A 288,358-nucleotide genomic window follows, 5' to 3' on the forward strand; every position below is an offset into this window, starting at 1 on the left:
GGGTGTGAAAAAAGCGGGTTTTTTACATCGGGAAAGAGCGAACAAACAGATGAGTGGGGACTGTCAGATGACAAAGCAGATATGAAAAACATGGATTATCCTGCTCCGTTTAGATGAGCCCTGAGTTCAGGGGAAACTTTCTGTCAGTTTACAGCAGAAACCAGATTCAAGTAACACTGACTGGCTTGTGACATCACAAATGCACCCCCGCTTTCCAGAGCAGTTTATCTGGGGTAGGGTTAATTCATTGGGTTGTTTGTAAAATTGTACCAAATGAACTCTTAAATAGATAAATGCAGAGGCAGTGCTTTAAAAGAGGGTGGACAGCCTGCAATGGGCACAAGGTAAAATTAAATACCGAAACAGCATCTGATACAGATATTAGTTCTGTTGTTTGCAACATGAAGACAGGGGAGAGAATAGGATGAAAGATAATGTACTGATGCTTTTTAAAAGGTATGTCTGTATATACCGTAAGTTGATTTAGTGAGATACAGTTTAAAAGTGATGTATCATTACTGCATATCAGCCATTTGCAATTTAATGTTTTTAAAATATTACACAGATGTTCTGACTCAAAATCAAAATAACACAGGGTTGTATTCAACATAGTGCTAAGTTACTGGTTCTGTCAGTGCAAGGATTTCTTCCTGCACAATGGAATGTTCTCCTCCTCTACTCCCTACGAACCCCCTAAATCTGTTCTGAATGTTCCCTCAACCCTCCAGAGCAAATTTGGGGATAGCATAGGGGGTGAATGGGGAAGTCCCATTATGCTAGCAGTAATTCTTGCATGCATGCAACCATTTAATAAAATAACACCCTTAGATTTGTATTAATTGTAAAAATTGGTATTGAGACTGCATGGGAACAAGAACATGTGCCTATCAAATTCCCAACATCTTTCAATGTATATTATGCTGCAAGGTTAATGCATGCTATCAGTTCTATCTATATTTTTACCTCTTGCGGAATTAGTTTCTTAATATCAAATTTCAAAAAGTCCAAGACCTGACTAAACAGGGTAGCGAGAATTACTAGTTAGTCAAGGGGGAAATAAACTCCAAAATTAATTATATGCTGAAAGACTAGACTAAATTCCACAGATACTGGTTAATAGGCTTAGCCATGGATATTCCTTGGCTATTTGCTGAAGTCATTGATATTAATTTCATTGGAGAAGACTGGGTGACAGATTATCTATTTGCTTTAGAGGGAGGACTTTATTTATTATTAAATTTATATCCCGCTCTTCCTCCCAGAAGGAGCCTAGACACACACCCTCAAATGCAATGGTTCTATCAACATCTTAATCATTCTTGCAGTGTTCAGCAAGGAGCTTTTTCATATTAACAGAAAACCAATGATGACAGAAAGTAATGAGAAGAAATGGACATGTACATAACCACTCCAGTCATGCACATGTGCAACTTTTTGACTACAGATCCCTTACACATGCAAAGTGCAGCAATTCTGAACCAGCCCTGGGATAGATTGGCATTTTCAGAGCTTGGAAAAGTTACTTTTTTAAACTACAACTCCCATGAGCCCCAGCCAGCATGGCCACTGGATTGGGCTGATGGGAGTTGTAGTTCAAAAAAGTAACTTTTCCAAGCTCTGTTAGTGAATGCTGCCTTACAACCATCCTAGTTTATACCTTCCTTAAACAAATCTCTCGTTTTATACAATTATATAACCAATTTCATAATCAAGCCAATCACCAATTTCCTGGTAAGAGAAAGAAGTGTAAGAAAACAAACATTTCAGTAAAAAAATAGTTGAGGCACAGTGGTATTTTGAAGCATTACCAATCCTAATATAAAGAACGTCTAGAAAGCTGCATAGTTGATCACAATATGGAATCTAGTCTCATAGTGTACCTATTACTGAATCATTATAATTACAGTTCGCACATGTGTGTGTGTTAGCCCTCTGAAAATGCCTTGCAAGTCACTGTAGTTTCAATAATAGTGTGTCTGAATGGTGCTTATAGTGTCAACAAATTGGAATTCTTTATGCCTCATAATATTTGTCTATTGCCATCGCCCAGAAGTAGTCACTGCCTTCCTTTTTTAATTTATTTCTCTCTAAGCCAGGCATGGGGATTTGTGGTCCTCCAGATGTTTTTGGACTACAATTCCTATCAGCCCCACCCAACACTGTAATCCAAAACCATCTGTAGGGGCCACAGCCCTTTCCCCCACAATAGACTCTGCAGGCGTGTGTGTGCACACACATACACACACATACACTGTACCTTTTCTTCCAGATTCAGAAAAATATTACTGAACCCATCAACCTCACACACCAGAGCATTCTCTATGGCCTTTCTCCAGCAACTCACTTACATGAGATGGAAAACCGCCTTCTTATACTGCACGTGTGTGTGTGAAAACAGATTTGGCAGGTTTTTTTAGTTTGCACGAGCCAGCTATGCTAGACCTTGCTGCCAGAGAAAAGTAGCGAGAAAGCCCCACTGTCTTTATCCGGGATCTAATGACCCTGGTGACCATTGCCCTTGGTTCCAATATTTGAGTTAACCTTATCTATAAGTATCAATCTTAGACAGCTATAACACAGACAAGAGAAAAGCACATACACAGTCAGAGGTGTTTTGAAATTCATGACCATTTTAAATGGAAAAGCAGTTTCTCTGTTCCACTGGGTGACTGGTTTCTTCTTTATCTGGGCTCTGGATAACAAAGATTGCTGTCTAAGATATTAATCTCAGTTTCCGGTCAAACAATGCACAGCATTGTTATTTATTTTTTAGGCAAAAGACAGGCTGAGAGTTACTTTCTAAGCTGGTTTGGTGGTCTGGAAAAGGCAATCAGAAACTCTGCTGAGGCTCTTAACATGTACTGTACATGACAACAATGTACTTATAACCACAGTTAGTAACTTTTAACAATAAATTTAGTTTCAAAAGTATACCGAGAAACCAAAATTGCAGTAAAGCTTTAAGAACAGGAACGTGGATGGAATCACTTTGCAGTCTGATGAACTCCTCCTCACTCATTCAGGGAATATAGAAAAAGAATAGTTTCTTCCTTTCTTTTCAAGCAATCCACATCATTCCAAGGAGGTACTGAGCAGCATTTTTAGGGTTAAGAGCATACATAACTGTGGAAAGTATCTGTGAAAGCAATCATCTTCTGTCCCTTACACTCTTGCTTTCTAAGGATTAAACTAGGCAGGTTTTGCCTGCAAGGGCTGGTGTGTCCTTTAGGCCTTCTTCAGTTAGCAGGAAATTGCATTTTTCTTTCACTCAACAGTGGTTCTTTAGTGACACATCCTGGCTGTCATCTCTTTCTGTAAAACAATGGAGGGAAAGTCAAAAGTCACTCATCTGATATGCTACAAATCTGTGCACATTTCTCTCTTTTTTAATAGATTTTTATTACATTATAAAAACATAACAAAACAAATATGATTAGGGAATGTACATAAAAGAATATTTTACAGAGCCTCTCTCCTAGTATTAACAGCTGAAAAAGGTCTACAGAGGAGCATAATTTTTACACATCACAATTATGAGGTCCAAATTTCATGCATTTCTCCTTTGACATCAAGATCCAAACCATGTTCACTCCGTCCATCTCTATGGCACCGGGGAAGGGCTGGAGCCAATTGGCAGAGAATCTGCTGTGCACACAGAAGGTCCTAGGCTCAATCCTCAACATCTTCAGATACGTATTCCTGCATGAAAACCTGGAGAACAGTTGCCAAACTGTAGGAGAGTAGTGGAGAGCCTCAGGCCTGGGGGTCAAACTAGCGTCCCCACTAGTTATACTTGAGAAGATGTGGGTATTGAGAGAAGGGCCTCTCCTGAGGATCTCAGGGCCCGGGCAGGCTCATACAGGGAGATACGGTCTGATAAATAGCCTGGACCTAAGCTGTATAGGGCTTTATAGGTCATCACCAGCACTTTGAATTGTGTCCAGAAACAGACTGGCAACCAGTGGAGCTTTTTTAACAGGGGGGTAGTATGGGCCCTGTAACCAGCCCCAGTTAGCATTCTGGCTGCAGCACGTTGTACCAACTGAAGTTTCCAAACAGTCTTCAGAGGCAGCCCCACGTAGAGCACATTACAGTAATCTAAACGGGATGTAACTAATGCATGTGTCACCGTGGCCAGATCAGACGGCTCAAGGAACGGGCACAGTTGGCACACTAATCTTAACTGTGCAAAAGCACTCCTGGCCACTGCAGAAACCTGGGACTCCAAATTTAATGCTGAGTCCAGGAGCACACCCAAACTGCGAACCTGTGTCTTCAGGGAGAGTGTAACCCCATCCAGCACAGGCTGTATCCCTATTCCCTGATTCGCCTTACGACTGACCAGGAGCACCTCTGTCTTGTCTGGATTAAGCTTCAATTTGTTCACCCTCATCCAGTCCACCACTGATGCCAGACACTGGTTTAAAACTGAGACAGCTTCCTTGGAATTAGGTGGAAAGGAGAAACAGAGTTGAGTGTCATCAGCATACTGATGGCACCGAACCCCAAACCCCCGGACAACCTCTCCCAGCAGTTTCATGTAGATGTTAAATAGCATAGGGGACAAAACTGAGCCCTGAGGGACCCCACAGGCCAACGGCCAAGGGGTCAAACAGGAATCCCCCAGCACCACTTTCTGGGTTTGTCCCTCCAGGAAGGAATGGAGCCACTGCAAAACAGTGCCCCCAAGTCCCATCCCAGCAAGGCGGCCCAGAAGAATACCATGATCGATGGTATCAAAAGCCGCTGAGAGGTCCAGCAGAACCAACAGGGACACACTTCCCCTGTCCAGTTCTCTGCGTTGGTCGTCCACCAAGGCGACCAAAGCCGTCTCCGTCCCATAACCAGGCCTAAAACCAGACTGAAATGAATCCAGATAATCTGTTTCATCCAAGAATCCCTGGAGCTGGGAGGCCACCACACGCTCTATTACCTTACCCAAAAATGGAATATGAGTAAAATCTCTCATTATACAGGATACCCCTTATGCAATTAAAACAAATTACTAGCAACAACAAAGAATTGTGCAATTAGGACAAAATCTTTAAACCCTGTTGTTTGCACTACTCATTTTGAATTCAAATTAAAAGTCAGCTTCTAATCTAAATGCAACCCTAGCTCTTAGATGGATTTTAGGGACTGGAACAGGTTCAGAGGAAGGCAACAAGAATGATCAGTTGACTGGAAAAAAGCCCTATGAGCAGAGACTGAAGGAACTGGGCTTGTTTAGCCTTGGGGAGAGAAGAAATGGAAAAGGACTGCCTTCAAGTCGACCCCGACTTATGGCGACCCTATGAATAGGGTTTTCATGGTAAGTGGTATTCAGAGGGGGTTTACCATTGCCTTCCTCTGAGGCTGAGAGGCAGTGACTGGCCCAAGGTCACCCAGTGAGCTTCATGGCTGTGTGGGGATTTGAACCCTGGTCTCCTAGGTCATAGTCCAACACCTTACCACTACACCACACTGGCTCTCTGAGGAGAGAAGGCTGAGGGGAAATTTGAGAGCACTCTTTAAGTACTTGAAAGGTTGTCACACAGAGGAGGGCCAGGACACTGAATGATGGGCTTAAGTTACAGGAAGCCAGATTTCGGCTGAACATCAGAAAAAACTTCCTAACTGTTAGAGCAGTACGACAATGGAACCAATTACCTAGGGAGGTGGTGGGCTCTCCAACACTGGAGGCCTTCAAGAGGCAGCTGGATAGCCACCTGTCGGGTATGCTTTAATTTGGATTCCTGCACTGAGGAGGGGGTTGGACTATAGGACCCTTCCAACTCTACTACTCTATGATTCTATGACTTGGTTGTGACCAGGCTGGAAGGACAGACATTTTTGAACTAGTTTCTCAGATTTATGCTAGATTAGGCCTACATACTATACTGAACGCAGGCATAGGAATATAGGAAATTGCCTTATACTGAGGCTACTAGTCCATCTAGCTCAATATTGTCATCGCTGCTGGGCAGCAACTCTCCAGGGGTCTAGGCAGGGGACATTCCCATTCATACCTGGCGATGCCGGGGATCATACCTAGGATCTTCTGCAAGAGAAGCAGATGCTCTATCACTGAGGCATGGCCCTTCCCAGGCCATCAGCAGCTCAAGAAGCCTTCTGTATTTGCTAATTGCACAGGACTGCAAAAGCAGAAGGGTTGCCAAGCACCCCTGCCACTACAATGCACGGCTGGCAAGTTTGCTGCTAGGATAACAGGGAATGCATTTATTTTACACTGCAACTGTTACAGTGAAAAAGCCCACATAAGAAGTCACACATAAAGCTCTTGCTGTTACAGACAACAGCAGCATTTACATATGACTCTTAATTCTTTCCATATGGCTAGAAGGAGCTAAATTCAGCTGAAGGGAATGCTAATAATGAGGCATCAAGCTTCCCATAAAATCATTTGTAAGTATTATCAGTACAAATGGATAATACTTACAAATGATTTTAATGGGATGTTTGGTGCCTTGATATTAGTTTTCTTTCCAGATAAATTTAGCCAAGAGGTTCATGACTCTTCCTTATATGCACTTTATGGATGATTCCTGTGTGAACTTTCTTGGTTAGCCTCAGCCACCTAGCAGAGGTGTAGGATGGGAGCTGTAGTCCATAGCATCAGGGAGGCAACATGCCGTCTATCCCTGGTCTTCAACAAAGGCTTGCAGTCCACTGACCAAATTCCACCTAATGCCTCCTGTAAAGAACGCTGGACTATGTGAACCTTGGGTATGATCCAGGAAGATGCTTCTTAAGTCCTTGAACAAGAGGGCATGCACAGAATCACTCAGCACAGAGAAGTATGAATCTCATTGGAGTTGAACCCCCTCTCCCCCTTCCCTAGCACCCTTCCTATATTGGTTGCCTGGCTGTCTCCTCCTTCAACTCTATTTTTGGTCTTTTGGTTTTTGTTCTATCTGTGGATTTTTTAAAATAGGTTTTAAGTCCTTAGGTACAATTCTTTTAAATATTTAAGAAGCACATTTTTCCCCGAGGTGGTTGAGAAACAAATAATGGTTGTTGTTATATTATAGACAGTGCAACAACAAGAATAGTTATTGATCAAGTGTGGGATTTCTGACAGAATGGCATGATGTAATAATTGACAGACTTTCCTAATAATACTTTTGACTTTTCCCAAACAGATAAATGGTTCAAATATCAGGTCCTGTTCCACCTGCATTTTGATTTCTAACCACTGAGTAGCGCCAAACCTATTGATGTTCCCATTAGGCTGGGAGAGGAAACTTCATGTGTTTTTAGCAGCAATGTATTCCAAAGAGAAATGAACTGAAAATGAAATGGACTGCCTTCAAGTCGATTCCGACTTATGGCGACCCTATGAATAGGGTTTTCATGGTAAGCAGTATTCAGAGGTGGTTTACCATTGCCTTCCTCTCAGGCTAAGAGGCAGTGACTGGCCCAAGGTCACCCAGTGAGTTTCATGGCTCTGTGAGGATTCGAACCCTGGTTTCCCAGGTCATAGTCCAACACCTTAACCACTACACCACACTGGCTCTCCTGAGAAATGAATTACAGGTGATTATTTCCCCACATAGCTGCAGATGGTTCGTAATTCCCTATTTGATTCAAAAGTGCAGATGTATCCTGAATGAGGATCTTGGAATTTAATACCTCTGCACCCCAAAATAGCTTTTGGACCACCCCGAACCTTACCTCCAGATCACTAGAGGAGCTTATGTGAGCTTCTCTATTCTGATACCCAGTTCAAATGGCCATTTCTGTGCAACTTGCTCTCATATGGGTCCCTGCCCCCTCATCCCTTATACTGCAAATACTCATAAGGAACTAACATTTGAAATGTCTTGCCCACCAAAACAGCCTTTGGACCACTCTCTGCAGATTTGAGCATAGGATTGTGCTGTAGCCCTGGGTGGGTGGTGAACATGGGATTCTGCACCTTATCATTTTGACCACTAAGAAAATGCAAAGTGGCAGGGAATAAATGGCAAGGCAGTTGTAGAAGAGCAGCAGTGAGGTATATCTGCCACTTTTGTTCTGCAACCGCTCCCCAGGCTTCTTTTTCCCAAGCTGGGGATCTGAGAAATGTTTTCTCTTCAAGTGGGGAAAAGCAGATGGAGGAAGGACTTCCAGGGGGGAAAGCAGTAGAGCATAGGATGCTCATTGAGGGCTCATCCAGACGACTGCAAAATGTGTGACATGCCCGCTATGTGTGTCCATTATTTTTCGGTCGTCCAAATGACGTCTCGCGCTGTTACGCATTTTCACGGGTTAAATCCGCTCCTTGCAATACCGGCAAAAATGCGATTTGCTGTTTAAAATCGGGAATCATCCGCTGTGTCTTCAGGAGTTAGGATGCAATACCACGGACTTTACAGCTGATGGGCGGTTCTTGGGCGTTTCCCCTTGCCCCTTCTCCTCATTCCAGCCAATCACGTATCTGCACTTTTGCGCATGTGCAAGAATAAGCCTGGGAAAATTGAACCAATCATCGCAATGGTGGGGTGTTGGGGGGAGTCTGCAACTACTGCGCAGATGCATTTTATTTTTTGCCAGCCTGCAAACTGGGTGGCTGCTCTGGGTGAGATCTGCAATGCACAGCAAGCGAGAAAGGGGAGATAGTCAGTTTCAGCCTGCCTCCGGAATGCTTTTACTCGCTGGGGTTTTTGCTTCAAATCAGAAAAGCATACATTTGTTTAAGTGTAATATCGCAAATACAAACAAGAAAAGGGCTGCTGGTTGGTTTCACTGCTCCGGAAAGCTTTGTCAATTTCATTCTCCTGGGAAGGAAAGGGAGAAGGGGGGGGGGGGTGACACGATTCTTGCTTTTTTGGAGAAATAAGTGCAATTGCCAGTGTGTGTATCTCCTTAAATATCAATAAAGGCAGAAAAGCATACATTCATTTAAGTATAATATCGCAAATACAAACAAGGCAGGCGTGAAACCGACCAGCAGCCTTTCCTTCGAGGCGAGAACTCCTTTACAGCCATATTGTGCTTCGTTGCAAAGGGGGAGAGGAGCATACGTCATTTTTTTGCTGACCAATTGGTTGATAGGGAGAGGTTTTAGAGGCGGAACTTGGAAAAAGCGAAAAGAATGTAGGGGTCTTACCGCTGCGTGTGCGGGTGCAAAAAAGCAGGTTTTTTTAATTGGGAAAGAACGAACTAAAAGGCAAAGTGAGGACTATCAGATGACAAACCGAATATGGAAACCGTGGATTATCCTGCTCCGTTTAGATAAGCCCTGAGTCAGACCATTGGTCCCTCTAGCCCAGTATTGTCTGTGCTGACTGGAAGTGGCTCTCCAGCCTACCTGGAGATGCCGAGGATTGAACCTGGGACTTTCTGCATGCAAAGCACATGTTCTACTGCTAAAAACATCTGAATCCAGCAGGAGGGTAGAAAGGGAGAGTGCAACATGATGATTCAACAGTCTAAGCAAATGCATACGCCTACGCAGAAACCCAAGTGAAAAGATTGTGTGGGCTTGTGAATGTTTGCCATTTCAAAACAGAAGCAGATTTTTCTTTTTCTTCTTTTTTAAATCATTCAGTACCCATAAAGGCCAAACAACAAAGGCATCAGTGTCTTGGCCACAAACACAAAGCTGTTTGCTAAGCAGAAAACAAACATACACACTCACATAATTTCAAACTCTAGCATTGGCAAAACTGCAATCCTATATTTAGGCGTCCAATTAATTATGAAGGCAATGGGGACTGGAGACAAATTTTAGAATGGCAAAGTAATTTCAGATTTTCAGTGTGCAGGAAAATAAGCAGCTGTCTTAGTAAACTGCCATAAAGAAATGCAAAATGTTCCAGTTTTAATTGTATACTTCTTGCAACTTGAACTGACATTTGTCTTTAGATCTAGAAGAACAACTACTAAGATTTCCATACAACTCTCCCTATTGACAAGTGGAAATGTTTCTTGTTTGTCTCAATGGAGGATGGAGATGAATGTGTAAGTGTGTATAGTACAAAGGTTTAAACCTGTACAATGGTAACATTCACATTCCTTGCTCTGCTGACTTTTTGCCTCTGGCTCCGCCCACCACTGGCATGTGGCCCCTTGAAGGTTGCCCTTGGACTGAAAAAATTCCCCACTAGGAATGTGAGTTGAGCGTGGCATAGCCACTCTCTAGGGCTACATGCAATTATCTATACAGTAATACCTCAGTTAAGGAATCCTCCAGGAAAGAAGCTTCTTTTAAGGAAGGTTTCTTTTAAGGTAAAACTGACTAGCTTTGCTATGGATAAACTTTCAAGCCTGTACCTTTGCTTTAAGGTGAAACTGACCAGCCTCTGTCTTTACTTTGCTATCAATAATGGGATAAGCCTTTGCTTTGCTAAGGTAAAACCAATAAGCCTGTGTGACCACTTTGCATTAAAGAAATGTCTTGCTTTCTCCCAGGGCTGGAGAGGGAAGGATCCAAAACAATTCAGAGGATGAAAAGGAGGGGAGGGGGAAGGAGGAGGAATGGGTGGGTGCTAGATAGGCACCCTTTAAAGCCCATGGTGAAGCTGCCCCCTCACCACCTATGAGCAAGTGTAGGAACTTATCCCTATTCTTTCTTTTATCCCTACCTCTGGTACTGAAATTTCTGTTAAAGAAATAATGTCCAGGAATGCATCTACTTTGTTAACTGAGGTATTACTGTACTTATATAAGTACAAAGCATATGTATATATTACTTTCCTCAAAATAGGCTGATACGTTTCCAAAGATAGGCTGATACCCCTACATTACAAAGTAGACATTTCTCACATTCATATCACAGTGATATGAGTTGAGGTTTAAGCTGGGGACTTTCCAACATGCAGCTCATGCCCCATAACCACAACACTGCCTGAAACCCTTGCAGAACTGGTCAGCAAGGCTCTCAAGCAAGATTATGCTCTTCCTCCATTACATCCATGTCCCTGTCAGCATTATTCACATCTCAGTTTTCCCTGTGAGGCTAGGCCATAATCTTATGGTTTTCATTCCTGCAATAAAATGATTGTGTGAAATAACTTGGATGTATGTGGTGGAGTGGTTAAGGTGTTGGACTTCGACCTGGGAGACCAGGGTTCAAATCCCCACATAGCCATGAAGCTCACTGGGTGACCTTGGGCCAGTCACTGCCTCTCAGCCTCATGAAAACCCTATTCATAGGGTTGCCATAAGTTGGAATCGACTCGAAGGCAGTACATTTACATTTTTAAAGATTATGTAGCTGTGCCTCTAAATCAATCAAGTTTCACATTCCTATAATTAGCCCTGGAAGGCAGAATGTACCAATCATCATACAAATGATAAATAAATAAAATCAACCTCAGAAACAAGGGGTCGGGGAATACAATCACAGCCCCACTCCCATGGAATGGGAGACCAGAATCACAAATTTAGTTGCGCCTAAGAGTTCCCCTGAAGAAGGATTATGAAACATGTTGGGCTCAATAAACATTTCTGCTCACCTGGAGGTTTCTTTCCCGCCCCACCCCCCACTTTCTCTCTACCCCAACTTTGGAACTGCCCAATAAACACTAAAACTGAACTACCTGAATGGGGGGAGGGGGAGAGGGAGAGGGGGATGGAGGGAGAGGGAGAGAGAGAGAGAGAGAGAGAGAAGCCTTTTCAGGCATTTACTCCAAAGGTGGTGAAGGGAGAGTAGTCCCATTAACCTCACATACCTGCAGTTCTCATTCCCATACACTCTGCAAATGGGAACCTGATGTGCATAGGCTCTCCACTTAATTGGGAGCTCTGATAGCATAGGGCTGCCAACCTTAAGGACAATTTGAGAGTGTAGGGAAGTTCCCATTTACAGATGTTCCCCCACCTAATGTGGCCAGGAGGGGAACCTGGGGGGGGGATAAGCAGTTGTTAATTGTGTGGACTCCTGACAAGCACTTCAGTTAACCAAAAACCTGATTCATGTGTCCTGATTTCCTCTCAGTTATGCATTTAGTACTGTAAAGGCTCAAAGTTATGGAAGCTTCTCACATAGCCCATTTTAACCACGTAGTGCTGGTTCTCAAAATAGGTTCTCTCTCAGCCACCCTTACACTTTAGTGCTGAAAGTAGGAACTGATGTTACACCAACTCTGGGTGTGCTTCAAAAAATGAAATCCCCATGGAGAGTTCTGCCTTTCCTCTGTAACATTTAGAACCGGAGTGGGGGAGCAGTGGCCCTCCAGAACTACAGCTGCCACCATCCCTGATCACTGGCCATGCTGGATGGGGCTGATGGGAGCTGGAGTCCAACAACAACTAGGCCACAGATTCCTGACCCGATTGTGGTGTGAGCTTCTGTGTTCCGTATCACATTAGGTGGTGCAGAGATCATGATGCATGTCATGTCACATGTTGGAATTCCCTAAAAATTTTGGGAAAGTTGTAATAGTGAGGGGGAGAACTCACTTTGGGGATGCTGTTTTCTATGGCATTTCCCCATAGCAGGCATAATAACAGTTCCCATTCTAAGAATCTAGTGTATATCAACTTGCAGTGGGGAACAATTAGTACAGGGATAGTCAACATGGTGTCCTCCAGATATTGATGGACTCCAACTTCCACCAGCCCTAGCCAGCATAGCCATAGATCAGGCAAGTTTGTTGATGATACTAAATTGCTCAGGGTTGTTAAAACAAAAATATTGCAAAAAGCTCCAAAAGGATCTCTCCAAACTGAATGAATGAGCTGTAAAATGGCAATGAAATGCAATGTAAATAAGTGTAAAGACAGGCATATTGGAGCAAAGAATCTTAATTTCACATATACTCTCATGGGCCTGAACTGGCAGTGACTGATCAGGAATGAGACCTTGGGGTTGTAGTGGATAGCCTGATAAAGATGTCAACCCAGTGTGCGGCAGCTGCGAAAAAGGCAAATTCTCTGCTAGGGATCATTAAGGAAAGGTACTGAAAATGAAACTGCCATTATCATAATGCTGTTATACAAATCTATGGTGTGGCCACATTTGGAATATTGTGTACAGTTCTAGTCACCTCATCTGAAAAAGGATATTGCAGAATTGGAAATGGTTCCGAAAAGGGCAATAAAAATGATCAAGGGGATGAAGTGACTCCCCTATAAGGAAAGGTTGCAGCATCTGGGACTTCTTAGTTTAGAGAAAAGATGAGTAAGAGGTGATATGACAGAAGTGTATAAAATTATTTATGGCATGGAGAAAGATAGGGAAATTATTTTCTTCCTCTCTCATAACACTAGAACCCATGGACATCCAATGAAGCTGAATGTTGGAAGATTCAGGGCAGACAAAAGAAAGTACCTCTTAATACAGCATACAAAACTATGGAATTTGCACACACAAGAGGCAGTGATGGCCACCAACTTGGATGGTTTTAAAAGATTAGACAAATTCATGGAGGAAAAGGCTATCAGTAGCTACTAGCCATGATGGCTAGGCTCAGCCTCCATAGGTGGATGTAGTATGCTTCCCAATACCAGTTGCTGGAAACCACAGGAGGGGAGAATGCTGTTGTCCTTAGGGCCACTGGCATGATCCAGCAGACTCTTATGTTCTTATGTGTAGTAGTGCAAGAACATTTGGAGGGTTACCCCTGAAAATGTACAATGAACCAAAGTAGAAATTCATACAGATGATAGTGCTGTTGTTTCTTTTATTCTCTCACCTCTGTCTTTTTCTTGGAAGAGATGGAACAGCCTCTTCACATTTATTGCAATTTAGAAACAAAAGGGAAAATCCAGGACTCAACGGATATGAAAGGAAGTCATATGAGTTTGTGATGTTAATTATTGAGCAAGATTTAGCATTACATAAAAAGATAAACCTTTCCTGGTTAACTCTCGCAGGTATGGAGGGACACACTTTAACAGCATAGTTTTGAAAGCCTAGCTTGTAATACACAAATGCTAATATTTTGCAGCTTCACAACAATGGGCAGCACTCTTGCCTCAGAGGTTGAGGTCTGGAGCCCCTTCTCTCCCCCCCCCCAATGAAAACTTAAGTTATTTGTTCAGGTCACCTGAACCTTTAGATCCAAATGGAATGTTTCAAAGTACATGCTGGATACACAAATTGTGTTTGCATTCTCAGGCTCTTTGCAACCACACATAGATTTCCACACAGCTAGGAGATCCAGCAAGGAAATTGGGTAGATGTTTGTTTACATTATGTTCTTAATCAAGTATAGAAAGTTAACTGCCTAGTAATCAAATACTTTGGTGGCAACAACAACAACCCGCTGCTTTCCAAATACTTCTTGATCTTTATTATGACTGATTTTTCTTCCTTGCCCAAATGCAGCTCCATCACAGTAATTAAACTAAACTTAAACTTAGCAAAGCAATCTAATATAAACTATAGATCATGTAATTTAAGTTGGATTCAGTTAAAAGGCAATGCACTGCAGTGAGCTCACGGGGCAGGGGATGGATTACTCAGGCTGTACTTCAACAATATGATGTGCAAGATTTCTTATGTGGATATACTGGACGGGCAGGGAGACAGATAGGACCACTTTAGGTTGAATGTTAAGATCATTCTTGATATTCCCAACACGATCAGTTCACCTCTGGAATGACTACTAGTTCCAGGGCAACTGCAATTTGGCACCAGGCATAAATCAGGGCATCACCTCACTTCCTAAGAACTTCAACAAAATGCATTCAAAGAAGCTTATAGAAAATGGCAATGTCACATTTGTGTTGCCACTTGCCACGAACTGGTAGGGCTGTATTGGCCCAGAAGATCAGCAGGACAGCATAATCTAGAAAGCAGCCCTGCCAACAAAAATGGATCTTTGATAGAACAGCTTGATTGTCCATTCTGCCCTGGAACTGCAGTTCTGAAGGAAGGCACATTCTGACCTCTTCCATCAGTGAGAAACCCAAGGTCCACTTGGAGGAAGCACTCCTTGCTGCTCAGGAAGAACACTGTGGCAACGTGGAGGCCAACCTGACCGTAGCCCTTGGCCAGAGAAAGATCATTAACTCTGATGTTTGCTTGCCTGTTCTCTCCCCATTCCTTTTTCCTTTTGTATTGCATTGATTAAATTGTGAGCCTTTAGATAAGGACTGTCTTTATCTTTTAGCATTTGTACTATGCTTTGTAAGCGGTAAAGGAATAGTAGTAGGAGTAATAGTAATTCTAATAATAAATACATAGAGAAAGAGTAACAGAAGATGACATCTAAGTATTTTAATATGGCATGGTAATGCCCCTAACTCAGTGTGTACAAGCTATACTGAACAACACAGAATGCTGCCTTATTCTGAGACAGCTAACTGATATATCTAACCCACTATCTGCTCTGTCTGGCAATGTTCTCTACTGGCTCATACACAAACCTATCCTACTCCTGCTACCGAAAGTTATTTAAGTGGAGCTGCTGAGGACTGAATCTAAGACCTTCCGGGTGCCAAGCTCTGAGTTATGGGCCCTCTGGAGAAAGGAAAGTCGTCAAAGGAAATCCAGTCTCATGATTTCACTGTTGGTCCCTAGATTTCTCCTCTCAATTTTTTTTTTTAGCAACGTCTGACAGTGCAAGAGATTCTGTGTCCACCAAGTAATCTGAATTAATTTCTACTTTGAGTCTTCCACTATGAAGTACATGGCAACTGGTTTAATAAGATTTAAAACCAGGAGTGACTAACTGTGGCCCTTCAGATTTTGCCAGCTACAACTCCCTTTGTCCCTGGTCATTAGCAATGGGAGTTCGAAGTCCAACAACATTGGAGCAAAAAATCTTAATTCCGCATATACGCTCATGGGATCTGAACTGGCGGTGACCGACCAGGAGAGAGACCTCGGGGTTGTAGTGGACAGCATGATGAAAATGTCGACCCAGTGTGCGGCAGCTGTGAAAAAGGCAAATTCCATGCTAGGGATAATTAGGAAAGGTATTGAAAATAAAACAGCCGATATCATCATGCCGTTGTATAAATCTATGGTGCGGCCGCATTTGGAATACTGTGTACAGTTCTGGTTGCCTCATCTCAAAAAGGATATTATAGAGTTGGAAAAGGTTCAGAAGAGGGCAACCAGAATGATCAAGGGGATGGAGAGACTCCCTTATGAGGAAAGGTTGCAGCATTTGGGGCTTTTTAGTTTAGAGAAAAGGGGGGTCAGAGGAGACATGATAGAAGTGTATAAAATTATGCATGGCATTGAGAAAGTGGATAGAGAAAAGGTCTTCTCCCTCTCTCATAATACTAGAACTCGTGGACATTCAAAGAAGCTGAATGTTGGAAGATTCAGGACAGACAAAAGGAAGTACTTCTTTACTCAGCGCATAGTTAAACTATGGAATTTGCTCCCACAAGACGCAGTAATGGCCACCAGCTTGGATGGCTTTAAAAGAAGATTAGACAAATTCATGGAGGACAGGGCTATCAATGGCTACTAGCCATGATGGCTGTGCTCTGCCACCCTAGTCAGAGGCAGCATGCTTCTGAAAACCAGTTGCTGGAAGCCTCAGGAGGGGAGAGAGTTCTTGTACTCGGGTCCTGCTTGCGGGCTTCCCCCAGGCACCTGGTTGGCCACTGTGAGAACAGGATGCTGGACTAGATGGGCCACTGGCCTGATCCAGCAGGCTCTTCTTATGTTCTTAACATCTGAAGGGCAACAGGTTAGCCATCCCTGATTTAAATTTTGGCTGATTTTCTAATCAGCAGAAAAAAATCTGAGATAATTCCCTATAAAAATGAACTTCTATCAGAAGTCATCCCTCAATTTTTCATAATGAGATAACCTGGCGTATTCCAGATAACCTGCATCTATCTGCATCTGTGAATTGTTTTTAGATTTTTTAAAAGATGTTTTAAAGATTCATTCTTAAAGATTTTTTAAAGTTGTTTTTAAAGACATTTTGCTTTTAAGATGTTTTAAATATGTTTTTGGTGTTTTTCTTTGCTGCCCAGGGCTCCTTCTGGGAGAAAGGGCGGGATATAAATTTAATAAATAAATAAATAAGCCACACTGAGCTTTCCAGAAAAGAAAAGACGCAGGTATTATAAACAAATATAGTTGTCTTTCTTCAGATGGCCCGTTATAAATGTTATTCTTCTCATCAGCCACTTTTAGCTTCTTGATAATGCTGCTCAGGGGGAAAAACAAGAGGAAGAGTTCCTTTTTCTAGATCTCGTTTTCCACAACCCACATTTTTTAGTTTACAGTGGAGATGAGCTGTGTGGTGGGGTGGGACTCATCTAAAAGCAAAGAAGGAAAACAAAACATCCAGGCTTTCACTTACCAAAGGCTCTAGTTCCTTGCGGTCTATGAGAGCAAGCTCTGTCACAAAATAATAAAAGTGCTTGTAACAGGTGTTGACATGGGCCTCAGCTCCCATGATGATGATGCGGTCAAAGTGGTGAATATAGACGTGAACAAACACTCTAAATAGCCTGCACAGGATCTTCTTACAGATCTGGAGGAAGTTCTTTGGGAATGGTACACCTGTGAAAAGAGAAGGAAGGAAGGTTTAAAATTCCCATCCCGTCACTCTGACTGTTGTTGTTATGGTACTTTCTGGGGGTGGGAGGAATCAGGAGTGGGTAACTTCACCTTGACCATGTGGCTGGACCCCATATTATTTACTGGTATCATTTATGCCCACATGCACAGCCAACTTAAGAATTTCCTTTCTCATTATGGATTACCCAATACCAGAATGCTTCTGCGTGCATAAGCCTTTCCTTCATTATTTATTTATTTATTATTGCATTTAAAGGTCCGAGCAAATAGTTCTCTCCCTCCCCTTTTTATTTTCACAACAACCCTGTGCGGTAAGTTAGGCTGAGAGACTGTAACTCTCAATATACTTAATGGCTGAATGGGAACATTGGTCTTCCTGGTCCTAGTCTGACACTCTAACCACTACACCATACTGGCTTTCTCAAAACATGGGTGTATTCCTACAGTTGATTTTGTCCCCAAGCAGTAGTGGCATCTGTTTATGCAATATTTTGCTCCCAGGAACGGGAGCACAGTGCATGCTTTGAAGGGTGCAGGTAGGCACATTTATGGGGTAAGCTCAGAAGGGAGAGCCAACCTTTGTCATTGTCAATTACTGCCCGCATATATGAAAAGGACCTTTAGTGTGGCAGCACCAACCCTGTGGAATTCCCTCCCTTTGAATATTAAATAAATAAATAAATAAATAATAAAAGGCTATCACAAGGATAGCCAACGTGCACCAGAAGCTTTAAACCCACAAGCTATCATTTATTGTTAATTTATTTATATTCTAACTCTCCATTAGCACAACCAAATCGTCCACCAAATCACAACTGCACATCATTGCAATCATACCATATATTTAAAACATCCTGTATGACTCATAAAAAACTGCATTTTTCAGAACCACATAAATTAGCATTCAAGGGTACAAAATACTGTGAGGTCTATAAAAGCAATAAAATAGAAATTGTAAAACAGCAATAAATGGCAGCCACATCATGCTAAAATACATGGGTATGCAGCTCCACTTCGTCATCTGGAACTAGCTTCCTAGGTATATTATGTCAACTAAACAGCACTGCCATGATGGAGAAACAAAGGGTAGCTGACAGCACTTAAATTGATATCCACAAATGTCACAGCAGGATACCCAGCTTGCAATTATGAGGAAGAAGGTCGCGGTGAGAAGAAGATCTGAAATATTTTTTTCTCCCATGTCATCCCACCTCATTTCAAACTGTACACCATTCTAGGAATGGCAAATCTGAAAAGTAGGTTATAAATAATTAGTACTGCAAATTTTACATACACACTAAAGAATTGGGGCCATATAAAACAATGGCTGGAAAACTGAACTCTAAATGGATCTAGACAGCCAATGGCCCTGAGTGAATAATAATAGTGGTTTTCCAAGACAAACCATACACAATTTAACAGAACATATTAGGAACATTAGTGAGCCAGTCGTTAGTAAAGTGGATTATATTTCAGTCCCTGGAGTGTTGCTTGATGGCAAGTATGATTATGCCAGTACAGCACTTTGAAAATTAGAAGGAAGAAAGGGGTAATGAAAGAATGAAAATGCAGTAAAATATAGTCATCGGAGGATGTCATTTGAAGAGGTAATGATCAAAACAAACTCTTATGGCAAGAACTGTTATGTTTGTGGATTCAGAGCAATCCTCCATACTTTCTGTTCTGTGATCTAGCGAGGCAAGAATCTCCTTATCCATTACTAATTAGCAGACACAGTTGTAATAAACTAGCAAGGGATGAGTGAGCCTCCTTTTCAGCTTTGCTACCAAGTGTAGCAACTTGCATTTGTGTGAGGCGGACAGTGAAAAGTCATTACTGAAGTGTAGGGAGAGATAGCTGATTATCTGTGTTAGGAGTCTGGATCTGGAAGCCCTGGGCCAGCATTGTTCAGTGGATAGAGAGGTTCTCATGACACAGGTTAAAATCTTCATTCAGCCATGTAGCTCAGTGGGTGACCCTGTATCAGTCACTCTCAGCCCAATCAATATGTGTATATGTGGGTGTGGGTGTGTGTAGTTGATTATAAGTCAATAAAAAGAAGGGCTCAGTGGTAGAGTATTTGAGCAATGTTCTCTACCTAGCAGGGTTAGAAAGACAAAAACTGGCTTTCGCATATCCTCCATATTAAAAACTCTTGAAACCTTGAAGAGTCACTAAGTCAGAGAAAAACAGTGTTGGACTAGAATGAACCCATACTCTGGCTTGGTATAAGGCAGCTTCACATAAACAAATATGTCGTTTTACTGACTTTCATCTGGTTCCTCAGTTGCCAACATTGGATCAGATCCAGACTTAGCCCTGTCTAAAGAAGACCCATTAAGAGCCAGTGTGGTGTAGTGGTTAGAGTGTTGGACTGGGAGACAAATCTCCAGTCAGTCATGAAGCTCACTGGGTGATATTGGGCTAGTTACTGTCTCTTAGCCTAACCTACTTCACAAGGTTGTTGTGAGAATAAAATGGGCAGGGGCAGAACCATGTTTGTAAGCCACCTTGAGCTGAATGGGATATAAATGATGTAGTAGTAGTAGTAGTAGTATCATCATCATCAACAGGTGTTAAGATAGTCATGACTAACATGTCCCACTGATTTCAACAGGCCTATTCTAAGTATGACTAAGTCTTGATCTAAGCCACAGAGGCAAAAGCGTGATATGGGGGGTCTTGTATCAACATGCTTTCAGGAGTGGGAAGTTGGGGCCTTGGCAAGCTATAGCCTTCTCCCTTCTCAAAGTTGGGAAAACTAGTTTCTTCCTTGTGTACATGTTTGGACATCCTGGGCTCTAAATTAACAATCTGGGTCCATCACTGAAAGGGCATCTTGCTTGTAGCAAATATCTGTGCTCCATAACTTGGCCATTGTTCAGGTCTGAAAATGCCTTTGTGAGTTTTCCCATACTTAAGGCAACTCTTCTGGACTTTTAACAATGGACCAAGGCCTAAGTGTTAACATGCAGCAGAAAGCAATACTGTACTCTGAATACTCTGGCTTTTTTTTTTTGCCAAAATCTATGAGTCGTTATTGAGAACCTTGATCTTTGGAATGTACAGTTTGATTCATTACAGGATAAATATGCACTGTGTAAATGAGGTGGGAAGGTTTAAACAAACATCAATGTGACACGACCTTAGTCCTCACAGACTAGCAAACAGAAACCAATAGCCACAGATTTCAATGTCTGCTTAAACATAAAGTCTCATATTTTACTCATAATTACACTGTCCTATTTGAAGCAAGTAGCCTACCATTAAACTCAGTAGATTTACTCTCTGTTTGCATAGCAGAATATGGCCTGATATTTTGTATCATGGTGCAATTTTAATTATTAGAATTAAACCAACCAGGAAGCACAATCAATTCTCATGAACCTGTATTGATTTGACATCTGTTTATGTCTGGGAAAATTACCTTTTCTAATTTTTTTAGTTTTCTGGCCTCTCTCTTCCCTTCTATCTCTAAAGATCCACACTGGCACACAGTCTGTAAGTATTTAATACTGTTTCCTCATGCATAACAGGAAAAAAAAGGGGGGGACTTAAAATTGTCTGCCTTTAAAAAAAATACAATAACTTCCAAAAAAGGAAGTCACTGTTTTAACAAAAGTACAGGACACTCTAGGCAGAAGAAAAATGACAAAGGCATTAAATTAGATCACTGAGCTGCTGATATTAGTAGTAGTAGTAGTAGTAGTAGTAGTAGTAGTAATAGTAGTAGTAGAAGTAGAAGTAGAAGAAGAAGAAGAAGAAGAAGAAGAAGAAGAGACAGTCGGTGGAATTTCTGAGCTAGCAGCTACTTGCTGAAATAGAAGAAAAGAATTTACTCCTGGATGAATTAACTGGCTCTGGTTCAAGCAGTGCTACTGACTCAGCCAGGACTGAGCTTGTGAACAAAGTAGAATGACAGAAAAATTCAGTTAACCTGCAGTTTACAGTCCTAGGGCTCCAGATGATGTCTCACCACCACCATCGCCGCCAAGTTATTACACAACATAATTTGCAAGCATTCCAGCCACACACTTCAGACTCCTAAGATTCCATCCTTTCAGAGATAATAGCAGGCCTGGAAGGAACCTGAAGCAGATCTAATTTAACTTTTATCCCTAAGGCTGGAGGTCTTATGCAAGCTAACTCCCAACCACACTACACAATAACCCCTCTACAGAGTCACCCACATCACTCTAATTTATGTGACTGCATGGTTTCAGAATTTTTTTGAGATGGACAACAATCCAAATGGTAGCCACAAAGTAAGTTTCAATTATGTCTAAGGGCTGATTTACACATTATGGATGTGGCCTTAGATCAATCCATGTGGCAAACCGTGTGCAGTAAATCAAGGTCTTTTTTAAAGGGTTTGAGTGTGTGAAAATCACAAGCACGGTGAGTAACTGCATGCAAACAGCTCACCCTATGGTAAGAGCTGTCACATGATGCAATTGAAAATGGTTTCCATATGCCAGCCATGATGTGTTAAATGCAATGTTGAGCATGGTAAGAAAACAACCAGATTAGAAGTGGTCGTGTTTTCTGGCAAATCCAAAAAAATTAAATAGTGCTACCCTTGTGCATATTATAATACTCAGCTCTCCCGAGAAGGTTTGACTGTAAAACCACTCTGGGAACCACTCTATGAGAGGAAGAGGGTTCTGCTCTCAGCATCCTTAACAAACTACAGTTCCTAAAATTCTTTGAAAGAAGCCATGACTATTCAAAGTGGTATGATACTGCTTTAAATGTATAGTGCAGATGGGGACACAGATGATTTCTACATCTGGCCGATGTAGGCAAGTTTGTTCCTTAAAGGGTAGCTTTATATGTGTTAGCAGTGAGAAAGTTGTCAGCAACCTTCTTTACCTCAGACAGTGTTGACTGACAATGGGATTTTAAATTTTAAACAATTTGGGGAATTTACATTTTTACAACTATATGTTTAACTTAATTTTGCTTTGTTTATCTTGTTTGATTTTCGGAGTTACATGGCAATAGCCAATGGCTACAAACAATAAAAATCTGATTGATTGAAATAGTGAAAAGGTGGACAGGAATAGGAAAAAAAGTTCAAGAACGACAAAAGAAAATTATTTCTCAATCTTTATGGTAAAGAAGTCCAATGGACTATGGCAATGCTGACTACAAACTTGATTTTCAATTAATTCTAAATAAGTTGTATATAGAACACATATTTTACTAACATTCAGTATTTTGGAAGATAAATAACTCTGTTTTATCTTTCAGTTGCATGTACAGAAAGAAAAGCTGGCTTTAAAATACAATAACAAAAGACACATGTTGATTTTGTAAACATGAAATCACATCAGGATTTGTCCAAATGCAGTTATCAGTGTGCATTTGATGACTTGTACCTTGGGACTGATGGAAAGCCTATCTCGGTAGTAATTTTCTTGGAGGAAAGGGAAGGGGAAACGAGATTATCTTGTGCCTTAGCTGTGACAACGTATTGTGTAAATATCTTTTTAAACATACTCTTTTATTGGTTTCATATTTTCACAGATGTGTAAATGGCTTTTGAATGCCAGTTGGGGAGGTTGCAAAGTTATGGGTATTTGGGATGCCATTTTCTCTACTCCTATCAGTGCCTAGAGAATTCATTCTTGTGAAAGATAGCTCAGAAGTAGAGTACCCGATCTACATGCAGACGGTCCTAGGTTGAATCCCTGGCATTTCCAGGGCTGGGAGATCCCCTGCCAGTCTGTGTCAACAAATAAGTACTGAGCTGGACTGGCCAATGGTTAATCAAGTAAAAGGCAGTTTCCTATGCTGTGCAAGTCAACTGAAGAGGATGAAACTCTGTACTACAGAGGAAGCTCCTAAGTAGTTAAAAGAAAGAATGAATTGGTAGCCAGGACTGTGAATCCATGATCTGATATCTACAGAATATTCATAGAATTTGGTGTCACAAGGAGAATATGGATTCCACAGATTCTTATATTTTTTAAAATCAAGTTGTAGACTCCCTTCATAGCTGTGGGAGTAACTCAAAATGCAACAGCATCATCTGCAAAAAGCTATGCTGTTCAGGAAGAGAATGGTACCAGTGATGACAATATATGACAAGTATATATTCCTAACCACTCAACACTGGTAGCATTCCATTATACCACTGTTCAGTTGCTTATATGAATCCTCTGAAATTGGGAACTCACTAGATTTGCTCTCTCCAAATAAGTAATATTAGTAAAATACACCTCCCCGGATATTCATGATGGGCCCCATCACTAGATATTACAACACAAGAACCCATGATTTCACTTGGCCCATTACATCATTAGATCCTATAGTTCTAGGCTTTATTAATCAGGACACACAAAACACTAAGCCCTTATGATATGAGAAAAAGCTGACATTATGATGGTATCAAAAATTAAGATCTACTTCTAAAGGCTCGATGAAGTCTTTTTTTAAGAATTATTACCCTGGCACATCCAGCACTTTTTCTTTATCAAGAAGAGTGTTTTGTTTGATGTGTACATTCACATTTTCTTAACTAAATTACAGAGCAGCTTCATTTCCAGTGGAGGAATGATATACAATCAATTGTGATAAACACCAGTTTTCCACAGGACAGCAAAAAGCATCTCTAATAGCCTTAGACTAGAGAACCCCTGTCAACTTTGGTAGCAGGCTTTCATTTTGCTGTCCACATTTCTTCTCTTGAAAAAGCAGATTTTCGCAGGGCAATTTATACATTAATCCTGTTAACGCAGATATATGTTATCCCTTGGGGTCAATCTTGACATCTGGAACAGAGTTAGAGAGCACCAGACTGGCAAGTGGCTAGTTTCATTTGTTTGTCAATGGTGTGTGTCTACAGAGGCAGGGTATGGGAGGAAAGAGAAAGCCAGATCAAGAAGGCTATATACATTAAAATAAACAATTAGAAGGAGGAAGAAAACTGATTTACCTAAAGAAATCAGTTGCTCAGACATCATCCAAAGGATGGGAAAGTTAGGTACATATTTATAATCTGATAGCAAGAATATGGCTGCGTACACATTAACTTATTTGTAGTACAAAAATGTATTTTTTCTCATTCTGGAATTGTTCATGTTTGTCCTCAACCTGCTGCTTCAATCTAGATTGATTCTAGATCCTGCCATCCACAAGGGTGGGTGTGGTTACATGATACACATTTGAAAATCCTCCCCTTGACTAGGTTATCCACACCTTTTCCTCCCTGCACATGCCCCAAGTGAATGAAGAAAATAGCGACTGTGATCTTGGTGTACGCCTATCCAAAACATCATTGGGCACATGTGGACACACACACACGCTGCCAGGACCACCTACATCTGCTTTCATATGGATATACTGCGGGTAATGCAAATCATTACAATGAACTTTTATTTTCGGAATGAAACCAGTTTCTCAAGAAATGCTTTACAGGGGCAATAAATATACAATAGATCTAAACTGTGTGTGGACTACGTAGAAAAAACAAGAACCCAGTCTCCATTGATTCTAGCATAAAATGTTGTATGCACGCAGCCCAAGCTAGGTCATTCAGATAGCAGGGGATTCAGCACAAATGTGCTCTGCAGAACCCCTAATCAGTCTGTCTGTGATGAGCTGCAAATGATCCTATTAATTTTTTAAAAAACTTTTTTTTAACCACTCAGCCTGTGTTTTCTTCCTCTGATCTTCTTCTATAAAAAAAGACAGAATTTGTTATAACAGGGCAGGACCTGGCAGATCAGAGTAGGATTGCCAATCAGTCCAATTTCAAACTCGACTGATAGGCAAGCCACTAAATAACTCTTTTCCCTGCATAGTCTTTAATGGTTGAAGGAACTTTAAGGAACCACCTGCAAAGGTGTACTGGTGTCACTCACAAGAGACACTCTTGTTGAAGAATAGTATGTGAAAAAGACTACTGTTATAAACTAAACAAGTAATTACTCTGTTTAACACAAAAGGTGCAAAACCTTTATATGCATTGGCTTGCCAAGAGATGAAAGGGTAATAAAACCCAAATACACTGCTTTACAAAGTTTTCATTATAAATTATCCTAAAATGTTAACACCAATTATTTCCAGTGTGCGCATTGCATTAGTGTACCCAGTGACCTGCTGAAATGTCAAATCTTTTCTTGTCATCCAACCACAGGTTTTTTAAGAAGGGAACAAATAGAACATGCATGTTTGTATCACCATCTCTTTGGTGAAAGATGAATGCTGTAAAAATTTCTTTCACATTTCTTGTGAAAAAAACAGCAGAAAACATGAAAGCATTTCTAGTTTAGATAACCCATGGGGCTCTCTCTCATGTAAGAAACAAAAAAAGAAAAGCTAAAGGTGAGGTGTGAACGATTTAAAAACTGATAAAGATATCTAATAGAAATAGGTTGAGCAGAGTAACCACAGCCAAGTTCTTAAAAGCACCAATATTTCCCTCATAGGGGAAGGGTCGTAGTTCAGTGGTACAGCATCTGCTTCACATACAGAAGTTCCCAGGGTGAAGCCCCAGCATCTTCAGGTAGGGCTGGGAGAGTCCCATCTGAAGTCTAGAGAGCCACTGACAGTCAGCACAGCAAAAGTGAGCTAGATGATCCAACTCAGTATAAGGCAGCTTCCCCTATTTCTACTTCACACTATGACCTTCAGGTTACCCAGGTGTTTTGTTTGAGCAGTTTTGATCTCTCAGGCGTTCCCCCACCCCAACTCTAGAACTTACTGTAAGTGAAGCAATTGCCCTACCCTACATTGGTTCTTAGTGCCATTTCTGAGCTTCCATGGTTGCTGTTTCTGTGGCAAGAGTTTCTAATCTCTTGTGCCCCATGTATATATAAGTAATATGCTGATTGTAAGGAACATCAGGCCTACAAGAATTGCAAAGGCATGCTTTGCAAAGGCACAACCATAAATGTCCCATGCAAACCATGGAAAATAAGGTTGTGCCAATAATTTACTAGACCATGAATCTTCTTGACATGCTGGTAGCATGGTGAAAATGATGGGAGTTTAACCTTTTACATATTCATACATAGCTGATCTCTTCAGTTTATTTTTCTTATCTTGAGATTTCCTTATCTTGATACTGGCTCTCATCCTGGGGGTAATAAATAGAGAGTTCCATCTCACTCACCAAGCACCATGTTCATGCAGTTACTGGCCTGGAGTGTCTGCACCTTGTGCTGGGCCAGAGGGACAGGTTGGGAATCCTTTTGGTGTACCGCCCAACTTGCTGCCCAATGGCTTCCCTAACTGAGCTGACGGAAGTGGTCTCAGAGATATTGCTGAGATCCCCCAGACTACTAGTACTGGGGGATGTCAACATTCATGCTGAGACTACTTTGTCTGGGGCGGCTCAGGACTTCATGGCTTCCATGACAACCATGGGGCTGTCTCAATATGTTAGTGGTCCAACACCTGTGTCGGGGCACACTCTAGACCTCATTTTTGCTACTGGACATGGGGATAGTGATCTGGATGTGGGGAGTCTTACATCACTCCCTTTGTCATGGACAGATCACTGCTTGCTGAAGTTTAGACTTTCAGTAGCCTCTTCCCTCTGCAAGGGTGGGGGACCTATTATATTGGTCCGCCCCCGGAGACTAATGGATCCTGAAGGTTTTCAAAGGGCTCTGGGGGATTTTCCGGCTGATAGGACTGGCGCTCCTGCTGAAGCCCTGGTCGCTCTGTGGAATACGGAGATAACCCGGGCTGTTGACACGATCGGTCCTGCACGCCCTCTCCTGTGTAGAGCTCATACAGCTCCATGGTACACTTCGGAGCTGAGAGTGATGAAGCAAGATAGGAGGTGGCTTGAGCGGAAATGGAGGCGAAATCCCGACGCATGTAATTATGCGCTGGTTAGTGTTTCTACCAAGCTGTATGTAGGAGCGGTGAGGGCAGCGAAAAAACAACATTTTGCTGCCACTATTAAATCATCTCTCTGCCGCCCAGTGGAGCTTTTTCGAGTTGTCCGGGGGCTTCTTCATTCAGACCCTCTGGACACGGTGGAATCATCGGTGGCCCGCTGTAATCAGTTTGCTGATCACTTCCAGAATAAGATCTCATGCATCCGCCGGGACTTAGACTCTCAAGTTATAGCAGTTGATCCTAGTGAGGTGTCCGGAGCACAGTCTTGTCATGTTTTGTTGGATGAGTTCCAGTTGGTTCAGCTCGAGGACGTGGACAAGGTGCTTGGACAGGTACGTGCAACCACCTCGGTACTGGATCCTTGCCCCTCTTGGCTAATAAAAACTAGCAGGGATGGAACAGCTAGCTGGGCCAAGGAAGTGATAAATGCCTCTTTACGAGAGGGAGTGGTCCCTGGCTGTCTGAAAGAGGCAGCGGTGAGACCACTTCTGAAAAAGCCTTCCTTGGACCCAGACAATTTTAACAGCTATAGGCCAGTGGCGAATGTTCCATTCCTGGGCAAGGTCTTGGAACGAGTGGTTGCTGGCCAGCTCCAGGCGCTATTGGATGAAACCGATTATCTAGATCCATTTCAATCGGGTTTTAGGCCTGGTTTTGGCACCGAGACAGCCTTGGTCGCCTTGTATGATGACCTATGTCGGGAGAGACACAGAGGGAGTGTAACTCTGTTGATCCTCCTTGATCTCTCAGCGACTTTTGATACCATCGACCATGGTATCCTTCTGGAGAGGCTCGTGGAGTTGGGAGTTGGAGATACTGCTTGGCAGTGGTTCCGCTCCTAATGGGCGGGTCGTCTCCAGAAGGTAGTGCTTGGGGAACATTGCTCGACACCGTGGGTTCTCCAATATGGAGTCCCGCAGGGGTCAGTTTTGTCTCCCATGCTTTTTAATATCTACATGAAGCCGTTGGGGGAGGTCATCAGGAGTTTTGGAGTGCGTTGTCATCAGTATGCTGATGACACGCAGCTCTACTTCTCCTTTTCATCTTCTTCAGGTGAGGCTGTCGCTGTGCTGAACCGCTGCCTGACCGCGACAATGGACTGGATGAGAGTTAACAAACTGAGGCTCAATCCAGACAAGACTGAGATGCTGTTGGTGGATGGTTTCTCTGATCGGATGGTGGATATATACCCTGTCCTGGATGGGGTTACACTCCCCCTAAAGGAGCGGGTTCGTAGTCTGGGAGTCTTTTTAGACTCTTCCCTCTCACTTGAGGCTCAAGTAGCCTCGGTGCCAAGGAATGCGTTCTACCAACTTCGGTTGGTAGCCCAGCTACGTCCCTATTTGAGTAAAGAGAACCTTACATCAGTGGTACATGCTCTGGTAACCTCGCGTTTGGATTACTGCAACGCGCTCTATGTAGGGCTACCTCTGAAGACAGTTCGGAAGCTACAGCTAGTGCAAAATGCGGCAGCCAGACTGCTAACAAGGACCAAGCGGTCCGAGCATATAACACCTGTTCTGGCTCGCTTGCACTGGCTGCCAATATGCTTCCGGGCTAGATTCAAAGTGTTGGTATTAACCTATAAAGCCTTACACGGTGCGGGACCACGATACCTGTTGGAACGCCTCTCCCGATATGATCCGGCCCGTACACTATGTTCTACTACGAAGGCCCTCCTCCGGGTTCCAACTCATAGAGAGGCCCGGAGGGTGGTGACAAGATCTAGGGCCTTCTCAGTGGTGGCCCCCGAACTATGGAACAATCTCCCCGAGGAGGTACGCTTGGCGCCGACGCTGCTTTCTTTCTGGCGCCAAGTTAAAACCTTTCTCTTCTCTGAAGCATTTTAATTTAAGTTAATTTAGTTTAAAATCTTGTAATTGATTTTAGACTGTCTTTATGTTTTATTGTATCATATTGTGTCATTTTATTGTATTTCTTATGTTCACCGCCCAGAGAGTTATTGCTAGTCGGGCGGTATAGAAGTTAAATAAATAAATAAACAAACAAACAAACAAACAAATAAATAAATAAATAAAATCATAACTAGTAGCCACTGATTGCCTTATCCTCAATGAATTTTTCTAATCACCTTTTAATGCAATCCATTTTGGTGAGCATTACTACTCCCTGTGGAATGAATTCCATAGCTTAAGTATACACTGTGTGAACAAGCACTTTCTTTTATCTGTCCTGAATCTTCCAACATTCACCTTCATTCGATGACTGGTAATTCTATCTTTAATAATGCTTTCCACCAGTTTTCCCAGAACAGATGGAAGCTAACCACACTGTAATTTCCCAGATCTGCCTGAATTCCTTTTAAAAAACTGGCGTTACGCTGGCCACTTTCCAGTTCTCCAGTATGGACACAGATTTTAGGGACCAGTTACATATTTTTTGATAGGAGAACAGCAATTTCACATTGCTGGCCAGGCATGGCGATGGGGGTGAGCCTCTTGCACCACCTGCCCCACTTCAACCTGCGCTGGGAGGCCATTGCCAATGACTTCCTACCTGAGGACGCCGAATACCAGCAGAGGCTGAATACATCAAAGACTCCCTCAAAGAACAAGGCACTAGTCCCTTCAAAACCAGCGTCCTCCCATCATTTACCGCTGCAGTTCAGGAGCAGCAGAACGCAGTGAAAGAGATCGTTATCACCAACATGGCTGCTGCATGCAAACAGGACCAGAGAAGCATGAAGAGGAAAATGAAAGGTCTCTTGTCTCTAAGTTATAAAATGGAGGACGGCGTTTTTTGGGAGTCATGAAGATCAGGTCCTGAAAAAGCTGAAGAGCCAATTTGTATTTTTTCATATTGAGACTGTCCTACCTCTGGAGCAGAGCATATCTAGTATAAAAAACCTGGTTGAATGCGGTTCTCTCATCGTGCCACATTTAAATGTTTTTTTTCTTTTAATAATGTTATTTGTTATTTAATTTTAAGAACTGCATTATTTTATTGATGTATGTATTGCTATATTCATGTTTTTGTAAGCTGCCTTGAGGGCCTTTTGGCCATAAGGCAGGGCATAAATTTAATAATTAATTAATTAATTAATTAATAATTTTAGTTCCTTAAGAACTCTTGTGTGGATGCTCTCTGGATCCAGTGATTTGTTTGTTTAATTTATTAGTAAGGTGAAGAACTTTGTCTCATCCCCGCAATTTGCCTCAGTTCCTCAGACTCCATTCCTGAGGAAGTTATAAGGGTTCTGCCCTTCATCATCTGCAATGAAGATGGATGCAATTAATTCATTCAGCTTCTCTGCATTCACCTTTTCCTCCTTTAGCATGCCTTACAAAAAAAAAGTAAAGGATAATTATGCATACAAAAGTAATTTTAAATTATTTATAACTAGTCTGTAGCACATGAAAAGTCACAGGCTAAAATCACAGGCTAAAATCATCTACGCTACTTTAAAATAGTCACTTTGCTATATTAAGTCTGTCCGTGGGCATTCAAGAATTACTTACATCAGGATTCACTTATGCACATATGCACTGAAACCAAGACCAGAGTTTGGCAGCCAAGACTGTGTATTTTGCATTAAAAAGAAGGATCAAGCACATTTACATTGCCACAGAATTTGAAGATTTGGAACAATTAAAGGTCAGAAGAACTGTGCTCTTCCCTTGTGTAGCCACATGAAACATGAGGCACAGGCACATAGAGCCAGTGCCGGTGCCAGGCTATTTTGCGCCCTAGGCAAGGCTAACTACTTGCACCCCCCCCCAAAAATGGCCAACTTCAATTTTCAAAAACAGATGTCTTGTAGAAAAAAATGAAAAGCACAAAACTTGAAACTGCTAAATTTATTTCAAATTGCAAGAATAAGTAATACAACAATCTTTGATTATCTTTCTCAAATACAACAGAAAATGTTTTAGCACACAAATCATTTTGAATAATCTTGTGAACTGTGAAGTTAATATTTAAGTCTCTTAAAAGTTTCAATTTCAGGCACATCAATATCTCACTTTGCGTGCCTTTTCCTTTGCAAGTTTTGTCACCAATTCCTTCAGGTCAAGTGCTGATGCTTGGGCATGTTCAATTGATATAGTTGCCAAACCAACTAGTCTCTCTTGCAACATTGTTGAGCGTATGTAAGTTTTTATAAGTTTGAGCTTTGAGAAACTGCGTTCACCACTTGCCACTAACACTGGAAGTGTGAGAAGGATCCTTAGAGCAACAGAAACATTAGGCACATTATCCAGGAGTTTTTGTTGTATGAAGTACTCCTTGTGGTGGCATAGACTTTGGAAGTCTTTGAGCTATTGCTATAAGTTCACAGCACAGATCTTCAGCATCAATACCTTTGTTTCCATTGTGCATCAATGATTTTTCCAAATTCTTGCAGGCCTTAAGTACATCTTCAGTAGATTTTTTGTTGATACTGTGTATATCATACAGGAAGCCAAATAGGAAATTATATTGTTGTAGCTGTTGGAATCTCTCTTCAACAGATTGTATGGCCATGACTAAGACAGCATAGTAGAAACCTACTTTGAATTTCTGCTTTGGATCTTGCGGTGCCTCTTCTTGGGCCTCATACTCAAACTGCCGTTTCTTTCTCCTTTTTCTAACCTGTTCTGTCTCAAAGTTTGGTAGTATTTCTAGCTCCTTTGCAATCTCAGTAGCAACTATCAAAACTTGTTGAAAACCCTCATCACACCTGCACTCACAAGGTAATTCTTGATCACTTGCAATTGGCTTGTAGCTGAATTTAAATCAGCTTCTTTATTTTGTAGTAGCTTGCTTGCAAGATTGACTTCAAAAAAGATGTTGTACTATGTAGCAAGGGATACCACAAACTTGAACTTACAAATTGCATCAGCAAGGGCCTTAGCGTCAATTCGGGAAGTATTTCCAGATAAACCTTTTAGGCTTGTGTCATCAAAGATCTCTATTAAAGCATCAAATATACTACCAAGATGATATCTCAGTGGTTTCAAAGCATCGATCCGACTCTCCCATCTTGTTTCGTTCAATGGCTTAACAGTTATGCCTAAGTCTGATACATGGCTAGTTAGAATTTGCCAACGCTGAGTCGATGCTGAGAAATAATTATAGATCTGTTGAACCAAACTTGAAGAAACTAGTTGCTTCCAAACAACACTTGGTGGCATCATTGACTACCAAGTTTAAAGAGTGTGCATTGCAGGACACAAAAAAGGCACGCGGGTTTATGTCCAGGACTCTCTTTTGTACGCCATTTTCTTTGCCTTTCATGTTACTCCCATTATCATAACCTTGACCATGCAGATTCTCAATTGGTAATCCCATTTGCTCAAGACGTCCAAGAAGAGTTTCTGTCATAAAGGCACCTGTAGTCTCCTTTAGTGTAACAAATCCCAATAAATTTTCTCTTACGATAACCTCAGGCTCAGACATCTCATGATCTGATGGTTTGATTACATCAACATAACGTATAATCATTGTCATTTGTTCAATATGACTGACATCAGGTGTGCAATCCAGAATAATCGAGTAGTATTTGGCTGAGTTTGCATGTGCTACAATTTCCTGCTTTACAGCACCTGCTAGAAGTTGTATAAGCTCATTTTGGATATCTTTTCCTAGGTAGTGAACCATTGTTTATTGATCTTTAACTCTGCACAAATGTTCATTCATGACAGGATCAAAAAGGGCTAGATATTCTACAAACTTCAAAAAATTTCCATTGCTAGCACTGTACAACTTTTCAGTTGTACTACGGAATGCCAAGTTTTGCGTGCCAAGAACTTTGACCAAAGCAATCAAGCATTCCAAGATTTGTCACCAATATTGTTCTTCTTGCCTAATTTTCTGCTGGTTAATATCATCAATTGTTTTTCCTTTATATAAGCGTAATTCAAGTTCTCTCCAGGTCTGATAGTTTTCTAAATAGTCAGTATTCCTCTCATGTGAAGACAGAATTGCTCCAATGTTCTTCCAGTCTTTTGAACCTGTTTCTTGTAGGGTTGATCCACTGCTGTTTTTGCTGAACAACTTACAGCAAAAACAAAAAAACACATCTTTTGAGGTTGAATATATCAACCATTGACGGCACACTTCTTCACCATTTGCTAGTCTCCTGTTGTAGTGTATAGGAGAAAACCTTGTTTTTTGAGTCTTTGGAAAAATAATGTGATACAACCTGCTGTGGTCCATGTTGTATTATAAGCTGTCGCAAATTATCACTGCAATAGTTAGTCCAGTTAGCAGGGTCACTGTAATTCAAATCAGGCACAATACCATCTTCTTTTGCAGACTTTGCAGTACTCTCACTTTTCTTGACATCCTCTTTTTCCTCTGTGTGTTTTCCAGAAATATCTCCAGTTTGTGAAACTTCTGTCGTAGTGTTTATATCATTTGTAGTAGGAGCACCACATTCAGCTCCCTCAGTGCTAGTTTCAACAAGAGTATAGTCATATTCTTGTTCTTCAATTGCTTTCTGTGTACAAAGGTATTTCAGGAAGAACCCCTCTTGCTTTGCTTGTTCCTTAGCTTTTTCTGCCTTTCGTTTGTGGTACTGAGCTCCAGATGGTCTTTTTTTATCTGCCATAGCTCACTAGAAAAATGAATACATTTTCTAAATAAGATTAAGATGTGACTGTAAGATTAAAAATTAAGTCCATTTTCACTTTGTGTGTGTATATACATTACATAACCTCCAATTAACTCTACGGTCTATCTATTTCATATATACATAAAAAACAATTCTAATGTATAAATTACTTCAAAAATGATAAAATTCTTCAAAATATAAAATAAAAGTAAAATATCAGAAATTTATAAGATATAACAAAAATTATGCAAAAATTACACAAACAATCTAGCCTACTTACTTTAGGCAAGAAGGGTTTAAGTGCCTTCAGGCTAGGCCAGTCACTAGAAGGCCTCTGTAGGAAGAAAGGAGCCTAGTGTTTTAAAGTCTGTTGTTATGATTTTTAAAATGTTTTTAGTGCTTTTGTTTGCCGCCCTGGGCTCCTACTGATAGGAAGGGTGGTGTGCTGCCTCCGCAGGGTTTAGAATTGTATAGAGAGAGACTCCTTCTGTTGTGCTAAACAAGGCATTTATTAGGTTAGTGTGTGGAACCCTAGAGGTCTGTCTCTATGGTCCCTTAGCCTTACAGTAACTTCCTGTCAGGTGACATCACCCCTCTCTTTAATTGGTTAGTTAGTTTTCCCTCCAAAACCTGCCTCAGTTTGTTTCAGTCATGAGTGAAGCTAGCAGCAGGCCTAGTAGCCCCAGAGGACAACACTCCTTTTTTACCTCTCTCTCTCTCTCAGAAGATATTTCTCTGCCAGAGTTCACCATCCCCAGAGACTATACGCTTTCTTTGAAGTTTCTGTATACCTTTGTTTTCTGGTTTAATAAAATAGTTCTGATTAAAAGAGAGAGATTGAGTTGACTGTCTGGCAAAGTGGGTTTCAGAACCACGGGCTCAGAACAGATTAGGGTTGCTAGGTCTCCGGTTTTCTGCCGGAGTCTCCAGCAAAAGTGGGCTGTCTCCGGCCTCCAGCCATATTTGGTGTGAAGAGGCTGATCTCCGGCTTTTGGACGTCCCCCTCAGGCACGCATGCGTGATTGACACGCATGGCTGCTGGGTGGGAGGAGCGGCCGCGATGCAAACCGCAGCCAGAAACGCCCATCGCAGTTTGGAATCTCGTTTGGAAGCAGAAGGCTGCTGGGTGGCAGGAGCTGGAGCAGGTTGGACTGCGGCTGATTGCACAGAGAGAGAGAGAGGCCTGAGAGAGAGAGAGAGGCCTGAGAGAGAGAGAGAGGCCTGAGAGAGGCCTGAGAGAGAGAGAGAGGCCTGAGAGAGAGAGAGAGAGAGAGAGGCCTGAGAGAGAGAGAGAGAGAGGCCTGAGAGAGGGGGGGGGCTGAGAGAGAGAGAGAGAGAGAGAGAGGCCTGAGAGAAGAGAGGCCTGAGAGAGAGGCCAGAGAGAGAGAGAGGCCTGAGAGAGAGGCCAGAGAGAGAGAGAGAGAGAGGCCTGAGAGGCCAGAGAGAGAGAGAGGCCTGAGAGGCCAGAGAGAGAGAGAGGCCTGAGAGGCCAGAGAGAGAGAGAGGCCTGAGAGAGAGAGAGAGAGGCCTGAGAGAGAGAGAGAGAGAGAGGCCTGAGAGATGGGGCTCAGCAGTCTCTGGCCATCACCACACCTTGGGGGAGGAAATTCCACCACACACACACACACACTTTCACACCCTGGGCCCCCCCTCTTCCTTTTCTGATTGTGGAAAGCTGGTGGTTCCATGTCTGCCACTGGTCCTTGGATTGTTGAAAACCAAATGTTTAAATAAGCAAAATGTATAGCAGGATGAGGTTGCCATGTGATTTTTCCAGCTGGGTTTGTGTGTGTATGGAACTTCAGCAGGTGAACAGGCCCGTCCCCTCATCTCTGTGACAATGAAAGTTCTACGTCTTGAATTTCTGGCTGCCACCCAAAGAAAGCTGGCAGCCCCGGGAACAGGTGGGTGCAGAGTGGGTCTTAAAATAAAGAAAGAATCTTGCAGATGGAAGGCAGGGAAAACCAGGCCAGGTTCCCCAGGAACAATGTCTGTTTCCTAATCCCTGTCCCTGATAAATCACAGTTTCCATTTTAAGCATCACTTGTGTTGGAATTGTGGAAATGCAACTCGATTTGGGTGTTTCCATGTCTGGAGGGAGACAGAGAGGAGACCTCCAGGTTGCTAGGCTGTGTCTTTCCTTTGGTCATATGCTCATCTTCCTTCCTGAAAACTGATACCTCTTAGGAATGCTGACCACACCTTCCAACTCTCTCCTTCCTGCTTCTTCGCTGGCTCTTGAAGAGAAGAGATGTCTTTGCTTTGTCTCTCTCACCTGCAGCATGAGGGCAAAGGCCATGTCAGGTCCATGAACCTCCAATGCAGGTAGTTTACTAGAACTAGAATCCCTTTCCTATCTATTGTGTATTTTCTTCAATGAAGCAAGCTGTTCCTTATTTTACTAAGTATGAATCCTCAGTTATTGCTGCAGCGTAAAAGTCTGCTACTTCACAGGGAAAGTCTCTCTCTCTCACTCACTCTCTCTCTCTCTCTCTCTCTCTCTCTCTCTCTCTCTCTCTCACACACACACACACACACACACACACACACATATCAGCGCTGGGTCTGCTCTTGATCGCAAACCTAACTCTGCTAACAAGTTTCTAGTCTTTTTTCAGCATTGAGTTGCCTCCACTCAAGACTCTGGAAGTTAAACCTCTCAGTGTGCGTGCAAAGCCCCCCGCAGCAGAGTAGGAAGCCTCTTTTTGTCTGTCAAGAGCCATTGACCACCAGCAGCCAAATCAACCTGAGGCCCCAGCTGGCTTTGTCTGTGGGTCAGTGGCCTGAGGAGATGCCTTGGGTCAGCTGCCAGCTGGCCCAATGTGCACTTTCAAAATTCTCCTCAAGCAGAGACTGCCCAGTGCTGAACACCCTCCCGCCTGAGAAGAGCCTGTGGAGCAGGTGATATTGGGGGACCTGCAGGCCAGAGCCCGTCCCCCCCTTTTAAATCAAGAGAAGATGGCCGTAACTCAGTGGTAGAGAACATGGACAGTCGCTGCCAGTCGCTGTAGACAGTGCTGATGCTGAACCAGATGGACCAATGGCCTAACTCAGTATAAAGCAGCTCCCTGTTTAAATCACCCTTCATTCAGAACCATAAGGACTAGAATCTTACTTTATTTTTAGGGAAACTGTTGCACATGCAGAAGGGCCCAGGTTCAGTCCTCAGCGGCATCTCCAGGTAGGGCTGAGAGACACCCCTGCCTGAAGCCCTGAGAGCCGCTGCCAGTGCAGACAGCACTGGGCTAGAGAGCACCCATGGGTCTGCATCCAACATTCCTGGGTAAATGAAGCGGATCCTCGCATCTGGTCCAATCCTGCCTCAGGCCAGGGCTCGGAGTCTTAGTTTGCCTTGGCCACCCTGCTTCATCCGCCCGTGCTGGGAGCTGCACAGCAGGAGTTGGGCCCATCTGTTCTCCTGGTACCTTTCAGTAGTTTTCAGGTTCCCTTAAGGACATAAGAACATCTAGTTCCTCACCCCAACCGTAATAGGAAGCCTGCAAGCAGGACCCTTCTGGGAGGAAGGGCGGGATATCAGTTTAATAGATAAATAAAATAAATAAGCGCAACTGGCCTTCAGAGGCATATTGCCTCCAAATGTTAATGCAGCTTCAAATAGCATTTGCCTTTTTTGCAGCCACATCACACTGTTGGCTCATATTCAGTTTGTGATCAACAACAATCCCAAGATCCTTCTTGCATGTAGTATTGCTGAGCCAAGTATCCCCCATCTTAATAACTGCATTTGGTTTCTTTTTCCTAGGTGTAGAACTTTACACTTATCCCTGTTAAATTTCATTCTGCTGTTTTTAGCCCAATGCTCCAGCCTATTAAGATCCCTTTGAATTTTGTTTCTGTCTTCCAGGGAATTAGGTATTCCTCCAAATTTTGCATCATCTACAAGTTTGATAAGCATTCCCTGCCCCTCCTCATCCAAGTCATTAATAAAAATGTTGAAGAGCACTGGGTCCAAGACAAAGCCCTATAGTAGCCCGCTAGTTACCCCCCCAGGTTGAGAAGAAACCATTGATTAGCACTCTGAATATGATTGTGTAGTCAACTGTGGATCCACCCAATAGCTGTTCCATCCAGTCCACATTCAGCTAGCTTGCTAATCAGAATATCATGTGGCATTTTGTCAAAAGCTTTGCTAAAGTTGAAATATATTGTGTCCACAGCATTCCCACAGTCTATCAGGGAGGTTTGTTGTTGTTGTTATGTGCCTTCAAGTCGATTATAACTTATAGTGACCCTATGAATCAGTGACCTCCAAGAGCATCTGTCATGAACCACCCTGTTCACATCTTGTAAGTTCAGGTGTGTGGCTTCCTGTATGGAATCAATCCATCTCTTGTTTGGCCTCTTTTTCTATTCCCTTCTGTTTTTCGCAGCATTATTGTCTTTTCTAGTGAATCATGTCTTCTCATGATGTGTCCAAAGTATGATAACCTCAGTTTCATCATTTTAGCTTCTAGTGATAGTTCTGGTTTAATTTGTTCTGACACCCAATTATTTGTCTGTTTTGCCTAGAATGCCCTCCCTTGTCCTTAACATGGCTGCAACCATATCTACTCAGAAGTAAGTCCTATTGAGTTCTATGGGGCTTAGTTCCTTAATAAGCATGCTTACAGTTGCTGCCTTCAGGGGCATCTATCTGTGCTCCCATCTAACGTCTCTGCAACACTAAGCTCCTTTCTTCCAATAATGGGCTGGCCTGAGGGCACGTAAACCCTTCTTCTCAGAAGGAAGTAAGCTAGATTAAATGTTCTCTAAAGGCGTTGAACTGTGACCTGGAAGACCAGGGTTTGAATCCCCACACAGCCATGAAGCTCCCTGGGTGACCTTGGGCCAGTCACTGCCTCTCAGACTCAGAGGAAGGCAATAGTAAACCACCTCTGTCTGAGTACTGCTTACCATGAAGACCCTATCTGGGATCAACTTGAAGGCAGTCCATTTCCATTTTGCATCACCCTAAGCTTGTGAGAAAGAATGACCTTGTCACTTCAGATGGACCTAGGAACACCCTATTTCAGGTAAGATTTCTATTTTAATCTCCAGAGAATTTTTTTTGAATGGTATGCTCCAAGCAACTGTGGTTGATACAATGTATCATGTTTAATGATGTCACTAGGCCCGCCCTGTGATGTCACTAGGGCCCGCCCCCTGACATCACTAGGGCCCGCCCCCTGACGTCACTAGGGCCCGCCCCCATTTTCTCAGGTTTTTGGATGGTTCCGACCTGGCAACCCTAGAACAGATGGGATATAATTCCTAATGGAGTTCAATGGAGTTTACTCCAGGTACATGGAGAGCAAGTATTGGATTAAATACTTTCACATTGCAAAGGTTTTCAAAGCACTGCCCTCTTCAATAGCCCCCAGGGTCTGACTCTAAGTTGCACACAAGAGGAAAAAAACTGTAAGTCATATTCTTACTCAAACTGAGAATCTCAAACTTTTCTGACGTTGCAATGAAGTCTAGGCACTGCCTGGCTCAGCAAAACACAACCCTGGCTTCACTATTGGCTACAATCCTGAAAGGGTGGGGTTAGAGCCACAGCTTGGAAAAGTTACTTTTTTTGAACTACAACTCCCATCAGTGGCCATGCTGGCTAGGGCTGATGGGAGTTGTAGTTAATTATAATCCATTGCACTGTTGTGGTATTTAACTTAAAATAAAAAATATAAATTGTCAGTTGCATTTTTACAAGGGTTAAAAAAACTAATCTGTATAAAACTGTGCCCCTCAAAGGTCAGTTCTGCGCCCCTCAAAGGTCAGTTCTGCACCCCTCTGAGGTCTGCACCCTAGGCAGCTGCCTAGTTGGCCTAGTGATAGCACCGGCCCTGCATAGTGCAATACAAATATTGTTGCCCTTTCTCCTCAAAATACAGAAGAAGGAAGACAGGACCCCAAGAATCAGATGTACACCATATGTACCAGAAGTCACACATGATATAATGTAAGCAGTAGGGTTCAACACAGTCTCCTGATCCTAGCAAACCATGAACTGTCTGTCTTCTAAGAGGTAAGGAAAGGGGAAGTAAGCTGTTAAGAAAAGGAAACCCTATTTCCAATTACTGGAAATTTTCCAGATCCCTATTGTTTCTGAAGCTTCAGTAACTGTTCATAAAATATACTGTCATGTTTTAGCTGTTTAATTGAATTATTAAATATTTTGATGTATGTATACATGTATGCATTTTCAAATTTGCTCTTCTCTGCTACAAGCAGACCAAGAATTCAAAATGACCTTTTGGACTGCTTTTACGTTTCCAGAGGTTTTCCTCTATTTATTATACTGTCCAATAAAGTCTTAGAAATGCTGTCTGAACTGATAGACCAAGTAGACTTTTTTGAATCATCACTCACTTTGAAAGCACCATCAAAGAGCCATCAACTCTTGTGGTCGAATGTATTCTTGCAGTAAAATTACCCACAGCCTGAGTGGATTCAATTAATCACATTGGGCTGTAACCAGCATTAACTCATATAGACCCATTTAAATTAATGGACATGACAAACTTAGGTCCATTAATTTTGATGGGTTTACTCTAAGTAAAACTGAGCTGCATACAACCCCATCAGTGTCTGATGTAACACAGAACTGCACAAGGCTGAAGGAGACTGAAAGGAGAAATAGCACAGTACAGATCACTCACATTATTCAAGGTAATTTATCAAAAGAAAACAGCAAATCCTGTCGGGGGAGGGGCTATGGAAACTGTTCAATTGCCTTTCTAGATTACAATCTCTTGTGCCTCCAACATACATTTTTCATTGGTCCAATTAAAGTTAACCATTCAAAATAGCAGGGTGAAATTCTATGATACACACTGTGCAGCCATTCCACATTCTCTCTTTATACTGATCCTTTCTAGACTTTCTAAAGCTGTGGTTTTCAAACTACATTCCTCAGCAAACCAAGGTTCTTCAGAATCTGCTATCATCATCATCATCATCATCCTGCTTAATTACCCAAGGTTCAAAGTGGTGTACATGCAAATAATAAAAAGCATACGAGGGATAAATTCAATTACAATTAATAACAAAAACAGAAATCTAACCTAAAATGCCTGCTGAAAAAGAAAGCTCTTTGTCAGATGCCTGAAGTTCAACAGGGAGGGAGTTTATCTAATTTCAGCTAGGAGGGAGTTTTCAGGAGTTTCTCAATGGAGAATACTCAATGGAGAATGGCAGACAAGCTGCCCATAATACAGGTTGTCTGCCATTATTGATCTTCCCCTGCAACACATACAGATAGTGCAAGAGAGTATATTTCAAACAGCATTCTCAGATTGTGCAAGGCAAGTTAGGCTCATATTTGCACCCCACAATCACCTGCAACATAGAGTCAGATCCCATGGCCAATGTGCAGGGCTTCCACGATAGGCAAACTCCTTGACATTGGAAGTTTGAAAACAAATGTTCAATAAGGTTGTGTGGACATGATGAGAACTTCATCACTCCCCAAATTATGCTCTGAAATAAGACTAACATTTTTGTTGGTCCACAAGATCCAGATCTCTTGGCCTCAACCCATGAGAGCACCATAAGGCAAGAATGTGAGATATCAAGCTAGATTACTTCAATGTCACTTAAAGCTACCTCTTTCCTTTAAAATTCCCTTAATAAAGGCTGGTCATCACAATTCAAGCATCTTTACACTTGTTAAAAACACTGCTAAAACCTAGCCCCCGATACTGACAAGTGTTTGAACTGACTCATGTTTTCCAAATAATCCTTACAATTCCCCCCTAAGGCCAGCCAATATTATTATCGTAATATTACAGATTAGTGTGAGTGGGTGGGTTGAGAATGAGAAACAGTAGACTTGCCTAAAAGGTGACTTAATTGAGCTTACTGTATACACAATAATGAAATTAGGTTTTTCCTGGTTCATAGCTAACTGAGGTTCTAAGCTGCTGTACTACAGTTGCTGTGTGCTCCAATTTGAATTTTTTTAAAAAATCAAACGCACACCTTTTTTTTTTTTTTTTTTTTTTTACAAAAAGAGAGATTTGCACAAAAGTCATGAAACTTTCAGCTCAAATGGATACTTGTTGCAAGCTGATTTCCACCAAGCAGCTGATGATACATACTGGGACTGTTCTAGCAAAACTGGTTCAACATCATAGATCAACCTCTGCCATCTGGAAGACAATACTAGCTTTAGCCCTTCATCTGCTCCCTTATTTCTCCAGTGCACAGAGTCCCAGAATGTGAAACTGCAGCACGTATATAATAGCACACATTTATTGTGCAAGACCAATATGGTCAGGGTTTGTACAATATTTGCTGCACTCATTTGCTGCACACAATTCACACATCTTTCCTTGAATTAGATGCTCTCAACAAACCTTATTCTGCAAGGCAAGGACAGACAGGCAACAAATCTCATGTCCATACATTTATAAGTACAAAAAGATCAGTGGAACCAAAACAAACCTCTTTTTGCTTTATATTAAAGAGACATCACCACCTGGGAAAAGGAAAACATGCACTGGAAAAAAGATATCCTACCCTGTCATTTCCAAATGTAATTGCTAAAGTCTTTTACTGCTGGATAATTACAAACCAAAGGCTTTTAAATTCTTTGCTTTCCAAAATGTTTGCATTTTATTTGCCAAAGAGCTATTACTACTTCCTGACAATAAAGAGACCAACCTGGTGCCCATTTTCTTTGGACGACTTGGTATTTTATGGAAAACAGAAATGGATCCCTCAGTCTAACAAGCTAACAAACTCAAGTTGTGAGTGATCCTGAGCACATTCACTATGCACTAATAGGCAAAAAAACCCTTGCGGTTTAAGAACATACCTATAGCCAATGTGTATTTCTATCAAACTTTAAAAAGTAGGGAAATTGGGCAACTATAGGGAATACACCAGGAGAGCAGGAGACATGACCTGCTCTCTGAGATATTGTGCCCTACAAATTAGTCAAAATACAAACACCATTTGGGTTGGTCTTTCACAGTCGAATCCACTTCTTGTGTAGCTTAGAAGAATTTGGTAACATGTGCCTCTGACCATATGGTGAGTGGTGGCAAACACCTGCCATCTCCAAAGATGGAGAATTATATTTTTGTATGTTTTTTGGTATTCTTCTTGCTTTGCTTCTTTCCTGTGTTACTACAGAGCATCTAGCCTAGAAAATTATATTTCTCTCATTATTCATTCTAGAAATCTGTGTCAAATTTATTTTTATTAATTTCAAAGCCTTTTTATTGGTCAATGTCATATGATGGTGAAGACAGCCATTTGTGTTTCAAATTGGACTTTATGTTCTATTTTCGGTGCATTAACATTTGAATCTGAAACTGCAATCCGATGTAAAATCAGACTGATTATAATGTGCTGCCACTTGAGCAAGGACTCTAGCTGTTGGAAAAAACAAACTTGACCTGCCTAAGATGCATGTTTTCAGCTTGCTATGCATAAACGACTCCACTTAAGGAAAGGTGAGCATGGTCAATTAAAAACATACAGCACACCTAGCAATTTGCTAGAATATATTTCACCTCCCACTGTTTTATCTTGTGCAAACGGAGACAATCCTCATGTCCATTGGAGACTATTCTGCAGAATAATCAGTGCCATTATTCCACAACTGTTTTTGGATTTTTCTACTGTAAATTTTGCAAAGCGTTGCTGTACTTCACATATTCACAGAAACAGAAGCAAAAGAAAATTATAGGAAACTTCACTAAAATGGCAAAGGAAATCAAACATATTGAAAGTGACTATCTGAACTCTATCACCTGTCTTAATATTGTTGCTTCCTCCCTGCTAAAACAACACCAGCACAGCACATGACTTGTTTCTGTTATTCGGGTTGATCGCATATACTCAGAGGAACATGTTTCCAAATTCTTCCAAGCTACACAGGAAGTGGATTAGTCTGTGAAAGACCAAACCAAATTGTGTTTGCATTTTGACAAATTTGTAGGACAGTACAATATCTCAGAGAGGAGGTCAGGTTTCCTGCTCTCCTGGTGCATTCACTATAGCTGCCCAATTTCCCTGCTTTTTAAAGTTTGATAGAAATATCTGTTGGCTATAGATACGTTCATAAACGGCAAGGTTTTTTTTGCCTATTAATGAATTTCTCTGCTTTTTAATCCAGAAGGGGAGAAATGGGATCCTGTGCAAGTTTGCTGAGAATGGATTGATCCTTTGCATGCTTACTGAGTTCAATGGGATTTACTCCCCTGTAATCATGCTTATGATAGGTAAAACTGACCACCAGGGGGGATAGGAAGGGTGGAGAAAGGGCAGAGGGGAAGAGGAGGTTGGGAGCAGAAGGGAAGGGGAGGAGGAGAGCAGGCTTGATCATTTGCATGCTTATTGAGTTCAGTGGGATTTACTCCTGTGCAATCATGCTTAGGATAGGTGAAACTGACTTTGGGGGAGGAGAAGAGGGAGGAGTGGGCAAGGGAGGAGGAAGAAGGGAGGGGGAAGGGAGAGCAGAGGGGAAGGAGGGGAAGAGAAGGAGAGAGGAGAGGGGAAAGCAGGTCTGATCATTTGCATGCTTATGGAGTTCAATGGGATTTAATCCCATGCAATCATGCTTACAATAGGTAAAACTGACCATGGAGGAGGAGGAGGGGGGAAGAGGGGACAGGAGAGGGAAGGAGGGGGAGTGGATATGAGGGAGAATGAGGGGAGGGCAGGTTTGATCATTTGCATGTTCAATGGGATTTACTCCTGTACAATCATGCTAAGGAAAGGTGAAACTGACCTGGGGGAGGGGTAGAGAGAGGGGAGGAGGGGGAATGGGGAGAAAAGGGGAAGAAGGGTAGGGGTAGGGAAGAAGGGGCAGGGGAGAGGGAGGGGGAGAGCAGGAGATTGGGTGGGAAAGCACTGGGCAGAGGGAAAGCCCCTTTTCTTCCCAAAAGGAACTCATTGTGAATAGTATCACTGTTTTTCAGGGTTTCCCCATCTTTTTATTCTACAGCAGGCACATGTTGTCTCCCACCAAAATTTAAACCAAAGCTGACCCTGGCCACATCCACACCAGGCCTTTATTTCACTTTGGACAGACATGGGTTCCCCCAAAGAATCCTGGGAAGTGTAGTTTTTGAAGGGTGCTGAGAGTTGCTAAAACAGGCCCTATTCCTCTCACAGAGCTACAATCTCCAGAAGAGCGACTGACTGTTAAACCGCTCTGGTCACTGGAGCTCTGTCAGGGGAAGGAGTCTCCTAGCAACTCTCAGCACCCTTCACAAACTACATTTCCTAGGATTCTCTGGGGGAAGCCATGACTGTCTAAAGTGGAATAAATGCCTGATGCGGGTGTGGCCACCTGATTAGCCAACTCACAGTTGTGAGTTCGGCTTTTAGAACACTGACAGTTGGTTCTTGCTGAGCATGCCCAACAATATAAGACTTCAATGTTAAATTTCTTAAACTAATTAAAAATCAAGCAGGCATTTTTGAAAAACCTTTAAACTGCAGAACATGACTTCAGAGTATGGAGCAAGGTCAGTAATAGGATTACAGGTACTCTGTGAACATGGCTGATTTTTAATTAATTTCAACTAATTATGAGACCACTGAAAGAAAAAAGTCTAACAGAGGTCTGGATATTTTTTTCTTCTTGTTTTACACTTTAAACTCTCAAGTCATCATAAAAACGGGTTGTTAAGTAAGTGTTTCTGAATTCAGGACTATAAGTTTTGTAAGATTTTGTTTTGAAATGAGCTTATGGGAAGCAGCAGAATGGCATGGAGGGATATTTTCAATTTAACATTGAGGAACGCAAAAAATCTATGCTGACTGTAGTATACTCTAGTGGCTGTATAATACAATCCTACACATGTGTACTCAGAAGGACGTCCCATTGAATTCAGTGCTGCTTACTTCTCAGATAAGTAGGTATAGTAAGTTTTTCTATTACAGCAAAACCTATTTTTAAAATACAATAAATAGGGAACATCTAGACACTGCAGCAAACAGAGTAACTAATGAAAATAGTGTAATGAAGCTACTTAACACCTTGATATGAATAATTAGATACTTATGGGATTAGTACTATCAATACATTTTGAACAGTTAGAACTCCTATTTTCTAGCTGGAAAGAATGCAAACTGAATACAAAAATACCGACAATCCTACTGTACTTTTATTCTTAAGAAGTAGCCTAGACACCTTTTCAAACCTTTACAATGGCTTCTCTTGGATCGCATTTAGTCTTTTATTAATCTGCACCAAACATATACAGACTCCCAAAGCCACAGAGATATGGATGTTATCATCATCAACTCTCTTCACTCACGCTCAGGAGAGTGCTCAAAAAGTTCCTCCTCCCCAGAGAGGAGAGAAGGATGTGCCTAGTTTGCACTGCTTTCACTTCCTTCCTAGTGGGAAGTTTTGGATTTGCATTAAAGCCCTGCCAATTTCTGAACCGCGAAACATTTGTGGCACTTTGCCAAACACACTGACCTGTCGACTTCACAGATGTTTTCAGGCCAGGCTGATGAGCCATTCCTCCAACAAGCAGCTCATTTCATAAGTACTGTCTTCCAAGCCAGGCTCTGCAGATTCACTTATTTATGGACAAGATTGTTCTATTAAGAACATAAGAGGCACCTGCTGGATCAGGTCAAACGTCCATCTAGTTCAGTGTCCTGTTCTCACAGTGGTTAATTAGATGTCTGTGGGAAGCCCGCAAGAAGGACCTGAGTGAAATAGCACTCTCCCTACTTGTGATTCCTCCAACTGGTATTCACAGAAATGCCGCCTTGGGCAGTGGAGAAAGAACACCACCATCATGGCTAGTAGCCATTTATATCCTCCATGAACTTGTCTAATTCTTCTTGAAAGCCATTCAAATTGGTGGCCATCACTACATCTTGTGGAGTGCTAATTCCATAGTTTAACTATGCACTGTACAGAGAAGTGCTTTCTTTCATCTGTCCTGAATCTTTCAACATTCAGCTTCACCTGATGGCCTCAGGTTCTAGTATTATACATACAGATAAGAAACATTCTAACAGGACTCTTGTAGAAGCTTTATTTTTAAAAAATGAGGAAAAGACTAAGTTCAAACCTCTCACTAGGGATGGAAGGATCTGTCAATTTCAGTTCTCTAAGTTTCCCATTTCTCCAATCTTAAATTAAGATCTCCACATTTCTGCAGCATTTTTTTTAAAAAAAATCCTCATGAAAATTCTGTGTTTTAGTGTGAATTTCACCAATAAACGCATTTTGTATTCAGTTTTGACTAATATACACGTTTGCAACCATTTTCTCCTATTATGAATGGTATGTTACTTTCACTCATATATTCACTTTTATGCACATACTCCCCTAATGTAAGCATTTTGCAAACATTAGTTAGAGAACTGTGAATTTCAAAAGATGGCTGTTTTGGTTCTCATATTGTTCTGAAAGTGCTAAATTGACAGATTTGGCTTTAAGTGAATCAAATTCCTCCTTAATCTCTAACCATCATTAACACAGAAGTCACAATCACCAAATTTGGATTGTGCTTGAAAAGGATTACATTGTCTTTCTTATCCATCTTTTCATCCACCAAATAGTTCCCTATTTCCAATGAGCTGTAGATCCCTCAAGAGGCTGTCACAATAAATGTTCTATCTTTCCTCATTTTAGCTGTCATGTCTCCTGGGGGTTGTATCAAGAGGGTTTCTAACTTCAACATACCACCATTGTCTTCAGCCTGGCCATATACATATTTTAAAACTCGTTTGGCAATCAGCGTAGCTCAAAAAAGGCTAGATACCAAAGTTATCTGAATATTTGCAATAATTTATCACTATTATTAGTTGTACTATTGCATTATAGAAGAATGGTATTTCTATGCCTATAGTTGGACAACTTTGCAGCAGAAACTTGTAATTTGACTTTGTGTGTGTCAGAGAGATTAAGTCAAACTTAAACTTTGGTTTTCTGTACTTAACCAGTCTTTTTTTTTTTAACAAAAAAAGGGAAGGAAAGAAATGAAAAGAAAAAGGAAGAGGCCACCATGTTTAAAACCAGGCCTGAGGTCAAAATGTGAACTGTGATCCACATTTGTGCCTCTTGTTAGAATAACTCTGCTGCTATTAGGCAGTCAACTGATCTCAAGCATAGTAGCCAGATGGGTCATTTTATGGGCATTTTAGTGCCCTTAAGACTATTTTACAGCCGAATGTTTGTCCCTGGGAGTAGAGGAGGGGAAGTAGCCCACTGCAGACTAGGTGCTAAACAAGTAAAAACATATGTTACCGCCAAACTGGCCTGTTGATTGCATTCAGCAGCTGGAGATTGAGGCTGACAGTCTTTGTATGCCACCTTATGTCCTTCAGTCCCTTGGAATTGGTACACAATGTTTAAAGAAAGCAGCACCCATCTGGCTTAACAAAACATCCTGGGAATCCATGGAGGATCTAAAACAGAGGCAGGGAACCTCAGGCCATGGGGGTATAGAAGGCTGACTCACCCTAATAGACAAATTACATATTTTAATCTTGGATCCAACCACTTCTCATGCAAGAAAGGGTCCAGTTCTCATCAATTTAGACCAATTTCTTCTTCCAGCTGCATACCTCTGTGCCACTTCCAGTTCAGGGAGCCCCCCAACTCTTGGAGAAATCTTTTCAAGAGTTCAAGGGGCTGCAACGGGACTGAGGAGGTAGAAAAGCCCCATTCTGCAAGTGGAACTCTGCTTGCACTTCATTATAGGTGAACTTTCATTTCCTGATACGTAGTCACATAATGAAACAATATTTTTTTTACGTCTATCGTGAACCATCTGAAATTTTATCTTGGCCCAGAAGGTATCTTTTTATTAGAATATTGAGAGAACACAGATTTTGGCAAATAATTTGCTGCTGAATACTAACTTGCCTATATTCAATTTTGCTCTAATTCACTTTTATCATTGATTAGCTTAAAAATAGAAATACCCAGAATACTTGCTGCCTGCACACCATCTTCATAGTTGTGGGGCCACTTTAGACATGCCACTCTAATAACAGACTCAGAAGACCAAATGGAAAGGGTCTTCTGAAATGGAGGGGCTGCCAACCTATGGCCCTCAAGATATTGTTGAACTACACTTCCCATCATCCCTGACCATGCTAGCTGGCACTGATGGGAGTCAAACTCCAACAACATTGGTTGGGTCAGACATCAACAAGCCAGCACTGCAGATATGATTTCAACTTGTGGTGCAATAATAAAGGAGAGGAAAATGCACATACTTGGCCTATGCCAGCAGTTTTCAAACTGTGCCCCCAGGAACGTTGGAGTTCTTCAAAAGCTTATCAGGGGTTCCTTGATTAGAAGAACAGTTATGGAGATGAAATTTTTATGACTGATAACTTGCCCAGCAATCCTGTATGGAATAATAGGAGACTGCTGAATCCATGCTAGGGTTCAATTTCAGTTTGCATTCGGCAAAGGTAAGCCCCAAGAGGTCAGGCTGGCATCCTGTATGAGCCGAGGCAGGTACAACTTGAATATTACCCAGAATCCTCTGGAACATGCAGGGGGTTCTTAGCAGACAAATCACTATGGAAAGAGCTCCTCAATGGAAGGAAATCTGCAAAAGACTGAATTATGTCAATATATTCTGAGCTGTCACACTATTTCTTCATCTGCTGCAACCAAATTGCCTCAGCCATTTGGAGAATAAGAATGATAGTACTTCCCCAAGAACTGGTATAAGAACAAACATTGAAAGCCAGTTTTAGTTATGGATGTAATAAAGGCTATAGCCACCGTGCATCTTGTCCTTAAATATTAGAAGGTAAATCCAACTGTGTGAAGTTGTAACATTTCCAAAAATTAATACATACCATTTAAAAAAAAGAAAAGTAAATCCAACTGAAATCAGTGCAGGTATAGTACTGTGTGCTCACATAGTCCCTCCTTTCTCACATTGAATTCCCCCTTCCTTTACATTTCATAGCTAGCTGTGTTACCTCATTACCTCTACATTGACATTAATACTACCAATGGTTAGCTGCTGTTGTGACAACACAAAAAAATGGCAAGTTTCAAAGTACAGTTTGCAAACCCATTGTGGACTCTGATGCAAACCTAACAGTGGTTTGCAGTGGTGAACATCATGAAAGCATAATGATCATGGTTAGGTCCAAAAGGTGTGTGGGGGGGGGAGGGAGTGCAACAGGAAAAAAAGGAAGGAAGGAAGCTGTATTTAGGGGCAGTGAGGGCAGCAAAAAACCAATATTTTGCTGCCACTATCAAATCATCAATCTGCCGCCCAGTGGAGCTCTTCAGAATTGTCCGGGGGCTATTACACTCTGGCCCCAGGGACATGGTAGAACCATCTGAAGCCTGCTGTAATGAATTTGCTAGGCACTTCCAGGATAAAATCTTTAGCATCCGCCAGGACTTAGACTCCAGTGTTATAGCAGGTGAATCAAGCGAGGTATCCAGATCACAGACTTGTCCCGATTTTTTGGATGAGTTTCAGTTGGTGCAGCTTGTGGATGTTGACAAGGTGCTTGGACAGGTTCGTGCAACCACTTCTGTGCTGGATCCTTGCCCTTCTTGGCTAATAAAAGCTAGCAGGGATGGAACAGCCGGCTGGGCCAGGGAGGTGATTAATGCCTCTCTGCGAGAGGGGGTGGTCCCTGGCTGCCTGAAAGAAGCGGTAGTGAGACCCACTCCTGAAGAAACCCTCCCTGGACACAGAAAATTTTAATAACTATAGGCCGGTAGCAAATGTTCCATTCCTGGGCAAGGTCCTTGAACAAGTGGTTGCGGGCCAGCTCCAGACACTCTTAGATGAGACCGATTATCTGGATCCATTTCAGTCAGGTTTCAGGCCTGGTTTTGGCACAGAAACAGCCTTGTCGGGAGAGAGATAGGGGGAGTGACTCTGTTGATTCTCCTTGATCTCTCAGCGGCTTTCGATACCATCGACCATGGTATCCTTCTGGGGAGACTGGCTGAGTTGGGAGTGGGAGGTACTGCATTGCAGTGGTTCCGCTCCTACTTGGCAGGTCACCTCCAGAAAGTGGTGCTTGGGGAACATTGCTCGGCACCCTGGACTCTCCAGTATGGGGTTCCGCAGGGGTCAGTTCTGTCCCCCATGCTGTTCAACATCTACATGAAACCACTGGGTGCGGTCATCCGGAGCTTTGGAGTGCGTTGCCATCAGTATGCTGATGACACGCAGCTCTACTTCTCCTTTTCATCTTCTTCAGGTGAGGCTGTCAATGTGCTGAACCGGTGCCTGGCTGCGACAATGGACTGGATGAGGGCTAATAAACTGAGGCTCAATCCAGACAAGACTGAGATGCTGCTAGTGGGTGATTCTTTTGACCAAATGGTGGATGTCCTACCTGTCCTGGATGGGGTTGCACTCCCCCTGAAGGAGCAGGTTCGTAGCTTGGGGGTTCTAGAATCATCTCTGTCACTTGAGACTCAGGTAGCCTCGGTGGCACGGAGTGCCTTCTACCAACTTCGGTTGGTGGCCCAACTACATCCCTATCTGGACAGGGATAACCTGGCTTCAGTGGTCCATGCTCTGGTAACCTCTAAATTAGATTACTGCAATGCACTCTACGTGGGGCTGCCTTTGAAGACGGTTCGGAAACTGCAGCTTGTGCAAAATGCAGCGGCCAGATTGGTAACAGGGACCAGACGGTCCAAACATATAAAACCGATTCTGGCCCGCTTGCACTGGCTGCCTTTATGTTTCCGAGCTCGATTCAAGGTGCTGGTATTGACCTATAAAGCCTTACACGGCTTAGGACCACAATACCTGATGGAACGCCTCTCCTGACACGAACCCACTCGTACACTACGTTCAAGATCAAAGGCCCTCCTCCGGGTGCCTACTCTGAGGGAAGCTCGGAGAATGGCAACAAGGGAGAGGGCCTTCTCAGCGGTGGCCCCCAAATTATGGAATGATCTTGTTGATGAGGTGCGCCTGGCGCCAACACTGTTATCTTTTCGGCGCCAGGTCAAGACTTTCCTCTTCTCCCAGGCATTTTAGCATGTGTTCTATATTGTTTTAAATTTTTAAATTGAGTTTTAAATTGTTTTTAAAAGATGTATTTTAAATTGTATTTGTTTTTAGTTGTTGTAAACCGCCCAGAGAGCTTCGGCTATGGGGCAGTATACAAGTTTAATTAATTAATTAATTAATTAATGGATGGATGGATGGATGGATGGATGGAAGAAGGAAAGAAAGAAAGAAAGAAAGGAAGGAAGGAAGGAAGGAAGGAAGGAGTGTGCAAAGCCTGCAGCCAGCTCTTGATCTCCTAAGGTGGGGAATCTGTAGCCCTACAGATGTTGTTGGACTCCAGTTCCCATAAGCCCCCACTCACATGGCCAATGGTCAAGGAAGAAGGGACCTGAAGCTCAACACCATCAAGGAGGTCACAGACTCCTGACTCTCGGTGAAGAAGATCAGGAACATTACATCTGTACCCTGCCTTAGCTTAGGATCCTAGCTTTAGATACAGAAGCAGAACTCCTTCAAAAGGGCACCAGTAACCTGAATAGAATATAAAGCCCACCTACAGCAAGCTCCTTTTACACTGAAACTTACTGCTGTTCCAAGGTCATGCTTTGGTCCAAGGGTCTGCTTACATCCTTTCAGACTTATTTCACTACAGTCATTTCCTACCACTGACACCAACTGTATAAGGTGAATTGGAATAATGAAAAGATCACTGATAGCTGTGATGATTTGTGATGCACTTCACTAAGCCCAGGTGAAATATGTGATTACTATACACTGATCTCCAGGGGTTTGACCACACTGCACTTGATGTAATTATTTTCCCCTCCCCTTTCTTTGCTGATTCTTGTTGGTTTTCTGGAGATACCAGCATTGAAAGCATTCTCTACTACTGAGCTACGGTCCTTTCCCTGTTGTGGAAGAAGGTTAAGTGAAACCCACAGACAGAAGATAAGCAATAAGAAGATCATTAGATATGAGAACTGTGTAAGAAAGCATTATCCAGGCCTTCTCAGCCCACCCAGAGAACAGTTAATAGTTGAGACAGAGAGCACAGACCTGCATCCAAAGGGTACAGCAAGTTCAGCCATCAGACTACTTTGAAAGTAAAGCAAAGCATGTCACTGTCAATCATAAATTCCTTTGCCTTGGGGAGGAAGCGCAGTACAGTTAGCAGTCTCTTTGGATGAGATAACAGGCCCAAGTGAGTCTGTGATCAATTTACTGCTCCAAGTAGAGATGAATGACTGAACAAGCAAGTGGATAGGAAGTCAGCTCTCTGCCTTTGAAAAGGTGAACACCGCCAATAGCAATTGCAGCGGGAATTTAAAGTTCTCTTAAACAACTTACCGAATGCAATGCAGGAAGCATTCTGATAGCAATTATGTGGGAGGAATTGAATCATTGCCAAAATTCCAAATAAATATTTACATAAAATTAATATGGACCAGAACATAATGCATCTGTGGGTGAATGTTATTCTGATCATGACCACTCCATACTGAGTTCTCAGTTCTGATCCTTGACATCAAGTTAGAACTATGTGCCTGGGAAAGAGGCTATTAGTCAGAATCTTGTTAGAGTTGGAAGATAATGCAGCTCCAATGCATGCAAGGGAATCCTGTTGAAATAGGTTACACTACTTCACAACAAAAGGCTATTAAGAATATATAGAGCAGCCTCATACTGAGTCAGACCATTGGTCTATTGTCTACCTGACCAGCAGTGGCTCGCCAGTGTTTTGGATCTTTCCCAGCCGTACCTGCAAAGTTGAGGATTGAACCCAGTACCTTCTGCATGTGTTCTCCTCTGAGCTACAGCCTTTCCTTGGTTGATTCAAACTAAACCAAACCCCCTAGAACATACAGAAAATTTTCCTTGCTTTCGAGGGACTTTCAGAGGGAAAGCTCATGCTAGCATGTTGACTTTTTTCAGGATGGGAAGAATGAGCAGATGTATATTGCTTTCTTGAAAAATGCATTGTAATGAAAACAGAATGCAAAGTCTTTAGAGGCTGCACTAAAAAGGATTAGTTTGCTTTATGATCCTTCTTATGTTGCTTTGTCTTCTTTGACGGCAGGCCTTTGGAGTGGGCTAGATTTTAACATCACTGCTTTTAGATTTTAATGTTATTGTACTGATGTCATTTTATGCTATTTTGCTTATTTTGTACGTCGCCCACAGTGACTGGTTAGCCAGCCAGATGGGCGACTAAGAAATCCAATAAATAAATAAATAAATTAGGAGTGAGTAGAAAATTTGGTTTCTTGAGCATGCTGTAAAAATTCTGCCCTGCAGCATCAGCTGAAGGAATGCAAATATGACATTATGTGCCTAAAGAGGTAATTAATTAACTTGCTCAGTAGCTATGCTTGGATTTCAACTAGCTAAATTCAGCTAGTTGAACTGAAGTTCCATGCTTTTTATTTCTGCCTGAAAGACAAGGTTTTGGAAGTTTGGTCCATCTGGCTCCATACTGCCTACTCTCTGGCTGGCAGAATCTCTAGCAGAGGTCTCCAGGGTCTGAAGTGGATGTCTCTTCCCAGCCCTGCCAGCTGAGGTCCTTTAACTGAAGATGAATTAATACGGGCCCTTATGCAAGCAAAACATGAGCTCTACCACTGAGCTAAAGGAAGAAGAATCAAGAATTTACAAAGTGAGACATGAAAAGAACTACAGGACAGCTCAAACACACAAATTAGCTGTGTTTCATCATAAGGAAAATCAAACTTATAACCCAACTAAACCTGAAGGAACATTTGTTCTTCATCTATATCAACTGCCAATGTAATTTGTACTCTTCCCTTTGCTGTCTTCTCCCCCCACCCCATAAATATTTATTCCAATCTCTAATGTTCTCATCAATTAATCAACACTCTTTGAATGCAGTCCTAAACACACTTACAACAGAGTAAGCCACACTGAAGTCCATGGGATTTACTTTTGAGTAAACATGCACAGGATTATGTTGCTAATGATACTAAAACTGTCTAGTTAACAAAAATAAACTGAAGAAAATTTAAGTAACAAATTAGAAACTTGTTCTAAACTCCAACTTTTTATAAGTACTTGTTCAAATTCACATTTTCACACCAGCCAATTTTCATTCAGAAACTGAAATAATATTTCTTCTTTTTCAAATAGGAATGGCAAGAGGCTGAGCCTATGTGTATTAACAACTGAGTTCTCATAATCACAGGGTAAACTGGAATCCAGTCTGGCAGATGACAGAAAATATAACAAGTAAATCCTTCATTTCTGCTGAAGATTTCATTCTACACAGAGATTCCCCCCTCCCAGTATTTAGAAATACACCATCATTTGTTTTAATGTAAGTCTTTCCATCTCACATACAAAGTAGCATAACAGCTGCTGCTTCAAAGTGAGCAGCCACATTAGTATCTAAGCAATTTTATAACAAAATTACTAGCAAATTTGGGGTCTGTCCAAATAACTGATTGCTGTTTGTCAGACCTTTAACATTGCAGCCCCTCCTTCACCTGTTGGATGTAAAGAAAACAATTAATGCTTCAGAATCTGTTCCCCCTTTAACAGACTTTAAACAAGTGATAACTCGCAAAAAGAACAAAGCATTCACAGGTACCTACTTGTGGCACATTTTTCACTTTATACCTCTGGCATGGTCTAAAACAAACATCAGGCAGGATTATTAAACTGTAATTAGACTGCATCGCTTCAGACTACTGGTGGAAGCCATATGTCTGAACATTCTGTCATGGAGAAAAAGACCCTAATAGAGAGCTTACCAAACTGTGGTCCATGGACTACCAGTGGTCCCCAAGTTTCATCCAGGTGGTTTGGGCATGTCCACATTAAACATTCATATTTATTTCTAACTGAATTCTTATTGCTTCTTTCGTTTCTTCCATTTTATTTTATTGTATTAAAATTTGAAGTCCATAGAATGCAAAAAGCCATTAAAATGTAATTAAAAATCACACAGAATCTAGCACAATGCATTATTATACAGCCACAAGAGTGGCTGTATACTATAGTCAGCAGGGATTTTTCACATTCCACAATGTTAAATGGAAAATATCCCCCATGCCATTCTGAGGCTTCCCATAAGCTCATTTCAAAAGAAAACCTTACAAAACTTATAGTTCTGAACTCAGAAACGCTTGCTTAACAACCCTGTCAATTTTCATGGTGATACACAAAACAGTCACAGAGAATAGAGACTACAAAGTCTAAAAAGAGAGAAAAAAACTCAGAGCCCTTTTGGACTTTTTTCTGCGAGTTCTCATAATCTGTTGAAATTCATTAAAAATCAGCCATGTTCACAGAGTACCTGTAATCCTAATACTGACCTTGCCCCATACTCTGACCTTCATCTATTGCAGTTTAAAAGTTAAAAAAAAAATGCCTGGTTGATTTTTAATTAATTTAAGAAATTTTGGCTGGAAGCCTATTATAACGCGGGGCATGCTCAGTAAGGACCAACTGTCAGTGTTCTAAAAGCCTCACAGCTGCTGGGCTTGGCCACACCCACACCAGACTTGATTTCACTTGAGACAGTCATGGCTTCCCTCAAAGAATCCTGGGAAGTGTAGTTTGTGAAGGGTGCTGAGAGGAGACTCCTATTCCCCTGAGAGAATGGTTTAACAGTCAGCCACTCTGATTGAAGGTCTGTCAGAGGAACAGGGCGTCCCCTAGCAACTCTCAGCACCCTGAGATACAGAAGACGTCTTGGTTGGCAGGCCCAGCCTGGTCAGTTTTACCTATCCTAACCATGATTGCATAGGAGTATATCCGATTCAACTCAATAATCATACATGATCAGACCTGCCTTTTCCCTCCTTCCCCTTTCCTCTCCCTTTCTCCTCCCCTCTTCCTTCTTCCGCCTTCCCTGCCCACTCCAGCCCTCCGTCCCTCCCCCCCGGTCAGTTTTACCTATCCTAAGCATGATTGCACAGGAGTAAATCCCACTGAACTCAATAAACATGCAAACGACCACATCTGTCCTTCTCCCCTCCCCCTCCTGCCTGCTCCCATCCCAGTACTCCTCTCTGCCTTTCCACCCCTCCCTCCTCCCCTCCCCATCCCCTGTGGTCAGTTTCACCTATCCTATGCATGATTGCCTGGTGTGTGTGTGTAAATCCCACTTAACTCAATAAGCATGCAAATGATCAATCCATTCTCAGCAAACTTGCACAGGATCCCATTTCTTACCTCCCGGATTAAAAAGCAGGGAAATTCACTAATAGGCAAAAAACCTTGCGGTTTAAGAATGCACTTATAGCCCACAGATATTTCTACCAAACTTTAAAAAACAGGGAAATTGGGCAGCTATAGTGAATGCACCAGGGGAGCAGGAGACCTGAACTCCTCTCTGGGATATTGTACTGCCCTACAAATTGGTCAAAATGCAAACACAATTTGGGTTGGTCTTTCACAGTCCAATCCACTTGCTGTGTAGCTTGCAAGAATTGGGTAACATGTGCCTCTGAGTGCATTCACTATAGCTGCCCAATTTCCTATGTTGCTATCAGGTTTTCTTGACATTTATTTGGGCTCGGGTCATTCTTAGTAATGACCTGAGAATCTCACATGTTCCCTAAGGCTAGAATTCACTTAAATGAAAGGAAGACCTACTAAACTAGGTGGCGCTTACTTCTAAGTAAGCATGCATAGGACAGCACTATAAATGACTATACAGCCCTCATGGGAAGATAAAAGACAAACAGGAAGCTGAAATTAGTGTTATCATGATTTATTATCAAAATTTATATTCCCCTTGTCTGTAAAATATTCAAAGCAGTTTCTATACACTGGACAGACTGAGAAACCAAGGAGGCAATTCATATCTCATGAATATATTTCAAGTACAAAACATAATTTCTATGAGTGGTTTAACAATTTGCCAGGGAATTCTGGAAACTTTAGATCTGTGAACAACTCTCCTAACAACTTTCAGCACCCTTAATGAACTACAGTGCCCAGGATTCTTGGGGGGAAGCCATGACTGTTTAAAGTGGTTTGATACTGCTTCAAATGCATAGTAAAGATGAGTCTGAAAATCTGGGGGTGATAAAAATAGTGATTGTGTTCACTCCACAAGTTGGCAGGATAAACCAGCTTGTCCATCACTCAATGCATTGTTTCTTTCACAAAACTGAAAAGCCACTCAACTTTTTTAGATCAAGCATGGGGAATTTCCAGCCCACAGGCCAAACTAGGTCACCCAGATGTCTCAGTTTGGCCCACCAGGCCTTTGCCCCAGCCACATCCTCCAATCCCATTGTATGATGTCAGGGGTGGGACAGGCAAAGCCCCAACTGCAAAACAACAACCAGGTGCATCAGAGTGCACTCCTGATTGCTCCCCTACTAGTCAAGCTTGCACCTGGCATCTTTTAAAAATCTGCTGACAAATGAAAGCCCTGCTGGGACTAGTTCTATTTGGGAGCTCCAAAGGAGAGCTGATTCCTGCCAAAAGTGGGGCTTTCATTCAGCACTGAATGCAGGCCCTACTTTTGGCAGGAATCTTTCAAGCTAGGGCCCTAAAGAAAAACGTGATGTTATATGGCATCAGGTGAGTGACAGGTGAGTGGCCCCACCCATCTGTCAAAAGTGGCCTCCAGAGGATGGGCCAGTTCTGAATACAACTTGCTGGCTGGACACAGTTCCCCACCTCTGTTTTACATATTATGCATGTGACCATTTCCCCTACTTGATTCAGTAATTGATAGATGATGCCTTGTTGCCGCTAGGAGGGGTTGCACAATCCCCATTCTGACTTTTTATAGACTGTGAAATGCATTCATGTCAAAGAGCCAGGATTCTTCAGACATTCTATTAGGGCTGATTTGCACAACCATTTGGTAGCTTAGCGAAACAGGATGAATTTGTAACATGACTTCACCATTTGTGGACATGTCAGTGCAGAAGTACACTCACTTCCCATCTATCTCACCATAGCCAATCTTCAATGCAATCCCAGAATGTACCATACTAGAATTATGGTGCAGGTGTGGAAAGAATACAAGTAGGAAAGGGGAAATTAGCATGTAGCCTTCATGCTGCAGGAAAACCACATACATGCACTGGTACTGGAGAATATACTGTACCTTCACACGTCGAAATCGGCACATACAAAAACTGAGTTGAGCTCAGCATGCCATTGATCAAAGCATCTTTCAATAAAAATCAGAGGCCACTTCTTACTCCCCCCCCAAAAAGGGGGTGGGAGCTTTTAAAAACATAGTATCTAAACAGATACTAACAAATAACACTAAACTTATGACAGATAGCACAAGCTGATCCCTTTGCTAGATGCCGAAATAAGAGAAATACACAGTGAACCTTACAGGTGGTACAGCTGTCTATAGCAGTGGTTCCCAACCTTTATGAGCACAGGACCCCCTTTATAAGCTGAAAAAAAAATGTGACCCCCCTCCCCCCAGGGAGGCAGGCTGGCTGCCAGGAAGGAAGGAGGACAGCAGCCTTTCTGTGCAGCCTTGCTTCTTTTTGCTTCACAAAAAGCCCTCTCCTCTCATTCTAAGCAAGGGCGTTGCCAGTAGCGGCAGTGCAAGGAGACAGGAATCAGTGATAGTAATCCCCTCTTCTTCCTGGTAGCTCCACCCTCAGCCTCCTTTGGCATCTGCCATGTATTTTATAGGTAGATGCCTGCCCTTAGTGCACCTGAAAGATGCTCTGGAGCTTCAGAAAAGGCCTCCCCTCTTGTTTGCAGCAAGGGAGTGAAGACTTTTTTAAAAATAATAATAAATAATTCATTTATTTACTGTTCACGGCCCCCTCTGGATTACTTCGTGCCCCCCCTGGGGCTCCTGGCCCCCAGGTTGGGAATCACTGCTGTATAGCAACTAAGTTCCACTCTCTCCAAATCTAGGGCCACTTCTTACTTCACCAGAGCTGCTTCTTTGTGGGAACAATCCCATGTTGTTCTGCAAAGAAAGCCACATACCTCATTCGCAAAATGGATGCTGACCCTCTAGGAGGAGCAATACTTGGAAAGAAGCATATAAAATCACACCATCTATAAAGCTGCTCTCTGCAGACGTTACCAGAATAGTATGACCACAAGGAAGCTGTTTCTATGCTGTTTGGCTAACGTATGAATTGAGCTTCACTAACACAGGCAGAATCCCAGGTTCTGTGCATGTCATGAGCAGTCACTGAACTGAACCTTAACTGTGAGTAGGGAAGAAGTCATGCAATGTGTCAGCAGTGAGGTATATCTGATTAATTTGATTCCTTAAGATATGCAAAGCATTTCTTTTAAGGTAATTGCTTTTTACCCCTTTAATTTTCTGGATCACTCGCAACAGTCATCAAAGAGTTACCTTAGCAATTTGTTCACTCATGAATCTAAGGATTTCACTTTACCAGACAATGCCTCAAATCTCACACACCCTTTCCCAAACACACACACACACACACACACACACACGAGACAACAAGGACGGGGAATTTGCTGGACTCTCAAACTTCCATCAGCCACAGCCTACATGGCTAATCGTCAGGGATGATGTGCGATCGAGACCAGCAATGTCTGGAGGGCCAGAGGTTTCCCATCTTTGCATTAAAAGGAATATATTCTTATCAACAAAGATGCACTTTCTAAAGTTCCCACGGATGTTTGGAAGTTTGAAGAAGCTGACTCTTTAACTTATGAAAGTGTCTTCAGTATCAAAGCATTCTTTTTTGTTTCCTGGTGCAACAGCTTACATTAAATACTTGTGGGGGGTTTTTTGTCTATCTTTATGTAAAACAACTGGACAGCATACCATATGAGATAAATCCATGTGTTATTTTTAAAAGCACTGGCCATTCTTATGCAAGTAAGCCTTAAAACTGACTTAGGAATGTAAGGGGTTGCCTTGCAGCATCTTGTTTCTTCAACAGCAGCAAGCAGAATGCTCCTCAAAGCTCATAAGCTTCATAGGTGACCATGCATAATAGTGATAGCTATCCTAGGTGTGTCTCCCAACATCTGGTACAAGTGTGACCTGAAACATTAGGCCTAGTTTGTAAATAGCATCTCTATCTCCTGGTCACCCATGATAACGAAGAATCATGTCCAGGCAAGGAAACTTTTTTTAAAAAAAGAAAGTCTCTCTTTTTTTCTTTCAGATTGTGAATGACTAATACTGGTATGTAAGGATTGAATTTGGTCTTCAGTCAATAAAGAACTGGATGAGAACCAAAATCATGACAAGGCAGAGGTACCACTGGTGGGTGACCCACTCACATCCCCAGAAGGTACTTGCTAAAGGCTCACATTTGCCTTTTGGAGATGCTGATAGATCCACCTTTGTCACTGGAGGCCCAAATGGCAGACATTAAACAGAGCACTTTCCACCACCTGAGGCTGGCTGGTTCACCAACTGCAGCTCCTCAGGGACAACCTGGTAACCACCAGACTACACAATACATTATACAAGGGCCACCCTGGAAAACTAACTGTGCAGTTAGTCTAAAATATAGCTGCTAGCCTCCTGGTCAGTAGCAACATATCTTGCCAACTCTTACACAACTTCATTTGCTACCAGCCCATTTCTCAACCCAATTCAAAAGACCAGTGCTTATGTTTAAAGCCATATATAGTTTGGGAACAGGGCTGGGAGCCTGTGGCCCTCCGGGTTTTGCTAGGACTCCAACTCCCATGCCAAGGTCAATGGCCAGGGATGATGGGAGTTGGAGTCCAGCAACATCTGCAGGACCACAGGTCCCCCACCACTTTCCACACAAACCTGCTTGTATTCAAAGGTCATCTTTGCAGATCCTTCTTCCGAGGTGCCTACTCATAACTTTTCTGCTCTAGGTGAAGACCTTTTTGTTCTCCTGAGCCCTTTGAAACTCTGACAGACCTGCTTTTTCTGCAGTCATGATGTGTGCATGTTGTTGTTTTTTTTAAAAAAATCATTCTGCTGCTTTTATAATTTATTTGTGGTTTCATAGCTGTCCTGAGACTTTTCAAATTGAAGGGCAGCATGGAAATACCTTACGTAAAGGCATGCAGGTTAATTATCTTTAATGACAAAAATTATGATGAAATAGCAGGCTTGCTGATTCCAAATCTTGGAAAGTTCATAGACACGAGTGCCAAAAGCAGGGTAAAATTTATCCAGTTGAGGGTTCCTTTGTATATTCAGCACTGTGATGATGAAAAGGTGCACTTGGTGAAACCTGACCTTCTATGCATCTCTAAAGGGGAAAGACCTAGATCTCTGATGGCTCTGGATCTAGTAACCATATAAAATGCGGCATTTTTGCAGCCAGCATTTTCTACACACTGGAAGAAAATTGCAGGGGGGTTTTCCCTTTCTTTTCAGGCTGTCGATGTGGCATATGTGACTAACAGATATATGCTGGTAGGCAAGCTAGCAAACATTCTTTGAGGGCTTCTTACTTTCGTGATCTTAGTTTGCAAGTCTGAATTAAGTTCATTTGCCATATAACAGTTTCCCGAAATCCAGACAGACCAAACTGCACATTATGCAACTGCATGCTAATTATGCAAATCAAGTATATTCATTTGGGCATTTTCTAGCAATTTTTTGGTGTTTGCTCTTGGTGCACACTGCACAAGTTGCAGGAAGAACCATGGAATTATGGTTATGTTAGTCCCTCAGCTGTTATGGAGGCAAGTTAATCAGCACAGAGTAGAACCTCCTCAGTCAAGTAGTTGCCTGCAGTTTTTCACCAACATAACTTCTCATGCAGCACAGCATCTGTGGGACAAGCTTTCTGGCTGAGGCACAGGATGCTATATTCCACAGTATACCTGAGTAGACAAGGAAAGGAAGTACTTTTCTTCACAGGGAAAGGCACTTCACACATACCCAGAGGCATTTAGTACCAAGTGCTAGAATTTTTTAAAGCATTTTTTTTAAAGACTTTGCTAGTCACTCAATAAATCGTGGTCACCAGAAACCAGCTCCTTTCCTTGAGGGAAAGATATGATGACCTGCTCCCTTCCTTAGCTCCAAATTCGAACTTCATCAGACCAGCACCACTGTGGCCACAATCTCCACTCCTCCAGTTTCATACTGTAAAGCAAGTGTGGGGAACCCTCTGGCCCTCTGTATGTTACTGAACTACAACTCCCGTCAGTCCTAGCCATTGGGTATGCTTGCTGAAGTTGATGGGAGCTGTAGTTCAGCAACATCTGGAGAGCCAAAGGTTCCCCACACCTGCTGTAAAGGATGCCTAGGGGTTGTTTTGGTGCTGGGGTGCCCCAGTGCTAAAATGACTAGCCCCAAATCTTCCTGTCTGCTTGGAACTGGAGGGTGACGGCAATTTAACTCTGTGACCTTAACCATGATGTTCAGGATGTCAATGAGATCAGCCTTGTATTTCACAGTTAATATTAATAATAGACTTTTGAACTGCAAAGAAGGAAAAAGGACAACAAATCCAACCTCTATGCTTGCTTCATGGCAAGACTCTCTGCAAAGCAGCACACCCACACTTTCACACCCCAGACAAAAATCACACAATCCAGTAAGATACTTGCAGAGAAAATAACTTCAAATGGCTCTAGAAATGACTGCATAATAATTTTGAGGACTTGTCTTATTAATTATGAGTAGACATTGCCAATCTAAGAGAGAGGGGGATTGTCTCACAAAAAAGTTCTCCTCATGATTCTGAACAATTAACAACAAAAACAGTTCTGCTTCTTGATTGGTCAGTTATACACCAATCATTACAATGGCTTCCCCTTGCTGGCTAGTGAACTTGAAGGCTTTCTTACTGACAACTGGGCAGAATATCGCCTGCACATTTCCCCTAATATCTCCAGAACTAGAAAGATTTGCTCGCTTTTAAATGAGAGCTAAGAATTGAATGCCCTAAATGTAGGGAAAACCTGGCTAGTTGGGCAGGATGGCAACTAAACATTCCCTAATTCTAGTTTAGCACAGAGGAGGACCATCCTTCTCCTTTGTGGCTTGCATGGCTGTCATGTCAGAAAATTCAATACTTGGAGAAGGACAGCTACAGGGGAAAGGGGAGAGATGTTAGTCTCACATGCCACATTATGCTTCTCCAACTGTTTCCCATTAATATGGGCAATAGCATTATACTGAGTAGCAATTATAGTGATAATTAAGACTGTCATTTCCTGTCCAAAGTCACTATTCATAACAATGAACCCATCAATATTGAAACCATCATGCATTTTCTTTTTCATCCACAGTTTCCACTCCCCCATCAAAGCACAGGCTACATTCATAATGCTTTACCTGCACACATTCTCCACAGCTGTGACACAGAAGGACAATGCCTCCTGGGATGCTAGTGCAAAAGCCAATGTGTGTAACTTGCAAACTGCTTATACTAGGGGTCTGCATTAGCTCTGCATATGAGTTGAATAATGAGGCAAATTGGAATGATTCAGGAGTCTTTTACCTTCCTGAGATGAAACGGTACCCCCACACACAGAAGTCAGATCAGGGACCCCACAAAGCCTCATGTCTCTCTGTTGTTCCTGTCCCTTACAGCTGTATGTTTTCCTATATCCTTATGTTTCTTTAGGCCCTTGGACTTTGTGAGGCTGTTCAAAATGTTGCCTGCAGATGATGGAAATCATCAGTGCAAGGCTAGAGTACCCACTAACATAAAAGGATAACACTGTGAAGTGAATTTGCCCGATAGTGGTAAGTGGAACAAAGCAACGAAAGGAAAGTTAAAGGGGCTGCTGAAATTATCTCTTACGCTGCAGTTCCATCACTTGCGTTTTTAACCTCTGGCATCTGCCAGCCTGTGCTATCCTGTTCCTCTTCCAGCAGGCACTCAATTGTCAGCTGAGACAAGTGCCCATTAAATTTACATAGGTCCACGTTAAAGTGATCCCAAGACACAAGAAAATAGCAGGCAAACTGGTTCAGCAACCATGAGCAGGTTCTTTGCAACCCACCCTCTCCCATTCCACGTATAGAACTTCTGCGCTTCTCCAAATGCCTCCTCTTTTCTTAACAGAGTTCATTGTCAGGCCCAATACTATTCCCAAGCCAGGAGTTCAGCAGCAGGCCTTTAGTGATTCCTTTTCGTTTTCACACAGCATGTTCAGGATTGTTGTTGTTGTTTGCGTCAAACCATATTACAATTTCAGAGTCTTTTCTCATTACAGCTTCAGAGGGGCTCTCTTCATGCTAGGTCAATTATCCCTCACCCATTCATCCCCACAAGAGGGGGTGAGGGGAGAGAAGATTCAGCAACTCTTAGGGAAATGTCAACCTTAAATATGAGGGAGCATATTTGCTTTTTCATTTTTTTTCAGTGCCTTGTTGCCACTTCACACAGTTGTTCAGGCCACATTCCCGGGACAGAATACCTGGGAAAAATGCTATGCCATGATACAACATTGTTCCCCAAAATATTCCTTGGAGGGGTCATGGGTTGGTCACCCCTACAATGGAGACAGCCATCTCCCCCCCTCAAGAATTTATAGCCCATTTTTCCTCCATACACATGGTTCTACCCCTCCCTCACAATAACCCATTGAGGTAGGCTAATCTGAAAGATAGTGACTGGCTCAAGGTAATCCAATGAGCTTTATGGATGAGTGGGGATTTGAGCCCTGGTCTCTCAAGTCCAAGTCCAACACTAACCACTATACCACACTTGGAAAATAGTTAAAATGCTGGTGTTTTTCACCCCAGCCCCTCAAGTTACACAAACTGCTGGGCCACTAGACTTTCCTCTTAACACCATTATGGTGACTTTTAGATAAAATAATAAGAATTGCTAGTATAAAATTTTATTAGCTAATAATAGTGTTACTCCAGTATAAAGTGCTTTTTGACAATATGCACCAGTGATGCTCACACAATTTGTTCCATAGTCCATAGATATAATTTGTTCTGTAATAGCCGAAGTGAAAATCCCATGAGAAGGTTAAACAGGAGATATTCACATTACCCAGGTGGAAGAGTGCCTAGGAACTATATGTAAGCCACCACACACTCTTTGAAGAAAGAATGGGTATGTACAATGAATGAATGAATGAATGAATGAAAGAAACCACCTGTAGAATGTTCCCATGCAATTTCCCTTTGAATGTCACAAATCAGAACTGCTAACCAACTGCAGAAGCAGGGGTCCCTAGATTTTGGCTGGGCTCAACAGCCCATCGAAATTTGAGCTCATCACTGATCTTGACCCACTGCCAAGGAGGAGGAGTGTCAATGCCTTTCCTCTACTGTTGCACTGAGCTTTGGAAGCACTCAAAAGCTGCCCAGAGGGAGGTCAGAGATGAATCCCCATCTGTCTATGTTTCACTCGTCAGCCTTCCCAGCAAGCACATTTGTGAGCCCTTGTGCAGGAGCCACTGAGCAAGCATCGTTTAGCCCTAGAGAGAAATGCCCAAAGTCTGTTCTAAGTTCATACACAAAAACTGAAAAAATAAATAATCCCAAATGTAATGAAATAGATCCTTCAGGGGTTTTCTGTTGTGGTAACTTTAAAGGTTTGTTTATTCAAAACCACTAACAGCTGTATCATACTGGTCAAGGGTTAAGATCGTTTAGTGGACAGGGAGGAACCAATTACTTTTTCATGTGTGGATGCTGTACGTATGCACCAGAACAACATTTGGCATGCAGCAGAATGAAGTATTACCAAAAGTTGAAGCGTAGTGTGTGTTAAACTGGAAAACAAACAGAAGGCTTTGTCAAAGAAAAGTTTGGTCCACTAAATTTGGAAAGCTCATGTTAGGCCGCTGGAGAAATTAATTATAAATAGACATAATGATTAAATAGCGAACAACATCTGGCCTTTTGAGCTTTAGTAACTAGTACAAATGAGAGAGAGAGAGAGGGAGAGAGGTTGAGGGAGAGGGGGGAGAGGGGGAGAGAGAGAGAGAGAAACAAATGTAGTTAATAACTAACACATAGGAATGGGTTACCTTGCAGTACAGACATGGGCAAACACAATAAATCACCATGAATATAATATCAACTTTTCTAATATATAAGCAAAGCTGTAATGATTGTGCTTCTTATAAATGCAGAAGGAACAAGCCTTTTTGTTGGAACATATGTGGAATTGCATAACTTTGTATTTTAAATCTTATTCTGTGGCCTGTTGGGTTCCCCGTCCTAAACTTAATATGTTTCCTTGAGCATATAAACTTGGGGATCATTCAGACATTCTTCTCTCCCTCCCCCCGCCACCCCCAATGCATGTAGTCAAATATTTACACAAAGAAGCTTTAGGATTATCTCTTGTCACAGGTATCTAAACTTAAACAAAATGGCTGTACTATTCCAACTGATTTCAATGGAAAGTAACCCCAGTCAATTCTCCTTCCCGTAATCTCATCAGCACACATGATCCTAACTTTCCATTTCCTGTCACAGTGCGCGTATGAACTATTCCTGCAGGGGTCAAATTTTATTGCCTCTGTCTATAAATGCCACACCATGACAGGAAAAATACATTAAAAATAATATATTGTTGATGTATTTTTGTAAGTGTAATTTCAATAGGATTTGAGAGTTAGATTTTAGGACACAGCATTCTGTAATACTTCAAACTACCCAACTAGAGGCTGAAGAATGTTGTTAAATTCAAAACATAAGGAATCACATATTTTTATCATCAGCGGTAGTATGTGTTTATTCTGCTTTTATAATGACATGCTTGTGTTAAGAAGTCTAGAAAAGCACAATAATTGCAGTGCAATCCAATAATGTATTTTGTCTTGCCCCTTTATAGACTGAGTTATTTATTTCCCCCTATTTTCAGACCCAATGTTTTTTCTTGCTTGTGAAGCCAGTAACATTCTGCATTCTTTCAGTAGTTCTGAGCAGATAAACTATGTTATATTATGGAGGCAATGTGGCAATGTCAGAGTTAATGATGTACGAGTAATTTTATCTAAGGCAAAACTTTTTTAAAAAAACACCTCTGCCTGTTCCAGACTCCCACATGCACAGTGGGCAGCAAATCCACACGTTCAAAGGACTAGGATGGAGATTGGCAAAGTTCAATGAAAACAACGGGGCTGCATTTCAGAGGGGCAATCATGTGTATCAATTAGAGCTCCTGCAGACTATCAATTGATTACATTTAATAATTTTATTCTTGCATATACCAATAGTGGATGTTCAAATGCAAATGGCAATATGAGCACTGTTGCAGAAGAGTCTGCAATCTGATATAACTCAGTAAGCAATCAAATTATAATCATCAGGCAGACAAAATTAATAAATTGTGTAGGGGCAAAATTTTTAACATCTTGTCCCACAGGTGCTTTTTATTGTCTTTGGGTTCCTTTACAAACTGCAACTTGGATTTTTTGATTGCGCAGCCAAAGAAAACAACATGCAGAGGCGGGGAAAACATTCTCAGTTTAGCCTAACCTAAAGGTCTCCTGCCAGCCATATTACAAAAGGGTGTTAAAACTGTGTAAAAGGGAAACTAATCCCTACTGAGATATCTTGAATTTATACCCTAGAATTCCATGAATATTCGAAGCCTCAAGACCACCCACCTTGTTTTGAATGACACCAATTCTTTATTCAGTGCACCATAGGCTAACATAAAAATATGAAGTCCTCAGATTAAAATGAAACAACAAAGCATAGGATGGGAAATGTGGTATAAGTAAGGGACCTCCACAAGCTGACCCTCAAGTAAGGAATAGTAGTTGAGCCTGACTGTTTTTAAAGCTTTTCCTTCTACTGACAGATGAAGTATAAAGCTTGGGTGGGATTGCATTTCAAATATGGTATATTGCAAGTTTAAAAATAAAATAACATTGCTATGGAACATACTCAGATGTATAAGAAACATATTAGACTGGAAACAACATTATCCAAGATGGACAGATAAATAAAGTAAGGCAGCTCAATTATCCCTATTAAAAAAGGAGTCTGCCATTTGGAAGCTGCTGTTAGTTCCAGGAGTAGTTCATCAGCCAGCCCATTTCAGGAAGAGCCATATGCCAACTTCTAAACAAGAGGAGCAGAATATGAGGGTGCATGAAAACACTGTTGTGACATACTGTTTCATTATAGCATCTGTATGGTGTTTGCCAAACAATTATTTATTTTCTCTCCAATTATTTATTTTCTAAGCCTTTCTAAGAAACCTAAGTGGTCTGAAATTGTAACTTTATTTCTATTTATTTCATTAGTGACAGGCTTGGGGGCCACATACAGCTGTTTCGGTCTGGCCCTTGACACTCTCCCCAGCCTCCTCAGGCCACATCTCTTTTCTCCAGCCCACACATCTCACCAGCCTTTTTACCTGATTGAAATATGCCCTTGAACTCTGATCATGCCTGTTGCTTGTCTGAATGGAAGACAGAGAGGGCTGCATGAGTGTAGAAACTAGCCAAGTACATAAAGGTAAAGTTTAGATTGATTTTCCACCCACTTTTGCCCCTGCCCCATCCACCATTGGCATGTGGCCCTTATAAGGCTGCTCAGAAGGAAATGCAGCTCTCAGGCAGAAAACCCTGATTTAGTCGGTTTATTCGTCTCCTTCCTTTCCTCCAAGACAGTTATGGCAACAAACAGAGGTTTCCTCTCACCCTACATTTTATTGTCGCAACGATGATGATGATGGACTGCCTTCAAGTCAATTGTGACTTATGGCGACCCTATGAATAGGGTTTTCATGGTAAGCAATATTCAGAGGGGGTTTACCACTGCCTTCCTCTGAGGCTGAGAGGCAGTGACTGGCCCAAGGTCACCCAGTGAGCTTCACGGCTGTGTGGGGATTTGAACCCTGGTCCTGGTCTCCCAGGTTGTAGTGCAACACTTTAACCACATTTTATTGTTGCAACAACCCTGTGAAATTGATTAGGTTGCATTTTATTGCTCTCTTCCTACATACACTGACATTTTGACCTTCTATATACATTCACAACCAGTGATTCAAATGCCCAGAATCTTCTGCTTCCATAATATCCTCCAGATGGTTTGGATTACACAACTCACACCATGCTAGCCAGAGCTGGTAGGAGCTGTAGACCAAAACATCTAATGGGCAGCACCAGGTTGGGTTGTGAGATAGTGATGAGACCAAGGTCACTCAGTGAGCTTCATGGCTGACTGAGTATTTGAACGTGGATTCCGTCGGTTCCACACTCCAGACACAATAACCACTATACCACATTGGCTCTAAACTTTACCATTACAGATACATGTACCACCACCCCTCCCTATGGAAATGTTATTTAGAACTAACTAATATGAGCTCAGAGGGGTGCCATATTAGTCTGGAGCAGCAAAACAGTCCTGCAGTATCTTCAAAATAACAAACTTATTGCAGTGTAAATGTTTATGAATTAGAGCCAAAGTGGTTTTGGCCATTGTCCCAGCTTGCTCAACAAAGGAGTATACAAACACAAGAGTGTGTCCTGCCTGAACTCGAGGAACTCAGACTCGGACACGGCTGTAGTTTTTTATTTTATTGAAGTAAGAAAAAGTTTCAGTTCAGTGCGCTTCATGAATCTATCTATGGCTTACTTAGAACTCAGCATCCTTCTTTAACTAGCTAGGCACAACTTGGCGGCATAAAGACGTTGACTCAGCAACTAACTCTCCGCCCTCACCCAGCTTAAGTAAAACTGGGCAGCCCTCAGCTTATGTGTACCCCGAGTCACGGTTGGAGGCGGGCATGTAAGCGCAAACTCCTCCTGAGCTGAGCTTGTTGAATCTCCCGCCGCACCCGCTTCCTGGACCTGGGCGAAGGTGGGGTTTCAGCATCAGTCCTGTCTTCTCCCTCTGCAGGTGGAGAGCTGTGCGCCAGCGGTGGCAAAGTGAGGGGCTGGTCTGGGGGTCCCTCTTGGGAGGTGTCTGGGACAGCTGCACATGGCCTATCAAAGTCTGGAACGGGAGCTGCTTTGATGTCCCTCCCCTCACTGGGTCCTTCCCCGGCCAGGATGTCCCTGTCCAAGTCTTCCTCCCCCACTCCTGTGTGTCTGTCCACTCCCAGCTAGCATGGCTCACAGGAGAGTGGGCCTGTGCTTTCATTCCTATGCCCAAAGGGCAAAATGTGCACCCTCTCTCTCTTTCCAGGGGTGCAGCGTGTACCCAGGTCCTGCTTCCTTGGAATGAGGTCATTAGAAGCTTGTGACATTTTTGTAATATGTTGTTTTATTTATTTTATTTATATTTATTCACTTGTAAAAGTATATATATACTGCATCTAATAAAATATCAGGGCAGTGTACAACTATATGTAAACAGTAAAATGTTAAAAACCATTAAAACTAATACAAAATAATATTTAAAATGTCTGGCTAATCAAAAAGATTTTAAACAGTGGCATAGGCCTATTGGGACAAAAAAAGTCTTAAAGACATCTGAAAATCAAAAGCAACATATATATATACACATAGGTGAGAGCACAGGCAAAGACACAGTTTAACTCCAACAGATGTCCCAATGTTCACTGTTTCCTGTTCAGATTGCTAGGATACAGCCAGCTGCCAAATGCTGCTAGCTTCCAGAGTCTAAAAGCTCCTCCTACCCATGACTCTAAACCTGCCAATCCATTGTTCTCTTTCACACACACCACTTCCAGGTAAAGCACACCTTGAGCAATTGTCCTGTTTTGTTTTCACAAAAGTTATGTTGTAGTTATACGTTGTCACAGTCAACTGGTTGTTATTCTGTGCTTTCCATTTTCCATTTAGCCATTGCTATTTATCACAATGTATCTGCTTTTTGTGTGGGTGGTGGGTTATAAAAGTGTACTCTTAATATACAAAGGGCATATACTGGCATCTACCTAAAAGTATTTTTGTTTTGTTGTCATTTGTGGATATTTTGTCAATATGATAATAAGTGAAATGGATCCTTGAATTTTGCCAAATGTTTATTTTTAATTAAATTATTACAGAATGACAGTGGGGTTTGGGGGCGGTATATCATATGTACTTGCCAGTGATCTAAGATCAGCTTCCTCTGATCTCCTCTGTGTGCCTGGAATGAAAGATGCCAGACTGGCAGGCACGCAGGAGAGAGCCTTTTCAGCCATGGTCCCCAAGCTTTGGAATAACCTACCCCAAGAAGCTGGCTCTGCTCCCTCCCTGATGGTTTTCCTGAGACTTCTGAAAACCATCTTGTTCTAGAGAGTCTTTGGGAAGAACTGAAGGAAGAGCCTGAAACTGTTTTTTATATCACTCCCCTGTTTCTCAATTGTATTTTATGTATTTTTATCTATTTTATTGTTTTTTGTGTTTTTACTCTGTATGATTTTATTGTGAGCCGCCCTTGTTGGGCAGGTCATAGATCAAATATTTCCATGGCAAACCCTCTCCTTCCTCAAAAAGCACACCCTGACAATGACACAGGAGGATCTTTTCCTGCCAACACTTTTCTCTTCCTGATCTTCCCTGCCTTGAGCTCAGTGCCTCAAAAATTAAACTTCACTGGCCTTCAGCTCTTCACTCTTGCAACAGCAGGCTGTGTTGTGAAAGGAATAAGCTAGCCACATGCAGTATTCCTACCAGATAAATAAGTTTCATTTACCCAAGGGGAGGGGGGAAATCACAGCTTGAAAATACAGGGAGAAAAATCCTGACTTCTGAGCACCACAATGCTCAAAACCACAAGGCAGCCTTCCCTCACGTTGAACAAGCTCTGCTGAGAGCATTCCCAATGCCTAGATCGGATATGTATCAGAAGCCCAGCTATGCCAGCAGAACAGGAGATGTGTTGCCACTACAGTAGATAGGCTCGCACAACTGTTTGGATATGCGATGGCAGAACTCTGCCAACAGGTCAGCAAGAAGCATAGCTCAGGTGCATGAAGCAGAGCAAACCATTGATTCACAACACTCCACTGCAACCTGTACAGGGGGAAGTGCCCAGTGCCTCCCGCCCAACAACAGCCTGACGCGGCACCTCTTGCGTGGGGCCTCCCACTCAACAACAGCCGATGCCGCCATCACGTCCTTCTCCTCCTCCTGCTCCAGGCAAGGCTCAATTCAAGCCTGAGCTGCCGCAGCCGCCCCCCAACATGAACCATCACCACCACCACCAGCAGAAGCCCGGGGAGCAGCAGCTGAGCAAGCCTGAGGACATAAAGAGGAAGACAACATTGAAACAGCAAACAGCTTCACTGAAACAAATGTCTGTCGCCCTTCTGCCTCTCGGGAGCTGCCACCCCCGCTAACATCACCTCCTCTTTCTTGGCGGTGCCAATGATAATGTTATTTGTTATTTAATTTTATTTGTTATTATAATGTTATTTGTTATTTAATTTAATTCTTGTAAATTGTATTGCTTTTCTTGTATTTTTCTTGTATTTTTATACCTGTGTTTATTTTTCTTTGTAAGCTGCCTTGAGGGCCTTTGGCCAAAAGGCAGGGTATAAATAATAATAATAATAATAATAATAATAGATCAGACTCTCCACTTCTAATAACAACTGAGTGGTTCCCGTGGAGGCCCAGGTAGTCTCAGCGGCTAGAAATGCCCTTTTATCAGCTGTGCCTGGGAAGATAACTACGACAATTCCTCAACTGGGAAAGCCGGACCACAGTAGTTAAGACACTGATTACTTCAAGACTGGATTATTGCAATACACTTTACGTGGGGCTTCCCTTGCACTTGACCCAGAAACTGCAGCTAGTGCAGAATGCTGCAGCCAGATCGCTGACAGGAGCAAGACTCTGTCAGCATGTAACACCTCTGCTTAGGGAACCTGCATTGGTTACCAATTTGTTACCTGGCCAAGTTCAAGGTGTTACTATTGGTATATAAAGCCCTTAATAGCTTGGGACCAGTGTATTTGCAGGCCTGACTTACCCCGTATGTGCCCACTTGAGGACTTCAACTTGTTCCGCACTTGTAAGAAACAGTTCTTTTAGTGTGGCAGCACCTACACTTTGGAACTCCTTGCCTATTGACATCAGGCAGGCACCTTCACTATATTATTTTCAGCACCTGCTTCAATTTTTTTGTTTAGGCAAGCCTATCCAGACACATAGATATTGATATGTTTTAATCCTTTTAATCGGTTGCTGTTTTGTTTCAAAAATGCTTTTAATTACTTGTTTTTAATTGTTTTATCAATAATTTTTTAAAAAATTGTAAGCCGCTTAGAGGTGTTTTTTTTTTTTACAAAATCAAGCAATACATACATTTTGTTAAATAAAGAAATATTCCCTTTACTACAGTTAAATGAAATTGCAGGGCTACACTGGGACACCTCTTTTTTTCCCCCAGGCAATTTTCCCTCTAGGGAGTCCTGTGCAGGCATGAGCCTTTCCATTTTCTCTTCCCTTCCTACTAGCAGAGCTGGCTTTAGAAAACGTTGGTGACTGTAGGCAGGGGGAGGAACCTTCAGCAATATAGTCTGCATCTGCACTAAATCCCCTTTGCCACTAATATCCTACTACAAATGTGTCTTTTAAAATGGAGACACTCTTATTCCTGCCACTACTGGGGCCCTTCTGTAGCCATATTGCTGCCTTCAAAGATGAGATAGATTCCAGAGAAAAGGAAGCTGGCAGAGAATCAAGTATTGATTCCTTTGTTCTTGGCTTTTGTTCTGGAACAGACAGAGCAGGGTAAGGTACACTCTTTTAAAGCAACTTATTCTGGAAGGGACAGCAGGGAATCAATTTTCCATAAAGATACAATAGGGACTTAACAACAAAATGAAGTATGCCATTGCTTCTTAAAATTACAAATAATATTCTAGATCATATTCCTTCAGCACGGAACTGGTTTCTTTGGAATCTGTTGCAAATAATACACCTACTTATGTTGAATAGCTTAGTTATTATAAATAACTGGGGAAATTCCTTACAAAATAGTTGGGCTGCATATAGAGTAGCTGCAGTAGTTGCTGTTCTCCCTCATATGCCCACATTCAGAACGCACAGTGCTTTCTTTATCCCCGAATGGCAGCCTTCATCTCATTCCTTAGTGTGAGATGCCTTGGCAAATGGCAAGAAGAACTGAATTGGCATAACAGCTACTACCGTCAGAAGCACTGATAGTTCCCTAAGTCTGCAACCTGAAGTACACTTACTGGGGAGTGAGCCTCATTGAGCTCCGTGGGATTTATTTCTGTGTAAATTAAAGATTTCCCAAGGATGAAAAGGTTTGGTTACCTTTGCCTATCTGTCTCATCTTTCTAATGGCATTCTCCCACTCACATCAGCAAAATGGTTCAGAAAAAGAGGAGAGACTCACAGACATTTCTTGGTTCAATAAAAGATCTTAGTAGGAAATGTTGGTTTTAGAAATGGTCCAGCCCACAGATCAAGTGTTAAAACCAAGCTAGTATCAATGACAGAAGAAGAAGAAAAACATAAGAAAAAGATGTTCTTAGAAAGCAAGGGATTTCCGACTTCCGGGAAGGGTTGCTTTGCCTGTGCTGCCTCTGAGTCGAGCTCTCGTCTCAGAAGAAGCTTTTTCAGCTTTAAAATCAGTCAGAACGCTCTTTTTGACTGATAAAGATTTTCTCCCGGGCAGGGAGAAACGTAGAGATTAACCACAAAGCCTGTTTTTGTGGGGAGGACTGGATTTCATTTATTTATGAGAGAAGGTTCAAACTGCAATGCCGGACGGACTTTCATCAAGCTCTAGCTGATTATAGCGACACGTTTATCTTTTCTTCAAAGGAAAACGGACTTTAACAGGCAGACAAGCATCCTTCTTTCTATTTTCTTTTTTCATTTGGTTTAAATTGGTGCAGCAAAAAAGAGATTTGTCAATGAATCAGCTGTGAAGAACTTCTAGGTGAGTTATGGCTTTTCTCTTTCACTCACGAAATTAAGGTGGAAAGAAATCAAAAAAGCTTATCTTTGTTTTTATCGCAAAAAGCTGTCCTGGAGGTGCATTCTAAAGATACCAACGGAAGAGGGATTTCTATTTCGAGGAGGGGGGAAAAAATTTTTTTTGGTCTATTTCATTTTGACGAATCTGCTTGTTCACGATGCCACTAATTGTTTTGATGTTGGGAACTAAGTTTGTTTTGTATTCCTGAACACATAGAGATAAGGCAGGCTGTACTGTCTACACTGATATCAGCAAGCCTCGAATATTAACCCAATTGTGGCTGAAATAATTTTTGTTTCTGTGGTTTTAAGAATGACAACCAGGAAAGTGATTGGGACCATGGAAGAAATTATGTTTCAGAAAATAATGGGTGAGATTGAGATAACGAAACAAACCCTGAGACAGGGTAGACAGGAGATGAAAATTGAATTTAACAAAATGACGCAGGAGCTTAAAGAAATAGGGGATTCTGTGAGAGAGGAGTTTGATGGGATTAGAGATGAGAAAAGAAAAATTAAAGGGAAGCTACAAGCCCTGGAGATTGGAACAAATGTGAAATTGGAAAAAGATTTGGAGTTTATGGATGTCAGAAATAAAGTTTACTGTTTGGAATTCAACGTTGTCTCTGAAGAAATTAATGAAGATTTTGGTGGTAAAGTTATCAATGTCTTGGATAATTTTCTGGACTGGAATGATGTGATGGAGCTTGACATAGAAAAAATCTATGGAGTTGGCTACAGATATGTGACAGTGGAGAAACTCTTAAGAGATGAGCCAGTGCATTTTGTAAAAAAGAAGAACAGTGTTATGACTTTGCAGCAATATTTCAGCAACATATTCAGAATTCTTGACTGGAATGATGTGATGGGGCTTGACATAGAAAAAACTTACGGAATTAACTACAAATGTGTGACAGAGCAGAGATGCACCCAGAGCAGAGATGCGACTTTACAACAATATTTCAGCAACATATTCAGAATTGATGGCAAGGACATATTTGTGATGGGGGAAATTCCCATCAGACTCTTGTTATATGACTATGGCTATGACAGCAAGATCATCATGGGATACTGATAATGGATGAATGGATACTGAAACCACTGGATTTAACAGGACTATTGAAGATGGAAGATGGAATTAATATTGATAATGGAAGAATGGTTATGGAAATTATTGGACCTAACAGATTTGACGAGATGGATTAATCGATATGTTTATTTGGACTATGGCTATGACAACAAGATTATTATGGGATACTGATAATAGAAGAATGGCTACTGAAATTACTGGATTTAACAGGATTATTGAAGATGGAAGATGGAATTAATATAGATAATGGAAGAATGGCTATTGAAATTATTGGGCCTAACAGATTTGAATCAGATGGATTAAGCGACATGTCTATTTGGAGAAAAGTTGAAAGATATATCTCTCAAGGAATTGAAACCTCTCTTTGACTTTTTGTGGAAAGAATAAAGTAATGTTTATGAGATTTGATGATTAATTAAGATAACTACTGGAGGAAAGTGATTTTATAATATAATTTTAGAGATAGGATTGTTATATATTGTAGACCTGTAACTGATCTGCGACAAATCGGAAGTCAACATTTTATTTTATTGTTTAATTGTTTTTGTTTTGTTTTGTTTTTTGTCTTTGAAAATTTGAATAAAAATTAATGATAAAAAAGAAAGAAAGCAAGGGATTTCCTTTGAAACTAGGGGTGGGATTTGGTGGCTGGTTTCTATCCGTTTGAATTCCAACAGTTTGACTTTCTGTACTGATCCACCAGTTTTTTTGTTCCCAGTTGTTTGTGCAATTGCAGATTCATGGGGATTTGTTCAGTGAAAAAATAACGTAATTGCTAATGAACATGCTAATGAAAATGCTTATGCTGTAGGAACATGTTTCACTGAATTAAGAATGCATCAGCTTAGAAGAAAGCTGATTATGAAGACAATAATGTAAAATTCAGAGTGGGTTTTTTTTTTTAAATGTGCCAATGATAGCCACAACCTGCTGCAAGAAATCAATGAAGATCCAAAAACAATGTGGATTGTAGGATTATGCCAAAATCCAGTAATAAATCCAATTTAGCAAATATTCTCCCCCATCCCTATTTGAAACTAACATTAGTTTAGATAAACAATGGAGTTTGCTGCCTTTCCTATTAAGGCAAAACAAAAAGAAATAAAGCAATCACTGGGAAACAAAGCTTCCAACTACTAATCCTCATTCATAGTTATGATTCTGGCTGTAAAACAGAAGTTACTTCGATTATCCTTGCAGGTTCTACTGCCCACAAATATCTCCCAAGAAATCCAACCAACAAACCAAAACGGCATGCATGTTAAACATGTCAGTTCTCCCTCTCCCCCTACTGTTTCTCATGAGATCTAGAAATATAGAGGGATAGCCAATGTTAGTGAAACTCAGAGTAGATCCACTGAAATTGGTGCACTCAAAACACCCAAGTCCATTGATTTCAATGGTCTCTACTCCTTATACAGCTGCCACTCCTCAGTGTCTAAAAATAATGGCCATCTTATGTCACATCACAGAAGTTCCACACACCACAGAAAAAACACCACAGCTGTAAATATATTTCCTTCTTTTTTGCAATGTAGCAGGAGTCTAACTTCCCAAAGAACACAGGCCAATGTTATTTATATGCAAATTGCAAAAATGACACAAACTAAAACTTAAAAGATAGCTGTGTTAGTCCATAATACAAAACTCCAAAATCCACAGTTGGACAATACCTTTATTGGGACCAATCAAAATGTCCCAAAATTGTGGCAAGCTTTTCAGCATTCCACACCTTTTCATCAGCCAAAACATTACACAAAGCAAGGAGCAAGAGAAATAAGGAAAAACAAAAAGATAGAAAAAAAACAGGCTGCTGCTATAGTCAAACACCATGGTCAACAAGTCTTAAGGGAAATCTGGGTATAGCATGCAACTTTTAGATACCAAGTGTAAACTTACCTACACTAGTAGGGAATATGTCCTCATTGTTGATTTGTACCTCAATCCAGTCCATCAAAAGATTCATATACTGGGGTGCTGGCAATGCTGTAGGTTTCTTATACTTTAGATCATCCTGCCACCGATATTCATATTTTGGACCACCTGACATCACTGGGCAGGTCCTCTCTGTGCAAAACTCACAGATAGTTCCATAGATTAGGTTGATCCTGTTGAAAAAGTCAACCACGTAAACTGCTACCCAATCATTTAGGTCTTCTCCACTGGGCAGCTGCACGGCTGCTTTCAGGTCCACCCCAGAATTCAGTGAGGCCTGCGCTCGTTTGTGGAGCTCAAACCTCTGGGTCCCAGGTTCAAATTTCCGTTTCGGGCGGAACGTCTTGTCCTTATTAAAAACTTGCTTGAGTGCAATGGACATGTCTTATAGATTTCAAGTTACCAATAACAAGCAGTGAGGCACTAGAATGAGGAAATTGTATATCCAAGGTATAAGGGGATTTCAGCCGTAAGAAGTCCTTTTGTCCTCTAGCTCTTCCTGTTGAAAGATCTCTTAAATTTCATGTTCCTGAAAGTTCAGAGACAATAAATAAAGAAATAAATATGCAAGTTAGTGCTAAATATGGCACCCACTAATTTTCTAGAGTTTGTTTTATCTTTACCTGAATGTTTATAAGGGGTTAAAGTGGTGTTACTTAACAGGAAGATGAAAAACTACATCCAAATCAATGAGCTCTTCCAGATAGCCAGCTAAGCTTCAGACGCTTTCCTTTCTTCCAGTTACGCTTTTCTCAGCTGCACTTGATGGCTGCCAGTACTTTAGTCCCCAATATGCTACCTTTCCATATTCCACTGACTCTTAAAGGTGGCTTGCATATAAAAAATACAATTTTAAAAAACTGAGAAACATCCAAACTAAAACATCTTTAAAAGAATAAAACATCAGCAAGAGTGTGGCACTAACAGTCAGAACAGCAGCAGGCCAGCAGGTAGAAATGGAGGAGAAATTTGATCCAGTTCGCATTTAAAAGTGAATCCACTGAATTTGTACTTTCCAAAATAGTATGTGAATCACAGTCATCCTTTAAAATTCACTTTTCCAAATTTTGCAATCTAGTTTTCAAGCCAGGTAATGTGTACAAAATTGCATATACTAAGGTAAAATGTGCATTAAAATGCATTTTAAAAAAATGACCAACTGATATGGTGTGGAGAGTAGAACTTAAGATTGGAAAAATGAGAGACACCAAAATTGACAGATTGGCCAGCCCTACCAGCAGCGCAGTATTTAACAACTACTGAGCCAATATCCCTTCTAAGGCCCCTATAGAACAGAAGCAACTTGGCCTAAGCCCTCCCTCATGCATTACTCGTACGATGGGGCAACATGGACACAAAAGAGCCACAGGTTTAATGCTGCCCCCTGGTCTGCATGTTCAGCTCTGCCCCAGGGACCAGGCAGGTCTTCTGGGGTTTAGGGATAATGTCTGAAGCAGGGAACATGTTCTATCCATATACAACATAGAACCCTGCAAAGCAGCCACCAACTGTACCAACAAAAAAAGGCCTGCCTACTTGATCAAGAAATCAAAAGAAGGCTAGGATTGGGGAGGGCAGCTATGAGAGAACTAGAAAACGTCCTCAAATGCAAAGATGTATCACTGAACACTAAAGTCAGGATCATTCAGACCATGGTATTCCCAATCTCTATGTATGGATGTGAAAGCTGGACAGTGAAAAAAGCAGATTAAGAGAAAAAATCAAATCATTTGAAATGTGGTGTTGGAGGAGAGCTTTGCAAATACCATAGACTGCGAAAAAGACAAATAATTGGGTGTTAGAACAGATTAAACCAGTACTATCACTAGAAGCTAAAATGATGAAAATGAGGTTATCATACATTGGACACATCATGAGAAGACATGATTCACTAGAAAAGACAATACTGCTGGGAAAAACAGAAGGGAGTGGAAAAAGAGGAAGACCAAAGAAGAGGTGGCTTGATTCCATAAAGGAAGCCACAGACTTGAACTGACAAGATCTGAACAGGGTGGTTCATGACAGATGCTTTTGGAGATCACTGATTCATAGGGTCGCCATAAGTAGTAATCAACTTGAAGGCACATAACAACAAATTTGTAGGCATCAGCCTATGGCAGGAGTTGGGAACCTCAGATCAAAACCCCTCCAGGCCTCTCTATTTGGCCCCTAGAACTCTTCACAGACCACACAGCTCACTAGACCTGCTTTGCATCCCAGGCATTTTTATATGGCTGGAATGTGTTCCTGACCTCTGATATTGCCTTTTGCTTGTCTGGATGGAAAATTCAGCTGGTCCAAAATGCTCTGGCCAGACGGTTAAGGAGGGCTAGTTATTGGGAGCATGTGACCCTCTTGTTACAGCAACTTACTTGTCTTCTAGTTCGTTTTCAGGCACAATTCAAAATGTTGGTTATGACCTTTAAACGCATTAAATAGGTTACTTGAAGAGCCATAATAGCAGTAGTAATATTTCTTACCCGCTATTCACCAAAATATCCCAGGGCAACTTACAGCACATAAAAACACAATTAAAACACTTAAAAAACAATCCCACCTATGAACCCAAAATCAACAATCTATGCAATACATAAAAGGGTGGACTTCAAAATCAACTCTTCAATCGTTCAAAAACCAGGGTAAAGATGTGAAACTGACGGGAGCTGTAGTGACGGTGCCATATGCACCTCTGTGGGGAGTGAGTTCCACATTCTTGGGGCCATCACTAGAAGGCCCTCTCATGAGCTACCACTCCCAAACTTCTAAGAGTAAGGAAACCACCAGAGGACTATGGCGTGCACAGACAACTGAGATCTTCGACAGACATCCTTCTCCATGTCCCAACATCAGAGGCTTGTTTGCCAGAAATGCATGAGCAGGCCTTCCGGACTTGGGAACTTTCATTCTAGACAGGCCCATCAAACCCCCTCTCTGACAGCCTTCTGCTGGCAGGTGAAGACTTTATTAGATAGGCATTTCACCTGTTGGAACATTTTACTGTAGCTTTTTAATTGCTCGTGTTATGAGTTTAGGATTATTGCTTTTAGATTTCAGATCAATGTATCATAATAGCTGTTTTATTGTTGTTAGTCACCTTGAGGGACTTGTGCAGAAAGGCGAGAAAAAATGACATCATTAATAAATAAGTCGACAAATATTTTCTTGCTTTCTTTATTTACAATGGGGCAAGCTTGAATATGTATTTTTTTTCCTTGACCCAGAAATACAACTTTTAAGGAAATTTAAGTTCCTTTATATTAGATTAGAATAGTGGTTTACAAACTTTATAGCATTATGGAAAGTTTTCTGTATTGACTTGTCTGCCATGAAATTCCTCCATGACTGCCACTGAATTATTTTTAAAAAAACTTCTGTGCTTGGAAAGGCCACAGCTCTGTGGCAGAGCATCTGCTTTGCATGCGGAAGGTTCCAGGCTCAGTCCCTGGCATCTTCAGGCAAGGTTTGCAATGACCCCTGTATGAAACCCTGGAGAGCTGCTGCCAGCCAGTGTAGACAATACTAAGCTAGACAGACTTGGTATAAGGTAGATTCCTATGTTCTTGTATGTTACAGGGGAAATTGGGAGATGCTTCTCCTAAGTTCATGCAGAACACTGGCCAGGCCTGCTGGGCCTAACCATTGCTCTGCATAAACTAAAAGTGCATATTCAACAAACCGCTATGACTATATGTTTTAGGGGAAAGCTATATTTCATAAAAAAGCTTGTCTGCTGTTACTAATCTTGTCATTGGGAAACTTTGATAAGCTTCTATCGACTGGAAAATTGTTGGACTGGAAAGATCTTGATCGCTTTTATCAAAACAGTAGTTGTGAAAAAGTCAAATGGGAACCATCCAGTTAGTAAAACAGCCTCTCTCTCTTCCTTCCATGCATTAAAATATTTTTTAAAGCATGACATCTGACTTTCATGGAATTCTGTGGTGAACCAAATTCCCAACCCTTTTCACAGTAAATTGCTATCCATTTTTCAACCCAAGAAGTGATGCAGAATTTGAAACAACTCTTTCTTTTGTTTCTTTCTTTCAAAAATGCCCTTAATATCCCCTCCCCCTCCTTTGTGTAAACTTGGGGTTCAATAATTTCCCCCGGGATTCCCCAGATAATTAAAGTCGGGAAATGTATTTTACTGCAAGCCAAATTCTAGCAGTTCTGCAAACCAGCTCAACATAAGGGTAGAAAGGATATATAGCTAAGGGTGTTCAACAGGGTTTTTTGTGTACTAACATCAGCACAACCTATGAGGTCATACAGTTTCACCAGCTCTTCACCAAGTAATAGAGTGGCCTGGATTTATGGATCCTTACAAGGATCCTTTCCAACTGCTCCCAACTGTCACAGCGGAGTCAAGGGCAATTGTGGGTTCCCCATGTTCCTGCCTCTCTCATACCCCAAGAATACTTACATTGTTTCAGCATAAGTGCCCCTCCAGTTTTACACAGAAACCTGTCATTCAGCCACAGAAATACGGGAAAGGGTGGTTGTTTCTATGACTGGCGGGAGGCTGTGGGTCTGTGACAGGATGTCAGATCCCAGCCAAGGGAGTCCTCATCAGAAGAGTCTTCACTGGAGGAAGACCAGCAGGCTCCAGACCCAGCTCTGGCTCAGGCTCCATCTGAGGGTGAAGAGCCAGGGTCCTATGACAAGGCCCAGGACAGGCCATCTACATGCGGGACAAGTTTAGCCTCTGATATTGAAGCTGAACAGCCCCCGAACCCAAGGGAGAGGCATCATCAGATTGAGACCCGGCTGATCCGGAGGAGTGACTGACTGCAGGCCTGGACTCCTTGGGAGTAATGGACTCCTTGGGAATAAAGTTCTGGCTGCAGATGATCAATGGGAATCAGCTGAGGCTTGGGGTGTGGTTCAGCAGCTCCAGCATAAAAACCCCAGTGCTAGGTTGGGAGGGCTGCTGGAACAATGTTTATATTTCAGTTCTGTACTTGTCCTGTCTAAAGACTGCCTGCTGATTGTAGATCTATCTCTTGCCTTGTGCCTTATCTGTGTTGTTTACATACTGTTTGGCTTCTGATTCTGGGCTGCTCTGTCCCTCATTCTTGCCTGACCACCCTGGTTTTGAGGTGGATTCTGTACTCTGACTTTGGACTGATCCTGGATATTGCCCTTGTGTTGCCCTCACCTGTGTTTCTGCTGGGGAGTCTCTTGTCTCCTTAAGGAGCCTGGTGAGAACAGGACAGAGGGAGACGTGCTGTGTGTGTATGTTGAGGGGAGGATTGTGTTTGCTGTGGGTGAGAGAGTGGAGGGGGAGTAGCCAGGTCTTACCCAGTGCTGACCATACCTACCACCTGTATGCAACTGCCCCCCGCCCATCACCCACCACTACATGTGGCCCTCGGTGGCAAAAAATTGTCCACTGTTGCTCTACTAATATTACAGAAGTAGTTTCACCCTTCCTCCATACTCAGTTGAGAATAGAAAACATTGCCTCGTGACTTAGTAAATATGATAGCCAAGCTGCAGGAACAGTAAAACAATATATACCATTATTCAAACAAAGATTGTATGACCTGGCACCTCCTTCCACCCGCAATAAAATGCAACTATTGTGGTAGCACATGTATTGGTTAGCAAACTGCTTGTTAATTCTGAGAGGGATAAATTAATACTTTTTATACTGGATTTGTTTCTTAAGCCCTGTTCAGTCCCCAATTATTAGGCATGGAACAGATTTGCTATTTAAGTATTCTGCCAACAACCCTCTGTTGTCTCCAGAGATGAGAATTTCATACCGAGGTAATGTTTACTTCTTAAGCCTTCATTTTTAGTCTTTTTTTTTTGCAATTTCAAACCATGAGAGAGACGGAGAGTAGATGTCTCCCTGCCTTGAAGTTTTAAAAAATACGGATGGTAGATGAAAAAGAAGAAAAACATCACAATAACATAGACAACCCATAATAAGCACCACGAAGGTGTCCAGAATATAGGAAGCTTACAAACATACAGTGAAATGAGACACACCTTATCTATAAAAAGAATGAAACCAATATTAGAAAACTCACTCTTAACAAATATTTACTGTGCCCAGAAATTATTATTTTGAAGATGTTGATTTTTATATTGTTAATTCTATGCAGATCTATCTTAATTGATTACAGTTCAATTTTGATTACAATATGTGAATTGTGGATTCTTTGGATTTTTGTTTTTTATTTTGTTCTGTTTACCAGGGCTGGGCAACCTTTTTCAGCCCAAAGACCACATTCCTTTCTGGGCAACCTTCCAGGGCCATGTGCCAGGAGTAGGTGTGGTCATAAGTAAAAGTGGGTGGAGCAACAGATGTGACCCTTATGTATAATGGTCTACACTCTAGCCACACAAAAATCAGAGGTTTCTACAGATACACACCTCTCTTCATCCTGCATTCAGAGTGTTATCACAGTTGAAGGACATTTTCCAGCCAGGCAAAAGCACCCAAGGAGTACATGGAGTAGGACCATGAGGTGTGCAGCCCAATGAGGCGTGTGTGGCCGGGGGAAGGTCCTGAGGACTTGATAAAGAAACCTGGAGGTCTGCATTTGACCCCTGGGCCTGAGACTCCCCATCCTGACTTATATACTTGAATTACATTATTTTAAAAAACACTGCAGAGGTTCACCATGGAGCCGCATCCCCAATAATTCCAGATATGCTGTACTTAGTTCTAGTGCTTAAAAAATGCTATCTGCACATGTTCAGAGGCACACTAATCACTATGTTTCTTGGCAATTTTAAGGCTCGGATCCAGTGAGTCAGCCATGGTATATCTCTACAATACTTTCAGCTAAATAATTTACTGAAATCCTTCACCTTAAAAAAAAATTTAGAGGTTTGTTTTGTGTGTCTCTGTGTTTAAAGAAATTAGATCATCCACACCTGGCTACCAGTCCAATTTGAAGTCCAAACTGAACCATTTCATATGAGGTAAAACCCCAAGAATGGGATTTGTCAAAAAGCAATTCCTTGCATCTAGAAATACATGGAGCATTATAAGCAAGATTTTAAGAAGCCTTTGGGTCAAGCTGGAGGAAGATGTAAGTTGTTTTTCCAGGCACATATTTTCAAGTGTTGGAAACTGTCACTACGATGGATTCAATTACACAATTAAGAAAATAGAAAGATTCACTTATTTCTGATTCTATCATGCATCTGGATAAATGTTTTACATTTGGGAGTATTACGTACAGAACATTTCATTAAACAAAATGGAAAGCAGCTGGGAGAAAAGTAATTTTAAAAAAGCACTGTGTTGGTCTAAAATGCCTTAACTGTAACAAACACTTGATCTAAACTGCACATCATGCATTTTAGGTCACAACTGTTGATGGTGGCGGTTCTTGCGTGACACAGCATACGTTACTTTGGAGTTAAGTTGAGCAAGAAACTTCTCAGATGCATTAGATCAGGTTAAGAGTCTTTATTAAGACATTAGGGCCAACAGGCTTAAGAGTAAATACATGTAGAGTTTCTTCAGTCACCCCCCCTTCTGGTACATCTCTCTCCAAAGGTACACAGAAGACAACCTCTCCGTTCAGAGGCAATATACAGAAGATGCAACTTACAGACTCTGTTAGAACTTTCCCAGTTGCTATCTCACATTACCATGACAACCGCTGGCCTTGGATGTCTGCTCTCTCTCAGGCCAGGAGATAATAGTTACTTCTCCAAACTTGCAGGCTTTATGGAAAACAACTAGAGACAGTAATGCCTATGGGTCAACAGCCCAACAACAACAGGGTTGCAGATATACCAAAAATGCATCTCTTCAGACTCATTTTAGTTGGCACTGGATCCAACCCCTGCATAGCCAGCCTTATGCAGCAGAGTAAATTAAGTGTCAACATGAGGGGAGATACATATGAAGACAAGAAATGTTGTCTGAATGGCCCAGCAAGACTTGACCCTAGGAGGAAGAGAAGTGGCATTTGAGCTTTGCTTCAGGCAGACACATTTCTTGCATCAGCACTGAGCCTCTTGAAAACTGGTGCATTTTTCAATGCTGTACAACCACAAATGATTACAAAGTTATTTATTTGGATTTTGAGACCTACTGCTGAAAAACCAAACTCTTCACTCTCCTATGTGCTTTTTTAAATCCCTTCATATCACTGTAGGCAACTTCCAAATATACTTGCAGATGATATAAAACTCTGCTTTGCTGTCCTAGCAGCAGAGGGTGAAAACAGGATTGTGTTCGTGTGTGGAAGCTCCCAGCTTTTTTCATTGCTGCTCCTGCTGCTCCTATGCCTTTTATGCAGCTTGACTCACAGACATCAGCAGATGATAATGCTTACACTCCCCTTGAAGGAACAGGTTCGTAGTCTTGGGGTTCTTTTCGATCCTTCCTTGTCTCTGGAGGCGCAAGTGGCCACGGTGGCAAGGAATGCATTCTACCACCTTCGGTTGGTAGCCCAGCTACGCCCCTATCTGGACAGGGATGACCTCGCCTCAGTTGTTCATGCTCTGGTAACTTCTAGGTTGGATTACTGTAATGCGCTCTACGTAGGGCTGCCCTTGAAGACAGTTCGGAAGCTTCAGCTAGTGCAAAACGCAGCAGCCAGACTGCTGACGAGGACCACCCGGTCAGCGCATATAACACCTGTTCTGGCCCGTTTGCACTGGCTACCTATTTGCTTCCGAGCCAGATTCAAGGTGCTGGTTTTGACCTATAAAGCCTTACACGGCGTGGGACCGCAGTATCTTGTGGAACGCCTCTCCCGCTATGAACCGACCCGGTCACTTCGCTCAGCGTCTAAGGCCCTCCTCCGGGTACCAACCCATCGGGAAGCCCGGAGGACAGTTACTCGATCTAGGGCCTTTTCTGTAGTGGCCCCCGAATTGTGGAATAGCCTCCCCGAAGAAATACGCCTGGCGCCGACGCTTCTATCTTTTCGGCGCCAGGTTAAGACCTGGCTATGCTCCCAGGCATTTTAAAGCGTTTAATGTTACAATTTTAAATCTCTTCGTTTCAGTTTATTTATTGTGATATTTTGTATTTCTGTACTTTTAATCTTTTGTACACCGCCCAGAGAGCTATTCGCTATGGGCGGTTTAAAAATGAAATAAAATAAATAAATAAAATAAAATGCAGGAGCTACTGATTTCTTTTCTTATTCAGCGCTCTGTACATTTCATTAAATAAATAAAATAGATCCCCTGCACACCAAAAGGTCCACAGTTCAAATCTTAAAGGTACAAGAACAGCCCTATTTTTTATTCGTCTACTTAACAGCAATTCAGTCCCCACTCATTTAAATATACAGGGAGGTATTCAATGAAATAATTGCATGAGCACAAGGATTACTGCTAGTGCAAAGGGACTTCCCCATTCCGCCCCCCCGTGTAACCTGCAGTCTCCAAATCTGCTCTAAAAGGTGGGGTAACCCCCCCAGAACAGATTTAGGGGACACATGGGGGAAGAAGAGTGCTCCACTGTGCAAGGAGAAATCATTGCACCGACAGAACATTTGCCTTAGTGCTACATTGAATGCAGCCCACAGATATTTGAAATGTTCTATTTCCCTGGCACTGAGACTAGATTCTACAAATACTGGGTTAGAAGGCCAAAAACACCCATTTGTACAATGACTGAGCTGATTTTACCAAGCCAATTAGTTCAGTGTTTGGGTTACATAGCACTATTAGAAGGATTCACTTACAGATAGCTCATTATAGCAATGGATACATTGCTGTGGCATGCCGCTTTTAAAATCCAAGATTTCTAGATAGTATCCTGAGGTTGGGCTCAACAGTGTTCACTTTGACTTGCATGGTCTCCTCCTTTCGCACCCCAAAAATGCAACTCCAAATACTGGATTTTGCATGAGGCATTCAGGGCACTTCCAGATTTATTCAGCAATCATCCTGATTTGTTTGCAAGGAGATTAGACAGCGCTTGCTATTTAATGAGCATTCACTCTGATTTGTTTGCAGGGAGTCTAGATGGTGTTGCCAAAGCAAGTCTTATCCCACACTCTGCTGCATTTCCCCATCACTTTCCTTATTGCAAAAGGTCTGGTCTTTTAGAGAAGCAAAGTTGTTGCATACGAACTTCATATCAGCTTTAACTGTGCAACCTGGATTTGCCAGTATGAGATTGAATCCCCAACTCAAAGTCATTCGCTCTCAGCTGGAGGAATCTGTTATATGTACACACCACTCTTTATAGAAACTTAAGACCACATTCACACCATACATTTATTTCACTCTAAACAGCCATGGCTTCCTCCAAAGAATTCTGGGTAGTGTAGTTTGTGAAGGGTAATGAGAGTTGTTAGGAGACCATTATTCCCCTCACAAAACTACAGTTTCCAGAGTTCTCTAGGAAGAGGGACTGGGTGTCAAAACACTCAGGAACTTGTAGATTTGTTAGGCGTCTCCTAACAGCTCTCAACACCCATCACAAACTACACTTCCCATGGTTCTTTGGAAGAAGCCATGACTACTATATTCTATGGAATAATTGTAGAATAAATGTATGGTGTGAATGTGGCCTTAAGGAGAGCCAAAGTTCAGAAACCAACACTTGGCCAGTTCAATGTTTCCTCTGACAACTTTTGTCAAAGAGAAATTGTATCTCAGAGTTCAAAGGAATCCCACACAAGATTTTATAGCTCAAGTCTGGATTAAGAACAGTGCTGGTTCCCCTGAGGGAGGATCTTAAAATACTTTCCGGCCTCCATGTCCAGGCTATTCTTGAGGGACTGTGGTGTTGTAATTGGGATGAGGTGTTGGTTAGCCTTCTATCAGCCTTCTAGCAGTTCCTGCAGGGACAGGGTTTATCTAAAATCTTAGCAAGCATTTCAGTTACTGAACAGTTCTCAAGTGTTGATGGACCCATGATCTATAACTTCAAAAAGGAGGACACTGTGGTGGAGCACAGGAAGAGTCTGTGCAATGAACTCATTTCAGAAACCAATCTCTATTACAGTATGCTAAACGTTCCTTCCCCAATTAAATCCTCCAAAAACCCACTTCTGATCACTACCCTACAATTTCGTTGTGTAAAGACTTGTCATTTTGTTGAAGTAACCTACTATTATGTAGAGAGAGAATAATCTAAATATATCTACTTCCCACAACAAGGGTATAATACACGGCATCAGATTTGGCAGTTACCAACCTGCCTTGACACAATATCTTTTTATGAGGTTTTCTGCGGAATCCAATACTATGCAAACTTAATTTGAACTATATATTTCACACAAATGTCTTAAAACCTCCTGACAGAGCCTTTTCCCAAGGACAAGCAGATTTGTAAAAGGAGGCCATTTGGAGCAGAACCCCTTTCCCACTGCCCCTTCATGCACTGCAATTTCTTACCAGCTGCTTTTTGCCTTGTAGGGTTTGAGGATAAACACTCATCTTGCAGCAGAAAAGCATGGGTGGGGAAATGGTTCACTGCATCCTTCTGAAGCTGCTTTTCCTGAGAAGAATTTGCTGAAATTTTGTTGCATATGTATATTGTGCTGTTTGGCTGAGAGGGAATGTACAGATGACTGGGAGGAATTATACAGATAACATTTTCCTATGCATTTATCATTTTTATTCCCCCCTCCAAATAAATAATACTATCTAGCATTTTTACAGTACATTTAAAGTGTTCAAAGTGTGTTGCATATGTCAGTTCTGTAAACCATACAGCCCTATAAGCTTAATTAATGTTGTTATCCTCATATTGCAAAACGAAGACTGAGAGAATGGAGGCATATCTAAAGTCCCCCCAAAAATTTATGGATGAGACAAGATTTGAACTGTGAACCTTTTGGGGATCTATTTTATTTGTTTATTTAATGAAAAGTACAGATTGCTTAATAAATAAATAAATAATAAATAAATAAATTTAATTTCTGTGTCGCCTATCTGGCCAATGGCCACTCTAGGCGACGTACAAAATCATTAAAATACAATTAATAAAATACAGTGATACAATATAAAACAGTGTAAAATCAATAAATCTGCAACAACAGTATTAAAAGAGGGCAGGAGGCATTACAGTTATAGCAGTTAACCCTCCCCAGAAACCCCGAAGGCCTGTTGAAAGAGCCAGGTTTTTAAGGCTTTCCAAAATACATTTAGGGAAGAGGCGTGCCGGAGATCTTGTGGGAGGGAGTTCCAAAGAGTGGGGGCCGCCACTGAGAATGCCCTCTCTCTAGTACCCGCCAATCTGGCTGTTTTTGTTGGCGGGATTGAGAGAAGGCCCTGTGTGGCCGACCTTGTCGGGCGGCATAATTGGTGGCGTTGAAGGCGCTCCGTGAGATAAACTGGGCCAAAACCGTGTAGGGATTTAAAGGTCAATACCAACACCCTGAATTGGGCTCGGAAAACATCTGGAAGCCAGTGTAGATCGAACAACACTGGTGTGATGTGATCCCGGCGGCGACTATTCGTAAGTAATCGAGCCGCCGCATTTTGTATAAGTTGTAATTTCCGAACCGTTTTCAAGGGTAACCCCACGTAGAGCGCATTACAGTAGTCCAAACGAGAGGTGACCAGGGCGTGTACCACTTGTGGGAGCTGGTGGTCAGGAAGGTAGGGTTGCAGCCTTCGTATGAGGTGTACTTGATACCAGGCTGCCCGGCTCACTGCCGAAATCTGAGCCTCCATGGACAGCCTGGAATCAAGCAGAACCCCAAGGCTGCGGACCTGGTCCTTCAGGGGTAGACTCACCCCATTGAACTTCAGGTCAATATCGCCCAACCTTCCTTTGTCCCCCACAAGTAGTACCTCGGTCTTATCAGGATTCAGCTTCAGCTTGTTCCTTCCCATCCATCCACTCACGGATTCCAGGCACTTGGACAAGGTCTCCACAGCCGACTCTGGCGAAGATTTAAACGAGAGATAGAGCTGAGTGTCATCCGCATATTGATGACACTGCAGCCCAAATCTCCTGATGATTGTCCCCAGCGGTTTCATATATATGTTAAATAGCATGGGAGAGAGGATAGAGCCCTGTGGCACACCACAATTGAGAGGCCAAGGGTCTGAAACCTCTTCCCCCAACGCTACCTGTTGGTACCTGCCGGAGAGAAAGGAATGGAACCACTGTAATACAGTGCCTCCAATTCCCAATCCCTCCAGGCGAAGTAAAAGGATACTTTGGTCGACAGTATCAAAAGCCGCTGAGAGATCGAGGAGGACAAGAAAGGTGAATTCTCCCCTGTCTAATGCCCTCCTCAAATCATCTACCAGAGCGACCAAGGCTGTTTCAGTTCCGTGACCAGTCCTGAAACCCGACTGGTATGGATCCAAGTAATCCGTTTTTCCAAGTGTGCTGACAACTGGTTGGCCACCACTCGCTCAATGACCTTGCCCAGAAATGGCAGGTTCGAAATTGGGCGGAAGTTATTGAACACTTGGGGATCCAAGGAGGGCTTCTTTAAGATGGGCTTTACAATTGCCTCCTTGAAGACTGATGGCATCACACCCTCTTTCAAGGATGCGTTTACCACCGTTTTGATCCCCTCGCCCAATTTCTCTCTGCAGCTCATAAGGAGCCACGAAGGGCAAGGATCAGTAAGACAAGTGGTTGGCTTCACAGATGAAAGCACCTTGTCCACTTCCTCAGAAGGCAGAAGCCGAAACCGATCCCAATTTACCGGCATGCAACTGGCCAACTCTGGTCCATCCACTGTGTCCACGGCGCACGGGATCGAGCTCCGTAAGTGTTCGATTTTATCAGCGAAGTGCTTTGCTAATAAGTCACAGGAGGCCTTTGACTGTTCCATGAGTTCCTGAGCAACCGGACCGACCAGGCTTCGGACCACCTGGAACAGCCTCCTGGGACAGCATTCCGCAGACGCAATAGAGGCAGCAAAGAAAGCCTTCATTCCTGCCTTTATTGCCACTTGGTAGGCAGCTAATAAAAAAGAATATACATTAAATAGTGTAAAATATTAAAAATATCGATAACAAATTTTAAAAATAATTAGATAATAAAATTATCAAAACATGGATAAAATCAACAATTTAAAAATAAGTGCTTATATAATGAAATCACACATCTGGGTAAGCATGCTGAAACAAAAAAGTTTTTAGCAGGCATCAAAATACACCAGTCTAATGTCAATAGGCAGAAAGTTCCAGAGCATGGATGCTGCCACACTAAAAGACTGATTCCTCACCAGTGCCCTTTGCCATTACATTGCACTCCACATAGAAAAAATTCTGAAGTTAACATTTACCTTGTTCTTAGGACACAGTAGTTCAAACACAGATTTTGAGGAACAATTCTTTTCCACGCATTAATAATACTCTTCAGCTGAGTGCCTAAATAAGGAGTAGATTATCACTTGGGGGGGGAGGGAACTAATAAAGGACAAAACAATTAAATAAACGTTTCTTCTCTAAATTAAGAGGGCATATGGCCACTTTGGTTTTATTGGCTATTTAGGACCAACTCAAAGTAAATTATAATCAACAGGAATTTGTCAACCGTAGCTTATTTTAGCAATTCCAAGAATCATTCACACTTATATTATTAACCGGAAGCAGTTTCTAGTCTGTATGAAAGAACTCCCTGTTTCCATTTCCATTGGCACAGTTATATACAGTGGGTCCTGACGAAGTCAGCTGAACTTGGGTTCCACTGATTATCACTGGGACATATTAGTCATATTCTAACAAGTCCCATTGATTTCAATGGGAACAAAGTGCAACTATTTAGTCCAGACATAACCCAATGTGTGCAGAGAAAAATGTATCAATTTGTGTCATTGTTGCTTGTGGAATAATCTCTAAAAGTTCTGCTTTGAATTCTACATTTCGTTTGCTCCTTGTTAGGGGCTTTTCTTCTTTGGCTTGTGAAACTTCGCAAATCCGTTATGTACATTGATGCATATCTACCATGACCAGGACTGTGAACTGATCAACTGAACTGACAGCTCAGTAGTGATCAATTAAATTGAAATTTGTATATGATCAATGTACAATATAGATATTGATCTGAGATACAGAAGGAAAGGCAAAATAAGTTATAATTTAACAAATATCTCTTTGTTGTTAGAAAGAAATACATTCTCTTTAACTGTCTATTATAGTTATAGATCAGAATAGCCAGGGTGGGCCCAAAACAAGACACTCCCACAGAATTACAGAAGCTGACTGCACAGGCTGTTAAATCTTACTTAAATACTGGGAACAGTATAGTGTCTTCAACTGTCTTTGACAACAGCAGCAAGCTACAGCAGCAAGCTAGGTATGAGGCACAGGCACCCTGGCACACACACCTCTGTCTTCCAGAAGGAGGGTATGCTCAGTAAGCTAAGGAGGAACAACTGGGGGCAGGGGAGGCAGCTGCCTCACTCTGCCTAATAGTAGGGCCAGCCCTGAGAATAGCCTATAAAAAGAAAATTTGCAGCACTGCTGATTAACATTCACTTTTGCCAATTAAAAATGGTCCTCACGAACTAATTAACTAGTTGATTAGTCTACCAGCTAAAGTAATTATTCTGAGCTTCTAATAAAACCTGGAATTCATCAGTATTCTAGTAAAGTGGTCCAGCCTTTGTGATCTGCAATCCAATATTGAGCTGGGTTAATCTTCCCAGAGGCCATGTGTACATCTGTGCAGTAAAATGAAATGAGTTTTTCTGAGTCTCTTGTACTATAATTTTATTTTATTTTTTAAAAGACTACTGAAGTTCCAACAAAACTCCTTAAAAATCCAAACAAACAACCCTGTGCAATACTGGCTTTGAATACCAGAACTCACATAAACTAATTCCTTTCATCTTTGGGTTATCACATTCCAGAATACCTGATCAGGGGGATGATTCAGTGATATGGTTTATTAATCAGTCCTGTTCACTTTATATCCTCGGCAATCTGCACTTGGCCAGATCTTCCAGTTTTTATTTGGATTATTCCAGATCCTCTCTCTCTCTCTCCCTTTTTACAAACATAGTGAAATCACACTTTCCCCCAAAGCTCTTCAACTCACACCCATCACATCGCTTAATGCTTACGCTGTTCCTTAAGTCCTGCACATCTATGTGAAAGACTCTGAACACAGAAGACTTGAGACTCATCACACTGGGGCAAATAACATTTTTATGACAGCATGAAGAGAATTTCCAGATGTGGCAGCCACAAGTTCTCAGTCTCAGGAGGCAGCTCTTCTTCAGCCTTAAAGAAAGCAATTACAGTAGGGCCCCACTCATACGGCGGGTTATGTTCTGGACCCCCGCTGTAAAGCGAAACTCATTGACTAGAATGGCGCGCGATGCCTGAAAACCGCCGTAAAAGTAGAACAAGCACCGTATGAGTGGGGCTATAGTCTAATTGTGTCTAATTGAGACCGCTGTATTAGCGAATCGCTGTAAAGGGAAGCACCGTAAAGCAGGGCCCTACTGTACACTTAGCTTGCGCATACAGACAGAATACCACTGAATATCAAGATGATTCACAAAGCAAGCAACACTTTCAGAGGCTGAGATGTTGGAAGCAGCTATTGGACAATTGGCCTTGTGTGGCACATATAGGATATCCTGGCTATGGGCTGCTGTAAACCTGCATGCTTCATCCTTTGATTGGCCCGTAATAGCAGCAGCAGCAACAACAAAACAGCAAGGAGACTTCAACACAAGGTTACTAGTGGATAATAAATAACCCTTCCTGCTGTGTTTTGATCTGTCACATCCCTCTGTCAGTACATACATCAGCTTCATTACAATTATTCTCTCATTATTGGGAAGATGAAATGGAACAGCTTCACACCACAGTGGCACGAAAAATACCATTTCAAGCATTTAAGTTGTCATCTTCTTAAACTGCAACATGGGTTTGGTTTTCAGAACGCTATCACATGTCGACATCGATACCAAGCAAAAAAGCCTTGTGTTCTCCAAGGACAGAGGTTGCATTTAATTCATCAGAAACAATGATGCTTGGTTCAGAAATTTACCAAGCTGAAGCTGCAACTTGTATGGACACTGAGTACACATCACCCCCACTCCACATTGCATATAATGTGCAAGATGGACACTCCACATATAGGTCCACACACCCAATGGGGTGGATCTGCAAGATCTTTCCCTCTTTAAAAAAGACTGGGGAGGGGGGCAAGGGCTAAGTTATGCTGTTGTTTTAATTATTTTATGGGATTGTTTTGTTGTCGTGAGAGATGCAAATGCACCGGAAGGGCAGGGCATACATTTTCTAAAGCAACAAACAAATCTATGAGCCTCCAGGTCCTACATTATTTTATCTGCATGGTGGAAGGGTATCTGTCTGCTTCTTCATCAGGCAAAAAAACAACAAGCAGCAGCAACAACAAATCATTTTTAAAAAGCCTGATGCTTTAGACTAGTGTGCACAACAATGTTAACACCTGGGAGTAAGTGCCACTGAAAACAATGAGACTTACTTCCAAGTAGACATGGATAGGTTTATGGTGTTCTTCACTTCAGTAGCAGTGCAAGGGGGCAAAGGATGATGTCAAGGCACATGATGCTGGTATAAAATAGATTCATACAATAAAATCAATGCACATGTAAGGCCATGGCCTACTAATGATTTGTGGGAGCCATCTGGGTCATGTTCAGGTGGCCAAGAATGAACACTATGGATAACACACCAGAAAGGAGCAAGGGAGCTTTAGTCAGGTATGGAGGGGGAGGGTGCCTCCTCTATTTCTGTTCTTTTTAAACTGGTGAACCCTAAGGAATGTTGGAAACTTATCAGGGACTCCTCAAAGTGAAAAATAATTAGAAGCAGTCAGTTTACAAAACCTTGTCTGCCACTACTGATCTTCTCCTACAATGAGGCACAGGTGAGGGTTGGATATGTTTAGGGCCACACTCAGTTCATGCAGGATAATGAGGCCTGCATGCCCAGCGAGAACTCATGTGCAAACAGAGTATGGGCTGCATTGAACAAAGTTCTACGTTAGACCCAGGGACATGAAAGAATCTAAGTTAATCACGTCTAGTGATGTCAATAGGTCTACTCTGAGTAGGACTAGCATCAAATACCATATTATATGCCTTAGAAAAGGGATAGGGAACCTTTGTCCCTCCAGATGTTGTTGGACTCCCATCAACCCCAGCTAGCATGCACAATGGTCAAGGATGATGGGTACTGCAATCCAACAGCACCTGGAGGGCCACAGATTCCCCATCCTTGCCTTAGAAGACTCCCCACAGCTCAGGTTCTTCAGCAGAAGATCAACATGGAAAGAAAATTTGTGTAGAAAATCTGAAAACCAATGGGCTATTTATTAACAGGTGGATTCTGAATGCATAATTATCTATTATTTTTGGAAAAGTAAAGGGGTCATTATTTGAAAGCCCAGGAAATGCAGCTTTCTGCAGTTGCATTCATCCCAAACAACTGCATATCCCTGCTGTTGCTGACACTAATCTAACAATCCTGTCATGTCTTAGAAGCTTATCTCAGATCATTAAAAAAGTACATTGTGGAACGAATGATGCCCGAAAGCACAGTTGACACAATACACACACAAGGCTGTTTTAATAATCAGAACAACTGTGGCAAGAACATTATAAAATCATGATGAATTTCTTTAGGGGTCAACTCCATCTAGGAAGAAATTGAACACTATAATCCCGTAACAGCAGCGGTTGGTGACACTATTTCATAAATTCAACAATTAGCTTGAAACCATTCTAAGCTAAGCACTTATAGTTAAAAGGCTGGGCTCTCCGGCAGCGTCTATACAATCAGACTACAGAAAATGCAAAAGCAAAGAAGCAAAGCACAGCAGTGGCAGTTCAAACACATGCATGCACTTCACCTGCTTTTCAAGTTGGTTAGGCTAAATTAACAACTGATGGAACAAAGACAATCTCCTGTGATGAACGTAACACAATATACTTGTGGTGGTGTTTTGTTAAATAAATAAAAAATAAAATAAAGTTGTTCGGACAATTTGTAGTTTTCAGCCTACAACCTGGCTCTCCTTAGGAAGTCCACATTCTCAAGAATCCAATGTAGGAATTTCATATTGCTCTTTAAAGCCACATGAAAAAAAAAATCTTCAAGATTACTAGTTACCATTGGAAATCTGGGAAAACTGGTCTTCAAGATTTATTTTTTTAATCTGGATGTTTTAAATTTGTTTTATTGGGCTTTTACATTTTGTAAGACACCCTGGGAATTTTATTGAAGGACTGGGTATAAATCCCTAAAATATAAAATAGCATTGCTTTAACTATTGTTATTCTCATTTCATTCTCATTTTTATTATGTTGTTTTACTGTTTTATTATACATTACTTTTGAAGGCCCTTTTGGGTGGAAAAGAAGCCTTTAGAATTTAATATAAATGAAGTAAATAAAAGTGAAAGTTCAAATCAAATTTCTAGCCCTTGTGGCTCTAGAACTGGGCTGGAAAACATTACTGCTGCTATTATTACACCACCCTTTCTCTTGCAGAGCACAGGGTAACAACACATAACAAAATTCAATTCAGTAGTAATAATTTAAAATAATCAATTATAACAAGTAAACTTACAACAAAACCAGTAAGACATAAATCAACTAATAACACAACTAGCCTGGTTCAACATCACACTAAGCCAAACCATGACTTAGCACGAACACATTAACATTCAGGCTCCAGGAGAGGAGACTCCAGCCACTTTGCTCCTCAACAGCCATGGTTTGGCTTAGCATATCATTTAAGTCTGGAGTCATGGTTTAGCTCTCTCCAGACTAACCATGAGTTGTAACCAAGATTTGTCGTATGGTTTACAGCTGGTAGTTTGTCCAGGAGAGTCAAACCATGAGCCTGCATTCAGGCAACATGCCAAGCCTTGCTTTAGCTCAGCACAGCAACAGAACAACTAGGGAGGAGCAAAGCAGCCACGTAATCTCTCTGGGAGCCCACACATACATGCTAAATCATAATTTGGTTTAGCATGATATGTGAACTAGGGCACAGTAACGCCAGTCTGGTGAAAACTCAGAAACTGGTGATGGGCTGACCAACTAAGATTCCCACCATCAGAAGGTCAATTTCAGTATCATGCACAGCTTCCAGGATGCTGTCAACAATATGTACAAATCTGCTTAAGTCTTGATAATCTATTCAGATTGCCTTTTCTGTTATTGTTACAGAATTTTGATTGCACAGCATACTCAGCCCTACATACAACTTCCCTTGTAGGGATGGGGTTCGCTCTTTGGTTCCGGTCCGTGTTTTGGTTTTCAAAACTGGCTTGTGGTGCTGATTGTCCCCACCCCCTCCATTTCCCCCCCCCCCAATTTCCGATCCGCTTGTAATAGCTAATGAAATTTTGGCATCTTTCTACTTGCGTTTTTCATTTAAATTTAAATTAGGCAGATCATGCTGACCAAAGATGTTAATGGCGATTGTTATCACCTCACTGAGACAGAACTTCACAGGAATACATACAGGATTTATGGATTCTGACAGAATTAGTAACAAATCCAAAAATGCCAAAATTTGCCCCCATCTCTACTTCAGGGTTTGACCAGGTAATGCATACTAAATAGCAGTCCTATGATGTAAGACAACATGGAACCAACATGAATGCACATTCCTCCTTAGAACAACTAATCCAAGCTAATCATTTGTGACTCAAGAGAATTACCCTGATTCAATTACCCTGACTTGCAACAATCTCCACCAGTCTGATAATATCAACAAGCCCAAACAATGGTTAATTGCTAGTGTCTACATCATACACAAGGGGGGAAATGACACCTGCAGATGTTATTAACAAGGATCATATCTGAATAATGGCATTTCAGTAAATTATTACATGTCAAGTTCAAACTTGTTGCAAATGAATTTGTTGCTTTAAATTACAGCAATGTATTGGGGAGATAATTTTGTTGTAACAGCGGTTATTGGATATCCTCTTTTACCTTGTTACCTCATTGATTGTCCCAAACAGATTTTGCAACCTTTGAACTAGATCCAGAGGAAACATCCATGACTTTTCAAAGCCTTGCAAACTATATTGATAATTTGCACACATGCTGTCTGCAACAGAGTCCAATCCATTCAAGGAAGGCGAGCCTCTGCAAATTAGACCCATCAGTTTGGTGCATCTAATACTAGCCTGTTTTACGCTATTAATCATTTGGAGACATAGCAATGGTTTGGACAGCAATCTAAACATGACCAGTCATCTCCATGAGGTGGGGGGGGCAGGGGAAAGCTAGGAAACAGCACCTGATGTCGGAAATGCAAGACCCAGCAACCCAAATATCACTGATTTTTTGTTTGTTGTTAAATTTTGACTTACGGCAACCCTATCAATCAGCAATCTCCAATAGTATCTGTTATAAACCACCCTGTTCAGATCTTGTAAATTCAGGTCTATGGCTTCCTTTATGGAATCAATCCATCCCTTGTTTGACCTTCCTCTTTTTCTACTCCCTTCCGTTTTCCCAGCATTATTGTCTTTTCTATTGAATCATGTCTTCTCATGATGTGTCCAAAGTATGGTAACCTCAGTTTCATCATTTTAGCTTCAAGTGATAGCACTGGTTTAATCTGTTCTAACACCCAATTATTTGTCTTTTTCACGGTCCATGGTATTTGCAAAGCTCTCCTCCAACACCACATTTCAAATGAGTTGATTTTTCTCTTATCCACTTTTTTCACTGTCCAACTTCCATACATAGAGATCGGGAATACCATGGTCTGAATGATCCTGACTTTAGTGTTCAGTGATGCATCTTTGCATTTGAGGACATTTTCTAGTTACCTCATAGCTGTCCTCCCCAGTCCTAGCCTTCTTCTGATTTGTTGATCAAGTAGGCAGGCCTTTTTTTGTTGGTGCAGTTGGTGACTGCTTTGCAGGGTTCTACGTTGTATGTATCGGAATTTCTCTATTGAGATGCGTAGCAAAGTTGTGTAGCGCTGTGGAACGGAGAGTACTGAGTGAGCTGTGTGTGTGTGTTTGAATCTTTGCTAAGATTCTCCTTCCCTGCAAATTAGTCAGACAGAGACTTTAAGCTTTAAAATAAGAAACAACTACAGTAGGGTCCCGCTTTACAGCGCTTTGCTTTACAGCGTTCCGCTAATACAGCAGTTGTGAATTGTAGAAAGGCCCCGCTTTACAGCGCTTGTTCTGCTTTTACAGCAGTTTTTTGCCACCGGGCGCCATTTTGGTCAATGTAAGTCAATGGGATCCACTTTACAGCGGTTTTTGCTTTACAGCAGGGGTCCGGAACGTAACCTGCTGTATGAGCAGGGCCCTACTGTACTTCATTCTGGAAGTACATGCTTGATAGGAAAGAGTTCTATATCTAGCTTAACTGGCTATGCTGGAGCAATGAGCACTGGTCCCAGTACTCGCCCTCATCCTGGTTGAGAGGAGAGACAAAGAGAAGATGTCTGCTCCCCTCTCGAGAGAAAAAGAACACTGATTTGGGAAGGCGGGAAGGAACTGAGATCAACATTCCTTTGCTTATCAGCCTAGCAGGAAGGGAAGAGACGGCAGGATCAAAGGGATAGGTATAGCCTCAACCAGCAAGAGGTCTAGCTCTCTAGCTACCCTTATTAACTCCCATGCAACCTCAACCCACCAAGTTGAACCTCATACATTCCAACAGTATGTGGATAGAATACGTTCTTGCTTCAGACATTATCCCTAAACACCAGAAGACGTGCCTGGACCCAGGGGCAGAGCTGAACATGCAGAGCTAGTGTTCAGTGATACATCTTTGCATTTGAGGACCTTTTCTAGTTCTCTCATAGACGCCCTCCCCAGTCCTAGCCTTCTTCTGATTTCTTGACTATTGTCTCCATTTTGGTTAATAACTGTGCCAAGGTATTGATAATCCTTGACAAGTTCAATGTCCTCATTATCGACTTTGAAGTTACATAAATCTTCTGTTGACATTACTTTAGTCTTCTTGACATTCTGCTTTTGTGCTTTCCTCTTTAACTTTCATCAGCATTTGTTTCAAATCATGACTGGATCACTGATTAAACAATGTTTTAAACTTTTTTTAGAGTATTTTTCTTTCTTTTTTTGTTAAATTGTTTTGCTGGTATGTTTGCCACCCTGGGATCCTTCAGGAAGAAGGGCAGGATATAAAATTAATTAATGAATTCATTAATAATATAAAACAAGGATATGTGTAGCTCACCATTTTCTTAGGCACTATTTTATGGTAACACTGTTTTGTAAGTATTTGCTTTAACCAGGGGTTGAGCATTTCCAGTATTTTAGCCTTATGAATCACCCTGGTGGCCCTTTTCAGATGTATGTGAATACAATTAAACTTTTTTTAAAAAGCATTAAAATAAGAATGTGTCGGGCAGTAATGGGGACAGTACTTAAAATGAACGCACAACTCAGAATAACACATCCATAATTTTTGAAGTGTGACTGTTATGAAAGTAAGCCTGAAAATGTGCGTGCAATGCCTGGTAAAATCAATCCCTTTCTCAATTGAGGGGGAGGAAGGAAAACTGAGCAGAGCTTCCAATGATTTATTCCAAAGGGAATAAATTATGCCACGTAAGAACATATAGATAAATTTCTATAATGTGCACATTTTCTAGAAGTTGGAGAAAACTTTTCTTCTTACAGAATCTGGCTACCTTTGGTATTAAATATTTATTTATTTATTCAAAGCATAGATTATACAAATATAGAGAATCAAAAGCAGCATTAAGCCTCTTTTATCACATTTCTGTCTTGGAAAACCAAACTGCTTCTCTGGATGAGTGGTCCCTGTATCACATCCTGAGAACTACAACACAAACAAACATACAATCTAGGGGGTTGGCATTTTGTGAGATTGCCAATAATTCTGTCATATTGACAATTCTGTGACACTCTTCCTGTGGTCTACAGATCCATCTTTTGAGGGAGACAGAAGCCATGAGAGTTCAACTGGTTTGATTTTGTAATGCAGACAGGCCCATAGTTTCCAGGAGAAGGAAATGATAGTTAGAAAGGAACAAGAACAACCATCAGTTCTTCTCCCTTTTAATAAAGCTAAGCATTTTCAAGCTTCATGTTGTCTAAAACAAAAGTTCTGGTTTGTTCCACAGCATTTATACCTGTAAATCTACCTTCCAGAGCTATATCCAAGAACTCAGCACTACAAGCGAGTAAGGTTAATTTGACAGGAATGACAACCTCAACCATGTTTTCCATATTTGAAGGTGTCAGATTCTTCCTTTCCCTCCCCCCAAGGTTTGAGAACCAACAGGGATGAATCTACAGTTGCCTAGTCCTCCTGCAGCACTGAAAACCTGGCTTCAAGTTAACAAATGGCAAAGGGCATGAGAGTGTTGGGCCCAAAAGGCAGCAATTCAAGGGCAGATTCACACTGGACATTACCAAATCCCTTCATTTTATTAAGCTTCAAATCACACAAAAATGCTCAGGATGGTTTACACAGAGTTCCTAGGTAGCTCCTAATCTAGGCAACTTTCAGGGTCACATGCAGTGAACTTGGCAGCAGAAGGAGTTCTTGGGAAAATCTGTCACTTAACTATTGGAATTACCTGAACATGATAGGCTGAGAAGTGACTAGGCTGTAACAAAATGGCATCTTCCCAGATAGAAAATGGATGTTTGGAAGAAGCCTTGGTAAAAGAAGAGCTTGGGGAACCTAGACCCACATAAATATAAAAGGATTAAGAGAAATGTTTACTCTAAGTCTCAATTTCTCACATTTCTCATTTATTTTAGAGTTTATTTTCTGAGGAAAAGGCACTTTGGGGCTTTTTCCATGAGGTACAGACAAAACCCATCTAAAGGCTTAGTACCTGCCTTTGGAACGGTTAACAAACTGATAAAATTAAACAGAAAAATAAATGTATTGCTTTTCACATCAATCATCACAGCCCACCCTGCCCAACCCGCTAAAGAAAGAAGGTTGTTTAATTGGGCTGTTGTACAGTTCTGAAGTGCATAGTCATGTTCCACTCTAATTAGACATTTTTTCTGATGCTAGGGCTCTGGATTTTCTGAAGCTAGTGATCAAGGCACATCCTTGAAGTTATATAAGGGTCCTGAGGGGGAAAGAAGCCTCTCAACTTGCTGAAAGTGTGCAATGACACAGTGGACTACTTGAATGCAAGCCAAAGGCATCAACTACAAAGCACAACTAACCAGCAAGGAAAACTTACATTTATGGAACCAATTAAGCTAAGCTGCTTTTTAAAACAAGAATATTTCATTGATTACATGGATAGTACGGTGTTCAATCCTAATGGGATAGAACATCTTGCCCAGTTAATTAACAGTCTGTCTACACTGGATACTGCAGACGAAGCAGCACAAGGACGTTTACTCAAACTAACCACACAGGTTACACCCAATGCATTCTGACTCCCAAGGGTGGCCTTTCAATGCTTGCTAGTTTAGAAAGCATAATAATGATTTCATAACAATGATTTCTGGGTCAGAACCAAAAGGATGGGCATTCCAGATGCACATAAGTGTAGGAAGGCATCATCGTATGCCTGAATCAGTAGCCCACAATTCCATTTGCCAATGGCTAGTCTTATCAGCTTGTGTAAGGGCCACAGCTCAGTGGCAGAGCACCTGCTTTGCATGCAAAATGTTCCACGTCCAAGCCCTGGCGTCTCCATGTAGGGCTGGGAGAAAACCCTGTCTTAAACCCTGGGGAGGTGCTGCCTGTCAGTGTCAACAATATGGAGCTAGATAGACCAATGGTCTGACTCAGTATTAGGCAGCTTCCTATGTCCCTATGTACAAGGCAGGGATCATCCCCACAGTTGTGCCGGTCTCTAACTTGGAGAGAAAAGCTGGAGCTTGCCATTTGGGCACATGGAGTGCCTCAGCAGCCAAACACCAAAAGCAAAACTCTTCAATTCTGGAGCTGGAGAAGGGGGTGGGAATTGTCTCTGTAGTTGTGTCTGACTTCCACTCTGGGGTCAATTCAGCCAACAAATCAAGCTCCAAGCAGGGGAAGGTCCCAGAGGTCATGCAGAGGTAGATGCCAGGGACAAGGAGACAGGCAGGGTTGTCTAGGAAGGCCAGCCAAAATTTGTGGACCCCTGGCCTAAATAAATTTTCAAGTGCAGGTCAACAAGGGGGACACAAGTGATAAACTCAATTGGTGTGTCCCCATAGGTCACAGCTTTGAGAATCACTTCCTCAAATAATGTTTTATTCCCAGTTACAGTCCTGAACACACATTCTAATCATAGATGCAAAAATTATGGGCTGCTCCTGAGCACAATATGATAACTGAAAAAGTGACAAAAGTAAAATGTAAATATGTACATACACACACTGACACTATAACACATTTACACAATCTGACACTTCCTTCAATGGAACTTAATTTGTGGCAAGTGTCTGGGACTGCAGTTTAGAGGTGTGATCCTATGCATGTTTATTTAGAAGTAAATCCCACTGAGATCAATCAGACATGGAGTATATTTGAAAATCTAACATTTTGTTTTTGGAATTTCTTCTTTCCAGATTCTTCTACAGAGAGGAAGAGAAAGCGGCTGTGATCACCCCCTGCTCGAAATCCAAGGAAACACAGAATAACTTCTCCTTTATGTCCAGGATAATTTCCTTTTCCGCTATAGGGATGAAGCTGTAGCCTCTTTCTGTCAGAATCTTCATAAGGTAGCCTGTAAGACCATGGCCAGCCAAATCAAGGTGCTGGATGGCATGAGGAAGGGCATCATCCTAACAGATTGGCACACTGTGTGCGACACTATTTCCAACATCCATTACAATACAAGTGGTACAACCAAAAATATACATGGCTAGTGAAACCTGGATAGCTGCATACATGGCTAGAGTGTTGAAGGTCTCAAACATGATCTGTGTCATCTTCTTTCTGTTGGCCTTGGGATTCAAAGGAACTTCTGTAAGCAAAACAGTGTTTCTCTGGGGCAACCTGAAGCTCACTGTAAAAAGTGTGATGCCAGATTTTCTCCATATCATCCTAGTTGGTGACAACAGCATGTTCAATAACGGTACTTCAGGGTCAAGATACCTCTCTTGCTTTGAGCTTCATCTCCTACATAGCAAACCTTTTGGCCCATGCCAACCATAACACCCTAGTGGCATGGGCACCCAACAATTGAGGAGAACATGAGACAAGAAGTATCATCTCCAACAGAACCTGCTTTGCACGTACTGGAACAATTGTCAATGAGAAGCACAGCAATTTCTTCTTCTAATTTGCAGAGCTGTAAGGAGGCAGGTTTCAAGAGATGGAAAGAAAGAAGGTGCTGATACTGCTAGATCTGCTACTGCCGGCTGAGTGAGACTGTCCAAACCCAACCAAGCTCCTTTTATACCCAGGGGATGCCATCCCCCACCCTTCAGTCCCAGATGAGCACAACTCTAACCAGAAGCATAACTGAAACTTCTAAGAACCCCATAAAACTGTGGAACCCCATGGTGACATTGCCGTTTGAACAATTTGGATGGTGCTGCCTATATCAGCACCAACACTTTCACAACCCAAAACAGGTTGAGAGTCTGTTCAGAGCAACTGAACATGTGGAACAAGCTGATCTGATCTCCAAACAGTTCCATGCATGCTTAGCTTTTGAAAGGACATCAAGTACATGCACAGGCATCTTCACATGTTACTTTAAATATATAGCTAAGGCTTTTTAAGTGTACAACTAAAAATGTAATATGTGGCAAACTGAAGCTAGAAAACAAGTGCATCACCAGTGGGGCCTACAAGAAAATGTTGCATTTATTGATTGAGAAATAGGTTCTTAATCTCCCTCCACCCATCCCATAAAAAAGGAGAAAGAATAAATCAGCAATTCCACCTGCCAACTTAGAAACAAAAGATTTGTCACCACCTTCCTTCCTTTCTGTCTTTACTATTTCCAGTAGCATGTTAACTCCATTTATCTTAATTTTGTTAGGATTACACAGTCATTGCAGCAGAGGAAACAACGCAAATATCTCTCCCAGGATGTGCCTATCCCTTTTATTGCCTCATTTTTCCCTCTGTGTGCAGGAGAGGTTAAGGTTAGCTCGGTTTTATAAGGTTAACTTAGTTTTATAAGCCAGCTGTTACATTATTTCACATGGCAGATAGCAGCCCAGGAGACACAAAGGTGTGGTTGGACTTCCTTGTAAAGGAGAATGCAAGTTTTCAAACTTTACAGGGGGAAAACTGCTTTGTCATTCATCAAAAGCAGCTGAATCAATAGAAAACTGTATGCTTCTGCATTCAGGACCATTATACATTACACAGCAACACATCTGAGTGTGTAAGGCTAGAAACACACTCACTGTTCTGCCAGTTCCAGTGTGTCTCTACCTCTCTTCTGAAAATGGGGGCACATGACACTATCAAAACCCATCCCTTTTTACTGTAAAATCTAGTGGAAGCAACTTGAGGTTGTTGTTGTTCTTAATTCAGCTTCAAAGAGATTTTGCAACTAATTGGCAGATCAACCCATTCTTCCTCCAGGTGTGGCTAATAGAAACGCTTTGATCTGGCAACTAGTGTGTTTACCACATAAGTGTGCTAGACAGCACACCTCCAACTAAGGGCCACAGCTAAACTTGGTCTCTGATTAGTGTGCATAGAGGACTCTCATTATGTTTGTCATATTCATGCTTTATATTTTGGGCTGCAATCAACAGACTTTCCAAGTACCAGAAATTAAATCAAAGAAGAAACAGCATCAAAACTTACACATTTGTAAATCAATTGGTTACATTTTTGGAGAGGTTAATCTTGCCAAAGTTTGGAAACACAATTCCTTCAACCTTATTCAGTGCTTAATTATAATTAAAGATGGAGAAGAAAGCTGTTTCTTTTTAATGACAATGTTTAATGGCAACTAGTAATAACAATCTGAAGGAGTCAGTTATTCAAATAAATAAATAAAAAATACAGTAGGGCCCCACTCATACAGCGGGTTACGTTCCAGACCCTGACTGAAAAGCAAAACCCGCCAAAAAGCGGAACTCATTCAATAGGATGGTGCCCAAAAAATGCTGTAAAAGCAGAACAAGCACCGTATGAGTGGGGCCTTACTCTAATGGAAAGCCGCCATATTAGCGGAATGCCAAAAAGCAGGCCGCCAAAAAGTGGGGCCCTACTGTAAATAAATAAAAAGTCCAAGACAGATATGGATGGATATGGACTGCCTTCAAGTCGATTCCGACTTGTGGCGACCCTATGAATAGGGTTTTCATGGTAAGCAGTATTCAGAGGGGGTTTACCATTGCCTTCCTGAGGCTGAGAGGCAGTGACTGGCCTAAGGTCATCCAGTGAGCTTCATGGCTGTGTGGGGATTCAAATCCTGGTCTCCCAGGTCGTAGTCCAGCACCTTAACCACTACACAGCACTGGCTCTCAGCAGCAGGGAAAACATTGTTGCTATGTACGGGATGCAGCCAAACATTCCCTTCAAAGAGATCTTTGCTGAGCATGCCTGATATTCACAACCCACGGCAATCTAACAGGATCTGGTCTGAGTTCTCTCTCTGGCCCAGTTTATATATGGTGTGGGCTATGGCTTCAGCTTTTACCCATGTAGCATTCCATGCACACCCATCACAGTTAAACGTATTTCCTGTGGGTATCAGTTCATTACCATGCCCCACTGCCAACATGTGAATGGGCTAATACACACAGTAAATATATTTAACATTGAAAGGGAATTCTTTCATGAATAAGGGTTTACTCAGAACCCCAGTTTTTCACATAAAAACTAGATCTGAAGCTGAAGACTGACATAATAAAGAAATTGGGCTCACAATGCAAATCACTGCCCTAAGAACCAAGGCTGTCAGATGAGCATACCAGTAAACCAAGCCCAAGTTCAAGCTGGTCATGTCTCTCCTGCACACTAACTCTTGCCTCTCATTCCTCCTCTGGCTGAGGATAGCTACTGGTGCCTGAGATGGAAGGATACTGCAACACTTCTGCATTAGGCATCAAGCTAGAGGGCACCTTTGTTAACTTTCCCCAACCAGAGGCAGCAGTGAGCAAGGGATAAGACAAGACAAGATAAGACTGTGGGCTTGAACCAGTATCCAATGCGCTGGTATGTCTGTATGACAGCTCATTTGTGAACGTGAGTTTGTATAATATTGAAGAATGAGCAATGAGCCTCTTTTTATATTACCCTAAGCTGGCAGCTACCTGCAGACTGTCTGGGTGTGAATCACTGGCGTATATAGATGGAAGCGTGCACACCTGGATCCCTTGCAGGTGCTTATTACTTATTTGGAACAAATAATCCCTTTCCTTTGGGATGAGTCAAACCTGTTGACCAAAAATATTTGTATTTTACACCAGAGGGCCAAACATGCACAGAATGACTCAGGATAGACATAATGTAAAACTCACAAACCACTGTAGAACAAGCATTCCCATCAAATGCATCAGACTGAATTTACCATCTTCCGGCCAGCTTTATACACATGCAACATAGAAAGCTGCCTTATACTGAGTGAAACCATTCATCGTCCAGCTGAGTAGACTGACTGGCAGCTGCTTTCCGGGGTTTCATACAAGGGATATCCCCAGACCTAACTGGAGATGCCACACATTGAAACTGGGATCCATGCAAAGCAGATGCTCCATCTTTGAGCTACAGGTCTTCCCCTACAAAAATATACACATTTCCTGCATAGCAGAACATTTTGACATCCAACAAGCAATACAAAAGTTGTCTTCAAGCTTACAAAATAAACTTGTTTTCTGATAGGGTGGGCAGAGACGTGGAGGACCCTTCTAATATTTCTCAACAGCAGGATCTGAGTAGCCCTAGAGAATCATGTACACAGAAGAAAGGCTGTCTGGTTTCCTTATTTGTAAAAAGATTGCCCTTAATACCAGAATACCACTGTTTACTTATTTATTAAATTTATATCCCGCCCTTCCTCCTAAAAGGAGCCCAGGGCAGCAAACAAAAACACTAAAAACACTCTCCATTTAAAAAACAAAAGACTTTAAAACACATTAAAACAAAACATCTTTTTAAAAAAAAGCTTTAAAAACATCTTAAAAAGTAATTCCAACATAAACACATACTGGGATAGGGTCTCTACTTAAAAGGCTTGTTGAAAGAGCAAGGTCTTCATTAGGTGACGAAAAGATAGCAGAGATGGCACCTGTCTAATATATAAGGGGGGGGGAATTCCAAAGGGCAGGTGCCACTACACTAAAGGTCCACTTCCTGTGCAGAATGGACCTCCCGATTAGATGGTATCTTTAAGGTACCCTACAGAGAGCCACGATGAAGAAGGAGATGTCCCGTGTGCTGTCTTTATTTAACATCCCCAATCCAAGGGAAGAGGAAGATCTTGAGTCAGACAACCTGTTGGATATGGTACAAGCAGGAGATGATTGGAAAACATTCCCACAAGCTACCAAGCACTGCTGCTGACCCTGAATTGATTCCATTCCTCCTACCCCATTACCTCAAAGAAACACAAGGTCCAACAATGCAAAGAAAAAAGACACTGGAGAAGTTACATTTTGAGTCTAAGCGGTTGCAAGAATAGGAACCACATCTGCTTATGAGATAATTTTTTCTGTGTTTAAGGTCTCATAAAGTACGGATAAAAAGTCTATGATAATTGGGTTGTATGCATTTGGTTGTAAAAGTTATGTATGGGTAATTTGCTACTATAGGGGGAGAGCAACAGTCGGGGCTCTGCCACATTATTATGTTGTTAACAGTTTTAGTGGGATTAATAGCATGCTTATCAGCCCCCAATATTATCAGGCCTATGGATGGCGGAAGGATTTTGTATCCGGACCGCAGGTATTTTATTTATTTATTTATTACATTTATATACCACCCCATAGCCGAAGCTCTCTGGGCAGTTTACAGCAATTAAAAACAATAAAAACAAATATACAAATTTCAAAACACAAAAAACAATTTAAAAACACAATTTAAAAAAATTAACAATTTAAAAGCACATGCTAGAAGGCAATGGGATACATCCCATATGTCTTATGTAAGGCACAAGGGGGTCAAAGGGGGGATGGAGGATTAGACCAATGGAAGCTTATCACAGTTCAGATGTATGGTGATGTATGGAGGAATATTAATTTAACTCAAAGGTTGGAGAGGCTTTTGTTTGTTTGTTTCATACACACACACACATATATACACACAGCGGTTGGCATATTTTCCCCTTATGAGTAAATTTTTATGGCTAAGTTTTGATTTTTAAGCCTTAATGTTCAGGCTTAGGGGATGGTAAAGTGAAGGAGGGTCTCCAATTACATATGTGAGAGGGGACCCTCCGTCGTTTTCTTACAAGAGACCTACAAAGCGGGTGCAGAAAATAAGGTATTTAAATATCCTTATTTCTGTGAGCAATTTATGGCTCCTGGCTCAAGTCACACCCAGGGAGTGGGAATTCTCTTTGCAAAATCTGTAGATTTTTTACCAAACAAAATTCAACAGGATACTGAGAGTAGATATCTTTTCGTTTCTGGTACCATGGGCGGTCACGCTCTCACCTTTGCTTCCATTTATACTCCAAATTCTCAACAATATACCTTTTACATAAGACACTGAAAAAATTGTTTTGCTTTGCTATAGGAGAGGTGGTGCTTGGAGGTGACCTTAACACTATTTGTGACATGACAATGGTTAAATCTACAGGAGGCAACACCCTCTCATTTCAAGGTCGATTGGTTATTGCTCAGCTGTTGGACTGTTTCATGTGGTGGATGCCTGGCATCACATGAACCAGGGCATCAGGGATTACTCATACTTTTCTCCAAGATTTCAATCTTTTTTCAGGTTGGATTATGTTCTAAGCACTGCCCCCCTAGTTTCCCATTTAGTACAGGCTGATATCCTATCAAGGGTTGTGTCAGACCATGCTGCTGTGGAGGATGGTTTGAGACCACTGCATATGAATTTGTCTACATATGCTTGGCGCATTGATCCAACCTTACTTTTGGCCCAGGAAATATCCAAAACAATAGCTGATGCTTTAGCAGATTTTACAATTAGCATTACTCCAGATATGCAATTTGACACTATCTGGGATGCCATGAAAGCAACTATACGTGGCCTATGCATTGGTAAATCTTTTAAATGAAAGAGATGTACAGATTTCACTCAAAACTTTATTGGAAGACACAGCAAATCTGGAACAAAAGCATAAAAAATATGGATCCAAAAAAAAGTATGCTCAATTGGTTAAGAAGCAGAAAGAATTGGAGGCTTTGGATTCTGCAAAGATTGCAAAATCTTTCATTTATATCCAACAAAAATATTATAAATTTGGGAACCATGGTGCTCACGCATGTCTTGAGGAAACAACAGGTATCCTCTAGAATAACCTTGATAAGGCAGACGGAGGGTACTCTCACTCATGATTCAATTAATTAATTCAGTATTTGCTTATTTTTATAAAGAATTATATAAAACTAAGTCTTCTCAGCCCCTAGATATTAATACCTATTTGGCGGGGTTTCACCCCAATCCCTTGTCAGATAAAAAAAGAACACAAATAGATATGGCTATACTGGAGGAGGAAGTTAAACAAGCCATTAAACACTTTAAATCAAACCGAGCCCCGGGTCTGGATGCTTTTAGTAGTTTTTTTATAAGAGGTACCAAGGTTTATTAGTTCCCCATTTAACTCATTTATTTAATTTAATATGGTCAGGTGGCCTGGTACCAGCAACATGGCATTCTTTGTGGATTATTGTTCTTCCCAAACCAGATAGGACAAAACAATGGTTGGATCATATAGACCTGTCACATTACTGAACCAGGACCAAAAGAAATTTACCTCCATTTTGGTCAGTCGCTTGAATGGAGTCATTTCAGGACCAATCCATGCAAACTAAACTGCGTTTATGCCTAAAAGATGTATTGCTGAACCAATATGCTAAATATTATTTATAAGACAACATACTATAAACAACTCCTAGTGCTACTCTCTCTAGTTGCTTATAAGGCATTTGATTGCCTGGTCTGGGGATATTTAAAAGTGTTCCATCGCAAATATTGGCACAAATTTTCTTTCAAAAATTTCAAAATTATATGTTATTAATTTGGCAGTGGTTCTTACCAATAATATAGACTCTACCCCCATAGCAATGGAAAGGGGTACTAAACAGGGTAGTCTGCTATCACCCTTGCTCTTCACCCTCTCCCTCAAGCCATTAGCTTATAAACTGTGCAATAATAAGAACACTGTGCGCTCATGGGGAGAAGGCAGAGAGCATTTGCTGAACATGTACACAGATGACATGTTACTGATGCTCAGTGGTCCACTTCAATCGGCTGACCCCCTTCAAGATGAACTAAAACAATTCTCCCAAGTAGCAGGTCTTATTCCAAAGAAAGGGGATCCCAAGGAATGCAGTAATTATCGAACTATTGCCTTAATATCCCATGCAAGTAAAGTAATGCTCAAGATTCTACAACAAAGCCTCATACCATATATGGAGTGAGAAATTCCAGACATCCAAGCTGGATTTAGAAAGGGAAGAGGCACCAGAGATCATATTGCAAACATATGTTGGATAATGAAACGGACCAGGGAATTTCAGAAGAAAATCACCCTGTGCTTTATGGATTACAGCAAAGCCTTTGACTGTGTAGATTATGAAAAACTATGGAATACTTTAAAAGAAATGGGGGTGCCACAGCATCTGATTGTCCTCATGCGCAACCTATACTCTGGACAAGAGGCTACTGTATGGACAGAATATGGAGAAACCGATTGGTTCCCAATAGGAAAGGGTGTGAGACAGGGGTGTATTTTATCACCCTATTTATTTAATCTATACGCAGAACATATCATATCGAAAGCGGGATTGGACCATGATGAAGGAGGTGTGAAAATTGGAGGGAGAAATATCAATAATTTAACATATGCAGACAATACCATACTACTAGCAGAAACCAGTAACGATTTGAAACAAATGCTGATAAGAACATAAGAACATAAGAAGAGCCTGCTGGATCAGGCCAGTGGCCCATCTAGTCCAGCATCCTGTTCTCACAGTGGCCAACCAGGTGCCTGGGGGAAGCCCGCAAGCAGGACCCGAGTGCAAGAACACTCTCCCCTCCTGAGGCTTCCGGCAACTGGTTTTCAGAAGCATGCTGCCTCTGACTAGGGTGGCAGAGCACAGCCATCATGGCTAGTAGCCATTGATAGCCCTGTCCTCCATGAATTTGTCTAATCTTCTTTTAAAGCCGTCCAAGCTGGTGGCCATTACTGCATCTTGTGGGAGCAAATTCCATAGTTTAACTATGCGCTGAGTAAAGAAGTACTTCCTTTTGTCTGTCCTGAATGAAAGTTAAAGAGGAAAGCACAAAAGCAGGACTACAGCTGAACGTCAAAAAGACTAAAGTAATGACAACAGAAGATTTATGTAACTTTACAGTTGACAATGAGGACATTGAACTTGTCAAGATTATCAATACCTCGGCACAGTCATTAACCAAAATGGAGACAATAGTCAAGAAATCAAAAGAAGGCTAGGACTGGGGAGGGCAGCTGTGAGAGAACTAGAAAAGGTCCTCAAATGCAAAGATGTATCACTGAACACTAAAGTCAGGATCACTCAGACCATGGTATTCCCGATCTCTATGTATGGATGTGAAAGTTGGACAGTGAAAAAAGTGTGTAAGAAAAAAATCAACTCATTTGAAATGTGGTGTTGGAGGAGAGCTTTGCGCATACCATGGACTGCGAAAAAGACAAATAATTGGGTGTTAGAACAAATTAAACCAGAACTATCGTTTGAAGCTAAAATGGTGAAACTGAGGTTATCATACTTTGGACACATCATGAGAAGACATGATTCACTAGAAAAGACAATAATGCTGGGAAAAACAGAAGGGAGTAGAAAAAGAGGAAAGCCAAACAAGAGATGGATTGATTCCATAAAGGAAGCCACAGACCTGAACTTACAAGATCTGAACAGGGTGGTTCACGACAGATGCTCTTGGAGGTCGCTGATTCATAGCGCCTAAGTCATAGTCGACTTGAAGGTCGCCTAAGTTGTAGTCGACTTGAAGGCACATAACAACAAAGCACGTCTTAAAATCAATTATAGTAAATCAGTTGTCATGTTCTTTAATACTCCTCAACATCAATTGGAGGTTTGTAAGACACTGAGGGTTCCAATTAATAATAAATTCTTCCGATATCTTGAAATTTTATTTCCCAAGAACCCTCAAAAATTATTTAAATTAAATTTTTGTAATTTGATTCATAAAATTAAAAAGGACATACGTCATTGGTCTAAACTGAAATTATCAATTATGGGGAGGATTGCATCCCTTCAAATAAAAATCATACCCCAGTTTTTATACTTGTTTCAGGTTCTCCCCATCCTCATTCACCCAAGATCTTTTAAAAAATTGTGAATGATGTTTAATTCATTCGTTTTCCAGGAAAAAAGTCCACCTGTAGCAATGAATCTATTATAAAAAGTTGGATGAAGGAAGATAGGGACTGCCTCATCTACAGATATATTATGAAGCCTTTCAACTGAGGTAACTAAGCTTCATGATAATGGAAGCAGACAAAACATGGATATGCATTGAACAAGACATGTTTGGATCTAGTCCTCTGGGATCACACTCTTTTTTGGCTAAATATAAACTTTGTCTCAAAAATATTCATAACCCATACACTAAAAATATATTTTTAATTTGGAAAAAATGGCAACCCAAAATGTCTCCAACGTGCTCACCATTGACTCCCCTCCAGTATTATCCTGGATAAATGGATGATTCTCTACACAGGTTGGTGGCATCATGGAAGAAACAGGGAAATTTCAGTTTAAGGGATTTCTTTGTTGGGGGTAGACCTGTTACACTGACACAATTCCAACACAATATTTCAGGTTTGTCCTCGGGATGGTTTCAAAAGCATCAATTAGAACATTTCCTTTGAGACCCACAGGTTAAACAACATGCTACTAGGGTGTTGACGAGATTTGAAAAGACAGAGATTTGGAGACAGAAATAAGTGGAAGGGGATTGGTGTTGACATTCTATAAAAGTATGGTAGAAACCCAGATGGGCTCAATAATAGGGTTGCAAAAGCAATGGGAGAATGATTTACAACAGGAATTGGACGACATGGAATGGGTTAAGGTATATACTAACAAATGGAATAAATCCATTTCAGCTAAGTTTAAGGAAACTAATTTAAAAGTTTTCCATAGATGGTATAGGACGCCAGTCTAATTATCTCATATCTCATCTACACTTAATTCCAACTGTTGGCAGGGCTGCTCCACCAGAGATACACACCTGCATCTCTGGTGGAGTTGCCCGTGGGTTCAGGTGTTCTGGATGGCAATTGGATCTTGGCTTACGTTTATTGTCATTGTATCTATGTAGTAACATGGACCTGGAATTTTAAAACTTTATTGTCTTTTCTGTTGATGGTGGTTCACCAATCTATTGTACAAAAATGGAAAACATTAGATGGTCTAGGTTTGATATTATGGTACAGAAATGCCTGGCATATCGCAGTGATGGAAAAAATATCTTATGAACTTCGTTGACTCCACGGGAAGGATACAACATAAACACTTACTGCCATTTGGTGGAAATTTATTCATCCAAACATGAGTTATAGGATAATCTGCCAACGGCTACAAAAATAATTTAATTACATAAATTTTTCTTTTCTTCTTTCTCCATTGGCACCATGGGAAATATATAAATTTGTTTGGCTTTGAGGGGGATAGTTGTTATTGTTGTATTGTTACATTTCTATTGTTATTTTCTTCTATATCAATAAAAACTTTAAAAAAAACACTTATGCTGCAGCCAATTTCCAACCAGTTAATAAATAAAGAAAAAAAATCCTTGGACAAAAAAACAGTGTAACTATCACTGCGGTCAGTGTAAGTAACTAAAGTCCTGTATTTACTATTCCTCAATTTTAATATCCACGTTTTAGCAACAGAAAAGTTATTTATTTATAACATTTTTGCATGCCTTCCAAAATCTATGGGGCTTAAGGTTAACATAGAATCCTTTTTTTTAGAGAGCCATCATGTAAAAACAAAACATACACTCCATGAACAGTGAGGCATGAAATTTCAGTTACATCTACAGTAGCTTTAAATTATCGCACCTGGACGATTGGCACTACATACTAGGCAAATAAAGGGCTCCCACTTTCTGATAGTGTGTGTGGGGGGAGAGAACACGACAGTGAGGCATGAGGGCAATCCTTTGAGGGCCCTACTGGGAAGTGCGTGTGTATGTGTGTGAAGATATCATATTGCTTTATATTAATTTGGGATGGGGAAAATATTGCCACCCTCTAAGAAAAACCCTATTTTATTATATGTTATATATAGGATATAAAACTGAGCATTAGAAGACAATCTATGTAAAACAAGTGGGGAACAAAGTCAAGGAGTTCTTATCTCTGTTCTAATTACCAGGTCTCAAGTAGAAAGTTACTAGGCATCCCATTTTAAGGACGTTCATTGTTGTTTTCTTTTAGAACATAGAAGAGTGCCTTATACCAGGTCAGACTATTCGTCCATCTATTTATTTATTTATTTATTTTAAATAATTTATCCCACTCTTTATCTTCCATAGATGCGATCACTGTACAATACAAAGCAACAAATACAGCATGTATTCTAGGAGAGCTAAAAAGGTAGATTCTATTTCTTTTCCAAGATACCGATAAGAGTCCTCCTGCAGGTGTTATGAAAGGGAAAGAGTGTCAGACCATGTGTGCTGCCCCTGGCCCCTCCATCCCTGACTTTTCCATGTTAAGTGGAAAGGTCTTAAAGGGGAGCTTGGAAGTGTGTTCACTTGCACACACTTGCAAGCCTTCCTGCAACTGGAAAGCCTGTGTGATTGAAACTGCACATTGTGGGGAGGCTTGTAAATGCATTCATGCAAACACGCTTACATTCCCCCTTCAGACTTTGCTCTGCTAAATGCGGCTAGGGCAGGGGTGGAGGGGGCAGGGATGGCACACATGGCCTTGCTCCTCTAACACACCTTTACCTTCATAACACTGAAATAGAGCTAAACTAGGTTTAGAAAGCTAGCTTCAAGGTACTATCACATGCTGCCCTGGGCACCTGCTAGGAGGAAGGATGGGATATAAATCAAATAATAAATTAAATAAATAAATGTTATTTCCTAGTACAGCCAAGAAACAGAAAGGATTAAGCTAGCACAACCAGGATTATGCAGAGGTCACACTGAGCTCTGCATTGGCCTGCCAATGGGGAACTCACTGCACTTCAGGACAACTTGCAAGATGTATTGTTGTTGTTGGGAACAAAATCTGCCTACCATCCCCAGCACATCTTTGCTTCCATCAAGTTCCATCAAGTTTTCTGCAGGGTGAACCCAAGACATTTGCTGCCTGCGGTGGGACAACAAAAGGCCCAAGTCAAGGAACATAGTATTCAAGGCCAACCAAGTTATGTTGATCTGAGCCAGAAAATCCCACAAGCATCTCTGCCTGGTCAGGAAAAAAGGCAGTAATAATAAATTAAATAATTAATAGTTTTTCTGCCAAAATCAACTGTCAGATTGTACAGCTGGTCTGGCTCCACAAGATGACAAGGATGGACGTTTGCTAGGGCCCCCAAACTAGCAGAGGGCTCATCGCCCTAACAGTGCTACCATTTCCACTTTGCACACAGTATCAAAGAAGATCAGATGCCATCTAAGAGAATTCTCAGTTTGGATGTCCCATCTGTTCGGGGGGGGGGCATTGAAGGTGCTGTATGCAACTGTCTCCGATATCCTGGAACCATCACAGCCAGCTCTAAGCAATATACATGCACCTTCTACACACACCTGCTTTCACAATGATGGGCATTTAGCTAGTTGAAAGCAAATGTTTCTTCCAATATCAGGCTGAGTGGAAACCTCCAAGCAATGTCACAAGCATTATTGTGATTGCAGCTATGTAAGTAACCTCCCTGAAACTAGACAGGCTTTAAATCTTTTTTAAAAATGATGTGACCCATTTTGCTCTCTTTCAATTCCTGGAATAATCACAATGTGGACCAGCAGTAGCACACTTAAGTAATCCTGTTTCACCATATGGTCCTAGTCATGTGTAATGACCCAAGTCAGCAGGTCACTTAATTTGCCCTAGTTATCATTCTGAGCCAATGGACAAGATCCTCTGTGAATAAGTGCTCTCGGATTTGACAAGGGAGAATATCTTCCTGTAACCATTTATGCAACTCAGTTTGTAGTACCACACACATTTACCTGAATGAATAAATGTCACGTTATCAGATGGAACATACAAAATATCATTTGGATTTTTATTATACTGATGATTATTTCAGGAAAGAGAGTCTACAAGAGATACTATACAAAACATGCATAAAAAAGACAAGAAAAAGAAAAAAACATTCCCAAAATGCAAGCTCAAACCCAATAGGCCAGTCCTCTATATAAGTGATCCCCCATGGCTCAGATGCACAGTTTGTATTCACCAGAAGCCATGCATTCAGTACTGTGGACCCGATTCTCTGGAACTACCTCCCAGTTAAGATCAGACAGACCCCTCCCTGTTCATCTTCAGGTGCTTGATGAAGACCTTTCTGTTTCAGCAGTCTTATTAGGGAAGTGTTCTGTTTTTATTATTAATTTTTATTGATTTTATACACTGTATGCCTTTTGTAATCTTTATGGACATTGCTTAGAAACTTTGGTGATTAAGCAGTGTATTCATAAGTGAAATAAACACAAATTTAAAAAATAAGATTTAAATATATTCAATAGGCAAAAAATGTACCTATAGTCAAGAGATATTTCTATCAAACTTTAAAAAGCAGGGAAATTCGGCACCTATAGTGAATGCACCAGGGCAGCAGGGAAATTGGGCAGCCATAGTGAAAGCACCAGGGGAGCAGGAAACCTGACCTCCTCTCTGAGATATTGGACTGCTCTACAAATTGGTCAAAATGCAAACACCATTTGGATTGGACTTTCACAGTCCAATCCACTTCCTGTGTAGCTTGGAAGAATTTGGTAACATGTGCCTCTGAGCATATGGTGAGTGGTGGCAACACCTGCCATCTCCAAAAAATTATATTTTTGTGTTTGTTGGTGTTCTTCTTACTTTGCTTCTTTCCCGTGTTACTAATGTTTCTACAAAGAATCTAATCTAGAAAATTTTATTTCTTTCATTTTTCATCCTAGCAATCTGTGTCAAATTTATGTTTGTTAATTTCAAAGCCTTTTTATTGGTCAATGTCATATGATGGTGAAGACAGTGTTTCGTGTTTCCAACTGGAGGTTATGTTCTATTTCTATTTTGGGTGCATTAACAGTTGAATCTGAAACTGCAGTTTGATGTAAAATCAGACTGAATACAATATGTTGCTACTTCAGCAACGACTCAACCTGTTGGAAAAAAGAGGATGTATGTTTTCAGCCTGCTATGTTTAAACCACTTCATTTAAGGCAAGGTGGACACAGTCAATTAAAAACACAGAGCACACCTAGAATTTTGCTAGAACATATTTTCACTGCCACTGTTTTATCTTGTGCAAATTGAGACACACCTCATGTGCACTGGAGACTATTCTGCAGAATAGTCATTGCTATTATTCCACAATTATGTTTGGAGTTTTTTTAGTCTAAATTTTGCAAAGTGTTGCTGTACACATATTCACAGAAATAGAAGCAAAAGAAAATGATTTCGTATAGGAAACTTCACTAAAATTGCAAAGGAAATCAGACGTATTTAAAGTGACCATCTGAACTATGTCAACTGTCTTAATAATGTTGCTTCCTCCCGGCTAAAACAAGATCAGCACATCTCTATTATTTGGGCTGACTGAAGGTGTTGCTACCACTCACCATATGCTCGGAGGCACATGTTACCAAATTCTTCCAAGCTACACAGGAAGTGAATTGGACTGTGAAAGACCAACCCAAATGGTGTTTGCATTTTGACCAATTTGTAGAGCAGTCTAATATCTCAGAGAGGAGGTCAGGTCTCCTGCTCCTCTGGTGCTTTCACTATGGCTGCCCAATTTCCCTGCTTTTTAAAGTTTGATAGAAATAGCTGTGCGCTATAGGTACATTCTTAAACTGCAAGGTTTTTAGCCGACTAGTGAATTTTTCTGCTTTTTAATCCAGGAGGTAAGAAACGGGATCCTGTGCAAGTTTGCTGAGAATGAATTGATCATTTGCATGCTTATTGAGTTCAGTGGGATTTACTCCCCTGCAATCATGCTTAGGATAAGTGAAACTGACCACAGGGGATAGGGAGGAGGAGGAGGAGGGAGGGGAAGAAGAGCAGAGGGGAGGAGGGGGAGGGGAGCAGGCAAGAGAGGGAGCAGAGGAGAAGGACAGGTTTGATCATTTGCATTATACAGGCGGGCCCTGCTTATACGGCGGGTTCCGTTCCGGACCCCCACCGTAAAGCAGAAATCCCCATAAAGCGGAACTCAATTCACTATAATGGGCTGCATCGCGCAAAAATGACGCAAAAACATCACAAAAGAGCAAAAAATACCTTTAAAATTGAAAATGAAAGCCGCCACATCAGCGGAACGCCTTAAAGCGGGGCCCTACTGTATTGAGTTCAGTGGGATTTACTCCCGTGCAATCATGCTTAGGATAAGTAAAACTGACCGGGGGGGGGAGGGCTGGAGTGGGCAGGGGAGTAGGAATAAGGAGGAGGGGAGGGGAGGAGGAAGGGAGAGGACAGTAGGAGGGGAAAGGCAGGTCTGATCAATGGGATTTACTCCTATGCAATCATGGTTAGGATAGGAAAAACTGACCATGGAGGAGTAGGAGAGGGAGGGGGGATGGGTGGATTGGAGGGGGCAAAGGAGGGGGGAGGGGCAGGTTTGATCATTTGCATGCTTATAGAGTTCAGCTGTATTTACTCCCGTGCAATCATGCTTAAGATAGGTAAAACTGACCATGGGGAGGAGGAAGGGGAGGAGGGGGAAGGAGGGGATTGGAAGGGGAGGCGGATGGGAGGGGGATGGGAGGGGCAAAGGAAGGGAGAGGAAAGGGGCAAGAGGGAGGCAATAGGAGGGAGGAGAAGGGATGGTGGGTTTGATCATTTGCATACTTTTTGAGTTCAATGGGATTTATTTCTGTGCAATCATGTTTGAAAATGGAAATGGACTGCCTTCAAGTCGATCCTGACTTACGGTGACCCTATGAATAGGGTTTTCATGGTCAACGGTATTCAGAGGTGGTTTTACCATTGCCTTCCTCTGAGGCTGAGAGGCAGTGACTGGCCCAAGGTCACTCAGTGAGCTTTATGGCTGCGTGGGGATTCAAACCCTGGTCTGTTAGGTTGTAATCCAACACTGACCTGGGGGAGGGGCAGGAGGGGGAGGAGATTGGGTGGGTGGGCACAAGGGAAGCCCCTTACCTTTCCAAAAGGAAAACGTGAACAGTTTCATTGCTTTTCAGCATTTGCCCCGCCTTTTTATTCTACAGCAGGCACATGTAGCCTCCCACCCAAATTTAAACCAAAGCTGTCTCTGGCCACATCAACACCAGGCCTTTATTTCACTTTGGACTGTCATGGCTTCTCTCAAAGAATCCTGGGAAGTGTAGTTAGTGAAGGGTGCTGAGAGTTGCTAGGAGACGCCCTGTTCCCCTCACAGTCCTTCAATCAGAGTAGCTGACTGTTAAACCAGTCTGGCCACTGGAGCTCTTCTCTCACCACCCTTCAGAAACTACACTTCCCAGGATTCTTTGAGGGAACCCATGACTTTCTCAAGTGAAATCAAAGTCTAGTGTGGGTGTGGCCCCTGATTAGTCAAGCCAAGAAGCTGTGAGTCTGGCTTTTAGAACACTGACAGTTGGTTCTTACTGAGCATGCCTAACACTATCATTGGGTTCAAGGCAAAATTTCTTAAATTAATTAAAAATCAGCCAGGCTTTTTTTTTTTACTTTTAAACTGCAGAAGATGAAGGTCAAAGTATGGGGCAAGGTCAGTAAGAGGATTACAGGTACTCAGTGAACATGGCTGATTTTAATGAATTTCAACAGATTATGAGAACGTTCAGAGACAAAAGTCCAAAAGGGCTTTGGTTTTTTTCTCTCTTTTAGACTTTGAACTCTATTCTCTCTGACTGTTTTGTGTATCGCCATGAAAATTTAGAGGGTTGTTAAGCAAGCGTTTCTGAGTTCAGGACTATAAGTTTTGTAAGGTTTTCTTTTGAAATGAGCTTATGGGAAGCATCAGAATGGCATGGGGGTATTTTCAATTCAACATTGCAGAATGTGAAAAATCCATGCTGGCTATAGCATACTAATTTACCTCCTATTATATTCAATGCCAGAGACTTGCAATGATTCAAAAGGCTTAGTTTTATTCTAGCAGCCAGACAGCACAACTTGTGATCCACATTTTGTAAAACCCTTAGAAGTTTTGTTTTATTAAAAAAAACACAAATGGTATATAAATTTTGTCAAATATTAGAAAACAAACCCAACAAAGCACACCAATCCTGAATTGTAGAATGCCCTGCGCTTGACAACATGCTCATTTGCAGCCCTAGGTAAGAAGCAGGAGGAGTGGGCATGTTAACAAGCTCTAATAGGCTTCCTAACAAAACTGTGTTTGACTTGGTGGGTAACAAGTTGTGCAGTATTGCAAGTAATAAACAGTTGCCACCTTTCTAGCAAATGGAATATTTATTAATTTTCCTGTCCACATTTTCTGAAATACAATCATCTTATTCACCAGGATTATATGCCAATGTTTATAAGCCACTTCTCTTTTCATGTCTTCTCTTTATTTTTCCAGTTTGTCACAACCATTTTGGCCAGGGTCAGCAAATTGCTCATTAGTTTTCTGTATATTTTTTTCCCCTAACATGACCCTGGAGATTATCTAACAAACTAGCCTGTGGATTAAATGGAAAATAAATACCTTTTACCTCTTTGATAATTATAAAAAACACTTTGCACTGCCATCATATATGCATAGAATTCTTCCAAGTTACATAGGAAGTGGATTGGACTGTGAAAAACCAACCCAAATTGTTTGCATTTTTACAAATTTGTAGGGCAGTACAATATCTCAGAGAGGAGGTCTGGTCTCCTGCTCCCCTGGTACATTCACTATAGCTGGTAAAAGTTTTTTAAAGTTTTATAGAAATACCTGTTGGCTATAGGTACATTCTTAAACCACAAGGGTTTTTTGCCTATTAGTGAATATGACTATACAGTTCTATGAAATTATCCATCTGTAAGTCCTCCTACATTTGTCCTTGCAAAGTAAGCTGTCCATTACAATAAGAATGTATTGAAAGAGTTTGCATGACCTCTTAAGATTCTGACTTGTAGAAAATAGAATAAACCCAGTGGCAGGTTTAGTAGAGTGCAATTTTAAGACAAGAAATTCAACTTTAATTACCAAAGAAGTATTAAGTAATGATTCCAGAAGGTCTTCCTCCTGATCTAGTGGCTGTTTCAAGTTTTGTACTCTGTGCTTTCTCTAAAATTATTTCAAGCTAGATCGTTCTGTGCTCTGTTCTTTGGTATACATGATCTTTTCTCTCTCTCTTCTGAGCTACACATTACTTACACAGATCTGCATGGGCAGGCAACCTAATAAAGTTTTTATGGACTAGTAATTTGTGGAAATTTGTAAAGCAGATGTAGAGCCACTGCCACTGCCATTTAAAGTTGTCCTCAGCTCAGCAGTCATAAAACATATGCTTTGCATGCAGAATGTCCCACGTTCAATTCTTGGCATTTCTACCTAAAGGAAACTGGTAGCAGGATGGGGATGCAATCTTCCTAAAACTTTAGAGAGTTACTGCCCATCACAGTAGATGATTTATTGTGACTTCTGGTTCCTTCTTACCCAAAAGGCAAACATACTATCTGACATGAATAATGCAAATGATTGCTCCTTTACTCACTCTGTATAGAAAAATACTCTCACTTAAACAACAGTAATTATTCTTGTCAAAGATGCTGGAGGCTACTCACTATAATTAAGAGAATTGTCTGGGTCGTTCTGTCTAGTATATGTCTTTGATATCTAATAATGCTTAGCATGCTCTTAATCATCCGACCCATATAGTTATGCACAGTCATGATGAAAAGTAAGTTATTCTGTCACTCATGGATAGCATTCAATCAGTGTACATGTGCTTGGAATGGAGGGAATTAACCTAAGTGAGAATTTGAGGAATGGAATAAAAGTACAGTTTGCAACTAGCCCTTTGAGAAAGCTGCCTCTCCACAGTTTAGCACTGAACCAAATTTATAATGTGAAATCATATTTGCAGAGGTCTTGTTTATCTTTTTTAAGGAGATATAGACTTAGCAAGAATCTGTGTAAATTACTGTAATATTGATTTGCTATATACTATGCTACAAGCACTCCTAAGGACAAAATTAACTACTTCCTCCTAGGTAGGAAGTCATTTGGGAAGGCAATGAATCTGATCACATTTCCTACAGGCTGATGAGCTGCTTGGAATTATCCAATATGCTGTGTCTAATTGCTGAAGACTGTGGAAAATGGTGTTTTAAAACAGCAGTTTGATGGCCACACTGGCAGAGCTACAATGAAATCAACAAAATTATCACAGCGAGACTGTTAATTCTAACCTTACATTTCTCTGTGCATGCTTTGAAGACCTGTATAGAGAAATGGGTAGAAAAAGGCCAATTCAAAATAGCTGAAGACCAAACATTTTTTAAAAATAAAATAAAACAAAGGAAAGCAGGACCTAGGTACTTAAAGGAATTCCTGTTCCCACATCAATCTGCCCACTTGTTAAAATCATAAATGGAATTTCTTTTCCACATACTGTGCCATCAAAAGACATGTAGGGGGCAACCAGAGAAATAGCCTTCCCAGTAGTGGTGCCCCCTTATGGAAATCCCTCTCCAGAGAGGCCCGCTTCCTAGCCACCTCATCATCTGTCTGGTGTTCTCGCAGGCTTTTATGCTCTGGATTTTATTGTAACCTGCTGCTTTAATTGCTTCTCTTATTGAATGTTTTATTGTTATTTTATATTACCTTTATTGTTATTTTAATGTTCTTGTCAACTGGGAACAGGTTGGCTAAAAAACTGCATTATAAATGTATAAACTAAACTACACCAAGATTAAACAAGTAAGTACCCTTTAAAAGAAGTGGTGATAACAAAAAAATCAGATTTTAGCTCTTTCCAACAGCTTTGTTTATGCTGTTATTTTGACTTTCTTCTTTTTTAATTTAAATAATATACTAAGAATTAATAACAATTATTATAAACAAGAAAAAAGAAAACAAAAATGTGAACTCTGTCTCATCTCATATGATATAAAAGACTATGTCCACTTTAAACATTAATATCTAAGTTTGTACAGGAAGGTCATAAAAAAACACTCCCAAATTTTAATTGAAACTCATTTAACAGAACCGAAAATAACCAATGATGTTCCTCAAAGGCATTTGGAATCTGGAAGAAAATAAATAAATCATATTATGATTAATGCAAATGCCTCACGTCAAATAAATTCAGAAGGGTGGCAGATTTCTATAGGAGTCTCCGAAATATATTTAAAGAGACTCCAGGAGATGAGGAAGTTGGAACAGCTTGATCATCATGGCCTTTGCCATTGGTGGAAATTGCTTACAAGTTTGCCTCATGCTTCTGCTCTCTGGCAAATCTGCGAAATCGAACCCACTCTCACTTTCCAAATGTCCTATCCTTCACGCCCAGTGGAACCAATTGATCCGGACCAACTTACACCATCTGTGCAGGATGAATGAACAATTTCCTATACAGTGTATATCTGAAGCAACAGACTTTAGATTTCCTCTGGAAGTCCTCAAAGCTATTGAGAGTGACAGAGTAATTATTATCTATGAGATCCTCCAACATATCCTCATCTTTCTTAGCAGAGACCATCCTTACAATGCCTGGAACTCAACATGCCTTGAAAATTTACAGAATGATCTTTACCAGCAAATTAAGCAACTGGAGACATGTTTCGGTACAACAGAGATGAAGACAGGACTGATAAACGGTGACAATGTGGCATCATATCTTTTAACTCTGGAAATCAAAAAATACTTTCGAGGAATGAACAGTTTCCTAACGGCCAGCCAGCAGAGTCAGTGTGCCTGGGAAATGATCCACATAGAATTGAAAGGATGCTTTCTGTTAATAACCCAGCTTCTCAAAAAGCTTAAGTAAGGTAATAATTTTTAAAGTAATATTTTCATTTACTAAAGCATAATAGCTGTGGGGGGTCAGAGGGAAAGGCTAATGTTAGGAGTACTCTGTATTTTTTTGAAGTCCTCAGAGGGTGCAAAACACTGGGAAATTCTCTTTTAGAAGTCTTAATGAAACAAGCATGAACTGGTCAATAGAGTATATGAGCATAAGTCCCATTAATTTTGAAGGATCTTACACAGCACATATTCCTGGTAGCTTATTTTTATGTATGAGCACCCAAAAAGCTCAAGAATGCCTTTTGGAAACTAACCAAGAAATGTTATGTGACTGTTACAGTAACTCTAAAAAAAATTGCTCTAAAGAAGTCTCATTTACAGCAATGGAAAATGTAAAAAATAAGTGTGTTGATAATTGCATAGGATTATCAGATGTTGCAGCATATTAAGAGAATTTTAGTTTCAACATACAGATAGACATATGGAATTAAGAACTTAATAAGGGGAAGGGCTGTAGCTCAGTGGTAGAGCATCTGCCTTACATGCAGATGGTCCCAGGCTCAATCCCTGGTATCTCTGGGTAGGGATGGGTGAGAACCCTCTCTGAAACCTTGGAAAGCTGCTATCAGTCAGTGTGGACAATACTGAGCTAGATGGACCAATGATCATACTGAGTCAGTTATACTAAGGCAACTTCCTATGTTACTATGTGTAGTTATAGTTGCATCACGTACACTGAACACATATTATTCTCTTCTTACACTCTAACCTGAATGATACCATCTACTAATGTGTAGGCTGTATTTCTCCATGAATGATTGTGGCAAATGCAGAAGGCACAAGACCTTTGGGTACAATTACAGATAAAAAATTATATATTTAAATCAGCTTTTAAAAATATTTTTAAAAATTGATTATATCAAGCATCTATTTTTAATAGACATAACTTGACTTCAAAGAAACTCTGAATGTAGTAAAAACATATTAAAGCCTACATTTACAATCTCTAAAGAATGAATCATGACTATGTATCAAACATAGAAGTATTATTATTATTAATAATAACAACAACAACAACAACAACAACAATACGTTCTAAAAGAAGGGGAAGGGCAAAGAAAAGCAAGCAAATTCAGATACCATTTTCTGAAGATATAATCTCAGCAGTGTCATCTAAACTGGTCATGCGGGCCTTCCCACTTTTAGGTACATATATACACACAAGACAGCTTGTTTTTCCTGACAGATGGAGCTAGAATATGCTTCCATTCAACTTTACAGTCCCATGGCAACTGACTAGGGTCAGTCTCATTCACTTGCCTCCATGCCATTTATTCTTATCACTTGCATGCAATTTGCTATCAACTGTGATTACCAGGAAAGTGCTTAAATAAAAGGCTGTCCTATTTAGAGTTAGAAAGAATGGTCTTAATCCAGTTTGTGTCCTCTGTACATGTGTAGACCAATAAACTTGTTCCATCAAATGCACGCTTTTAAAATGCTTGGAGCAGCCAGAAAATATGGTGCTTGCCATGCTTGTTGAAAAGTTTGGCTTAAAAAGCCTCTGGAAGTGGCAGTACCTTGTGACATCCCACCCTCTACTAGGTAATTGCGTGGAGAAAAAGATTGCTTTTCCCTGTAGGTACATGGGGTAGCCATCTTTTTCTCCTTACAATAACCCAGGAAATGGGTAATTACCCAAGCAGCTATATTTTTAAGAAAAGAAAAAAGAGGGCTAGAAAGCCACTGAACCACCTCATAAAAAAAATATAGGCATACACCATGTTCAGAAAGGCTCTGATGCAAGCATGAAACATTAGATCCAAACTGGAGAGGGTCTCTCAGAATTATGGAGTAAACCAAAATCTTCTATTCTTAATCCTATTCTCTGTGTTCCAAGTATCCAAGTTCTGCAGTTTACTGTTCTAACCAAACAGCACAGACATTTAAAGCAGTGTTAAAGGAAGTAAATATGCTAGTACAAGGATTACCGCTAGGGCAACAGGAACCCCCAGAACAGATTTAGGGGGCATGTGGGGAGAGAAGATGGGGAGAATGTATAATTGTACAAGGAGAAATCCTTGCACTGAAGGAACATTCACCATAGCGCTACAATGAATACAACCCTTACTTTCCATCTCATGAAGAAACATGGGTTTACCTATTTTTGCGTACCTTCTCTCACTTCTAGACATTTCTAAAGACTTGTTACAGACCAATCCTGTGCATTTACCCAGAAGTAAATCCAACTTTGACAGGTATTTCAAATAAGGCACACAGGATTGGAACCTTAGCCTTTAATACATGACCTTGCTTCCTTGAATGTGAACAGGCAGAATCACAAAGAAATTTGTCTCTAAGCACGGTTAATTCTGCACTGCAAAAAGGCACATAAAGGTTTAAATATTAAGCTCCTTGGTCATACTAAAGACTGTACAGACCATTATGTTTTTACTGTTAAAGCAGCTAGTTGACATGCATGGTTATCCACCAAATATGTGAATTTCAAAATAGGAAACCTGATTTAAATTTACCATCTAAATCAGTTTTTGTCCTCGGGGTCTTTCAAATCATGTCTTTTTTAAATTACTGGTTTAAAAATCAGTTCACTTTTCTGTATGCCATATAATTATATCATTTTCTGTTCTTTATAATGTTTTATACCTGCATTATTCTTGCCATGTTTAAAAGCACCATTTAAAAATGTAATTATACCTAAACTGATACAGCACACATGTTCAGAGCACTTCACATGTCTTATGCTATCAGGGTTGCTGGGTTGTACAGATGATGTTAACAACATAGTCTGATGTTGCCTTTTTCTTTTAACTGAAAACTGTAGTTGCTATGAGGCCCCAATCAGAGAGAGGCTTAACCCTTGCCATGACCCCAATGAAAGTCCTCCCCACAAAAGCTGCTATTTGGCATGCGAGGGCATCCTGTGTACTTTGATCCTCAGTTATCCTTGCAACAGTTTTGTTAAACGATAACCATCATTATCTCTTTATTGCTAGTTGGGTTGAAAATATCAAAGACCACCAAACTAGCTTGTGATTAATAAGGGAAAGATTGTACAAAGGGCTTGCCAGAACACACTCCTGGCCACTGCACTACACCACCACTTCTACAGTGGAGGGGGTTCAAATGTTTACTGTACCTTAACTGAGTTTGCCATCATATGGCTTCCACTCAAGCACAGAATCATAGAAGAGTAGAGTTGGAAGGGGCCTATAAGGCCATCAAGTCCAACCCCCTGCTCAATGCAGGAATCCAAATCAAAGCATTCCCGAATGCATCCCATGACATAGTGAGGCAACACGCATCTTCTAGGATTTCCGATGAGATGCAGCAGCCCAGTGACAGGAAACATTTTGTTTTGTTTCATTTCATTCGGTTTCTTTGATATGTTTATTAGCTGCTGCTCAAAATACAGTATCTTCCCATGATGGCTTGCAACATTTAAAACTATATAAAATATAAACAATATAATCACAATCACAACAACAGCTAGTAAAAAAAACCCACACATCTCAAATCCTTCTGTATCATTTGACTCATAGCCAGGTATATCGGTGCAAGACTAAAAACCAAGGCTAATGCCTATTGAACACCCTCACTAGAAGCAATCCTAAATGAAAACTTTTTAGTGCCCACCTAAACAACACCAAGGAGGGGGATGATTGTGTATTTTAGGGGGAGGGAGTTCAATAGGTGTGGGGCCACCACTGAAAAAGCCTTATCTTTTTACCTGCAAACTTCATCTCCATGGCAGGCAGATTTCAAATCCCTGATAGAATCACACAGGCAAAGATAGTCCTTTAAGTAATTTGGTGCCAAACCACTAGGACCTACCCGTTGGTTACAAAGAATTCACATAATGTTTTTGTCAAAGTGGGGATTGGGAAGGGGCACATATTATGACTGCTAGATCATTCCATCTCATTCTGGACCTACTCATAATACTCAACCTTGACTACTGCAACCTTCTCCCCTCACCTAGTCTTCTAGTCTCACCTCCATCCAGAATTCCGCTGACAAAATCACAATCCACAATCTTAGAACAGGAAATATTTCTAACTGACTAAACTATCCAAATGAATGTACTGCTGTAACTGCTAATGTCATTTGTTTGCAGATTCACCTTTCCTCCATACATCTCCCATTATGCATTCAACTATAACATGGTACAATTTTGAGATTTTGCAGTGAAAATCAAGAAGCTTTCATGGACGATAGAGTGCCTATCATTTTGTAAGTGAAACAGCATCTGTTTTGAATGCAGAAGGTCCTAGATAAGACCTCAGACATCTCCGGGTATGGCTGGAAATGTCCCCTGTCCAAAACCCTGGAGAGCAGCTGCCAGTCAGTGTAAACAATACTGAGCTAGATGGACCAACTGTCTAACTCAACATAAGGCAACTTCCTATGTTCCTAGAATGTTGTGGTGTCATATGAGGATGAAGAGGAAACTGATCTGTTCAATCAACTAACAGTTTACAATAATATCCTGGAGGTCCTTCTTGTCATTTATATTTGGCAGATACACTCAGCAAAAGAACAACCGGCTCAAAGGGATGGGGAGAGTTTCAAAAGAGGACTGAATAATCCCCAAGTAATTCTAATTCTACAGCCCATACATGATCAAGGGACATAGGAAGCTACCTTATACCAAGTCAGCACATTGGTCCAACTAATTCAGTACTGTTTCTACTGTTTGTCATTGGCTCTCCAGAATTTCAGACGGGGACATGCCCAGCCCGCCCTGCAGATGCCAGGGATTGAACCTGGGACCGTCTACATGCAAAACAGATGTGCTACCACTGAGGGGTGGCCCTTCACTCATAAGTATTATGTATTAAATTTCAGCCTTAATTACTATAACTACTTTAAGTATTGCAAAAAAATTAAAAGCTTTGCTATTTGCGCTGTTTGTTTGTTTGTTTGTTTGTTTATATCCTGCCCTTCCTTCCGGCAGGACTAAAGTGAATCGTCATGTTCAAAGGCAGGGCACCATCAACAACCAGCTGTCAAACAACAGAAGAAAGCCGTCCTTTTTATGCCATGCTTGTGAACACCCAGAAGCACCTGACTGGAGAGAGAATGCTGGATGGATGGAGCAAGCAAGGCAATTCTTATGGTCTTTCTTAAGAACATAAGAACATAAGAAGAGCCTGCTGGATCAGGCCAGTGGCCCATCTAGTCCAGCATCCTGTTCTCACAGTGGCCAACCAGGTGCCTGGGGGAAGCCCGCAAGCAGGACCCGAGTGCAAGAACACTCTCCCCTCCTGAGGCTTCCGGCAACTGGTTTTCAGAAGCATGCTGCCTCTGACTAGGGTGGCAGAGCACAGCCATCATGGCTAGTAGCCATTGATAGCCCTGTCCTCCATGAATTTGTCTAATCTTCTTTTAAAGCCGTCCAAGCTGGTGGCCATTACTGCATCTTGTGGGAGCAAATTCCATAGTTTAACTATGCGCTGAGTAAAGAAGTACTTCCTTTTGTCTGTCCTGAATTTTCCAACATTCAGCTACTTTGAATGTCCACGAGTTCTAGTATTATGAGAGAGGGAGAAGAACTTTTCTCTATCCACTTTCTCAATGCCATGCATAATTTTATACACTTCTATCATGTCTCCTCTGACCCGCCTTTTCTCTAAACTAAAAAGCCCCAAATGCTGCAACCTTTCCTCGTAAGGGAGTCGCTCCATCCCCTTGATCATTCTGGTTGCCCTCTTCTGAACCTTTTCCAACTCTATAATATCCTTTTTGAGATGAGGCGACCAGAACTGTACACAGTATTCCAAATGCGGCCGCACCATAGATTTATACAACGGCATGATGATATCGGCTGTTTTATTTTCAATACCTTTCCTAATTATTGCTAGCATGGAATTTGCCTTTTTCACAGCTGCCGCACACTGGGTCGACATTTTCATTGTGCTGTCCACTACAACCCCGAGGTCTCTCTCCTGGTCAGTCACCGCCAGTTCAGACCCCATGAGCGTATATGTGAAATTCAGATTTTTTGCTCCAATATGCATAATTTTACACTTGTTTATATTGAATTGCATTTGCCATTTTTCCGCCCATTCACTCAGTTTGGAGAGGTCTTTTTGGAGCTCTTCACAATCCCTTTTTGTTTTAACAACCCTGAACAATTTAGTGTCGTCAGCAAACTTGGCCACTTCACTGCTCACTCCTAATTCTAGGTCATTAATGAACAAGTTGAAAAGTACAGGTCCCAATACTGATCCTTGAGGGACTCCACTTTCTACAGCCCTCCATTGGGAGAACTGTCCGTTTATTCCTACTCTCTGCTTTCTGCTTCTTAACCAATTCCTTATCCACAAGAGGACCTCTCCTCTTATTCCATGACTGCTAAGCTTCCTCAGAAGCCTTTGGTGAGGTACCTTGTCAAACGCTTTTTGAAAGTCTAAGTACACTGTGTCCACTGGATCACCTCTATCTATATGCTTGTTGACACTCTCAAAGAATTCTAATAGGTTACTGAGGCAGGACTTTCCCTTGCAGAAGCCATGCTGGCTCTGGTTCAGCAAGGCTTGTTCTTCTATGTGCTTAGTTAATCTAGCTTTAATCATACTTTCTACCAGTTTTCCAGGGACAGAAGTTAAGCTAACTGGCCTGTAATTTCCGGGATCCCCTCTGGATCCCTTTTTGAAGATTGGCGTTACATTTGCCACTTTCCAGTCCTCAGGCACGGAGGAGGACCCAAGGGACAAGTTACATATTTTAGTTAGTAGATCAGCAATTTCACATTTGAGTTCTTTGAGAACTCTCGGGTGGATGCCATCCGGGCCCGGTGATTTGTCAGTTTTTATATTGTCCATTAAGCTTAGAACTTCCTCTCTCGTTACCACTATTTGTCTCAGTTCCTCAGAATCCCTTCCTGCAAATGTTAGTTCAGGTTCAGGGATCTGCCCTATATCTTCCACTGTGAAGACAGATGCAATTCATTTAGCTTCTCTGCAATCTCCTTATCGTTCTTTAGTACACCTTTGACTCCCTTATCATCCAAGGGTCAAATTGTCTCCCTAGATGGTCTCCTGCTTTGAATGTATTTATATTATTTTTTGTTGTTGGTTTTTATGTTCTTAGCAATGTGCTCCTCAAATTCTTGTTTAGCATCCCTTATTGTCTTCTTGCATTTCTTTTGCCAGAGTTTGTGTTCTTTTTTATTTTCTTCATTCGGACAAGACTTCCATTTTCTGAAGGAAGACTTTTTGCCTCTAAGAGCTTCCTTGACTTTGCTCGTTAACCATGCTGGCATCTTCTTGGCCCTGGCGGTACCTTTTCTGATCTGCGGTATGCACTCCAGTTGAGCTTCTAATATAGTGTTTTTAAACAACTTCCAAGCATTTTCAAGTGATGTGACCCTCTGGACTTTGTTTTTCAGCTTTCTTTTTACCAATCCCCTCATTTTTGTGAAGTTTCCTCTTTTGAAGTCAAATGTGACCGTGTTGGATTTTCTTGGCAATTGGCCAGTTACATGTATGTTTAATTTAATAGCACTGTGGTCACTGCTCCCAATCGGTTCAACAACACTTACATCTCGCACCAGGTCCCGGTCCCCACTGAGGATTAAGTCCAGGGTTGCCGTCCCTCTGGTCGGTTCCATGACCAACTGATCTAGGGAATAGTCATTTAGAATATCTAGAAACTTTGCTTCTTCTTAACTAACAGAAACACTGGCATGGACATAATAATTCTCCATCTCCAATCTTTTCTTTTCCCCTGGGAACAGGTAACAAAAGGCCTTGTCCATCGATTTGTTCAGCTTTCAAGTGACCTCAATGGGATACAGATGTTGAAACCTGTCCACAACATTCAGGCAGCGACAACTGCGACGAGCTTCACTTTTTTTTCTGCTGCTAATTTCACCAGCATTGTATTTACAGAAGACCAAAAACCAAGATAGACTAGTTGGTCACCAAATCACCCACTGCGCCATTCGCTTATTAACTATGTATGATCATTAAGCATTTATATAGCACTTCTAATATGCACAGCATATTAGCTAAATTGAAACTCACAACAAACACAAGAGGCCAGTCCTCACTCCTCGCTTTATTGCAGTAATGTTTCTGTCAAGCAACTGTGTTTATTAAGGTGTCTTTAAGCAGGGAATTATATGCAACCTTGTACACAGAGGGAAAGGAGAGCTCCTGTGAGAGTGGCTGAAGCTGTAAGAAGATGGAAGTCTCTCTCTGGAAGAACTGTACACTTTTTTGCATGCAAGAGCACAAGGGGTGGGAAATCTTGCTATGAACTTTTCAGTGCTGCAACAACCAGACGTCATTTCAAAACAAGCAAGCAAACGAATCCTCCTCATTCTTGAGTTCTCCTACGCATTAAGTGCCTTTTTGTTACTTGGGAGTGCACTCATAATGCAATATACAGCTTTCTTGAGAAGGTTAAGGAGGGTTAAATATTTCTATAACCACACAGTGCCTGAAGAGTTCAAAATGTAAGCTGCAGTGAGGTTAAACAAGTGTTCTATTACTTCACACTTGTACGAAGTTAGCCTAGGAAACACATTACAGTTCTACTGCTGAAGCTAAGCTGTCTGGAAGCACTGATTCGATTCAATGGGAAGCTTCCTGGGAACCAGGTGTAAGCCATTCTAAAAGTTTTGGAAGGATAGCAGGGCACAAGCCTGCGGATAAATATAATGCAGTAAAAAAAGAAAGAGTTTTTTTTAAAAAATTGGGGATGGGTATTGCTGGTATCCATCACTACCTTTTTCTCTTTAAAGGCCACTCCAGCTAGCTCTATTGGAGACTCTCGGCTTTCCAACTGCTGAAAAAGGATAATTAAAACAAAAACAAAAATGGAAGGAAGTCACACAAATGTTAAAGGCAAGGGAGGGAAAGGACTTGTGAAACTCACTGCCATTCATGTCACAGGCAGTATCTAATACAAGGATGGGGAACCTCTGGCCCTCCAGATGTTGTTGGCTTCCAGCTCTCATCAGCCCCAGGCAACACGGCCAGAGAACATCTCAAGGGCCACAGGTTCTTCAACCTTGATAACAGATACCAGTGATACTTCTGCAACCAGTAGTATACACAGACAGGATGGTGTAGTGGTTAGAGTGTCGGACTAGGATATGGAAAACCTGTGTTCAAATCCCCATGCAGCCATGAAACTCACTGGGTGACCTTGGGCCAGTCACTGCCTCTCAGCCTAACCTACCTCACAGGGTTTTTGTGGAGAGTAAATGAGGAGTGGGAGAACCATATTTGTACACCACCTTGAGCTCCTTAGAGAAAAGGTGGGATAGAAATGCAATAAATAATAATAAATAACCACATCCAGCAACGCAACAGCCTGCATATCACATTTTCAGAGGTTCAAAAATATGAATTCCAAATGCTTATAAAATGGAATTATCATTTAGAAAGGCCCTTGCAGCTGCAATCCTTGGCACATTTACTCCATAGGAGAGCCCGTGTGATGTAGTGGTTAAGGTGTTAGACTATGACCTGGGAGACCAGGGTTCGAATCCTCACACAGCCATGAAGCTCACTGGGTGACCTTGGGCCAGTCACCGCCTCTCAGCCTCAGAGGAAGGCAATGGTAAACCCCCCTTGAATACCGCTTACCATGAAAACCCTATTCGTAGGGTCGCCATAAGTTGGGATCGACTTGAAGGCAGTCTAACAACAACAAACTCCATAGAACATAACTAGACTTCATTCTGAGTAAATATGTTCCAGATTGTTCTGTAAGTTTTCCACTGTGATGTGTATTTTTTTTCCTTCAGCTTTATGACATGTCAACCAATGAACATTTAGCCAAATGCACAATTTGCCTTCAGACGAAATATATCTTACTTTGCCCAAGCTCTTTGGATTAGTGAAACTGTACAATCTTATTTTGTATTTGAACAGTTCACTCCCACCAAAGAGCTCAACCTGTTTTATTAATCTATAACTTAAACTTCATGAAGTAGAGAACTATAATTTCATTCTATGTTTGCTTCATTAAAAAAACTTATCTAAATCAGGGATTCACAATAGTGGAATGACTAACAGCTGGGTGGTGTTTTGTTGTGGGAGGTAGAGGTTGAGAAAGAAGCAAAAGGGATGCCTGCAATTTCTAATACCAAATGAAGAAAACACTTAGCGGATGGATCTCCTACTAGATAGACTGGGAACCACAGCTATATGCTACATCCCAAGCTGGCAAATGCTTTACCTGAAGGGTTACTATGAGAATACAGTGAGAGGCGGAGGGCCAATGCTTCAACCATGACCCCCTGAAGCATACACTGATGCTATAAATGCCACTTTTCCCACATTGCTTTTCCCTCCAGCCTGGACATCAGGGGGTATCCACATCCCTCAGGGGGCTGGATGATCCAGACATTTCCTGTTGCTGTTCCCTAAAGCTACACTTTGGGTTTAGCAATCTTCGAGTTATCATTTCTGTACTTCCAAACAAAGATAGCCTTCCATTATGCGTACCGAGGCCCTGCAAGTTCAGTTTGCAGCCAAACTATAGAGAGGTATAGCATTCATTGATAAGTTAAGTTGTCATAGTGAGGGGGAGGGGGAGTTTAAGGCCTTATCTGCATCTGGCGATTTGCAGCAAAGCTGCTATCAGCCCTCTTGGAGCTGATAACAGATCAGTTAATTTTAATATGACAACTCTTTTAAGATGCTTCTTTCTTCGATTTCTTGGCATAATCATTACTGGCTAATCAAAGGCTAAAAGAAAAAAAGAGCGGCAATGAAAAAGGATTCCCTAAATCACCAAGGAACACTGATTTGTGCTAATGTGACTATTACCTCAGATGGGATGTCCGTACTCACAGTAATCAGAGTTGCTTCAGGAAGACAAACTATTTTCAGCCTCTGATTGGTTAAAGGGAGCCAACTACAGACAAGATGAAAAACGGTTGCCATTTTTAGTGCTAAACACAATAATATCATGGATTAAGCATATAGCTTGGGTCAGGCTTGAGCAATCTCTGTGACTGACCCATAGTGACAAACACAGCCCACCAGCCACACATGGCAGTCCACTGGGGGCTTGACATACCTACCTGCTCTACCTGCTTGAGACTGCAATTATGAGAGTTGGGATTCATAGCTCCTTGCTGGTCACAATGCATTGGTTTGCAGGATGTAGTCGGCTTAATGGGCTACAAATTGCGCAGACCACCTGACATTGAGCAATGTCTAATCCGATCTGATTGGGAGCTTGGATCTGAATTCCTGAATTTGTTTACAATATGTATTTGGGGGGATATGGAAATATAACAGAGCCCTGGCTGCCCCTGCCTCCTCTCCACAACTTCTCCCCCTCCTTTGGTTTCTGTATCATCAAATACACTTGAATTTCTCGTTTATAAAACAGCCACAAATAAGAGAAAAACTGCCATGACAGGGGCAAGTTCAGCCACAGGAGGGTGCAATTTTTTTTTCCAGCTAGCAACATAGGAAGCTCTCTTATACGGAGTCAGGGCATTGGTCCATCTTGCTCAATATTGTCTACACTGACTGGCAGCAATTCTCCAGGTTTTCAGATAGGGGACATTCTCAGTCAGACCTGGAGATGCCAAGGATTGAATATGGGACTTTCGGCATGATGCTCTACCGACTGAGCTACAGCCCTTCCCCAAACAGATGGGGCAATTTGTCCTGGTTCTACTGCAGGAAAATGCGCAAAGTCTCAGCTGTCCTTTCTGCTGCTACTTCTAGCCACATAGGAGGTCTCACTTCATCAACACTCTCCCTCCAGCACACTCTACTGGTGCATTTTTTCCAACATCTGCCTCCAACTACTGACAATGCCACAGCAGCCATTGGTGCAGCTGGACTGGTAAGGACCTCTAGCACCACTTAGGCTTCAGTTCCAATGAACTTAATGGGACTTAATTCTGAGTACATGAACACACTGTTATAGGATAAGGAACCCAGACCTGTCTAGCTCTCCCCATTACCACTTTTGTCAGCGTTATAAAAGTAATTTCTCCAGACTACTACTGAAACCTGCAGCCGGACATATAAAGCTAGCTTATAGAGTCAGATCTAGCCCTGCACTAGCAGCAGATATCCAGGGTCTGAAGCAGAGGTTTTTTCCCATCACCTGCTATCTAATCATTTAACTGGAAATGCCTTCTGGGACTTCCTGCATGTGTTGTGCCACTGGACTATGACCCTTTCCTGGGAATAACAGTGCTGCTCCTTCACTTCTTTCCCTTGATTATCTTTACCAAGGGCTGCGTCACAAGCCAGAAGGGACAAAAGAGGGCTTGGGCATGGCACTTTACCCTTCCCAAAAAGTATCAGAAGCAGAATTATGCAAAGCAAGAACACCGTACACTTTGGCATAACATTACAAGCTGTGTAATTCAGCTTTGCTTGGCACAAAATTCTGATTTTTATTTTCTGTCAAGAGTATGCAAAGCCCTGTCTGTGTCTCCTGCATTCATTCAAAATCCTTCTGATTTCATTATCATCCATTCAACTATGACTGTTGCTCTATTTCAGCTAATAAAGGTTCATTTACTTTTCTTGGCATCTGCAGAAATTTAGTTCTGATTTATAATCTTTGCAGCCATCCCTACAGTGGACTGCAGACTTAAAATAGTAGGCCTGCCTGATGCTTTCCAAACTTTACCACTGCCTGGACAAGCCCAAAATGTATTAAAACCTTCTGGGATATTTATTTTATGTGCTCATGATTCATTCTTGTTGGAGTCAGAAAGTGTTTCACCCCATCAACTTTGGCTTTTCCTCCTCATCCCTAAAAGTCATTCTGAGTCAGTAATCTATTTGCTTTTTTCTACTGTAGTTTGGATTCAACAAAGACTCTGAAAGAGTGTTTCAGGTTCTGTTCCATTTCAAGAAAAATAAGACTCAATCCTACTTTTCAGTTTAGGTTCAGTTTGACTTTCTAGCTGTACCAGGTTCATTATTTTTTTCCATCCCAAAGTCTGGTATGCAGTTAACTTAACAAAAATGCTTAGATGTGGTTTTTGCACAGGAACCCCTGTACTGTTTTTAAAATGTTGAGTTACACTGAAACAATGCAGCAGGCAAGTGTGAAGGGTACTTTCCCGTATCAGGTGACTGTCAGACACACCTTCCAGAAGACTGGCAAGTAGCCCATCACTTTTTAAAGTAGACAAGAGCGAAGCAGCAGCATACTTACAGGTGTGATCCCACAGGACAAGGGTGAGGAACTGGATGTGGCCAGTGGGTCACATCCAGAACACCCCTGTCACCCTGTGGGCCACTTTGACAGATGGATGGGGTTATATGTCAATCATCTGACATCACCATGCCACCTTCAGAGGAAAAAATCAGAATTTTAAGGAGGAGTTGGGAACCTTTGGTCCTCCAAATGTTGCTGAACTACAACTCCCATCAACTGCAGCCATGCTTGCTAGGGCTGATGAGAGTTGTAGTTCAGCAACATCTGAAGGGCCAAAGGTCCCCCATTCCTGCTCTTGACTGTGCTCCCGATTGTTCATTTGCAGACATGGCTCAAGCTGTAGCTGCAAACAAAGATCCTTGGCATCACCAAAGAAAAAGTGCATTTCCCATTCTTTCTTTACAGCCAGAAGTTGCACTTTTTGAAACTGGTGCCTTTTTCCATCACTGTGCAGGCAATAGAAGAAAGCACCATATTCAAAAAGCACCATGCAAGGTGACAGAAAAAGGCACCTATCTCGGTGGCTGCTCCTAGGTTCTGGAACTCCCTTCCTAGGGAGGCACGAATGGCCTCCTCCTTGCCATCCTTCCGTCAGCAAGTAAAGACTTTTTTATTCCAACAGGCTTTTGGGATAGAAGGTGTTTAGGATTGGGCTTTACAAGGCTTGTTTTATTGTTTTATATTATTATCTGTATTATTTTAAATTGTTTTTAGATTTTTAAGTGCCTTTTAGGGTTTTAAGGTTGTGCATAGTTTAACTGTATTTTAATTGTATGTTTTTCTATGTTTTTAACTACATGTAGTTTTATTTGTAAGCCGCCCTGAGTTCCAGTTTGGAAAAAGGGCGGGGTAAAAAATAAAGTTTCAATTCAATTCAATTCAATTCAATTCTTTAAGAAGGATGCAGACAAACTGGAATGAGTTCAGAGGAGGGAAACAAGGATGATTAGGGGACTAGAAACAAAGCCCCATGAGGAGAGACTGAAAGAACTGGGCATGTTTAGCCTTGAGAAGAGAAGACTGAGGGGAGATATAATAGCACTCTTCAAATACATGAAAGGTTGTCACACGGAGGAAGGCCAGGATCTCTTCTCGATTGTCCCAGAGTGCAGGACACAAGTTGCAGGAAGCCAGATTTCAACTGAACATCAGGAAAAACTTCCTAACTGTTAGAGAGGTACGACAATGGAACCAATCACCTAAGGAGGTGGTGGGCTCTCCCACACAGGAAGCATTCAAGAGACAGCTAGACTGGCACCTGTCAGGTATGCATTAATTTGGATTCCTGCACTGAGCAGGGGGATGGACTCAATGGCCTTATAGGCCCCTTCCAATTCTACTCTATGATTCTAGCTCAAAGGTTGCAATGCATCAATACATTCTTGTCAGACGCCCCTATTTCTGAAGGTACCTGTAATCTATTAATACATAGGATTTCTAACTGGTTGCCTAGAGATGTGAAGACAACCTTCTGGAGGCCACATGCTAGTGGTGGATGGGGCCAGAGGCAAAAATGAGCATAGCAACAAAAGTAAATTTTACCTTTATAATAATAATAATAATAACAACAACAACAACAACAACAATAATAATAATAAATTTTATTTGTTGGTCGCCTATCTGTCCAGGTTAGTGGACACTCTAGGCGACTTACAATAATAGAGAGCAGTACATAATACAAAATAAAATACAAGCAAACACAATCATAATCAATTTAAAACCAATTTCTATTTAAAACCTTATAAAATTAATCCTCCCCAATCCCACAGGCCCACCTGAATAGCCAGGTTTTTAAGGCTTGGCGAAAACCCATCAGGGAGGGAGCATGTCAGAGACCAAAAGGAAGGGAATTCCAGAGGGTGGGGGCCACAATCGAAAATGCCCTCTCTCGACTTCCGGGAAGGGTGACTTCGCTTGTGCCTGCTTTTGGGACGGGCTCCCGCCTCAAAAGAAGCTTATTCAGATATAAATCAGTCAGAACATTTTTTTTTTTGACTGATGAAATTTCTCCCGGGCAGGGAGAAACGTAGAGATCAACCTCAAAGCCTGTTTTTGTTGGGAGGACTGGATTCATTAATTTATGAGATAAGGTCCAGCCAACAATGCCGGACGGACTTTCTAACAAGCTCTATCTGCTTAAGCGATACGTTTATCTTTTCTTCAAAGAGAGAACGGACTAACAGGCAAGCACCCTTCTTTCTATTATTTTTTTTACTTGGTTTAAATTGTTGCAGCAAAAGGAGATTTGTCAGATTGATCGGCTTTGGACAACTTCTGGGTGAGATATAGCTCTTCTCTGTTATTCACGAAATTAACAGCTTATCTCTGTTTCTGTCGCAAAAAGCTGTCCTGGAAGTGCATTCTAAAGATAATAAACAGAAGAGGGATTTCTATTCCTGATTTCTATTCCGAGGAATATTATATTGTCTGGGACTATTCTCTTTTTGGTCTATTTTATTTTGACGAATCTGCTTCTTCACGACGCCACTAACTGTTTTGATGCTGGGAACTAAATTTGTTTTGTATTCTTGAACATAGAGAGATAAGGCAGGCTGTTCTGTTTATACTGTGATGTCATCAAGCCTGGAATATTAACCCAATTGTTGCTGAAATAAGAAGTGGTTATTTTTGTTTTGTTTTGTTTTCGTGGTTTTAAAAATGGCAATCAAGAAAGTGGCTGAGAATCTGGAAGTAATTATGTTTCAGAAAATAATGGATGAGATTGAGATAACGAAACAAACCCTGCGACAGGGTAGTAAGGAGCTGAAAATTGAACTGAGCAAAATGACGCAGGAGCTTAAAGAAATAGGGGACCCTGTGAGAGAGGAGAATGAGATCAGAGATGAGAAAAGAAAAAATAAAGGGAAGATACAAGCCCTGGAGATTGGAACAAATGTGGAATTGGAAAAAGATCTGGAGTTTATGGATTTTAGAAATAAAATCTACTGTTTGGAATTTAACGTTATCTCTGAAGAAATTAATGAAGATATTAGAGATAAAGTTATCAATGGCTTGGATAATCTTCTGGACTGGAATGATGTGATGGAGCTTGATATAGAGAAAATCTATGGAATTAACTGCAGCCATGTGACAATGGAAAAACTCTTAAGAGATGAGCCAGTGCATTTTGTAAAAAAGAAGAACACAGATATGACTTTACAACAGTATTTCAGCAACTTATTCAGAATGGATGGCAAGAAAATATTTGGGATAGAGGAAATTCCCATCAGACTCTTCTTATATGACTATGGCTACAACAGCAAGATTATTATGGAATACTGATAATGGAAGATTGGACACTGAAATTACTGGACTTAACAGGACTATTGAAGATGGAAGATGGAACTAATAGGGATAATGGAATAATGGCTATTGAAATTATTGGACCTAACAGATTCTGATGAGATGGATTAATCGAAATGTTTATTTGGACTATGGTTATGACAATAAGATTATTATAATTATTAACGAGATGGATTAATTGACATGTTTATTTGGAGAAAAATTGATAGATATATTTCTTAAAGAATTGAAACCTCTCTTTGACTTTTTGTGGAAAGAATAAAGTAATGTTTATGAGATTTGATGATTAATTAAGATAACTACTGGAGGAAAGTGATTTTATAATATGATTTAAGAGACAGGATTGTTATATATTGTAGACCTATAACTGATTTGATATGTGACAAATGGGAAGTCAACATTTTATTTTATTTTTTTGTTTAATCATTTTTGTTTTGTTTTGTTTTTTGTCTTTGAATGTTTTATGATTTTGTTTTCTATGTTTTATGAAAATTTGAATAAAAATTATTGTAAAAAAAAAAAGAAAATGCCCTCTCTCTGGTCCGCACCAGCCTAGCTGTTTTAACCAGTGGGACCAAGAGAAGGTCTTGTGAGGCTGATCTTGTCAGGTGGCATAATTGGTGATGCTGGAGGCGCTCCTTCAGATAGACTGGGCCGAAACCGTTTTGGGGTTTAAAGGTCAGCACCAACACCTTGAATTGGGCCCGGTAAACAACTGGTAACCAGTGAAGATCTATTAACACTGGCGTGATATGGTCACGGCGACGGCTGTGCTTGATCAAGCGTGCCGCCGCATTCTGTACCAGCTGTAACTTCCGGACCGTGTTCAAGGGTAACCCCACGTAGAGTGCATTACAGTAGTCTAAGCGAGAGGAGACCAGGGCATGTATCACCCGTGGGAGCAGATGAACAGGAAGGTAGGGTCGCAGCCTCCGTATCAGATGTAACTGATACCAAGCTGCCCGACTCACCGCCGAGACCTGAGCCTCCATGGACAGCCAGGAGTCAAGAATGACCCCGAGGATGCGGACCTGGTCCTTCAGGGGTAATCTCACCCCATTAAGCATCAGGTCCGTAATACTCAGCCTTCCTCTGTCTCCCACAAGCAACACCTCGGTCTTGTCGGGATTCAGCTTCAGCCTGTTCTCTCCCATCCGTCCACTTACGGATTCCAGGCACTTGGACATGGTATCCACAGCCAACTCTGGTGAGGACTTAAATGAGAGATAGAGCTGAGTGTCATCCGCATATTGGTGACACTTCAGCACAAAACTCCTGATGATGGCCCCCAGCGGTTTCACATAGATGTTAAACAGCATGGGAGAGAGGATAGAGCCCTGTGGCACCCCACAATTAAGAGGCCAAGGGTCTGATACCTCATCTCCCAAAGCTACCCGTTGGTGCCTATCTGAGAGATAGGAATGGAACCACTGTAAAACAGCGCCCCCTATTCCTAATCCCCCTAGGCGATCCAACAGGATACCGTGGTCAACGGTATCGAAAGCCGCTGAGAGATCTAGGAGGACGAGGAAAGCCCCATCTGCACTATTTATTTTATTTATTTATTATTTGATTTATATTCCGCCTTTCCTCCCAGTAGGAGCACTACACATTTAAAGTATTATCATACTTCGACTTCCCCCAAAGAATCCTGTTACCTGTCGTTTGTTAAGGAAGCTGAGAGTTGTAGGAAACCCCTATTCCCCTCACAGAGCTACAACTGCCAGTGTGGTTTAACAATCAATCCGTCTTCCCAAGGAACTCTGGGAACTGTAGCCCTGTGAAGGGGAACAGGGGTCTCCGAACAACTCTTAGCTCCCTTAAAAAACTACATCTACTAGGATTCTTTGCTGAAAGCCATGACGATTTAAAGTGCCATAATAGTGATTTAAATGTATAGTGCACACGGGGCCTAGGCTAGTTTCTACATCAGATGTGGGGATTCTTTGGCCCTCCAGATATTGCTGAACGACAACTCCCATCATTCCTGGTCATGGGCCAGCCTGACTGAGGCTGATGGGAGTTGTCGTTCAGCAATATCTAGAGGGGCAAATGTTTCCTACACCTTTTCTACAGACACCCCTCTATGATCCATCCAGCCAAGCCAAAGGACGTATCCAATAACGCAAAAACACTCAAGGTAGGTATGAAACAGGCCTGGTGAGAGGCATGGCCTGGTGAGAGTCCAAGGGTCAGGCAGAGAGGCTTGGAGGGCCACATTTGGTCCCAGGGCCACAGTTTCCCTGACTCCTGTGCTAGGGATTGAAGCCGGGACGCTGTGCATACACAGCACATGCTCAACTACTGAGCTATGGTCCCTTCCCAACGGACTGCTTCATTTTGGAAGTTTAATCTATAGTAAGTAGAGCATGTATCAGAAATAGATTCTCACATCCAACTATGGGCAATATGCACATGGAAACAAGATCTATATCTGTATTTCTAGCTCAAGGATTGCCAATCTTTTGGGGTCTGTGGGCACAACTGCAAACAGGAGAAACTGTCATGGGCATCACACACCAATCATAACACAGCAAGGGGAAGGGGACCCTGTGGGTGCCAGGAAAGGACTCTGTGGGTGCATGCATACTAGTCAGATAATGAACCAAGCGTGCAATTAGGTGGTTATCTGTGTGCTTGCTTTGCCCAACTCAGCTGCCAAGGCTGTATACTTCCTGTCCAAAGAGCTTCCTCTGTAAGATCAGTGCAATTACTACTTCCTGAAGAAGGCTCAGTGGACCAGAACCAACATTTGTCCAAATTATTTTTGGTTACACAAACTGAGTGTTGTGTCTGAGAAACAACTTCATTCAGCCCTGTTTTTTGTTTCGGGGGAGGGGGAGAGAGAAGAGAGATTCCACAGTAGCAAAGAGCAATAGCAAGTATGCTGTCAAACCAACTAATATGGGTTAATTAGTTTTGCAGACATATAATGCAGAGCGTTAGCACACAGCTTGTCACATCCGCTCTGAAAAAATTAAATTGCTGTGTAGGCCAATAAGAGGTCTGTAATGACTACTCACCACTTGTTTTCCAATAATTTGTTTCACAATGAAAATAAATTAAAACCGACTGCCATCAGATACCCATGATTACAGAGTGGCCACAAGAAGTCCCGGCTGCCCTATTTGTTTTGCCTCATTGAAGAAAACAACTGGCCTGCCCACCATCTGCCAGGTTAGAAGACAACAACTCTCCTTCTCAGACCTTGCTCTGGAACCCGTCAAGTTGCGTTGACCTCCTTGGCTACTTTTATGACAAATGAGCGCATCGTCTAAACCTTGGCTCAACTCAATCTCACCTCCAGCCTCCAATTGATATAACCATGTGTCATTTCCATTTGTAATGAGCTTTGCCTGAGAGGTGACAAACAGGTCACCAATCTGTGAGCTTTGGCTCTGGGCCTTCATTCCTCCCATGGCAGTTACTATAGCTGCTCATTGGGGAAAGGAAGGGGGGCTCCGTTTTGAGATTCCCGCCTTGTGGCTGCACAGAGGAGATGGGACAAGACTGCTGGCTGCTGTTAAAAGATGACCCTACTATTCTTGCCTCATCCCCACACACACAATGGAAGTCCTTTTTCCTCCACCACCTCCCTTTTGTCAGATAAGACATACTTGTTGACATTCAATTTTATTGCAGACTTTACCTCCCTGCAGAGATACAAATCAAACTTATTCAAAGCAGCAAACCCAGAATATCCAGTCCCTCAAGGCAGAAAAAGTAAAGCTCCCTTAAGAGAAGCCTTAAGTAGGGAATAAAGTCTGGTCACAGCATGGAATAGCCCTCTTTGCCACCTGGGAGGCTTTTTTTATTACTCTCCCCCCTTCTTCCTCCTTACCAAGGGTGTTTTAATACATGCTCTGGCTTTTTCAAAACTGTTCATCAGGATTTTAAAACACTGCTGCTTCCAAAGCGTCCCTACTTCAGCTCTTTTCATCTCCATAATCACCAGGTGCTGAAGCCCTCACACACATATACAAGCACACGATTTGCTTTATGTAGTAATTCCCTCTTCCATGTTCACTTATTATATATTGAACCGCCTTCCTGTGAAAGGCGATGGAGCGAAGAGGCAACAGCCAAGCACAGGACTCCAACGAAACAAAGCTTTTTAAAAGAAAGAACTAAATGCAAACCATCTCCTTTCAACAATAAGCTAAACAAAAGCCCTGTCACCCATTTGTTTCAGTGGGTGATTTGTTTTTGATTTTTTTAGAGGGTGTCAGGAACTTTTAAATGGGGTACACAAAGAAAAATGGGGGGGCTTCCATCCTCTGTGTGTTTGTTGTTTAAAAGGTTTATTTTAAAAAAATCAGAAAGAAAAGGGCTTCTTTTTCTCCCCCTTCCTCAAACTTGTCTGCACTGAAGGGAGGAGTGGAGAATCCAGATGTTTGACAGAAGACCCAGAAGAGAAGAGTCTGGTCAGACCCCAACAACTAAACTTCAGCTTCCCCAGTTGGGGGAGAAAGGATCTTAAGTTTAATTTTGTGGAATGTGGTTGTGTCACTAAACTGCATGCGGGTCTTTTAATTAAAAAAAACACCAAACTCTAGTTGAACTAGATTTCACAACAAAAGCCACAGCACCCATTGCTAGCCCCCTCCCGCCAAAATAATCACCAGGTGCTGAAGCCCTCACACACATATACAAGCACACGATTTGCTTTATGTAGTAATTCCCTCTTCCATGTTCACTTATTATATATTGAACCGCCTTCCTGTGAAAGGCGATGGAGCAAAGAGGCAACAGCCAAGCACAGGACTCCAACGAAACAAAGCTTTTTAAAAGAAAGAACTAAATGCAAACCATCATGCAACAATTTAAAGAGCGAAGGGAACAGACGGCACGCGATTAAAAAGGGTCGGAAATGTATACGCTTGGAAAGTTAAATATCTGTGACATTATACCATTAAAGCATCGTGTGAATACAATTCTGCACGCCCTTTCCCAGTGTTCTCGGGGGTAAGTTCCAAATGAGCTCAGTGGGGCAGACCTCCGAGTAAACATGCAGAGAATCGGCCTACACATCTGCACTCCTGACCCAAGCTTACTTCAAAGTAACGAAATCCCATTGTGCTCCCGCGGAACTTGCTTCCGAGGAAACGAGTTGGAGCGGGCTGCAAGTCTGCTGCAGAGAGAGGAAGGGGTGCCAAGTTTGACTACACACATTGTTGCACAATTCAAGATGCGCAGTTTTTCCTCCTCCTGGCGGAGATAAAACACACACACGGACACATTCTCTCATTCAGTCTACTTCTCCCCTTCCATTCCGGAGGAGGATCTTAAAGAGATCCTACTTTGAGGGGGAGGGGTGTTGGGGGGGGAGCAAACAGGACGGGGAGGGCAGTGTTTCGATCAACAGCCTGATCAAGAGGCAGTTGCTTCTCCGGGATTTACCTTCAACCCGTTGAGACCGGCTGTAGCTTTTCTCCTCTCTCTGGCTTCTCTCTGTTTCCACAATCCAACGTTTCTAGACGGGTAAAAACAATCCCACGCAAGCCAATTCCCAAAGACAGAACTCCGGTTGGGCAGAAGAGCGGGTGGGATCTAGTGTAACTAGCCAAGAGGCATGCCCACGCGGCTTTCTCCTCGCGTCGTGGACGGACAAGAAAGAAGAAAAGATCCTTGCTCGCGCGTAGCGCCGCGGCTGCGACATCAACGAACGCCCTGGACTCTGGCGGGACTCGCTCGGTTGAACAGGGGAGGGAATCAAGGCGAACTCCTCTGGCGGACGCTGCTGGGCATTGCAGTCCTCCCTTGCAAAAGCCGAAGGCGTCCAGAAGCCCAGGGAGGGAGGAGTGATCTTAACGGATTTTTAAAATTTGTTTTTATTGTTTCATAGAAGAAAAGCCGAAATTCGGGGGGGACGGAATTACAATCCATTGTACTAATGTTCGAACATTTTACCATTTTGTTATTACAAGATACAAAATTATTCCATACCAAATTATTCCAGAGGGTTTCTCAACGTTAAAAAAGGCCAACAGGGGGGAAAGGGCGGGGAGGTGGGCGGACAAAGTCGTTACGAAGAGAACGAGAGTACACTCTGCATTTGAGAATTTCTCAATTATTGTTGTAAACCGCCCAGAGAGCTTCGGCTATGAGGCGGTATACAAATGCAATAATAAAAAACAAATATATAAATAATTCTCTGTTTTTGTCCTTCTGACATTTTAATACTCTCCACATGATATCAGAGATCTTTTACAAGGCAACAATGACATCTTGGCTATATTCCAACACTGCATTTCCAATATTTTTATATTGGGTTTTGCCATTCCAATATGAAATGAACTTGCACCAACTTTTTAGTGAGGCTTTTGTTTACTGTACCCTTCCACCCTTCTTTGTAAAGAAAATATTTTATGCATTGACATCCTATTCCAGATTGTAGGGGGGGATTGATTAAGGCTGCAATTCTATGCATACTTACCTGGGGTGTGTGTGCATGGTTGTACCATGAAATAACCTAACAGTGCAGTCCTAACCATGACATCAGATGTTAAATCCTATTGAATTCAGTGGGGGTTACTCCTTGGTAAATGGGGTTAGGATTGCATCCTTAACAGCAAGATAAAGAACAGCATCCTTTGTGCTTTGTTGACAGGACAAACCTAGCTATGTCCACTCAAACAGAATTTGAACTTGAACTTGAGGGATAGCTGCTGTAAGTTTCAGGGCCAGCCCTATCCTTAAGCAGTTACCTCAGGCCACAGATGCTGGGGAGGAGAGGTAGCAGTAGTCTTCTGACTGTTCCCTCTGAATCCCCTAAGATAGCCAGCTCTGCACCTCCTAAACAAGCCTGCTGCCCTCATGTGCTATTGTCAGTGCTGAAGTAAAATTCAGTTGCCAATCCTATCGGATAGTGCTCATGGAATGGGAGGAGACATATGCATCATTGTGTCCTTATTTTCAGACAGCAAAATGTCTTTGGCTGTTTGCAGCAAAAACAGCACAAGACCTTAATGACATCTTAAAGACTGACAATTTTATTATTGAAATGGAAATGGACTGCCTTCAAGTCGATCCCGACTTATGGCAACCCTATGAGTAGGGTTTTCATGGAAAGCGGTATTCAGAGGGGGTTTACCATTGCCTCCCTCTGAGGCTAGTCCTCCCCAGCTGGCCACGGCCTACTCAGCTTGCCACAGCTGCACAGGCCAGCCCCTTCCTTGTCCACAACTGCTAGCTGGGGGCAACTAGGCTCCTTGGGACTATGCAGCTTGCCCACAGCTGCACAGGTGGCAGGGCACGTAACCCCTGAGCCACTCACTGTGGGGGTGATCTTTAGCTGGCCCTTGACACCCAGGAGACAGCAGGGATTTGAACTCACAGTCTCTGGACTCCCAGCCAGGCTCTCCTCCCCACTGTGCTATGAGGAGTAAATCCAAGTGAGATTTTAGTGACTTATTTCATAGGAGTTTAGAATTGCAGCCTGCTGGTCCATTTACTAAAGCCTTTTCACTACAGCAACAAATTAAAAAGGGAGGAGGAGTGGAAGCAGAACCACTTAATTTAAAGGAGATTGAGATCTGAGCATTGAGAAAATACAACTAAGTTCCGCTGGCTGGTTAGGGGAAATGTTCTCCTCACCCGCAAATCTGCATAGAGGACTTTTCTATAATAATATCCATTCTTCTAGGGAACTCAGGGTAGCATACATGTTTATTATCAGCAGTGTAGTGGAAAAGTTTGGAGTGCAGGAGATCATCATGACTAAGGTTGCCATATTCCAGTTCCACAAATCCTGGCAGACTAATAATAAAATATTATGCAAATTAAGCATATTAATGGCTGCATTATCCAGTTGTTTTCTTTTTGTGCCTAGTAATTACCACCAAAAACTGGGGGAGGATGTGAGAAATTGGGGAAAAAAACCTTACGTTTTCAGCCTTAAATGCCTAGACTCTAGTTTCCAACACTATGAAATATTTATTTATTAAGGGAATTTGTATTTAAAACAGTTAAAAACAGAGCTCAGGGCAGCTTACAAATATAATAAAAACAATAAATAACACAAAATCAATATAAAAACATAATAAAACACAAAACAGAAACATAAAACAAGTCAATGCAGAAGTATAAAAATTCAGCATAAAACAAAAAGCCAGCAAAGCATCAATTAAAAGCAATATTGTGACCAAGAGGTTGTCTGTACCAATCATTAGGAAATGTGAAATGAACACACCACTACAACTTGTAACGCAGATAAAAATAAAGATTTCAATATCAGTTCAATCAATCATCTTATCCAACCTTTTTATAAAAAAGTCTTGAAAACTTAAAAAAAACCTTTTTTAAGATGTTTTGTTTAAATGTATTTTAAAGTCTGGTTTTATGATGCTTTAATGTGTTTTTAGTGCTTTTGTTTGCTGCCCTGAGCTCCTGCTGGGAGGAAGGGTGGGATATAAATCAATAAATCAATAAATAAAGAGAGTAGTGTCTGAGCATGTGTGAAGTGTCTTTAGTACACTGATTCTCACATACCAGATTTAAAAAATGAAAGCTGAGAATCTGGGCCACCATTTGGGCTAAGCAGGCCCTGGGTAGCATGGCTAGAATCTGAGTATAACCCAACTAACCAAACAATATGACAACCCTAATCATGACACACCTGGAAGAGTCTCTAGCCAAATCCCAAGGAGAGTCCAAAACGCAGGTAGCTGTGTTTATCCCTAGGGAGAAAAAGAGAACAGCAGTGCACAGCATAATAGCCATTTTATTATACTGTAATAGTGAGCTGACAAAAGATATTGTAGAGATTAGCATGTTGGACTGTGGCAAGAGAGACCTGGGTTTACATCTCCGGTCAGCATTGAAGTTCACAGGGCAACCTTAGAGCCTTCTCAGTGGTAGTTCCCCATTTGTGGAACACCCTCCCTGGTGTTCCATGGGCATTGGAAAAGATTGTCAGGAACAATCTTGACATCATTAACTATAAGTGTATGTGACTGTTTTTAAAGTTGTTTTAAAATCTCATTGCTTTTAAAAGTTTTAACTTGTATAATTTTACTTCTCAGTTGTTTACCACCCTTAACTCTTTTGAGAGGAAAGGCAGGGTAGAAATTTAATAAAATTATTATTAATTATTATGATGATGATTTTTATGATGATGATTAGCTGAGTTATTGGGTTGTATACAACAAAGTCATCCCATTCACAAAAGGGCTCCCACTTGCATAACAGAACTTTCCCTCCCTCTCCTACCTCCATGCCCCCTGCCCCCCACCCCGCAGAACAGATTTGGGGGGCACAGGCAGAAGAGAGGAAGTTCTGTTGCACAAGCGTAAGCCTTTGCACAAACAGAACAACTTTGCTGGATGCAACCCAATGTCTCACTGAACATTCTCATGTTGTATGTCACACAGTCCATGTCTGTTAACATATATTTTTATTTTAGGTTTTGTTTTATTACAATTGCAACTGAAATTTAAAATTAATTATTATTTTTTAAAGAGGAGTGTGTATCAGACCAGACACATCCTTCACCACCTCTAGATTATAGCACTGGCAGATATCACTCCAGCAGATGACATTATTGATCCTGTTGTGGGGGGCGGGGAATACCGGAGCTGCCCTCCATCACATTTCTGCTGTGTTATACCATTCTTTATTGTCATCACAAGGGTCACTGAGAGATAGCAACTCGTCCAAGGTCACCAATGAGTTTTATGACTCATTGGTCATAAGCTAAGAGCAGTGCACACCACAATGAGTTTCAGCTATAAGAGCAATCAGCTTCCCTGAAGAACTCTACTGATTTATGGCACTGCCACAGTGGAGAGGAGGGAAAGCCTCTGGTTGGCCACTGTGAGAACAGGATGCTAGACAAGATAGGCTTTTGGACTCAACCAACAGGGCTCTCCGTAAAACTATTGATTTGAGCACATATCCTAAAAATAAAACAAAAAACCCAAAACAGCAGTATTATCCACTTAGAGTTCTCGTTGGCAGTCATGAATTACATTGCTATGGATCTGGCATTTTTGAGAGACCACAGTGGATGAAAAGCATAAACCCAAGACACAGATCTTCATTATTTTTATAGGCAGACAGCACAAATCCACAATCCAGCTGCAAGCTGCATCCATGCCCGATGGCAATGTAAAAAAACTCCATGGATCCAGTGCCTCATGGTGTAGTCTTGCAAAAAAACCTAGATTTGAGACATAGATGTTTATTAATGTTCTTTATTAATCATTAATATTATAAGTACTTTCATATTCAACATAAAATACAACATTTATATATTATAGCATGTCAAATGTTGGTTTTAACCTACAATACAAATATTGCCAGTTCAATAAGAAAATGTTACACAAGATCTTATTCTTTTAATCTAACAAAGTTAGTAAATTCAGTCAGAACCACGAAGTCTATTTTCAAACTCATGCATACAAAGTGAGTTACACAGGATTGTTAGTAGTAGTGTATATTAATTTCAGTGGTTTTACTCTGAATAGGAGCAAAACTCACAGTCACTAATTTTATATACAATATTATCTCAGGGCAAAAATGTATGAAAGCATCTCTCTAAAGTGGAATCTAAGCGATTATACTAAATTAATTCTATAACTTAACAAAAAAGGATAGCATCTACATGGAAAGAAATCCTTGTTACTGTTTAGGAAGCCCCCTTATTTCAAATCAGACTATATGTCCATCCAGCCCATTAGTATCTACTCTGTCATCAGCTCTCCAGGGCTGCAGGCAGAGGTTTTTCCTACCACCTCCTATCCCACCCTTTTAGCCATCCATTGATGCCATGAACTGAACCTGCGACATTTGGTGTGCAAAGTGTGTGCTCTATAATAGAGCTATGGCTCCCCCTAGATTGCTATACCATGTTATAAGTCCCTGTTATCTTGTTATGAAAGGTCAGTGCCTCATATAATTGCTACTCACAGTCATGTTTATGGACTGCGTCATGAAATAATTACAATGACTTCTAGATGACCTATTGTTTCACTGAACACTTAGTCTGATTTGTTTGCAGGCAGTTTAGCTGATGCTGCATCAATCGAATGTTATCCCATACTTTCCATTGCATTTTCTGTCCCTTTCCTTACAGCAAAAAGCCTATGGGGCGGGGGGAGAGCATGTCTGTTGGTCCAGGGCTCCAAATCAACTGTAATTGTGCAAGCTGGATTTGCCAATAGGTGACTAAATGCCACATGAAAATAGCAACAGTCTGGAAGTGCCCACAGATCCAATGTAGGAGGAGCATCTTAGGACTGAGAGTAACCAACTGGAGAAGAGCACTATGTCTACTGGCCCCATGCCTAATGTACATATTTATAGGGAAACTGATATCAGAAAGGCATGAGGCATGCTCAGCTGAATGTGCAAAGGCTCAGTGTGTACATGGGCAGGGGTAGGCATGCCCCTCCCCAACATCACTGTGTATGTCTTGCCCTCAGTCCTTGCAGTATATAGATCATGGGTGGGAAATCTGAGGACCAAATGCCTCCAGGCCTCTCTGTCTGGCCCATGGGACAGTCCTCACCAGCCCTGCTTTGCAACATCCTTGAGTGCTTTTGCCTAGCTCGAACATATCCTTGCTTGCATGGATGGATAGCTGTTTTCTGTGTAGAAAACTCTGACTTTTGTGTGGCTGGAATGTAGACTACTATAGAAAGGTCAGAGTCACGTCTATTTGCTCCACCCCCTTTTTGCCTTTAGCTGCCCTCACCACACTGGTAAGTGGCCCCTGGAAGGTTGGCCATGAGGGAATATGGCCCCCAGTCTGAAAAATGTTCTCCACTCCTAATATAGACTGACTGATGAATGCTAAGCCTCCAGGGCGCTCTTATCTCACACAAAACAGTGTAGGGTGTGTGTTATGTGCCTTCAAGTCGATTATGGCTTATGGCGACCCTATGAATCAGCGACCTCCAGTAGCATCTGTTGTAAACCACCCTCTTTAGATTGTAGGATTGTTGTGCTTCCCAATTATGAATGAAACCATAAGAAGCCAATTCTGGCAACAGGCCTGGTTACGCAGATAAATTAATTTTGCCTTCACATGTTTTGGAGCATTTAGCAGCCTGCCATCATGAGGAAACCACTGAGAAAATATTCACTGACTTTATTTTGACATCATCATCATCATCATCATCAATAAACTGCTCATAATTGTAAGGCTGAGCACAATTTTTTAGGCAAAGCAATGCCCAAGACAATTGCTCAGCAGTTTGCACCAAGTGCAAAGGCAGAGATAATTATTCCCCTCTTACTTGCACCACCTCTGCCTGGCATCTGTTGATTGCAATTAAGTCCAGTTTGATCTATGGAAATAGGAGAATGAAATGTGGTCCACTGAGGATGTTTTTCAGTCTGAAGGGTTTCATGGATATGGTCTGCTGCTCTGTATGGTTCAGGGCAAAATGTTCAATGGTGGGCCTCCCATAGCTTCACTATCTCTCCTGTTGGCCTTACTAAAAGAAAAGGGTGGTATCTCCCACCCAGTGCCCCAACGGAGCATAGCTCTGGAGGATTGTGGATGATCTGGTATTGGCAGTTTACCATCAGTTCACCATTGTGACTCACTAAAGCTCAAGCCCTGGATGGTGAGAGGGAGAGCAGAGATTGACAGTGGTGAGCCCCATCAACGCGTTAACATCCCAGCAGCTGCCTAAGGTGGTTGGGTGCTGACTGAAAAGCATCACAAAAAGGAGGCTACACTGAGGATGCATAAATAAAAACAACTTTAATATAACCTGTTTATGGTGGGAAAAACCATGCAGCAGGTTGCTGCTTGTACTGCAGAACTAAAATGAAAAGAACAGTGTCTGAGAGCTGACTCAGGCAGTTTCTGGTGTGCAAGCCAGAAGGGCCAATATACTACACCAGGAATAGCCAACATGGTGCCCTCTGGATGTTTGTGGACTACAATTCACATCTTCCCTGACCATTGGCCATGCTTTCTGGAGCTGATGGGAAATGGACTTGGAAAACATCATCTGGAGGACACCATGGCCCTGTTCACACGTTACAGTCAACGAGTGTACAGTCTGTGTACCTGGGTACACAAGTAGTTGGGCTGTACACTGGTACAGTTATTCACATGTAACATTCAATGAGTGTACAGTCTGTTATATACACATTTGCTGCCGGGGAAAGAAAATGGATTCAATGACACCTATTAAATGCGCCATTGAAGCAATTCCCTTTTACTGGCAACAAGGCAAAGTATGCTGGGTCTGTTATACTTCCTGAAACTGTTTCCTGTCAAGGGGTACATTCAATAGAAAGAGTTTTGGCAGAAACAAGAATGTAGTTTTACTCTTTTCATTTTTCCTGCAGATTCTTAAGTTTTTTAAATCAAAACACCAACTTTTAAAAAGAAAATACTAACCTGTAACTATCATAATTATAGTTATTAAAATATTGCATTTTTCATTGCCTGTTATTAGAGTATGTACGGGTTTTGATGTAGGCTTTCATGGAACAATCATATACATGTCTATACAGTCCTATAGAGATCAATAGGACTTACTCATAGATAAATCTGTGAAAGTGCAGACCTAAATATATTGAATATTTATTTATGAAAATATTTTGAGGAGGAGGGGGCTGCAACAAAAACAAGCTGCTTAAAAGATTATGAACTGAAACTATTCTTCCAACATGTTACACCTGATTCTTTCTTGAGGATATCATGGGTTTTAATACACAAAACTACACTCAAAATATAAATGTGGGGGAAATTATTTATCAATTGGGCTTTCCAGCCTACTGCTCCCACTGTAACATACTCTGTCCCCTGGAAAGCCTTTCCTGGTATTTGGGAAACAGGAAAGCTCTGGGCTGTGGTTTTTATGGTTTTTCAGTAGAAATGTTTGTAGCTCAGTATCAAAAAGTGATCATCAGTATCTCTTTTTATGACCTATGTCAGTGGTTCCCAACCTTTATGAGTACGGGGACCCCCTTTAAAAGCTCAAATTTTTTTGTGACCTCCTCTCTCCAGGAAGGCAGCTTGGCTGCCAGGAAGGAAGGGGGAAAGCAGCCTTTCCTTCAAGCCTTGCTTCTTATTGCTTCACTAAAAGCCCTCTTGTTCTGAGTAAGGGCGTCATCAGCAGCGGTAGTGTGAGGAGATGGCAGTCAGTGGTAGTAATTCCCTCTTCTTTCTGGTAGCTCCACCCTCAGCCTCCTTTGGTGTCTGCCATGTATTTTAGAGGCAAATGCCTGCCTTTGGTGTGCCTGAAAGATTCTCTAGCACTTCAGCAAAAGTCCTCCCCTTTCATTTGGAGCAAGGTGTCATCTGCAGTGGCAATGGGGAGCAGACAGTGTCCAGGGAGTGAAGACTTTTTAAAAATAATAATAATTAATTTCTTTACTGTTCGCAGCCCCCTCTGGATTACTTCACGGCCCCCCAGGTTGGGAACCACTGATCTATGTCATAATATTTAGCTTTTGGATAGCACTTTAAATGCAGGGTGGGCAGAAAGTAGATCAAAATGTATTGGTGTACCTCAGGATGACTCACAGAAGATCAGTGAGGATTTCAGACTCCTGTTTCACAATGAAAACAAGAAAATGACCACCCCACCATTATACTGTTGAAATGAAGAAAGTGGGGGGCAATCTGAGTGGAGTTTTGTGTGAAAATACTGTGAGCTCAGTTCAGTTTTGGAACTCAAAACAAATTCCTGGGCTAAGAATTATTTAACTTTAAGTGCATATATTTTGTGGCTTGCTCTGGTTGGTGGATGTGGGTTTTGGTAATACTTTAAAAAAAACCAATACAAAAAACCTGAAGTCTAACCATCCTGATCTAGAGTATTTGCCACCCGGGGCTCCTGCTGGGAGGAAGGGCAGGATATAAATAAAATAGTAAATAAATAATAAACAAAACATTACAACCCTACAAGGTAGGTTTGTGTTACCATAAAACCATGAGATGCAGCTGCTTCTGACAGCAGTTTCTAATGGAGGCAGCCATTATGTGTTTGACCATCAGGTGTGTCTAATTTTGATGCATGACACTTGACATTGAAGGTAAGAGCTGCACAGAGATGAGCAAATCCACAATTTTTCTCTTCTCAATTTATGGATACACAGTAGAAAGGTGACATTGCTTTTTTGCGAATGCCTTCTTTGGCAATGTTTTGAAGAGTCTTACCTCTGCTATTGTAGTTTCATTCTTGCAAGCACTCCTTTGAACCATGCTACAACAACCCTGCAAGGTAGTCCTGTGCCCATACAAATGATTTAGTGCAGGGATGGCCAGAAGATAGACTGTAATCTATTGGTAGATCCCTGGAAGATTTGTAGTCAATTGGCAAGCGCTTCTGGCTTCCAGTTGTTTAACAATAGCAACAAAAGGACACACATCCATTTGGAAATTTGACAACTGAAATTAAGAATACTTGTGGAAAGTAGGAATAGATCTATGTGTGGAAAGACTGTGAGCTCATCTCAGTTCTGATAACCCTGTGCTTAGCAGCTTTTCAGAGACGCCATGTTCTTTCATACTAGACATATGTCTTTTGCAGCTGGCTGCAGTTGGTGGTTCTTGAGGTTCTAGTAAAACACAGGGTGGATCGCAGACTCTGCAATAGCCGTGCTGTCTCAGTAATGGCAACATTGCCACTCACTGAATGAGACAAGGTGCCTGCAAGTTCAGGGCTGGTGGCACCACCATCCTGCAGCACGTGGGTACACACCTGCAAGCTTGTGCTGCATTCTACCAAAGTACCCCCAACCTTGCCATCTCTGTGCCACTGCCATTCTCCCTTCCCCCCCCCATGTATCACTGCTGACCTATGTCATCAAATTATTGGAAGAGTCTTAGCTATATTTCTCTTTCTTGACCTTTAGGAATAGAAAGCACACAACAGAATTAACCTTACCATTGATTTCAATAGGTTTTAAAAGACCAAGGAAGAAAAGCATAGTGGGTAATTTATATTGGATTTATAGAGGTACTGTAGTGTACAAGTTCTGCAAAGGCCAGTGTGGTGTAGTGATAAGAGTACTGGGCTAGGGCCTGGGAGACCTGGATTCAAACCCTCATTCAGCCATGAAACTCACTGGGTGACTTTTGGGCTAGTCACCTTCTCAGCCTAAACTACCTCATAGGGCTATTCTGAGGATATATTTGGGAGGTGCAGGACTACGTATGCCACACTGAGCTCTTTGCAAGAAAGTTGAGATGTAAAGGAAGTAAGGCATTAAATAAGATTAAGGCTACAGTCCTTTGCACAATTACTTGACAGTAAGCTCCATTGAACTGTGAAAGTTACTTTTGATAAACCTGCTTGGGATTATGTTGTTAAGATACAAGGGATAGCTATTACCCAAAATTTATATTATTTATTGATAACTATCATTTCTGAGCAATGAGTTAGCCAGTAAGTTATTTTATTATTGCAGTTGTGATAGCAGCTATTATTCATTACCTGCACAGGGGGGTTGGAGCAAGTTCTGGAATCTATTTGTGGCACTATTCTGAAAAGTAGGTGTATTAGTAACAAGCAACAATAAGAGTCACATGATGACACATTGAACATTTAACAGACATTATAAATTTTATAATATTTATTGATAAATCACCTAGTATTTAAAGGAAAGGATTGAATTTAGAAGTTAAAGGCTGTAATTATATATTCACTTTCACTTCAGGAGTAAGCCCTATTAAACTCAGTGGAACTTACTTCTGAGTAAACATGGCTGAGATTGCACTGTAACTTCAGATTCCTAAGTCTTTCTCCCCATCCCCTTTACTAGGTTACTGGTACATCCTCCCACCTTCTCTCAAGATAGCAATTTTCACTTGTCTTGAGCCCACGAGGCTTAAACTCCATTTAAGTTTGTAAAACAAACTTATTTTTTAAACCTAGCTCTAGCTTCCTGACAAGTGTCTCTCACATTTTTAGTCACTCCATTTACCTGGGAGTAAGCCCCACTGAACTCAGTGGGATTTACTTCTGAGTAGACATTTTTAAAATTCAAATATGAATTCTCCAAAGCTTTCTCCCCCCTTTTTTTCTCCTTCCTTCCCTCAAACTCAATCACTGCCAGCACATAGAAGCACTGCACTCAATGGGACTTACTTCTGAGTAGACTTTTTAAAAAATTGCTGTGAGTCCTTCAAAGCCCCCCCGGAGTTTGCCTCTTTCCTTCCCTCAAGCTCATTCGTTGCTTCAGCCTGGTCTCCCTTCCCTCTTTCTTGCCCTTGCCTCCATTTCAGCTTTATTCCTCTTTCCCGCTCCGTGGCTCCAGCAACTGACGTTTCCTTGAGCTCATTTCTGATTGGCAGCAGCAGAACAAAGGCTCAGGCTGTCCCCAGGGAGAAAAACTAATTGCTTATGATCAGCTCCACGTGGACAGCATGCAGGGGGGCTTCTACCTGGGTACAGAGTAACGTGTGAATACCCCCCATGTTAGCTATCTTTGTGTTACATCAGGTCTGGTGTGGACTGTAAGCCTAATTGGCTAACGAGGGTTCTTATTAGGTAGGGTAGCTCTAGGCCTGTAAAAATGAGCAAGCCGCTACATACACATCAACCTTCTAGGATGCCAATACACACAGTGCTTTCTTTGGTAAAAAAAATTAGGTGCCAGTACTCATACCTTGATAAAAGTGCTGAGCGCACCAGCACAAAATGGTTGCCACAGGCAACAAAAAAAGGGGTGCTGGTACTCTGTACTGGTGAGTTCCATCACAAAAATGTACTGCCAAGCAGGGCTGTGGAGTTGGAGTGAGAGTCGTGGAGTCAGAGTTGGAGTCAGGAGCAATTTTGGGTAGAGTCGGAGTCGGAAGCAATTTTGGGTGGAGTCAGAGTCAGTAGAAATATACCAACTCCGACTTCCAAATAAATTTTGATTGACAAGAAGCAATTTTGGGTGGAGTTGGAGTTGGAGCTGGACAGTAGAAAAATAGAGGAGTCGGAGTCGAAGGTTTGGTGTACCGACTCCACAGCCCTGCTGCCAAGGCCTATAATCTGGTGATGGTAGCAAGACCTGGTCTTAAAAAGACACCTGCGGGTGTACAAATTAAGTCTGTAAAGCAGCGTTCCCCACCATTTGCCTCCAGGCAAGAAAAAACTTCACTTGCTAAGTTTCTGAATGTCAGATTATCATTAAAGGAACAGGAACAGGCCAGTAAAACAAACAAAAACAAGTCAGCAACCCTTGCTTGATTCAGAATTTAAGCATAATAAGGAAATCATATTTGATGGTACATGAAGGGCTATAATGGCAGAGCATTTGCTTCACATGCAGAACGTCCCAGCATCTATCTCCAGGTAGGTCTGAAAGAGTAGGTAGGTTTGAAACCCTGCAAACCTGCTGCCAGTCAGTGGAGACAATACTGAGCTAGATGGGTGACTAGTCCAATTCATTATAAGGCAGCTTCCTATGCGATAGGCAAAGTTCATCCAGTGTTTTACCTGTGATGGCCATTTCACCCATGTAGGTCATGAAGTGACAAAACATGTATGTGTGAACACTCAGACTTTGCCCTGATAAAATTAAGTTTCAGATTCTACAAGTTTGAACACATCACACTTTTCTTCCTAACCTTATTTAGTGCTTCAATGCTAGCATGGAGAACCTTTGCCACTCCAGAATGTTGCTGAATTACAACTCCCCAAAGCCTCAGCAAGCATAGCCAATGGCCAGGGATGATGGGAGTTGTAGTTCAGCAACCCCTGGAGGGCCAAACAATCCCCACACATGGTTTAGAGTTACGGGAAGTAGAAAACTGCAAACCTGCCATTGGATCCAAAGTCATGTTTCCAACTTCTTTATGGAGGCTGCAAGCTATCATGCCTTTTTAAAAAAACATTTTTCAATATTTTACTATTTAAAGAGTGAACCCAACTCCTACACTTCCAACCGCTGGGGTTATTGTTTATGCTCAAAGATGAGTTGAAGCAAACATCAAAGCAGGCTGTTTGAATTAATGGAGCTAGTATATCTCAATTCAAAGCAAAAACGGGAGTTGTGTATCAAAAGTGCTTTACAGACAGCATTGAATTGCAAGCAGTTATCAGTGATGTGTACTCAAAATACCAAGATAAAGGGACATCAAGGGGAAAAATTGCTTGTGTCTTAATCACTGAATACATGACCAATATGCTTATTTCTCTCTCCAGAGAAGTGGTATGATAAAAATAAAGCCAAGAAAACAAAAAGGAAAGATATTTTAATATTGTCATTCTTCATATTCTTAAATGTACAACAAATATTCAGATTCTTCCTAATGCGTTAAGGGTGCTTCCAGATTGTTGCTCTTTTTGCATGGGATTCAGGGATATACTGCAGAAGAAAATGCATTGGAAATTGTGGGATAACATTTGCATGTTACAACTTCCCTACAAACAAATCAGGACGAATGCTAAATAAACAGGTCATCTGGAAGCAACCTAAGGCTCATTAAAAAAAATATCTTTCCTGTTTATTAAATTTGTCATCCATCTGGCACTCTGATACCAAAATCATTAGTCTCTCACCACTTGGAACACATGGTGGCACTAGTCCTTAAATTCCCTACATTGGCTTCCTGGTCTGCTCCCAGATTCAGCACAAGCTCTTCATCCTTAACTTTAAAGCCCTCCGTGGCTTGTTCCTTCCTCCTCCCCTGCCCATGATGGCACTTGCTCCTCCAGCTCTACCACTCTCTACCATCTGATAGTCTCCTGGTTCCTCAAAAGACTTCATCATTTCCCCCTTGCCAGCCTGTATGCTTGGGGCTGCTTCTCAGAACACCAGTGTGATGCCACCCCTATCTCTCTTCCTTCAAAACTCATATTTTCTGTGAAACTTTTGTCACAACCCCATTACATTTTGCTACCTAAGGTGAAGGACAAGATGACACCCTGCCCATAACACAAAGAAGATGGCACCTACCCCAGTACAATATTGGTGATGGGGCAATGTCCATAGAATCATAGAATAGTAGAGTTGGAAGGGGCCTATAAGGCCATCAGGTCCAACCTCCTGCTCAATGCAGGAATCCAAATTAAAGCATACATGACAGGTGGCTGTCCAGCTGTCTCTTGAATACCTCCAGTGTTGGAGAGCCCACCACCTCCCTAGGTAATTGGTTCCATTGTCGTACCACTCTAACAGTCAAGAAGTTTTTCCTAATGTTCAGCTGAAATCTGGCTTCCTATAACTGAGCCAATTTTTCCATGTACTTTACTATGGGATGATAGAGAAGGGATCCTGGCTCTCCTCTGTGTGACAACATAAGAACATAAGAAGAACCTGCTGGATCAGGCCAGTGGCCCATCTAGTCCAGCATCCCGTTCCCACAGTGGCCAACCAGGTGCCTGGGGGAAGCCCACAAGCAGGACCTGAGTGCAAGAACAACCTTTCAAGTACTTGAAGAGTGCTATCATATATCACCTGAGTCTTCTCTTCTCAAAGCAAAACATGCCCAATTCTTTCAGTCTCTCCTCGCAGGGCTTTGTTCCCAGTTCACTGATCATCCTTGTTGCCCTACTTTGAATCTGTTCCAGTTTATCTACATACTTCTTAAAATGCAGTGTCCAGAATTGGAGGCAGTACTTAAGATGAGGGCTAACCAGTGCTGAACAGAGTTCTATTCCCAGCACCACAGCAGTCTAGTTAAGGGCAGGGCAGAGCATGCCATGCAACCCTGCCCCCAGCTATTGCTGCCTATTTGAGGCTGTTGCCTCACTTTACCCAGTGGTAGGGCCAGCCCTTGCAAAAACCCTAGTTCCCATGCCCTACTGCAACTAAGCTGAAGTGTGTTTAACAGAATTAAGCTCATTTTCTTCTCCTATTTACCCAACATGTCAGAAAGCAAACTCTCCCTTTCAGGCTGATTAACCTGAGGTTCCAGTGACCTAGCTTCCCAGACACATTTCTTAAGAGCAAACATTTTCATATGGTATACTGTATGGTATATGGTTTGGCGCCTTCATATACTATGTTACCGGTCTTAGCCATGTATGCTCAAAAGTTCAAAAGGGCATGAACTACTCAATATAGTCTGGATAGCTCTTTCCTCCATAGCAACTGTGGGGAGCCTTTGGCCCACCCTATGTTGCTGAGCTATGAGTCCCATCATCCCTGGCCATTGGCCAAGCTTGCTGGGGCTGATGGGGGTTGTAGTTCAGCAACATCGGCTCCAGAGCTTCAAAAAATTTCCCCAAGATCTGGAGAGAGGGACAGCTAAACCCTGAGTCTCTATGGGAAACCTGGAGAACTGGCAAATGTACACTCTGCTCAACACCATGTTGGAATAATCAAACTTGCATGTTCCCTTTAAGGGATATTTGAGAAATATCCCATGTACCTGCTTATCGGTAATGTAATTTCCTAAAGGGTGGGGTTACCTGGCTTTCCTTCTCCTTTGTCTGGGATTCTTGCATATTATCCATTAAGCCTGAGGAGAGTGAAGCATGCACATGGTCCTCCCCAAGATGACCATTATCATGGACTGAGACTTCTACTTTTCTATCTAAGCTAGAGCCTATGTTTCTGAACCATATGAAAGGTCATGAGTAAACATTCTTTATCTTTTACTTAAGAATATTGTGTCTGTAATTATTTGTGTCTGAGGGAAAGGGTGGACTGGTTGATTCTCATCCTGCTGCTTGCATTTATATCTCTGCTAAGAAACAGGACCACAAAACTATTCCTATTTCACATATATATTTTAAAATACCAAACACATCACACATACTTCCTTCTGCCTTGTAGGGCACCTATGAAAGAACGAGAAAAGGTACTCAAATGCAAAGATGTATCATTGAACACTAAAGTCAGGATCATTCAGTCCATGGTATTCCTGATCTCTATGTATGGATGTGAAAGTTGGACAGTGCAAAAAGCAGATAAGAGAAAAATAAACTCATTTGAAATGTGGTGTTGGAGGGCAGCTTTGGAGATACCATGGGCTGCGAAAAAGACAAATAATTCGGTGTTAGAACAAATTAAACCAGAACTATAATTAGAAGCTAAAATGATGAGACTGTGGTTATGATACTTTGGACACATAATGAGAAGACATGATTCACTAGAAAAGACAATAATGCTGGGAAAAACAGAAGGGAGTAGAAAAAGAGGAAGACCAAACAAGAGATGGATTGATTCCATAAAGGAAGCCACAGACCTGAACTTACAAGAACTGAACAGGGTGGTTTATGACAGATGCTCTTGGAGGTCGCTGATTCATAGGGTCGCCATAAGTCATAATTGACTTGAAGGCACATATTAACAACAACAAAAAGCTCGTATTTCAGCCATACATTTTGGTAGCTGTATTTAGTGGCTGTGTTTTCTCAGCTGACCCCTTTCATAAAATTTCATTAGGACAACAAATGGCTGAATCTCACCAGGCAATTTCATAGTTATTATGACATCCGGTGAATGACACTGGTAGGCAACCTCACCCATCGATATTTTGGGCCGTCATCTGCTACTTCGGGGAGTTGGTGTGCTTGGGGACTGTGTGGCTGCAGTGCTGGGCGAAGAAAGGGAGGATCGCAGATGGTGTTTGGAGGCGGCAGCAGGAGGAGATTGGGGTTGTTGTGCTGCTGCTGCTGCCTTGGTCCTTGGCTCCTCCATTGGAACTCCCTGCTCTTTGCAGGATTAGGATTGAGACCCTGACTGAGCTGCCTTGCTGCCTGCTTAGTAGGGCTGCCCGCTGCCGAAGACGGCGATACCAAAGGAGGGCTGGGGGAGCTACTTTGGAGGTGTTCCAGGGTGGGGGCTTACTTCTTGTAAGCCAGTGGGGAAGGGGTTTTTTCTATTTTTTATATTATTTTCTATTTTTTATTTTCTATTTGTTTTATATCTGCCTGTCGATATAGTGTGCTGGTTTAGAGCAAGGTTTCTGCCTGTCTTATAAAGGGAAGATGTGCTTTCAACAAAAATGGACAGGGAACCAGGGGTCTGCCATTAGTGTTGTAGGGGGCAGAGGGAGATATGGAGTGGGGAGGCAGTTATGTCATCAGGGGAGATGGAAGTGAAACAGAGTGTTGGTTGTTCCCATACTGTCCCCCAGTTCAGATAGTCTGGAGAGCCTTGGTGACAGCTCCCCTGGGTTGAAAATGCTGCTTGTGAATGCCAGGTGGATGAATGGTAAAACAACGGCCATTCAGGATTTGATCCTGGATGAGCACGCCGACCTGACCTGTATCACAGAGACCAGGCTGGAGGAAGCTGGGGGGGTTAATCTCTCTCAGCTCTGCCCGCCAGGTTTGTCTGTGCAGCAGCAGGCGAGACCCGGGGGACAGGGAGGTGGAGTTGCAGTAGTCTATTGTGATACCATCCCCCTGACCAGGTGCCCTTGCCCACAGTCTTCAGGATTCGAGTGTGTGTATCTGAAGTTGGGTGGCTGGGACAGAATAGGGATTCTGTTGGTGTACCGCCCACCCTGCTGCTCAACAGTCTCCCTTCCTGCGCTAGCTGGGGTGGTCTCGGGGTTGGTGTTGGAGTCCCCTCGGTTTGTGGTACTGGGGAACTTCAATATCCATGCCGAGACAGCTCTGTCGGGAGTGGCTTAGGACTTCATGGCCTCCATGACAACCATGGGTCTGTCCCAAGTATTATCTGGTTCCACTCATGCTCCTGGCCACACTCTGGACCTTGTTTTCTGTGCTGGATGGGATGATGGTGACCTTGGTGTGGAAAAACTCTCTATAGTTCTGTTGTCATGGACAGATCACTACCTGGTTGGGTTTAGACTTACTGGGACTCAGAACCTCTGCAGGGGTGGGGGACCGATTAGGATGGTCCACCCCAGGACACTGATGGATCTGGATGGTTTTCTGATGGCTCTTGGGGATTTTCCTGTCGCCTCGGCAGGCAATTCTGTCGAAGCTCTGGCTGACCTCTGGAATGGAGAAATGGCCAGGGTGGTGGGTACGATCGCTCCTGAGCGTCCCCTCTGTCGGAGTGGAGCCAAACCAGCCCCCTGGTTTACCAGAGAGCTGGCGGCGATGAAGTGAACAAGAGGGGGACTAGAGTGACATTGGCAGAAAACTCAGAGTGAGTCTGACCAAACACGGGCTAGATCCTATTTGAAGGCCTACTCCGTGGCAGTGCGGACAACAAAGAAATTATTATTTTCTGCCTCCATTGCGTCTGCGGGGAGCTGTCCAGCAGAGCTGTTTCGAGTGGTCAGGGGTCTTTTACATTCTGGCCCCTGAGAGGGTAATATAGATCACTCGCTGCCAAGAGTTTGCACAGCACTTTGCAGATAACATTGCTCAGATTCGTTCCGACTTGGACACTATAATTGATACAGTCTCAGGGGATGTAACTTTGGCTCCTGCTTGTTCAAGGATAATGGATTCTTTTCCATTTGTACAGCCCAAGGATGTGGACAGGATCCTGGGAGAAGTGGGAGCAAGCACATGTTTGCTAGATCCTTGCCCCTCCTGGCTCATTAAAAGTGCCAGAGGGGGACTGGAAGAGTGGGTAAGGGGAGTGGTTAATGCCTCCCTACAACAAGGCAGAGTTCCAATGTGCCTAAGGCAGATAGTTGTAAGGCCGTTGTTGAAAAAGCCCTCCCTGGACCCCTCTATAATGGGTAATTATCGGCCAGTGTCCAACATCCCATTTCTGGGCAAGGTAATAGAGCGTGTGGTGGCCTCCCAGTTCCAGAGATTCCTGGATGACACGGATTATCTGGATCCTTTTCAGTCTGGCTTCAGGCCTGGCTATGGGACAGAGATGGCTTTGGTCGCCTTGGTGAATGACCTACACAGAGAACTGGACAGGGGGAGTGTGTCCCTGTTGGTTCTACTGGATCTCTCAGGGGATTTTGATACCATCAACCATGGTATCCTTTTGGGCCGCCTTGCTGGGATGGGACTTGGGGGCACTGTTTTACAGTGGCTCCATTTCTTCCTGGAAGGGCGTACTCAGAAGGTGGTGCTGGGCGATTCCTGTTCGACTCCTTGGCCGGTGGCCTGTGGGGTCCCTCAGGGTTCAGTTTTATCCCCCATGTTATTTAACATCTACATGAAACCACTGGGAGAGGTTGTCTGGGGGTTTGGTGCCATAAGAACATAAGAAGAGCCTGCTGGATCAGGCCAGTGGCCCATCTAGTCCAGCATCCTGTTCTCACAGTGGCCAACCAGGTGCCTGGGGGAAGCCCATAAGCAGGACCTGAGTGCAAGAACACTCTCCCCTCCTGAGGCTTCCGGCAACTGGTTTTCAGAAGTATGCTGCCTCTGACTAGGGTGATGACACCCAACTCTATTTCTCCTTCCCACCTAACGCCAAGGAAGCTGTCTTGGTTCTAAACCAGTGCCTGGCATCAGTGACGGATTGGATGAGGGTGAACAAATTGAAGCTTAATCCAGACAAGACAGAGGTGCTCCTGGTCAGTCGAAAGGCAGATCAGGGAATAGGGATTCAGCCTGTGCTGGATGGGGTTACACTCCCCCTGAAGACATAGGTTCGCAGTTTGGGTGTGCTTCTGGACTCAGCCTTAAACCTGGAGGCTCAGGTGGCTGCGGTGGCCCGGAGTGCTTTTGCCCAGTTAAGGCTAGTACATCAACTGCACCCGTTCCTTGAGACGCCTAATCTGGCTATGGTGATACATGCCTTAGTTACATCCCGTTTAGATTACTGTAACGCGTTCTATGTGGGGCTGCCTTTGAAGACTGTGCGGAAACTTCAACTGGTACAGTGAGCTTCAGCCAGAGTGCTAATGGGGGCTGGCTACAGGGATCATACATCTCCCGTTACAACAGCTCCACTGGTTGCCAGTTTGTTTCCGGGCACAATTCAAAGTGGTGGTTTTGACCTACAAAGCCCTATACGGCCTAGGTCCAGGCTATCTGTCAGACCGTATCTCCTGATATGAACCTGCCCGGGCCTTGAGATCTTCAGCAGAAGCCCTCCTCACAGTCCCAACACCCTCACAAGCACAACGGGTGGGGACGCGAGATAGGGCTTTTTCGGTGGCTGCCCCTAGGCTTGGAACTCCCTTTCTAGGGAGGTAAGAATGGCTCCCTCCTTGCTGTCTTTTCATTGGCAGGTGAAGACTTTTTTATTCCAACGGGCTTTTGGAACAGAAGGTGCTTAGGACAGGGCCTTAAGAGGTATGCTGTATTGCTCACGGTTTTAATTGCACTATTTTAAAATTGTTTTTAAGTATCTCGAGTGTATGTTAATGTTTTAATGTTGCAAACAGTTTAATTTTAGCTTAATGCAGATTTTTGTATGTTTTTATTATATGTATCCACTTTTATTTGTAAGCCGCCTTGAGTTCCAATTTTGGAAAAAGGGCGGGGTAAAAATAAAGACAATAAATAAATATTACAGCAACACACGCACACTTTCACTGAAGTACAGAAAAACATGATTTCCATTTGTGCAATGCATTGTCCTACCTATATGAGAGTATTGGAAAATAACAGGCATTGAATACAGATAGATGTTCAAAGCTCAGCTGAGACAAATTCCAGCGTCCACTATTTTGTAGAGATTTTGCAGACCAAAAGAATTATCTTTCACCCAACAACAGAATGGTCACTTTTGTTTTCCGCATTCTGAATAAAACTCCCCCCTGCCCTTCATTTCTACTGAATAACTACATTTTTAAATAACCATCAAAACTTAGGGTATCCATGATGTCCTTTACATGGAGTTGTGGAGGAGCATCCATAAGGTGACAAGAACCACACTTCTCTGAACTGTAGAAACAGGACCCACTTCTACTCAAGCACTTAATACATAAGGAATTCCAAGAGAGCTAGAACCTTAACAATCCTTTGCCCTGTAATTCCCTCAAGAAGTCCAAAAACAAGTACTTATCACTGATTTCCTAATGTAGGCATTTTCAGATGTAGCTTCCTCCATAGTGCCCTTCCCTTCCGCTTGCACTGCAAAGCTTATACAATCATAGAATATCAGCAGTCTCCATGCTCATATTATTTTTTAAAACCATGTTTTTATTATTTTCTCTTGTCACTTGAAAATAACATAAGAAGTGCCTATTGGATCAGGCCAGCAGCCCATCTAGTCCAGTATCCTGCTTTCACAGTGGTCAGCTAGAGGCCCATGGGAAGCCCACAAACAGGAGCTGAGTACAATAACACTTCCCACTCCTAGTTTCTTTTTTTTTTTTAACAATGTATTGCTGTAGTTTTTATTAGTTTTGTCATATGACTTTTTGAAATCTGATTATATTTTTGAATGCTGCTTTGCATTCATCCTTTTTTTTATATACAATAATTTTTATTCAAATTTTCATAAAACATACAAAACAAAATCATAAAACATTCAAAGACAAAAAACAAAACAAAACAAAAATGATTAAACAAAAAAATAAAATGTTGACTTCCCATTTGTCGCAGATCAAATCAGTTATAGGTCTACAATATATAACAATCCTATCTCTTAAATTATATTATAAAATCACTTTCCTCCAGTAGTTATCTTAATTAATCATCAAATCTCATAAACATTACTTTATTCTTTCCACAAAAAGTCAAAGAGAGGTTTCAATTCTTTAAGAAATATATCTATCAATTTTTCTCCAAATAAACATGTCAATTAATCCATCTCGTTAATAATAATAATAATCTTATTGTCATAACCATAGTCCAAATAAACATATCGATTAATCCATCTCATCAAAATCTGTTAGGTCCAATAATTTCAATAGCCATTATTCCATTATCCATATTAATTCCATCTTCCATCTTCAATAGTCCTGTTGAGTCCAGTAATTTCAGTGTCCAATCTTCCATTATCAGTATTCCATAATAATCTTGCTGTCATAGCCATAGTCATATAATAAGAGTCTGATGGGAATTTCCTCTATCCCAAATATTTTCTTGCCATCAATTCTGAATAAGTTGCTGAAATATTGTTGTAAAGTCATATCTCTGTTCTTCTTTTTTACAAAATGCACTGGCTCATCTCTTGAGAGTTTTTCCATTGTCACATGGCTGCAGTTAATTCCATAGATTTTCTCTATATCAAGCTCCATCACGTCATTCCAGTCCAGAAGATTATCCAAGACATTGATAACTTTATCTCTAATATCTTCATTAATTTCTTCAGAGATAATGTTAAATTCCAAACAGTAGATTTTATTTCTAATATCCATAAACTCCAGATCTTTTTCCAATTCCACATTTGTTCCAATCTCCAGGGCTTGTATCTTCCCTTTATTTTTTCTTTTCTCATCTCTGATCTCATTCTCCTCTCTCACAGGATCCCCTATTTCTTTAAGCTCCTGCGTCATTTTGCTCAGTTCCATTTTCAGCTCCTTACTGCCCTGTCGCAGGGTTTGTTTCGTTATCTCAATCTCATCCATTATTTTCTGAAACATAATTACTTCCAGATTCTCAGCCACTTTCTTGATTGCCATTTTTAAAACCACGAAAACAAAACAAAACAAAAATAACCACTTCTTATTTCAGCAACAATTGGGTTAATATTCCAGGCTTGATGACATCACAGTATAAACAGAACAGCCTGCCTTATCTCTCTATGTTCAAGAATACAAAACAAATTTAGTTCCCAGCATCAAAACAGTTAGTGGCGTCGTGAAGAAGCAGATTCGTCAAAATAAAATAGACCAAAAAGAGAATAGTCCCAGACAATATAATGTTCCTTGGAATAGAAATCCCTCTTCTGTTTATATCTTTAGAATGCACTTCCAGGACAGCTTTTTGCAATAGAAACAGAGATAAGCTGTTAATTTCGTGAATAACAGAGAAGAGTTATAGCTCACCCAGAAGTTCTTTAAAGCTGATTCATTTGACAAATCTCTTTTTGCTGCAACAATTTAAACCAAGTAAAAAAAAGAATAGAAAGAAGGGTGCTTGCCTGTTAGTCCGTTTTCTCTTTGAAGAAAAGATAAACGTATCGCATTAATCAGATAGAGCTTGTTCGGAAGTCCGTCCGGCATTGCTGGCTGGACCTTTTCTCATAAATTAATGAAATCCAGTCCTCCCAACAAAAACAGGCTTTTGAGGTTGATCTCTACGTTTCTCCCTGCCCGGGAGAAATTTCATCAGTCAAAAAAAAAATGTTCTGACTGATTTATATCTGAATAAGCTTCTTCTGCGGCGGGAGCCCGTCTCAAAAGCAGGCACAAGCGAAGTCACCCTTCCCGGAAGTCCTCCCACTCCTAGTTTCCAGCAACTGGTATTCAGAAGCATACTGCCTCCAACTATGGATAATAGCCATTGATAGCCTCCATCCAAGTTGGTAGCCATCACTGTTTCTTATGGGAGCGAATTCCATAGTTTAACTATGCGCCGTCTGAAGAAGTGCTTTCTTTCGTCTATCCTGAATCTTCCAACATTAGGTGTCCACGAGTTCTAGGGTTACGAGAAAGGGAGAAAAACTTTTCTCTATCCACTTTCTCCATTTTATACACTTCTATCATGTCACCTCTTACTCACCTTTTCTCTAAACTAAAAAGCCCCAAATGCTTCAACCTTTCTTCATAGGGGATTTGATCCATCCCCTTGAAATTTTGGTTGCCCTTTTCTGAACCTTTGCCAGTTCTACAGTAGTGTTGAATAAAGTATAACTCATAAAATGACATATACACAGAAGGTAAAAGAGAAAAGGAGCTATTTACAAGTGTTCAAAGGATATGTCACATAGCGGTAACGTATTTCCAAATGAGCATGTTGTGGATGAGCATGTTGTCTTCTGTGATAAATGGGTACCATGTCTCTATGAAGTGGTCTGATTTTTTCATTCCTTGCGACACATATACTTGTGAGAGTTTGCCCGTTAGTACAAGTATCCATCATATCTGGTACGTTTGGATATACTTAGTAACACTGGGCTTCCCCATCCTCTAAATATTTCTGTTCTAGCTGCTAAAAGAGAATTTTACCAAATTCCCACCAGTTTTGGTTCATGAATAATAATGGGAAGAACTTAACATATTTCAGGTAACATTTAACCAATATTTTTGGCCCCAGAGCATGCTCACCACATATGGTAGTGTATCAATTGCTATGCCAGTGTGTGGAAGGTGGATTTTTTTAAACAAATAAAAAATGTAATTTTAAAGTCTTGTGGAACCACCACTCTTAAATGATTGCCTTGCCCCTTCTATGGCTACTTGACTGCTTCAGTCTGTGGAACTTACTTTTATAAGTGCCAGATTACGTTTGTTCCACATCTGTGAGAGATCAGGCTTTTTGTGTGGCAGCACCCATGCTTTGGAACTCCCTGCCTATTAACATTTATTTCACAGAAGGTGCCTCACCCAATTTTCAGGGATCCTCTCTCAGTCCCCATTCCACAGCCCACCCCATTCAGCAGGTGTCCCTGACACTCCAAGGGTTTTTTGGGGGGCTCAAGGGGAGCAGGGTGTGGATATCAGCTTCTGTCCACCCCTTCCATGGGCTTTTCTCCAAGTGCGTACGAGGCTTTCTTAAGTGTGGATTATGGTCTCCATGTATGTTGATCCCACAGCAGGGTTTACTCAGTGTGTCTGACCAGAGATTTTAAAAACATAATGAGTACCTTGTCCATGCACAGGTGTTCAGAGCAAAATAAAAAAGACAGTATGACGGAAGTTCATTCATCACTGAAGATTACTTAGATGCTCCAGGATCAAAGGCAGGTTGTTATGTTAGTTCATATGCAGGGTTGTGGAGTCAGAGTCATGGAGTCTGAAGCAATTTTGGGTGGAGTCGGAGTTGGAGTCGGTAGAAATGTACCAACTCCGACTTCAAAATAAAAACTTTCATAGGAATTTAGGAAAGTTTTCTTGTTCAGAAATTTTAATCAAATATATTTTATGTTCTATCAATCTAGCCTGATGATTCACGTGGTGGTGATGAAATGCCTTGTGCTACCATTTGGAAAATTTGTTATTACTAGTTAATATACATTTGCCATTTATGAAGGAATTGGAGTCGAAGGTTTGGCGTAGCAACTCCACAGCCCTGTTCATATGACCTTGATCAAGTGCATACATTTTGGAATAAAATGTAAAGCTATTTAGAATGGATAACACAAAGCAACAAAACTCCAAGTATGGTTTTCATTAGACAAGTCTCCATATCCAGTTTCATTCCAAACCTGCAGAATAGATTTATTCCTCCTATGGGTAGAGCAGTTTTGGTTGATCTAAATAGCAACAAAAACATTTTACTATGCGAGACTATTTTCTTTGGAAGTGATTAAATGGAACCGAAATGAAGGACTAAATTTTCATCTGCATGAATAAAGATGGACTCCCAGCTGAATCACTCTAAGGGTTGTATGCAAAGTAACACCAAGGAGATTGTTCCACATGGCAAGCATTTCTGCTTGCTTGGTGAAATGATCTTCCCTTTGCTCCCATGTACTGTTCTGGGGGTTCTCCCGACCCTCTGGAACAGATCTGAGGGATGCGGAGGGAGGGAGGGGGAAGTCCCACTACACTAGCGGGAATCCTTGTACTGGCTTCTGTTAGCTCACTAAATTAGTTGAATACAATCCCATATTTCAAATATTGTTTAGAACCTTCAGTTAGTTCAAAATATAGCATTTAGGCTGCTAACTGGTACTGTTTTGGTGGCAGGGGTGAATGTGTCTTACCAGTTCCTGAACAACTCTGATTGCCACTCCATGTCGGAGCACCAGTTCAAAGTGTTGGTCCTTTCCTTTAAAGCCCTTACAGCTTGGGACCTGGCTATCTTAAGGCTTACTTACTCTAACATGAACCTGCCCACATGCTAAGATCTTTGGAAACCTCTGGGTAAACCTGCTGTTTGGTTCCTTGCAACAGGGGAGAGGCGCATCCTAGTAGGGGCATCCTGTCTTCTGAATGCTCTTCACAGGAAGGCTGTCTGGCACTTAAGTTGTATGACTTTTCAATGGCATATGAAAAATTGGTTTTACACTCTAACTGTGAATCTCTGATGTCACTGCTCCATTTTTACTTACTGTTTTATCACCTTGATTTTATTGTATATATTTGAAGTAACTGTATGCATTTCATTTTTGTTAGCCATTCTGGAAATAGTGATATGGAAGAAGTCAAGCTAAGAATTGCCAAAAATTTTAATGGACCATATTTATTTGTTCTAACAAAGTTGGCTTTTTGTCAAAGGCTATTTGCCTTGTCATGATAGCATTACAGAATGGCTAGCACTGTACTAATAGTAGTCATCTGCAGCAATATCCCAGCACCAATAGTCCGGAATAGAATAGGACTAGTGTGCAGCCTAAAGATAGCCAACTGTATTATTGTGGCAAGAAACAAAGAGCAGAATGGATGAGTTCAATATAGCAAAGAGATGGGACTGGTGATGCCTTGCAGGACAGTTTACAAGCACCATCCATGGGGCTTATGCAACCACTGGTGGAAGTTAAGTGACCTTGCTTGTGAGGATTGGGTATTGTAGCCAAGAACCTCTTACAACATTGTTTTCAAAAGTCTAGTCTTACTTTGAGCATTAAGATAAGCAACACAGGATAGGGAGATCTTTATCTTTTATTATACTCAGCACGCATGACAGAAGTGCATCAAAACTTGGAACAGTTTTTTAGTATTTTGACACTCCAGAATGAAAGTCAGACATGGGTGTGTTTCAGGCAACAGAACTCTCTTTTTAGTAATGCCAGTGATATTTGCCAAAGTGCATGAAGCTACCATGAGGCCAAAGTTTCAATAATACAATCTGTGTGCAATAGCATCTCACAACTCAGCCCTGTAACCACTTAAAATTTAAGAAAAATAGTTTGACATCTTGACACCGTGTTGTGCACGACTTTTTTTCTGTTTTGTTTTTTCCAAGCACCTTGCTATCTCAAGACCTAGAAACATGAGAGATAGAGACCTGCAGAATACACAGACAATGAGATGCTATGTTAGTTTCCAATCCCACTCCAGACACCAGACAAATTCAATGGCAATGTGTAACTGAACGGCCTGGTTCACATTTCACAGTAAGCCATAGTTATAAGCCAACTGTGACTTACCATGAATGAACAGTGCGCTGATGCACACAACCCAGATTGCAGCCGCCCTGCTCCTCTGCTTGCCAAGCAGCAAACCGCACAGAAAAATGAGCTGCCTTTCAGTGAGATTGGTATTGTGGCTATGATGCCTGGCAATGGCTCTCCAGGGACTGAAGCAGGAGTCTCTCCCAGCCCCAGCTGGAGACACCAGGGACTGAAGGTGGGTGCAACTACATCTCTGGATTAGCACTGCATTCAAACCAGTGCTCTCGGTTCCTTTGTCTCCAAACAACCTACGAGAGGAAGGCAAAGGGAGGAGTAGGGCAGACACAATTTAAGCAGCATGGATGAAGTGTTTGTGATAAGCCAGTGTTTGTCTGTAACTATGGCCTACCACTACATCTGAACTGGGCCTCATTTCTATTGGCCCCTTTCCTTTCTTCCCAAAGGGTTACATCTTTCAGTTTTCCCCTTCTGCAATGTTATTTGGTATTTTGACATAACTTTACATCTTTTTAAATGGGAGTACTAGGCCAGAGATCTGTCAGGCTCTGCTGTAGACACTGAACTTCACACAAGCAGACTATCTTGCTTATTTTACTGAGAGGGAAAGTTTAGCACGCACAGTTTCCCAAGATGCAGAAGTTAAAGGGAAAAACTTCACGTGCCTGAATCATCACATTCATAGCCACAGGATTACAATACATAACAGGATTCTAAGTAAAGAAAGATTCCAGTTGTGGAATGTTCAAGAATGGCTTTTAAAAAGCAAAGCTTTACTAGACGTATGTAAAGGTTTTTTTAATGGTAAATTTCCCTAATCGTGGAAAAACACAAAAAATTGCAGTTATCTCCATTTAGCAAAAAACAAAGTAAGACAACCACCATTAAGTAATGAAATAAATAAAAAGCAGCATACACTGAAAACATCTTCTCAAGTACAACATGACATGCAGATCTTTGCATTTTTACTTTGTGAAACCTGTACATTAGAACCAATATAAATATTATTATACAGTCAGGAAAGGCAGTGGAAAACAGGCAATTTATAGTTGTTTTCAGTGTAGAAAAAACAAATAGCCAAGAGGCAAATATACTGGAGTTAAAGAGCAGAAGTAGAGTTTTGCCACTAGCATCCTTCTTGTAATTGTGTTGTTTACCAAACTTAACTGTAACCAGCGCTCTCCTCACCCGCTAAGAAGCACAGGACATCTAGGGGTTTTTTTTGGCTTTTACTTATCAGTGTAAGCTTGGCAACTCTTCAGCATAAAACCTAGTGTTCCTAATTTGCACTCTGAAGACCTACTTCTATGCTAGTCAATAAACAGTTCAGCATGCATGATGTTCCAACAAAGGGTGGGGAACCTCTGGCCCTCCAGATGTTGCTGGACTACAACTCCTATAATCCCTGACCATTGACCGTTCTGGCTGGGGCAAATGGGAGTTGCAGTCCAACAACATTTGAAGGGCCAAATTTTCTCCCTCACTGGTCTAACCCCTCCAAAACAAAACAGCAATAGAATAGCATTGCTTGGTTCTTCACACAAAAGCATGACGCCTGATGATAATTGCTTTGCAGCCAACTGTCCCCAAATAGGAAGGGACAAATGTATTATTTTTCCCAATACCATACACAAGAAAAAGTTATAAATCCAGTGTGCTCTTAACCCATTAAAAATTGTCCTCTTTACTTTGTGGTTGTAAAAACTCCTTTAAGTTGGCATTTAAACAACCCACAGCAATGTTTACTGGAAATAAAATGCATTTCTAAGTTGAAGTTACTTGACTCCACACACCAGTCCTTGCTCCTTTTTCTTCAGGCTGTACAGCAGGGTGGGGAACCTCCGGCCTGGGGGCTGAATGCAGCCCTCCAGGCCTCTCTGACCCAGGGCAAAACCCCCACTAGCCATGATTTGTACCCCAAGTGTTTTAGCCTGGCTGGACTGTGTCCTTGACATCTGATCATGCCCCCTGCTTACCTAGATGGAGGATAGAGAGGGGTGCTTGAGTGTGTGTAGAAAGTACCAAAGGCAAAATTTGCCTACTGTACCAAAGGCAAACTTTACATTCATTGCCCTGCTCACTTTGCCTCTAACCCTGCCCCCCACAGGTGTGTGGTCTTCAGAAGGCTGACCAAAAGCAAATGCAGCCCTCGGGCTGAAAAAAGTTTCCCCACTCCTGCTGTGGAATAACCCCACATTCCATCGCATGAGAGAGCAGCACATGCACGTGAAGAGGAACAACATACTCCCTTTGCTGGTATCTTTGAAAAGCATTGTTGAGGGGTATCAACATCTTTAAAATGCCATTAGGACATCACGTTCCTGCATGCTAGTACACAAAGGTCGGCCAAAGAGGAATGAATGTAAACCAGGCTTGATCTTCTCAGCTAAAGCCATTACTATGTTAAGATCGCCCTCTGCTGTTAAATCCAGGTCTATCTTCAAGTTACGGAGCGATTTAAAGGACTTTTTTCCTTTTTGCCTGTGGGAGGACAGAAAAAAGAGTGTAGTTTAACAGAATACTTTTATTTAAAGCTGTGCCAAGATACCTAACCCACTGCCCCCCTCAGCTGTATACTTACGTATCATCTTCTATGTATTTGATGAGAGTTAAGGCTTTTCTGTGAAGGGCTAATAAGAATTGTGCAAGGAACACCTTCCTCAGAGACAATCCAGGTTTCAAATGAAAGACCTGTTAAAATTTGCCACAGAAATTTCAGCACACATTACATGACACAGTGCATCTCATTTATTAGCATTTTCCACGTGCATGAACCACCACATTGACTGTCTTCAGTTATATGCTGACAAAATACCCATTCTGATGGGAGGTGAGTGTGCAAGGGATAAGCCTGTTACTGCAGGGACCCATGGAGGATGCAGTGCATCTCTGAGTGCTTGCACACGGAGACACATCACACACCTCTGCAGAATCCATCCGTTAAGGGCAAGCCGCTCAAGAGTTAAGAGTAGAAAGGTGAATTATCCCCACTACGACTAAGGGCAGAGAAGGAATCAGTTTTAAATGGATTTATACACAGAATATGACAGTTCTGACACAATCAAGCTCTGCTCTCATCAGACTGCCTCCTGCACTAAGTGCCTGCTTCTGTCCGAGTCACTTGTGTATTGTTATTGTTGTGCTTTTTTTTTTTTTAAAATGGCCTACTAATTATATGCAAAATTATATGCATATGCCTGTGGCATAATCTTGTCAGAATTAATGCATAAGTATTTTTATACAGTTATATGATTGCTGTATTATCTGTTTATATGCTAGTTACTTTAGGAAGCCTGTACTGTGTATGCATATAATATTATATGTATAATAAAGCATGCCAGAATTGTTCATGTTTTTAGCAGAATCAATTAAAAAAGCCCTCACTTCTCATCAAGATTAGGGAGTGATTTATTGATTGATTGACTGCACTTGTATACTGCCCCATAGCCGAAGCTCTCTGGGCGGTTTACAGCAATCAAAAACATTAAAACAAATATACAATTTAAAACACTATTTTAAAAACAATTTAAAACACAATTTTAAAATTTAAAACAATATAAAAACAATTTAAAACACATGCTAAAATGCCTGGGAGAAAAGCAAAGTCTTGACCTGGCGCCAAAAAGATAACAGTGTTGGCACCAGGCACACCTCATCAACAGGATCATTCCATAATTTGAAAAAATTAGAAAAAAATTATGCAAATAAGCTCAGCATTGAGATTTTTAGAGAATTCCATCCCAAACTGCATCACCCACTCCCACATGTAACACTTTATTTCTACCCTTAGGAGTAAATGGCAACTACACACTTCTAGGGGCACGGGGGTGGGTGGGTGAGGATTAAACCCACTTCCTACTCCTTAGCATTTCCAGCCACTGACAATCAAGTCTGTTCCTGTCTTCATAGCTCTGAATATGGCAATGCTGGGAATTTATTTATTTATTATTTGATTTATATCCTGCCCTTCCTCAAAGCAGGAGCACAGGGTGGCAAACAAAAACACTAAAAACACTTTAAAACATCATAAAAATAGACCTTAAAATACATTAAAATAAAACAACTTTAAAAACATTTTTTTAAAAGCTTTAAAAACATCTTAAATAAAAAGGGTTAAAAAACCCCATATTGTTTAGAAAAAAGAAAGGTTTTTAAAAAACATATTAAAAAGCAATTCTAACACAGACGCAGACTGGAATAGGTCTCAGCTTAAAAGTCTTGTTGAAAGAGGAAAGTCTTCAATAGGGGCAGAAAAGATACCAGAAATGGCACCTGTCTAATATTTAAGGGGAGGGAATTCCACAGGATAGGTGCTGCCACACTAAATTGGCCTTTACAAACAAATAAGATAAGACACAGAGACGTTTGTATTCATGTACCAGCAGAAAACAAACTATTTAATTGAGTCTCGCTCCCTAACCTAACTTTAGAAGTGTCCCTGATATCAGTGGCTTGTTTACCACCACTACTACTATTATTCTTCAAGGTTTAGGGTTTAAAGCCATAAGCAACTTAGGCCACAAATATCTGAAAGACCATCTCCTTCCCTACAGACCCTCTCAGGTGTTAAGATTAGCAGAATGGGCCCTTATGGCAGTTCCACCACCCTCAGGAGTTTGGGGGGGGGGAGTAGTGCCGGTAGAGGGCATTCTCTGTGGCAGCTCCTAGGCTATGGAATTCCCTTCCCACAGAGATGTGTCTGGCACCTTCACTACATAGACTGTTATATGCTGAAGATATACATCTTTGCCCTGGTCTTTGATGCCTGAAATATATGTTTTCAGGACCCACCCTCTTCCTGTGATTGTAATTATAAAGCTAGTACAAAATGTGGCGGTGCAACTGCACACTGGGGCAGGGTATTGCCAACATATCACCCCGCTGCTGAAAGAACTGCACTGGCTGCCCATCTGCTACTGGGCCAAGTTCAAGTTTCTGGTTTTGGTGTACAAAGCTCTACACAGCTTAGGACCGGGATACCTGAAAGATACAAGAAGGAGATGAGACGCTGACAGATAATGTAAAAATCAAAAAGATTTTTCATCAATATTACTCAACATTGTATAAGTGTCAAGAAATTCCATCTGAAAAAATAGAAGAGTATTTATCTAAACAGAATTTGCCGAAAATTACAGATTTTCAGAGACAAGTTATTAATGACCCTATTACGTCAAGAGAGATATCTGAAGCTATAAATAAAATTAAATTAGGAAAGGCGCCAGGACCAGATGGGCTATCTGCAATGTATTATAAATGTTTGGAGGAAGAACTCTTGCTACCCTTACAGTCTACAATGAATTCTATTTTGCAAGAGGGAAAGATACCGGATAGTTGGAAAAATGCTAATATAACATTAATACCTAAAGAGGACCAAGATTTAACTAAAACAAAAAATTATCGGCCAATATCTCTACTGAATAATGACTATAAAATTTTTACAATGATTTTGGCTGAAAGATTGAAAATAATATTGCAACAATTTATTCAGGAAGATCAATCAGGGTTTTTACCTAAAAGACAATTACGTGACAACGTCAGGAATGTTTTGAATGTGTTGGAATATTTAGAACAACGAAATGATAAACAAGCAGCTTTGATTTTTTTAGATGCTGAAAAAGCATTTGATAATTTGAATTGGAAATTTATGTTCCAGGTTTTGGAGCAAATGGATTTTGGAGACAACTTTATAAAATGGATCAGATCGATTTATACATCACAGAAGGCCCAGATAATTGTTAATGGAGACTTAACGGATTCATGTGAAATACAAAAGGGTACAAGACAGGGATGTCCATTATCTCCCCTTTTATTTATTCTGGTTTTAGAAGTGCTGCTTAGAGATATAAGGCAAGATAAAAGGATTTCGGGATTAAAAATAAAAAAAGAAGAATATAAATTGAGAGCATTTGCTGATGATTTGATAATTGTACTAGAAAACCCTTTGGAAGGAATTCATATATTGATGGACAAATTAAAAGAATTTGGACCGTTACCAGGATTTAAGATCAACAATCAAAAAACAAAGATGTTGGTGAAAAATTTAACTTTAAGGGAACAGAAAGAGTTAATGGACAAGACAGATTTTACAATAGAAAAAAAGTTGAAATATCTAGGCATCATCATGACAAATAAAAACTCAAAGCTGTTTCATAATAATTACGAAAAATTATGGACAGAGATTAAGAAAGACTTGCTAAGATGGGATAAACTACAACTGTCATTAATGGGTAGAATATCTGTGATAAAAATGAATGTATTACCGAGAATGATGTTTTTGTTTCAAACAATACCTGTAATATCCTCTGATTTACCTTTTAAACAATGGCAAAAAGATATTTCTAAATTTGTATGGCAAGGAAAAAAACCAAGAGTTAAATTTAAATTACTTCAAGACGCTAAAGAAAGAGGAGGACTGGGATTACCAAATTTGAGACTTTATTTTGCTGCCTGCTGTTTAGTCTGGATAAAGGAATGGATCTTATTGAGGAATAAAAGACTATTGGATTTGGAGGGCCACAATCTGAAGTGGGGATGGCATGGATATCTATGGTATGACAAAGTAAAAGTAAACGTAGACTTTAACAATCATTTTATAAGACGTTCTCTGTTGAAAATATGGAATAGATACAAACCAAGGTTTTATTCGAAAATACCATTATGTGTCTCAAGTCAAGAAGCGTTTTATAGAAGAGAATTGTCTGGAAAAGAGAAATGGTTAACTTATCAAGAACTATTAGAAAATGTACATGGAGAATACACAATGAAAGAGAGAGAACAATTGATAAAGGAAGGATATAGTTTTCATTGGTTTGCCTATTTACAATTGTTAGAAAGATATAAAATGGACAAGAAAATGTATGGGTTTGAAATAAGTAAATCTGATTTTGAAATAGGTTTGTATACAAATGATGAAAACATAATTGCAAAAATGTATAAACTTTTATTGAAAATGGATATGGAGGAAGAACAAGTAAAAGAGTGCATGGTAAAGTGGGCAAAAAATTTTGGTCATAACATACAAATGGATCAATGGGAAAATATGTGGAAAAAAGGCTTGAAATTTACATTATATGTTATAATCTTAAAGAAAATTTTTATAAAATGATGTACCGTTGGTACATGACTCCAGAAAAGCTGTCAAAAATGTATAGTAATGTCTCTAATGTTTGTTGGAAATGTAAACAACAAGAAGGATCTTTTTATCATATGTGGTGGTCATGTAAAAAGGCGAAATTATTCTGGGCACAGATAGGTAGGAAGATGCAAAAAATTTTAAAGATAAATATTCAGTCAAAACCAGAATTTTTTTTACTGGGTTTTATGGATAAACAAATAGAAAAGAAATATGGAAGAATATTATTATATATGATTACGGCAGCAAGATTATTATATGCACAAAAGTGGAAAATGGAATCAATACCAACAATGGAAGAATGGCTACTGAAATTAATGGACTTAGTAGAAATGGATAAATTGACGTGTTTACTCAGAGAAAAATCGACAGATACATTCCTTAAGGATTGGAAGCCTCTCTTAGACTTTTTGTCGAAAGATCAAAATAAAATGATGATACTGGGATTTGATGATTAATTAAGACAGCTTATGGAGAAAAGGGATTCTGTATGTACATATTAAGGGACAGGTTTGATGTATATTATATACTTATAGCTGATCTGTGACAAATCGGAAGTCAACCATTTTATTTTTATTTTTTGTTGTAGTATTGTTATGTTTTTTCTTACTTTGTTTTGTTTGTTTTTTGGAAAAATTTGAATAAAAACTATATAAAAAAAAAAAAAAAGAAAGATCGTCTGACCGCTTATATACCCAGTCAATCATTGCGCTTTGCAGGTGAGGGCCTCCTGCAGATACCATCTTATCAGGAGGTCCACCATCTTATCAGGAGGTCCGCTCTGCACAACATAGAAAGCTGTCCTTTAGTGTAGTGGCACCTGCCCTTTAGAATTTCCTCCCTCTAATATTAGACAGCCACCATCTCTGCTATCTTTTCATCACCTACTGAAGACCTTCCTCTTTCAACAAGCCTTTTAAGTAGAAGCCTTATCCCAGTCTCCGCCTGTACTGAAATGGCTTTTTAAGATGTTTTTAAAGTTGTTTTTAAAAGATGTTTTTAAAGATGTTTTGTTTTTATATGTTTTAAAGTCTTTTGTTTTTAAGATGTTTTAAAAAGCATTTAGCGTTTTTCTTTGCTGTCCTGGGCTCCTTCTGGGAGGAAGTGTGGGATATTAAATAAATAAATAAATAATTTTAAACTGTTTTTAATACTGAATTTTAAATTGTTGTAATCTGCCATGCAATCTTATGCTGAAGGGCAGGTAAGAAATCAAATAATAATAGTAATAGTAATCATCATCAGAGAAATAAATGCTCAAGCCATTCTTAAAAATAAATATTTTATTTGTACATTTCTTAGGTACATTTGAAGCTTTTGCTTATTTTCTAGGTACTGCCACTGGACCTAACTTTAAGGAGCAGAATAGGGACAAAAACAGAAAGTAAGGACACAATCCAACTCACTTTTCTGCCAGGCTGGGGTGAGTTGAATGACATGGAGTCAGGGCTGCACCAACAGGCTCAGTTATGCCGGATTGCACCAAGCTCTGCCAGCAGCAGCCCTCTGATGCAGCTGAGCTGTGGTGCTGCCAAGAGCCTGCCATTGCTGCCAGGGGTCCACTGGGGATGGCCAGTCTGATGGACAGAGAGCAGGCAAAAGCTGGCGGAATCCCCCAAAACAGGGCATTCTGTGAGCGTGGCGGGGAAGGAGCTGTGGGAAGGACTTACATGAGATCCTCCCCACGTTCAGACCGCTGCCCCCCCGAGGTCTTGATTCCCCCCCAAAGCCTGGTGCAGTAAAATAATTTTATTTATTCCCCATGATCTATGGGAAGCACTTACTCCCTGGAGGCCTGTTTGTTGGAGCTGGTGCTTCTGGCTGGCTCCTGCACACTGCTCCTGATGGAGCCAGTGCTCTTCTGGGCTGGCGGCTCCCAAGCAAGAGGAGGATCCCACAGAGCTTTCCGCCGGCTCCTCCTGAGCTGCCCCCCCTCTGCCAGCTTCCCAGCATTTGAGTTGCTCTGCCCGTCTTAATGTCATTAGTGTTACAGCATTTTCTCTAAAGCCTCTCTTAAAATACTACACAAAACAAACCACTTGTGTTTTAAAAAATATTCTACAACCACACAAAAGAAGTTTCAGTTTTTTTAAAAAACATGGCAGGTATTAATCCACTCATTTGAATGAAGAGTTACCTGATCCAGGAAGGCTTTTACTAGCGTGTCTTGGTGCAGGACATCTTGGAAAACATTCCTGAAAAAATACAAACAGAGGAAGTAGAATGTTGACTTTCATTATAACACAAAGTTAAGCTGGTACCTGATAACTGTAATTGTGTATTTCTTACAGCATTCAAAAACAGAGAATGCCACTGTTCTCATATGTGAAACAAAATAAAAAGGGTAGAGTAAATAAAAAAGATAATTCAACTACAGCTGTCAAATTCCTCAGTTCTATTATAAATACTTTTACAGAAATACAAAATGCTTACTGTACAAAATAGACTAGATTATATTGACTATAATTATCATGCTGGTTCACACATGCATATTCATGCATGATGACTGCAACCTCAAATGACAACTTGCATATACGAACTATCACAGACCAGTATCAAAGAGCTCTCATATTGCCTCACACCATTGAAATACACTATTTCTTCACTCAATACATAGTTAAACTATGCAATTCCCTCCAACAACAGGTAATGATGGCTTCCAACTTGGATGGCTTTAACAGAGGATTAGACAAATTAATAGAGAATAAAGCTATGCTCTTCCTGCACTACTGGAGGTGGTATGCTTCTGCATTCCAGTTGCTGGGAATACAAGTGGGGAGAGTGCTATTGTGCTCAGGTCCTGCTTGCAGGCTCCCCATAGACATCTGGTTGGCCACTGTGAAAACAGGGTGTTGGACTAGATGGGTCTGATCCAACAGGAGTTAACATTACTGAGGATATGGTTGAGCTAAATGAAGACAGATTGGATAAATAGTTGATTCTATATATATTGTTAACTGCCAGTGTGGTTACTGCAAGAAAACTGAAATATTTAAAGGGGTTAAATAAGGATTTATGGTACAGTCATATTGGGTCCACAGCTACTGCTAAAAAAGTTAACAAAAAAGGTATAGTAGTGGACAAAAAAAACCTGTTTTCAACTACATGTCAAAAATTTATTTTACATATAAATGATGACAACAATGTTCAAATGCCTCCAGTGAAATATACCACTATTAGAATTCTTAGTCACTCTTCAGCTTCAAGTGAGAATATCTTAAGACTCTGAGGACAACATCCTGATACTTACAAACGAAACAAAGGAGATGTTATGACCCTCCAATATCAATAAATATTCTTCCCAGGGATTGTAAATGTAATAATCCAAATTTGGATTATTTGTATGTGTGTTTATGTCTAATTTTCATTCATTTATTTTTTCTCCTCTATTTCCTCATTTTTATTTTATATGTTATGTTTTGATTAAATAAAGTATCTATATCAAAAATAAATTAAACTGATCCTGAGTGTTGAATTTATTGTGTGAGAAAGCTGGGTGGTTTATGTCTTGCAGTTCATCTACGGGAAAGCCCAAAAAGCTTTCAAAGTCAGCTTTTTGCTGGGATCAGCTGGCTACAGAGTTCTCTGTGGGGAACTCCATAGTGCAGCTAATCCCAGCTGGCTTTCTCTCATGGCCTATCAGCTGATTGGGGGTGACAGCAAGCCTTCCTTGCCAATACAGATTCAGGAGTGCACTTCAAGGCTCTTGATTGCGCATTGACAGCCGGATCTCCACCAGCCCCTCAACTGATGTCAGATGTGGTGAAGGTGCGCATGGTTTGGGGGAAACAGCTTTGCAGGCCAAATTGGGACCTGTGCCATGGGCTGAAAATTCCCCACCCTGTTGTAGCACTTTGATTATCTTCCTTCACACCATTAGCCTAACAAAGAACAACTCAGAACAATGCTTGGGAGAGAGAAGACAGAAATCATATCCTCATTTCTGTGGAAGTATCTTAGGTATTGGAGGGAACAAGAATAAATGGTCAGTCATGCTTTGGGGAAAGCAAGAGATTGACTGTTTTGATCTCCCTCAAGTAATTCAGTCTCATGGTCTGGCCAACATCAGTGACAATTTCAGGGTAGAAATCCTCCCTGGCAAAATGGATCCAGTGCTGCACAGCTACCACACTTAAACCATGATAGGTGCCAGTGCAGACAATATATCTGAAATTCTGCTATGTTTGCTAAGGAAGGTTTGGCTCCATGGATGTTACACAGCTATTCCATTAGCAATGCTAAAGGAACACATACAAATCAGGAGTGAAGCTGTCATCTGTATGGATAACGGTATCCTGAACCATCTCTTCATCCAAAGCAGTCCTCCAAAATGCTGTTAGCTCAGATCTCATGTAACGCCGCTGATTATAGATATGTTCATGGCATGGAGGCATCTGTTTCACTGTGTTGACATCTACATCGATATGTGTGGTAGGATACGGGGCATACATCACTTGACGGAAAGGCAATACAAAGCTTCCAGTAACATCCTGTCACATTAAAACAAAGTATCCTAGTTACTAAAAAAAGAGTTACAAGAATTAAGAACTAAAAAACACCATCAGATTATAATTTATTTAAACAGTTGGGAATTACTATCATATATGCAAGTAATACAGTAAATATGACAATTCAATTTAAAAAATAAGGCTGTCATACTGATTTTGTGTTCTGAGTAGAGAGCACTGAAGGGCTTATGGTTCAATTCTTTGCATATTTACAATCCCACTAAGTTCAACAGGACTTGATCCCTAGTATGTTGATTTAGGATTGCAGTTTTGATTACAGTCCTATGCACATTTATGTGGGAGTATATACCACTGAACTTAGTGGGACTAACTTATGAGTAAACTTGCCAAGTACTGAACAGTAAGACTTCAAATGCTCTCCATACAAAATGCAAGACACAATCCTAATCCCATCTACCTTGAATTCAATGGGACTTTCTTCTGGTTAAGATTGCAGATTTAGCAAGTCTTACGTATGAGTAAACATGAACAGGAGACCCATAAAAACAGACTGCGAGCTTTTGATTTAAACAGCATGGTCAAAACAGCAAGTGCCCTTATAGAAAACTCGGAAGGAAGCTCCACTGAAATCACTGGAACTTATTTCCAAGTTTTAAAAAAGTATGACTGAGATTTAATTTCACACTAGGATTCTCAAATGATGATACAGGCCTTATTACAGGGGCAAGAGTACTACTGCAGTGGGAGATGTGAGTTTCTTTATGTCTCCTACTTTTCTGAGCATTTGAACAAAGTGCTAGGTTGCTTCTCCTTCCCTTCCCAACTAGTTCTCAGGATGTGCAGCTGCTCAGCCACAAACATGATACACTTCCTTCTGAGCGACAACTAGCCCTTGTTTGCCTCTGTCAGAGAGGGAAACAGAACTGCGGTTTGTAGTTCTGTTCACCACATTATCCATTGGTTTGCCTCCACTCTGAAGTTATTTGCCCATGATTGCTTTAAAGGTATCTGTTGAATTTGGACTGACAAAGTTTTGGTTGGCAAACTAATCTGTTTACTTTTTTATGATACAAGATTTCTAAAATCTAATGAAAATAACTGTATATATTTATATAATTATACAGGTATATATTTCATATAATCTATATTGTTATTGTATGTAAAATGTGATGGAAATAATTTTCTTGTAAACTGCTTATGAGCCTTTAAGCAGTATATACATTCTGTTAAATAAAGAAGTATCAATAACAATGATATCAATTGCAAATATACCTTTCAGAATACATTCTCATTAAGTGTGCGGAAGAAGGAAAGGAAAGGTGCCAATTTAATCGTTCTTCCTCATAGCAAGAGAAGAACAAATAAGGAAAATACATTTTCCCAAGAAAGCAGCAGTAAGTGTTAATTCAGATTAGCACTTAAAAACGATGCTTCCTTTGTTGTATTGGAAAAATTCCCTCCAACCTCCTCACTCTGGAGAAAAAACCTGCTAAGAGCTCTGCCTGCTAAAATATCAAAGGAGAAACCTACATTTTAATTTTAAAGGAAAAATCCAAACAGAAGAAAGCATCAGGAAAATCGTATATCTCTAGAGAAGACATCTGATCAGAAATAGGACAGATCGACATAATAACAATAAAGAAATACTGGGAAGATTCTAAGCACAACATTAGTTCTTTTGATTACAGAAATGAGCAACTCAAGATGCTGGCTTTTCATAGAATTTAGTTCAAATGAAAGACTTTACCTTGAGCAATCCTTGCACAAAAAGACCCGACTCGTACTTAAAGGAGGTTTCATTTCTGCACAGCCTAGAACATTTCCGCTCTGCTGAAGAGAGAAAGAGGCACAGTGTGCGTACCATCTGTAATACAAGAACATTGCAATATTATAGGCACGGAAATTTAGTAAAGAGAAAAACTGGCAATATCAGAAGTGGTTATATTGTATAGTAACTGGGCAGTTGTTACTTGTGTGTTGCAGGGACCCAAACATCTTTCCCCCAATTATATAGTTAGTTGTGAGGAACCTTGTTTTCCCAACATACAAACTGCATACTTTTTGTCTAGACTAATGTGTTTTTTCCCTCCAACTGGGGCATCCACTTCTGTTGGACTGTCCATGACATCACTAGAAGAGATGTCCAGCCTACCATAGTGCCAAATAGAGACATTTTAAAAAGTCTCATTTTCTTTTCTTTTTTGTGGAGACTGAACATATAGTTCCAGTTCAAGAGGCAAAAACAAACCACAATGGGCCTTGGGCTCAAACACACCCTACTCCTCCTTCATGTGAGAGTGGCCAAGAAAACAACAAGCTTCCATTCTCTGTAGTCAGAGTTTCCCATCTTTTCTGATCGTGGGAAGCTTGTTCATTCATTAATTGAATTTAGATGGGTTTTGTTGCTCTTGCCGATTTTTTTTCCTGCTCCAAGATCCTTCTGTTACTTTATTCTGAGTGAATAAAAAAGTGAATGTGAAGATTGGACTAAGTGCAACTGATCATTTACCTCCAATATCACAACAATGAAATTTTACAATTTCTAGGGGGGAAAGTAGCAGTTCTGCCCTGTTTTCACCACTAATAGCCACGTTTATGATTTCAGCTAACACACTGTCCACCCTGATAACCACGATCCTTGTTTCCATATTACCTATAGAACATGCTTACTTTATTAACTTTTTCGGTGCTGCTTCCTATAACTACTGAGCAACCACAGGTCTGCAGGTGTGAACTGATGGCTCTGCAGATTTAACAGAGAGTTAAAGTATAAAATATTTCAGAAGTGTTTTACCTGCTGTAATTAAAAAAAAGTACAAAGGCTTCTCTTCTTATTGATATTAGCATTTCTAAATTTGATAGATAGCCTATAATCAAATGAAACACCAAGAGTCATGTGGCTATCCTGAAATTAAAGGACTACAAATCCAAATTTAACAGCGACTTCAGTCAACAATTTGAAAACAAGAGATTAAATTATATATAAAAATACAAAGCAATATAATATTATAAGTATCTTCCCTTGTAACTGTATGCTTTATCCTTTGGTAATCATTACAGCAATTCCAACATTAGCAAAGGAGAATGGAGCCATGCAGACTGCTAAGTAATTTATCAAATGGGCTTCATTATATGTGCATTTTATGGTATAATTCTAGCTGAAGAGAATAAACTGTCTAGATTTCCACAAATGCTGCATTTGTTCATGGTACACAGTGTGAACTTTTCAGTTGTTGAGAGGACTAAAAAAAGCTCCCTATTTTGTAAAGGTGCAATACTTGGGAGATGCAGTGTTAACAGACTGACCACCCTGGCTCCCAGAGATGTGTTAGATTTAACTAGGTCCAAGTCCCATTAGTAGATTCTGCCTGGACAAAAACGCAATTGGACCCAAACTGTTTATGTACATTTCTTATTCCTTTAATAGGATTATCATTAGCTCTGTTAGTTATACATAAAATGCAGTTACTAGTAACTGCATTTTACATTAGTATATGATGGAGTGAAGGTGTACTGTTCTTTCTAGCAATGACAATGGATTACTCCATCTCACTTTGCTTGTGGCACATCCAGGATGTTACAGATACCAGAAATTGTACCATTGGTCTCACCTGAAAGGTGATTTTCATAGGAGTGGGCCATCACTACGGGTAATAGTTCCACCTATCGTGCGAAGGCAAGAATGTTTTTGAAGTCAAGACTAGGGGCGTCATGCCCCTCCCACTCTCCAGTTCATTCGTAGCGAATCTAAAAAGAGAAATCTAAAAATACAGGAACAAGGCTAACAGACCCGCCAGGAAAATAACACAATAGTCGCATGCATAATAACATGACTCTAACATAACAATAATAACAGAACTAAAAGTCTTGACTTCACTCTTACATTTAAATATAATAGCGTAACAATAATATGTAACCCATTAGAAATATCAAGTCATCCTTCAACTGGGAGGGTCGTGATGGCCCACTCCTATGAAAATCACCTTTCAGGTGAGACCAATGGTACATTTTCCATAGGAGGTGGGCCATCACTACGGGATGTACCAAAGCAGCCCATACAGGGAGGGACCACCCACGTGTTAATCCTCATTAAGAACCTGTTGCAACACTCGTCTGCTGAAAGATGCGTCAGCAGAGGCATAACGATCAATTTTATAATGCCTTATAAACGAGTGTGGGGTGGACCAGACTGCAGCTCTACAAATATCGGCAACAGGAGCATTAGTGGCAAAGGCAGCCGAAGTGGCAGCTGACCTGGTAGAATGAGCCGTTATACTAGCTGGAACTGACAGCTTCAGAGACTCATATGCTAACGTAATACATGCCCTTAACCAACGGGATAAGGTAGGATTGGATACTTTATGCCCCATAGACCTTGGATGAAAGGATACAAATAGAGACTCCGTTCGTCGAATCTCTTGGGTCCTAGACAGGTAGGTCTTGAGAGCCCTCCGGACATCTAACAAATGCCAAGCCTTCTCGAGAGGATGGGTAGGATTCGGGCAAAAGGAAGGCAAAACAATGTCCTGGTTGCAATGAAAAACTGAATTGACCTTGGGACGGAAGGAAGGATCAGTCTTCAGCACAACAGAGTCCTTATGGAAGACGCAGAGCTGTCGAGCAGAAGACAATGCGCCCAACTCCGAAACGCGTCTGGCAGATGTGATTGCGATCAGAAACAAGACCTTGAAGGACAGCATACGTAGGGGCACAGTCCTGATGAGTTCAAACGGAGGGCGTTGCAAAGCCTGCAGAACTTTCGGCAAACTCCATGAGGGGAACCTATGGACAACAGCTGGAGAATGTAGGGCAACTCCCCTCAAAAATCGTTTGATGAACGGATGTGAGGAAATATGAGCTCCAGGAGAGGACACTGAGAGAATGGACGACAGAGTGGACGCATGTCGATGTACAGTGTTGGGTCGAAGTCCCATCATAAAGCCGCTATGGAGATATTGCAACACCTGATGCACAGTGGCCTGAGATGGATCATGGTGGTGGGACTGGCACCACTTGGAGAAAGCCACCCAGGTATGTTGATAAATACGAGTGGTAGATGGTCTTCTCGAGGCCAAAATAATATCAATCACAGCGTCAGAAAGTCCAGCTGACCTCAAATGTCCCCATTCAAACGCCACGCTGTTAGATTGAGCCAAGTAGGGTCCTGGTGCCATACTGGACCCTGGGATAGAAGGTCTGGTCTGACTGGAAGTGTCCAAGGATCCATCAGTGACATTGCCAGAAGATCTGAGAACCACGGTCGGCGTGGCCAAAATGGTGCTATCAGAACCAGCTGTGCCCTCTCGGTTCGCGCCTTCCTCAAGGTTTTGGCTAACAATGGTATGGGAGGAAAGGCGTACAAGAGGCCGTCTGGCCATGGTGTTGTCAGAGCATCCACTGCTTCCGCTGTTGAGTCCAGGTATCGGGCAAAGTACCTGGGAAGCTGGCAATTGCGACTGGAAGCAAACAGGTCGACTGAGAGGACGCCGAACCGACACTGGAGACGATGGAAAATGACTGGATGAAGTTTCCATTCTCCCGGAAAGACCTGTTGTCTGCTGAGCCAGTCTGCTGTCACATTCCAAATCCCTCTGAGATGTTCTGCTTTCAGGGATTGTAGATGTTGTTCTGCCCAGACAAAGATGAGGGAGGCTAAGTCCTACAGAGGACGAGACCTGGTGCCCCCTTGTCTGTTCAAATGTGATTTTACACACATGTTGTCTGTTCGAATGAGCACATGGTCCAAAGGGAACAGAGACTGAAAATGACGTAGAGCTAAGTGGACAGCCTTTAGCTCCAGCCAGTTGATGCTTTGAGTTTGCTCTGCGGTGGACCAAACCCCTTGAACGTACTGGGAGTTGCAGTGGGCTCCCCAACCGATGAGGCTGGCATCCGTGGTTACAACGGTTCTGCGGGGTTCTCTGAACGACGTGCCCTTGGAGAGGTGTTGAACCTTGGTCCACCAGCGGAAGGAGAGACGCAGTGCGGGGCTCAAATGAACTTTGCGATGGTTGGAGCTGGCAATGTCCTTTTGAAAGGGCAACAGAGTCCATTGAAGGTGCCGAGTGTGGGCTCAAGCCCATGGCACAATGTGGATTGTAGAAATGAACATTCCGAGCGCTCTGGCGAGAAGCATGACGTCTGCGGATGTTTGTTGCATCAGGGACCTTGCGATGCTTGTGATGGCAGTGATGCGATCTGGAGCCAAGAATACCATAGCCTGTAGGGTGTCCAGCATTGCCCCTAGATGTAGTAGGCGTTGGGTTGGTTGGAGATGGCTTTTGTCGAAGTTGACAAGCCAGCCGTAGGCCTGCAAAACATTGAGGGTGATCGTTAAATGATGATGAGCCAGCTCCTCAGACTTGGCCCGTATTAGCAGATCATCCAGATATGGGTAGAGATGAACCCCTTGGGTGCGGAGATAAGCCACTAGGATGAGTAGCACTTTGGTAAACACTCTTGGAGCAGAGGAGAGGCCGAATGGCATCGCTCTATATTGAAAGTGCTGGTGGCCAAAAGCAAAACGAAGAAACTTTCTGTGGGCTATGCAAATGGGCACATGGAGATACGCTTCCTGAAGGTCGATAGAAGCCAGGAAGTCTCCTTCATGCAGACTCTCCGAAATGGAATGGAGTGATTCCATTTTGAACCTGCGATATGTTACAAAACGGTTGACAAACTTGAGGTCCAATACCGCCCTCCATGATAGATCTCGTTTTGGCACAGCAAATAGGAGGGAGTACACCCCTTCCGACCTCTCAGTTGTGGGGACTGGTTCTATTGCCGCTATGTCCAAGAGGTGGTGTATAGCTGTCTGCATGATTCTGTGCCTGGCTGGTGCTCTTGGGCAGGGGGACGGATGGAATCTGTCTGATGGGGTTGCCCAAAACTCTATGGCATAGCCATAACTGAAAAGCTCCCTGATCCAGGAGACCGTAGTGAGGCGCAGCCAACGGTCTCCAAAATGAAGTAATCTGCCACCTATGGGAAGTGTGTTAATACTGCTTGCATTGGCGAGGACCTCCCCTATATGAGGATGATGAGTTGCCCCTGCGCCCTTGGTACTGACCTCTGCCCTCGGTTCCAGGAGCCCCTGAATGAAGTGGGGTCATAGGATCTGAAGTCGCGGCCTCGTCCTCCTGGCCGCGTTCCTCGAAAGGGCTGGTTAGTACGGAAGGAAGGAAAGCGCCTGAAAGTCCTGTGGTCGATGTTCTTGACAGTGGCCAGAACCGGTTTGTGGGCATCTTTGGGATCAACCAGCACTGCCTTTAGAGCTTCCTCGCCGAAGAGTAAAGATCCGGAGTAAGGAGCCCTGGACAGATTCATTCTGGCCGCTGAATCAGCCTGCCAGTGTTGAAGCCAGAGGGTCCGTCACACGACTATCTGAGCCGTCATGGCTCGTGCCCCCAATTGAGTGGCATCCAAGGTAGCATCGGCCACAAAAGCTGCTGTCTTACGCAACTTTATCAGTGACCTTCTGAGGGCGACAGGATCAGGGTTAGTGTCCTCTAGAAGATCATCCAGCCACATCATAGCTGCTCTGGAGAAAATGGAGGCCGAAGCGGAGGCACGCATGGAGACAGCAGTGGCCTCGTGATTTTTGCGGAGGGCCAAGTCTATTCGTCGCTCAGTAGTGTCCTTTAGTTGGGATTCCCCTTCCCTGGGCAAGAGAGAACGTGAAACGAGGCGAGCGATTGGTTCATCTATGCCAGGGACGTCTAACTTAGTGGCAAAGTCCGGAGCTAGGGCGTAAAACCTGTCAGCCAGGTTCTTGAAGCGGCGAGATTGTAATGCGTGAGCCCATTCTTCAGAGGCCAATTTGGCAATCGGGTCCGGCACCGGGATGTAATGTTCAGTAGGTGCAGGGGATTTGAGAACCTTGGCCCCCTTGATAGCTGGGGTGGAGGAAGTTGAAGGCGCAGTCTGGAGACCAAGGGTATTAACTACCCTGCGTGCCAGGGGCTGATAGTCTGAGGCATTAAACAAGCGATACGATGTATCCTCCTCATGATCTGTCAGGCCCAGGATGTGACTCAGGAACCAGACCAACGGCTGTAGTTAATTCGTGTTTTATTAGGGTAATGTCCAAACAAAGACTGCGTTTTCTCATGAAGCAATACAGGGATACAGGTCCTGCGGCATTGGGAGAAAGTTGACAGAGCAAGGGACTTCTTCCCGCCTGTTCTTTAAGAAGGGGCCAAACGGGCGCGCAATCTTTCGCTCCTCCTTAACTGCCCCTCAGGTACTGCCCGCCTTCCCCCCTTCTCTCCTGTCTTTTCAGCTGTCTGCGTGTGCGCGGTGAGGGGGGAAGCATCACCCCCTCCTCTTCTGAAGTTTCCGATTCCAGGATGGGGGATAGGGGAGGAGCTGATGGTAAACTGCCTCCCCGCTTTTCGACTGTGAGCAGCCCTCCCTCTTTCCCCTCTTGCTCTTAGCCTGAAAGAGGGGGAGGCGTGAGAATGTCCAGGGAGGGCTCAGGCTCCCTGTTGCTAAGCGACCTTATCACTGGCAGTTCCTCTGTTTCGTCTTCGCTCCAAAGGGGGGGAAGTTCCTCCCCCTTCCCTCTGCCATCCATCCGAATACTCTTCTCCCAACTCTCCGGGATCCAGCTCCCCGGGATTGGGACCCCAGCTCTGCCTTCCGACACCATCCCCCCTCCCAGGCTGTGCCCCCCTCCCCTTGTCTGGCTTGGGACGGTGGGGAAAACATTGATGGAAAAGTTTTACCAATTCTGGAGCATGCACATCAGCTGCATCTTCCCATGATCTGTCAGCCACCCCATAGCCTTTCCAGTGAATCAAGTACTGCAGCTTGTGGCGTCTGATCCTGGAATCTAAGATCTCCTCAACTTCAAACTCAAGCTGCTCATTTACCAGGAGTGGAGCTCCGGGAGGTTCCTCCAGCCGTAACTCACTGGGAGGGGCGGCTTTCGTTAAGAGGGATCGATGGAACACAGGATGTATTTTAAACGTGTCAGGCAGCTTCAGTCGGTACGCCACGGGATTGATTTGAGTTTCTATTTCGAAAGGACCCACCCTCTTGTCTTGTAATTTTCTACATTTGCCTGGCATCTGGAGGAAGCGGGTGGACAGCCATACCTGGTCTCCCGGTTGAAAGGGGGGCCCTCCTTCCTGTGCAGGTCAGCAACTCGCTTGTACTCCGTTTTGGCTTCGTTTAACTGCTGTTTCAGTGTCTGTTGCGCCGCTTGCTATTCCTTAAGGAAGTTCTCAGCTGCCGGTACCAGCATTCCTTCTGAGCTGCTTGGAAAGACTTTAGGATGGAATCCATAATTAGCGAAGAACGGGGTTTGTTGAGTGCTGGAGTGCAGAGAATTGTTGTAGGCGAACTCTGCAAAATGCAAATATGATACCCAGTCAGTCTGTTGATAGGACACATAACTTCGTAAATATCTTTCCAAAACGGCGTTCAAGCGTTCCGTCTGCCCATCTGTCTGGGGGTGATGGGCGGAGGAGAGTTTTAATTCCGTCTGCAACTGTTTCCACATTGCTCTCCAAAATTTGGCTGTGAACTGAGTTCCTCGGTCTGAGACTACGCTGTTTGGCAATCCATGCAGCCGGTAGACTTCTTTGATGAATAACTTGGCCGTTTCTTTAGCCTCTAAGGCCCCTGCACAAGGAAGAAAGTGTGCCATTTTGGTAAGTAGATCCACCACTACTAAGATGGCTGTCATTCCTTGGGACTTGGGTAGATCAGTTATAAAATCCATGGAGAGGTCCTTCCAGGGTTCGTGTGGGACAGGCAACGGTTGTAACAGTCCTGCTGGTGTCCCTGTTTGTGTTTATGTCCGCAGACAGACAGAGCAGGACTTTACATAACTCTCAATATCCCGACGCATTTTAGGCCACCAGAAGTCCTTGGCCACGTTCTGAATGGTCTTGTAAATCCCAAAGTGTCCCGCTGTGATGGAATCATGACACTGGCGTAGGATTCTGAGCCTTAATTCCCCTTCTGGCACATATCTGGCGGTTTTGAACCATAACAGTCCATTTCTCCAGTGAAAGGTTACTTCTGAGTCTTAACCTTGTCCCGTCTCCTGCCGATAGTTTAGCATGTCTGCATCTTCTTGTTGTGCCTTTTTGAGTTCCTCTTCCCATGAAGGCTGGCATACTCCCAACGTTAATTTCTCTGGCGGGATTACGTACTGAGGCTGGTCCTCGGATTCACTTTCTTTGTATTGTGGCTGTCTGGATAAGGCATCCGCTCTCTGGTTTTTGGCTTGGGCATGGTAAGTAATCTGGAAGTTAAACCTAGTGAAGAACTGGGACCATCTTATCTGTCTCTGGTTCAGCTTTCTGGCTGTTTGGAGGCTTTCAAGATTCTTGTGGTCGGAGCGCACTTCAATTCGATGAGAGGTCCCCTCTAGGTATTGTCTCCAGTTTTCAAAAGAGTCCTTGATGGCCAGCAGCTCCTTCTCCCAAACTGTGTAGTTCTTCTCTGCAGGCTTTAACTTCCGAGAGAAGTACGCACAGGGGTGCAGCTCCTTCCTTTCTTGATCTAATTGTAGCAGGACTCCCCCGATGGCAAAATCTGAAGCATCTGCTTCCACTACGAAAGGGCGGTTCGGATCAGCAAAGCGCAGAATGGGCTCAGTAGCAAACCTTCTCTTCAGCTCCTCAAAGGCCTCGGTGGCGTTCTCTGTCCATTGAAACTTCTTCTTCCCCCTTAAACAGTCAGTCAGAGGAGCTGTTAATTTGGAAAACCCTGGAATGAACTTTCTGTAATAATTGGCAAACCCCAAAAAACGTTGTACATCCTTTTTGGTGACAGGTTGGCCCCAGTCCAATATGCAGCTTACTTTCCCTGGGTCCATCTCCACACCTTCCGCTGAGATTCGATATCCAAGGAAGTCTAGAGACTTGAGGTCAAATCCACATTTCTCTAATTTAGCATACAGGTGATTTTCTCTCAGTCTCTTCAACACTGTCTTCACATGCTGGTCGTGGTCTTCCTGGTTCTTTGAGAACACCAGGATATCATCTAAGTAACAGATTACATATGTGTCCAACAAGTCTCTAAACACGTCGTTCATGAATTTTTGAAAAATTCCTGGCCTTCCACAAAGCCCAAACGGCATGACCAGGTATTCATACTGTCCGTAAGCGGTCAAGAATCCTGTTTTCCATTCATCTCCCTCCTTCATTCTGATCAGATTGTACGCTCCTCTCAAATCCAACTTCGTGAAGATTTTTGCAGAGCGCAGTCGGTCCAGCAACTCTGAGATCAGGGGCAGCGGGTAGCTGTTGGGGATGGTAATCTGGTTCAATGCGCGATAGTCGTTACAGGGTCTGAGTCCCCCCCCTTCTTTTTCACAAACAATACTGGCGCTCCAGCAGGGGATTGTGAGGGGCGTATGAATCCTCGCCTCAGGTTTTTATCCAGGAATTCCTTCAGGGCCTCCCTCTCATTCTCTGTGAGAGAGTAGATTCTCGCTGATGGGATGCTGGCTCCTGGCACTAGGTCAATCGCACAGTCGTAAGGGCGGTGTGGGGGTAAAGTCTCTGCCTCTTTTTCATCAAACACATCTTTGAATTCTTCATACTTTGGCGGCAGGGTCACTTGCTCGATCTCTTGCACTGCCCCCGCTAAGGTGTTCTTGATTCCTTCAGGTTGACAGTTCTCCTGGCAATACTGTGAGGTACCACACCACCGCCTCCTTCCAACTTATTTTGGGTTCATGCTTTGCTAGCCAGGGCATTCCCAGAATCACCTCAAAGTTCGAGAGATCTGACATGTATAGCGAAATGAACTCTTCGTGCCCAGGGATTTGAAGTTTCACTTCCTCCGTGGCTTGTGTCACCCCTCCTGACTTCAGGGGTCTCCCATCGATAGTTTCCACAGCTAGGGGAGCGTCCAATTTCCACCGGGAAATTCCATGACGCTTGACTAACTTTGCATCAATAAAATTTGTGGAGGCTCCACTGTCAATTAAGGCAGTGGAATTAAACACCACTCCTCTGGAAGTTGTAATCCGAATAGGCAAGACCAACACCCCCTTTGAGGGAGGTTGGATCGTTGGGTGGCCTTTATACAACGCTGCCCCCAGTCCACCGGCCTGCACGTGGACTGGGTGTTCTAGTTTCCCGACGGCTCGGCTTTCCCCCCTTTCAGTCCACAGTCTCTGGCCACATGGCCCGGTTTTGAACAATAAAAGCATAAACGTTCCCGGCGTCGTCTTTCCTTTTCTTCTTCCGACAGTCTTGGCCTAGCCCCTCCCTGTCCCTCAGTTGCATTACCTGCCATCCCTGCAGTGGGAAGGGTCTTGTTGCGGGATGCCGAGGCTGAGTATCTCGGGCCTCCTGCTTCCTTTCCAGGCGCCTTCCTTCCATCCGGTGATCTATCTGCAGGCATAGCCGGATGAGCCCTGGTAGGTCAGCGGGGGGGGGGGAGGTCCTGGCCAACTCATCCAGGATTTCAGCATTTAATCCACTCCGGTACATAAACATCAGGGCGGCGTCATTGTAACCAGTTTCCTGGGACAGAATTTTAAAAGCGTTAGTGTACTCGGAAACAGTCCCTTTAGCTTGCTTCAGAGCGCCTAGTTGCCGCGCTACTGTTTCAGCCCTTTGCGGGTCTTGAAACATCTCGGTCATCTCCTGTATAAATCCTCTGTACCTTCCTAAGACAGTATCCTTCCTCACGAGATACGGAGTCACCCATTTTGCAGCTTCTCCCTCCAGGAGGCTAATCACGAAAGCTACTTTAGCCCCATTGTCTGGAAATTCCGTGTGCCTGACATCCAGATATAACTCACATTGAGCCACGAAGGTTGCCAACTGATCACTTTGTCCCGCGTATTTTGGGGGCAATCCAATGGGAACCTTTACTACGGCAGCTGGAGGGGCTGTTCGCATCTGGTCTATCGTGGCCTTCAAGGTTTGATTATCCGTCTTCAGCGCCTTGACCGCTGCTAGCAGGGCTTGAACATCCGTCTGCAAATCAGCTACCTTAGTCCTCAAGAGTTCCACTTCTTCCATCTCAGAAGTGGGGTTCGTCTCCCCCGCTGCTCCCTTTGACATCTTGTCCCAGTCAAGTGAAGAGAGCGTTGAGGGTGATTTAGATGGCTCTGTCAAGCTGTCAGGCCCAGGATGTGACTCAGGAACCAGACCAACGGCTGTAGTTAATTCGTGTTTTATTAGGGTAATGTCCAAACAAAGACTGCGTTTTCTCATGAAGCAATACAGGGATACAGGTCCTGCGGCATCGGGAGAAAGTTGACAGAGCAAGGGACTTCTTCCCGCCTGTTCTTTAAGAAGGGGCCAAACGGGCGCGCAATCTTTCGCTCCTCCTTAACTGCCCCTCAGGTACTGCCCGCCTTCCCCCCTTCTCTCCTGTCTTTTCAGCTGTCTGCGTGTGCGCGGTGAGGGGGGAAGCATCACCCCCTCCTCTTCTGAAGTTTCCGATTCCAAAATGGGGGATAGGGGAGGAGCTGATGGTAAACTGCCTCCCCGCTTTTTGACTGTGAGCAGCCCTCCCTCTTTCCCCTCTTGCTCTGAGCCTGAAAGAGGGGGAGGCGTGAGAATGTCCAGGGAGGGCTCAGGCTCCCTGTTGCTAAGCGACCTTATCACTGGCAGTTCCTCTGTTTCGTCTTCGCTCCAAAGGGGGGAAGTTCCTCCCCCTTCCCTCTGCCATCCATCCGAATACTCTTCTCCCAACTCTCCGGGATCCAGCTCCCCGGGATTGGGACCCCAGCTCTGCCTTCCGACATGATCTGAATAGTCGCTCCAGTCATCTCCTTCAACGTGGTCAGTGAACGTTGACTCCTCCGCATACGAGGCTTCGTCAATACATCTGCCTCTGGCTACATCAAAGGGGTTAGGTGAACAGGAAGGATGAGCTTCATGACACGCACGTTGGTCCATGTTGAGTTGAGGTATGGCAGGAATTTGTGGTGGTGACTGCCTTTGGGTGAAAAAAGCCAGCATGGCTTGAAGTTGGGAGAGGAAATCAGGGGACGGCAGCAGCCTAGTTGTGGCAGATGTTTGTGCCTGAGTGGCTATTGGAGCAGATGTTTGCGACGGTAAAACGGAGGGAGGCTGGTTAGGCGAAAGCTGAGTAGGGAAGCCAGCAAAATCTTCCTCATCAGAGGAAGCAGCAGGGGAATGAAATATATCACTTATGTGTGCCTGAGTTGCTGTGGTAGTGGTGGGGGTTGGCACAGAGGCATAGCGTGGCCGCTTTGGTTTGCTATGGCTGGAAAGATGTTTTGTCTTAGCCATTGCTTTAACATGCTTAGACTTAGTCGCCTTAGAGTGTTGCGGCTGGGCTGTTTGTGACATGTCTGGCTGATCTGGCATCATATTGGCTGATTGCGACATGCCTGGCTGTTCTGCCATCTTATATTAACTTGGGTGCAGTACACGGCCACAGAGGGGGCAGGATGTAAAGACCCGAACTGGCACAGTGTATGACCACAGAGGGGGTAGGATACACTGGCAGATGGCTAAGTGCACGGCCACAGAGGGGGCAGGATGCACTGTGGTATCAGCGTTAGTATGATATAGGCTGTATAATATAGGCTGTATTTTAGGCTTGGTACACGGCCACAGAGGGGGCAGGATGTACAAAATATAGTTCAGATTAGTGCTGTAGGCTGGATTTAGGCGTGGTACATGGCCACAGAGGGGGCAGGATGTACAGAATATAATTCAGATTTAATACAAGGCAGCCACTGAAATTAAAGCTCCAGCCTTAATAATACAGTCACAGTAAAGCTGTATGAGTCAGCCACAGAAATTAAAGCTCCAGCCTTGCTGATACAGTCGCATTAGATTTGTGTGAATCAGCCACTAAATTAAAGCTCCAAACTTGAGGTACAATCACAGTAAATTCGTGTGTAAGTAAGCCCTGTGTAAGTCTGTCTACAGCCCACATACAACACACATACAGATAGCCTGCAGGGAAGGTATCCGTTGGTTAATAAAGTGGTAACAAAAAGGGCGGGAAATTTGAATCCAACAAAAATGGCGCCCGGAAAAAAGAGTGGGAAAAAATGATCAAAAAATGGCGGAGGGAGAAGAAGCAATGGCGGCCGTCTGGAAACGAACTGGGGGAAGGGCTGCCCAGCACAGTCTCGCAGGAGGAGCCGCGGGGCCGATAGTCGCACTTGCGGCTCTAAAAAACCCCAAGAAGGAGACTGCCGAGAGAAGCCTGTGTCGGGAGAAGCAGCAGGAGGTAAGCCGCTGTTGCCGCCGAGTACAGAGCTCTCCACGGTGAAAATTAAAGACACGGAGAGAGAGGGAGAACGAGAGCCGTAGCAACAGGCTCCGGTGAGGCAGTACTCCGGCAGGCTAAAGTTGGGCGTTGGGGAAAAAGAAAGGCAGGAAGCCGCAGCCGCAAGCTCCCGTCTGGGAAAGAACCGCAGCCGCGGTCTCTCCAAGAGCTCCTAGAGTGCTGCTTGAGACAGCGCTTAAAGGAAAAAATAAATCCGCGAGCTCCCGATGGATGCAAAAGAGCCAGGGGGGAAAGCTCAAAAGCGGCCAAAAAAAAAAAAAAAGGAAGAGAACTGCAGCCGCGGTCTCTGAGGGAACCCCCAGACAAGTAAGGGAAATAAACTTAAATGAAAAGCTCAAAATTGGCCAAAAAAGTAGAGACCGCAGCTGCGGTCTCTGTGGGGACCCTCAAATTTGAATGGAAGTTAAACACAAAAACAGGAAAAAGAAGGACTTGGAGACAAATACAGAAAACAGATACGAGAGACTTAGCTACGCTATAGATCCAATCTTGTTCGTACGAAGGCAAGAATGAACTGGAGAGTGGGAGGGGCCTGACGCCCCTAGTCTTGACTTCAAAAACATTCTTGCCTTCGCACGATAGGTGGAACTATTACCCGTAGTGATGGCCCACCTCCTATGGAAAATAGGTTAGTCAGATTCTAGCTTTCAATGTCATTTTTTACCTAGAAAGAAGATGTCCAGGGTGGGGTGTAGAAACCCAACCCTTTTCAGTCTGAAACATAATCCATTCCTCAACAGTTGCCTTGATATTTTCTATATCCCCCTTTAAACGTACAGTTTCCAAGTCTCCACATGTATAAGCCCCAATAATAAAGGCAACAGGCAAGTTAAACAATTGCCAACAGTGTTGCATAAATAAGTTCATAAAAGACCACATTCGTTTTTACATTATTTAACTAAGGATATTCAACAAGAATCTTGCACGTATGTCACAAAAACCTATCAGTAAAGCTGTTTTTATCCCCTAAGAAGCCACATATCTCCTCACTCCATTTCCAAACTTCTGTTTCAAAAGGACGTTCACAAAAGCATAATAAGAATTATCATACTTATGGAGGAAACCTTCATGACAGCTGTCTCCAATGTCATCATCACTAAGAACTGTATCACTTATCTGGAATGTGATAAAAACAAGGGGAAGATCATATTGAGCACCACCTTTCCGTATACACATACATTACTATAAAGGGCAAATCTGTCCAATGAACAAAGGCTAAGCACATTTTAATACAAAATTGCTGAAATTCATACAAAAAGAGGAAACCCACACAGAATTATTTTATACCATTACATTCCAGGAGCCTATGTGGACACAACAAGCCTCAGCCTTAATCGTGCTTTGAGCAAGTCAAGAGGGTGCCCATGGGATTTCAGGGGTGGGAAACCTTTTTCAGTGCAAGGGTCACATTCTCCTCTGGGTACCCATGCCAGTGGTGATGGGTGAGGCCAGAAGCAAAAGTGGCCAGACCTAGGGTGGGCAAATAGGGCCCTTGCCCTTGGCACCCGATGCAAATGCCAAAATCACAATTGTGTGTGTGCATGCCTGTATGTGTGTGTGTGTTAAAAAATTCCTGGCATTCCTCAAAGTATTGGGGGGAAGTGTTCATGGTGAGATAATTTCAAGAATAATAAAAAAGGAAAGTATTATTCACTACTATTTGATTGTACTTCGCATGTTTCATACCACAAGCAAATGTGTCAAATGATCAGGTATGTCACAGTGATGCTGGAAACATTTCAATCAAAGAGTTTTGTAAAGTTCATTGAAACAAAAGGACAGTGGTTTAGCAGATAAAAACAAGGCTACATCGATGTTAAAAATGCCCAAGGCCAATGATACAATAACAGGACAAATATGTCTGTCATGTACAAAGGCATTCAAGACCTCATAAAACAAAACAAATCTGCAAAATTTGTTAAATTGTCCCCTATTCAGCACAGTCTAAATCTAGCGTGTATGCAGTTGAACTGGCACAAAAATACAAGAGTGATTTAAATCCTGCAGAAATTTCATCAGGAAGAAAATGCTTTAAGCACAAAGTGCTACCAGCTGTCCCAGTTCCAGAGTCAGCAGGAAGTTTAGACCTGAAAATAATCTATGAGTATTCATAAAGAGAGGTTTATCCAAACCTGGAAACAGCAATGAGAATGTTGTTCACTATACCTGTTAACTACATGTTACAGTAGCATCTTGTGAAAGAAGCAAGTTAAAATTAATTAAAACATATCAGAGATCTTCTTTTGGACAAGAGAGATTATGATTATCAAACAATTAAAAAAAATTCAACCACATAATTGACGGTTCTGTTGCAATTAAAGTTTAGAGGGTTACAATATAAGTTAATATTTGAGGATGTTTGGTTTTAGAAGATTTTTGTAATTTTGTGGGTTTTAAAAACCTTTTTCTAGTATTCTGTGTGATCTAATAAGTATAATCTGTGATTGTTTAAATTTCATTTTCTATTTTATAGTTTATTCTGTCAATACTATTGTACCATACTAAAGAGTCTACACTATATTTACATATTTTCTACAGATATAATAAACATTAGAATAATTATGTTTTTTTCATGTTCCTGACATGATTGCTATTGTAATGCTAGTGCAATTGAAATAAATATTTAAATATTATGAACTTGTTGTTTATCATTTTATTACAACTGTTGTTAATTTTTTACATCATAAAACATGGGGTTGGCTTAGGGGCATATTTACCCTGGCTGGCAAGAAACCTTGGTACAGTCCTGCGAACAATGAATATAAATTTAACCTTTGTACAGGAAGCTAGTTTCTACATACAAATACAATATTTTCTATGCTGCATCCAGGAAACCAAGAGACATTATTAAAGTTCAAGGGAACATTCCAACCAGGCAAACACACTCAAGGAGGATGCAAAGCAGCAACAGTGAAGGGTGTGGCCTAGAAAGAGTTCCAAGGGCCAGATAGAGAAGCCTGAAGGGCCACATTCAATCCTAAAGTTGCCAGGTCAGAAGCATCCCAAGCCCTGAGATTTCAGGGGCGGGTCCTAGTAATGTCACAAGGGCAGATCATACTGATGTCATGGGGGTGGGCTGTAGTGATGTCATGGGGTGGGCCCAAGTGATGTCACATGGGCATGTCTTAGTGATGTCACAGGGGTGGGCCCGAGTGATGTCATTAAGCATGATACCTTAAGCATCAACCACAGTTGCTTGCAGCATACAATTCAAACAAAAACGTTCCTCCGATTTGAAATTAAAATAGAAATTTTAGCTAAAAGATAGAGCCTTGGTAGGGAACATTTAATCTAGCCTACTTGCTTCTCGCAAGAAGGGTTTAAGTGCCCTTAGGCCAGGCCAGTCACCCAAAGGCCATTGTAGAAAGAAAGGAGCCTAGTGTTGTAGAGATGTTAGATGGGAGCACTCAGGAGAAAAGATAGATGCCCCTGAAGGCTGCAATTCTAAACACTTACCAAGCCCCATAGAACTCAATAGGGCTTACTTCTGAGTAGATATGGTTTGGATTGTGCTATTGGTAAAGCTTGACTAGGGATCCTCTGCAGAGATGTCCATATCCAAGCAGGGTTGGCAACCCCTTGGCGGGAATGCCCTCCCCCATCCTTTCTACATGGCTGCTCCAAACAAGATATCGATATCAAAGCAGGGTTGGCACCCCCCTGCCTGGACTGTCCTGCCTGCTTTTTAATGTGGCTGCTCCAAACTTCTTTACAGATTTGACCCTTCACGTCAGAAAGGGGTCTGAGAAATGAGTAAGAGAAGATTCTCTACCCTTTTCTGTCTATGCTGTGGGCTGCTCTAAACTCACTTTGACAGCCAACACAATTCCAGTGAGTAATAAGAGAGAAAATTCACATAGTTTGATCTACTTTCACAGACAGCAGCTGGGGAACAACAACAATTGCAGCCACACTTCCCAGTATGTGGATTCTTTTTTACCGCTGTTGGGCAAGAAACAAATGGTCATGCAACCAACAAGGTGCATCATCAGTGGGTTTAAGGGGGTTGAGCTGAGCGCATGGAACCACTGTTGTTGCTTCTATGGTTGTTAAAGGAGTGAGGTTAAAGGTAAATGAAATGCAAACAGAAAAAGAAAAACAAAAGACAGTGATGATTTCCTAAATGCAATACCATACTAACCAAAACAAAATTCTTATGAGTAAGGCAGAAAACTCAGCATCCCACAACCAGTCAGGATTCCTAACTGAAAGCCAAGACTAAAAAAATCCGGCCAGCCAGTCAGCCAAGGTCACAGAAATCCCCATGCAGCACAACGTTAGCCAGGCAGTTAGTGCAGAATGCTGTGGCACAATTGCTGACAAGAGTGATACCCTATCAGCACATAATTCCTCTGCACTGGTTGCTGATTTGCTACCAGGCCAAGTTCAAGGTGTGCTTTCCGTGTCACGGGTGCCACATAGTACTTGTTCTGCTCTTGTAAGAAATCAGTCTTTTAGTGTGGCAGCTATACTTTGGAACTCCCTGCCTATTGACATTAGGCGGACACCTTCATTGTACTCTTTTCAGCACCTGCTAAAAATATTTTTGTTTAGGCACGCCTACCCAGGCAGATGGAAGCTACTGTGTTTTTATCTGTTTTTAACTCATTGTTAGTTTTATTATTTTGAATAGTTTTAAATACCTGTCTTTAACTGTTTTTGCCAATAATTTTATTGTTTTAATTTGTTCTGTAAACTGCTTAGAGATTTTTTACAATAAAGTGGTATATAAATCTTGTAAATAAAATGCATAAATAAATTTTGGAGTCACTGTGGCTCTTGGGTCTCTTCCCACTTTTAGGAACAAAGGAATCTACCTTATACCGACTCAGGCCATTTGATACCATCTAGCTCAGCACTGATGACATGGACTAGCATTGGCTCTCCAGGATTCCAAGCAATAGACTTTTCCAGAAATTGAATTTTGGACCTTTGCATGCAAAGCATATGCTCTACCAATGAGCTACAGCCCTTTCCCTATTTAAAAATGTATCTTTAAAAATTGTTCTAGGTATGATGTGCATTCAAGAGCGAATTGAAAAGAACAATTTTTAAAGATACATTTTTAAATAGGGAAAGGGCTAAGATGCGTCCAAACTCAGAGGAAAGCAATGGTAAACCACCTCTGAATATCTCTTACCACGAAAACCCTATGAACAGAGTATCCAAAATGCAACACGAGATAGTGCTGGAAGATGAGACCCCCCAGGTTAGAAGGCACTCACCGAGCTACTGGGGAAGAACAAAGGACAAGTACGAGTAGTGCTGTGATTAATGACGCAGCTGGGTCAAAGCCGAAAGGAAGCCCAGAGGCTGATGCACACAGATGCGAAAAGAGAGTCCGGAGTTGTACAATGCACACAATAGGAACATAGAATGTGAGAAGCATGAACCAGGGAAAGTTAGAATCATGGAAACTGCAGTTTGTTAAGGGTATTGGGAACAATAACTGTGAGGGGGAAACTATACTTCCCAGGTTTCTTTAGGGGAAGTCATGCACTTTAAATGCACGTTGGATGTGCTTTCAATGTATTGTGTGGATCTACTTAATAAACTGCCTGCATATAAATCATTTTAATTAATGTTTGAAAATGGAAATGAGCTATAAAGTTTACTGGATGACCACGGGCTGTAAAGGAAGTAATAATTTACAACCATAGTATAAAATCAAATACTTATCGGGACACAGTATGAAGCTTCTGAGATCAGATGAGACAGGCATGTTCAGGGTAGTATGGCCGTAAAGGAACACTCACCCAACCCAAAATTCAGAATCGTGCTACTTTAAGCTGTTTTGCAACTTTTTATGGTTATTGGATTTTAAAGGGGTTTACTTCTTGTTGTGAGCTGCCTTAGTTTCCAATCGGCAATCCTACCTTATAGGGTTGTTGGGAAGATTACACACACACACACATGAGAGAGAGAAGATGTAAAAATACATAGACCCCATATAATATAGTCAAAACCAGTTGGTCACTGCAGAACATTTTTAAAAAATAACATCAGTATCAGTTTCCTATATAATAAAAGCAGTGATACCTATGTAAGCCCTGCCTAATTGCTTTAAAATATAGGATTGGAGGAAGAGAGAGATTTACAACACAAGCACAATCCTTGGCTACGTTCACTCAAAAGTCCCATTAATTTACAGCAGAATCCTAACTATGTCTACTCAAAAGTAAGTCCTATTAAATTCAATGGGGTTTACTCCGGGTATGTGGGATTAGCATTGCAGCTTTATTCCTAGAAAAGCAAGTATTGGATTAAAGCTTCATAGTGGGAAGGTTTCCAAAACAATGCCATCTTCAACAGCCCAGGGAAATTTAAACTTGTTTGATTCCTACACACAACAGAAAAAAAGACTTTTGGTACTGCTGAAACATAGGTATGCTTACTCAATTTATGAGATTTTCAGATAAACAGGAAAAAAATAAGTTTTCTACATTTGCAATGCAGCCTAGGTACTGCCTGGAGGCCCAGAAATCTCTTGTCAATCACAACCCTGACTTCACTTATTGGCTACAAACCTGAAAGGTGGGAACCCAGAGATTAAGATGACTCACCCAGAGACCTGGAGAGGATCCTAAAAATCCAGAGTCTCCAGCTGAAAAGTGGACATCTTGCAACCCTATTCAGCCCCCAGGGCTGAGGTTCTCCCCTCTGGATTATATGGTCATTGCCTTTTCTCTCCTTCCCATTTCCTACTGCCCACTTTAACCAAAGTTATTGCTAATCTGGTCAGCTATTAACCAGAATTTGAAGCCAGCTTCAAGCCCTAGTTTCAAACCCTAACTGGTGTGCACATCCTGGTTAGCATTCATACAAAGCAGAGATAGACCTTTACTCAGAATAAGGCCGGTGGAGTGAATTCACATGGGAGATGGAAGGGATCAAAGTATTCTACCAGCGGTTCCTCAGTAAAGTCTGCACTGGAACTAAATGAATCAGGTATAACTATTATTTAAATCTAAAATTTACCCACCCTTATAAGTGCCACACCACATCTTTATCAATACCTTAACTTGATCAGTCCCTTAATCACACAACAGAAGATACTCCAACATCCTAAAGATCCTACTTTTGTAGTCTCCCTACGTTGAAAATGTTAACTAAAATGAATCACATTTTGATAAACTTTTGCATTTAAAAAAACGACATGCAGATCAAACAATTTTGTCAAGTACAGTCTAAAAATTATTTCAAGTGCTGTGATGTTTATGAGACATAAACTGGTATTAATTCTGCACTGGCAAAAATCTAGAAGTATTCTGATTTACAATCTCATGTTATTTTACCAAAGGCAGTTCAAAAAGCAAAAGAATGGAAGAGCTGCTTCCTTTCATGATGCACCTAGTGCAAGGACTTACATCTATTTCTTCTGGAACACTGTGTGATTTCATAGATGAAAGGAGTTCCATTACAGGAATAACTTCCCCTGTCAGCATTGGAATGATGCTCTGGCCCTGTGCAATAAATAACGTTTTATGAAATAAAAAGCAGAGTATGCACTTAAAGAACAGAACATGAAAAGACTGGGCAATTTTTGAAGAGAAAAGAGTAACACAGAACTAGTCAATGACTTTCTTTTCCAGATTTATTCCAACAGAACCATAACCAACAGATAAATAAGCAAATGAATTAAGAATATAATTTTAAACTGAATGCAATTTTAAAACCGAATTTGTTAGGATATTCAATAAAAGTGAATTTCCTGGGAACTGAGAAAAGATGAAATGCAATTAATAAATGTCCTGCTACATTTAATATCCATTCCTTGTTAATTACCATTTTCCCAGTGTCCTCTGTAACAAACTCTCTCCCAGCCAGATATAGCTCAAGATGTTTGCACTCTATGAATTCTTTTGCCTGATAAACTAATGATCTAGTAAAACCTTCCATTCTGACAGGAGGTTGGTAAGATAGTCAATCTGAGGAAACTACCACCTTTAAAAAACACTCATAAAGAACAAAATACTATTCTGAGTTATACTTTGCTCCAAAATAGGTGGGAGTATGTGCTTTGGGATACATTCTTCAGTTTACTCAGAGTTTCTATCACATCTTCATGGCCGTTCTCTTATACAAAATTTGCAGAAGTATCCACAGTAGCAATTTCTCCAGATGGGTCAGATCCAATGGGACAGGGGCAAGCACATTCATACTCACTAAAATCAATGGAACTTAGGAGTGCTCAATTTTCACTCTAGTGTTTTGCTGTGTTCATCATTCTTACCTGGTCTTCCATTCTCTCTGTGCCTTCCAAGATAGCCTTTTGAAAGTGTTCCTGCCTTTCCTAAGGAATAAATCAGTATGTTTTCAGGATTTTAAAATTGCCTTTTATAAAAAGATATCAGAGCCACAACTTAATTAAGTTGAAGTACTTCAGTCAAAACAGATTTGCATCCAGTTCTAAACACACTAAGAGAAGCGTCTGTATGGTGAAGTGGGCAGGGAGATCTGTGTTCAGATTCCCACTCAGCCAGGACGCTCCATGGGTGATCTCAACCCAGTCAAGATTCTTTCAGCCAAATCTAGCCCATTGAGTTGTTGTGAGCAAAAAGTGGGATACCATCACATATGCTGCCTTGAGCTCCATGTAGTAGAATGGGATACAAATGTTTTTTAAAAAAGGCCTGATAATTTGAAAAGCTGTGCTTCAGATCACAGGCCCATTGTAATATTACCTGGAAAAACAAAATTTGAAAAATATTCAAGTGATTTCAGTGCTAAGAGATGCCATGGTCCTTCAAGGAGATCTTGCTAAAAATTCAATAAGAACTCTACCCATTTCAAAATATTAGAATCATGGAAAAAATACTGAGCTTGTATTCAAGTTTTACTCAGAGTAGTAGACCCATTAAAATTAACCACTTAGAATCCAGTTTGGCATGCAAGCAGTGTATACATTAATAAAGAATTATAATGGACCTAAGTTAGTAATGTCGATTCATTTCGCTGGGCCCACTCAGAGTAGAACAAATGTTGGACATGACCCATAATAATTTGTTCTGGACTGGGCCACAAAACCATGCATTTTTATAAAAGTGTAGGACTGTGGAATGAACAAGAGATGTAAAAGGCATAAAATACACTGGGGGGAAAAGGACACAGGCAGCAAAGTTGGGTAGGAAACAAAGGCACAAATATCCCACAATTGTAACCACTCCACAGCTGTAATAGCTGAATCCCAGTCCTTTGAGGTTCTTTGATGAAAAACATAGTCCGACAGTAAGAGAGGCTATAGCGGCAGACAAGGCTTAAGATGGAGTGTTTAAATGCAGCAGCAGGACATTAACACAAAACACAGCACTCTTCTTGTAAAATATTACATGGGGCCAAGGTTTAGAATTTGGCTTCATTAAGCTCCTCACTTTCTCAAGGACAAACATTTCATTGCTTCAAGAAGTCTCAGAGTTCCTGAAACAGAATTATATAGCCACGAGAGTAGCTGTATACTATCGCCACCAGGGCTCTGGAGTTGGAGTCAGGAGCAATTTTGGGTGGAGTCGGAGTTGGTAGAAATGTACCGACTCCGACTCCTTCATAAATGGCAAATGTATATTAACTAGTAATAACAAATTTACTGTAGTAGAATGGTAGCACAAGGCATTTCATCACCACCACGTGAATCCAGAGCTTGGAAAAGTTACTTTTTTTTAACTACAACTCCCATGAGCCCAATCCCTGGGGCTGATGGGAGTTGTAGTTTAAAAAAGTAACTTTTCCAAGCTCTGGATTCATGTGGTGGTAATGAAATGCCTTGTGCTACCATTTTACTACAGTAAATTTGTTATTACTAGTTAATATACATTTGCCATTTATGAAGGAGTCGGAGTCGGACAGTAGAAAGATAGAGAAGTTGGAGTCGAAGGTCTGGCGTACCAGCTCCACAGCCCTGATTGCCACCATGAATTTTTTGCATTCTGCAGTGTTAACTTGAAAATACACCCTATGCCATTCTGACGATTCCCATAAGCTCATGTCAAAACAAAACCTTAGAAAAGTCCTGAACTCAGAAATGCTTACTTAACATCACTCTAAATTTTCATGGCGATACACAAAATAGTCAGAGAGAATCAAGAGTTCAAAGTGTAAAAAGAGACAGAAAAAAACCAGACCCCTTTCGGACTTTTTTTCTGTCAAGAGTTCTCATAATTTGTTGAAATTAATTCAAAATCAGCCATGTTCAACAGAGTACCTGTAATCCTATTACTGACCTTGACCCATACTCTGATCTTCATCTTCTGCAGTTTAAAAATTAAAAAAAAATTGCCTAACTGATTTTTAAATAATTTAAGAAATTTAGCATTGAAGTCAATGATAAGCCGGGGCATACTCAGTAAGAACCAACTGTCAGTGTTCTAAAAGCCAGACTCCTAGCTGCTGGAATTGCCTAATCAGGGGGCTACACCTACACCAGACCTTTATTTCACTTTAGACAGTCATGGCTTCCCCCAACGAATCCTGGGAAGTGTAGTTTGTGAAGGATGCTAAGAGGAGATTTCTGTTCACTTGACAGAGCTCCAGTGGCCAGAGTGGTTTAACAGTCAGCCGTTCTGATTGAAGCTCTGTAACAGGAACAGTGCATCTCCTAGCATCTCTCAGCACCCTTCACTAACTACACTTCCCAGGATTATTGGGGGGAAGCCATGACTATCTAAAGTGGAATAAAGGTCTGGTGTGAATGTGGCCAATGACAGTTTTGGTTTAAATTTGGTTGGGAGCCTACATGTGCCTGCTTTAGAATAAAAAGGTGGGGAAAACACTGAAAAAGAATTAAACTGTTCACAATGTTTTCCTTTTGCTTCTCCTCTGCCCATTGCCTGCTGACCCACCTAATCTCCTCCCCCTCCCCCTTCCTCCCTCCCTTTCCAATCCCCTCCCCCAGGTCAGTTTCACCTATCCTAAGCATGACCGCATAGGAGTGAACCCTATTGAACTAAAAAAGCATGCAAATGAACCAACGTGCCCTCTCCTCCTCCTCACCTCCCTTTTGCCCTTCCCTCCCCCCTCCTTCTCCATCCCAATCCAATCTCCTCCTTCCCCTTCCCCCCACCCAGTCAGTTTTACCTATCCTAAGCATTATTGCACAAGAGTAAATCCCACTGAACTCAAGCATGCAAATGATCAAACCTGCCCTCTCCCTCCTGCCTGCTCCCTCCTACTCCTCCCCTCTGCCCTTCCTACTCCTTCCCTACCCATTCCCTGTGGTCTGTTTCACCTATCCTAAGCATGATTGCAAGGAGTAAATCTCACTGAACTCAATAAGCATGCAAATGGTCAATACATTCTCAGCAAACTTGCACAGGATTCCATTTCTTACCTCCTCGATCAATAAGCAGAGGAATTCACTAATAGGCAAAAAACCTTGCAGTTTAAGAACATACCTATAGCCCACAGATATTTCTATCAAACTTTAAATAGCAGGGAAATTGGGTAGCTATAGTGAATGCACCAGGGGAACAGGAGACCTGACCTTCTCTCTGAGATATTGGACTGCCCTACAAATTGGTCAAAATGCAAACACAATTTGGGTTGGTCTTTCACAGTCCAATCCACTTCTTGCGTAGCTTGGATGGATTTGGTAACATGTGCCTTTGAGCATATGCTGAGTGGTGGCAACACCTGCAATTAGCCCAAATAATAGAAACAAGACATGTGCTGTGCTGATCTTGTTTTCGCAGGGAGGAAGCAACATTATAAAGACAGTTGACATAGTTCAGATAGTCACTTTAAATATGTCTGATTTCCTTCGCAATTTTAGTGAAGTTTCCTATACGAAATCATTTTCTTTTGCTTCTATTTCTGTGAATATATCAAGTACAGCAACACTCTGCAAAATTTACACTAAAAAACCTCCAAAAATAATTATGGAATAATGGCAATGACTGTTCTGCAGAATAGTTTCCAATGGACATGAGGAGTGTCTGTGTTTGCACAAGATAAAACAGTGGGAGGTGAAATATATTCTAGCAAAAGTGTAGGTGTTCTCTATGTTTTTAATTGACCATGCCCACCTTTCATTAAGTGGAGGAGTTTAAGTGTAGAAGGCTAAAAACATGCATCTTGGGCCCACCAAGATTGTTGCTTTCCAACAGACTGCGTCATTGCTTAAGTAGCAACATATTGTAATCCGTCTGATTTTACATCAAACTACAGTTTCAGATTCAACTGTTAATGCACCCAAAGTACAAATAGAACATAACCTCCAGTTTGAAACACAAAAGGCTGTCATATGATGGTGAAGATATTGACCAATAAAAAGGCTTTGAAATTAATAAAAATAAATTTGACACAGATTTCTAGGATGAATAATGAGAAAAATATAATTTTCTAGGTTAGATTGTCTGTAGAAACAGTAGTAACACAGAAAAGAAGCAAAGTAAGAACACCAACAAACATAAAAAAAAATATAATTCTCCATCTTTGGAGATGGCAGGTGTTGCCACCACTCACCATGTGCTCAGAGGCACGTTACCCAATTCTTCTAAACTACATAGGAAGTGGATTGGACTGTGACAGACCAACCCAAATTGTCTTTGCATTTTTACAAATTTGTAGGGCAGTCCAATATCTCAGAGACGAGGTTCAGGTCTGCTGCTCCCCTGGTGCATTCACTATAGCTGCTCAATTTCCCTGCTTTTTAAAGTTTGATAGAAATATCTATTGGCTTATAGGTACGTTCTTAAACCGCAAGGTTGTTTGCCTATTAGTGAATTACTATCAATCATTTCACATTTGAAACTGTTATTATGAATTTGGTAAGTATGCAACACTTCAGCTTCCATTCACGTTAAATTCACATGATCTTTAATGAGCCCCAACCATTTGCTAGTCCAAATCTATCTTTCTGAACGTTGCTATGCAAGTCCTCAGGTGAACAGACTCATATAGGACAAACACAATTTTCTGGAGTTTCAAGACTACCTTTGTTAGTCAGTTGCAGAAAAAGAACAGTTTTGTGGCATCTTAAGGACTTACAGATTTATGAAGCCCATCCGATGAATGAAGAGTTATCCTTACTTACAGGTGTATATATACACATGGTTGGGGTGGGAGATTTGTAAACACTGAGGTTAGAGGGAAATGAAATGCAGAAAAGTAGTGATAAATGATAATTACATAGTAATTATCCAATATGAACGGTATCCAAGTAACTTGTTTTGTCAAGGCAAGGATTTTTGCTTGCACAAAAGTACTTTCCCCTCCTCGCCTCTTCCTGTGCCCTCCTCAAATGTGTTCTGGAGGGTTGGGGGAAAACCCAGAACAGATTTAAGGGGTGCTCAGTGGCGGGGGGGGGAGTTCCATTGTGCAAGTGGAAATCTTTGCACTGATGGAACAAGTTAGGCATACTGCCCATCATTAATAATGGTAATTCACAAAACATTTGTTATCTCAGACATCCTGGCATTGGTAAGCCAATTTACATATAAGATGTGATAAAATAATTTCTCAGTTAAATCTGTAATTGATAGCCTTAAATCTCTTGATATATTTTAATTCAGTGGTTTCACACTGCAATAAGCACTGGATGTATGTCAAAACAAGAAGAGTCAGCGTGCACGACTTTCAGATGTTAGTTTCTGGAATAAGGAACTGCCTTACAGAGAAACAGAAATTTTAGAACCTAAATGGGCACTTTTTTGCTTTGTGTCATCAACACTGAAACATATTGCTAATTTTCATTTTTACTGACTGTTAAACTAGAAATCGGGGTCCAGGTATAAAAGAGTGATACATTACACATTCATCGCAGATACTGTGTACTTATGTGAACTGGAATTTGGAGAAAAATAAAAAGGAGAAGAGGGGCTGGCATCAAAGAGCTATCTGCTCTTTTCTTTTCTGCCTTATTCTTCACCTGACACCAGCCCACTGTAACAAGCTTGGACTCTTGATTTATTATACTTGCAATGGGTTGGATCCAGACCTGATGATCCACACATGGAAGGGACTCCTTCAATTTGCAGAACCGAGTCTGATCCAATGGAGATTTATTGCTCCAACATCTGGACACAACCCATGCTGAAGGCAGGAAGCCAATTTTTGCAAATTTCTCCTGCAGCCTCCAGAAAAAATATTGTCTGGTCCTGCTCGGTGAGAGGACTGAGCTCATGGATTTCTGCTCTAACCCTTATTTTCTCTCTATTTGGATTTCTGAATGATACTTATTTTGCTTTTTACTTTGGTTGCTATGTTCCTTGGCCAAGAGAGGAACCAAATACCCAGGGTATGATCTGAAGACATATAAGGCTATCACCTTGATGAAGGTAAGCAGGTACAGGTCTGGTCATCAGTGATTGCTTGGGAACCACATGTATATCACTTTTGGTTCCATGATGCAAGAAAAGCAGGATATAAATGTAATAAAATAAAGAAATATCAAGTTGCCAGTTTTGAAGTAAAATCCTTGTTCACCATGTATTTCTCTTCCAAGACATGAGCAAGCTAGGATATACACAACAGCACTAGCAATCAGTCTTGAGCATTTTTCTGGATGATGGTGTGTATGTAAAAAAATACAATAGAGAGAAGAATTAAGACTACCATTGTATAGCTGAAGGTTGCTTATGCTCACCAATCATGTTAATGCTTTGTTTCACTGAAGCTGCTGGAATCGAGTACAGGCATGCGTTATGATTGCTTGGCTAACCGCATTTTGGTTCAAGTGGAACCCAGGAGGTGCAAGGCCCGGAACTATACTCCCACTCCCACCCCCACTCTCACACACCACCACCTAATGGTATGGCTGGTGATGCGTTCCAGAGCTTTTGTGCGAAGGGTAACAAGGGCAGAATTAAGATACAAAATGAACCAAAAACTACTGCGTAAATGTTCTGCATAAATGTTATCTCTTCATTTGGCAGACTTCCCTCACCCACAGTGAATTCCATTGTTCGTTAGGAGCCTTAGTTTTTCAGGGTCAGTTAGAAATACACATGCAGATACACACACACATACACAAAATCACCAAACTTTCAGACCCCTCCTTGGCAGGAGGGGGAGAGAGGAAAAAGTATTTTAAAAACTGAGGCTTGAATCTAGTAAAGAAGGAAGAAGAAGGGGGGCCGAGGAAGATCAGAGCTCCCACATGTGTACTACACTCTCAAGGAACACATCAAAGGACTGCAGGGACAGAACAGGGGAGAGACTCTGGGTCTCGGTGCAAAACCTTGAGACCAAGATATTCCTTCCTGGGTTTGGATCAGAGCTCTTCCACATAGCTTCATCTGTATTCAACCGCCCACTCTGGGCATAGGATAGGTAATCTCTCCTACCTTTCACTTCTTCTAGTAATAGGGTCCTTTAATCTCTTTAGTTTAAAGTTATGAATGGGTTTGGATATTAATGATTAATGCTGCCACGCACCCAAGTAATTCTGTAATGCTTTTTTACTCTTTCTCTCAATAAAAGAAAGCTTTGCTTTATTTTGGTTTGGACCTGCACTTCTTGGGGAAAATTTAGATACAACATTTAGGCACATTTCAGGGCAAAGCACTTGTTTTATCCTTAGCAAAAGATCCCCTCCTCTCAAGGAGGTGTGTTTCATGGGACATGAGGGTGGCAAATTCACACACTCAGGTTCCCAAGAGCACATGTCATAACACATGGGAGACAGGGAATACAACAATAAATGTCTTAGGCTGAATATCTGAAAATATCTAAAAATATTCTTCCCTACAGACCCTCTCAGGTGTTAAGATTAGCAGAGAGGCCCCTCTTCCTGGTTCCGCTGCCCTTGGAAGTTCAGGGTGGTGGTGGCAGCCTGGGTGAGGGCATTCGTTGTTGTGGCCCCTAGCTGGGGAATTCCCTCTCCACTGTGCACATCCAGCATCTTCATTGTATAGCTTCATATGTTGAAAATGCATCTCTTTACCCTGGTCTTTGACTGCTAAGATATATATGTGTTTAAAACACACCCTATTCCTCTGATTGTAAATTGTTTTAAGTGAGTTTAATCTTTTATTTTAAAATTGTTGTAAGCCACTCTGGGGCCTTATGGCAAGGGGCAGGTAATGAGCAAGAAATCCAATAAACAATAGGGCCTGGGAATGTATTGTATTAGTTTGATAACAGATACTAACAGTTACAGGTTCAAATATTAATCATTTTTTGTGAGTTTAAGAGCACTATCTATTTAAATTTCTTGTTAGGGCATGGATGGCCAGTCTGTTGCAAAAGGTGACACAACCTGCATGGGCAACAGAAGTTGGTGGTATGCCCAGGCAGGAAGCGAGTCTGGGGGATGACTATGGCAGAATCAGGCCTACCTGCTTTATGCCCTTCTGCATCTACTGCTGCCCTGTGCCCCAGCTCAGTAGACTAGAGGCAAAGCTATATGAAGGCATAGCTGGCCTGTACCAATATCATACCTTCCGTCAGAATGGCACTCTCATAATTAGGACTTGGTTTGTGACACACCTGCTAAGATGGATGGCCATCGCTACACTAGGAGGAAGAATTCAATGCTCCATTCTGATTGTTCCCTTAAAATACAGGAAACAACTCAGTATTGATGCTGGCTGTAACAGGTTTCTACCCCACTCTTTGTCCCTTAAAAGGAACTATAAGGTAGCTTACAGAAATAGCAACGAAACAAAATAAAAACAGATGAGCGCAAGATTTTAAAAACTTTACATTATAAAGGATACAGGTTTTCAAAGTACATGTTCTTCAAGCGTAGGTAAAAAAATTGCATGCCAAATGACTATGGGCATAGCTATACATTAGGAACAAAACACTAGGTTCACAGCCCCATGTTCTTCTTTTCAGTTGAATGTAACGGGAGCAGCACTTGCAGGGGAAATCAGTAGATATGAGAGGTGTATTTAACACTTAGCCACTGGCTCAAACATGATAATGCCCCCCTTCCTGCATTTTTCCTGAGCCAGACCTCAAGGTCAGAATTTACTTGAGGAAAAGTTCAGAGCTTTGGTTCAGGAAAGCTGTCTGCCCTGCCAACTGTCTCCTACAAATGTCTCCCACTGCCATCTCCACCTTGGCAAACACGCAAGTCTGAATCTGTGTTTGCTTAAGTTATCATGTAGTCTTGCCTTTTTCCTTTGAGAGAAATAAGTAATCCAGGTTAAAGATAGGAACCATACAAAGTTGTTCTTTAGAGTTAACAAACTTAAGCTTCATACGTATGCAGATTAGGTGATGTTCTTTGCATTTAAAAAATAGATACTACTGCAAACATTGTCTGAGCAAGAGTTCATTCACACGGAGCAGCATTTGATATTTGTCATGCGAGTCTATCTCTGAGCAAGAGTGAAAAATGAGGGTCACATTAATAACTCCATCAAGGTATGTTTGTAATGCAATCTGTATGAAAGTAGGTTATCTTCTCAAAATGACATGCTGTTTCGGGAAATATTTAGACTGCAAGTAGATTTGAACTTATGAGGCATAAGCTGTGCTGTTTCAGATCACCATGGCTTAATAAAACGACTTCAAAGATTCAACATTTGACATGCACACAGTTAAGTGAAGAATCTTGTATTTGCTGTTTTCCGCAAGGTCAGAAAAATAAGTTTTGCAGGAAGTCTCTTGCAAGTTGAGAAGAACATAAAAGAATATCCACTTTCTCATTTAGTCTAAACCAATGTTATCCTATGGGAGCATCTCAGATTTAAAAAGTGGCCTTTACTTCCAAATAAACATGCACTACATTCTACTGAGCCATGGTGACAATTCTTTAAACAAATGACTAGGAATATTACAAAATTTATTCCTATTTTACAAAACTGACATTTGAATAATAATGTCTTAGCATAATAAGCAGATATAAAAACCAGCCTTTTACCTTTGCAGCCCCTTTGCTCCTCTCTTTGCAAAGCAAGCAGGCAAATCGGGAAGTCTTCAATTAACAATTGTTTCCCATTTTGTCTAAACTGGGAAACTATGGCTACCAGCTTACAAGCCAGGGTATTACACCATGGGTTGAAGATGATTAACATCCTGTTTTGTTCAAAGCTCGTAACCATGGTTTCTCAGCTCTGACAAAATGGGCACCCGTTCATTAGAATCTTATTGGTTTAATCGCAACTTGCAGGAAGAGAAGAGCAAAGCTGCTGTTGACTTAATAAGCCATGATATGACCACCTGAACTGGCTCACTCAGCACAGAAGAGAGTGTAAGACTCCAAGGTCAAAAGCAAGATGGGGAAGAGCTTGAGTCTATTAGTTTGAATTGGTACCTGATGACAAGTATGAACAAAGGACAAGTAGGACAAAAGGAGAGACAGATTTTGTGATCCATCAAACTGTTCAACAGGCTCAAAAGTGATTACAATGAAGAAACATCCTACCTTATGCATCCATATCCTTCCTTTCCTTATAATATGTGTCAGCCTGTCAACACATACTCTGTGAAGGGGAAGATAAAAACTGAGCTCACTTTGTGGAAGTATTATTGATAGCCCATATGTACTTCTGTCTCCATTCCAATTCCCATCAAAAATTAAGGACACGATAATGACTCCTTTCTCAGCCAAAACAAAAAACTTCACATCTATTGCGCCACTCTCTGCATTCCGAAGAATTTCCCCGTTCAAAGTATGGTTTGCAAGAAATGTTATTTCTCCATCACTGAGAAGTTGCTGCTCTGTTTTGGGTGCCCAGATGTGTCTCACCCTGGGGCCAAGAATATTATCCCAGTATGCAAAAGTAGCAGCCAGTAATGGTGACGCTCCGCTCAATGCAATCTCAGTCTTGGGAACAGCAGGAGAAGGTGGAGGACATAGAGCAGACATGGTGATTTCCGCTGTCACATCGTTGGCATTTAAAACCTAGAAAATGAGTTTAAACGTTGAAGAATCAGTATAGCATGCAATATTTATATAAAACATCTCTCAGCACTATAAACCATGGTGGTACCATTTTTAGCACAAGTAAAATTGATATGTAGATTCCCACAGATGAGCACTGCATGACACCACATACCAGAACATTACATAAGGTTGCAGTCCTACTTCTAGGTCAGTTTGTTGGAATCAGTAAAGACGTATTTCCAAGTAAACATGGTTAGGGTTATAGTAATCCAGCAGAATAGTCTATCACTGTTATGACTCCTTGCATAGCAAACAACATTTCAGAAAAAAAATTATTTAGAAATTTTAGATACTTTTTGAAACTATATCAGTTTCTAACGAAACCCTATTTTATAAATTTCCCTTATATTTCTTTGATACTAGTTATTTTAAGGAACAGCAGAAAGTAAGAGACAGGATGACTTTTTCTAAAGCTCAGTTAAATCTGTTGCCTTCACCTGTTTTAGAAGGAAGGTTTAGAAATATTTGGACATACCTGTCCTTGTAGTTTAAATGAGGTCGAAGACCTCCTACATGTTGTCATATACCACCCTCTATATAGTTTTGAGAGAGCACTATTTGGGACAGATTTTAGGGAGAGATGAGGTGAAATCTGACCATGCATCTATAATTTACTTACTGAGTGGAAAAGATATGCAACTGTGAAAACTGCACATTTTCTATCTGCAGTAATTGTCAAGAAAATTCTTGAGAAAAATGCTATGTTTTGCCAGGGAGATTCAGAATTTTAAGTTTATTCTGGTTTTACATATTTTTATTCAGATTTGCCTAACTTATTTTTTATTACATTTTAGTTATTTTAATATATGTTAAGAGTAATATTTGTTCCCTTTTAAGGGTTAAGGTGTGATTTGCCGGGGACATTCAGGATCCCAAGTTTCTGCTACCTTGTCTCACTTTTACATTGTTAAAATATAAAACTGTAATGGTCAAATGACTGGAAACAAATAAATGAATCTGATCTGAAAATGGTTAGAATTATAGTAATCCAACAGAACAGTCTATCACCATTATGACTCCTTGCATAGTAAACAAAATTTCAGTAAAATGTTTTAGAAGGGCCAAGAATGTATCTTAGCATTCAAACCTATGCATACTTACTTAGAGTAAGCCCTGGTTAACTCAAAGATAATTACTTCAGAATAAATGTGCATAGGATTGTGCTATTAGTGGTACTGACTTTGAGACAAATCATACAATGCTTCCTCTCAAACATCATTGTTATTAATTATTAAAATTATATCCTGCCCTTCCTCCCAAAGGAGCCCAGGATGGCAAACAAGTAGTAAAGCAATAAAATTATCTTAAAAAAACAAAACATATTGAAAAAAATTCCAATACAGATTCAGACTGGAAAAAAGGTAACTACTTAAAAGGGTTATTGAAAGAGAAAAGTCTTCATTAGGCATGGAAAAGACAACAGAGATGGTGCCTGTCTAATATTTAAGGGGCGGGAATTCCAAAGGGTAGGTGCCATATGAAATCAGTGGTGGGATGAGAACTATTCATCCATCATTCATTTATTGAAAAAAAGGCAGTTTGCAATCTCAACATCAGGTAATTAGTAAAAAAATATAATAGAAAATTGTGGTATTTTAAATAAATGTCCATCTTATAAGATACACCAGCAAGTGCACAACGCACTGATGGAGGCTTAAGGAAATCAACCTTTGTGCCAATAGTTGTAAGGTCGTCTTACCATTCTGTTTCTGCTTTGCACAAAAGCAAATCTTTCCTACTAGACTTTTGTGTTACAAACCAAGGAGGAAGGCATGCAATAGTGAGGAAGTTTCATAATGAATTCAAAGTTCCACATATTCAACATATTTGACAACCCAGCAGTGATTCTGACCTACACAGCAAGCAATTACATGACTGTACACAGCACTAGCATCTTAATCCTAAATGGGTGAATTTGAAAGAACCTCAACTAACCTAGTACAGAGAAATGAGACTGCAAAGGAATGCAGCCATAGAGATAGAAACAAGCTGAAAAACTAGAATAGGGGCCTCTGTACACAAATCATAACTTCATTAATCTGAACAGGAAGGACAATAAGAAAATCGTTAAACCAGGAGAGAAATAAAAGTGCATGCTGGTGTACAGATCACACACAGTGGGAATTCAGACATATGAGGAAAGGCTTCAAAGGAAAAGGCTTCCTTTGGGAGGAAAGATGGGATATAAAATTAATAATAAATAAATATAAATACCGGGATTATTTAATAATTATTTCAGTCTGCAGTCATCACCTGTGTGACCAGGAAAGTTATTTTAACCTTGCACTTTCAGACTGCATTATCAAATTATGATAAAATATACTTTAATGCAATATATACAGCTTGGAAACTGGAATTCAAAATTGCCATGAACGTTCAGAAGAGAGTTATAGATTTGAACCCTCAGCCCCCATACCTGCTTTTTAAGAGGGGGCAGGAGCAAGCAAGACCTATCAAACTTTTTTTTTACTTTTTAAGAGAGAGGCTTCTCCTGTCTTCCTTACAAGGGATCAATGTGTCCCAGTTAGCACCATTTGTGGATCCAAACGATTATTAGGAACTGAAGGTGGTGTACAAACATGCCCCCCCCGTTTTATCTTCACAACCCTGTGAGGTAGCTTAGGCTGAGAGACTGTGACTGGCCCAAGGTCACCCAGTGAGCTTCATAGCGCAACAGAAATTTGAACCCTTGTCTTCCAGGTCCCAGTCTGACACTCTAACCGGTACACCACTCTGGCTCACCCTTAGTACTACTTTTACATTTAATAATTTTAGTATTTTAGTATATTAGTATTTTAATATTTAGTATTCTTGTGTGTTTTTGAATTCTATATGTGGTTTTAATTGTATATTGATGTTTTATTCTGTTGTGAACCGCCCAGAGAGCTTCGGCTATGGGGCGGTATAGAAATTTAATAAATAAACAAACAAATAAATAAATACTTGGTTTTTTATTTGTAGAACATAAGGGCAGCCTTGCTGGATCAGAACAAAAGCCTATCTAGTGACGTCCACCATTCAACCAGATGCCTATGGAAAGTCCACAAGCAGGTCATGTAGCAACGGCACCCTCTCTCCGCTCAAAATAAGTTAACTAAGCCTTGCTCGCACCTTCTGTATGTCATCTTAGGGCTGTTACAAACTCCACTGCTTTCCTATTAGGCTCGGAAGCATGCTTTCTCTGGTCATCATCTCCCCTTTCTTTCCACTGACGCTCTCACCTGAAGAAGAGCTCCGGAAAAATCGAAAGCTGGCTGGTGACGTCGCGGCGTTCCAAGGAAGCCCGCCCAACACCACTGGACTGCAACGCCCATCATCCCCGGCCATTGGCTGAACCGGCTGAGGCTGATGGGAGATGGAGTCCAAAAAAACATCTGGAAGGCAGCGGGTGGTGGTGAAGATACTCAGAGCGGGTACTGACGAATCGATATTTCCTCTCCACCCCATGAGCCAGCTGTTTTCGTGCTGTACTGCTATATATACCTCGTCATGCCATGATTAAACTACCTTGAAAGGGAGCCTAACGAACCCAATGGTCAACGCAGCCGTTGGCCCCCGTTCCCCAAGGGAGACAGTACTACAACTGCAGTGGTTAAACGGAGTCACTCACCCAAAGACTTCAACGGACAGGCAGACAGAAGCGCTAACCCTCTTCATCATCCGCTACTGGCTACCTCGTCTGGACTGAGATTAAGAACCCTCCCACTGATATAAACATGGGGGGGCACTACTGCGCTTGCGTGTTGCCCACGGTTCTGCGTATCTGTGAGATTTCCTCACTCATTCTTTAGGGAAAAGGAGGAAAGAAAACTGACGTAAAAGAGACAGAGAGAGAAATCAGGTTCGCTCTCTTTTAACTTCCGGCTCTCTGATTGAGGTTGTGGGTGGGTTTTTTTTTAGCATTTTCTATGCAAAAGAAGACAAGCCACTCCTGCTGAGATTCCCTTTTCTACACAGCTATTAAAGGTTCAGGAGCGCTGTTATTATTATCCATCCAGCTACCTTATGAGAGCAAAAGTGTGGGGGAAGAATTAAAAAAGCAGCTCAAATAGAACAGGCAGAGTTACAGAAGTCCCCAGGCAGAGTTACAGAAGTCCCCCGTTGTTGCTCTGATTTGAAATGATCATACCCTCTCCCCCTCGTCCTCAAGTGACAAATAAAAGGCAAGGATATGAGTTTTTCTCCAGAACTGTACTCCCCCCCCCCGTTAGATCTGCTCTGCTCTTAAAGCCTTGTAGTACTAAGACAGATACTCAACAGACAGACTTGAAATGTCAGTGCATGGTCATCGATTTCGAAGGAAAGGAACTTTCAACCCTGCCCTTTTTAGTTTTCTTTTTAAATCAGCTTTAACACTTCTGTTTTCTTCCAGCGTTCGTTCTCCACACGTGGAGGATCCTAGATTTTGTGACTGGGAACCAAAAGTCTTTTAAAAAGAGAGTATTCCCTCTTAGGTGTGATACTGCCTATTTGGTGTTTTGCAATAGTGTTATGGCAAATTCAGAAGTGCAGGGTCCCTTCATGATAGTTCAAGCCATGCCCCTCCTTTTGCTGCTGGGTTGAGAATGTAATCCTTGTTAATGCCTTCTCCCACAACAACAGATGTCCATAGGAGCCAATAAGCCTGAAAGGAGAGAGCTACTGAGAAGAGTCTTCTCAATTGCTAACTCTCCTCCTTTCACTCTGATTGGCTCCAATCAGCAGGAAAAGACAAGGAAGCATGTTAGGATACTCTTTTCAGTGGCTAATACAGTCCCCTTTCATGCTGATTGGCTCATAGAATGCTGGAGACATGGGGGACCCTGCTGCCAAAATAGTAAGGGATCTGAGACCCTGGATGACTACACTACTGGAATTTTGACAATAGACAAGCGGCTCTTCTTCCCATTGTGCTCGAACGGCTTTTAATGACTGCGGCAGAACTTGAACCCAAGCTCCATCTGCTAGCTGCTGACAAAAAATAATCACGCCTATAACCTCACCGTCTATACTGTAGAGTTTCCAGCTCCTGTGCTTGCAAAAGCCTGAAATGCAACAATTCAATAGCACTATGGACTTTCTCTTTATTTATCTTCTGATTGAGCAATTGTGGGTGGCATGAAAATGTGAAATGGACTGCCTTCAAGTCGATCCTGACTTATGGCGACCCTATGAATAGGGATTTCATGGTAAGCGGTATTCAGAGGGGGTTTACCATTGCTTCCCTCTGAGGCTAGTCCTCCCCAGCTGGCTAGGTCCTGCTCAGCTTGCCACAGCTGCACAAGCCAGCCCCTTCCTTGTCCGCAACTGCCAGCTGGGGGCAACTGGGCTCCTCAGGACCATGCAGCTTGCCCACGGCTGCACAGGTGATAGGGCACGTAACCCCTGAGCCACTCACTGTGGGGGTGATCTTTGGCCGGCCCTTGACACCCAGGAGACACGAGCAGGGATTTGAACTCCCAGACTCCCAGCCAGGCTCTCCTCCCCACTGTGCTATACCAGCTGTTAAAAGCAGCTGTATTCCTGTCGCTTTTGCATAGCCCTGTGACTTTATTTTTTAATGGGAAGATAATGTGCTTAAAGTTTCCCAAACCTTAAGAGCCCAGTTCTATGGCCTATGTATGTTAGTTCTGCAGTAGGGCTGTCATCTAATATAGTGAATTGTTAAGTTAATTAGTGCGTTTCTATATGTGACTACTCAGAACCCAGTTCCACTGCATTCAGTGTACAGGGTTGCAAACTTAATCTTATGATTTTATAGACAATTGTTTAAATTTACTGTATTTGCATATGGCTAAAAATAGTTCTGAGATAAGCATACTGTCATTTTTGTTGTTATTAATAAAAGCATTTTTCTTCAGCTGAAAAAGGCACACAAAGCAGCTTACAAACACCAGTTATAAGATCCTGCAGTCACAGTCAGACTTGTCATCAAAAAGACATGGCACAAAAAGAAAAGGGGAGGGTGGGAAATCTCAGGCACTAGTTCTTAGTTACAGACATCTTATTTTTAGGTGATGCACACATTTGTAATAGCAGGCATAAACTTAGAAGAGGTATCCTGTGTGGAAGATGAGGATTGTTGTATGCAGCTTTTAATAAATAGTGACATTAAAAAGTATTTTTTAAAAAAAAAACTGCCCATTTAACCTGGAGTTCTTCTTTTTAGTAAATTAAGAGATTTAGTCTAACTGATTAATCAATTAAACATTGCAGACCAATTCTGAACCAAGACCTAATCCATTCAATTGGGTTGAGTCACAGCTAAATGCGCATAGGATTACAGCAATGGTGGGGAACCTTTTTCAGTCTGAGGGCTGCTTTCCCTTCTGGGCAGTCTTCTGGGGGCTGCAGGGTGGAGTCAGAAGCAAAAGTGGGTGAATCAATGAATTGAAATTTTACCTTTGTATTTGCAAAAGTCACATACTTTCTCATAGTAAGCCAGTTTCTCTAGAGACACTTGCCAATTTCCTGTCTCCAGGAAGCAAGAGGCATTATCAGAGTTTAAGGACATGTTCCAGCCTGCCAAAAATATGGCCAGTGAGGCATGTGGCCTGGGGAAAGTCCCAAGGATAGAGAGGTTTGAAGGGGATTGATTCAGTCCCTCAGTTTGAGGTTCCCCATCCCTGGATTATATCTTGCCAAACTGCTCAGAGAAAATAGTAGATATGAAAACTGCTGTGATAACTGCAGACCTTGAGGGGGCCTGGTGGGAAAGGGGTGTGTGTCAAATTAATTATGCAAAGTGTTTCATTTTGACAAGCTGAAATAATATTCAAGACAAAGTTTGAAAACAAAAACAAACCAAGCACTGTCTGCTGATTTCCAAAAACTACTATGAAGAGAAACAGAAATAATTTTAACAGGATATAGATTTTTTTTTGGCAGTTACCCTGCTTTTGCAGCTTTCCATGGAGCTTTTTTTTAAAATGAAAATGAGGAGAGCTATAACATGATTTTACAAAGCTAGTAACAGATACACAGCCAGGTGCAGTTAGCACAGACTGAACAGAAAAGGTGGCAGACTGCTATGTAAGCACAACTTATTTTAAAACAGAAAATACAGCTGGTAGCAAAGTGTGAGATGGGCAATTCATGAAAAAGTTAATTAAAAGATGCACAAAATGAAAGAAGGGAGCTGAATTGAGGCCCACAGCCCAGACAAAGCAATCATAAGGAAACATTTCACTTAAGCACACTGTTTCTTATCTCAAAACTAGAAATAAAATAAATTGTAGATGACTAAGGAAAAAAGAGCAGATAGCTTATTTAGAAAAAATATCTAATCCCAACTTTTTCCACAGCCACCATAGCTGTACCTAAGTGTTGTCCTTATCGATTCCCTTGCTGGGAAAGGTTTTACCTACTGATTTCTCCACATCAAGCTGCTGTTAAAAACACATGCTACAATTCCCAGAATTTCCTGGGAGGAGGGATTGATTGTTAAACCATTCCGGGAATTGTAGCTTTGTGAGGGGAATAGGGATCTCCTAACAACTCTCAGCTCCCTTAACAAACTGCAGTTTCCAGGATACTTTGGGGGAAACCATGACTGCTTGAAGTTGTATAATAGTACTTTAAACGTATAATGCAGATGGGGCCTTGGAGTAGAATAGTCTAGTTTGACTACTATTGGATAGCACCCAGATTAGCCAGACACAAAAGAAGACAGGACTGCTGCACCTTTAATAGTTTCTGGAAGAGATAATTTTGTCCCTCTTCCACAACAACAATTAAAAGTGTAGGAGCCGTGACTCCTCCATTTGGCTACTCTATGCAGAGACGGACTCCCAGCCCATTTGGAATCAAATACAGTGGAGTCACATCTTTTGTGGGGATATTTTCTTAAGTCAGTGCATAAGGCGAAAATCACATATAGTCAAAATTACTTTTATACAGTGGTATTACTGATTAAAGAGCCATTATTCCCCTCTATTCACCACTGGTTAGGCCTCATCTTGAATACTGCGTCCAGTTCTGGTCTCCGCACTTCAAGAAGGATGCAGACAAACTGGAACAGGTTCAGAGGAGGGCAACAAGGATGATCAGGGGACTAGAAACCAAGCCCTATGAGGAGAGACTGAAAGAACTGGGGATGTTTAGCCTGGAGAAGAGAAGACTGAGGGGAGATATGATAGCACTCTTCAAGTACATGAAAGGTTGTCACACAGAGGAGGGCTGGGATCTCTTCTCAATCATCCCAGAGTGCAGGACAGGGAATAATGGGCTCAAGTTGCAGGAAGCCAGATTTTGACTGGACATCAGGACAGCCTTCCTAACTGTTAGAGCCATACGACAATGGAACCAATTACCTAGAGAGGTGGTGGGCTCTCCGACCCTGGAGGCATTCAAGAGGCAGCTGGACAACCATCTGTTGGGAATGCTTTGATTTGGATTCCTGCATTGAGCAGGGGATTGGACTTGATGGCCCCTTCCAACTCTACTATTCAATGATTCTATGATTCTATTCCCTGATGACAATCCATGCTGCCTGCACCAATAAATCTCTCTTGCAGACTAGACTGAGGTGGCCGGAAAGTGCAAGAGTAAATTCCAGGTTCATGCAAGGAACCTTTGTTCTGCTTCCTTTTCTGTCTTAGAGCTGCCCAGAATCTAACATCCCTTCAGCTTTGGTTCCGTGGCACTAACAAGACTTTTCTCTCCATTCAGCCAAGCACATATAGTTGAATTGCATGTTAAATGCACATATGATGTGACTCCACTGAATGTGCCTATCATTTAGGGTCTTGGCTAACACATTTCACCCACAGAAATGTTCTACTTCCCACACCAGACAGGACCTTCCATGCAAGTAATTCTTTTAGTAATTGACTGATTGCTAAGCAGTAAAATAATTATGTGTATGTTAAGAAGTACCATTTCTGTTGGCAGAAAGTAATAGTGAAAATGGTCCTGAGATTATAACATGTGGTAAAGGGACATTCACTTTTTACCCCCCCTTCTTCAATAAAATTAACTTAGGGCTCATCTACACAGTGGGTCACTGTTTGGTGCTGCTCACATCTCCTTTAAATTTGCATGGTTCACATGTTAACGGCAAACTGAAGCTGTCACCCAGTTTCCCCCCTGTAAATCTGTACTAACCCAATCCATTGATAATAAGAAAAGAGGAGAGAGAGAAAAACTCCACTCTGTTTCTCTAGTAGTTGCACATGCTTTCCTGCCATGTTTTTAGATGGGTGTCTCAATTGTTCCCCTCTCCACGTACATTATCTCCTCCTCCCTTCTTTCATTTTGTTTCCTCTTGGCTGACAAGCAACTTCTGGCTGCTCTCGTCTGTTCTGCTGGCCTTTTTTATGTTACTACAAATGGTGCCTTAATTTTCTCTTTCCCCAAACTTGTGTGCAAAAGTGTAACACTGCCCAAACAAAGATTTGTATTTCAGCTGTATCCTACCAACCATAGGCAGGGAAAACACAGCTATTCATACTTCTGTGTTGTTGTTTTTTAAGGACCCTTCTGCAGCTGGTAGAACAGACTGAGCAACCAGAGGGAGTGGAACTGTATAATTAGAGGGCGGGACCACAAGGAAACAGTGTGACTAATCCTTTCCAGAGGAATGCCTACTTGTGTGAATGGGAAAAAAGATTGACTGTTAACATTAAGCAGGAACTGCTGACGGTGCAAATCAATAGCGAAGGTAAAAGCAGTGTATTTGCTATGAAGGAATGCTCCCATGTAGATGAACCTTTAGTTCCATGTGTCAAATCCTTATATCCTCTTCAATTTTAGATAAGTAATACTCAGTTTCAGAAGTACTGTTGAATATGAAACCAGTAAAACTTTGTTTTGCTTAAGTTTATTGCTATGATTATTTATTAAGTTTATTTACTAGATTACTCCTTATAATAGCAAACTCAAGCGGTGAATTCTATCAGAATTGTAGCCAAGGCAATGTCACTGAGCAACATGAAGGAAGTATCAGCATGCTTGGAGCAACCTCAAGGGTTGCAGATGTTAAAAAATAATCAAATAATAATAAAAAGCCTTATGGGGTTACTTCCCCAGAAAGCAACCCACAGAGGACTGAGCATGATTAGGTAGCCATGAAATATAGAGCGACAGAAAATAAAAACTGAACATGGAGGAAGAGGGGGATGGAATGTCATGCTTGTATGGCAGGGGCGGCTAACCTGTGGGCCTCCAAATTATGTTGGAAACCAGCTACCATCAACCTCAGCCACCCAGCCCAATGGTCAGGGACTACAGGAGCTCTAGTCCAACAACATCAGGAGTGCTACAGGTTAGCCACCTGTGGTAGGGAATGATCGTCTGGAACTCTGAACAACCTTGGCAGCTAAAATAGGCTATCACAACATTTCTGGCCCAGTACATTCTGTGGCAAGTCTTCACTTCTGTCATACTCAGAAATGGCAATTGTCACTGGTGCCTTTATTATCTTAAATTCATCAGGCTATTTTTGATGCTGTTTAGTAGCTGTAGCAGCTATTTGAGGTGGGGACTTGTTGGTCCAGCACTTAAAGAGGTTGGCGGCTTGGAGTGTATTCCCCCAGTAGTTCAGATCTGCACTCACTTTCAATAGCCTTCCTGTAGTGATTCAAACAGAAACCATCTCTTCTAGATACTGCTGGTTGTATAGACCCGTCTTTCCTTCTTAACCACAGTTATTTAACACCACATGCTACCATTTTTGGCTGTGTCTCTCAGAGAAACAGATTTGAGATGATGATGATGATTTAACAGTGCTGCTGAACATGTACAGCCTGGCTATTCAATGAACAACTGCAGCCAGTTTCAGGGTCAGCCTGCTCACGAATCCTGCTCCTATCTGCATAGACCCATTCTTGGTCAATTAGACCACTTTGGGAGTTTGCCTGAGAAATGGTGTAAACTGCAGCATGACTTTTATTATATTTCAAAAATGGAAAGTAGACATTTTATATTGTCTTTACCGTATGAATGCAAATTACTGATTTTCCCCCCCAGCAACCTACAAGAAAGTTGAAATGTCATCAGGGCCAGCACCAGACTGCAGCCGGTCCTCAAAGGCAGCCACAGTGGCTCAGGGGCACTATCACCACAACTGGGGTCTTAAATAGGGTCAGCTGCATCAGTGCCTTAGCACACTATGCAACACAGCTGCCATCACTCAAGATGGCTGGGGGGGCGTGTTGATGCCTCCACTGCCATCCTGGGTGATGGGAAGCATGTTTGCGTGTGGATGCAGCAATGCACAAAGTGGTGGAGCCAGCCCGCACTAGTAATGGTGGGGGGTGTTGCCTTGGAGGGTGTCCCCCCTCTGCGATCCATGCCATCATCAGGTCGCCAGGTGCACACTCCACAATCTGATGTTAGCATGGATCACTTGCCCAGCCCCAGCTGCTGGGTTCTTTATCCAGTGCCCAACCTGAAAGCCTGCTGGCACCAGGCATGAATGTCATTGTCAAGTGGAATCAGGTTAATTAATATTGATAAAAAAGAGATGGAGAACTTTTTTCCTGTCAAGGGCCGCATTCCATTGGGGGGTAAACTGTTGGGGGTTACATGCAGGCAGTGGGTGAAGCCAGGATCAATGAAGGGGTGGAGCCAGAGGCAAAAGTGTTCTAGACTAATTCGGAACAAAGGCCACCTTGTTCCAATTTTCAATATGGCTATATCAGATTACAATTCCAAATCCTGTGTAAATCCTTGCTGTGAATTCCAACCCCATCGTTCTGCTGCTTGACAGATACCTGAGATGGCATTTCTGTTAACCTAATCAAGTTTTTAAATGTCTATTTATATCAAGTAAAATATTGCTCCTTCTAATTGTTGGGAATCACTTTTAAAATCAAGGAAAATTAATGAAAAAACAAGCAGGAAAAAAGGAATTCTGATGGAACAGAACAATGAGGCAGCTTTGTGTGGTATTGGGGGCTGCATAAAATATGATTGGGGCCTACATGTGGGCCCAGGAGTGCAGGCTGCCCATCTGTGCCAGAGAACATTCAATAATTTAAGATATCCCTTGTCTGTTGCAATATATTCTTGTTGGATGAAAACATTCCATGCCCAGAACCTGAATGTGAATGTTTTACCTAAAAGCAGCCTTTCATGGAATAAAGCCACAGTTGTAACCCCACTGACTTAAAAGTGAGCCCCATTTAATTCAGTAGGACTTACTTCCAAGTAGATGTGATTAGGATTGCATTGTTAATCAAGCAGATGCTTAGGATAAATCTGTCAGTCAAGATAACTTCATGGACATGAGTGGGAAGACCATACTATATCTTTTTAGACACATGGGTTGTCAACAATGTTTTTGGGGGGAGAGAGCGGGTGGGACAGTTTTGGTATGTACAGTAGGGGCCCACTTTTCGCCAGCCTGCTTTTCGGTGTTCCACTAATACGGTGGCTAAAATTAGAGTAAGGCCCCATTCATACGCCATTTGTTCCGCTTTTACGGCATTTTTCGGACGTTGGGTGCCATTTTATTGAAGGAGTTCTGCTTTTCAGCTGGTTTCACTTTTAGGCGGGGGTCTGGAACATAACCCATGGTATGAGTTAGGTTCTACTGTAATTACTTGGTTATAAACTTGTAACTATGAAAAACTGATAAATACATTTATTTTTAAAAAGTAGGATAATAAAGTTAAGCACTTCCAATTTTATATTTATTTAAAAATATTGGTTTTTAGGGCCAAGTCCTCTGAGGGCAGTTTTCATCATATAAATATAGAATCACAATATGTAGTAAAAGCAAAACCACCAGGGGTGGGATCTATATAAAAGTGGTATTAAAGACTCAATAACAATAAAACAGCAGCAAAACAACAACAGTAAGATGTATTTATTTTATATCTATGTTTCATAAACCACTTAATCAAACAGCTATCTAAACAGCGTACAAATAAAATTGTTGATAAAACACAGCAAAAATCCACAAAACAATTTTAAAAAATTGTACATAAACTCACCATTATTAAAACACAGATACCATTAGTAAAACTTTTAAAACAAATATCGGTAACTAAGGCTGCAATCTAGTGCATGTCTTTTCAGCTGTATTGGGTTCAATGGGATTGACTCCCAGGTAAGTGTGTATTGGATTGCAGCCTAAATTATATGTCTGGGTGGGCTTGTCGAAACAGATGTAGATATGTTGGTCTACTCTATAAGTGTATTCTGCAAACAAACAAAACAACATTGATGTCTAAAAGGGGGGATCCCCACAACAAATGTTATCACACACCATCCTCCTCTCTCCCGGATTCAGTCTTGAATCTCTGTAACGTGTTTTGTTGATTTCCACCACCATTCCAAACAACTGGCAAGGGGTGAGCTGGAAGGACTTGCTGCTAGACTTTTTTTGTTAGTTTATGATATTTCTAAGATTATGGGTAGCAAGTAATCATAACTTGTGGTGCAATTTGTAATTTTGGACAACGCTTCAGTATAATTACCAGTAATAGTAATGAAAGAAGCCTGACACCTGACTCCTTTACAAACCTCCTTCCCCAAGACACATTGACTTTCCTCTGCTATAATGTGCCAATTGGTTGGATTTATTAGACTATAATTATAAGCATCTAAATCTAATTTGACTTGGACACGGATATAGATTTTCTTTCCAACTTCTCCAGTCCTAAAAAATAAGCCATTTATTATGTTCAATGAGGATCTGTTGTTTGCATTTCCTGTTGTGTCACTTCAGCAGCTGCTGGTTTGACAAAGCATTCCTCTTAACCTTGTCCAAAGCCCATTGAATTATTTCCAATAACTTCCAAATCTAGACTCTGTTAATGTCAAATTAACTTTTTTGGTGGCTGTGAAGCAGAACTTGGCAAATAACAGACAGAAGAGGCTTTCTAGCTGAAGAGAGAGAGGAAGAAAACAAAATGCAAATAGAGATGCCACAACAGTAGAAAGCAATTCTTTATTAGCCATTGTTGGCACTGAGCTGTAATACTGGTAGCCAGGGCTGGGGGGGGGAGTTGAAGGGCAAATCCTAACAGGATTGGGACCAGAGTTGGATGGCGTGTTGGTAGATCTACAGGAAGATCAATCCAGATGCAGAATTTATTAGGTTCAGGTTGGGGAATGGAGGAAGCTGGGGATACAGCCTGCAGGACAAGCAGACAGGCAGGTTGACAGAAATGCCGTCTTAGGCAGGCAGCAGAAAGATGGGGTTGGAATTCATAGCAAAGTTTTGAAGAATTGCACTTGATGTATTCAAGATTAAATGGCTGCCCATTTGCTACTGGGCCAAGTTCAAGGTTCTAGTTTTGGTGTACAAAGCCCTATACAGCTTGGGACCAGGATACCTGAAAGACCGTCTTACCCCTTATATACGCCCAGTCGATCACTGCGGTCTGCTGGTGAGGGCCTCCTGCAGATACCATCTTATCAGGAGGTCCATTCTGCACAACATAGGAAACAGACTTTTAGTGTGGCGGGACCTACCCTGTGGAACTCCCTACCCTTAAATATTAGACAGGCGCCATCTCTGTTATCTTTTCGGCACCTATCGAAAACCTTCCTCTTTAAACAAGCCTTTTAAGTTGAGACCTTATCCCTGCCTGCTTCTGTGTTGGAGTTGCTTTTTAATATGCTTTTAAACATTTTTTAAACAACATGTCTTTTAACCTCTTTTAAAATGTATTCAAAGCTTTAAAAAATATTTTTAGAGTTGTTTTGTTTTAATATATTTTAATGTCTGCTTTTATGATGTTTTAAAGTGTTTTTAGTACTTTTGTTTGCTGCCCTGGGCTCCTGCTGGGAGGAAGGGCGGGATATTAATCAAATAAGAATGGGGAAAGTGGTCAACAAGTTTATTTTAAGAGCATCTTTGCTGAGCTTCTTTTGTAATCAGCAGAGATACTCCTGAAGAATAATCATACATAGTCTGAAGGCCAGGCTACCCATTCGCTTGTTATGTAACTCTTTCTCTTTCTGTCTTAATTACAGGCACAATAATTAAAAAGGCAGTGTATGGAGAGGTTTATCTCTTCCCTCCCAGCATGATCAGAATGAACCACCACCACCAGCCCAGGTGAAATAAACAGGCTTTAAAATCCTAAACTCTGGCTGGATCATAGTCAAATGATATTACACTGCTCGTTCACAAACTCTGAAAGCTAAAATGTGGGCAACAGATTGCCAGTATGTATATGCAAAGTATGTGATGTTTCAAAATGAAATAGAGGGAGATCTTCTTAGCTATTCACCTTATTTTAGAGTTATAATAGATGCCAACCACAGGAAACAAATAAATTTGGGGAAATGGTTCTAGCTACCTTGCATCTGTCTTATATCTTGTGCCAATGGAATACTGCATCAGCCACACTGATAAGGAGGAAAATCCAGCAGAAGAGCTGTTTTCTAAAACTAAAGTATATAAGACTTGCCTGACTGAATCAGATTAAGGTCCAGTTTACTCCAACCACAATCCTCATCTGTTATTCTGCTTAAAACTTCCATATTAAGCCTGCTTATTACAGAAAAAGTTGCACTGAACTCATTGCGACTTGCTTCTGAATAAAGATGCATAGGTCTAACAGTGGGGGGGGGGGTTAGGTTTGGGAAACTCACAAGCAAGGCATAATAGAAATAACCCTACAGACATATACAATAAGTCAAGACGTGTGATCAGACATACATGAATGCTACTATAAGAAGAGCTCTGCTGGGTCAGACAAAAGGCCTATTTAATCTAGCCTTCTGTTCTCACAGTGGCCAACCAGATGCTTATGGGAAGCCTACAAGCGGGGCATGAGTGCAATAGCACCCTGCACCCTACCCACTTGTGAGCCCCAGCAACTGGCACTGAAAGTAATACAGCCATAAATAGCCTTATTTCCATGTATTTGTCTAATCCCCTTTTAAAGCGGTTCAACATACCTCTGAACATGGATGTTACGGCTAATAACCAATTGTAGATCTGTTCTCCGTGGGCTTATCTCCTTTAGGTTAGTTCAGGAAGAGGTAAGACTCATCCAAACTAAAATATTGTAATGGAAGCTTCTGTTCAAGGAAGTCTCCCAAAGATGCACTTGAAGGTCTACTTTTGTGGACGAAAAACTCTTTGTGGAAGAAAACTCAGATGTTTAAGGTGTTGCTAATATTCCATGCAGCATGGAGCTTAATGGAACCTATATATCAGCATTTTGTTGTATTGTCTTTGACTCATCAGGGTGTAAATGGGCTTCAAGGTAATTTTTAATCTATATGGAAATTATGTGTTATTACTGCAGCCACAATACAAATCAGTCAACACAGGAAAAGAAAAGAAGGATCATTTGCTGAAAAGCAATATTTATTGGGGAAAAAGATAAGTTGGATCTTAATAATTAGTCACCTGCAGATGGAGATGAATCTGATTTATTTTAGGAATGTTTTTGATGAATCTGTTAACATAGTCATGTGGCTTCGCTTTACAGAATCTGTTTCTCAGCATGGAAGTGGGTGCTGCTTCAGATTTTTTCCTGATGACTTCATTATATGCCTTCCAGTGGATGCAATTTTAGATAGGACTATAGGCCATGAGCTATGTAAATATTAACAACAAAGAATCCCGGGGCACTTTAAATACTAACAAATATATTTATTCTGTGGACTATAGTCCAGTTCTTCAGATGCATCCAATGAAGTAGGTTTTAGTCTACAAAAACTTATACTGTAATTGGTCCCAGGGCATGAGGCCACTACCTTGCTAAAGGTATGCAGGTATGGATGGAAGACTGCCTGGGAACCATATGTATGCCACCTTAGAAGAAAGGTGGGATATAAATGGTGAGAAAGTAAATTAAAAAATATGCTATTAAAATGCATGTTATTCTTTAAAGTGAGACAGGATTCTGTGTTGTTTTTTGCTGCTGCAGGTTAACAAGGCTACCCTTTTGGAAATTGCTACAATACAAATTAACTGGATTGAGCAACTCTCTAACTAGAGCTCAAATAAATGGGCAGAGTGTATTCTGTAAATTCAGAAATCACAACCAGGAAATCCATCACCTGTATTCTGCTACTGGATGATAGCAAGCCTGATTTCCAGAACATTCTAGCCACTGCACAGAAACTAAAATGTCCTCTATTCGAGTCAAAGAAAAGCCATTTGCAAATAGAAAATCACCTGACTACTTTCTTGTTTATTTTGATTTTGGCTGATTTTGATGTTACCAAATTCTTCCAAGCTACACAGCAAGTGGATTGGACTGTGAAAGACCAACCTAAATTGTGTTTGCATTTTAACAACTTTGTAGGGCAGTACAATATCTCAGAGAGAAGTTCAGGTCTCCTGCTCCCCTGGTGCATTCACTATAGCTCCCCAATTTCCCTGCTTTTTAAAGTTTGGTAGAAATATCTGTGGGCTATAGGTACATTCTTAAACCGCAAGGTTTTTTTTGCCTATTAGTGAATTTCCCTGCTTTTTAATCCGGGAGGTAAGAAATGGGATCCTGTGCAAGTTTGCTGAGAATGGATTGATCATTTGCATGCTTATTGAGTTAAGTGGGATTTACACACACACACCAGGCAATCATGCTTAGGATAGGTGAAACTGACCACAGGGGATGGGGAAGGGAGGAGGGGGAGGAGGGAGGGGTGGAAAGGCAGAGGGGAGGACTGGGATGGGAGCAGGCAGGAGGGGGAGGGGAGAAGAAGGACAGATGTGGTAATTTGCATGTTTATTCAGTGGGATTTATTCCCGTGCAATCATGCTTAGGATAGGTAAAACTGACCGGGGGGGGGGGGAGGGACGGAAGGCTGGAGTGGGCAAGGAAGGCGGAAGAAGAGGGGAGGAGAAAGGGAGAGGAAAGGGGAAGGAGGGAAAAGGCAGGTCTGATCATTTGTATGATTATTGAGTTGAATTGGATATACTCCTATGCAATCATGATTAGGATAGGTAAAACTGTCCAGGCTGGGCCTGCCAACCAAGACGTCTTCTGTATCTTTCAAAGTTGGGCAGGGGGAAGGGACAATTCTACCTTGTGGTTTTTCCCATTACAATGTTGCAAGAACACCGGCACTTGGCTGACTTTCTCTTCTCCTAAAGATACAGGATCAGTCTCAGGCCCTGAACCTGGCAACCCTACCTCCCACCCAAATTTAAAACAAAGCTGTCCCTGGCCACATCCACACCAGGCCTCTATTACACTTTGGACAATCATTATTTATTTATTAATCATTATTTATTTATCTATTTATTTAGTGTATTTATATACCGCCCCATAGCCGAAGCTCTCTGGGCGGTTTACAATAACTAAAAACATTGAAAACAAATATACAAATTTAAAAACACATCTTTTGAAAACAATTTAAAACTATCATGTCTTCTCTCAAAGCCATGGCTCAAAGCCAATCATGGCTTCTCTCAAAGAATCCTGGGAAGTGTAGTTAGTGAAGGGTGCTAAGAGTTGCTAGTAGATGCCCTGTTCCCCTCACATATCTTCAATCAGAGTGGCTGACTGTTAAACCATTCTGTCAGGGGAATAGGAGTCTCTTAGCACCCTTCACAAACTACACTTCCCAGGATTCTTTGAGGGAAGTCATGACTGTCTCACATGAAATCAAAGTCTGGTGTGGGTGTGGCCCTCTGATTAGGCAAGCCCAGCAGCTGTGAGGCTTTTAGAACTCTGACAGTTGGTTCTTACTGAGCATGCTCTGCACTATCATTGGGTCCCAGCCAAAATTTATTAAATTAATTAAAAATCAGCCAGGCATTTTTTAAACTTTTAAACTGCAGCAGATGAAGGTCAGGGTATGGGGCAACGTCAGTATTAGGATTACAGGTACTCTGTGAACATGGCTGATTTTTAATGAATTTCAACAGATCATAACTCTCAGAGAAAAATGTCCAAAAGGGCTCTGAGGTTTTTCTCTGTCTTTTTACACTTTGAACTGTCTATTCTCTCTGACTGTTTTGTGTATCACCATGAAAATTGACAGGGTTGTTAAGCAAGCGTTTCTAAATTAGGACTATAAATTATGTAAGGTTTTGTTTTGAAATGAGCTTATGGGAAGCATCAGAATGGCATGGGGGTATTTTCAATTTAACATTGCGGAATATGAAAAATCCCTGCTGACTATAGTATACAGCCACTCTTGTGGCTGTATAATGTGGGGCCTCAGTGTAGTGAAGGTATATGAATTGCCACATGGGCTGCAGTTGGAAGCCCCAGTCTTTTCCTATGGACAGTGGCAGCCCTTCATAACTCTGTGTAATTTTTGTAGCGCTTCATAACTGTCTGTGTGAACTTTTTGGATTTATCCAGTTACTTCCTTACGGAGGAGAATCTTACTGTCATTCTGGTGGGAAAATGTAAATAAGCAAGATAAGTAAATTAAGCTGAATATAGCTTGTCAATTACATGAGGTTTTCTACCCTATCTATTTCTAGGGCGTCAATGCAAAGCTCCAGTTTGATTCTCCGAATAGTTCCAGCCCTTCATAACTGTCTGAGTAAATATTTGGATTTATCCAGTGACTTCCTTGGAAGCGCTAAGGATTCCCTTGTTATCATCCTAGGTAAATGCAAATTAAGCTGGCTGCTTGGTTAAGTCTTCCCTTCACTAGCAGACACCTGGACGACTTAAGACAGTTTAAAAATCCATTTAGATTTGGTAAGGCTTACTTCACAGTTTCACTTTGTATAACTAGGTTAAAGGTTACTCACATTGGCATATATGTGCTGAGGTGCAGTTCTCCTGAAAGGTGGTGGTGGTTCAGTCAACTCCTGACTTTCATCTGCAGGTCCCTGGGCAACTTATAATAGTTTAAAATTCCATATTAAATTTATCAAAACTATTTAGTCATTGGTAAAACTTACTTCACTGTTCAGTTTGTGTAACTTGACTCAAAGTTACACACATTGGCATATTTGTATGGATATTCGGATTCACTACCTGCAATTAAGCATTTCAGTGGTTAAATTAAAGAAATATATCTTTTTTTATTTTACTGATTTTGTTTTGACAAGTAGTCCTCTGGACTGGTTATTGCACAGGGCAAAGAGGACATTGTTGGTGGCTAACTGCCCCACAATGGTTTAGCTTCCATCATACTTGATGCTGGGGCGAAAACCTGGTTCCTTTATGGGTCAGATGCGAGGTCCTTTTGGAGCCAGAAGCGGGGTCCTTCATGGGCCACAGGTTACATCTTTTATGGTCAGGTTGAGGCAAAGTGGACATTGCTGGTGGCTAACTGCCCCACAATGGTTTAGTTTGCATCATACTTTGTGCTGGGGAAAAACCTGTTTCCTTCATAGGCCAGAAGCGGGGTCCTTTATGGGCCAGAAGCGAGGTCCTTTATGGGTCAGAAGCAGGGTCCTTCATGGGCCACAGTTTACAACTTTTATTGTCAGGATGAGCAGAACAGGACATTGTTGATGGTTAACTGCCCCACAATGGTTTAGGTTACATCATACTTGGTGCTGGAGTGAAAACCTGGTTCCTTTATGTGCCAGAAGCGACGTCCTTTATGAGCCAGAAGCGGGGTCATTCATGGGCCACAGCTTACATCTTTTATTGTCAGGTTGAGGCAAAGAGGACATTGTTAGTGGCTAACTGCCCCACAATGGTTTAGCTTGTATCATACTTGGTGCTGGGGCGAAACCCTGGTTCCTTTATGGGCCAGAAGCGAGGTCGTTTATAAGCCAGAAGCGGGGTCCTTCATGGGCCACAGCTTACATCTTTTATTGTCAGGTTGAGGCAAAGAGGACATTGCAGGTGGCTCAGTGCCCCACAATAGTTTAGCTTGCATCATACTTGGTGCTGGGGCGAAAACCTGTTTTCTTTATGGGCCCGAAGCGAGGTACTCTATGAGCCAGAAGTGGGGTCCTTCATGGGCCGCAGCTTACATCTTTTATTATCAGGTTGAGGCAAAGAGGACATTGCTGGGGGCTAACTGCCCCACAATGGTTTAGTTTGTATCATACTTGGTGCTGGGGCAAAAACCTGTTTCCTTCATAGGCCAGAAGCGGGGTCCTTTATGGACCAGAAGCGAGGTCCTTTATGGGCGAGGAGCAGGGTCCTCCTTCATGGGCCATAGCTTACAACTTTTATTGTCAGGGTGAGGAGAACAGGACATTGTTGATGGTTAACTGCCCCATAATGGTTTAGGTTGCATCATACTTGGTGCTGGGGCAAAAACCGGTTTCCTTCATAGGCCAGAAGCGGGGTCCTTTATGGGCGAGAAGCAAGGTCCTTTATGGGCCATTAGCAGGGTCCTTCATGGGCCACAGCTTACAACTTTTATTGTCAGGGTGAGGAGAACAGGTCATAGTTGATGGTTAACTGCACCACAATAGTTTAGGTTGCATCATACTTGGTGCTGGAGTGAAAACCTGGTTCTTTCATGGGACAGAAGCGGGGTCCTTTATGGGCCAGAAGTGGGGTCCTTCCTGGGCTACAGCTTACATCTTTTATTGTCAGGTTGAGGCAAAGAGGACATTGTTGGTGACTAAGTGCCCCACAATGGTTTAGCTTGCATCATACTTGGTGCTAGGGCGAAAACCTGGTTCCTTTATTGGCCAGAAGCGGGGTCTTTTATGGGCCAGAAGCGAGGTCCTTTATGGGCCAGAAGCAGGGTCCGTCATGGGCCACAGCTTACAACTTTTATTGTCAGGATGAGCAGGACAGGACATTGTTGATGGTTAACTGCACCACAATGGTTTAGGTTGCAACATACTTAGTGCTGGAGTGAAAACCTGGTTCTTTCATGGGACAGAAGTGGGGTCCTTTATGGGCCAGAAGTGGGGTCCTTCATGGGCTACAGCTTACATCTTTTATTGTCAGGTTGAGGCAAAGAGGACATTGTTGGTGACTAAGTGCCCCACAATGGTTTAGCTTCCATCATACTTGGTGCTGGGACGAAAACCTGGTTCCTTTATTGGCCAGAAGCGAGGTCCTTTATGAGCCCGAAACGGGGTCCTTCATGGGCCACAGCTTACATCTTTTATCGTCAGGTTGAGGCAAAGAGGATATTGCTGGTGGCTAACTGCCCCACAATGGTTTAGTTTGCATCATACTTGGTGCTGGGGCAAAACCCTGTTTCCTTCATAGGCAGAAGTGGGGTCCTTTATGGGCCAGAAGCGAGGTTCTTTATGGGCCTTTAGCAGGGTCCTTCATGGGCCATAGCTTACAACTTTTATTGTCCGGTTGGGGAGAACAGGACATAGTTGATGGTTAACTGCACCACAATGGTTTAGCTTGCATCATACTTGGTGCTGGAGTGAAAACCTGGTTCTTTCATGGGCCAGAAGCGGGGTCCTTTATGGGCCAGAAGCGGGGTCCTTCACTGGCCACAGCTTACATCTTTTATTGTCTGGTTGAGGCAAGAGGACATTGCTGGTGGCTAACTGCCCCACAATAGTTTAGTTTGCATCGTACTTGGTGCTGGGGCAAAAACCTGTTTCCTTCATAGGCCAGAAGCGGGGTCTTTTATGGGGCAGAAGCGAGGTCCTTTATGGGCCAGAAGCAGGGTCCCTCATGGGCCACAGCTTACAACTTTTATTGTCAGGATGAGCAGAACAGGACATTGTTGATGGTTAAGTGCACCACAATGGTTTAGGTTGCATCATACTTGGTGCTGCAGTGAGAACCTGGTTCTTCCATGGGACAGAAGTGGGGTCCTTTATGGGCCAGAAGCGGGGTCCTTCATGGGCTACAGCTTACATCTTTTATTGTCAAGTTGAGGCAAAGAGGACATTGTTGGTGACTAAGTGCCCCACAATGGTTTAGCTTGCATCATACTTGGTGCTGGGGCGAAAACCTGGTTCCTTTATGGGCCAGAAGCGAGGTCCTTTATGGGCCATTAGTAGGGTCCTTCATGGGCTACAGCTTACAACTTTTATTGTCAGGGTGAGGAGAACAGGACATAGTTGATGGTTAACTGCACCACAATGGTTTAGCTTGCATCATACTTGGTGCTGGAGTGAAAAGCTGGTTCTTTCATGGGCCAGAATCGGGGTCCTTTATGGGCCAGAAGCGGGGTCCTTCATGGGCCACAGCTTACATCTTTTATTGTCAGGTTGAGGCAAAGAGGACATTGCTGGTGGCTAACTGCCCCACAGTGGTTTAGTTTGCATCATACTTGGTGCTGGGGCAAAAACATGTTTCCTTCATAGGCCAGAAGCGGGGTCCTTTATGGGCCAGAAGCGGGGTCCTTCATGGGCCACAGCTTACCTCTTTTACTGTCAGTTTGAGGCAAAGAGCACATTGTTGGTGGCTAAGTGCCCCACAATGTTTTAGCTTGCATCATACTTGGTGTTGGGGCAAAAACCTGTTTCCTTCATAGGCCTGAAGCGGGGTCCTTTATGGGCCGCAGCTTACATCTTTTCTTGTCAGTGCGAGGAAAAGAGGACATTGTTGGTGGCTAACTGCTCCACAATGGTTTAGCTTCTATCATACTTGGTTCTGCGGTAAAAATCTGGATCCTTTATGTGCCAGAAGCGGGGTCCTTTATGGGCCAGAAGCGGGGATCTTCATCGGACACAGCTTACATCTTTTATTGTGAGGATGAGGAGAACAGGACATTGTTGGTGGTTAACTGCCCTACAATTGTTTAGCTTGCATCTACTTGGTGCTGGAGTGCAACCTGGTTCTTTCATAGACCAGAAGCGGGGTCCTTTATGGGCCAGAAGCGGGGTCCTTTATGGGCCAGAAGCGGGGTCCTTTATGGGCCAGAAGCGGGGTCCTTTATGGGCCAGAAGCGGGGTCCTTTATGGGCCAGAAGCGGGGTCCTTTTTGGTCAGAATGGGGTCATTTATGACCCAGATGCGGGTTCCTTTATGGGCCAGAAGCGGGGTCCTTCATGGGCCACAGCTTACATCTTTTATTGTCAGGGTGAGGGAAAGAGGACAATGTTGGTGGCTAACTATCGCAGAATAGTTTAGCTTTCTTCATACTTGGTACTGGGGTGAAAACCTGGTTCCTTCATGGGCCAGAAGGGGGGTCCTTTATGGGCTAGAAGCGAGGTCCTTTATGGGCCAGAAGCAGGGTCCTTCATGGAGCACAGCTTACATCTTTTATTGTCAGGGTGAGGCAGAGAGGACGTTGTGGGTGGCTAACTGCCCCACAATGGTTAGGTTGCATCATACTTGGTGCTGGAGCGAAAATCTGGTTCCTTCATAGGCAAGAAGCGGTGTCCTTTATGGGGCAGTAGTGAGGTCCTTTATGGACCACAGCTTACATCTTTCATTGTCAGGGTGAGGGAAAGAGGACGTTGTTGGTGGTTAACTGCCCCAGAATTGTTTAGCTTGCAACATACTTGGTGCTGGATTGAAAACCTGGTTCTTTCATGGGGCAGAAGCAGGTTCCTTTATGAGCCAGAAGCGGGGTCCTTGATGGGCCACAGCTTCCATCTTTTATTGTCAGGGTGAGGGAAAGAGGACATTGTTGCTGGCTAACTATCCCACGATTGTTTAGCTTGCATCATATGCATAGTTTAGTTTGCATCATACTTGGTACTGGGGCAAAATCCTGTTTCCTTCATAGGCCAGAAGCGGGGTCCTTTATGGGCCAGAAGCGAGGTCCTTTATGGGCGATGAGTAGGGTCCTTCATGGGCCATAGCTTACAACTTTTATTGTCAGGGTGAGGAGAACAGGACATTGTTGATGGTTAACTGCCCCACAATAGTTTAGCTTGCATCATACTTGGTGCTGGGGCGAAAACCTGGTTCCTTTATGGGCCAGACGTGAGGTACTCTATGAGCCAGAAGTGGGGTCCTTCATGGGCCACAGCTTACATCTTTTATTATCAGGTTGAGGCAAAGGGGACATTGCTGGTGGCTAACTGCCCCGCAATGGTTTAGTTTGTATCATACTTGGTGCTGGGGCAAAAACCTGTTTTCTTCATAGGCAGAAGCGGGGTCCTTTATGGACCAGAAGCGAGGTCCTTTATGGGCGAGGAGCAGGGTCCTTCATGGGCCATAGCTTACAACTTTTATTGTCAGGGTGAGGAGAACAGGACATTGTTGATGGTTAACAGCCCCATAATGGTTTAGGATGCATCATACTTGGTGCTGGGGCAAAAACCTGTTTCCTTCATAGGCCAGAAGCGGGGTCCTTTATGGGCAAGAAACAAGGTCCTTTATGGGCCATTAGCAGGGTCCTTCATGGGCCACAGCTTACAACTTTTATTGTCAGGGTGAGGAGAACAGGACATAGTTGATGGTTAACTGCACCACAATGGTTTAGCTTGCATCATACTTGGTGCTGGAGTGAAAAGCTGGTTCTTTCATGGGACAGAAGCGGGGTCCTTTTTTGGGCCAGAAGCGGGGTCCTTCATGGGCCACAGCTTACATCTTTTATTGTCAGGTTGAGGCAAAGAGGACATTGCTGGTGGCTAATTGCCCCACAATGGTTTAGTTTGCATCATACTTGGTGCTGGGGCAAAAACATGTTTCCTTCATAGGCCAGAAGCGGGGTCCTTTATGGGCCAGAAGCGGGGTCCTTCATGGGCCGCAGCTTACCTCTTTTATTGTCAGTTTGAGGCAAAGAGCACATTGTTGGTGGCTAAGTGCCCCACAATGTTTTAGCTTGCATCATACTTGGTGTTGGGGCAAAAACCTGTTTCCTTCGTAGGCCTGAAGCGGGGTCCTTTATGGGCCGCAGCTTACATCTTTTCTTGTCAGTGCGAGGAAAAGAGGACATTGTTGGTGGCTAACTGCTCCACAATGGTTTAGCTTCTATCATACTTGGTTCTGCGGTAAAAATCTGGATCCTTTATGTGCCAGAAGCGGGGTCCTTTATGGGCCAGAAGCGGGGATCTTCATCGGACACAGCTTACATCTTTTATTGTAAGGATGAGGAGAACAGGACATTGTTGGTGGTTAACTGCCCTACAATTGTTTAGCTTGCATCTACTTGGTGCTGGAGTGCAACCTGGTTCTTTCATAGACCAGAAGCGGGGTCCTTTATGGGCCAGAAGCGGGGTCCTTTATGGGCCAGAAGCGGGGTCCTTTATGGGCCAGAAGCGGGGTCCTTTATGGGCCAGAAGCGGGATCCTTTATGGGCCAGAAGCGGGGTCCTTTATGGGCCAGAAGTGGGGTCCTTTTTGGTCAGAATGGGGTCATTTATGACCCAGATGCGGGTTCCTTTATGGGCCAGAAGCGGGGTCCTTCATGGGCCACAGCTTACATCTTTTATTGTCAGGGTGAGGGAAAGAGGACATTGCTGGTGGCTAACTGCCCCACAGTGGTTTAGTCTGCATCATACCTGGTGCTGGAGTGAAAACCTGGTTCTTTCATGGGCGAGAATCGGGGTCCTTTATGGGCCAGAAGCGGGGTCCTTCATGGACCACAGCTTACAACTTTTATTGTCAGTTTGAGGCAAAGAGCACATTGTTGGTGGCTAAGTGCCCCACAATGGTTTAGCTTGCATCATACTTGGTGTTGGGGCAAAACCTGGTTCCTTCATAGGCCTGAAGCGGGGTCCTTTATGGGCCGCAGCTTACATCTTTTCTTGTCAGTGCGAGGCAAAGAGGACATTGCTGGTGGCTAACTGCCCCACAATGGTTTAGTTTGCATCATACTTGGTGCTGGAGTGAAAACCTGGTTCTTTCATGGGCGAGAATCGGGGTCCTTTATGGGCCAGAAGCGGGGTCCTTCATGGACCACAGCTTACCTCTTTTATTGTCAGTTTGAGGCAAAGAGCACATTGTTGGTGGCTAAGTGCCCCACAATGGTTTAGCTTGCATCATACTTGGTGCTGGGGCGAAAACCTGGTTCCTTTATGGGCCAAAAGCGAGGTCCTTTATGGGCCATTAGTAGGGTCCTTCATGGGCTACAGCTTACAACTTTTATTGTCAGGGTGAGGAGAACAGGACATAGTTGATGGTTAACTGCACCACAGTGGTTTAGCTTGCATCATACTTGGTGCTGGAGTGAAAAGCTGGTTCTTTCATGGGCCAGAATCGGGGTCCTTTATGGGCCAGAAGCGGGGTCCTTCATGGGCCACAGCTTACATCTTTTATTGTCAGGTTGAGGCAAAGAGGACATTGCTGGTAGCTAACTGCCCCACAATGGTTTAGTTTGCATCATACTTGGTGCTGGGGCAAAAACATGTTTCCTTCATAGGCCAGAAGCGGGGTCCTTCATGGGCCACAGCTTACCTCTTTTATTGTCAGTTTGAGGCAAAGAGCACATTGTTGGTGGCTAAGTGCCCCACAATGTTTTAGCTTGCATCATACTTGGTGTTGGGGCAAAAACCTGTTTCCTTCATAGGCCTGAAGCGGGGTCCTTTATGGGCCGCAGCTTACATCTTTTCTTGTCAGTGCGAGGAAAAGAGGACATTGTTGGTGGCTAACTGCTCCACAATGGTTTAGCTTCTATCATACTTGGTTCTGCGGTAAAAATCTGGATCCTTTATGTGCCAGAAGCGGGGTCCTTTATGGGCCAGAAGCGGGGATCTTCATCGGACACAGCTTACATCTTTTATTGTAAGGATGAGGAGAACAGGACATTGTTGGTGGTTAACTGCCCTACAATTGTTTAGCTTGCATCTACTTGGTGCTGGAGTGCAACCTGGTTCTTTCATAGACCAGAAGCGGGGTCCTTTATGGGCCAGAAGCGGGGTCCTTTATGGGCCAGAAGCGGGGTCCTTTATGGGCCAGAAGCGGGGTCCTTTATGGGCCAGAAGTGGGGTCCTTTTTGGTCAGAATGGGGTCATTTATGACCCAGATGCGGGTTCCTTTATGGGCCAGAAGCGGGGTCCTTCATGGGCCACAGCTTACATCTTTTATTGTCAGGGTGAGGGAAAGAGGACAATGTTGGTGGCTAACTATCGCAGAATAGTTTAGCTTTCTTCATACTTGGTACTGGGGTGAAAACCTGGTTCCTTCATGGGCCAGAAGGGGGGTCCTTTATGGGCTAGAAGCGAGGTCCTTTATGGGCCAGAAGCAAGGTCCTTTATGGGCCAGAAGCAGGGTCCTTCATGGAGCACAGCTTACATCTTTTATTGTCAGGGTGAGGCAGAGAGGACGTTGTGGGTGGCTAACTGCCCCACAATGGTTAGGTTGCATCATACTTGGTGCTGGAGCGAAAATCTGGTTCCTTCATAGGCAAGAAGCGGTGTCCTTTATGGGGCAGTAGTGAGGTCCTTTATGGACCACAGCTTACATCTTTCATTGTCAGGGTGAGGGAAAGAGGACGTTGTTGGTGGTTAACTGCCCCAGAATTGTTTAGCTTGCATCATACTTGGTGCTGGATTGAAAACCTGGTTCTTTCATGGGGCAGAAGCGGGTTCCTTTATGAGCCAGAAGCGGGGTCCTTGATGGGCCACAGCTTCCATCTTTTATTGTCAGGGTGAGGGAAAGAGGACATTGCTGGTGACTAACTGCCCCACAATGGTTTAGTCTGTATCATACTTGGTGCTGGGGCAAAAACCTGTTTCCTTCATAGGCCAGAAGCGGGGTCCTTTATGGGCAAGAAACAAGGTCCTTTATGGGCCATTAGCAGGGTCCTTCATGGGCCACAGCTTACAACTTTTAGTGTCCGGGTGAGGAGAACAGGACATAGTTGATGGTTAACTGCACCACAATGGTTTAGCTTGCATCATACTTGGTGCTGGAGTGAAAAGCTGGTTCTTTCATGGGACAGAAGCGGGGTCCTTTATGAGCCAGAAGTGGGGTCCTTCACTGGCCACAGCTTACATCTTTTATTGTTAGTTTGAGGCAAAGAGGACATTGCTGGTGGCTAACTGCCCCACAATGGTTTAGTCTGCATCATACTTGGTGCTGGAGTGAAAACCTGGTTCTTTCATGGGCGAGAATCGGGGTCCTTTATGGGCCAGAAGCGGGGTCCTTCATGGACCACAGCTTACAACTTTTATTGTCAGTTTGAGGCAAAGAGCACATTGCTGGTGGCTAAGTGCCCCACAATGGTTTAGCTTGCATCATACTTGGTGTTGGGGCAAAACCTGGTTCCTTCATAGGCCTGAAGCGGGGTCCTTCATGGGCCACAGCTTACATCTTTTATTGTCAGGTTGAGGCAAAGAGGACATTGCTGGTGGCTAATTGCCCCACAATGGTTTAGTTTGCATCATACTTGGTGCTGGGGCAAAAACATGTTTCCTTCATAGGCCAGAAGCGGGGTCCTTTATGGGCCAGAAGCGGGGTCCTTCATGGGCCACAGCTTACCTCTTTTATTGTCAGTTTGAGGCAAAGAGCACATTGTTGGTGGCTAAGTGCCCCACAATGTTTTAGCTTGCATCATACTTGGTGTTGGGGCAAAAACCTGTTTCCTTCGTAGGCCTGAAGCGGGGTCCTTTATGGGCCGCAGCTTACATCTTTTCTTGTCAGTGCGAGGAAAAGAGGACATTGTTGGTGGCTAACTGCTCCACAATGGTTTAGCTTCTATCATACTTGGTTCTGCGGTAAAAATCTGGATCCTTTATGTGCCAGAAGCGGGGTCCTTTATGGGCCAGAAGCGGGGATCTTCATCGGACACAGCTTACATCTTTTATTGTAAGGATGAGGAGAACAGGACATTGTTGGTGGTTAACTGCCCTACAATTGTTTAGCTTGCATCTACTTGGTGCTGGAGTGCAACCTGGTTCTTTCATAGACCAGAAGCGGGGTCCTTTATGGGCCAGAAGCGGGGTCCTTTATGGGCCAGAAGCGGGGTCCTTTATGGGCCAGAAGCGGGGTCCTTTATGGGCCAGAAGCGGGGTCCTTTATGGGCCAGAAGTGGGGTCCTTTTTGGTCAGAATGGGGTCATTTATGACCCAGATGCGGGTTCCTTTATGGGCCAGAAGCGGGGTCCTTCATGGGCCACAGCTTACATCTTTTATTGTCAGGGTGAGGGAAAGAGGACATTGCTGGTGGCTAACTGCCCCACAGTGGTTTAGTCTGCATCATACTTGGTGCTGGAGTGAAAACCTGGTTCTTTCATGGGCGAGAATCGGGGTCCTTTATGGGCCAGAAGCGGGGTCCTTCATGGACCACAGCTTACAACTTTTATTGTCAGTTTGAGGCAAAGAGCACATTGTTGGTGGCTAAGTGCCCCACAATGGTTTAGCTTGCATCATACTTGGTGTTGGGGCAAAACCTGGTTCCTTCATAGGCCTGAAGCGGGGTCCTTTATGGGCCGCAGCTTACATCTTTTCTTGTCAGTGCGAGGCAAAGAGGACATTGCTGGTGGCTAACTGCCCCACAATGGTTTAGTTTGCATCATACTTGGTGCTGGAGTGAAAACCTGGTTCTTTCATGGGCGAGAATCGGGGTCCTTTATGGGCCAGAAGCGGGGTCCTTCATGGACCACAGCTTACCTCTTTTATTGTCAGTTTGAGGCAAAGAGCACATTGTTGGTGGCTAAGTGCCCCACAATGGTTTAGCTTGCATCATACTTGGTGCTGGGGCGAAAACCTGGTTCCTTTATGGGCCAAAAGCGAGGTCCTTTATGGGCCATTAGTAGGGTCCTTCATGGGCTACAGCTTACAACTTTTATTGTCAGGGTGAGGAGAACAGGACATAGTTGCTGGTTAACTGCACCACAGTGGTTTAGCTTGCATCATACTTGGTGCTGGAGTGAAAAGCTGGTTCTTTCATGGGCCAGAATCGGGGTCCTTTATGGGCCAGAAGCGGGGTCCTTTATGGGCCAGAAGTGGGGTCCTTTTTGGTCAGAATGGGGTCATTTATGACCCAGATGCGGGTTCCTTTATGGGCCAGAAGCGGGGTCCTTCATGGGCCACAGCTTACATCTTTTATTGTCAGGGTGAGGGAAAGAGGACATTGCTGGTGGCTAACTGCCCCACAGTGGTTTAGTCTGCATCATACTTGGTGCTGGAGTGAAAACCTGGTTCTTTCATGGGCGAGAATCGGGGTCCTTTATGGGCCAGAAGCGGGGTCCTTCATGGACCACAGCTTACAACTTTTATTGTCAGTTTGAGGCAAAGAGCACATTGTTGGTGGCTAAGTGCCCCACAATGGTTTAGCTTGCATCATACTTGGTGTTGGGGCAAAACCTGGTTCCTTCATAGGCCTGAAGCGGGGTCCTTTATGGGCCGCAGCTTACATCTTTTCTTGTCAGTGCGAGGCAAAGAGGACATTGCTGGTGGCTAACTGCCCCACAATGGTTTAGTTTGCATCATACTTGGTGCTGGAGTGAAAACCTGGTTCTTTCATGGGCGAGAATCGGGGTCCTTTATGGGCCAGAAGCGGGGTCCTTCATGGACCACAGCTTACCTCTTTTATTGTCAGTTTGAGGCAAAGAGCACATTGTTGGTGGCTAAGTGCCCCACAATGGTTTAGCTTGCATCATACTTGGTGCTGGGGCGAAAACCTGGTTCCTTTATGGGCCAAAAGCGAGGTCCTTTATGGGCCATTAGTAGGGTCCTTCATGGGCTACAGCTTACAACTTTTATTGTCAGGGTGAGGAGAACAGGACATAGTTGATGGTTAACTGCACCACAGTGGTTTAGCTTGCATCATACTTGGTGCTGGAGTGAAAAGCTGGTTCTTTCATGGGCCAGAATCGGGGTCCTTTATGGGCCAGAAGCGGGGTCCTTCATGGGCCACAGCTTACATCTTTTATTGTCAGGTTGAGGCAAAGAGGACATTGCTGGTGGCTAACTGCCCCACAATGGTTTAGTTTGCATCATACTTGGTGCTGGGGCAAAAACATGTTTCCTTCATAGGCCAGAAGCGGGGTCCTTTGTGGGCCAGAAGCGGGGTCCTTCATGGGCCACAGCTTACCTCTTTTATTGTCAGTTTGAGGCAAAGAGCACATTGTTGGTGGCTAAGTGCCCCACAATGTTTTAGCTTGCATCATACTTGGTGTTGGGGCAAAAACCTGTTTCCTTCATAGGCCTGAAGCGGGGTCCTTTATGGGCCGCAGCTTACATCTTTTCTTGTCAGTGCGAGGAAAAGAGGACATTGTTGGTGGCTAACTGCTCCACAATGGTTTAGCTTCTATCATACTTGGTTCTGCGGTAAAAATCTGGATCCTTTATGTGCCAGAAGCGGGGTCCTTTATGGGCCAGAAGCGGGGATCTTCATCGGACACAGCTTACATCTTTTATTGTAAGGATGAGGAGAACAGGACATTGTTGGTGGTTAACTGCCCTACAATTGTTTAGCTTGCATCTACTTGGTGCTGGAGTGCAACCTGGTTCTTTCATAGACCAGAAGCGGGGTCCTTTATGGGCCAGAAGCGGGGTCCTTTATGGGCCAGAAGCGGGGTCCTTTATGGGCCAGAAGCGGGGTCCTTTATGGGCCAGAAGCGGGGTCCTTTATGGGCCAGAAGTGGGGTCCTTTTTGGTCAGAATGGGGTCATTTATGACCCAGATGCGGGTTCCTTTATGGGCCAGAAGCGGGGTCCTTCATGGGCCACAGCTTACATCTTTTATTGTCAGGGTGAGGGAAAGAGGACAATGTTGGTGGCTAACTATCGCAGAATAGTTTAGCTTTCTTCATACTTGGTACTGGGGTGAAAACCTGGTTCCTTCATGGGCCAGAAGGGGGGTCCTTTATGGGCTAGAAGCGAGGTCCTTTATGGGCCAGAAGCAAGGTCCTTTATGGGCCAGAAGCAGGGTCCTTCATGGAGCACAGCTTACATCTTTTATTGTCAGGGTGAGGCAAAGAGGACGTTGTGGGTGGCTAACTGCCCCACAATGGTTAGGTTGCATCATACTTGGTGCTGGAGCGAAAATCTGGTTCCTTCATAGGCAAGAAGCGGTGTCCTTTATGGGGCAGTAGTGAGGTCCTTTATGGACCACAGCTTACATCTTTCATTGTCAGGGTGAGGGAAAGAGGACGTTGTTGGTGGTTAACTGCCCCAGAATTGTTTAGCTTGCATCATACTTGGTGCTGGATTGAAAACCTGGTTCTTTCATGGGGCAGAAGCGGGTTCCTTTATGAGCCAGAAGCGGGGTCCTTGATGGGCCACAGCTTCCATCTTTTATTGTCAGGGTGAGGGAAAGAGGACATTGCTGGTGACTAACTGCCCCACAATGGTTTAGTCTGTATCATACTTGGTGCTGGGGCAAAAACCTGTTTCCTTCATAGGCCAGAAGCGGGGTCCTTTATGGGCAAGAAACAAGGTCCTTTATGGGCCATTAGCAGGGTCCTTCATGGGCCACAGCTTACAACTTTTAGTGTCCGGGTGAGGAGAACAGGACATAGTTGATGGTTAACTGCACCACAATGGTTTAGCTTGCATCATACTTGGTGCTGGAGTGAAAAGCTGGTTCTTTCATGGGACAGAAGCGGGGTCCTTTATGAGCCAGAAGTGGGGTCCTTCACTGGCCACAGCTTACATCTTTTATTGTTAGTTTGAGGCAAAGAGGACATTGCTGGTGGCTAACTGCCCCACAATGGTTTAGTTTGCATCATACTTGGTGCTGGAGTGAAAACCTGGTTCTTTCATGGGCGAGAATCGGGGTCCTTTATGGGCCAGAAGCGGGGTCCTTCATGGGCCACAGCTTACCTCTTTTATTGTCAGTTTGAGGCAAAGAGCACATTGCTGGTGGCTAAGTGCCCCACAATGGTTTAGCTTGCATCATACTTGGTGTTGGGGCAAAACCTGGTTCCTTCATAGGCCTGAAGCGGGGTCCTTTATGGGCCGCAGCTTACATCTTTTCTTGTCAGTGCGAGGCAAAGAGGACATTGCTGGTGGCTAACTGCCCCACAAAGGTTTAGTTTGCATCATACTTGGTGCTGGAGTGAAAACCTGGTTCTTTCATGGGCGAGAATCGGGGTCCTTTATGGGCCAGAAGTGGGGTCCTTCATGGACCACAGCTTACCTCTTTTATTGTCAGTTTGAGGCAAAGAGCACATTGTTGGTGGCTAAGTGCCCCACAATGGTTTAGCTTGCATCATACTTGGTGCTGGGGCGAAAACCTGGTTCCTTTATGGGCCAAAAGCGAGGTCCTTTATGGGCCATTAGTAGGGTCCTTCATGGGCTACAGCTTACAACTTTTATTGTCAGGGTGAGGAGAACAGGACATAGTTGATGGTTAACTGCACCACAGTGGTTTAGCTTGCATCATACTTGGTGCTGGAGTGAAAAGCTGGTTCTTTCATGGGCCAGAATCGGGGTCCTTTATGGGCCAGAAGCGGGGTCCTTCATGGGCCACAGCTTACATCTTTTATTGTCAGGTTGAGGCAAAGAGGACATTGCTGGTGGCTAACTGCCCCACAATGGTTTAGTTTGCATCATACTTGGTGCTGGGGCAAAAACATGTTTCCTTCATAGGCCAGAAGCGGGGTCCTTTGTGGGCCAGAAGCGGGGTCCTTCATGGGCCACAGCTTACCTCTTTTATTGTCAGTTTGAGGCAAAGAGCACATTGTTGGTGGCTAAGTGCCCCACAATGTTTTAGCTTGCATCATACTTGGTGTTGGGGCAAAAACCTGTTTCCTTCATAGGCCTGAAGCGGGGTCCTTTATGGGCCGCAGCTTACATCTTTTCTTGTCAGTGCGAGGAAAAGAGGACATTGTTGGTGGCTAACTGCTCCACAATGGTTTAGCTTCTATCATACTTGGTTCTGCGGTAAAAATCTGGATCCTTTATGTGCCAGAAGCGGGGTCCTTTATGGGCCAGAAGCGGGGATCTTCATCGGACACAGCTTACATCTTTTATTGTAAGGATGAGGAGAACAGGACATTGTTGGTGGTTAACTGCCCTACAATTGTTTAGCTTGCATCTACTTGGTGCTGGAGTGCAACCTGGTTCTTTCATAGACCAGAAGCGGGGTCCTTTATGGGCCAGAAGCGGGGTCCTTTATGGGCCAGAAGCGGGGTCCTTTATGGGCCAGAAGCGGGGTCCTTTATGGGCCAGAAGCGGGGTCCTTTATGGGCCAGAAGTGGGGTCCTTTTTGGTCAGAATGGGGTCATTTATGACCCAGATGCGGGTTCCTTTATGGGCCAGAAGCGGGGTCCTTCATGGGCCACAGCTTACATCTTTTATTGTCAGGGTGAGGGAAAGAGGACAATGTTGGTGGCTAACTATCGCAGAATAGTTTAGCTTTCTTCATACTTGGTACTGGGGTGAAAACCTGGTTCCTTCATGGGCCAGAAGGGGGGTCCTTTATGGGCTAGAAGCGAGGTCCTTTATGGGCCAGAAGCAAGGTCCTTTATGGGCCAGAAGCAGGGTCCTTCATGGAGCACAGCTTACATCTTTTATTGTCAGGGTGAGGCAAAGAGGACGTTGTGGGTGGCTAACTGCCCCACAATGGTTAGGTTGCATCATACTTGGTGCTGGAGCGAAAATCTGGTTCCTTCATAGGCAAGAAGCGGTGTCCTTTATGGGGCAGTAGTGAGGTCCTTTATGGACCACAGCTTACATCTTTCATTGTCAGGGTGAGGGAAAGAGGACGTTGTTGGTGGTTAACTGCCCCAGAATTGTTTAGCTTGCATCATACTTGGTGCTGGATTGAAAACCTGGTTCTTTCATGGGGCAGAAGCGGGTTCCTTTATGAGCCAGAAGCGGGGTCCTTGATGGGCCACAGCTTCCATCTTTTATTGTCAGGGTGAGGGAAAGAGGACATTGCTGGTGACTAACTGCCCCACAATGGTTTAGTCTGTATCATACTTGGTGCTGGGGCAAAAACCTGTTTCCTTCATAGGCCAGAAGCGGGGTCCTTTATGGGCAAGAAACAAGGTCCTTTATGGGCCATTAGCAGGGTCCTTCATGGGCCACAGCTTACAACTTTTAGTGTCCGGGTGAGGAGAACAGGACATAGTTGATGGTTAACTGCACCACAATGGTTTAGCTTGCATCATACTTGGTGCTGGAGTGAAAAGCTGGTTCTTTCATGGGACAGAAGCGGGGTCCTTTATGAGCCAGAAGTGGGGTCCTTCACTGGCCACAGCTTACATCTTTTATTGTTAGTTTGAGGCAAAGAGGACATTGCTGGTGGCTAACTGCCCCACAATGGTTTAGTTTGCATCATACTTGGTGCTGGAGTGAAAACCTGGTTCTTTCATGGGCGAGAATCGGGGTCCTTTATGGGCCAGAAGCGGGGTCCTTCATGGGCCACAGCTTACCTCTTTTATTGTCAGTTTGAGGCAAAGAGCACATTGCTGGTGGCTAAGTGCCCCACAATGGTTTAGCTTGCATCATACTTGGTGTTGGGGCAAAACCTGGTTCCTTCATAGGCCTGAAGCGGGGTCCTTTATGGGCCGCAGCTTACATCTTTTCTTGTCAGTGCGAGGCAAAGAGGACATTGCTGGTGGCTAACTGCCCCACAAAGGTTTAGTTTGCATCATACTTGGTGCTGGAGTGAAAACCTGGTTCTTTCATGGGCGAGAATCGGGGTCCTTTATGGGCCAGAAGTGGGGTCCTTCATGGACCACAGCTTACCTCTTTTATTGTCAGTTTGAGGCAAAGAGCACATTGTTGGTGGCTAAGTGCCCCACAATGGTTTAGCTTGCATCATACTTGGTGCTGGGACGAAAACCTGGTTCCTTTATGGGCCAGAAGCGAGGTCCTTTATGGGCCATTAGTAGGGTCCTTCATGGGCTACAGCTTACAACTTTTATTGTCAGGGTGAGGAGAACAGGACATAGTTGATGGTTAACTGCACCACAATGGTTTAGCTTGCATCATACTTGGTGCTGGAGTGAAAAGCTGGTTCTTTCATGGGACAGAAGCGGGGTCCTTTATGGGCCAGAAGCGGGGTCCTTCATGGGCCACAGCTTACATCTTTTATTGTCAGGTTGAGGCAAAGAGGACATTGCTGGTGGCTAACTGCCCCACAATGGTTTAGTTTGCATCATACTTGGTGCTGGGGCAAAAACATGTTTCCTTCATAGGCCAGAAGCGGGGTCCTTTATGGGCCAGAAGCGGGGTCCTTCATGGACCACAGCTTACCTCTTTTATTGTCAGTTTGAGGCAAAGAGCACATTGTTGGTGGCTAAGTGCCCCACAATGGTTTAGCTTGCATCATACTTGGTGTTGGGGCAAAACCTGGTTCCTTCATAGGCCTGAAGCGGGGTCCTTTATGGGCCGCAGCGTACATCTTTTCTTGTCAGTGCGAGGAAAAGAGGACATTGTTGGTGGCTAACTGTTCCACAATGGTTTAGCTTCTATCATACTTGGTTCTGCGGTAAAAATCTGGATCCTTTATGTGCCAGAAGCGGGGTCCTTAATGGGCCAAAGCAGAATTCTTTATGGGCCAGAAGTGGGGTCCTTCATGGGCCAGAAGCAAGGTCTTTCATGGGGCACAGCTTACATCTTTTATTGTGAGGATGAGGAAAAGAGGACATTGTTGATGGCTAACTGCCCCACAATGGTTTAGCTTGCATCATACTTGGTGCTGGAGCGAAAACCTGGTTCCTTCATAGGCTAGAAACGGGGTCCTGTATGAGCCAGAAACGGGGTCCTTCATGGGTCAGAAACGGGGTCCTTCATGGGTCAGAAACGGGGTCCTTCATGGGTCAGAAGCGGGGTCCTTCATGGGCCAGAAGCGGGGACCTTCATGGGCCAGAAGCGGGGACCTTCATGGGCCAGAAGCGGGGACCTTCATGGGCCAGAAGCGGGGACCTTCATGGGCCAGAAGCGGGGACCTTCATGGGCCAGAAGCGGGGATCTTCATCGGACACAGCTTACATCTTTTATTGTAAGGATGAGAAGAAGACGACATTGTTGGTGGTTAACTGTCCTACAATTGTTTAGCTTGCATCTACTTGGTGCTGGGGTGCAACCTGGTTCTTTCATGGGCGAGAATCGGGGTCCTTTATGGGCCAGAAGCGGGGTCCTTCATGGGCCACAGCTTACCTCTTTTATTGTCAGTTTGAGGCAAAGAGCACATTGCTGGTGGCTAAGTGCCCCACAATGGTTTAGCTTGCATCATACTTGGTGTTGGGGCAAAACCTGGTTCCTTCATAGGCCTGAAGCGGGGTCCTTTATGGGCCGCAGCTTACATCTTTTCTTGTCAGTGCGAGGCAAAGAGGACATTGCTGGTGGCTAACTGCCCCACAAAGGTTTAGTTTGCATCATACTTGGTGCTGGAGTGAAAACCTGGTTCTTTCATGGGCGAGAATCGGGGTCCTTTATGGGCCAGAAGTGGGGTCCTTCATGGACCACAGCTTACAACTTTTATTGTCAGGGTGAGGAGAACAGGACATAGTTGATGGTTAACTGCACCACAATGGTTTAGCTTGCATCATACTTGGTGCTGGAGTGAAAAGCTGGTTCTTTCATGGGACAGAAGCGGGGTCCTTTATGGGCCAGAAGCGGGGTCCTTCATGGGCCACAGCTTACATCTTTTATTGTCAGGTTGAGGCAAAGAGGACATTGCTGGTGGCTAACTGCCCCACAATGGTTTAGTTTGCATCATACTTGGTGCTGGGGCAAAAACATGTTTCCTTCATAGGCCAGAAGCGGGGTCCTTTATGGGCCAGAAGCGGGGTCCTTCATGGACCACAGCTTACCTCTTTTATTGTCAGTTTGAGGCAAAGAGCACATTGTTGGTGGCTAAGTGCCCCACAATGGTTTAGCTTGCATCATACTTGGTGTTGGGGCAAAACCTGGTTCCTTCATAGGCCTGAAGCGGGGTCCTTTATGGGCCGCAGCGTACATCTTTTCTTGTCAGTGCGAGGAAAAGAGGACATTGTTGGTGGCTAACTGTTCCACAATGGTTTAGCTTCTATCATACTTGGTTCTGCGGTAAAAATCTGGATCCTTTATGTGCCAGAAGCGGGGTCCTTCATGGGCCAAAGCAGAATTCTTTATGGGCCAGAAGTGGGGTCCTTCATGGGCCAGAAGCAAGGTCTTTCATGGGGCACAGCTTACATCTTTTATTGTGAGGATGAGGAAAAGAGGACATTGTTGATGGCTAACTGCCCCACAATGGTTTAGCTTGCATCATACTTGGTGCTGGAGCGAAAACCTGGTTCCTTCATAGGCTAGAAACGGGGTCCTGTATGAGCCAGAAACGGGGTCCTTCATGGGTCAGAAACGGGGTCCTTCATGGGTCAGAAACGGGGTCCTTCATGGGTCAGAAGCGGGGTCCTTCATGGGCCAGAAGCGGGGACCTTCATGGGCCAGAAGCGGGGACCTTCATGGGCCAGAAGCGGGGACCTTCATGGGCCAGAAGCGGGGACCTTCATGGGCCAGAAGCGGGGATCTTCATCGGACACAGCTTACATCTTTTATTGTAAGGATGAGAAGAAGACGACATTGTTGGTGGTTAACTGTCCTACAATTGTTTAGCTTGCATCTACTTGGTGCTGGGGTGCAACCTGGTTCTTTCATGGGCAGAAGTTGAGTCCTTTATGGGCCAGAAGCGGGGTCCTTTATGGAGCAGAAGTGGGGTCTTTTATGGGCCAGAAGTGGGGTCATTTATGGGCCAAAAGCGCGGTCCTTCATGGGGAACAAATTATATCTTTTAATGTCAGCGTGAGGCAAAGAGGACGTTGTGGGTGTCTAACTGCCGCACAATGGTTTAGCTTGCATCATACTTGGTGCTGAAGCGAAATCCTGGTTCCCTCATCGGCCAGTAGCAGGGTCCGTTATGGGCCAGTAGCGGGGTCTGTTATGGGCCAGTAGCGGGGTCCGTTATGGGCCAGTAGCGGGGTCCGTTATGGGCCAGTAGCGGGGTCCGTTATGGGCCAGTAGCGGGGTCCGTTACGGGCCAGTAGCAGGGTCCGTTACGGGCCAGTAGCGGGGTCCTTTACGGGCCAGTAGCGGGGTCCTTTACGGGCCAGTAGCGGGGTCCTTTACGGGCCAGTAGCGGGGTCCTTTACGGGCCAGTAGCGGGGTCCTTTACGGGCCAGTAGCGGGGTCCTTTACGGGCCAGTAGCGGGGTCCTTTACGGGCCAGTAGCGGGGTCCTTTACGGGCCAGTAGCGGGGTCCTTTACGGGCCAGAAGCGGGGTCCTTTACGGGCCAGAAGCGGGGTCCTTTACGGGCCAGAAGCGGGGTCCTTTACGGGCCAGAAGCGGGGTCCTTTACGGGCCAGAAGCGGGGTCCTTTACGGGCCAGAAGCGGGGTCCTTTACGGGCCAGAAGCGGGGTCCTTTACGGGCCAGAAGCGGGGTCCTTTACGGGCCAGAAGCGGGGTCCTTTACGGGCCAGAAGCGGGGTCCTTTACGGGCCAGAAGCGGGGTCCTTTACGGGCCAGAAGCGGGGTCCTTTACGGGCCAGAAGCGGGGTCCTTTACGGGCCAGAAGCGGGGTCCTTCATGGGCCAGAAGCGGGGTGCTTCATGGGCCAGAAGCGGCGTCCTTTATGGGCCAGAAGCGGCGTCCTTTATGGGCCAAAAGCAGGATCTTTCGTGGGTCACAGCTTACATCTTTTATTGTGAGGATGAGGAGAGCAGGACATTGTGGGTGGTTAACAGCCCCACAATGGTTTAACTTGCATCATACTTGGTGCTGGAGCGAAAACCTGGTTCCTTCATCGGCCAGAAGCAGGGTCTTTCATTGGCCACAGCTTACATCTTTTCTTGTCAGGGTGAGGGAAAGAGAACGTTGGTGGTGGTTAACTGGCCCACAATGGTTTAACTTGCATGATACTTGGTACTGGAGTGAAAACCTGGTTCCTTCATAGGCCAAAAGCTGGGTCCTTTATGGGCCAGAAGCAGGGTTTTATGGGTTAGAAGCTGGGTCCTTCATGGACCAGAAGTGAGGTCCTCTGTGGGCCAGAATGGGGTCCTTTATAGTCCAGAAGCAGGGTCTTTCATGGGGCACAGCTTACATCTTTTATTGTGAGGATGAGGAAAACAGGACATTGTTGGTGGTTAACTGCCCCACAATGGTTTAGCGTGCATCATACTTGGTGCTGGAGCGAAAATCTGGTTCCTTTATAGGCTAGACACAAGGTCCTTCATGAGCCAGAAGCGGGGTCCTTCATGGGCCAGAAGCGGCGTCCTTTATGGGCCGGAAGCAGGGTACATTATGGGCCGGAAGCAGGGTCCTTTATTGGTTAGAAGCAGGTTCCTTTATGGGCCAGAAGCAGGGTCCTTCATGGAGCACAGTTTACATTGTTTATTGTCAGGGTAAGGAGAACAGGACATGGTTGTTAGTCAACTACCCCACAATGGTTTTGCTTGCATTATACTTGGTGCTGGAGAGAAAACCTGGGCCAGAAGCGGGGTCCTTTATGGACCCGAAACTGTGTCCTTTATTGGCCAGAAGTGGGGATCTTCATCGAACACAGCTTACATCTTTTATGGTAAGGATGAGGAGAACAGGACATTGTTGGTGGTTAACTGCCCTACAATTGTTTAGCTTGCATCTACTTGGTGCTGGAGTGCAACCTGGTTCTTTCATAGACCAGAAGCGGGGTCCTTTATGGGCCAGAAGCGGGGTCCTTTATGGGCCAGAAGCGGGGTCCTTTATGGGCCAGAAGCGGGGTCCTTTATGGGCCAGAAGCGGGGTCCTTTATGGGCCAGAAGTGGGGTCCTTTTTGGTCAGAATGGGGTCATTTATGACCCAGATGCGGGTTCCTTTATGGGCCAGAAGCGGGGTCCTTCATGGGCCACAGCTTACATCTTTTATTGTCAGGGTGAGGGAAAGAGGACATTGCTGGTGGCTAACTATCGCAGAATAGTTTAGCTTTCTTCATACTTGGTACTGGGGTGAAAACCTGGTTCCTTCATGGGCCAGAAGGGGGGTCCTTTATGGGCTAGAAGCGAGGTCCTTTATGGGCCAGAAGCAAGGTCCTTTATGGGCCAGAAGCAGGGTCCTTCATGGAGCACAGCTTACATCTTTTATTGTCAGGGTGAGGCAAAGAGGACGTTGTGGGTGGCTAACTGCCCCACAATGGTTAGGTTGCATCATACTTGGTGCTGGAGCGAAAATCTGGTTCCTTCATAGGCAAGAAGCGGTGTCCTTTATGGGGCAGTAGTGAGGTCCTTTATGGACCACAGCTTACATCTTTCATTGTCAGGGTGAGGGAAAGAGGACGTTGTTGGTGGTTAACTGCCCCAGAATTGTTTAGCTTGCATCATACTTGGTGCTGGATTGAAAACCTGGTTCTTTCATGGGGCAGAAGCGGGTTCCTTTATGAGCCAGAAGCGGGGTCCTTGATGGGCCACAGCTTCCATCTTTTATTGTCAGGGTGAGGGAAAGAGGACATTGCTGGTGACTAACTGCCCCACAATGGTTTAGTCTGTATCATACTTGGTGCTGGGGCAAAAACCTGTTTCCTTCATAGGCCAGAAGCGGGGTCCTTTATGGGCAAGAAACAAGGTCCTTTATGGGCCATTAGCAGGGTCCTTCATGGGCCACAGCTTACAACTTTTAGTGTCCGGGTGAGGAGAACAGGACATAGTTGATGGTTAACTGCACCACAATGGTTTAGCTTGCATCATACTTGGTGCTGGAGTGAAAAGCTGGTTCTTTCATGGGACAGAAGCGGGGTCCTTTATGAGCCAGAAGTGGGGTCCTTCACTGGCCACAGCTTACATCTTTTATTGTTAGTTTGAGGCAAAGAGGACATTGCTGGTGGCTAACTGCCCCACAATGGTTTAGTTTGCATCATACTTGGTGCTGGAGTGAAAACCTGGTTCTTTCATGGGCGAGAATCGGGGTCCTTTATGGGCCAGAAGCGGGGTCCTTCATGGGCCACAGCTTACCTCTTTTATTGTCAGTTTGAGGCAAAGAGCACATTGCTGGTGGCTAAGTGCCCCACAATGGTTTAGCTTGCATCATACTTGGTGTTGGGGCAAAACCTGGTTCCTTCATAGGCCTGAAGCGGGGTCCTTTATGGGCCGCAGCTTACATCTTTTCTTGTCAGTGCGAGGCAAAGAGGACATTGCTGGTGGCTAACTGCCCCACAAAGGTTTAGTTTGCATCATACTTGGTGCTGGAGTGAAAACCTGGTTCTTTCATGGGCGAGAATCGGGGTCCTTTATGGGCCAGAAGTGGGGTCCTTCATGGACCACAGCTTACCTCTTTTATTGTCAGTTTGAGGCAAAGAGCACATTGTTGGTGGCTAAGTGCCCCACAATGGTTTAGCTTGCATCATACTTGGTGCTGGGGCGAAAACCTGGTTCCTTTATGGGCCAAAAGCGAGGTCCTTTATGGGCCATTAGTAGGGTCCTTCATGGGCTACAGCTTACAACTTTTATTGTCAGGGTGAGGAGAACAGGACATAGTTGATGGTTAACTGCACCACAGTGGTTTAGCTTGCATCATACTTGGTGCTGGAGTGAAAAGCTGGTTCTTTCATGGGCCAGAATCGGGGTCCTTTATGGGCCAGAAGCGGGGTCCTTCATGGGCCACAGCTTACATCTTTTATTGTCAGGTTGAGGCAAAGAGGACATTGCTGGTGGCTAACTGCCCCACAATGGTTTAGTTTGCATCATACTTGGTGCTGGGGCAAAAACATGTTTCCTTCATAGGCCAGAAGCGGGGTCCTTTGTGGGCCAGAAGCGGGGTCCTTCATGGGCCACAGCTTACCTCTTTTATTGTCAGTTTGAGGCAAAGAGCACATTGTTGGTGGCTAAGTGCCCCACAATGTTTTAGCTTGCATCATACTTGGTGTTGGGGCAAAAACCTGTTTCCTTCATAGGCCTGAAGCGGGGTCCTTTATGGGCCGCAGCTTACATCTTTTCTTGTCAGTGCGAGGAAAAGAGGACATTGTTGGTGGCTAACTGCTCCACAATGGTTTAGCTTCTATCATACTTGGTTCTGCGGTAAAAATCTGGATCCTTTATGTGCCAGAAGCGGGGTCCTTTATGGGCCAGAAGCGGGGATCTTCATCGGACACAGCTTACATCTTTTATTGTAAGGATGAGGAGAACAGGACATTGTTGGTGGTTAACTGCCCTACAATTGTTTAGCTTGCATCTACTTGGTGCTGGAGTGCAACCTGGTTCTTTCATAGACCAGAAGCGGGGTCCTTTATGGGCCAGAAGCGGGGTCCTTTATGGGCCAGAAGCGGGGTCCTTTATGGGCCAGAAGCGGGGTCCTTTATGGGCCAGAAGCGGGGTCCTTTTTGGTCAGAATGGGGTCATTTATGACCCAGATGCGGGTTCCTTTATGGGCCAGAAGCGGGGTCCTTCATGGGCCACAGCTTACATCTTTTATTGTCAGGGTGAGGGAAAGAGGACAATGTTGGTGGCTAACTATCGCAGAATAGTTTAGCTTTCTTCATACTTGGTACTGGGGTGAAAACCTGGTTCCTTCATGGGCCAGAAGGGGGGTCCTTTATGGGCTAGAAGCGAGGTCCTTTATGGGCCAGAAGCAAGGTCCTTTATGGGCCAGAAGCAGGGTCCTTCATGGAGCACAGCTTACATCTTTTATTGTCAGGGTGAGGCAAAGAGGACGTTGTGGGTGGCTAACTGCCCCACAATGGTTAGGTTGCATCATACTTGGTGCTGGAGCGAAAATCTGGTTCCTTCATAGGCAAGAAGCGGTGTCCTTTATGGGGCAGTAGTGAGGTCCTTTATGGACCACAGCTTACATCTTTCATTGTCAGGGTGAGGGAAAGAGGACGTTGTTGGTGGTTAACTGCCCCAGAATTGTTTAGCTTGCATCATACTTGGTGCTGGATTGAAAACCTGGTTCTTTCATGGGGCAGAAGCGGGTTCCTTTATGAGCCAGAAGCGGGGTCCTTGATGGGCCACAGCTTCCATCTTTTATTGTCAGGGTGAGGGAAAGAGGACATTGCTGGTGACTAACTGCCCCACAATGGTTTAGTCTGTATCATACTTGGTGCTGGGGCAAAAACCTGTTTCCTTCATAGGCCAGAAGCGGGGTCCTTTATGGGCAAGAAACAAGGTCCTTTATGGGCCATTAGCAGGGTCCTTCATGGGCCACAGCTTACAACTTTTAGTGTCCGGGTGAGGAGAACAGGACATAGTTGATGGTTAACTGCACCACAATGGTTTAGCTTGCATCATACTTGGTGCTGGAGTGAAAAGCTGGTTCTTTCATGGGACAGAAGCGGGGTCCTTTATGAGCCAGAAGTGGGGTCCTTCACTGGCCACAGCTTACATCTTTTATTGTTAGTTTGAGGCAAAGAGGACATTGCTGGTGGCTAACTGCCCCACAATGGTTTAGTTTGCATCATACTTGGTGCTGGAGTGAAAACCTGGTTCTTTCATGGGCGAGAATCGGGGTCCTTTATGGGCCAGAAGCGGGGTCCTTCATGGGCCACAGCTTACCTCTTTTATTGTCAGTTTGAGGCAAAGAGCACATTGCTGGTGGCTAAGTGCCCCACAATGGTTTAGCTTGCATCATACTTGGTGTTGGGGCAAAACCTGGTTCCTTCATAGGCCTGAAGCGGGGTCCTTTATGGGCCGCAGCTTACATCTTTTCTTGTCAGTGCGAGGCAAAGAGGACATTGCTGGTGGCTAACTGCCCCACAAAGGTTTAGTTTGCATCATACTTGGTGCTGGAGTGAAAACCTGGTTCTTTCATGGGCGAGAATCGGGGTCCTTTATGGGCCAGAAGTGGGGTCCTTCATGGACCACAGCTTACCTCTTTTATTGTCAGTTTGAGGCAAAGAGCACATTGTTGGTGGCTAAGTGCCCCACAATGGTTTAGCTTGCATCATACTTGGTGCTGGGACGAAAACCTGGTTCCTTTATGGGCCAGAAGCGAGGTCCTTTATGGGCCATTAGTAGGGTCCTTCATGGGCTACAGCTTACAACTTTTATTGTCAGGGTGAGGAGAACAGGACATAGTTGATGGTTAACTGCACCACAATGGTTTAGCTTGCATCATACTTGGTGCTGGAGTGAAAAGCTGGTTCTTTCATGGGACAGAAGCGGGGTCCTTTATGGGCCAGAAGCGGGGTCCTTCATGGGCCACAGCTTACATCTTTTATTGTCAGGTTGAGGCAAAGAGGACATTGCTGGTGGCTAACTGCCCCACAATGGTTTAGTTTGCATCATACTTGGTGCTGGGGCAAAAACATGTTTCCTTCATAGGCCAGAAGCGGGGTCCTTTATGGGCCAGAAGCGGGGTCCTTCATGGACCACAGCTTACCTCTTTTATTGTCAGTTTGAGGCAAAGAGCACATTGTTGGTGGCTAAGTGCCCCACAATGGTTTAGCTTGCATCATACTTGGTGTTGGGGCAAAACCTGGTTCCTTCATAGGCCTGAAGCGGGGTCCTTTATGGGCCGCAGCGTACATCTTTTCTTGTCAGTGCGAGGAAAAGAGGACATTGTTGGTGGCTAACTGTTCCACAATGGTTTAGCTTCTATCATACTTGGTTCTGCGGTAAAAATCTGGATCCTTTATGTGCCAGAAGCGGGGTCCTTAATGGGCCAAAGCAGAATTCTTTATGGGCCAGAAGTGGGGTCCTTCATGGGCCAGAAGCAAGGTCTTTCATGGGGCACAGCTTACATCTTTTATTGTGAGGATGAGGAAAAGAGGACATTGTTGATGGCTAACTGCCCCACAATGGTTTAGCTTGCATCATACTTGGTGCTGGAGCGAAAACCTGGTTCCTTCATAGGCTAGAAACGGGGTCCTGTATGAGCCAGAAACGGGGTCCTTCATGGGTCAGAAACGGGGTCCTTCATGGGTCAGAAACGGGGTCCTTCATGGGTCAGAAGCGGGGTCCTTCATGGGCCAGAAGCGGGGACCTTCATGGGCCAGAAGCGGGGACCTTCATGGGCCAGAAGCGGGGACCTTCATGGGCCAGAAGCGGGGACCTTCATGGGCCAGAAGCGGGGATCTTCATCGGACACAGCTTACATCTTTTATTGTAAGGATGAGAAGAAGACGACATTGTTGGTGGTTAACTGTCCTACAATTGTTTAGCTTGCATCTACTTGGTGCTGGGGTGCAACCTGGTTCTTTCATGGGCGAGAATCGGGGTCCTTTATGGGCCAGAAGCGGGGTCCTTCATGGGCCACAGCTTACCTCTTTTATTGTCAGTTTGAGGCAAAGAGCACATTGCTGGTGGCTAAGTGCCCCACAATGGTTTAGCTTGCATCATACTTGGTGTTGGGGCAAAACCTGGTTCCTTCATAGGCCTGAAGCGGGGTCCTTTATGGGCCGCAGCTTACATCTTTTCTTGTCAGTGCGAGGCAAAGAGGACATTGCTGGTGGCTAACTGCCCCACAAAGGTTTAGTTTGCATCATACTTGGTGCTGGAGTGAAAACCTGGTTCTTTCATGGGCGAGAATCGGGGTCCTTTATGGGCCAGAAGTGGGGTCCTTCATGGACCACAGCTTACAACTTTTATTGTCAGGGTGAGGAGAACAGGACATAGTTGATGGTTAACTGCACCACAATGGTTTAGCTTGCATCATACTTGGTGCTGGAGTGAAAAGCTGGTTCTTTCATGGGACAGAAGCGGGGTCCTTTATGGGCCAGAAGCGGGGTCCTTCATGGGCCACAGCTTACATCTTTTATTGTCAGGTTGAGGCAAAGAGGACATTGCTGGTGGCTAACTGCCCCACAATGGTTTAGTTTGCATCATACTTGGTGCTGGGGCAAAAACATGTTTCCTTCATAGGCCAGAAGCGGGGTCCTTTATGGGCCAGAAGCGGGGTCCTTCATGGACCACAGCTTACCTCTTTTATTGTCAGTTTGAGGCAAAGAGCACATTGTTGGTGGCTAAGTGCCCCACAATGGTTTAGCTTGCATCATACTTGGTGTTGGGGCAAAACCTGGTTCCTTCATAGGCCTGAAGCGGGGTCCTTTATGGGCCGCAGCGTACATCTTTTCTTGTCAGTGCGAGGAAAAGAGGACATTGTTGGTGGCTAACTGTTCCACAATGGTTTAGCTTCTATCATACTTGGTTCTGCGGTAAAAATCTGGATCCTTTATGTGCCAGAAGCGGGGTCCTTCATGGGCCAAAGCAGAATTCTTTATGGGCCAGAAGTGGGGTCCTTCATGGGCCAGAAGCAAGGTCTTTCATGGGGCACAGCTTACATCTTTTATTGTGAGGATGAGGAAAAGAGGACATTGTTGATGGCTAACTGCCCCACAATGGTTTAGCTTGCATCATACTTGGTGCTGGAGCGAAAACCTGGTTCCTTCATAGGCTAGAAACGGGGTCCTGTATGAGCCAGAAACGGGGTCCTTCATGGGTCAGAAACGGGGTCCTTCATGGGTCAGAAACGGGGTCCTTCATGGGTCAGAAGCGGGGTCCTTCATGGGCCAGAAGCGGGGACCTTCATGGGCCAGAAGCGGGGACCTTCATGGGCCAGAAGCGGGGACCTTCATGGGCCAGAAGCGGGGACCTTCATGGGCCAGAAGCGGGGACCTTCATGGGCCAGAAGCGGGGATCTTCATCGGACACAGCTTACATCTTTTATTGTAAGGATGAGAAGAAGACGACATTGTTGGTGGTTAACTGTCCTACAATTGTTTAGCTTGCATCTACTTGGTGCTGGGGTGCAACCTGGTTCTTTCATGGGCAGAAGTTGAGTCCTTTATGGGCCAGAAGCGGGGTCCTTTATGGAGCAGAAGTGGGGTCTTTTATGGGCCAGAAGTGGGGTCATTTATGGGCCAAAAGCGCGGTCCTTCATGGGGAACAAATTATATCTTTTAATGTCAGCGTGAGGCAAAGAGGACGTTGTGGGTGTCTAACTGCCGCACAATGGTTTAGCTTGCATCATACTTGGTGCTGAAGCGAAATCCTGGTTCCCTCATCGGCCAGTAGCAGGGTCCGTTATGGGCCAGTAGCGGGGTCTGTTATGGGCCAGTAGCGGGGTCCGTTATGGGCCAGTAGCGGGGTCCGTTATGGGCCAGTAGCGGGGTCCGTTACGGGCCAGTAGCGGGGTCCGTTACGGGCCAGTAGCAGGGTCCGTTACGGGCCAGTAGCGGGGTCCTTTACGGGCCAGTAGCGGGGTCCTTTACGGGCCAGTAGCGGGGTCCTTTACGGGCCAGTAGCGGGGTCCTTTACGGGCCAGTAGCGGGGTCCTTTACGGGCCAGTAGCGGGGTCCTTTACGGGCCAGTAGCGGGGTCCTTTACGGGCCAGTAGCGGGGTCCTTTACGGGCCAGTAGCGGGGTCCTTTACGGGCCAGTAGCGGGGTCCTTTACGGGCCAGAAGCGGGGTCCTTTACGGGCCAGAAGCGGGGTCCTTTACGGGCCAGAAGCGGGGTCCTTTACGGGCCAGAAGCGGGGTCCTTTACGGGCCAGAAGCGGGGTCCTTTACGGGCCAGAAGCGGGGTCCTTTACGGGCCAGAAGCGGGGTCCTTTACGGGCCAGAAGCGGGGTCCTTTACGGGCCAGAAGCGGGGTCCTTTACGGGCCAGAAGCGGGGTCCTTTACGGGCCAGAAGTGGGGTCCTTTACGGGCCAGAAGCGGGGTCCTTCATGGGCCAGAAGCGGGGTGCTTCATGGGCCAGAAGCGGCGTCCTTTATGGGCCAGAAGCGGCGTCCTTTATGGGCCAAAAGCAGGATCTTTCGTGGGTCACAGCTTACATCTTTTATTGTGAGGATGAGGAGAGCAGGACATTGTGGGTGGTTAACAGCCCCACAATGGTTTAACTTGCATCATACTTGGTGCTGGAGCGAAAACCTGGTTCCTTCATCGGCCAGAAGCAGGGTCTTTCATTGGCCACAGCTTACATCTTTTCTTGTCAGGGTGAGGGAAAGAGAACGTTGGTGGTGGTTAACTGGCCCACAATGGTTTAACTTGCATGATACTTGGTACTGGAGTGAAAACCTGGTTCCTTCATAGGCCAAAAGCTGGGTCCTTTATGGGCCAGAAGCAGGGTTTTATGGGTTAGAAGCTGGGTCCTTCATGGACCAGAAGTGAGGTCCTCTGTGGGCCAGAATGGGGTCCTTTATAGTCCAGAAGCAGGGTCTTTCATGGGGCACAGCTTACATCTTTTATTGTGAGGATGAGGAAAACAGGACATTGTTGGTGGTTAACTGCCCCACAATGGTTTAGCGTGCATCATACTTGGTGCTGGAGCGAAAATCTGGTTCCTTTATAGGCTAGACACAAGGTCCTTCATGAGCCAGAAGCGGGGTCCTTCATGGGCCAGAAGCGGCGTCCTTTATGGGCCGGAAGCAGGGTACATTATGGGCCGGAAGCAGGGTCCTTTATTGGTTAGAAGCAGGTTCCTTTATGGGCCAGAAGCAGGGTCCTTCATGGAGCACAGTTTACATTGTTTATTGTCAGGGTAAGGAGAACAGGACATGGTTGTTAGTCAACTACCCCACAATGGTTTTGCTTGCATTATACTTGGTGCTGGAGAGAAAACCTGGGCCAGAAGCGGGGTCCTTTATGGACCCGAAACTGTGTCCTTTATTGGCCAGAAGTGGGGATCTTCATCGAACACAGCTTACATCTTTTATGGTAAGGATGAGGAGAACAGGACATTGTTGGTGGTTAACTGCCCTACAATTGTTTAGCTTGCATCTACTTGGTGCTGGAGTGCAACCTGGTTCTTTCATGGGCTACAAGTTGGTGTATTCTTTCATGGGCTAGAAGCGGGGTTCTTTATGGGCCAGTAGCAGTGTCCTTTTTGTGCCAGAAGCGGGGGTCTTTTATGGGCCAGAAGCAGGGTCATTTATGGGCCAAAAGTGCGGTCTTTCATGGGGAACAGATTACATCTTTTAATGTCAGGGTGAGGCAAAGTGGACGTTGTGGGTGTCTAACTGCCACACAATGGTTTAGCTTGCATCATACTTGGTGCCGGGGTGAAAACATGTTTCCTTCATAGGCCAGAAGCGGGGTCCTTTATGGGCCAGAAGCGGGGTCCTTCATGGGCCACAGCTTACATCTTTCATTGTCAGGGTGAGTAGAACAGGTCATTGATGGTGGACAACTGCCCCAGAATGGTTTCGCTTGCATCATACTTGGTGCTGGGGGAAAAACCTGGTTCCTTTGTGGGCCAGAAGCGGGGTCCTTTGTGGGCCAGAAGCGGGGTCCTTCATGGGCCACAGCTTACAACTTTTATTGTCAGGGTGAGGAGAACAGGTCATAGTTGATGGTTAACTGCACCACAATAGTTTAGGTTGCATCATACTTGGTGCTGGAGTGAAAACCTGGTTCTTTCATGGGACAGAAGCGGGGTCCTTTATGGGCCAGAAGTGGGGTCCTTCCTGGGCTACAGCTTACATCTTTTATTGTCAGGTTGAGGCAAAGAGGACATTGTTGGTGACTAAGTGCCCCACAATGGTTTAGCTTGCATCATACTTGGTGCTAGGGCGAAAACCTTCATAGGCCGGAAGCGGGGTTCTCTATGTGCCAGAAGCGAGATCCTTTATGGGCCAGAAGCGGTGTCCTTCATGGGCCACAGCGTACATCTTTCATTGTCAGGGTGAGTAGAACAGGTCATTGATGGTGGACAACTGCCCCAGAATGGTTTCGCTTGCATCATACTTGGTGCTGGGGGAAAAACCTGGTTCCTTTGTGGGCCAGAAGCGGGGTCCTTTGTGGGCCAGAAGCGGGGTCCTTTGTGGGCCAGAAGCGGGGTCCTCTGTGGGCCAGAAGCGGGGTCCTCTGTGGGCCAGAAGCGGGGTCCTCTGTGGGCCAGAAGCGGGGTCCTCTGTGGGCCAGAAGCGGGGTCCTCTGTGGGCCAGAAGCGGGGTCCTCTGTGGGCCAGAAGCGGGGTCCTCTGTGGGCCAGAAGCGGGGTCCTCTGTGGGCCAGAAGCGGGGTCCTCTGTGGGCCAGAAGCGGGGTCCTCTGTGGGCCAGAAGCGGGGTCCTCTGTGGGCCAGAAGCGGGGTCCTCTGTGGGCCAGAAGCGGCGTCCTCTGTGGGCCAGAAGCGGCGTCCTCTGTGGGCCAGAAGCGGCGTCCTCTGTGGGCCAGAAGCGGCGTCCTCTGTGGGCCAGAAGCGGCGTCCTCTGTGGGCCAGAAGCGGCGTCCTCTGTGGGCCAGAAGCGGCGTCTTTTGTGGGCCAGAAGCGGGGTCCTTTATGGGCCAGAAGCGGGGTCCCTTATGGGCCACAGCTTTCATCTTTTGTTGTCAGGGCGAAGCAAAGAGGACGTTGTTGGTGGCTAACTGCCCCAGAATGTTTTCGCTTGCATCATACCTGGTGCTGAGGCGAAAACCTGGTTACTTTACGGGCTAGAAGTGGTGTCGTTCATGGGCCAGAAGTGGGGTCCTTCAGGGGCCAGTAACAGGGTTCTTTATGGGTCTGGAGCGGCTTTTTTTATGGGCAGAAGCGTGGTCCTAAAAGAGCCATAAGTGGTGTCCTTCATGAGCCACATCTTGCATCTTTTATTGTCAGGGTGAGGCGAAGAGAATGTTGTTGGTGGCTATTGCCCCACAATGGTTTAGCTTGCATCATACTTGGTGCTGGGGCAAAAACCTGGTTCCTTCATAGGCCAGAAATGGGGTCCTTTATGGGCCACAGCTTACATCTTTTGTTGTCAGGGCGAAGCAAAGAGGACGTTGTTGGTGGCTAACTGCCCCACAATGGTTTAGCTTGCATCATATTTGGTGCTGCGGTAAAAACCTGGTTCCTTTATGGGCCAGAAGCGGGGTCCTTTATGTGCCAGAAGCAGGGTCCTTCATGGGGCAGTTTACATTGTTTATTGTCAAGGTAAGGAGAACATGACATTGTTGTTAGTCAACTACCCCAGAATGGTTTTGCTTGCATTATAGTTGGTGCTGGAGAGAAAACCTGGTTCTTTCATGGGCCTGAAGCAGGGTCCTTCAGGGGCCAGTAACAGGGTTCTTTATGGGCCAGAAGCAGGTTTTTTTATGGGCCAGAAGCGGGGTCCTTAATGGGCCAGAAGTGGGGTCCTTCATGGGCCACCGCTTGCATCTTTTATTGTCAGGGTTAGGCGAAGAGGATGTTGTTGGTGGGTATTGCCCCACAATGGTTTAGCTTGCATCATACTTGGTGCTGGGGCAAAAACCTGGTTCCTTCATAGGCCAGAAACGGGGTCCTTTATGGGCCACCGCATATATCTTTTGTTGTCAGGGCGAGACAAAGAGGACGTTGTTGGTGGCTAACTGCCCCACAATGGTTTAGCTTGCATCATATTTGGTGCTGCGGTAAAAACCTGGTTCCTTTATGTGCTAGAAGCGGGATCCTTTATGGGGCAGAAGTGGCATCCTTCATTGGCCAGAAGCGGGGTCCTTTATGAGCCAGAAGCGAGGTCCTTTATAGGCCAGAAATGGGGTCCTTCATGGGCCACAGCTTACATCTTTTATTGTCAGGGTGAGGCAAAGCAGACGTTATTGGGGGCTAACTGCCCCAGATTGTTTAGCTTGCATCATGCTGTGGCAAAAACCTGGTTCCTTTACGGCCCAGAAGCGGGGTCCTTTATGGGCCAGAAGTGGGTCCTTCATGGGCCACAGCTTACATCTCTTCTTGTCAGGGTGAGGCAAAGAAGACATTGTTGGTGGCTAACTGCCCCACAATGGTTTAACTCGCTTCATACTTGGTGCTGGGGCAAAAACCTGGTTCCTTCAAAGGCCAGATGCGGGGTCCTTTATGGGCCAGAAGCAGGGTCCTTTATAGGCCACAAGCGGGGTGCTTTATGGTCTAGAAATGGGGTCCTTCCTGGGCCACAGCTCTACAACATTTATTGTCAGGGTGAGGAGAACAGGAAATTGTTGATGGTTAACTGCCCTACAATGGTTTATGTTGCATCATACTTGGTGCTGGAGTGAAAACCTGGTTGTTTCATGGGCTAGAAGTGGGGTCCTTTATGGGCCAGAAGGCGGGTCCTTTATGGGCCAGAATTTGGGTCCTTCATGGGCAGAAGCAGGGTCCATGGGGAACAGATTACATCTTTTATTGTCAGGTTGAGGTGAAGAGGATGTTGTTGTTTGTTAACTTCCCCGCAATGGTTTAGCTTTCATCATACTTGGTGCTTGGGCGAAAACCTGGTTCCTTCATAGGCCAGAAGCGGGGTCATTAATGTGCCAGAGGTGGGGTCCTTCATGGGCCAGAAGTGGAGTCCTTCATGAGGCACAGCTTACATCTTTTATTGTCAGAGTGAGGCAAAGAGGGTATTGTTGGTGGTTAACTGCCCCACAATTGTTTAGCTCACATCTTGGTGGAGTGAAAACCTGGTTCTTTCATGGGCTAGAAGTGGGGTTCTTTATGGGCCAGAAGCAGGATCCTATATGGGCCAGAAGCGGGGTCCTTTATGGGAAACAGATTATATCTTTTATTGTCAGGTTGAGGCAAAGAGGATGTTGTGGATGGTTAACTGCCCCACAATGGTTTAGCTTGTATCATACTTTGTGCTGGGGTGAAAAATATCACAGTATATTTGCTATATTTGTACAGTTCGACTACTAGACGACTTTGTTGACAGATTCTAAGTTTGGTATGTGAGTAAGCAGTTTGTTTCCTTTTCTGCTCATAGTTTGGTTGTAGAATATGTATAGCAATTTGATATGGATTAAGTAATGATTTACTTTATATTTATTTGTTGTAGCCCCTGACAAAGGCCGAGGTTTATTTGGCCGAAAAGCATTGGGCACACACTTTTTTTACTTTTTCAAATAAAATCATTGAAACCTTTTTCTCTGCATTTTCTTCCTACGGCATCCTGGGTTTCCCTCCTTTCTCTGTTCCCTGCTTTATTGGATGCCCATCACCCTTGTCACCAGAGATATTATGAGACAGGATGTCACTCATTTCAGCAATTGTGCCACAGATTCTGCAGTAACTGCAGCTGCCAGGTCAGGCTGTGCTGCATGGAGATTTCTGTGACCTTTGGTGACTGCTGCCAGGATTTTTTTGTTTTTCTTTTTGTTTTAGAACCTTGACTGGTTGTGGGATGTTGTGTTTTCTGCCTTACTCATGGGAATCTTATTGTGGTTGGTATGGTATTGCATTTAGGAAATCATCACTGCCTTTTCTTTTTCTTTTTCTATTTGCATTTCATTTAATCTGACCTTACTCCCTTACATCTATAGAAGCAAGAACAGTGGTTCCATGCATTCAGCGCAACCCCCTTAAATCCACTGATGATGCACCTTGTTGTTTGCATGATTGTTTGTTTCTTGCCCAATAGTGGTAAAAGAGAATTCACACACTGGGAAGTGCAGCTTCAGTTGCTGTTGTTCCCAAGCTACTTCCTGTGAAGGTAGACCAAACCATGTGTGTTTTCTCTCTATCAATAACTCACTGGAATTTGGTTGGCTGTCAAAGTGAATTTTTAGTAGCCCACAGGGTAGGCAGGAAAGAGACTCTTTTTAACTCTTACTCATTTCTCAAACCTGTCTCTCCAGTGAACAGTCAGGTGTGTAAAGAAGTTTGGAACAGCGACATTAAAAGGCAGGCAGGACATTCCAGGCAGGGGGGTGCCAACCCTGCTTTGATATTGATATCTTTGCAGACATTTCCTAGTCAAGCCTTACCAACAGCATCAGGGCTGGCACCAGGCATGACTGGGCCCTTGGACACCAGCCTGCCCCAGACGCATGGGTCCTACCTGTTCTACTACTGCTCTCCTGTCTTCACTGCTTAGAGTGCCAGACTGGGTCATGAGAAATGAGAGTTCAAATGCCCACTTGGCCATGAAGCTTACTGGGTGACCTTGGACCAGTCACTGTCTCTCAGCTAGGGTTGCCAGGTTCATGGCCTGAGACTGATCCTGTATCTTTAGGAGAAGAGAAAGTCAGCCAAGTGCAGGTGTTCTTGCAACACTGTAATGGGAAAAACCACAAGGTGGAATTCTCCCTTCCCCCTGCACCACTTTTAAAGATACAGAAGACCTCTTGGTTGCCAATAAAGATACAGGATCAGTCTCAGGGATTGAACCTGGCAACCCTAGGGATAGGTCTTTATCCAAAATTCCCACTACCAACCCGTCTCTGAGCATTTCACTCCTGGTGTCCCCAAAATCATATTTATCAGCTTTCTCATGCAGCCATCTTATGTAGGTCTCTGCAGATTCCCCTGGTTTCTGATGTCTCTGGTGAAAACATGCCCTCTCATGAATGAGATTTTTCTTTGGCACAAAATATTCATCAAATTTCCCCAGGACTAGGAGATAGTCATCCTGGTCCTCTGCAGTAGTAAACTCAAATGATTTAAATATCTGCTCTGCTTGCTGGCCCTTGGCATAAATCAAAGAGCATATCTGACTTTCTTCCTCCTCTTCATTCAGCTTTGTAGCAATGCAGTATCTGGAAAACCTCTGCTTCCAAGCTGGCCATGCTGCAGGCCTGGTGAAACCAAAGGCCTCTCGTGGGGAAAACTTTGCCATTGCTTTCCTTTGTTTGTTTTTCAGTTGTCCCAGGAGCTCTGCTACTCTGGAGATACTATGAGGATTTCTGAACTTCAGACACCATGTTATATTGATCAGGATGAGACCAAGGATAAAATAGGAGCTTCTTTATTTAATAATTCTTAAACAGTAAAACATCTGAGCTTGTTCTGTGCTAGGCCTCACCCAGCATACACAACACTGACTAACTCCAGTAACTAAATCAGTCTAGCTCCTCCTAGGGTGTGTAATACCCTCTAGAGAAAGTTAACTCTTCTTTGCTGTGCATCTAACCTAAAGACACATTTCACTACACTTCCGTATGCTCACATGTGAGATTACTTGTTTGAAGGCAAAGGCTGCAATCCTATTTATGCACATTCTAATTGGTTGCAGTGTCACATCTGCACTATACATTTAAGGCAATGCGAGACCACTTTAAATAGTAATAGTTTCCTGCCAAAGAATCCTGCGAACTGTAGTTTGTTAAGGGTGCTGAGTGTTGTTAGGAGACTCCTCACAGAGCTACCATTCCCAGCACCCTTAACACTGTTAACAGTGGGGTAAAAGTGCTTTAAATGTATATTGTGGATGTGACATTAGTCTCAGTTAACACAGCAGAATTTACTGCTAAGCAAGTGTGCCTAGATTTAGCACTGTAACAGGTTTCTAGAACTTTCTAGAAGCTAAGGATAGTAGTTACTGGGCAAAACAACGTTTCTCCATGCGATGGAAAGTAAATGTCTATGCTGTTTGCTTAGCAGAGTCACAAGTATTCCTAAATTGAGAGTATAAATTGCAGAACTCGGGTAGTACCTAGAATAGGATCCCCCACATGAGCTCTGTGGATAATTTTGGTGATACACAGTGTTTCAGTGCTTGTGATGACTTGTTAGTCTCTAGGACCTGTAGGAAGTCCTTAGTAATAAACACAACACTGCACACACACAACACTTAGTGTATTGTTTATCATGCATAACTTCAGAACCCCACACTTGTCTCTTTTGCATAGAAGCACTTACTGACAACAGAAGGACGTGATGCAGTTTTCAGTGTGGGCTTTAACATATTTATATTAAGTCTAGATTTCCTTTAAAACTATTTAATAAAAAAAACCATACAATTATTTTTTTTAAAAAGCACAATTTTAAAAAACCAATTCAAATCAATAATTCCATTTCTATCCATCCTGGGTAGCAACTCAAAACCTTTTCAGTCTATTTTAGCTTGATTGATAATATTGCTTCTTTTCAGGCAGTAATTCTGTTCCCATTCCTTTTGCTCATTACTTTAGCATTTGCTCCCTGCAGAAATGAAACAAGCTCCTACTCAGGTCACTTAATTACAGCAAATACAGCCTTCCTGGTAGGTGAAGGTTTTGCTGAGTCATGGAGTTCTGATCAGCTCAAAATTACTCTCATGCACAGGCCTATTACAAAACCTGCTCTCAGGTTCTCTCTTTCTCTTGAGAGCTGCTGGTGCACCTTTAATCAAAGGTTCTCTATATCTATTAACATTTCAGATCTTTTTCTCCATGGCACTCGTGTGCATTAAAAGAAACCACCTCTATATACCAGTATTAGAGAACACTTATCAACCCGAGAGCCACATTCCCACTTGGGGGACCTTCCAGGGGCCACATGCCTATGGTGAGCAGGGCCAGAGACAGAAGTGGGCAGAGCAATAGATATGACCCTTACTGTTGTACAATAAATAAATAAATAAATTCCACCCATGCAAAAGTCAGAGGTTTCTACATACAGTACATGCCACCCATCAGTGGTGGTTGGTGGTTCTATGTCAGTGGGACAGTGGAGTCAGTGCTTATTTATTATTTATGAATTATTTGATTTATATCCTGCCCTTCCTCCAGTAGGAGCCCAGGATGGTAAACAAAAGCATTAAAAACAGTTTAAAACATTATAAAAACAGACTTTAAAATAGTGTTGTGAGTTTGGGAGTTGGAATGGATGATTCCTGTGGGTCCCCTTCCAGCCTCTGATTTGGAATCCTGTGCCTTGGGGTGAGGGGCTGGCTCTGTTGGCTAGATGAGTTTCTAATAGAGTGGCCAGTTTGGTAATGGGTCTTCCAGGTGCCCAGCAACTGGAGAATGGGCCAGAAAGATCCCTTTGTCATTGAAACTCTTCAGGAGAGCCTTCCCCCCCCCTTCTGACGGCTAGCAGAGGTTTGTGCTTTGAGTGTGTTTAGCGTTGTGTTGGAGAAAGGCTGAGAACTGGAAGCAGGCAGAGGGACTGGCTCTCTGCTTTAGGATGCCTCAATCACTTTCCCTAAGAAGAGGGTATTTGTGATGAGTTGGTAATTATTGCAGACTAATGGGTCCAGGGTGGGCTTTTTCAGGAGTGGTCAGATCACCGCCTCTTTCAGGGTGGCTGGAACCACTCCCTCCCGCAATGATGCATTGACCACACCCTGGATCCACTTGGTCAAACCTCCTTGGTAAGCTTTAATAAGCCAAGAAGGGCAAGGGTCGAGAGGACACGTTGCTGGCCGCATCATCACAGTGCTGAAGTGCTTTGGACAGCTCCTTGAGAGTTCAGACTAAAACCTGGAGCGGACTGCACTGCCCCACTGACATAGAGGGACTGGCCACTCCCATACACACACACTTCTCCATCCATGCAAGAAAGAGGCAGTTATGATAGTTCAAGGATACATTCCAGAAGCACTCACATAGGACACACGGCATGACCAATGCAGAGTGTGGCTTGGGAAATGGATGGTCCAAGGTAGCATCCTAAGGGTTGGATAGAGAGGCCTGGAGGACCGCATTTGACCCCTGGGCCTGAGACTCCCCTCTCCTGCTTTATACTATCTTATTAAAACTAGCCAGAGTGGGGTGACTGAATGGGTTACAGGTGTAGTAAATACATCTTTGTGTGATGGTGTGATGCTCACTGTCCTTAAAGAGGTGGTGCTGCATCCACTTCTCAAAAAGCCTACACTGGACCCAATGGAGTGTCACAACTATAGACCAGTCACCAACACCCCTTTCTTGGCAAAAGATGCATTGCTGTCTGCATCATCACAAGCACCTTGTCCATTTTATTAGGCTGCATCAACTGAAATCGATCCCAAGAAGTTGCAGCAGATGTTGCACAGGTCAACACACTGGGGACTATAGTGGATGGGTCACCAAGATTGCTATGGAGGTGAGCAACTTCACCCTCAAAGTGCCCTGCAAACAATTCACAATGCGACTCCAACAATGTGACTCCGAAGGGTCTAAAACTCCATCTCCTTGAGTTGATGTCAACAGACCCCTGATAATACAGAAAAGCTCCAGTGGACAGCTACTTGAGGATGCGATGGTGGCAGAGAAGTGGGCCTTCTTCACCGCCGCACAGCCTCACAGCATGTCTTTCGCCACTTGTTCTCTAGCCATTGTTAAGCCTGTTTCGTTGTCCTTAACTCACTAGTGTACCAAGGTGCAAACTGGGCTCCACAATGCCGGAGAAGGTGTGTGTAGGCAACCGTGTCAAGAGCCCAACGTGCCTTGCTGTTCCACAGCATGACAAGGGCTTCAGCAGGTTCACCTGCTCTATCTACTGGGAACTCCCCAGGGCATTCAGGAATCCTATGGATTCCATTAGTCTCTGGGAGTGGACCATCTTAATCTGTCCACTACCGCTGCAGGGGAGGATCAGAGCCATAAGTCTAAACTTCACCAGGAAGTGGTCTGACAGTGACAATGCGGTGACATCCATCACCCCTATCTCCAGACCACACCTTCCTTCACCTGGAGCAAAAACCAAGTTGAGCATGTGCATTACCCTATGTGTCGGGCTGCTGACAACTTGAGACAGCCCCATGGTTGTCATGGAGGTCATGAAGTCCCAAGCCAGAACACCAGAGTCTCAGCATGGACATTGAAATCACCCAGAGCTATCTCTCAGGGCTCCTCCAATACCAAAGCTGAGACAGCCTCCGCAAGCTCGGTCAGAGATGCTGCTGGGCAGCAAGGTGGATGGTACACCAGCAGCAACCCTAGTTTACTGTCTCCTTGGCCAGGTGCAGGCCCTCACAGCCAGCTCCAAGACAGAGTGGTTTCCTGGTGACATATGTGGACTGTGACGGTCCCTCCTTTGGCTCCACCTGTCAGGTTCCCACCTGCTTGTGGCTACTGCCTTCCAGTAGGCACCACCTCAGGACACCACCAGTCAGGATTGTCGTTTTTATTTTTCCTCACTCTGCTCTAGCACAGATCCCTCAAGATCCCACTGCTAGGCAGCACCACCAGCCACTCCCTGTAAACAATACTGCTGGAGACTTCGCCTGAGTCTCCCTATGACTTATTGTTACTTTGTGTCTGGGTGCCCTTGTTGTCCACAACCCCCTTGTATCTTTCTCTATAAAGCATACAATCCTGGGTTGCTCTTACTTGACGATGTTACATTTTCTTCCTTCACCGCTGCCACCATTTGATACAGTTTCCCTTCAGCCTTGGTAATTACCCTGCCCTCCCTTCTGGTCTGTATATCCCCAGCCAAGGATCAGGCTTTTGGTAAACCAATAAAAGTATTTATTTGATAACACTAGGAAATAACAATATTACTTTAGGAATGTTTAACAAGTGTATGGTTTCATACAATGTCACTCTTAATGTTTCTGGTCATATATATACTGTCTAAATATCAGCCAAATATAATCCAACCCTCCCTCAGAACCCTGCCACCCATCCCATCCAAATAACTCTCCACTAACGACTCTCCAGCAACTCTCACCAACCGACCCCCTTTCAGCTGTCATCCTCCCATTTATACCTTCAGCCATTCAAACACTCAGCCAATCATCATCCAGCATTCTCCAGCCTTCCAACCCATGCTCTCCCCCTCTCATTCAATTCACTTACCATATATCCCTTAATAAACCCACACATACCATATTTACAGGTTTTAACATATAAGGACATCACATGGACATTCTGCCAGCAGGCATACTCTGGGACAGCGAAACTCTCAGTGCCTTATACAAAGTTCTAATATATAACTCTTCAAGAGTCACGTTACTATCCAAGCTGTTTTTTCTTTCAGGATTAGTTAAGTAATTATAGGGTGTATGTGCTCATGAAAAATCCACTATTGATGAGGAAAAGTCTTGAGAGAGCAGACTTTTGGGGGCTCTTCCAGATGAGGCTTTTCATGGGCATGCATCCTGCCTTATTCACTGAAGTTTTCAGAGGGTCCTATTCTTAAATTGCTTCTGTTCTTAAAACAAAATGTCATTCTTTAAATGGATTCTGTCATAGTCTGTCATATCACAAATTAAAAAGACAATTTAAAAAAAATCCTAGAAGGAGGGAAGGACAGCGGGGGGGTGCAGTGAACCCATTTGCGTACTCTGGCAACAGGGTTGGCCTTGGATGAGGCAGGAATGTAGGAAGCTGCCTTAAACTTAGACCATTGGTCCATCTGACCCAGTATTGTTGACATTGACTGGTAGCAGTTCTCCAGGGTTTCAGACAGGAGTCTTTTCTAGCCCTACCTGGAGATACCAGAGACTGAACCTGGGACCTTCTCCATGAAAAGCAGGTGCTCTGCCACTGAGCTATGACCCTTACCCTAAACCCCCAGGGCCAGCTGGTTCCATATTTTACTACTTTATCTTTGGTTCTAAATCTTCTTCTTTTAAATCAGTAGGGGATAAATTATTGCAGTATAAATTAATGCGGCACAGAATGGAGAAAAATGGCTCACCAATGTGTAAAGGAGGTCAGAGAGATATGAGAATAAGGGTATTAGAAATGCCTGAACAATACCAAAAGAAGTGTCCCTATTTTTGTACATGAAATGTTAGAGGACGTGAACATATTATGCTGAATGCTCAGCCTCTCTCAGCTTCCAGAGTCGAGAAATCAAGAGCTGTCCTTTGGGAAGGGGTAGACAACTATTCAAAGACATGGTGGCCTTTGGCGATCCATAAAAAACTCACAGTGAAATTACAGCGGCAAACTTTCCTGCTTGTTGTTATGCATTGTAGGCACAGATGCTACAGATAAAAGAACAATGCATATGAAGGGCTTGCTGAAGTGAATAGCTCAAAACTCCTAGCTAGAGAAAAAAAAGAAAAGGAAAAGAAAAGAAAATTAAAGCGTAGCACCATGGAGCAATTAGCAAAAGTGTTAAGTCAACTTGCTAGGCAATCTGTGATATCAGACATGCAATCAACATGGGAGACAATAAAAAGACACTGTAATTAATGATTAAGTGGGACTGCAGGGATATAAAGTGCAGGAGGTTGTTGAATAATTGAATTTGATCTTTTCACAACAGTGTGTTTTTTGAAATCCATTTGTTCTCATATATATCTTTTCATCAGTGTGAGAAATATATTTCAGCTCCAAAGCTCCTTTTGTAATTGCATTTTAAAAGAAATCTTTGCAAGATCATACCCAACTACTCAAATGTTAAATTAATCTGGGAATGATTCCATAGAATTCCATACTCAGAATTAAGAATCTGGATGCAAATCCACATCTCCTCATAAAGAAAGAGTGGCTGTACATATCTAAAATACTGAGGCAGTGTAGAATTTCATACAGAAACCAACTTTCTGAGAATCTTAAAGACTACTTTTACCCCCCCCCCCCAGGTTTCTAGCCCTCATGTTGCAGTACAAAGATATGATAAAGGCTGCAATCCAATACATCTACACAGAAGTAAACTCCATCGGATTCAGTGGAACTTACTCCCAGGTAAACATGTATTGGTTTGCAGCCTAAATGTGCTTTTGCAATACCTATTGAAATCTCAGGATAAGAACATACTACAAGTGGCTTGATTTTGAAAATGTATACTTTGTTAATTGAGACAACTTCTTCCAGTGCTTTGAGGATAGCATGGAAGGATAACCTGGGTGTGCAGGTATCTGCGGGGTTCCCAGAATGGAATTTGGCATATCTACCTTTTCATTCCATCTCATTCCTTAAAATGGTTTCAGAGATGGTATTTGATACCACTTAGGTTGGCCCATATTACAGGCATAGGGAATAATAAATGCTGGAGAGATTATGAACAATGAGGCACTTATATTCATATGGTCTGGCAATGCAAGAAGGTATATAAATACCGGGAGACTTTTTTAAAAAATTAGAAAAATAACAAAACACAGTATTTTATGTCCCTAGTGTTGGCATTTTGGATACTCTGTTCATAGGGTTTTCGTGGCTTTAAAAGAAATTGGGGTGCCACAGCATCTGATTGTCCTGATGCGCAACCTGTACTCTACTGTAAGGACAGAATATGGAGAAACCGATTGGTTCCCGATAGGAAAGGGTGTGAGACGGGTGTATTTTAGCACCCTATCTTTTTAATCTGTATGCAGAACATATCATATGGAAAGCGGGACTGGACCAAGATGAAGGAGGTGTGAAAATTGGAGGGAGAAATATCAATAATTTAAGATATGCAGAAGATACCATACTACTAGCAGAAACCAGTAATGATTTGAAACGAATGCTGATAAAAATTAAAGAGGAAAGCACAAAAGCAGGACTACAGCTGAACGTCAAAAAGACTAATAACAATGACAACAGAAGATTTATGTCACTTTAAAGTTGACAATGAGGACATTGAACTTGTCAAGGACAATACCTTGGCACAGTCGTTAACCAAAATGGAGACAATACCAAGAAATCAGAAGAAGGCTAGGACTGGGAGGGCAGCTATGAGAGAACTAGAAAAGGTCCTCAAATGCAAAGATGTATCACTGAACACCAAAGTCAGGAGGGATCATTCAGACCATGATATTCCCAATCTCTATGTATGGATGTGAAAGTTGGACAGTGAAAAAAGCAGATAAGAGAAAAATTAACTCATTTGAAATGTGGTGTTGGAGGAGAGCTTTGTGCATACCATGGACTGTGAAAAAGACAAATAATTGGGTGTTAGAACAAATTAAACCAGAACTGTCCCTCGAAGCTAAAATGATGAAACTGAAGTTATCATACTTTGGACACATCATGAGAAGACATGATTCACCAAAAAAGACAATAATGCTGAGAAAAATCAGCTATGGCTGATTTTTTCCACCTGTCCCTTCTCTGGAGGGGATACATAAGCCGGCTGGCTGAGGTAGCTCCTGCTTTGTCTGCCTTTTTCTGGGTCTTGAGTCATGTGCCTGGGAGAGAGGAGTCAGAGCCAAGAGGGGAGATCTGAGGGGGCCCCAATTAGTGTAGTGACGGGTAGAGGGAGATATGGCGTTGTGAGGAGGACTTGCCACGTAAGGGGAACGTGGCCTAGGCAGTTAACGGCTGTGCCATGTTCCGGTCCTCCCCACACCCGCAGGTTTGTTGGTTGCCCTATCAGCCAGCTCTCAGGCCTCTGGATGCTGCTGCTAAATGCCAGATCAGTGCATAATAAGATCTCCCTCATTCACAATTTAATTGCGGATGAGGCAGCCGATCTGGCATGTATAACTGAGACCTGGGTGGGTGAGCATGGGGGAGTCAGTCTCTCCCAGCTATGTCCACCAGGGTACCTGGTCCAGCATCAGGGTAGACCTGAAGGCCGGGGAGGGGGCTTTGCTGTGGTCTATAGGAGCTCCATCTTCCTCTGCAGGCACCCTGTCCGTGTGACTACTGGTCTGGAGGGTTTGCACCTTATGTTGGGTCAGCGGGACAGACTGGGGGTTCTATTGGTGTACCGCCCACCCCGCTGCCCAACAGACTCTTTAGCTGAGCTGACGGAGGTAGTCTCGGGTGTACTGTTGAGATCCCCCAGACTGTTGGTTCTGGGGGATGTCAACATCCATGCCGAGGCCACCTTATCCAGGGCGGCTCAGGATTTCATGGTCTCCGTGACAGCCATGGGACTGTCCCAATATGCGATTGGCCCAACACATGTAGCAGGGCATACTCTAGATTTGGTTTTTGCATCTGGACATGGAGTTGGTGATCTGAATGTGGGGGGCCTTACATCAGTCTCTCTGTCATGGACAGATCACTGCTTGCTGAAGTTTAGACTTACAGCGGCTTTTCCACTCTGCAAGGGTGGGGGAGCTATTAAGTTGGTCCGCCCCCAGAGACTAATGGATCCGGATGGTTTCCAAAGGGCTCTGGGGAGTTTTCCAGCTGATAGGGCTGGCACCCCTGTCGAAACCCTGGTTGAACTGTGGAATACAGAAATGACCCAGGCGGTTGACATGATTGCTCCTGAGCGCCCTCTCCTGTGTGGAGCTCGTATGGCTCCGTGGTATACCCCAGAGCTGAGAGCGATGAAACAATATAGGAGATGGCTTGAGTGTAGATGGAGGCAAACTCCTAGTGGATGCAATTATACACTGGTAAGTGCCTATGGTAAGCTGTATTTAGGAGCAGTGAGGGCAGCAAAAAACCAATATTTTGCTGCCATTATCAAATCATCAATCTGCCGCCCAGCGGAGCTCTTCAGAATTGTCCGGGGGCTATTACACTCTGGCCCCAGGGACATGGTAGAACCATCTGAAGCCCGCTGTAATTAATTTGCTAGGCACTTCCAGGATAAAATCTTTAGCACTGCCAGGACTTAGATTCCAGTGTTATAGCAGGTGAATCAAGCGAGGTATCCAGAGCACAGCCTTGTCCCGATTTCTTGGATGAGTTTCAGTTGGTGCAGCTTGAGGATGTTGACAAGGTGCTTGGACAGGTTCGTGCAACCACTTCTGTGCTGGATCCTTGCCCTTATTGGCTAATAAAAGTTAGCAGGGATGGAACAGCCGGCTGGGCCAGGGAAGTGATTAATGCCTCTCTGCGAGAGGGGGTGGTCCATGGCTGCCAGAAAGAGGCAGTAGTGAGACCACTCCTGAAGAGACCCTCCCTGGACACAGAAAATCTTAATAACTATAGGCCAGTAGCAAATGTTCCATTCCTGAGCAAGGTCCTGGAATTAGTGGTTTCAGGCCAGCTCCAGACACTCTTGGATGAGACCAATTATCTGGATCCATTTCAGTCGGGTTTCAGGCCTGGTTTTGGCACGGAAACAGCCTTGGTCACCCTGTATGATGACCTTTGTCGGGAGAGAGACAGGGGGATTGTGACTCTGTTGATTCTCTTTGATCTCTCAGCGGCTTTCGATACCATCGACCATGGTATCCTTCTGGGGAGACTGGCTGAGTTGGGAGTGGGAGGTACTGCATTGTGGTGATTCCACTCCTACTTGGCAGGTTGCCTCCAGAAGGTGGTGCTTGGGGAACATTGCTCAGCACCCTGGACTCTCCAGTATGGGGTTCCGCAGGGGTCAGTTCTGTCCCCCATGCTGTTCAACATCTACATGAAACCATTGGGTGCGGTCATCCGGACCTTTGGAGTGTGTTGCCATCAGTATGCTGATGACATGCAGTTCTATTTCTCCTTTTCATCTTCTTCAGGTGAGGCTGTCAATGTGCTGAACCAGTGCCTGGCTGTGACAATGGACTGGATGAGGGCTAATAAACTGAGGCTCAATCCAGACAGACTGAGATGCTGCTACTGGGTGGTTCTTCTGACCAGATGGTGGATGTCCAACCTGTTCTGGATGGGGTTGCACTCCCCCTGAAGGAGCAGGTTCCTAGCTTGGGGGTTCTCCTAGAACCATCTCTGTCACTTGAGGCTCAGGTAGCCTCAGTGGCATAGAGTGCCTTCTACCAACTTCAGTTGGTGGTTCAACTACATCCCTATCTGGACAGGGATAACCTGGCTTCAGTGGTCCGTGCTCTGGTAACCTCCAAATTAGATTACTGCAATGCACTCTACGTGGGGCTGCCTTTGAAGATGGTTTGGAAACTGCAGCTTG

General features: G+C 42.8%; 2 protein-coding genes, 1 long non-coding RNA gene, 1 other non-coding gene and 1 pseudogene across 13 annotated transcripts; 2 read left to right on the forward strand and 3 right to left on the reverse strand.

The window, feature by feature from the left end:
• Positions 1-2,610: 2,610 nt before the first annotated feature.
• On the reverse strand, positions 2,611-148,848 carry MOB3B (MOB kinase activator 3B). 8 transcript variants are annotated; one of them, XM_061631403.1, is made up of 4 exons: positions 148,510-148,848; positions 78,516-79,080; positions 17,205-17,407; positions 2,611-3,312 (listed from the first exon to the last, which is right to left on the reverse strand). In XM_061631403.1, the coding sequence occupies exons 2-4, from the start codon at positions 78,931-78,933 to the stop codon at positions 3,283-3,285; spliced, it is 651 nt and encodes a 216-aa protein (XP_061487387.1). In that variant the 5' UTR covers positions 78,934-79,080; positions 148,510-148,848; the 3' UTR covers positions 2,611-3,282. The 8 variants fall into 8 exon arrangements, with proteins under 8 accessions (XP_061487387.1, XP_061487396.1, XP_061487423.1 ...); XM_061631412.1 differs by lacking the exon at positions 148,510-148,848 and adding an exon at positions 148,164-148,356; XM_061631439.1 differs by lacking the exon at positions 148,510-148,848 and adding an exon at positions 148,020-148,100.
• On the reverse strand, positions 104,917-105,581 carry LOC133376800 (actin-2-like; annotated as a pseudogene).
• Positions 127,132-127,203, forward strand: TRNAV-UAC (transfer RNA valine (anticodon UAC)). The gene has a single exon. It is a non-coding gene; the product is annotated as a tRNA-Val (tRNA).
• A 26,657-nt stretch (positions 148,849-175,505) lies between the features above and the next one.
• Positions 175,506-225,499, reverse strand: C9orf72 (C9orf72-SMCR8 complex subunit). Of its 3 annotated transcripts, XM_061631487.1 has the most exons (12): positions 225,282-225,499; positions 221,150-221,629; positions 211,073-211,132; positions 210,207-210,302; positions 203,891-203,955; positions 190,258-190,330; positions 189,335-189,451; positions 187,373-187,608; positions 185,256-185,313; positions 178,568-178,677; positions 178,232-178,467; positions 175,506-175,862 (listed from the first exon to the last, which is right to left on the reverse strand). In XM_061631487.1, the coding sequence occupies exons 2-11, from the start codon at positions 221,591-221,593 to the stop codon at positions 178,281-178,283; spliced, it is 1,446 nt and encodes a 481-aa protein (XP_061487471.1). In that variant the 5' UTR covers positions 221,594-221,629; positions 225,282-225,499; the 3' UTR covers positions 175,506-175,862; positions 178,232-178,280. The 3 variants fall into 3 exon arrangements, with proteins under 3 accessions (XP_061487471.1, XP_061487460.1, XP_061487478.1); XM_061631476.1 differs by having other exon boundaries at positions 175,506-178,467; XM_061631494.1 differs by lacking the exon at positions 225,282-225,499 and adding an exon at positions 224,783-224,896 and having other exon boundaries at positions 175,506-178,467.
• Positions 225,500-226,728: 1,229 nt separating this feature from the next.
• On the forward strand, positions 226,729-236,823 carry LOC133380100 (uncharacterized). Its single transcript, XR_009761368.1, has 3 exons — positions 226,729-226,839; positions 231,124-231,311; positions 236,579-236,823. It is a non-coding gene; the product is annotated as an uncharacterized LOC133380100 (long non-coding RNA).
• The last annotated feature ends 51,535 nt before the right edge of the window (positions 236,824-288,358 follow it).

The sequence above is a fragment of the Rhineura floridana genome, chromosome 1 (assembly GCF_030035675.1).
Source record: "Rhineura floridana isolate rRhiFlo1 chromosome 1, rRhiFlo1.hap2, whole genome shotgun sequence".
Classification (NCBI taxonomy): Eukaryota; Metazoa; Chordata; class Lepidosauria; order Squamata; family Rhineuridae; genus Rhineura; species Rhineura floridana.

Excerpts from the sequence above, each read along its gene's own strand:
- MOB3B (XM_061631403.1), bottom strand. The coding sequence starts at position 78,933 with ATGTCCATTGCACTCAAGCAAGTTTTTAATAAGGACAAGACGTTCCGC. Across the intron at positions 17,408-78,515 it reads CATATTCCCTACTAGTGTAG|GTGTACCATTCCCAAAGAAC; the intron begins GTAAGTTTACAC and ends CTCTTTTCACAG. Across the intron at positions 3,313-17,204 it reads GCAAGGAACTAGAGCCTTTG|AAAGAGATGACAGCCAGGAT; the intron begins GTAAGTGAAAGC and ends ATTGTTTTACAG.
- C9orf72 (XM_061631487.1), bottom strand. The coding sequence starts at position 221,593 with ATGTCTGCTCTATGTCCTCCACCTTCTCCTGCTGTTCCCAAGACTGAG. Across the intron at positions 189,452-190,257 it reads GCACCGAAAAAGTTAATAAA|ATGGTACGCACACTGTGCCT; the intron begins GTAAGCATGTTC and ends CTTGTATTACAG. Across the intron at positions 187,609-189,334 it reads TTGTGCAAGGATTGCTCAAG|GATGTTACTGGAAGCTTTGT; the intron begins GTAAAGTCTTTC and ends TTAATGTGACAG.